Source organism: Gymnoscopelus braueri, assembly GCF_963280865.1.
Source record: "Gymnoscopelus braueri genome assembly, chromosome: 5".
NCBI classification, from domain to species: domain Eukaryota; kingdom Metazoa; phylum Chordata; class Actinopteri; order Myctophiformes; family Myctophidae; genus Gymnoscopelus; species Gymnoscopelus braueri.
The window spans coordinates 15809387-16051886 of record NC_137606.1 but is presented as its reverse complement, the minus strand read 5'-3'; the positions used below and the strand labels follow the sequence as shown (position 1 = coordinate 16051886).

Here is a 242500-nt window from a genome sequence, read left to right as displayed (position 1 = left end):
TTCTCACTGCTGCTCAGCATGGTCTGTAGCACTTGGACCTGGCCTTCAGTGGAACCTAGCCTGGCCTGGAAGACTTGAACCTGGTCGTCAGTGGTATTCAGCCTGACTATGAGGACTTGGACGTTGTCGTCAGTGGAACCCAGCCTGGCCTGGAGGACTTGGACTTTGTCGTCAGTGGAACCCAGCCTGGTCTGGAGGGAATGGACCTGGTCGTCAGTGGAACCCAGCTTGGCCTGGAGGACTTGGACGTTGTCGTCAGTGGAACCCAGCCTGGCCTGGAGGACTTGAATGTGGGTCTCACTGCTGCTCAGTCTGGTCTGAAGGTCTGTCCGTTCCTTCTCACCGGCACTTAATTTGGCAGCCATTTCTGAAGAAAATTACAGCGAAACAATTAGATATTTAAACACACATCAGCCTGTACCTTCATAACTTATTTTCTCCATTTCTAAGTTATTTTAACTTATTTTCTCCATTTCTAAGTCACATTTTGCACAAGCATGTAGCGTCTTAACCAGTGGTGTAATGTAACTAAGTACATGTACTCAAGTACTGTACTTAAGTACAATTTTGAGGTATTTTTTGAGTGGTGCTAGCCACTCCAAGGAGTGACTTTGTCTGTGTGTGTGTGTGTCTGTCTGTCTGTGTGTCTGTGTGTATGAGCACGGCCTCTCTGTATGTTTGAGCACAGCCTCAACAGCTGCGGCTGATTGCAACACAAAGACGCAACCAGTTACACTAATTATACACACACACACACACACACACACACACACACACACACACTTTTGAGTAAAAATACTTAACATGAGTAAAAATACTTAAAATGAGTAAAAATACTTAAATATTAGTAAAGATACTTTAAAGTTCCTAAACTGAGTAAAAATACTTAAAGTTAGTAAAAATACTTAAATCGAGTAAAAATACTTAAAATGAGTAAAAATACTTAAAAATGTTAAAATGAGTCAAAACACGTAAAAATCAGTAAAAACATTTTAAAGTACTTAAAATTAGTAAAAATACTTTGAAGTCATCAAAGTCTATAAAAAGTAACTAACGAAATGAACTCATGAAAGGCACCACTCTCTTCACACTGGGTGTGATTTTTACTTTACTAGAGTATTTCCAATTGTCTATACTTTTACTTCTACTCCACTATATCTCTGAGGCAAGTATTGTACTTTTACTCCACTACAATTATTTGAAAACTTTAGTTACTAGTTACTTTGCACATATAAATTATTACATTACAGAACATTCATTAACCACTTTAGCCCTATTTTATACCTACCGTAGGCTTTTTGAAAATAGTCGATCTACAAGCTCACAACGCGCTGCATCGCGGCCCGTTGTGAGCTTGTAGATCTGCGATTTTCAAACATTTTAGTACTTCTACTTTTGATACTTTTGTACTTTTACTCGTGAACATTTTTAATTCCGGACTTTCACTTGTAACAGAATACTTCTACATTGCAGTATTGATACTTTTACTTAAGTAAAACATTTGAGTAGTTTTTCCACCACTGGTCTTAACCATATCCTAACCTTCATTTTCTTTTGCCATTCCGTCCATCTCAAGTCTGGTGACGGTCAGCTCCACCCGAAGATCACTCACTATGTCGCTCTGCTCCTTGGCCTCTTCTTCAGTGACTTCCACCCTGGCCTCCATGATCCTCAGCCTGTCGCTCAGCTCTTTCAACTCAGCCAAGATGTCATCGGGCGGCGAGAGGGTGCCTGGTTCATCGTGGCTCTCTCTCTCACGGACCGGTCCGTTCTCTCCCTGAGCCCCAGCCTCGGAGAGACAGAAGAGTAAAACAAGCAAAGCCCCACAAGCCTTCATTCTGGAACAGAGTGACTGAAGATGTGGTGCCGCCATGCAGCTTTTATACTCTCCCAGCTCATAGACTAACATTGGCACGTCGTTGTGCCCGGTGGAAAGTTAATCTACAAACTGGATACTAAATGAAGTCAAGGACCACCTGAGAAAACCAACATGTGGCAAAATGATAAGACAACGTGACAAGGACGACCAGGCTCTGAAAAGAGCGGCTGTGAAGATCTTTAATGTAATCAGCTGTTGTTATCGAAATAAACGCTCTGCTGTGTTCCTCACTGAGTTCAGAGTCTGCCAGGTAATGGAAACGATCACTTCAAGAAATAGATATTTCTTCAATAGACATAAACCTCAAATGTTTATTGTTCATGCACATTGTCTTAAGGTGTTCATGACCAGATCAGCATTTATTATTACTACTAATCTAAGCACAAAGAAAGTCAAAAGGTGTGGTTGTGTGTGTGGTGTGTGTGTGTGTGTGTGTGTGTGTGTGTGTGTGTGTGTGTGTGTGTGTGTGTGTGTGTGTGTGTGTGTGTGTGTAGGCCTACATGAAGAAATTGTGAGGACCATTTCCCTGGTCATTACTAGAGAATAGTTTGATTTTATGGTTAAAATGTATTTTTTGAGTGACGCAGTCTGAGGTTCATGTTTTGAGGTTCATGTCCCCACAAGTATAGTACTAAAAAGTGTGTGTGTGTGTGTGTGTGTGTGTGTGTGTGTGTGTGAGTGCGTGCGTGCGTGCGTGCGTGCGGTGCGTGCGTGCAGTTAGAAAGAGAGAGAGAGAGAGAGAGATAGGGAGGGAGAGAGAGAGAGAGAGAGAGAGAGAGAGAGAGAGAGAGAGAGAGAGAGAGAGAGAGAGAGAGAGAGAGAGAGAGAGAGAGGCAGTGAGAGAGAGAGAGAGGCAGAGAGAAAGAGAGAGGAGAGAGAGAGAGAGAGAGAGAGAGAGAGAGAGAGAGAGAAGAGAGAGAAGAGAGAGAGAGAGAGAGAGAGAGAAAGTAAGGCAGTGAGAGAGAGGCAGAGAGAGAGAAAGAGAGGCAGGCAGGAGAGAGAGAGAGAGAGAGAGAGAGAGAGAGAGAGAGAGAGAGAGAGAGAGAGAGAGGCAGAGAGAGAGAGAGAAGAGAGAGAGAGAGAGAGAGAGAGAGAGAGAGAGAGAGAGAGAGAGAGAGAGAGAATGAGAAAGAGAGGCAGTGAGAGAGAGGCAGAGAGAGAGAAAGAGAGGCAGGCAGAGAGAGAGAGAGAGAGAGAGAGGCAGAGAGAGAGAGAGAGAGAGAGAATGAGAGAGAGAGGAGAGAGAGAGAGAGAGAGAGAGAGAGAGAGAGAGAGAGAGAGAGAGAGAGACTAATAGAGGAGTGAGTGGCAGGTGTGATTATGGATTGAGAGGGAGTGACAGCAGGTGAGGTGGGTGGATCAATCCATGGGAACAGGCCAGGGGAGTGTTGCACACTAGGATGACTCTTCTATAAGAACATATGTCATAAAATTGACAAACAAATACTGCCAAAATGCATTTCATCTTGTCTTTAAAAAGTGAACATGCATTAATTAACAAAGTCATGATTTTTGTTCAGTAAATTATATTTGGACTGGTAATTGGGTTTGAACCAGGGACCTACAGACTTGCAGGTAGACAGTGTACTGACTGAGCTATTGGATAGACAGAATTGGATTTCATGTGTGTAACTTATCATACAGCATGGATTGCTTATTATATATCTACAAGCTCATAACGTGTCACATTGTAGACCGGCTGTATGTGGTTACTGTAGGTGTTGTATTCATAATTAAGTCTGCAAAGTGACAAGTAACTAAAGCTGTCATATTATACTGTAATTGTAGTAGAGTAGAAGTAACACAAATAAAAAGTAAAGTAAAAGTACCTCAAAATTGTACTGTGCATTGTAATCACTTGTATTGGTAGGTATCACCAGGTGCACTGATTGCTAGAGTGCAGAGGGACATGCGTTGATATAATGGTCTTAACTCAAAATGTATATAGCACACAGCTTAGATTTTTTTGATTAAATCGGAGAGTGATGAACCGGCAACCCCCCTACAATGCAATACAATACAATGCTGCCTCTCTTCTCATTGAGCTAGAGATATGGCCTTTCTGATGGTGTCTGTTGATATCTATAGGTTTTCCGTCCGTTATGAACCAAGCCTCTGTTTCGCTAACTACTCTAGATCACTGGTTCACAAAACATTTACCAATAAAGATTTTTTTTGTCTCCTCGGAATGGAATCTAGTGAAAATAGTCCATCTACAAGCTCACAACACGTTGCTATCTGAAAAGGTGTGAGATTGTAGATCGGCTATTTTCACAAGAAAGTATGTCATACATAAAAAACAACTACTCTCAAAAAAGCATTTCATGTTATTGTTTAAAAATTGCACAAGTCTGAATTAACAGGGTCATGTTTTGTACAATGCAATTTAAATGTAAAGTGTTATGAGTGGGGTTGAACCGGGGACCTTCGGAACATGAGGCTAACACTTTACTGATCGAGCTATTCAATCCACAGCCTTGGACAGTGAAAAAGGAGAATCCAACAAAACAAAACAAAAGGGGAATGAAGTTAATAAATTGACACATATTAGCCCACGGACCCCCATTTGAAAAGATATGCCAGGGACTCAACCATTTAGGTTTATTGGGGGTCCCAATCTACACTGTATCATCATCATCAGTGTTCATTTAACTCTGAGAGTGTACATATGGAACCAAATGGACCCGTTAGGGTCCATTTGGTTCCATTTGTACACTCTCAGAGTTACAGACACACAAGGGTCAATTTGGTTCCTAACTATTAATTTGGCTGGGGACCCCCTGGAACCCCCTCAAGGACCACTGGGGGTCCCCGGACCACTGGTTGAAACCCCTGATGTAGTTGAATCATATGTAGCTGAAGCAATTTTTTCCCCACCATGTAGCTTGGGTAGCCTCCCAAAACTCCATCACTACATTAGCAGTGGCACATCAATATAAAATAGAACAACAAACTAGATTTGAGTGCAGTATGTGCATCAAAGAGAGAATTCTTCATCTCTATCCATTTGCAACTTTTACACAGTCAACTCACTCACTGACAGAGTTAAAGTATTGGAGTACTTGCAAGTATTCTATGCTGAAGTAGGCCTATTCAAAAGTGCAAATTACAATGTAAATTTCCTTTTTAATATTAATGCATTACTGTTGAAATCACAAATATTCAAAACGGTGAAAATAGCAGATCTACGAGTTTGGGTCCACGGTATTTGTCTTTGAAATACACTGTAGTGGAGAGAAACTTATAAGCTTCCAAAGTACATATAAAAAAAATGTTTAAACTTATATACAGTACTCAAGTTATAATGTACTTTGTCACTGTCCACCACTGGTAGATACTGTAGGTAGAGCTAGATTAAATAGATTGCATTTTATTGATCTCACAGCGGCCAAGACACAAGAGATACATACAGTACAATATGTGACCACCATCCTATAGGCTAAGCACTACTGAGAGAACACACATTTTTTTCTATTTATGAATAACACATTATATCATCACATGTGCATTACACATGTCTCACTACATGTCTCACTACATCTCACTACATGGGATCTGTAGTAGCAGTCGGATGCTAGGTGGAAATGCGGGTTATACCCATATACAGTGGTGGGAAAAGTACTCAAATGTTTTACTCAAGTAAAAGTATCAATACCGCAATGTAGAAGTACTCTATTACAAGTAAAAGTCCGGAATTAAAAATGTACTCGAGTAAAAGTACAAATGTATTGGTATCAAAATGTACTTAAAGTATCAAAAGTAAAAGTACTAAAACGTTTGAAAATAGCAGATCTACAAGCTCACAACGTGTTGCGATGCGCCACTTTGTGAGCTCGTAGATTTAAAGGTTTAAAATGGGGCTAAAGTGGTTAATGTAGGTTTTATAATGTAATAATTTATATCTTCAAAGTAACTAGTAACTAAAGTTTTCAAATAATTGTAGTGGAGCAAAAGTACAATATTTGCCTCTGAGATGTAGTGGAGTAAGTAAAAGTATTGAAAATTGGAAATACTCGTTTAATTATTAAGTTGTCTTTGGTTGTCATCTTGAATTGGTGTGTGAGGATGGACACTTAGACCCAAACAAGACATCTCAAAGGCTTCTGGCTGGAATGCCAAGGAATTAACCTTTCCTTGGACCTTTACGCTCCCTGGAGGATGAATCCTATCGATTTTGGTGACTTCAAGCCCTTTCCTCTAGCGCCACCCTTAGTCCAAACCTTCCAAATGCACACGAGATACCACACAATCTACTGAGTAGATTGCCATGAAACGTGCTGAATTAGTTCATGCCTCAGTGAATCCTAATCTTTTCACTGACCCCATGACATTTCCTCCAGCATCAACTTGAGGCCAAAATGTCAACCATGCGTGTAAGAGATCTAACAATCTCATAGGTAGATTTCAGGATGAACCATATTGATTTTGTTTACCCCATGACCTTTTCTCCACCTTTTCCCACTTGTGTTAAATATTTTTAATTATTTTATTCAAATTTAAAGCTTGGCCTGCGGGCTGTGCTTTGAGAACCCCATGAATCAACCAAACTAAATAAGAGCTTAACTTTTGGTACTTTAAGTATATTTTGTACTTTTAATCAAGTACATTTTGAATATCGGACTTGTACTTTTTTGGTTGTTGTTTTTTTTAATGTAGAGTTGCCATTTATTTTTTACCCCTTTTTTCCAATTTAGTCGTAATGCCAATTGATTCCCCCCCACACACATTTCTGTGTTGTCTGCTGTCATATCCTACTGACTCAGCTGCCAGAGAGGAGCCCCCACCGGGAGGACGTAGAGCCTTCGTCCTATACTCCTCCCGCCCAACACTCCCCACTGACAGGTGCCGCCCCCAGTAGGTAGCCCGTAGGAATACGTGGAATGACCAATATCTCCCTCCCCGCCCGGCTTCCCTCCCCCGACCACGTGCCACTTGTGTTCGCGTATAGACGCTCGACAAAGCCGGATGCAATTAACTCGGTGGATTCGAACCCACAACCTCCGTAGTGGTGGGCAGGGACTTTACCACTGCGCCACCACGAGCGCATGCGACGTGTAACAGAGTATTTCTACAATAGGGTATTGATACTTTTACTTCAAGTAAAACATGTGAGTACTTCTTCCATCACTGCTGTCAAGTCAATCTGCTGGGAAGATCAATCACCAAGGGGTTTAAGGGTCAACGCCTGCACTTCAAACGATACGGTCGGGTGACATCGGCAGCAGCCGCTCACCCCGCCACGCCACGCCACGCCACTCCACCTCGCCTCCCCGTCCAATGTTCACACCCCTGATGACACTGAGGAGCTGAGAGGATCAGCTTGACCTCATCTTAACCCTAGGAGTTCAGCCAGAGTTGAAACAGTAAAATGTCACCTTCGGTAACCCCGTGGTGGATGTACGTCCGACGTGCCCTAGATCGGTGTCACGCGCACATTCTTCAATCCGTAGATACATTCTCCACATTTTCTAACTGGAGCATGTGTCTATTTTTGAGTACTTAGGCCTACATGTTTCAATCCTGAGGCTGAAGTATGTTTGTGCGGCCGCATCTCATGACAATTCCTGTATGTTTCTCAGTCTCCTTTGAGGAATCGTTTGGAGGTCATTTGCCAGTTTTTGTGTGTGTGTGCGAGACAGAGATTGAGTCTGCGGAAATGTTCCATGACACCATATTACAGGGGTCTTCAACGTTTTTCAGGCCAAGGACCCCCTAGCTGAGAGAGAGATGAAGCAGGGACCCCCCCCTCCCTATATTGTATAAAACTGTGTTTCAGATTCAACTACATTTTTTTTACTTGATCTGCTCTTTCTTCCCTCTTCACCAAACCTCTTTGCCAAAAATAGACGATCTACAAGCTCACAACGCCTTGCAGTGCGAGTGAGCTTGTAGATCTGCTATTTTTGGCTCAAGTTCTCCACAGAAAAGGGATGCTAGGGTTCCCTGGTTCCCTGGTGGTTAATGTAAAAAAAGAAAAAAATCATATAACACAAAGATTTGGCGGCCCCCCTTTAGTAACTCTGAGAACCCCCTATAGGGGTCCCGGACCCCCTGTTGAAGACCCCTGCCATATTATATAAAAAGCAATATTGTGGGAGTTGCGTGATTTTGCATTGACGTCATACACAACAATGTCCTCTTCAGGCTATAATAAGGCATATTATGAGGGTGTGCAGACGGTTGCCCCGTGTTGGCATTACGTTCATATGTTCCTCGTGGAGTCTAATGAAGAGGAAGACATTATGTACCGGTGCACTGTAGCATGTTAAAGTGATTTGTGCCGCTCCGTGATCAAGTCATTCATCCAACAGTAGACAGTGACAGCTAACTGGGGGCCAAAGTCTTGTTAAGATTCTTATATCAGCTCATAGCACAACAAATCTCATCCCCCTGGCCTTTCAAGGTCGCTCAAAGGTCATGTTGCCAGTGGAAAGCCCATGTGACTTCCTATTCGTTGATAATTGTAAATATGTCTCTATATTTTTTAGTTATAAGTTATAGAAGACAGTGTGGTAACACTTCCAATGGAGCCCATGTCTATAATGCATTATAAACATACTTAAGAACATAAAAATACTCAATGCTTTATATCAATAATAATAACTTGTTATAAAACCTTTTATAATGACAAAAAGGTCAAGTATAATACATTATTACTGGTCACTGACAAATCCAGAATCATAATGTGTTTTAATTATCATAGTTGTAATACATTATGATGATTTTATAACACATTATAAACACTGTTATAATGCATTATAGTGTGATTATAAGACACGATAAGAGGTCATTGGGTGGTTTAACCCATGAAGACCTGAGGCCGATTCTACAAATGCCTTCTAAATCAGAAGTTCTTTCACTTTCAAGATTTTTCAAAAATGTTCAAAAAAAATAGCAGATGTACAAGCTCGCAGCACGGCACGAAGTGCCACGCTTTGAGCTTGTATATCTGCTATTTTGAATAGCCAACGCAAAACATCTAAAATGACACAGATGCTTTTTAAATTATTTCTCAAAGACATTCTGCACAGCTCCAGGGATGTCATTATTTCTCTTAAACTTTAAGTCTTAACTTAAAGCACCCAATGACCACTTATAAATGTATAATCTCACTATAGCTACAATCCTTGCCAGATCTGTCAGTACATGACCTCATAAGTAATTATAAAATGCTTTATAATGTGTTATGATTATTATAAAGCATTATTTGTGTTAATGAGTGCTTATCTCAATAATCATACAATGTTATAAGCACATTAGAATGCATTATAACTCTGCTGTCAGGCAGCAACTCCAAAATGTTTATTTTTCAGGAAATGAAAAAAAGTGGAGTTAGGTTTTTTTCATCATTGATAAGAACAGCTGAATGGACCTCCAAGCTCACAATGAGGTTGGAGGTCAAAAGGGGGTGGAGCCTGGAGTCAGCAAAACCAGCTAACTCCGGTGGAGTTACCTGGTTTAGCAGAAAGTTTGAGGATCCAATGGAGTTAGCTGGTTTTGTCAGAAGCACTTTTTAATGCTTTTCATTGGTTCAATATTTTTGTACCAACACACAGACGTAAAGGGTGTTCAATGGCCCTGATTTATGGAAAAAAATGCGAAAGCGTCAAAATGGAGTTTTGCCGGACAGCAACGATAAGTATGTTTATAATGCATCATAGACATGGATATAGTTTTAAGTAAATTAACAACTAAACTAGTCCCCCCACGGGGAGAGGTAAATATCAGCAGTGATGTCTTGAAATAAGGTTCAAGCGTGGAGAGGAAGATGGGCATATAAGAATAGCATTTCTAACAGTCAATCAATCAAACTATTTGTTCAAGTAAATGGTGTAACTCTAAAATATCAGCTTTTTGGGGGAGCTGGAAATTAGCTCTAAATAATTCAGCACACCATGATGAAATCTTCACCTCCGCCTCCACCTAAAAGAGAAATATTATGTTGTGGGTGGAATTGCTTGTGCTCGGGTGCAGCGGCCACAGCCAGGAATTGGGGAATTGCTTAACGAGAATCGATCCATCAATTAGTGCAGTTGTGGATGGAGAGGGAAACCGAGCAGAGGAGGAATGATTATAGCGACTCTTACTCCGAACAGAATTCTATTTTTAGCCTTTCATGGGAATATAGGCCCCACGGTGCTCCTGCAGTGTATGTTAATGTCACGTAGACAGTAGCAGCCACGAAGCACATAGAAATCACATCCCAGCTCTTTCTAATATTGCATATTGACATACACACAGGTTCCACACAGACTCTTTATTTATCCAATGTACATTGTTACACAGTCGTAGATCATAGCTTGAGACAGTGCCATGCGGATAAGAAAAATGCCTCTAGGTGAAATATGCTATTGTGAATGGACGGCTCCAGGACTGATAAAAGAACTTTCATTCTGAAATTGCCTTTGTTCTATCTATTACTCTTAAAAGTTCAAAGTGTTTGGATGCTTTTGGGGGGAAACCTAGTCCTTAGCACAGGTTTGGAAGCGGGAGCTTATAGCTAATAGAGGCAAAGATAAATATAAATAATAAATACAAAATTAACATTTGCTAACACAAAAACACCAACTAGACTTTATGATATTTGGGGCAAATATGGCAGGACATAAGAGGAAACAGATCTTCATACCTCTTTCTTTCCTTTCTCATTTATTGGTACAGCAATCAAATAATAGTAATAATAATTAACAATAACAAGAAGAAGAAGACGAAGAAGAGGAGGAAGAGGAAGAAGAAGATAAGGAATAGTAATGATAGGTTACATCATGGAATTCACAGACATGTCATATGATTGACAGGCTACTGGCCTTGCATTCCCCCACCCCACCCCCACCAACCCCACACAGCCCCCCCCCTCCCAACCACAGCCCCTGGAGTTCATACAGGTATGAATGTGTCTACATGCAAATGCCACGCCGTCACCGCTGCGCTGTCGGCGTCGAGTCCCCGTGGGGGGACACTAGGACTTGTCGTCGTGCTTCTTCTTCTGGAACTTCCTGAACTGGGACTGGATGGCGACGGCGGCCTTCTCGGTCTCTGGAGCGCCCATGTCGATGTCAAAGTCCTCCGCCGGAACGTCTGCTGGAACGTCCTTCTTGGATGCATCTGCAAGAGGACAGGAGATGAGCGTTTGGTGAGGGCTGTGACTTCATACGAACGCGTATGAAGATGCTGTATGTGTGCATGTGTCTGTGGGGGTGGGAGTGGATGAATGAATGAATGAATGCCACAGTGTCCACCCCACAAGTACATTTACTCAAGTACTGTACTTACGCATTTTGAGGTACTCTTACTTTATTGGAGTGTTTCCAATTGTCTGTACTTTTACTTCTACTCCACTACATCTCAGAGGCAAATATTGTACTTTTACGCCACTACAATTATTTGAAAACTTTAGTTACTAGTTACTTTGCAGATATAAATTATTACATTATAAAATATACATTAACCACTTTAGCCCTATTTTATACCAAGGCTATTTGAAAATACATTTTTAAACATTTTAGTACTTTTACTTTTGGTACTTTAAGAACATTTTATACCAATACTTTTGAACTTTTGAAGTCGATTCCGGACTTTTACTTGTAACAGAGTACTTTGCAGTATTGATACTTTTACTTAAGTAAAACATTTGAGTACTTTTCCCACCAATGTAGGTGGTGAGCCCCGAACCTACCCCTCTGCTGAAACTGTACGGCACAGAGGGGTATGAGGACCAAATTCTTCCAAAACTGCTTTTATTTCTGCCCAAAGGTGCACCACAAATGCAATAAGTTAAACTATGTCATAGAATGTATTCCCCCCCCCCAAACTTCCTTTGGTCCTGGGTACAGCCCTGGGTAGGCCGCCTGGCAGGTGGAGATATGCACTCCATGGAGCGACCCTTTCTAGTTACACTGTGTAATCTGGCAGATGAAGTGCTCTATATGTCCTCAACCCGAGAAAAGTTGTCGTATAGGTAATATGTTATCCTTTGTGGTTGAATGTGTAGAGCAGGGCTGCTGGTCCCACGATACCCCGGGTTGACATGCTATAAGGACATAAGCATTCCCTGTAGTGCCAGGCACTTTGGATAAAAGCAGGAATAGAGAGATAAAGGGAGACAAAGAGTTGCCATGACTACACTACTACCACTCTTTTGGTGTCAAAATACCTCGACTCACCCATGTGCCCTGCACTACAGGGACTGCTTATAGTGTTACAGAATAGAATATGAACCACTGTACACATTATTGGAGGATATCAGTGTTGCTATGGTGTCAGAATCAGAATACTCTTTATTGTACAGGTTTACAGGTGTAAAGAAGTGAGTGAAATTCTTTTTTGTGCAAGCTGTGCTCCACCGTTTTTCTTGTTTTCAGGCAAAAGAAGAGGGTTACAATTGGGGCAGGGAGAGAAAGGAGAAAAGGAAAGAAAAACAGATACATGTCGAGGATAGTCACAAATCAAAGATCAAATAAGGACATAAGGTGGTGCATAAGGTTAGACACAGAGGTGGTAGCCCTTTGGTAAATCCACATAGCAGCAGGTATGGACATGAGATTACACATTAAGGTGCGAACGAGTGTCGTTGTACATGAGATAAAGTGCAAACAGAGTATCAATGTATTTGTCTCTGGGCTCTCTGAGCAACAACACGCTGTGCTCCAATCATAATACCCACATACTGTAGGATATGGCTGAGGGAGTATTTCCTCACCCCCGAGGAGGACAAAATTACTTTTAGGGATCTTGATCAAGGAGCTGCGGGATTACCCCAATCGTTTCATGTTTAATTCATGACCCAGTTTGTTGCTTTGCTACGCTGGAGCCACATTAAAAAGAAGACCACCAATTCCACAATCCTGAACAGCGCGCGCACACACGCACACGCACACGCGCGCGCACACACACACACACACACACACACACACACACACACACACACACACACACACACACAGAGTATCATCCAATCGGGAAAGTGCACACTAGGCAATGAGCCTTTCCTGAATCCACAGGCTTCATTCTTCAGTGTTGGTTGCAGCCTCAAAACAATGCAAACAGACAAGATAATGCGAAAAAGCCAGAAAAGCTAACCTGGTCCGAAAAAAATAGGGGGCAGGCAAAGATTTCGGGGGCAGTGCGATTGACACAACGTGACATTTCGGATGAAACATTTTGGCTCAGTGGACAAGCTCCTTTACTGCTTCACTCAGCAGATGGCTGCTCAGATGGCACTGGGGGGGGGGGAGTTAGGGGTTAAGCTCAGTGACGCTTCCGACACGTAGACTGGGCGAGCTTAGGGTCGAACCAGTGACCTTCTGACTCCCAGACCGTCTCTACCTTCTCAGCTACTAGAGATGGTAGCTGAGGTAAGGGGGCGGTAGCTTCTCAGCTATACCGCCCCCAATATAATCTACCAATCTACCAAATACCAATGTTTCACACAAACAAGAAAACAAGTCCTGGGAGATTAAAATGTCCTCACATGTCCCTCATCAGCCCCATCTTTCATTACAATAGCACAACAGGCAGTCGTTTTCCAGGACATAAATTGATCTCCTGTAGTTAATCCTCTCTGTAGCGATCCAACCTATCCAATGGGACACGACTGTAATCCCACAACTGTGCACAAAACCACAAGATAACAGCTGGCTTCATCAGGCATTGCCTACTGCAAAGATAGAAGAACAAGAGTGTTTTGTGATTTGGATGGGAAGGTGTTTAAGGGGTTAAACAAGAAACACACACAAAAGGAACGTTGGATTATCAGGACAGGAACTATGAACCGTTAATTTGAACATGCTGTAATGATGTTTGTTCTTGGATGAACAAAGTGAACCCAGTGAGACCCACCCAGTCCCTAACTGCAGAAAGGTGTTGATTACTATATTATTCTGTTAATCAATTATTTATGCCCTATAGGCCTATACGTTGTCGTACTGTATGATGAATAGAGAAAACAGGCTATCTACAAGTGCACAGTAATGTTTGAAATGATTGGAAATGTTTTGAACATTTTTACCTATAATGACAAGGCCAAAACAGTGATGTCAAGTTGAAAGTGGTTAAAATGGCCTTGAATTCATACAAACTTATGCTCAGTACTGAATGGTTTATTTCAATCGGTCTTTGAAGTACAGCTGTTGCTGAAACATTGTTCTCTGTAGTGCAGAACGTGGCCACTGAACCCACTTGATCCTGTATTTTGTTTTGCAGAGTTTCAACCAAAGAATCAAGACAGAGAGAAAACAAGGAGGGAAAAGGGCAGAAAAGCCAACTTGTGAATCAACGGCCCCTCAACTCCATCTGGGTAGACTCTTTCTGCGATATTCAAGGAGGAAACACTCTGCTGTGTCAAGCCTACAGTACAATTGCTCTGAGACTTTCATTAACTGATATTGAATTGTCTAATGCCTGCCATTTTTATCCATGGAGCCCAGACCATTTAAGAGAGATTCACTATTTACATCTCCGTAGTCAGTGGAGATACTCCAGTCCACAGACAATGGAGCAAATAACAACAACGGCAACAAAATGGCAGGTCTTCTTCTCCAACGAAGAGCCACCGGGGAAAGAGATAAGGAATATGACAACAGCTTAAGTCAAAACCACTCAGATGGATCTGTAGACCACCCCAGCAAAACACTTCTCTGTGTTCTGTGTTGAGAGGACTGAGTAGGAAACAAACAAATCCAGGGGAGGTGGTGTTTGCTTTATGATGAACAATAATTGGTGTAATCCACCAAGTTTTCACGTGTTTGTGTTTGGTTAATCAATCTTTTACTCTTATGCCATCCTTTATACCTCCCATGGGAATTAAATATGCTCGGCCTTTACTACACAACAAAATCAACGGACTACAAACCAAACACCCAAACGTTGTATAGATGTACCGGTAATACAGTACCTTACAGCTTTCTATAAATCTGATATTAAATTACCCCACATAATTCTTAACATTCCCCATTGTTTTCTTTACTGAAGGTTAGAGTGTGTATCGTGCCAGTATTTTTTTTACTTATATATATATATTATTTAATTATCCTTTTTCTTGTTCATTTATTTCATTATCTCTAGCTGTTGCTAGCACAGTGTTGTGGTACAAGCCACACCAACATTTCGCCACTTGTAGCCCTGTATGAGTGAGTGTCAAATAAAAAGATATATAAATGCACCATTTACCATTTTACTAAAGCATTAGCATGTACAATAATCTTAATTAATGGACACGCAATCGTGAGACTACCTCCAAATAATGCACCTTGCCAATCCCCCCCCCCCCCAAAAAAAACTCTATTTCTTTAATCATAGCAGTTGCCGTTTCAGTTTTAAGTGAGCACCAGGGGAAATCTCAAAATAGTAAGAATCTGAGGCCTATTAAAATTGTGAAGGTTCCATGCCTAGTACAGTAGATCCAAGACGGGTTTAATCAAGTACAACGTGACAGAAGACGATGGCTAGGCCTGACATAGATGGATGACACTCCGCAACAATACCTGGAGGATATTTCTCTCCCTCAAAAGGACGGATTATCGGTCTTATTACTTGAGGCAGCACTTTCAACACCCCTACCCTCAACTAATTGGAATGTGATGTCAGAGTGCCATTTTCTGTCATCTCTACAGTGCTCTCAGCAGGATGAAGGTAGTGCAACCTTGTATATCCTTTACTTTTCAGGAAATGGGAAAAAGTGCCTGCATGTGCTCCAATGTAGTTACTGTATTATTTAGTCACTAGCTGTTGGTAATACTTTTCATTCGTTAAATATTTACAAAACCCACAGAGCATGTCATTATACTGTATGCAAAAATGTTTTCACCCCCCCACTCCCCAAGATAGCAAAAATAGTAGATCTACAAGTTCACAACTTGTGAGCTTGCACTGTAGATCGGCTATTTCCACTACTTTTGTGTGACACTGGCATCCAACAAAGAAAGCATTAATTTATAAAAAAAACATAAAAAGATGAAAAATGGACATACAAGGTTTCTGCCCATCAGCGATGATAGTATATTTATAGGGGGAGCAGGCGCTTGCCACTGGATCGAAGTCTACATGCCATCCTGTCTGAGGTCTGATCCATTCACCCATAGCGTCATGGCCTCATGCACAATCTCATTTCCACTATAGAACATGCACTGAGTGAATGAAAAGGTACAGTAGTGGCGGAATTGGTTTTTCCATGAAGTGCAATCGCCAGGTGAATCCAGGTTAAAGCCTTTGTTGGTTACAGTCAAGCAACTTTAAGAAAGATTTTTTGCAATTCGGAAATAGTTAACCACACACTACCCTAGCATTCCCATTCTGGGCATGCAGCGAAATTAGGTGAACATTCACCGACAAATAGTCATAATAATATGGTACCCACTGCTTTGGGGTATTTCTTGTCACAGTACATTTGCACATTATGTGAAATGTTACCTCTGCATTTGCCCATCCTAACAATTAGGAGCAGTGGGGGACATTAATAGAGCGCTGGGGGAACAGTTAGGGGTTAAAGCTCACTCCCAAAATGACTTTTTTTCAGAATCCAAATACGGATTTTTTTTTTTAGCTGAATTGAAGTTAATAGGTGACCAAGATTATCCAGTCAAATGCTGGTACTTCAAAAACATCGCCGGGCTAAATTGTCTCATCCGTGAATTACGCACACACATGGGCACGTGCTTGTGAACTGAGCTCCCGTTGGCCACTAGTACGGACACGCCCAGGCGTGTTCATCACTCATTCATGTCATGGTTTGCACCGGAAGGGAATTCAAAAGTACATTTTCTTCAGCTTAAAGCAATGTTTTGGAAGTATTGACTTGGTTAAGACACTTGGGATTACACTGAGCATTTTTTCATAGTTTATAAACAGATTTTTTTATATAAAATTAGTTTTGCTATTGGCTGCTATTTACTTCAATTAAATGAGTATTTTCTTAGTGTTTGGATTCTTAAAGGAGAGTTCCAGTCATTTTAGGTGTTTGCTTTGATGTGTCGCTAATCACTCACCAACATACCAGGGGCAGTTGACTTTTTTCATAGAAGCCCCTGTTGTCCATTGTGGAGACCCCTTCCACTGGCATAATGGAATAATGCGGATAAACACTCAAACATGTACTGAATGTCCCTTATGAGCTGCCGTTCATGCAGAACGACGTGAAGCTAGTCCTCGGTGTTGCCAGATTCTGTGAGAGAAACAAGCAACCAGCTCCATGTCGTTCTGCATGAACGGCAGCTCATAAGGGACATTCAGTGCATGTTTGAGTGTCAGTACACTGCATAATGAGGATTAGTGGAAAAAAAACGAACTTTGGAGCTGCTAAAATAGGCGATTCTTGTTTATCCGCATTACTCCATTATGCCAGTGGAAGGGGTCTCCACAATGGACAACAGGGGCTTCTATGAGAAAAGTCAACTGCCCCTGGTATGTTGGTGAGTGATTAGCGACACATCAAAGCAAACACCTAAAATGACTGGAACTCTCCTTTAATTCACCGTAAAGGAATGTAATACAAACAAAATTTCTCTTTGTATTCAAGCCAGGGTCTTGAATAAAAAGGGGTCAGAGAGCAAACCTGAGACCGTTTGATTCCCAGATGGCTTCTCTAACCATTCAGCTATGACTGCCCCGGCATAGGCCAATCGGCAAACATTCTGTGAAATTAGTATAGGTTTAAGTGGTTAAGTGTTGATAAACCTAGATGCACCTAAGATGGCTTAGATAAATTGTACAGTTTGAACAAGGGGTCTTTGTGATGAGTGAGGGCTTACACAATGTTGAGAATGATGTATCTTCAGTACATCAGGATCAGGAGGCTTGGGTCTTACATCAATTATGTATTCAGTACAGTGCTTGACATTATGTACTGTAAGCGAGTGTTGTGTGCATGGACATGTATGATTGTGTTTGCTTTTGAGTGTGTGTGTGTGTGTGTGTGTGTGTGTGTGTGTGTGTGTGTGTGTGTGTGTGTGTGTGTGTGTGTGTGTGTGTGTGTGTGTGTGTGTGTGTGTGTGTGCGTGTGTGTGTGTGTGTGTGTGTGTGTGTGTGTGTGTGTCTGTGTGTGTGTGTCTGTGTGTGACTGTATGTGCGTGTGCGCGTGGGCGTGCGTGTGTGTGTGTGTGTGTGTGTGCGTGTGTGTGACTGTGTGTGTGTGAAGGTCAAGTATAATGAACCCATCTCTCCCAAGCCACCTGAAGGGCACTAAAGCGTGAGAGGGAGCGAGAGGGACCCCTGGAATCAATAGCCAGAAATAGACATCAAGGGTTGGTTCTGCATTGATTGGTGCTTGTTTTCCCAATGTGACTGCATTTATTTGCTTCAGGGAGATAACTACGGGGCCTACGTGTATGCAGTACCATGTCCGTAAAAAGATATACCATAACAATGTGTCAGTTTGTTCATCGACCTATAGGGAGATGGAAATAACATGGTCTCAGCACCTTTACTGTTCCATTCAAATGCTTCTGGTATGTTCTAAATGCAGTGATACAATGCACATTTATCATCCAAACGATTACCAATATGACAGAACAGGATGGATTCATTAAAGCTATAATTGAGTACAGTAAAGCTAATTACAAAGTATGTAGAAAATGGGTCATCCTGCCTCTCTGAGAGCTTGTCACAGGCTAATTATAACGCTATGACTTTGATCTCTAAGGTGAGCTAGTTTCAAATTACTGCCTCTGCCTCTTTGAAGTCAAAGGAACCCACCATGTGGCAATTTCCACCTTGTTCTCTGTAAAATTTGTCTTGCAATTTCATTAAAGTAGATATGTCAAAATAGCTAAAACAGCAGATCTACAAGTTCACAATATATTGCATCTAGCCACGTTGTGAGCTTGTCGATCGGCAAAACAAATTGTGCTTCCCGATTATTCGATTAATCGAAAAAGTAATCGATAGAATAATCTCTAAGATAATGGATAGTTGCAGCCCTATCTACAGCCACGGAATGATTTCACAGCACAGTTACTGCTGCTGCTCCAGTTGAAAACTCAAACACATTAGGCTGTTCTCCACCACTCCAACACACACACACACACACACCCACACACACACACACTCACACACACACACACACCAATGTCAAAGGATTATCAAGATGTTTTCTTTTTTCCTGTCCGTACGTGGATGGTTGGATGATGTAAGACGGCCATGCTAAGCGTGCACTGTCCCCAGCTGTTGTAGTCATAGGGACAGTCTGTGTTGTGGTCAGAGTCATAAGGCGAATGAACATATGTCCCAATTGGCCCAAATGCCACAGCAGCTGCCTTGCAACTCTGCTGACAATGAAAGTCACAGGAAAAAAAACGCGGGCCGAGCTTGTAGATGTGCAATCTTTTAATTTGAATCCTGAAAAGTAACAGTTATGGACATATGAGGTTTCCACCCGACAGAGACAATATTGTCCTGAATATTGGTTTGTTTTATCTTTAGACTTGCGTGATTTGGTTTAATCCATCTCTGTGATACTAATGGTATTCTGTAACAAACTAAAGTATCACAGGGATTGTCTTACGGAATAATTACGGTCTTAAAGGTCTTTTATTTCTTCTCCTTTTTTCTGGGGACTTCTTATTGTCTCGGTACATGTAGCTGCTATTAAATTAAATCTCTTTCTTTCTCTCTCTCATCATGGTACAGTACATTGGTGTCATCTTACTTTATGTCTTCATATTACAGTAATGCTATGGGAGCCTCTACGCTCCGTGTGGCATTTGACTCCGCTGGCTCTGGGACATGAAAGGGCAGTGAAGATTGAACAAGTCATACTGTAGCTCAGATCTGGACTTCACCCTGCAGTCATGTTCTAAATCACTGCCATAGTTAAAATGCTCCTCCTGCATGGTAGGAGTGAAGAAACTCCAAGTTAACATACACACAAGTGGTCTAAGAACAAGTTAAGTGGGCCCCCAAACAGGGGTCATCACCATGCCAGCTTGTGATGGACATTTTCATTGATATTTTATTAAATGTTTTATTTTATAATTTTTACCAGAAATACATACAGTAATGAGCTCCTAATGTGCCATAGTGTATATGCCAATGTGCTACACAGTTTACAATGATAGTATTTCTGCATTAACCGCTGAGCCACAAAGAAATACACGTATGTTTTTTTAAAGCCAATACAAGCTCACAACACATTACATCGTGACATGTTGAGAGCTTGTAGATCTGGTATTTTCGAAACATTTCAGATATTGTTCTAATCATTTATTTATTTACTTAGCCTATAATGACATGCCCAAAATGGGGATGCCAGGGTTAAAGAGGTTGCCTATTCTGAAGAAACCCTTAAGACTGCCAGGTGGCTAAGACAGGCATTAAATGTGGCATGGGGAACGTCTATTCCGTATTTGGGATTTCAATAATTGGGTCTTATCAGTACAGTTAGTGCTTCCATCTCAAGGGCCTTATAGGTGCACCGGTGAGCGGGTGCGTGTCATACGGTTATTATTAGAGATTGCTGGCTTTTCAGAGGACAGTGTTACTTAAGGTCAGGAGGCGATCAAGTTCTACCAGTTCTACCTTACCAAACCAAAAAATTGTTTTGGTTTGCTAAGGTAGCTTCGCTAGTTGTGGTTTCAGTTACGGTGGCATCTTGATGAGACATCTTCTGTCATGATGAGAAAGTCTTAGACCTTGCATAGTTGTGATGTAAGGCATGACGATGGAACAATAGAAAAAGAAAAGCCATGTACCTGTACGTACATGATGAGTGATTAGATAAGGATAAAGGGCATGACAGGATTTAAAGGAATGCAGTGTCACAGCTAGTTTCATGCAAGGGCTCCTAACTTTGATCAGAGGTGAGCAAACATCTAAAGGTGATTCTCCACCAAACAGACTACTTCAGACTACTTCAGACTGCAACAGTATCTATATCCAGTTGTGATTGTGTGTATTTGTCTCTTCTTAAGTAGACGAGAGGGAACCTTTAACGGCCATGGTTAATCAGTCTGTAAGAATAGTTATAGTCGAATAGTTACAATGTCACAGTCTAGAAGCAGTCCACTTCTGTGTTTTGGTACGGTCGGACTTGACACCTGATGCGTACTGTACCCGAGTACACATGACTCACTTGCATGCACTCCTCCTGACAACCTTTTTCAAGAGGATCCGTGTGTACCGGTGCGGTACACAGCGTTCACACTAATCAAACCATATGGACTTTGGACTCCCTGGACTCCTGAGTCCTTGGTGTGAAAGCACCTGTGTCTGTGAAAGGTCATCTCTATAGACAGCACTGCTGTGTGGCATGTTTTGCAGAGTGGAGAAGACTCCTTAATGGTACCACTCCCTCACCTCTCTCTCTCTCTCTCTCTCTCTCTCTCTCTCTCTCTCTCTCTCTCTCTCTCTCTCTCTCTCTCTCTCTCTCTCTCTCTCTCTCTCTCTCTCTCTCTCTCTCTCTCTCTCTGTCTCTCTCTCTCTATCTTTACAGTAGCTCTCTCCATCTGTTTTTCTTTCTTTCAACCTCCCTCCACCCGTAGCCTATGCATGCTCTCTCTCAGTCCCTCTCTCTATCTCACTCTTTCGCTCTTGCTCTCTCTGTCCCTCTCCCCCTCCCTCTCCCTCTCTCTCTCCTCTCACTGCATTGAGCAAAGATATCGTGCCATGCAAAGAAAGCAGTTTTTCCAAGCATCAAATTAATTGTCAAGGTCAAACAACAAAGCCTTTCCTGTCCTTTATAACAGCACCAGTGTGTGTGTGTGTGTGTGTGTGTGTGTGTGTGTGTGTGTGTGTGTGTGTGTGTGTGTGTGTGTGTGTGTGTGTGTGTGTGTGTGTGTGTGTGTGTGTGTGTGTGTGTGTGTGTGTCTAATGCACACATGTGCGCTCCGACTGGTGTGTTTTCATTCCATTCCTGTTTTAATTAAGTGAATAAACAGATGGGCAGACCAGACCTGAGTCCTAGAGGCAGTGAAAAATGTGGCAACACACTTCTTCCTTCTTTCCCAACAGCCAGGCGTGACTTGGGATCCAGTAATTACTGCTGCTGGGAAATGCTGCTGAATCGTAATGCCTGCATTTGATGTACCCGCTTTTGAAGAAGTTTAAATAGAATCACTGAGCTGCAACTGAATTTAAAGCAACTCGCCCCCCAGTTAATACAAAAACACTTTCATTTTCTTAATACATTGTGGTGTGGCCAAAGGCCAAGCTGTATATAACAGGGTTTGGAGGATGAGGCTGTCCATATTTTCCTGTTTAATGTGGCTTCATCTCTGCACACTGCATTGTGATTTGTGCTGCTTCCTTTACAAACTGTATACAGTAACTTACAGTACCATCGACAGCTTAAGATTGGACTGGGAGGCCACACCATTATTAGATATAGCCGTCTTGTTTTTGTCCCACAAGCAGCTGCATATTTACATAATTAGTTTGTCCCGCCTGCTCATGTAACCATACATCAGATGCCTGCACTTTAGGTAACAACATACTGCGGTTTCTACTGTGCTCGTCACTTCAAGAAATGTGTTTTTCCACGGTCCAGCTTACCTCCTTTAATAAAGGGATCATGCATACATTTATGTGAATGGAGAACATCCCACGATTATCTTGTCAAACCAGGACAGTTTGATCCCTATGATGCCATCCCCAATAATAACAGCACCACTACACAGCAGCTGTCACTCTGGTTTTGGACAATTTTTATTTTTTATTAATTAAACAGCAGGAAACTGCAGGTATTACGGTATATTGAATATGTTAATATTCATAGATTTAAGAAAAGCATTTGATACACTTGACCATTGGGGATGATTGCAACTGGTTTCAATTACCTATGTGACAGATATCAATCACTGTGTTAGGATTGGAAAGGGGAGCCCTTCGAAATATTTGTAAAATTGTATTTAAAAATGGTTTGGCAAAGAGACCTGTTCAACGAGTTCAACGAGAAGTTAGATAATTCTCTTGTCAGCAAAAGTGAAAACACAGTGACCACTAACTGTGAGATCTACAGTTTTATCCACATTTCCCAGTCTGCTGGCACCTGGCTCGAAGATGCTTAATTTACGAAGATATGCAATCGCACGCTCCGCCACTAGGCAGGAAATGGTATACATAAATAGCCTCCTAAGTGCCTCTCCCCTCCACCTCCATCTCTCCCTGGCTGTGAACGTCATGTGGATGAAAGCATTGGTTGTGCGTCGCATGTTGTTACCAGATCTCGCGAGAGTGCACACTTGGATAAAGTAAGGTTGATAACAAATGGTATTTTCCAGTTTCTCTGGAAAATACCATTTTAGTGTCCGAATGTTTGGAATATGTGTGGCTTGTGAAGAATGGCTCCAATATTTAGTTGAGTGACCATGGGGCTACAGACCTGGAGCACAGGCAGATATGTAGAGCCCAGGCAGTTTCATCACACAGACCAGAATGACCATATCAAGTTCCAAAGGGACAGGGCTAAGCGTAAACATCTAATAAAGAAAACACGATAACCAACGATAACCAACAAGCATCAGTTCTCGAACAATCCCTATTTAACATATATAGTACAAAAATAGTTACTTCCGGGCGCCTGACACAGTGCAAGCCTCATCCTTCTCTCCCTGACCTTGTCCCTGATCTGAGGGAAGCCCCCGTATGGGTCCACCTTTCTGATGTGGTCCTCCCATGTGACATCAAGTGCCATTTGTAGCTTTCTTGTGTAGACACCATCCAGTCTGCCCATTGTAAATGTGAAATAAATCAATATTGAGCGACTGCGTGGCCAATTTCTCGCCTAAAATGTTATCCGAAAATATTTTCGGATGTGGCAGCAGGGTCGTAAAACTGCCTGGTCTTGAAAGTGCCATATATCTGCCTGTGCTCCAGGTCTGCATCCTTCCATTATTTCCCATGGGGTGGCTTTGTTGATCAGGCCATGCTGATGAACCATCGCGTTGGATGACAGTTTTCAGGAAGACAAGGGCAGTAAGCACACGGGCAGGAAGCATTGGAGAGCTTGGTTAAGGTACATGGGCCAGGGTATAACTTCTGCTACACACTTACACCCCTTCATCTTCCGTGCCCTTCAATCATTCTCTCGTTCTTTCCCCTCTCTCTCGTCCCATTAAGCTACATTACTGCATCGCCTTGGACAGCTGTTGGGTTTTATTTTCTGCAGAATGGTACAAAACTTTTGCCCGTTTCAAAATGCTTAGCTAGCTCTGGCTTAATTCCGGGGCTACAATGCAGAACGGTGCCGTGTCATTGGGTACTTGATCGCATAGGGCGCACATTTTTTGGTGATTGAAAAAGCCACTTATGGCTTGGCTGGCAGTGGCGGCGGCGCTGCTATCTATTGGATCTATCCGAGATACTTAACTAAAGACTTTGTATTTTCCATAATAGAATTCATTTATTTCTGGACTTTTCTGTGCAAAGATGTTGCAGTTTATGAGATGTGAGGCTTATAAGTGTGCAAAGTCAGGAAAATCTACAGGAAATCTAAGCAGTTTGAAAGCAGACTCTAAGATGTCCAACATACATTATAATCTTTTATAATGTTACGTTACAACTTAATGTTTTTTTTTTTTTTACATGTTTGTTTATAATTTATAATTTGTCACATGGCTATATCGCTCAACAAAAATTACGAGTTCAACAGAACAAAGTATCTGCTGCGTTGACCCTTTTGTCAGGGGCAAATAATTTATCTCAAGCCATGCAACAAAGTATAAATTAAGCCACACAAATCTACAGATTTCCTTCTTTTTTTTTACCTTGTGCTCCAGATGTTTGGTTGTTGCCAGCTGCTGCTCTAGGACCCTGTCTCTGCAAAACACAAAACCATAGAAAGGAAGAATTAGGCCCAGGGGAACTGTAAAACCTTTTATTCCTTTAAAGACTCGTATCGTTCGAAAATCTCCGACAAGATGACATTACCCATGATCCTTTGCATGTCAAGACACAGACGGCAAGAACCTGGTGTCACTAGAGCCATTCTTACTAATTAACCACTTAAACCCTATACTTTGAGTCCCTCGAGGCTCTCTATACAACCGACTTTTCCGTTTTCGCTCTACATGAAATGTCTTCGCCGAAAATATCAGATCTACAAGCTCACAACGTGTCGCGTTGCGACGCGTTGTGTGCTTGTAGATCTGGTATTTTCCCCACAATACGGGTGCTGGGGTTTAAGTGGTTAAGTTGTGTCGTCACAAGTGCAGTGACCTCCGCTGACACCAGTGTGATCGTGAGTGACATCCTGCCACAGGTGGTGCCATTAACTGTTGTTTGGCACTGATATGTTCGCTGCGTACATGTTGTAAGAGAGGCGATACGGTGGCATGACGTTAAAAGACAAACTACGCCTCTGAAAGTATGTACAGCATGGGCCAAACACGCACACATCTCACATCTCAAAAGAGAATCAATGCAAAAACCTCTCCACTAGTCCGGTCAGATTTTTACCGTGGTGGAAAAAGTACTCACATTTCTTACTTAAGTAAAAGTATCAATACTGCAATGTAGAAATACTTTGTTGCAAGGAATTAAAAATTTACTAAGTAAAAGTACAAAAGTTTTGGTATAAAAATATACTTAGTACAAAAAAAAGTACAAAAGTAAAAGTAGTCATTATGCAAAATGTCCAATTTCACAAGTTTTCAAATGTATAAAATGTTGAAAATAGCCGATCTACAAGCTCACAATGCGTTGCATCGCGAGATTCGCGACGCATTGTGATCTTGTAGATCGGCTATTTTCAAATGGCCGAAATGTATATAGGGCTGAAGTGGTTCATTTGTAATTTGTGAGTGGTTGTTTTGTAAAAATAATCAAAATCTACAAAGTAACTATAGTAACTAAAGTTTTCAATTACATCTGAGATGTAGTGGAGTAGAAGTAAAAGTACTGAAAATTAGAAATACTCATAAATATCAGAAAAAGCCACGACAAGGTACTTAAAGACAACTACTCAAGTCTCTTGGAGAAAGTCAAATTGGACACTCAGAGGTGGATTGATTTGCCATTATCTAGGTAGGGTGCATACTGTCAAGATGAACATTCTGCCCAAGTTTATTTATCTATTCCAGTGTATCCCAATATCTGTTCCTAAGAGGTTCTTTAGTGAGCTCAACAAAACCGTCTCTGCCTTTTTATGGCGGAATAAAATTCCACGAGTAAAATTGAGTAGTCTACAGGCCCCCTATGATAGGGGAGGTCTTAATCTTCCTAATTTCAGGTGTTATTTCTTGGCCTCTCAGTTTCGACCTTTATGGATATGGTTACATGCAGAGAATAGTGAGGTCAGATGGCTGTCTTTAGAACAGAAGGAATTGGGCTCCACTCCTCTGAGGACTGTTCCTTTTTTGGGCTCGAGGAAGAACCTCTCTGTAATAACAAAGAATCCTATTGTGTTGTGCTCGTTTGAGGCATGGCAAGAATCACACAAGCTATTAGGATTAGACATTTCTTATATGAGAATGACTCCGTTATGGGACAACCCTAACATCCCTCGCCCTATTGCTGATGGTATTTTAAGGAGTTGGTTCGACAAAGGGATCAGGACTGTCGGGGACTTGTATAGTAATAACATATTTTCAAACTTTCAGCTATTATCTTCTAAGTATAACTTGCCAAATCATAATCTTTTCCAATATCTCATAAATCAGACACTGGGTCAGAGAAAACTGTATAGATTTCCCGTCTATTCCTAATAAATCACCCCTGGAGGATCATATGTTCAGCACGTTGATCTCCTCCACCAAGGGGTTAATCTCTTCCATATACAATATATTAAATGGGAATCTTTTGGTCTATAATAAATTATCCCTTAAACGCAAATGGGAAGCTGATTTGGAATGTGCGTATGATGATGTTGATTGGCGAAACGTCTTAGAAAGAGCTCAGACAGTCCTGGTCTCCACGAAGCATAGACAAATGCAATTCAATATTTTTCACAGGACTTATTTTACTCCACTAAGGTTACATAAAATTGATGGAAATATTTCTGCCATGTGTCAGAGGTGCAAGATAAATGAGGGTGATTTGACTCATATGCTTTGGAACTGTCCATATTTGGTTGACTTTTGGAAGTTCATTATAACCACTGTCTCGGATGTCATAGAATCTGAGATACCGTTTGACCCCAGGATTTGGATATTGGGTGATGTCAGTTTAATTCATGTGAACTTTCACAAGAAGTATTTTGTTTCACTTGCCAGCACGGCTGGAAAAAAAATTATCCTTGTCAATTGGAAATCTGAAAATTCTCCATCACAAAAACATTGGTTGAATGAACTTTCCTCTTATTGTACTCCTGAGAAGATCCTGTACAATGTAAGGAGAAAACCCGAGACCTATAAGAAAATTTGGGGCTCTTTTCTCGATATTTTGCCTTCATTAACTCCTCTTGGTTGAGGTTGTAAGTTGCTATTCCTGCAAAGGTTGTTGTAGTCAATGATGTTTATTGTGCCATTCTGGGGTGGGGGGTGGGTTTGGGGGGAGGGTTGTTTTCTGTCTTTTTGTTTTCTATTGTCTTTTTTCTTGTCTTGCTGTATAAAATGCAAAATGGATGGATGTACATTGTACTCTGTCAATAAACAAATCTAAAAAGAAAAAAAAAAGGAAATACGTAAAGTAAAAATACCAAAAAGAATTACTTAAGTACAGTACTTGAGTAAATGTACTTTGTTACTTTCCACCACTGGATTTTTATGCTGTCACCCACAAGAAGCAATAAAAAGTAGCAAAGCAGTCTGACAAAAGGGAATATGGACACAGATTGGCCCTCATTTATCAACGCGGTGCAGACCAAATAATGGGCTTACGGCGAGATCACCGCAACTTTCGGCATTCATCAATATATCCTGACGTTGCCTTCAGCGTACCTCCCGTTCAGTTCTCACGTCTGGTCGAGAGCAGTTGTTGACGTTGGCTGCACCCGTTTGTTCCATTCTAGACCTGCGGAGCAGCATTGTCTGACTGTCTGACAGGCATCTGGACACATGTATCCACTCCATGTAAACATCCAACTCATGTAAACAAACTGCTTTAACAGTCATTCAGATAAGATTGCAGATCTGGCTGCATTGAAAATAGCAGATCTACAAGCTCACAAGCATTGCATCGCGACGCATTGTGAGCTTGTAGAACTGCTATTTTCAAGCGCTTTTGCGAGAGCATTTTCGGGAGTCGGGACTCCCGACCATCTTTTCATGGACAGTGAGGTCTACAAACTTACAGTAGTTTGTCCTATGGTATGGAGTTATGCAGGCTGGGTTAAGGATATAAACCCGACGCTCCAATCTCTTATTAACGTGGCGGCACAGGATCACTGCAGCCCGCCCGGGTCTCATGGGTAATAGCCTACATGACTGTGTTGTTTTAGTGTAACTCGAATGGGTTAAATAAATGTATATACAAACGTATCCCATTCATGGCGATGTGATATCATAATATGTCATTCATGTAGGCTACAAGCCTACGTGACAAAGATTGTACTGTTACGGATTACATGAAAGACACAGTTGGGCGTGTGTGTGTGTGTGTGTGTGTGTGTGTGTGAGAAAGTGTGCGTGTGCGTGTGTGGCTAGGCGGGCGGGTGGAACTCTTTCTTATTGACTTTCCATGCGTTGTTTGGTCGTATTCTGGTTCTTCATGGCGTAAAATCGGGGCGCTTCGAGAATATTTAAGGGCTCGGTTTCAGCCGTGACATTTATCAAGGCTCCGACCAAATGTACGCTAGGATTGGCTGTATAGGATCGCTTCATAAATGTGACGTTGGTGTACGGCCGAATTTATGGAAAAATATAAGCTGTTTTTTACGCTCCATTGATAAATGAGGGCCAGTAACTCTGTTATGCATACAATGGACTTAAAAATGCCTTACACAACCACACTTATCTGATGTAACATATCCCATTATCCAAATACTGGGGGTAGCAACTATTATAGAATTATTCCATCTTCCAGCAGCTGTTTATTCACCCTGCCATTTTACCACTCAGAAATTCGAGCGCTCAACCAGCATTTTCTCATTAAATTGCAAACAGGCACTCTTCTCTTGGGAAATAATATCAAAACCCTGGTGTTAAATGTATTTCCCCCCATTTCCTCTGATCTAGCATAAGAGCCCATGTTTGCTAGCACGAACTGATCCGTATAGAAAGTGCAAGCGATCCCAGAGACTGTGGGAGTTATATAAGATAAATGCATAATAAAACATTGACCCAAATGACTGCTGTCTTTGAAAAATAAATTGTCTATGAAACGCCAAATGTACATTACATTCTAACATACATTACATTCTAAAACTGGCCTCTTGGAATTCATTATTATTATTAAAGAAAAGATAATTATCTCTGCCCGGCCGAAAGGCTGAGAGGCGGAGATTGTCTTTTTGCCCCTGTCCGTATGTACTGTATGTGTGTGTGTGCATGCGTGAGTGCGTGCATGTGTGTATACAGCTAAGAGTATGACATGAGAGAAAAATGGCTTGCATACGAATACGGTCAATTACTCAACTAATGCGTTTTAAAGTGCGTGGATAAGAAACCCTCCCAAACGAATACCCAGACCCGTGGTTATCATGCTGTGCCTGCTTGCATTAGTCTAAAGGTAGCTGACAGCATTTATAGAGTGGAACGTGGCAGGCGGCGCAGGTAAAAGCACAGATACTGCATTAGAGAGAAAACTACAGGAGTGACACTCTATATCACAATGGAGCAGATTAGGCAAGGCTATACGTAGAATCATATTGTACTCATCCTTTTAATATGCAATAGGCAGCGAAGCGAGTGAGAGCAGAGAATATCACCGGGAAATGATAAAGGAAAACCAGGGAAGGCATACAGGAGATAGATAGGAAGGAAGGAATGGGTGCAGGGAAGGGTTTGAGAGGGGAGGGCTGTGGTACTGAAGTTCTTAAGCCATTCAATCCGGGAACGCATCTCTCTCATTTTAGATTTCTTTGGCTATTCAAAAATAGCAGATCTACAAGCTCGTAGCGCTAGTACACGAGCTTGTAGATCTGCTATTTTAGAAAAATCGTGATTTTTTTTTGGGGGGGAAATCTTTGAATAGATATTATTTTAAAGCGAACATTTGTTAAATATGTTGTTCCAGGGACCCCCAGAAGCAAAGATTTGAGTTACATATGTTTGCATTAAATATATATATATTCAAAGATTTGCAAAAAAAATCAGATCTACAAGCTCATAGCGCGGCACTCGGTATGCCCCGGGCTATGAGCTTGCATATCTGCTATTTCTGAATAGCCAAAGAAATCTAAAGTGACACAGATGCGTTCCCGGATTGAATGGGTTAAGCCTTGGCTTTTATTAGTCGTCCCGTGGCGTTTAGGTGCCATGGGAAGACAATGTTCTGGGGAGATTACCTCTGTAAAAGGTAGAAAGGGGAAGCTACATTTATTATTAATATGTGTATTATTGCTTTCTTGCTGACAAAGTGTGAATGATTGGCCCCAACAACATATACACGACAAAACAATTTCAAAGTCACAGCACGCGGACTGTACACCTGACACAAAATAGGCCATAAAATGCTTACTATCGGTTATCTGAGCGAGCAAATTTCAAATGTTCTGCACAACATAGCCCTGCAAAGAGAAATAAATTGTCAAATTACAAGGATGTTTTGACACAACAACACACACAGAGCTAGCCTATCTATTACCTTTATGAAAACGATAGCATCAACTGACCCTCACGCCAATATATCTGCCCAACGCTAATTCCACATTAGCTATCCTTCCTATAATTGATGTCCCTGGGCCTGGGGTATCAGACTGCCTTGGTGGCCCATTTATCTTCCCGATCGCAACAAAAGAGTTGTCGGCATTCAACTCCAAACGACTCTGTCACTGCCACAGAGCTTACGAAAACATTACATTTTAAAAGTTTCCATCAGAGAGAAAATGCTCCAATTGGAAATGTTCAAACCAACTGTCCCAAAAAATCTACGACAATAATAACATACATTTGCTCTTGATCTTAGAGAAGATGCTCTTTACAAAGTTTTATTAGGAGAATAGGGTCCCATGGGTCCATTTGGAGGCTGGAAGTGAAGTTTTGTGTTTGAATGTTTTAAGAAACCAGTAGTTATTCCAACCAGTTCCAATCTCCTGGAAGAGCGGACACTATCCCTTAGCCCGAGGACACAGTCGCGTTTTGGCTGCAGTGTCCCTTATGACTGAACAGATTTCAATTCATACAACATACATCACTTGTTCTGACAAAAATAAACTTCAGCAAAGGATCGACTTACTCCAAGCTCCTTGGAGAGTCTCATCGTCTCTGCAGTTTTTCTATGGTTTCGGACCAGTCCAATAAAAACGGCATCAACACGCCTGCCAGCTCGCTGTAAATTCTCTGAACATTGACCTGGTCTATTCACACATGGAGTCATTCAGACATTACACAGTCTTTGTGCTAGCTGGCAGAGTCAAATCCAATCCAAATGATTCGGACATTTGCGTTCTCACTTACAACCCCTCCGGGTAATGTCTACATTGCAGTGCATGTGTGAAAGGGGGTGCTCCTTCCATTCCGACATCTCACCACTCCGACTAGTGGCTTCCGCGTGCGGTTATGGTTAGGGTTAGGGTTAGGTATAGGGTTCGTCAACGTCGGAAAGGCGACATGTCGGAAAGGAGAAATGCACCCGTGTGAAAGCAGCTCTAATGACCGTCTAGTGGCCGTCTTAAGAAGAGGAGAGCCAGGAGAGGAGAGGATGATACGAGAATGGAATAAAGGGGTTGGGATCAATACATCCTTTTGCAGTTAAGACTTACTCAGGCCAACATTGGCACTGAGAAGAAGGATGACCTGAGTCAACTCTCTGATCGTCTGCTCTTGTCTTAGAGAGCAAGATATAAAAGAGAGGAGAGAAGGGGCAGAGTGAGAGAGAGAGAGGGGAAAGGCAGAGAAAGAATCAGGGAGAGGGTGAGAGAAAGACAGGGAGATAAAAGAGAAATAGACAGGAAGAGCTATAAATTAATGAGCAGAAGAAGAGGGAGACATGGAAAGGGAGAGGGAGGGATGAAGAGAAAAAATAAAACCCAGTGTGAAGTGGGCGGTGTGGTCATCACAGTGGTCATCATAGTGATGGAAGCTCACTCCAAAAAAAATGGATTTTTTGAAGTGCATAATCCTATTTATAGGTTATTAATGTCATCATGTGTCTCGCTAGCCAATCACAGTGCTGAATAGAGTCAGCCAATCACAGTACCGCTAGGGGTGTACTAATGAGCCAATCACAATACAGCTAATGAGGTGTCCCAACCCCACTTATAGGGGCGGCTCCATCGCCCAAAAATAACTAAAGGGAAGAAAAGAGAAAAGGGTGGAGATCAAGAGAGAAAGAGAGACTGCAACTGCAGCATCTATGGTAAAATTGTGAAGAGTGAAGCTTAACTCTGACAGTTAAATTAACCTCTGTCTGCAGTCTTTTCAACATAGGTTGTGTAACATTCCTGAACAAAACCACGCGCGCTGTGTCACGCAAATGTCCATGTTGTCACTTAACAGATGCAGCATGTAAGCGATGTGACACTATGAAGACGCACAAAGCAACATAAACAACAAGAAGAAAACCGGGTTTGGCACATCCTCTCACGCTTTGAACTGGTTTGTGTTTCATTTAGCAACTTACAGGTTTTATTTTTTTCTGGACTCAAATCCCTGTCACTCACGATTACGATTAATAGTCACTCAAATAATTGCGATTAACGATTTAATTGTGTGTTTGGCATCGAACATTGGAACAGATAGCCTTTTAGGCTTTGTAATCAGAAATTGCACAGGGCAGATATGACAAGTAACTGAAATTTGAAATTATTGACATGTTTAATCATTTTTATACATGTAAAAACGCGTTGTGAGCTTGTAGATCAGCTATTTCTGCTTTTTTAAACATTTGAAAATGTGTGAAAATCTTTCAACATGGAAACGATTATGACGATTATGCAAAAATAGTTGCGATTATCTCAAATAATTGCGATTAAACGATTATGTAATAATTGTGACAGGCCTATCCCTTACTGACTGACTGACTCCCAAATGAAAAACACACGCGTGACCGAGTTATCCGTGCCCTGCATGGTTTCTACCCCGTCACATTCAATAATCTGATTGGTCACTGCCCGGCCGCACTGCACAAGTCAAGTGTCACTACCTGTATGCTTTGTTTCAAATTAAAAGCTCTCCAGCGTTTCACAACACCTATCCCCACTAGCATGTATCCAAACCTGGCTTAACGAGGCTTGCCTGTAGTCTTGTTAACTCATATTGAATCTCAGTGAAGCATTTCATGAGGATGTGTCATCGCAGCCCCTAACACATTCTGAGGGAACGTGCTGGGGAGTTTATGCAGGTAATAAAAAAAAAAGGGGAAATATTTAATTTCATATTTCATGCACCTCGTCTCTGAGCTATTCTTTGCTATACGCTTTTCCCCGTGACCTTCTCCAAAGCCATTCCCCGTCTCTTGCCCACAGGTTTTCCCCATTTGGTCATGTCAGAAAGTCTTCCATGCCTGTAATAGTTGAGACGGGGAGAAGGCACCATGATGCTACATGCTTCAGCTTCTCACTTCTCTTCCTGCATTATTAATCTGAATGCCTTCAACAAATATCAAAGGGCGCATGTTACACTTTGATACTGCGGGGGCGCGAGAACAGCACATGACTGGAGTCTGAAAAATATGTGCAAAATGTGGGACAGCTTATTACTCATCGTGTGTAGAATATGTCATATGCGCATGACACTGCCGTGTCTCTTTCCGCTGTATGTTTCATCAGGCTGTCAGAACAACACGGCCTCCCCTCTGAGGACAGTGCTACCTTTCATTGGCCTGTCAAGGAATAAATTGAAAGTCCCACACCTCACAGACAAACAGTTCTACATTGCTTTAGTCATTATAGTCCAAAGACCTGCTGGGTTCTTCTCACACTGGTAATGCTGAAAAAGCTCTGCTGTATTTTTATTGCGTTGTTAACATTTCTATCTATTCAGATCTTCATCAGGACATCTATTCAGATGACTATTCAGATGAAGATCTGAATAGATCGAAACGTTGACAACGCAATAAAAATACAGCAGAGCTTTTTCATCATCACCAGTGTGCAGACTCTGTTCTTTTTTTATGATAGTTTTGCTTGTCTTGCACCTGGGCCACGGATGTGCGTGCACTACCTTCTTCATGCTGTTCTTCTCCTTGCCTCCCTGCAGGTCCAATAACAATACCACAGGTCCAGAGATACGGCAAATGTTTTGCTCCCCTGCCTCGTCACTAATCCCAGTTCAAAGGGAAAGAGCTGAGTCTCCACAACAGGCCCTTGTAAAGGCCGTCACGTCAAATTAACCGGTGCCTGAGCGTGAACCAGAGCCACATCCTGACTACCCAATACCAACCAAGACTAACCTAGTGTATTGCTGATATCAGCCTCTGGTCAGTCAGGGAGAACCACTCGCTGCACAGTCACACCCCAAACTGCATTAGCTTGCTGTCGGGCATAAACCCGTTTTTGCCGTAAATGAATGCTCTACTTGATCATACAGTACTACAGCGTCACACAAAAGCCTCAAAAGTAGCTGATCTGCAAGCTCGAAACACGGCACAAAGCGACACGCTTTGAGCTCGTAGATCTGCTGCTTTTGCTATATTTGAATTTGTAAAAGTAACAGTTTTGGACGTATGAGGTTTGCACCCGACAGAGACGATTTCTGCACACACATAAAACCATGTAACAATGACATGCATTCATGAATGCATTCGAGCAAAACATATTTTATCAGCACTGAAATAAAGCAACGATAACAATTAATTCTTCAAATGAAGCCAATATAAATGCTGTTTGTTTGAGAGCGGAACAACTCCTTTCTAAGGATTGATTTACAAAAAAGGATAACAGACAACTCTTTACCAGGCCGTCATATCAGCCTTCAGGGGTTATATGGCAGCTGACCAATAAGCAATAAGCACACACTTATCACCCTCTCATATTCTTGTCACTCCTCTTACTCAGGGCAAATAAAGACTGTGTTGAGATAATTAACAATAATATTACTACAGAAAGTGAGAAAAAAGATCCTCTCATGTTAGTGTGCTTTCATCACACAAATTGGGACAATGGAAACTCGTTTTATCGGTTTTTTATATCAGTGGTTCTCAACCAGTGGTCCGGGGACCACCAGTGGTCCTTGAGGGGGTTCCAGGTGGTCCCCAGCTAAATGATGGAGAGTTGGTAACCAAATGGACCCTTATTAGATAGATCTTTAACTCTTGAGACTGTAAAATGAAACCAAATGGACCCTTATGGGTCCATTTGGTTTCATTTTACGCTCTCAAGAGTTACATTATTGCATCGGCATTACTTAATTAAAGAATTGCTATTTTGATCAACGTTGGCCTATTATCTCTCCTATGGTACCACCATCAATACAGCATGGAATTGTGGACAAAATCTTATCCAACGACAAAAGAATATTCCAAGTCTTGGGTCTGAGAGGCTAAATCTCATCAAACGGTGGTCCGTGGCTCAAATGTCAAATAAATGGACCTTGATAATATGAAAAGGGTTGAAAACCCAATAGGCGACATTTAGCCTTAAGTGTGGCCTCGCTATGACTGCAGTATTCAAAAGACTGGACCCAGGAGAGGATCCTCTGGGTCAAAACTCAGGCATAAATATTATACTTAGACTCTGTTGGACACAGGACAGTTAGTAATTTTGTGAAATGGCAAATGTTCTGAGATCATTGCGGAGGTGATAAGAGACTGTAAGACCATTGTCTTACTTATAGCCAGAGGGCAGCGGAGAAGAGATACCATTAAGGCTGAGCAGGTCTGGGGGGGGGGGGGGTTGAGCCAAGTGTAAATTGCAATAACAGAAGCTTGATGAGTCGGATTACTGAAGTGGAAAGGGGCTATCCTCACTCTGGATAGCGCACACACACACACACACACACACACACACACACACACACACACACACACACACGAGTGCTGTTGTTAGAGAAAGAAAACTGAGCTGAAGAGAGGCCTAAAATTATTCCCCGAAACACAGGGGTCATCATTACACATGGCATGCATTGTGTATATATCGTTGCTGTCGGGCAGAAACCTCTTATCTCCATATTTTAACTTTTTGTGTTTTTTCGTAAATTAACGCCCTACTTGACCACACTAAAGCATCAAAAGTAGCAGATCCACAAGCTCGAAGCGTGGCACGTTTTTTTTTATGCCTTTGAATTTGAATACTGAAAAGTAACCGTTTTCTAAATATGAGGTTTCCACCCGACAGAGACCATATTCAATATTATGTACATGTACCGTACAAGCAGAATTTGGTCCATTTCTACACTCGCAGAGTTAAATGAAAACTCTGTTTTACTGTTTACACACTTACATTTAAACATGCATAGACACACACAAACACACTTGAGCACACTCTCCTTATCAACTCCACAGTGGCTGCTGCAGTATTCTGCCTCTGGGCGTTAGATCCTTCATAGAGCGAACACACACACACGCACGCACACGCACACACGCGCACACACACACACACACACACACACACACACACACACACACACACACACACACACACACACACACACACACACAGAGAGAATAGCAGAATATCTAATGTGCATATGAAATATGTTGTTGTTTTTTACATCTGATTCAACACAGGGGGGTAGGAGGGAGAGATACAGTAGAAATACAGAGCAGGAGACAGTGAGGGAATCCTTTGGATAATGCTTAAGGTATGCTTTGTCATGTGCATCGCGGACGGGAAGCGCTGTGAGCTTGTAGATCAGTTATTTTCGGCGCGTGACACCGGCGTACACAACGAAGCATAACTCTGGCTTAATTCCATCCCCTCTTACAGCTGCTGAAGAGTGGCTTCATACTGTACTTCACTCCAACCCATACAGCTAGCTTTAGTTCTGGGAGTGGAGATTACATGAAGGTCACCCAACCATTGGACCTTCAGAAGACAGACAGACAGAAAGAGAAGATTGGCCGCTACATTGCCAGCATGTTCACACCACTACACTATTAGATGGTGTGTATGAGCCAGGTCTCTATTAGCGCAGTGTCTGCGGTGGTGGTGGGACGTTCAAAGCACACTGGGTACTGCACTGCTGAGAGGCCCGTAAATTAAAATAGTCTTTTCCACTTTGATCCCACCCGAACCTCTTTCTCCCCCTCGCTAGCTCTTCAGAAATCCCGTTGAATGCAGCCCGTGGGAGGGGTGTGAGTGTGTGTGTGTGTGTGTGTGTGTGTGTGCGTGCGTGTGCGCGCGCATTAGGGAGGACTCACCACTATGTCTTCCATACAGCTAGTTACATAAACTGTGCTGCCTCGTTGCAGTCCCCCCAGTAATAGGTCTGTAGTAGAACATTTTAAACTGAGCAGGGATATAATGGTGCAAGCATGGTGCAGAGCCAATGATTAGCAGGGCCAGGGAATCTAATCAGTGGTGTTTTGTTTGAGGCTTCGTGGACCACTGTGCGCTGTGGGTAAAGTACTTTAGTGTGACAGAGAGTGGGCCACAGTCACCGATGCAAGGAACTTCCCTATCTATAGCCACGTTTTCACTACAGTGCCAGAATTGTACCAGCAAAATAATTAGCATAACTTGCTGGAATGGCAATGGGAAAGGCCGTTTTCACATGCCCTCTTTGGCAGCAAAAGTTCTGGTATTGCCTGATAAGCGACATTTTCATTTGTTTATTTTCTAACGTTATAGTACCTACTTTATACTCGCGCGAGAGGTGACTGTAAGCACGCGAGATCGTAACTTTAATCCATCGAAAGAACAGAGGATAAGCAAGCTGTTTTCTCATTCAATCATTCATTAGCAGTGGGACGCGGGGGTTAACAGGTGGAGTGGAGTTGTCAGATCTGTTTCTCGCATAAAATCTCCGTTCAGTCTGCGTCCAGTATAGGCGGTGGGGTAGCATCAATACCATACTAGAGGAATCACTATAGGACTGTATAAATGCATGCATAGCCTAAAAGTGTTTATTACAGTAAGACCCATAACACTATGGGTGGCCATAGCTGAACGGGTAGAGAGGCCCCCCGACCCTGGTCTGTGTGTCAAAGTGTCCCTAAGCAAAACACTTCAACCCCTAACTGCACAGGCTGTATTAATGGCACCCGCCAACTATTAGGATTACCCATCCTGATGAGATGAGACAAATTTCACGTACTGTATGTGCAAATATAAAGTGAACAAAATACCCCAAAGGTGTGACTAAATTATTATTCATATAATATTCTATATTCAATATTAACTATTGTAGCTGGAACCCCCCCCCCCCCCCCCCCAAGGACACAGAGCCCACTTAACCGATGAACCTAACATGACACATGATGCTTTCTCGGATTGAATGGGTTGAATCAGATTTAAACGTCAGTGTGTCGAGAGGACTTGGACGTGAACATAACATACTCATACATAGCGGCGGAATTAGAGCTGTGACTCATGCTAAACATACAGTATCAACAGTGTTATAGCCGGCACCAGCACCAGTCGTAAAAACAAACACCGCACCCCCCTCCCACACACACATCCACAGGGGGGGGGATTAGAGCCGAGGACAACTCCATTACCGTGACAAATGCTGGCCTCGTGGTTTTGTGGCGGTTCCCCTGTCGAAGACCCTCTGCCACAGTGGTCTTAACCCATTCAATCCGGTAACACATCTCTGTCATTTTAGATTTCTTAGGCTATTCATAGCGCAGCACCGAGTGCTTGTAGATCTGCTATTTTTTTTTTTAAATGTGAACATTTGTGCAAATATTTGAATAATTTTTTTTTTTTTAAGGGACTATTTTTGACTCATATCTTTGCTTCTGGGGGTCCTAAAAAATATATTTTGAGATGGGGGTCCGCGGCCAAATACAGAACCACTGATATAGAAACACGTTTTTCAAAAAACTGTAGGATTTATAAGACATAATGTAGAATCCCCAGAAGCAAAGATTTGAGTTACAAATGTTCACTTTAACATATATATTCGAAGATTTGCACAAATGTTCACGATTTTTCAAAGAAATAGCCCAAATAAATCTTAAAATGACACAGATTCTTTCCCGGTCTAAATGGGTTAAACCTTTACACGGCCTGATCAATGATTATATGTTCTGGGTGATACCGCTGGATTTACAGTGTATGCCTGGGCTCCAGTTACTGTACTTCCCCTCTTCTGTGTAGTATTTTATTATTATTATTGCTGCTACAATCTCTGAGGAACCAGTATAGAACAAAATAATTATTCTCTTATTGTACATAACCGTACACAAGATGTAACAATAAAGTAAAACCTTGAAACATTGTATTCTGTGATACTGTAGGACTATTCACTGTCAAATCTTGAGTGTTCGATTAACCTTTAAGGGTCCATTTTGGTTACATTTGTACTCTCTCTCTCAACATTACAAATGGATATATTAAAACTAAGGATTTTACTGTGTGCCATTCATTGCAAAACAATAACGAGTAATATCGTAACTTGCAAATGGCAACCCATTAAGCAAATTGTTGTGGTGTTTTGCACAATTGGTCTAAAAAGTTACACTTTAGAGTAGACTAAAGACTATACTAAGCTAGACTTCAGAAACCGATGTATTATGATATGCGACATGCTGCATGCTGCGCCCTTTTCAGTCATTCACTCAAGCATTTTCTGCTTTCTGCGATATCATGCGGCATTTCCAGATATTCAGAGAGATGACTTTAATTAGAATCTTTCCGTTTTTGAACAAATTACCTCTCAAAAGACTTTATTTCACATCCAAATCAACTCTGTGTTTAAGATGCCTTCCATTTCTCTCTTGCAGGAATCTATCAATAATGTTATGCTACAAACAGAGTCCATTTACAATCCTGTCCTCAAGGACAAAAGCATTTTTTTCTGCTTTTTTCGCCCTTTATTCACATTAATTCTGTACTTGGTAATGATATCTAGAGAATAGGGGGGAGGGGGGAGTATTTTCTGGTCCCCGCGGGAGGGGTAATTGCTTTTACTGCTTCAACAAGCGGATGCCTGCTTGTATGTTAGGGGTTATGTATTTTGCTCAGGGACACTTCGACACACAGACTGGGAGAACTGCAGTCTGACAGCAAAACATAATTTTTTCATCTGGTTCATTTTGGTTTCCTATACTTTAGCAAAATCATGTGAACTTTCCCCACTCCAGTCATTATTGTTCCACATTTCCATCTAAAAGGACAAGTCTGGACATGGTGGTCCTTTTGAGTGGAACTTTGGGGACCGGTGTAGCAGGACTGCACCTGTTCTCAGAGGGGCAGAGGCTGGCTGATTTGCGATGTCATAAACATCAGCTATGCGATGGTGCTTGGCAGGGGCTAGTACCGAGGGCATCGCCTGATTGCTGTTCCAGGAGGCGCTGACACTCAGCTGTGTGTTCCAGTCCCATTTCCCTGGTGGCAGTCACGGTTCCTGAGTCACAAAACTGTAGTGTCAGCTCTTACCGTTGAGTAAGATCTGTATCTCTCACGCACTTATATATATAATTTTTTTTTGCATTGCAGCAGCAACTAAATTACATCGTAAAATCCTCAGTATTAATTTATCCATACCTCTGAGAGTGTACAAATGTAACCAAATGGATTTGGTTACATTTGTATATACTCGCTCACTCTTTTTTATGGTGTACTCTGCAGCTGACATACTGTACGCTTTGTTGCTTTTGTCTCTGACTCATACAACAGAGTTGAAAAAAAAAGCCAAAACGGTGCGCTGGAGGCCACCTCCTCCACTACTGTCAGAAAGCGAGGCATTCGGTCTATTCTTGTTGCGTTTACATTGTTCTACTCAAACAGTAGTGGAGGAGTGGTTTTGCTGAAATTATGTGCCTAAGCAAAAAGCAGGCGGGCCGGTGCTTGTCACACGCCCACAGAGCTGTCCTTGGCTTGGCAGACCCTTGATCAAACACACGCACGCACGCACGCACGCACGCACGCACGCACGCACGCACGCACGCACGCACGCACGCACGCACGCACGCACGCACGCACGCACGCACACACACACACACACACACACACACACACACACACACACACACACACACACACACACACACACACACACACACACACACACACACAGACAGACAGACAGACAGACAGACAGACAGACAGACAGACAGACACACACACATACACGTCACACACACACACACACACACACACACACTGCGACATAAGTCTGTATCTTTGCATTTCTGCCACTCAGCACTATTTACCTTGGAGCGCACACTGTACCTTACCTACTGTACAAGTAAGACGCGCGAACGCGGGAAGCGAACGCAGCCCTATTTTTTTTTGTGTCTTTTTTAAATTGTTATGTTGTGTATTTACGGACTTGTAATCCGTGTCATTTCACCGTGATGGGGAGAGCGTAGAGAGAAAGTGACGTGACTGCCTCCGCCTCATATTGAAGTTAATGGGGGGGATATGGTTCTCCTATGCACGGAGTTTCGGAGTTATTCATCTATGCACGGAATTGCCGTTTGTCAATCCGTGCTATTTCACCGTGTTTGGGGGGCGAGCGGGTTGGTTTCATAGTAAGCTCCACTCTGAGATCTGTCAGCAGCCAATGAGAGTGTGAGTGACATGGGGGCGCGGCTGCACACAGGCAGCGCCACAGACAGACGGAGACACACACAACCCGAGCACGGTTTCATAGTAAACTCCACTTGGGCGGAGGCGCGATCGTTCGCAATAAAGTTCAAGTTGTGTCAGAGTCTGTCTGTGGCAGGCGGGCAGATACGCCCATATATGGACTGGACATGCCCGACTTTGGCGCAAATTGGCATTATGGTCATACATGGACTGGACATGCCCGACTTTGGCGCGAATCGGCAAATACGCCCATATGCACTGGACAACATGCCCAACATCAGCCCAAGTCGCAGATGTTAAGCAAGGGTTAACGTCAGCGCAGTTTGCTGTTGTTGAGCATCAGTGTCAGTTGAGCGTGTGACGTCACACCAGTGTTGATTTCGTCGACTAAAACTATGACGAAAAATGTTGGTCGACTACCTTTTTTCACTGACGAAAGCTAAGTAAAAACGAAATAAAATCTAAGCTGCGATGACTAAAACTAAGACTAAATATACTGACAATTTCATCAGCAAATAAAAACTAGACTAAAATGTTAGTGAGGGACTAGTGAGATTCAGTAGAACTAAAAGACAAGTCATTTTATGTTTGGTTGCGCTCGGGTGTTGCGCTCTGAAAATAGCAGATCTACAAGCTCAAAACACGTCACAGTTGTGAGCTTGTAGATCTGCTATTTTCAGCATGCAACCAAGTGTAAAATCAGCCATTACGACACCATCAAGGCCCGACAAAATACATTTTAGTCGACTAAATCAACTGTAGATTTAGTCAACTAAAATCTTATGATGTTTAGTCAACTAAAACAGTTCAGGAGACTAAAATATGACTTTTTCAAAAGACGAAATAAAGATTTGCTGTCAAAATCAACATTGCATCACACCAGTAGTCGATCAGCGAGAGAGAGGAGAGAAGTGAGAGAGAAAGAGAAAGAGAGACAGTGAAAGGGAGACAGACAGAGGGAGAGTGGGAGGGAGAATGAGAGGGGGGAGGGAGAGAGAGCTTGGTCAGCGCGAGAGAGAGAGAGAGAGAGAGAGAGAGAGGGTGGATGAGAGAGGAAGAGAGAGGGGGAAGGGGGAATATTTCACCCACGCAATAACCCGGCCAATGCAGGGTACTTAAACCTGAACAAGCTGATAATTATGCTTGTATTTTATTAGCAAGAACAGCTCAGCACAGAAACAAGTGTGGCCTATGGAATGTTTATTTGTATTAATCCAGGGAGGGGCTACTGGGACAAAAGTTTACCCCTCACAGGGTGAAAAATCTCATTATGGTTCCTCTTAACATTATTTCTTTAAACTCCCGTCTATTACACGGTTTAATGAGCCCTGAAATGGGCGAGATTAACATTTTCTGCAATTCTATCATTAGTGAGGAGGATGGTTCTTGGGTCAGCACCCTGGAAAGGGAATAGCACTGTACCCGTGGCACACAGCGAGGGGTGTCAGGATGGCAACAAGCTAACCAAGCCAGTAAATAGGTGAGGGAGTTCCCTGAGATCTGCCGGTGCAATCAGCCGTCTGATTGGCGGAGGTGGCACAGCTGATTAAAGACCATTTCACTTCCACCGCGGTGCTGCTATAGATGGGTTTCCGCGCGACGTCATCACAGAGCAGAGAGCGCAATCTGCGCATGCTTGGGGTAGAACGAACCGGAAGCGCCCTTCACTCTGTTATTGTGTTCGGGATTTAGATAGGCATAATGCTGCTATTATAGGCATAATAGGCATAATGCTGCTATTATATACAAACAGATCCAACTTCCGACAAATCATTTTTATTGAGTAAAGAAGATATTACAAACTGCATAATTTAATCTACTTTCATTAAACCCGGTGAAGACCATTTCTTTTATGAATGTACATTTGACTAGAGCTGCTGCGGGTAATAGCGCCCTCTACAGGCTCAACCCTCCACTGCGCGCGCATCATCCTCTCATGTTTACAAACAGGAAACCCATCTATAGTGCTGTAGGGGTGAGGCATTATGGCTAAGAAAATCAAATAGGATGAAATTAAACTGCCATATCAGCGTAAACATCGGAAACATGCATATATAGAACACTGTAAAATCCTGAGTGTTACTTTAACCACTTCCACCTTATAGGTGAACAATCTTCCCCTATGAAAATGTTTTATTTTGACTTTTTCATAAAAGGACAAATACAATATACGTGTATATATTAGCAATTTTCATCATAATCAGATCATAATTTCATCATTTTCATAACAGAATTAGAGAGATGCTTGTGTGCACCACCTGGCCTTCAATAGTAAGGGGAAAATATGACTATTAAGGCGGTTACACGCCGGAGAATATGCGAATATACGCAAAATTCGGACTCGTTCCGAATAATTAAAAGACGCTTTTTTCGCTCCGCGAAACTGATGTGGAAGCTTGCATTGACTTTATAAGGTTTTAAAAAAAACATATTATTCGCATGAAAAAAATTGCCCGTTGTGTAAGGACCTTTACATTGCAGTTTCTACTGGATACGCAATAATAGTAAAAGCCAGTCCAATTCTTCCAACCATTCTACTTGTCTTCTTAGTTTTTTATGCTGAATGACAGAATTTCTTATCAAACTGATGTTAATTTGCACGACTGATTGCGTAACCTAACTGTGCCATGCATTGATTGTATCTATGACTCAACCAAGCCCATGCAAATGCTCACTGTTCAATTATCTGCACTGGTGCAGATTGTTAAACTGTTATTATTTCAAAGAAATTAAGACTTTGCTGAGGAGAGGGAAATACAGAATGCAAAAATGTCTGGATTTTTCTAAAGGAATGGAACAATCAAATCAATACCATATTGGCTGCCAAAAGTCCTTTAGAGTTTAATTTGAATCATCTGATTCATAAGCACAGTAGACATAATGCAGTAATTGATGTTTTGGCTCCAGCTACTTCAGCCCAGCAGCACTAAACATGTTGGGGTCATTTTTGGGTTGTGGACCCATTTTGTATCCATCTTTTTACGCTTCCCAAAAACTATTTATTATTTTAAAAAAGGACAAAAAATGTATAATAATTCCAAATAATTCCATAAATAAATAATAAAAAAAATAAGAAATAGTGAAAATAACCAATCTACAAGCTCACAACGCGTCACCAGACTGCTAAAAGAACAATGGTAGCTTGTCTATTTAATCTATATTCAATATTCTATTATACAGTCCAGCAATAACCGTGTCTGTCAACATTTTAGGCAAGAAATAGGTCATGCCAGTTGCTCATTATGGATTCATTTCACAGCTAGTTTCAAAGTACCATATTCAGGAAGTTCATCAGATGGGGCTAGGATTTGTCTATCATCCTTTTGCTGTTGGTTAGTTCCGTGACTTTTAGATCCCATCTCCTGAAGAGTGTACGATTTATATCCCATAGCCCGAGGAGACGATCAGCTGCAGTATTCAAACATTCAAGTCATCAAAACGTATGCAAATGATCCACTTGTGTGTCTCCTCGCTCCAAGCTATGCTTTCTCCTCTCTGACCACTCAGTACTCTGCAGTTTTTTTATGACCAGGTGCAGAACAAATGACAGTTCAACATAAAAAAATAAATAATAATAAGGTTGAACACTGTAACATGCTCCGTTTTGTGGCCGGTCGCCATGAAGATATATAAAGAGGCACACGATGGTCACTCTGCCCATTCAATAGTCTAAGCTCTGAACAACAGTTTATAACAGTAAGGACATCTGACATGGTTACTACTGTGTGTATTCGTATTCTTTACTTAGTCCTGCATAATGCAAGCATTGTTCAGGGTGTGTATACTATTGTATATTTTGTTTAATCTTGGTGGTGTTTCTTTTGTGTGATGTCTTTACCCTGCTGTATCTACTTTTTCTTGCCATGAAACTGTAGCTTAACTGGTGTGCTGCCTTCGGCGACTGTATTTCCCTCGTGGGATCAATAAAGGTCTTATCTTACAATGTTTCGATCACCAGATCTTCATCAGGAATTACAAATCCCTCCTTTAGCCCCCCCCCCACCCCCCATTCAGCGCTAAGCGCCTAGATGGCCAAGAGGAGGGTCCACGTGACTCAGCACTCACTGTGTAACCAGGCGACCCAGATCATATTCTAGCCGGCTTTTGTGGGCCAAGTGACAGGAGAGTAGCTTTTGCAAATGAGCTGAAAAGAGCAAGGTGTTCAAATTAAGCCCCTAATTACAAGAAATGATGAATCCATCCTCTGCACGTGCCGTCCCAAGAGGCTTTGCATCAAGGAACCATCCCACAATGTAAGATGGCCAAGACCGCCCAGAAGCCAGTTCTATAATGTGACAGAAAGAAATAAAAGGTTCCAACTGGAACCGAAACTGGTTCTTCTGAGTGATGCCTTAGATTAGAAGAACCATTTTTGGTTCCAGGAAGAGCCTTTCAGACCAAAGTTCTTTGAAGAACCATTTATTATTTATTCATAACCATGTATCACTAACATTATATCTGAAATCAAAGCGAGGAGGTGAAGATCTAACGTTGGAGGGTTGCTCAGATAAATAAACCACCAGTACCACGCAGCCTTTGTGGGTCTATTTTAAGGCCGTTGGCTGCGTGAGTGGTCCAAGAGAGAGATCCATGCTGCCTTCAGTGGCCATTAAGAATTTAAAGAAGCAGAAGTAGGCCACAGACAATTCAAGGACGTAGAATGAACACAGGGCTACACCCCCCCCCCCCCTCCCCCTGTTTGGGAATAAGAGAGGTGACCAACTTGTGGTTGGGTTCCAATAGAGCAGAGGCTTAATGCTCCCATCACAGTCTCTACTAAAAGTTCAGAGTGGTATAAAGTGGTAACTGCTGGAGAACGCTGCGTTCCGAATATGTTTCATCATCTTCAATTATTTTGACTCATGTATTGTGCTCCAAGACACACTGCCTGTAAATTGAACGCTGACAGCGTGTACAAATGGACAATTTACTGTGTGGCATTCAACTTCATCGCCTACTGTTTTCACATGGTTTCTCTTGGTTGTGTGGTTCTGGTCCTGCAAAATAATAGCTCAAACCGGTGCGTGGTGAATTTTTGGTCCTGTGACCATGTCTGTTCATGCTAGGGATGAGCAAAATCGTTTCAGCGTTGACATACTGTAGTAGTCACGTTGCAAAGGATGCATGTACGCAGGGGTCGTCATCAATGTGTCTGTACTGTACGTGGACAAAATGTGTCCGTGGCAAGACCTTTCTTTTCCATATCTGTCGGGATTTTTTTTCTTCATTATAATGTTCTTATTTATTTTGTTCATGTAATGTGCAATTAAAACACTGACTGTATTGATACGACCCAATTATTGAAATCCCAAACACGCATTAGACTTGGACCAATGCTGCACTTATGTCTGTATAGTGGCTGACTTGCCAGTCTCCAGGTTTTCTTTAGAATATGTATGTTTGTTTCTTTCAAAATGTGTAGCACATAGGCTCATAGGCACTATAGCACATCAGGAGTCCACTAGTATATATTTAGGCCTAGATGTGTTTCTTGTCATATTATTGACCGATAATTTTTTAAGGTCGTGGATTTTGTCTCATGTTAATTCCCTGATATTGCAGTATTATAAGGGTTAATTTAATGTTAAATTGGAGGGCAGTGAAATGAAGCATCCTGCAATCTCCTTAATCATCTCTAGACCTTGCTTCACTTATTCACAGATGAGCACCCTTCTCTTGGGTAAGTAAAGTCTATTATTAATATTGTGTTGATCATGGACTTGAGCCTGGATTGATGGGTAAGTATTAACTGAATTAAATGGTTCCATGTCAACCAGAGTATTAACCCATTCAAACCGGGAAAGCATCTGTGTCAATTTAGATTTTAGCGTAGGATCTTCAAAAATAGCAGATCTACAAGCTCGCAGTGCGGCACGAAGTGACGCACTGTGAGCTTGTAAATCGTGAAAATGTGTGAAACTCTTTGAATATATACATTTTTAATTTCTAACTAAAATCTTTGGTTCTGGGGGTCCCTGGAACTAAATATTTGGAGATGGGGGTCGGCGGCCAAATACATATACATTTTGGGGATCCTTGACATGAAAAAGTTTGAGAACCACATCACATAACAACTGATTTTTTAATGGGTCTTAATGGGTTAAACAACTATCTCAATTCCCATTTTAAAATCACTTTAATCGTTGCTAGAGTGATAAATGCTTAAATCCAAATGGAGCACTTGAAGTTAAAAGCTGCACACCTGGTGAAATGATGTAATTCCTGTTTTATTTTCACAATGCCTTTTTCCAATATCTTTAAGCTCTACAGTAGATTATACTAGGCTGGATTGTGATGACGCAATCACTTTAGAGCAGTCATGAGCAATAAGTCCCACAATGCACTTTACTTGGTAGTGTAAATGTTAAACTTACAATACATCTTTCACTAGTTGTTTATAATTCATTTATTGTGAAAAGAGGATTAGTAAATGCACCTAGGTGAGGTGATTGTGTAACCTTCTTTGGCCATGTTGCAGTCTTGATGAAGTTGAAGTTGAAGTCAGACACACTTTGGACTGAGGTTGTGTCTTATTTTGGGACTTAAGAAGAGAAAGGGGAAGTATCACAGAATAACTTGAGAAAGGCAGTGATATTTCTTTGGGCCATATAGGACAGCTTTGGTAACTGTACGCTACAGCAAGCTGCTTGGGGTAACGGAGGGATAGGATTTTTGTGCTCGCAAAGATTTAAGGAGAAGGATGAGTGGGATCTTATGTCCCTTCAGGAAACCTGTTCCCCACAAATTAATTAAAGGTTAAAATGCTGAATGACAGATTCTTACTATCAGATGATGATTGATGTTAATCTGTCAGATAGGCTGGCAGATTAACTGGCTGCCTCTATTCTCTGGGCATACTGGGTGATTGTGTTTACTTAAACGTATCACTGTAACTAGTTTATAATTACTTACAACAGAGATACATTCTTCCTCCGAGCACCAGAGCTCCAATATCATTTGAGCTGGTGTAGAAATGAGCACATACATTAAGTGCAGATAATGGGAGTTGGGAATAATATGTCAATAATACAGCCTAATAGCTGTGTGACTCTGATCTGTCAGATCCGATCTGTCAGCACAGTGTATAGTGGAGACAGCTGACACAACTGCCTGACTGTGTCACTTGTCACCTTGTTGACCTTGTCCACTGGCCGTAACCAACTCTGGAGTCTGGACATTCTCAAAAGACATTTTTCCACAGAAGACTAAGCTCGGTTTAGTTATGCAGAGCTGTTTCAAATGCTGATGATGCAGGATCAAATGCAGTTCCTTACTTTGACTTTCACGTTTGTAATTAATATGTCCTGCCTAGCTGAAACTAGGATTTACGGTTCAATCTTCAAACGTATTAAGCCTTGACACTGTCACAGAACGAAAATAGTGACGCGCTGTGACTGTGAGCTTGTAGATTGGCTATTTTCAGGGGGAAGAGATTTGGGTGTAGAGCGACAAAAAGAGGGGACCAAGTACAGTATATAGGCCCATGGGGGACCCAGGGTAAACTGAAATATACAAGGTTTATGTGGTTAAGGAATCAGACAATGTACACACTTGCCACTCCTCATGCATAGCAGAAAACTGCAATATTGCTGACATCGCTGAAATGCGCATTGATTTACATGCCTGTGGTAATCACAGAGAGGAGAGATGGAACAGCTTTTGGTTTTTAAAGACAGAGATGATCAAATTACCATATACTACCACATGTCAATGTAGTTACATGTTTGGGCTCTAAACCAACATCACATGTTGGATATAAATTCCATTCTAAAAGGTCATGATTTTCAGTTTTCTTTCTTTTTTATTTCAATTTCATCTTGACAAACAGAAAAAAGAAAAAAAAAAATATGACTGGAAGCTGATAGAAGTTCATCCATCAGGCATTGGATGAAACGACTGCAGTCGCTGCCTTCCATTGCACTCTCATCCAAAGCAACTGACTTAATAAACAAGTCAATTTATTTTTATTGATTCAATTTACCGATACGCGTTTGCCTCTGCAAGATTCAGGGCATGCAAACCAAACAACAGAAGCCCATCACAGAGCCGAGTACGTAGCCGGTGAATTTATTGGAAGCACGGTAGTAAAACAACAACTTGTTTTCACACCAGACATTTAGCCACCCAGGGTGCATTAAGTTCAGTATGCACTCTGCGCTAAGTAGAGTGATTTACGGTGCTGTGATTGCGAGATTGCAGCAAATTGAGGTTCATATCTTCATTGCAAGTTGGTAGAGATCACAGTGGGTGATGGAGTGTTTGTTTACTGGGCTTGCGAGGGAAGAGACGACCTGATATGAATCAAACATGAGGAGAACAAATAAGTTAATAGCACAAGATTGCAAATAGGATTCAGTCAAAACTAATTAAAGCGTTTATTTAAAAATGAGATCATTCATTTGCATGGCTTCTGCTCTCTTTTAAAATGCAGCTGAAGAGAAATTAAAAGTCATTTTAAATGTAATGGTTAATGGACTGCATGTCTAAAGCACCTTTCTAGTCTATCCGACCCTTCAAAGCACTTTGTAAAACATTTCCAACTAGAAAACGTGCTCCTCGGAGCACAGGTCTCCGCCAGGTTAGGTAGGTTATTGTGGGCCAGCAATGTTGATGGAATATGAAGAATCGGACAGATCCATCTTTTGATCACATGACTATAGAGATAATGTGTACGGATTTGCGTGATATTTGGACAAAATCTGTATGAATAATACAAAAAATGTTTTGCAAAAATCTGCCTCCTAGTGCAGATGTGAAAAATGCAGGGCAAGGGTTTTTCCTTGGCCTCTAGGGAGTGCGCATACAAAGTTGTACACAGATCTGTGCAGTTATAGGTAAAAACAGGAATCGGCCTGTTATAGCGCCACCATGAGGCTTGAAAATTGGCATTTTTTCCTCGGCCTAGTGGGAATGTGCGTGCAACATTTCACGGAAATCGCACACTGCGTTCATGATTTAAGGCATTTTGTTCAAAACGGAGGACTCCTGTAAACATTGGAAGCCAATCTTAGCCAATCAGGATGGAATATGAAAAATCAGAAAGACCCATTTCATTTAATGACTATAGAGATACTGTGTACCGATTTGCATGTTGTTTGGACAAAATATCAAAAATTTGTTTGGCAAAATTCGGCCTCCTGGTGGTGCTATAACAGGCCGATCTGAAAAATTCGGAGCAGAGGTTCTGCACTGGCATCCAGAGTGTGCGTGCACAGTTTTGCTGCAGTGGAGAGATTAGCCGGAGATTAGCTGGTCACTAGACTGCCCTAGCGTGTCTGGTATCTGGCATAGAGGGGGCGGGTTTAACATCTCCGGAGAGAGAATGCGCGGGATCCCATTGGTTCACCGATCTGTCCGTCACCCCCACCCCGCTCCGCATAACATTTGGATCGACACCCACTGCACTCTGGTTGGTTGAGGATGACTTGATGAAGGCTTTTATTTTTTTGCAAAACTAAAAAACAAAAGCCTGGAGATCGAGGCTAGCTGGTCACAGACAGACACATGGACACACACACACACACACACACACACACACACACACGGACGGACGGACGGACGGACGGACGGACGGACGGACGGACGGACGGACGGACGGACGGACGGACGGACGGACAGGGTGCAAAACATAGTCTCTGCCACGCCTTCGGCCTGGCGGAGACAATTAGGGGTGCAACAATTAAACAAACTAATTGATCCTGATTCATCCATTAATCAAATCCTATTTTGGGCATTACAGGTGAAAAACTTCAAAAAACAACAAAAACAAACAAAATTGTGAAAATAGCCCGATCTATAAGCTCACAACGTGTCGCATTTTTGCACAACACCATTGTAAAGTACGACACAGTATAAAGTAGGGCTTAAGTCGTTAATCGATTCCTTGATATATAACAAAAATGTAATTAATTTTTTTAAACGCTTCTCAATTATTTGATTAATCGAAAAAGTAATCGATAGAATAATCGGAATGAAAATAATCAACAGTTGTTTGCTGCCCTATTTCACATTCACACACTGATGTGACGGCGGAGTAAACTGTGCAAGGCACCAACCTGCTCATTGGGAGCAGTTAAGGTTTCAGTGTCTTGCTCAAGGACACTTCGACACACGGCCAGGAGGAGCCAGGGATCGAACAAGTAACCTTCCGATTTCAAAACGGCCACTCAACCTCTGGAGCCACTGGCTGCCAGCCAACGTTGAACTTGCTTTCAACCATTTTAGGAGAGTTGCCTACAAGACAGATACTATCATTTAGTACAAAATCACCTTAATTTTGAAATTATTAGGTGCTGACTTTCAAAGATGTTTAAAAGTGGATGAACACCACTTTGAAAAGTACAGAGTGTAGCATTGGGGTGTTTCTATGATACATCATTTACCTAACAGCTCTGTTATGGTCTATGGTGACAGCCCATCTCATTTACACACCATAACTAAACCACAGTAATGTTCTGTTAGATACACATCTGTCAGAGTAGAAATACCTAAATACCACCATTGTTAGACAATCCATATATAACATAACAGAGGGAGATTTTCTGCTTAGTGCCAGGGAGTGAGGATTCATTTAGGCAAGGTTGCATTGTAACCCAATGACGTTAGGATATCCGAAAAGGTTAAGCCTTTTTAACCCCCGGGCGCCATTAAGGAAGGAAGGTCTTGGCTCGTGTAGCTTGTCTGCCAGTTAAATACAGCAAACAAGTGTCTGTCTCGCAACGGTTGAGGCTACAACACATTAAATTCTAATCCAGAACCGTCCCCTAATCCAGTCATAGAAGACTATAGTCTAAAAGCTGCTTAAATACTCCAGTATTGGGACAGACCAACAGTTTCTGTTTGTGGGCTTACAAATCTGTAAAACCCAGGATGAGCTTATCTATGGCATTTGGCCGAGCACAAAATGTAGATTTGTAACGTTAGATACAGCTTTGAAGATTAAATAACGGCCTTTTGAATCCGTAGTAAACCCATTGCTGCTGCAGTCCTGAACTTGACTTGATTACACTTGAAACAATCAAACGTGCAATGCAAAAAGGAGAATTGAGAATATCCAAAAAGAGAAGGGAAAAGAAAAAACATCCTATGAACTATTTTTCCCCTCTTGGGCTGACAATGAGAAGGAACATTCAAATGAATGTTGTTCAATTCCCTCAGTCCAAACAAGATATACTTACGGATCATAACTGAATGTCCTCTCCACACCCATAGTTGAAATAAGAAACTAGGGCCCTGTCTCTGCAGTAACATAATTCCTTCTACAGTACCACTTCCAGTGAAAATTATACATCAACACCGCTGCAGAGGATGTATCCAATTGAAAGGTCTGCAGATGTTAAGATGCCGGTTCTGCAATGGCTAAAGGCAATATACGCCTGTTATAGTTACTGATACAATACGTCTCCCACCCTGAAGCTCACAAAGCCACCCTGAGAGCCCCTGAGTGCCATGAAACAATGCATGGCTGTGAGATGATATGTGAAGATGTCAGTCCTGAATGGATATATTTGTATCCCTTCTTCTGGTCAGACTGTTTGATAATATCAGTTAAATAATGTAATAAAAACATTATGTTTACCACGTTAACCTAGGCATCCCTAATTTGGGTAAAGTTTCATCATTTTCTAAACAAATTAAAAATAAATGAAAAAACAGAAGATGTACATTTGATCAGCTATTCTTTATCTTTGTCATACAAAGTATAAATGGCTCAAGTGGGGCACTGTTTTTCTGTTATTTGTTTTGTTTTTACAAATCGAACCCCGCAATATCCATCCACACTCCACAGTATGAACCATGCTAACAGCTTGGTGTAATGGCTTTTGGTCAGTGTGTGCGTATGATAAAAATTCATGGCCCAGCAAAAGGTAAACATACTGTAGAAAGATTCAAATATGCTATTCAAATATTGCTATAATCAAATCATTGTGTTTGAAAAAAAACTGTCAAAAGGGCCTTGTGCATGTAGAAATAACATAACTATCTGGGCTGCATTCTAACGGGCTCATTAATTATGTTCCATAATGTAGTCCACAGATGGGCTGACATGTTAGTGTTGCCTGTCATAAAACATAATCCTCCCAATCCCAGACATGTACAGCACAGCACAGCACAGCACAGTACAGCACAGCACAGCACAGCACAGCACAGCACAGTACAGTACAGTACACACACGCACACACACACACACACACACACACACACACACACACACACACACACACACACACACACACACACAGTGAAAAACACTGAAGCACATGATAGCACATGATAGCACATACAGTATGTATGCAGGCGAAAACGCCCAGTAAAGTCTCACACACTCAAAAGTGGAAACGCACATGTGATGCAGTCAGTACAATCACCTCTCTGATGTTAATTAGTCCAGAGCATGAGGATGTGGATCGGGGACGCTGAGGGAAGATCAATATGATCTAAAATATCCACATACTCCATTTGAACTAATGAATCTGAGTCACATCTGGAGTCTTCACTCTTGAATAAGTCATGAGTCATTCTCTGTAGGAAGATGGAGTAACGCACCGACAATAACGGCTGACTTTCAAGCTTAACGTATGCTCCATCATACGATGGTGACATCCACATAAATCTATAGTATTATGTGCATATTCTATTGTGTATTATGAGTCTTAAAAATAATACAATTATAAACTGCATCCAGCGGGTTTCTAAGCCAGCGGCTCTCAAACTTTTTCATTTCAAGGACCCCCAAATTGATATGTGTTTGGCCGTGGACCCCCCTCTGTTAGTAACATTTTGTGCCAGGGACCCCCTGTCCTAAGCATGCCTATTATTTTCCCATAATGCCCAGCTTCCCATTCATATTAAACTGTAACTACACACCTTCACAACAGGGTGCTTGCTCTGTAATCTCAGGCAAAGCAAAAAGTGGGTGATATCACATTTTTCCAGAAGTTCCAAGACAATAGTGTAGCAGCAAATCCCACAGGTACAAGGGATAGGTTGTACAGGACACCATAGTATGATTGATTGTGCCAATTGTTTTGGGTAAAGGTTGCCAGTGCCACCACTGGAAAATATCCAGCATCAGAAAGCTGACTTTGAGCCCTACAGTCCTACAGTAGAATGCTAAGGCACTGTTATAGAGAGGAGTGATAACCTACACTACTTTTTATACACACAGGATTAAAGCGGTGGATGCAGGTTTGAATCCTGGGACATTAGGGCTGTCAAATAATTAATCGAACCTTGAATAGTTGTCTCCTTCAAGTATTTGTTCTCTCGGAAAGCGTAAGGGTTACAGTTACCATAGACCTACTTGGTAAATAGGTTCACATGTCCGATATCCTATGATGGGAAAAATAATAACAATGATCAGCCTCATGGTGGCACTATAACAGCCCAACGCAATTTTTCCCAGCATATTCATCAGGTCGGGACAGCCACAACCCATGACTTAAGTCAAGGCAACCAAAACTGCACCTTTTTGCACAGTTTTCTATACAATTTCTAATCAAATATAAACAAAAATGAGCCAATCTTTTTAGCTTGTAGATCTGTAATTTTCCAAAAAATGACTGAGAAATCTTTTTATAGATGTTTTAATGAAAGTAGGAGAGTGCTATTTTTGAGTTCAATTGCACCTGTCTATTCACAAAGTCCTCCTGAACTTTGAAAGAAGCCAAAAGCTTTAGCAAGGTTGTTCGATTTAATGTCTAATCCCCGTTATCGCTGACTCAATTCATTTGCCATAGAAGAGAAAAAAAAGGTTATAAGATTCTAAGACATATGGGCAGGCTGAAACTGTGTCAAAATTATAGCTCGGAGCAATGTACGTGTTCTGAGAAGCAAGTGCATAGTAGACCATTGACTGTAGAGAGAGAGAGAGAGAGAGGGAGAGAGAGAGCGAGAGAGAGAGAGAGAGAGAGAGAGGGAGAGATTAAGGAAGGATGGAAGGCCGCAGTGCTGACCACTGCGGGAGACGCATTCATCCAGAACATGCTAGGTTGCTCTGCTTCAATTACTAGCTTCATGTCAAGCTTGGAATGGTTGAGGGGGGGGGGAAGGGATGGATGTGGGGGGAGGCGAGGGGGAGGAAGCATGACTTTGATTGAGAGCAACTCCGCTGTGCACTGGGCCTGACAAAACAAATCAGCCACGCAGAGGAAAAGCATTCTGAATTCCATCATCCACCACCTCCTCCACTGACCATTATCAAGGGGGGGGGGGGGGGTTTCAAGTCCTTCCCTCAGATTGAACATCTCTGAATCAGCAAAGGGGGGGGGGGGTTCTCTTTACTTTGCGTGTCATTCAACAAAAGGCTCAGGTGTCTTTCCACCAGACAGAGGACAGGTGTTTAATTATTCAACAGCTGTTATAAACTCCTGCCGGGCTGTGCACGCACGCACACAGTCATTTTTTTAGGGGGCGGGGCCATGCATTACCCTTCATGAAGAAGAAGTACTGAGGGAAGTGATGTGCGAGTTCTGCTTTGCTCATCTGCCTCTGAGGTGGTTGAGAGATTGCGTCAACACCACCAGTAAACTGTAGGATTGCACTCGGATATCATCATCATCACCCACCCACCCCAGGAGTAAAAACATGCAGACTCTCCTTGTTTTTCCCCTTGCACACACATGGTGTCTTTGGGAGCCTCCGATAGCATGTCGTGTGTTTTTGTGTGGAGGAACTGCAGAGTCAGGGTAGGTCAGCAGTGTGCCTTGGTCAGATGCATGTCCTGCAGACCCACTCTTCTGAGGTCTGTCAGTGGAACCTTACACACACCTACTTTGGTTGGACAGTCGGGCAGAAACCGTGTACCTCCATATTTCAACTTTTTACGTTTTTTTTCTCGTAAATGAATGCACTACCTCGTCATACTACAGTGTCATACAAAGGTAGCTTTTTTTTAAGTGGTTAAGTCTGTCTGTGGGTTATATAAATATTAAACCAATGAAAAGTAGTACCAAGAGCTACAACTACATTTGGTCTATTGGAACAAAGCTTATTTTTTTCCATTTTCTGAAAAGTAACAGTTTTGGACGTACAAGATTTCCACCCGACAGCGACGTTATGTTTGTACTGTAACTGTGTGATGGACACTTATGCTGGCAGAGTATACACACAAACGCGCGCACGCACGCACGCACACACACACACACACACACACAGAAAATGCTAATGCCTGCACAGTTACAGTTAAAGTGCAACAACTGCAAGGACACACGCACGCACGCACGCACGCACGCACGCACGCACGCACGCACGCACGCACGCACGCACGCACGCACGCACGCACGCACGCACGCACGCACGCACGCACGCACGCACGCACGCACGCACACACACACACACACACACACACACACACACACACACACACACACACACACTACATTGTCCAACTGAATGAAATCTCACAGATGCCGCTACGAGCAACTGTGTACTGACACCAGTATAAATTTACTGTGTAAAATATGCAGTGAAGTACATTCCAAGTGGCTTGTGTGCAAAGTAGCCTACGGACGGTGTGTCTCACAAAAAGCACAGAGTTGCATTCATTGTTTTCATCTCTGCATTAGTGATGGGTGCACTTTGTTTTTTTTTAAAGGCATGTGTGTGCGTGCGTGGGGGGGGGTATTGATTGAATTCAATTATTTTCTTAGATCGAATACTAAATTTGTATATAATTGGAACTCATTGAATGTCAAGTGAATTGACCCCAGATACTGTATGCTTGTAAGAACTGAGACTCAGTTAGAGACCTTAGAATGTCCACACCCTATAGGCTAATGTTTGTTCAAGAACTGAATACATAAGGTATTAGAATAAGTGGCTAAGTCATGTGATGAGGGTATTTGATTCAACGACAAACATAAAATCCTTTTTTTTTTGTGGCTGGCTTTATCTTTAGTTTGATTGGAACCATGTGTAGTATAAATGGCCAATTTCATAACTTTATCACCATTTAATTAGCATATTGAGAATATCACAAGTTGTTGACATGTCTAGCCTAATTATTTAACCCGTGATTGACATTGCCACACCGCTTCAAGGTTTACTGTTAAATGCCAGCGACCTCAATAGAGCAACGTGGACACTCAAGTAATGAACTTTAGAGAGACTGTGCCGGATGAAATGATCTTATTCTTATTCCCCGACTAAAAGGAGCTATTAATATCCCCCTCCAAACACGTTCAGATGAATGGAGCCCGAACATCTGTGGTGGGGGGGGTGGGTGAGGGGGATCAGGGGCCAGTGAGCTGTGGGAAAACCTAACAGCAGTTTTCCATTCCATGCTCTTAACCCCCTGTGATGTTAGTGGGCTGTAGCCTTGGAGTCACCGCTCTCTCTCTCTCTCTGTGTATTGAATTATAAGAAGACCACACTGTAGCCTACTATATGGTGGAATCATCAGCATTATAGTCTACAATGTGTATCTAATTCAATCATATGTGTCTAATACTACAGTATAGTAGGCTGTGTGTCTATACTATTCTCCCCACACCAAAGGATGAAGTCTACTTTGCAAGTGTAGGCTATGTTTAATAGGATGAAGAAAGTTTATTATCTTTCATCAATCATTTCCATGTACATTTGCATGACATAGTGCTCCATAAATGTTGTGTAGCCTATTGGTTGTTAGGAATCACGCATTGAGCACTCTATTATTAAAAAAAAAAAAGATTTAACAAAAAATGTATAATTATTGATTAATTAAATAATCTAAAAAAATAAGAAAGATCTTGTTGGCAGAGCCTATATGGATGGAAACGTGAAATATGTGCGGAGTTCAACGCGCGGAGTTCCCAAAGATGATGTCCGCTCGGGAATATCAAAACGCTCGCCCCAAAACACAGTCCTCGGAACGGTCGCAGTCACCTGGTATTCCTAAACTTAACCTCAGCAAACGATGCCTAAACTTAACCTCAGTAAACTATGCCTAACCCTACACTTATTATTTCTAACCTTATCCTCAGTAAAACAAATACAAGAATTCAAGAACCGCTGGGGTGAGCGTGTCTTGGGGCGAGTCTTCCGGTTACCCCGCTCGGTACTTACAGTAGGACACTGCAGCTGTGCAACATCCAACTCACTCACAATCCTAATACTAATACAGTATGTATCATCAACACACTGCATGTTCGTTCACTGTATCAATAAACACAGCGACAGATCACGTTATTTGAAATCCGTCCGTAACGGAACGAGGTGGGGGGCTGCTCCACTTTGAATTCTCTACTTATACAGTAGCTGTGCGTGTGTTTGCACTGGTACTACTCGTGCGTAATTACGCCAATTCCAACGATTTCTCTGGTGTAAATTAAAATCAGAAAGTCCTACCTCACTCATGATGGACTGTAATCTCGAGGTGGTCCGCGGTTTCCAACGACTTTTGAAGTGACAGCAACAACAGACAGTGTTTTAACAGTAGCTCATCGCCGCGCACAGAGACACGCTTTATAAAGTGTGTGTGTGAGTCCAACTCCTCCGTGTCATCATCACGTTCCCACTAAACCAATAGGAATGCACTAAGTCACCACCCAATCCCCAGTGGTGGATAGTAACCAAGTACATTTACTCAGGTACTGTACTACAATTTTGAGGTACTTTTACTTTACTGGAGTATTTCCAATTTTTCAATACTTTTACCTCTGCTCCACTACATCTCAGAGGCAAATATGGTACTTTTACTCCACTACAATTATTATAAAACTTTAGTTATTACTTTGTAGATTTGGATTATTATTACAAAACATACATTACCCACTTCAGCCCTATATACATGTTGGCCATTTGAAAATAGCCGATCTACAAGCTCACAATGCATCACAACGAATTGTGAGCTTTGTAGATCAGCTATTTTCAAAAGATTTGCATACATTTTATACATTTGAAAACTTGTGAAATGGGACATTCTGCATAAGAGTCCTACTTTAACTTTTGGTACTTTGAGTATTGAGCATTTTTTTAGGCAATACTTTTGTACTTTTACTCAAGTACATTCTGAATTCCGGACTTTTACTTGTTACAGAGTGTTTCTACGTTGCAGTATTGATACTTTTACTTAAGTAAAACATTTGAGTACTTTTTCCACCACAGCAAGTCACCGCCCAAATCCCTTCAAATATTCATAGGCTGTGTAAGCCTTTTTCATCATCATCATCATCATCATCATCATCATCATCATCGTCGTCGTCAGGGACAATATGCTACTTTTCCCTTTGGCAAAATGCCAACAAATAATTAGAATATAGACTGAAGTATTCATAACTGTCATCATAATTTAAATGTAGCTACAACCTATGTCGTTATTATTCCTAAACAGAGATGTGGTGTATGCCATGGGTAATGGAATATAGGCGGTAAATATTGCTTAACTCCCAAACACGTTGTAAACCAGTCAATGATTTTGTTTTCGTCATCATCATGTAGGCCTACTTCTTTCTACTTTGTTTAGATTAATATCTAGAATTTATTTTGGGTCCATTCCCAGACAACAGCTATAGGGCTTTTCCCAAGATAGAGGTGCTTTTAAATCCCCTATGGGCTAAATTCCCATAGGCTACTTTTCGTTTTCACAGACTAAACAATATTGAGGTTATAGTGTTTTTTCTACCCATCTTCCCAACTGCTGTAGAATGCCATTCCATTCTCACCATTTCACATCCTTTGCACACACAAACGTGCTACCATTCTCTTGTTCCGGCAGGTCTTAACAGAAATCGTTTTAGACCAAGGGGACTGGAAGCAGTGCACCCAATGCTTTGATGTGGATGAGACTGGAGTGCTCTATAGTGTCCTCAGTTACTGTCACCTCACCCATGGGAGTAAAGATTACTACAAATGTTGGCCCAATGTATTTGCTCTGACATGACCTGTAGCAAACTATTGTGCAAGTAAAATGTCTTATTTTTTGTTCTGCAACAGTAGTCAGGTAGCAAGGTTTTTTGTGTTTAATTTTTTTCTGGTACATTTCCCTGCCCAAAAAAAAATATCTAGAATGGTTGAAAAGAAAATGTTGATACTGTTATATCGGCAGAGAAACACTGCACTGTCCAAGTGTCCATATGCGGTACATTTCTACGCTGTGAACTCCTCAGTAGGCCACTAATAGGCTCTATGCACAGCAGCCATATTGGAAAGAAATTGGGCCTCTTCCTTACTTTAATTACAATTATACCAATCTGGGAACCCAGAGCCAATTGAGAAGGAAAAACAGCGCCCTCTGCTGTTTGTACTATCTCACTTGGCTCTGGGACAATGACGACGGAGCACCCGTGCGCAAGGAAACCGGGGTTTTGGTCTGCCTTCAGCGTTTCACTTCCGGTGGTGCGACTATGTTTTCATTCCCACTAACAATATTTCTACACGGAACACTAACACCACTTCTCCCAGAGAACATGGATCGTTTTGGTTATAAGCCCACTTGTTTCTATGATGAAAGAGCAAGTTAAAATGTGAATATCTTTTCGTGGTTTTGTCTGCTCCGCGGACGCTATTGTTAAATTAGTTTTGGTTGGTTTCGAGTGGGGAAGGATCGGCGGACACGTAAATCCCGCCCACTACATTTGATTGGGTAAAGCGCGGCCTGCTTCCTGATCTGAAGGCACGCCCACTTGTAGCCCAGTGTGTACACGTTATGACGAACCTTCACGACAGATTCCAACGCAGAGCAGAATCTGTTCTTGAGAGATTACAATACTGATTAAGGCTCTGTTCAGGGTGCTCATATTGTGCATGCTGGCTCACTGGAAACACTCTGCTTCTGCTACACCAGTAGGTCTCAGGGTCCAGGGACCCTCATGGTTCCTTGAGGGGGTTCCAAATGGACCCTTACGGGTGTGTAACTCTGAGAGTTATGGGGTCCTTGAAATTAAAAAGTGTGAGAACCACTGTGCTGATCTTGCTGTGTATCTACTGTCCCATGTAAGGGAAGAGGATCATGTCAAAGTCCTGCATTTTCCTCAATCAGTAGATCTTAACACTAAAATTGTAGGCTGTACAAATTGGTGCATAACAATCTAAAGGTTGATGTAAAGGTTGACTCAGCGCATAGGCCATACGATTGACTGATTCGTGTTTTTATTGATAAAAATGCATGACATGAACATGTGTTAGATGTCAAAAGGATAAAACAAAATAACAATTGAGAGCCTAATTCCATGGCACATGAAACAAGGCTATTTCCCTTTTACAACTATACCAAAATGTATGCACAAACTCAATGAATGCTGAATGTGTTTGTAGAGCCATATTATGTATACAGTCTCGTTCCCCAAGCTTGCACTGTACATGAGGTCCTGTCGCCATTGTCATCACTGTGTTAATATACTACCATTAACCAAAGTTCTCAATACGTCCCTGCACCGCCACCAAGACAAAATAGTTTATGCTTATTGTACTTGGTATATTTGTTTAGTATGTTGAAATGGGGAAATAAATAAATACATGCCACTCAGTTTACACACTCATCTGCAGATTTTGCACTCAAAGAACCACAATGGAAAATAAGCTCTCAAGCCTTTCTGCGTTTCACCCTTCTGACACATATTATGTTCATGTAAAAGCATTTTTGACAATAAAAACATCAATCAATCAATCAATCAATCAATCAATGTGTTCTCTCTCTACTACAACTGTCCCTCTATTGCACGCGCGCACACACACAGACACACACACACACACACACACACACACACGCGCGCGCGCACACACACACACACACACACACACACACACACACACACACACACACACACACACACACACACACACACACACACACCATTTTTGTCAGAATCAATCTCATCTTTAATACAGGAGCCACAGGAAGCCGTTCAGAACAAACATAAATAGCTTTTCCTTTCCTTTCTGTAGATATACTGTAGGGGCAAAGAGAAGGAAGTCTCCCTTGGGTCTTTGATTGATTGATTGAATATTCTATTAGGCAGAAATGTAAAACAGCACGAGTACAGTCAAACACTTTGTCTAAAAGGATATATGATATATACTATAATATTACGATGAGTGGTCATACACATATGTGAATACAGGTATTGGAGTTGCATGCAGTAAACCATCACCATTCTGTATCCAAACACGTTTAAAACAACCTGTAATTACATTAGAGGGCTTTCCCTGTTCAAGAGTATAAAAGAGGTTCTGGTTTGTGAATTAAATTAAACACACATCAAGCAGTCCTAATTCAATAACCTTACATATACCGTCACCCGGGTCTGAATCATTGATTAGTGAAACCCACAGAGAAAATTGTTTAAAAATGTGTTTTAAAGTGCGCCAAGGAAAGCCCAATCAGTATCCTCACTCCTCTAGACAGAGCAGAATAAAATGGTAACTTACAGCAAATAAATCTAACAGGAAAGATACATTAATGGCTCAGGAGGTAGAATGGCTGTCATGGAAGGGGAAAGTTCCCTGTTTGATCCCTGGCTTCTCCTGGATGTGCCCTGAGCTAGAACGGCCTGTTCTCAATGAGCAGGGTGGTGCTGTGCATGGTTTCCTCCACCGTTGGTGTGTGAATGCGTGAATGTAATGCACATTGTAAAGCAACAGGGAAAGGCACTACATAAAATAAATGTTTATACTTAGTCGTACAACTCTGTCACTCACCTAAAATAACGGATTTGAAGTATAATTCGGGTTTAACACAAGAGGGAAATGGTTCTCAATGTGTGGTCCAAGGACCCCCAGGGGTCCTTGAACGGGTTCCAGGGGGTCCCTGCTAATGATCGATTGTTCATCTTCACCATTATTACATGTACAAGTAAATACAACTAGAGGCCGTACAAGAATGGCTATATTGATCCGAGTTTCAGTATTATCTCTATACCTTGACAGACCAAATCATGTCTATAAAATAGGAAAATATGTGAAAAGGGTGCCATTTCTTCTGAAGCCTTTCAATGGACCCTTCGCTAAGCCCCACCCACTCCACTCTGTGACTGGTGGTGCGAAGTTAGTCACACCCAGGCCTGGCAGCGCCTGGCAAGCTCTGCTTCTCACCCATTGACTTGCATGTTAAATGATGGCTTTTCCCCTTAAAAATAATTGATCATTTCAGGAGCAAGAGCTTCAAAATCTCTTCTAAATCTAGTCAACAAGGCCTGCAGTAGGCTATGGACTGGACAAATGTGCATGACATTATTTCAATAAACTAAAAACATGGGAAATGTTAGAGGGAGTAATAGCCATGGATACTCGACGGTCGACCGTCATGGATGAACTTCAACCTGGTGTTTGCACTTTCTCCATTTATGGCCCGTACATCTACATAAACGTTCATATTTCAAATATAAAGTGCTTATCCCATGGCCACGGATGTTACATTTATGTACGGGCTCTCAGAAGTACCCGTATCATCCGTATTGTTCAATAAAAAGCATTTTAATCTGATCGGTGGCCATATTTTCTCCATATGCTTTCAACTGAGCGACCCTATCGGTTGGTAGGTGTATTGCACTCTGATACATTATGAGAAAATGGCCACTGATCGGATTAAATGCAGTAAGACTGCAGTAGCAGTTAATAAATAGATGAACAATTGAATTAATATACTTTAACGTACGGAATCCAAAACGGGCAGCGCTTTGATTCTGAATTTTGTTACGATTACGGTGATTAGTAGCCTATTATTGACACCACCTGGGCGAGTGAGTCGTGTCACTTTCCTGACATTAAGCTGTGTATGTGTTCAACAACACAGCCATGCAGCCTTGCAGTTTAAGTGCAGATTTCAGCTTGGGAAAAGCAGCCTCCAACGGGTTTGGGTACGTGGTTCATAGTCACCATTGCGTTATCGTGGTATTCCTATTCTTGCTATTATGTTGCAAATGATTGTGTGTGTGCGGGCGAAATAACATTGACAGCTATGGCAGGTGACGAAAGCTTGCCAGACCTATGCCAGGCTAACAACAGAATCTGTAGGAGTAATATATATTTTTAAAAATTGCACAAATCGGCCTCCTGGTGGCACTCTAAAAGGCAGATATGAAAAATGCTGGGCAAAGGTTTTTCCTTGGCCTCTAGGGAGTGTGTGTGCAAAGTTTCACGCAGATCGGTGCAGTTGTAGGTAAAACCGCGAAACAGCCTGTTAGCGCCACCATGAGGCTGATTTGAACATTTTCAAGGGGCATTTCTTTCTCTGCCTAGTGGGAATGTGCGTACAAAATTTCACGGACAGGGTGAAAAACATACTCTCTTGCCATGCCTTTCAGCCTGGCAGAGACAACAAAAAAAACATTCCTTAGATTGGGGTCCCAGAGATCAAATTTGTATCAAATAGGGATCCATGGCCTAATGCACATGCACAAACTGGTGGTTCTTGAAATGAAAAAGGTTGAGAATCACTGCTGTAGAAGATCCTGGCTATCATGTACATAAAACACAGCGCAGAGCCATGTATACTGACTGACTGTGTTGCACATGACATACTGAGTATAGCTATGCATGCCGACAGCTGGCAAGTATATCTGCTTGGTTGTTAGCTGTCTCTTTTATGTAGGCCGGCCTACGCCCAAGAATGTTATAGATGGACATAGAAGGTAAGCCATATGTGGAATATCGAATGAGGAAACAAGTGTTTGGAACCAGCAAGGATGTCTTACATGGAGATGATTACACAGAAATCCATTCTACAATTTAAAGTGCAATACATATTTTCTAATTAAAATGTTAACCACATGTCAGGAAACCTACAGTATAGCGTCCCTATTCAGCGAATGTAGCCAATCCAGTGATTCCACAAGCTCACATCAACACATCATGTTTATCTTGTTATTTACATCAAAGAGATGGGCAAAGTATAGAGCCCTGAGGCTGAAGGACCCCAGTCAACAAAGCATATCTCTGCTGTCCGGCAGGAACCAGCAAACTCCAAAATGTTCATTTTTCAGGAAATGAAAAAAAGGGGAGTTAGGAGGTTTTGTTCATCATTGATAAGAACAGCTGAATGGACCTCCAAGCTCACAATGAGGTTGGAGGTCAAAGCAGAAAGTTTGAGGATCCAATGGAGTTAGCTGGTTTTGTTAGAAGCGCTATTTAATGCTTTTCATTGGTTCAATAACACACAGACGTAAAGGGTGTTCAATAGCACTGATTTATTGAAAGAAATGCAAAAGCGTCAAAATGGAGTTAGCTGGTTTCTGCTGGACAGCAACGATATAGGGTTTAAATCTTCTGGAGTATATATCACATCTACGTTTTGCAATAGCTAGGAACCCTAAAGCATGAAGTGTAGAGAACCACAAAGTGTTTGAAATGGTTTGACACTCAACTTAATGCTTGGGTCCTGCAGAGTGAAGCTATCCTTCCACTAGCAGATTTATCAGGAAGTGCCATTCCGCTAGATTCCACTGTTTTAACATCCGATTCTGAAGCAATGGTCACATATACATACATACATACATATTATCCATGTTGCACTGATGTGACACAATGACATTTACCTCAAAATGTAAATGTCATCCATGGCGCCGCTGGCTCTTTGGCGCCGCTTGCACAGGTGATCAGGAACTGGACAGAGTATTCTCTGAAAGGAAGGATGGTGAAAGAATATAGCTTCACCCAGGACCCAAAAGGTAAGTTAAGTGTCACACCATTTCACCATTTGGGTCTTTAGGGTTAGAAGGGTATATGGTTCCATATCAGAGTCAATATTAGATGAGCTGAAAAGTTTTCAGAACCTTTTTGTTTTCATCAAGACTCCCTGGAGGAATATACTCACAGTATTGCAAGCACTGCAAAACTAGTGCCCCAAAGCCTAGTATTTATCGCATCATGAAGAAAGCGCCATATAGAAAGCCACGGGGCTCTCTATATGGACAGATTGCTCGCTTTGCTTAGGGAAAATTAAGCTTATCTTCCTTAATTAATGTTATCTGGCTTGTCATGCCCACACATTTCCATTTCCAATACTGTGTTCTAATTGCGAACCTTGGGAATCGAATTGGCGAGATATACCATCAGAAAGGCTAAAAGGAATATTATAAAATAATATGATTTGTGTTTGTTTTTCTCACCCTTGTCTAATATGGATTTAAGTTGTTTGCTTAAATAGTTGTGGTTTGATTTCGGGCTATTACTTCTAGTTCTAATAGCCTAAAATATTATTTTTATAAAGGGCTCTTGGGAATAATGGTGGACTGCTACCTTCCTGCCCATTAGCCCCACCTGGTGCCTGGAGAGAGCACTAAAGGCTCTTCGCCCTGATGATGCAATACACCTATAGCTCATTACCAGGAACTCACCAAGGAAACAGAGCCGTTGTCATAAGGACTGGACTGCTATCTTAATGTGACTGGTTACAGCAGAGAGGAAGCTTTGTAGGTAATATAAACTGGAATTCAGCTCTAACAGTTAATTGTGAGTTTGATGGTTATCCAGTAAGGCAGTTAAAGTAGTCCAACCCAGAGGGGCACCAGAAAGGTGTACAAAGCTATAAGCTTCAAAACGGATCTGAGATTATTTTTCTTTCTTTCTTGACAAGTTTGTGTTTTAATCAATGAAAGCCCATAGCTACCCATGGCTGTTGTTCAGAGGGGGTATTTATCTCTCTCTTCTCTTCTCTTCTCTTCTCTTCTCTTCTCTTCTCTTCTCTTCTCTTCTCTTCTCTTCTCTTCTCTTCTCTTCTCTTCTCTTCTCGCATCTACATGACCAAAATAGGGATGCAAGGTTAAAAAGTGGTTATTAATTGTAGTCAGTAATGCAGGTGCACATGGCCTTGTGATGTTAACTTGTGTGCGACATGCTCCTCCTATTCATATGGATATAACCACATGTTTCCTCAATTCACAGGGAATCCACTTGAGGAGGAAAGCCTCATTAAAACGCCTTCTTTAGCAACAGTGGATGGATGCAAATCAAAAGAACTGCAGTGCTGTCAGTGGAATTGGCCTGGTGTAGTCCAACATCTTGTGCTCTGGTGCGTGTCACTCTACGTCTACGACAACACCCACTTTCTGGTGTATGTGTATAAATCAATCTTACTGTTAATACATGACAAAGGTGTGAGTGAATAACCTAATAGATTTCCCCTTTCACCATCACCACCCCACCTCCCTTGTCTCTTTACAGTAGCCTACTGCCCCTGGATACAGCAATCCAGGCAATGTCCTCCTTGATGTGTGTCTAAGCAGGATGTAATGGAACCAATTGGACCCATAAATTGCAAATGGATCAAATAACACTGAGGATTTTCTGTGTGTGTGAGTGCGTGCGTGCACAACTGTCTTTGCTTAAATGTGTGCGAGGATACGCCTTGGCACACAAACACTGCATCAAAGGATCCTGCAGACATTCTCTCTGTTCTATGACAATGGCAGGCAACTTAATTTAATCCTGGGAGCATGGCCGCCACCAAAAATCCACAGACAGCTGCATTATGAAGTCTCACATAGGGAAAGCCTGAAAGCTTCCGAGTGCTGATTTAAGCTTCCGAGTGCTGATTTAACTGTGAGAGTGTACAAATGGACCCTTACAGGTTACCCAAGAATGCAAAGCTATTTTGAGACACCCAACCCCCCTTCTCATCTTCTTCTCCTCTCCATCTTTTTCCTTCTCTGATTCTTGCATTTTCTTAAATACTTAAACTTTCTATATTGCCATAGGACATAGTCAATCTACACTATGTTTGCTATTGTTTACATGAAAAAAAAATCAGACAATCTGCCCAAAATACAGACACCAGGCTTAATGTGGTTTGCAAATATTTTTATTTTTAATTTTTGACATTTTGACATTATTTAACATAAATATCAATCATATCAAAAAAGTATAATTTCCCAAAAGGAAATAAATGGATTTAGGCCTAATTAAATCTGACCAGAAGTATAGAGATACTATACTTCTACTATACTATATACTATACTATCGTCCAGGCTACGTAAACGTAAACATCATCATGATTTGTGTGCGTGGGGATCTCATTTTAAACAAGCTTAGTGCTTTATGAGCCTTCCAGTTTAGTAGACCTTGTATTGTGAATCTATACTTCCATGTAGGCCTACTGTTTTTCTCATGTCTTTCTAAATAAAGTAGACATCAATCAATCAATCAATCAATCAATCAATCAATCAATCAATCAATCAATCAATCAATCAATCAATCAATCAATTAATCAATCAATCAATCAAACACTGGAGAGTCAGCCTCTATGTATGATTATATGTATTTTTTAATGTTTTTATTTATTGGTTGTGTTGTATGTGTAACAGAGTGGTTCACTACCTCAGCCTGATGGCCTGAAAGTGTAATATCTCCCCCGAGCGATGGGGATATCCCTTTGGCTTAGTGGTTAAGATGTTGGCATTCCACGCGGGAGAGACCCGGGTTCGAATCCCGGGCGTTACAATGGTGCCGTGACCCGGATCGGGTTTCCTCGTGGGAGAAGGTCATTGGGGGTGAGTGTAACAGAGTGGTTCACTACCTCAGCCTGAAAGTGTAATATCTCCCCCGAGCGATGGGGATATCCCTTTGGCTTAGTGGTTAAGATGTTGGCTTTCCACACAGTTCGAATCCCGGGCATTACATATGTACTCTATATGGACCCCCCTGTGTATCTGGAATAAAGTTTGAATTGAATTGAAAATAAAACACGGGGGGGGGAGGGTATCCCCCCCCCCCCCCCCCCCAAAAGCAGAGGCATGGATTTCCCTCTCCACCAGCAACAGCAAAACAAACCCTGCCCTACTTGGTTGCGTCTCTTCAGCTCTGTTCCGTGCATTGCCATCGTCCAGACCAGTGTTATTGCGTTGGCCTGTCTTGTTTTGATCAAATCACAGTGTGCACAGCCATTGGTGTAATAATTGTTGTCTGTGAGGGAACTGGTACACACGGGAGCTCATCAGCTTCCATTAGCTCAAAGCCCACTGAGGAGACAGTGGGGTGCCTCTAATGAGAATCAGACTCAGTGTATGTGAGAGAGAGAGAGAGAGAGAGAGAGAGAGAGAGAGAGAGAGAGAGAGAGAGAGATGCTTCATATATGTTTTGGAACATTTATATCTAACCCTTTCACTCTTTCAGTCCATCCTCCACTTTCCCCCAACCCCCGGAAACCCAAAGTCCCTCTACTCTGGGGGCGAACATTCGGAAAAAATATAATCTCAGAACGCGTCGCAACGCTACACGTTGTGAGCTTGCAGATTGGTTAGAGATTAGAGATTTGGTGAAGAGGGAGGAAAAAGCAGGGGACCAAGTTTAGACCCCTGAGGAACCCTGGTCAACTAGTATAAGTGGTAAAGTGCTACATTTTCATTTCTGTCTCTTTCCCCCACCTTCTTTTCCTCTCCCTCCCTCACTCTATCTCAATTTCTCTCTCTCTCTCTCTCTCTCTCTCTCTCTCTCTCTCTCTCTCTCTCTCTCTCTCTCTCTCTCTCACACACACAACACACCACCATTTCCTCCACCATGTAGACCTCCCACTGCTAGCTGGTGGTGGTCCTCTCCTCTCCAGAGTCCAGGCACTTCATGAGTTTGTCTGGGTCTGTGTACGCTACAGCTGTTACTGCCTCATTATTAGTGATTGTGTCAATCAGAGGAATGTGATAAGAGCCTATCTGACAGTCCAGCCACCGGCAGCTGCACGTCTGACAGTGAAAGACGACAGCCAATGAATTGGAACCTACTGACTCGCTGTGCCGGGAGTGAATCTAGCATTCATTGCCTGCCGGTGAAGTCTGGATTCAATTTGTCTTGCCTTGTCTGCGCTTGTGATCAATACCAATTGTATTACGAGTGGACCCGGTCCAGGCCAAACGTGCACTGTCAGCGCTTGTATGTGTATGGATCGACCCGGGGAGATCAGGAGTACTGCTGCTTATTCATATCATACCAGAACACGCCGGTAGTAAATTGGATTCATCTCAACCTGATATCTCTCACAGTGTGCGTCGATACCAAGATGAAGGATAATGGTATTGTCAATTGGTAACAAAGTCAGTTTTGAGTTTCACATTGCAGGCTGTTTGTGGCACAACACTGTTACACTGTGTAGGGCAGCCCAGTCCAGCCTGATGTGAATATTATGACATGAAAAGTTCATAGAAATAAACAGTGGTGGTTACTTAAGTATGTAGAACAAGTAAGACGCGCGAACGCTGGAAGCGAACGCAGATTGACTGTGGCTGCTATATTTCAACCACACTGTAGTAGTGCACTCTGGCGCACTCTGGCGGCTGCAGACAGGCAGTGCAGCTGCTGGCATTTCAGCACGGAGTTTCGAGTCACATGGGGCGCGAGCCAATGAGAGCGCGACTGTACACAGACACACACAGTCACAACCCCAGCACGGTTACTTTGGGTGCGTTCGGAAATTACGCACCGGAGCACACTCGCCTATTAGTTTGTATTGGCCAGTGCGCTCAGTGCTGTATTTTCGAACGCGCCCATAGTAAGCTCCACTTGGTCGGAGGCGCGGCCTCCTTCCGCGTTCGCAAATACTCTGTTACAAGTAAAAGTCCGGAATTAAAAATGTACTTGAGTAAAAGTACAAAAGTATTGGTAAAAATTTACTTAAGGTATGAAAAGCAAAAGTACTCATTGTGCAGAATGTCCCATTTCAAGTTTTCAAATGTATAAAAAACTATTTTGAAAATAGCAGATCTGGCTGAAATGTATATAGGGCTGAAGTGGGTAATGTATGTTTTGTAATAATAATTGTGGTGGAGTAAAAGTAAAAATGGTATTACTCAAGTAAAGTACAAATACCTCAAAATTGTACTTAAGTACAGTACTTAGTTACTTCCCACCACTGGAAATAAAAGACATGCCACCATGGCAATTACACTCCTCTTGCATAACATACTTATATACTGTACTGTAAACATCTGTACCTGATTGCTGCTGTATGTTACAAACTGGTTTAAGTGTGTTTAAATGTTTCTAACTTTAAAAAAAAGAGAAGAGCCAAAATTAATATAAAGAAAATGTTTTTGTTTACATTTTGTGGAATAGATCATCTTGCAAGAGTTGTCTTATAAATTGTTAAAAGGTTATATCAGAGTAACACAACTCAAAGATTCAGACCACTTGTGGTCTCCTCATTTAATTTACCAGACCGTTTTATCTGTGCCAGAGTTTAGAAGATACAATTAAAGCTGCATTATGTAACTTTATTGTTCTGCCCCATATTTGAACCCTGGTCTCTTTCACAAGAGCTGAAGTCTTTACCACTGAGCTAATAAAGCCTACCTGCTTGCTCTGGGGAGAAATAGATTCTTGACCTTCAGGTCAAAATTCATGTCAAACCAGAAAGAGGATCATGTCAAAGGTCGTGTCCAACCTAGACACAGGATCTAAATATCTCAATAGAAGAGCGGGGAGACCAAATACAACCACCCCAATTGTATAAGTTATTTTGTATTAACATACTCTACCATACAGATTGGACAAAATAAATTTGTATTCACCAAAAAAAGATACCTAATAGAGCTTTTAACGGTACAGTATCTCAAACATGGTACTGTAGTTTTGTTCAAATCTTAGAAACAATTATGCCTGCTTTTTCCGGGGTACATTTTCAGCAATTACTTGGATTCAAGACCTTTTTTCACAATGTTTATTATGAGCATTATTCAGGGTAGAAGAAGTTCTGGGTTATATGTACTGTAATAAAGCAGAATAATATACAGTGTTTGAAAAATGTAACTGCCTCATTACAGATTAACAGAGATTAACATAGATTAAGAGAGATTAACAGAGATAAACAGAACTATGATTAACAGAGTGACACCCAGTGTTGCACACCATGGGTGCCTCTTAGATAATCCAGAAAAGGAAAATACAGCGGGAAGAAAATACTAAATAGAGTTTACAGCCAGCATTTTCCCCACGGCATGAGTTGCATAATAAAAACATACAGCTTTAGCCGAATCCAAGAGGCCTCCTTTTCATTATTTTGGGCAACTGTAAACAGGGAGAATTGTATTTGAAAGTAAACAAACACTCCCCACTGTGTGGCTTGGGTTTTAAGCTGCTTTGGCGGGCAGAGGAGAAAAATAGATTGCTTAGTGGAAGTCTCCATATGTTGGGCAGAAACCTTGTATCTCCATATTTCAACTTTTTATGTTATTGGATTGGCGGCATGAAGTGACGCGCCGTGAGCTTGTACATCTGCTATTTTTGGAATAGCCAACGCAAAAACCTAAAATGACACGGATGCTTTCGCGGTTTTAATGGGTTAATGCCTTAACCCAGGGGTCTTCAACGTTTTCGGGCCAAGGACCCCCTAGCTGGGAGAGAAATGAAGCAGGGACCCCCTCCATATTGTATAAAATTGTGTTTTAGATTAAACTTTTTTTGTTTACATGGTCTGCTGTCTTTTCCCTCTACACCAAACACGTCTTTGCCAAAAAATAGCCGATCTACAAGCTCACAACGCCTCGCAGCGCGAGGCGTTGTGAGCTTGTAGATCGGCTATTTTTGGCTAAAGTTCTCCTCAGAAAAGGGATGCTAGGGTTCAAGTGTAAAACATATATATATATCACACAAAGATTTTACGGACCCCCTGTAGTAACTCTGAGGACCCCCTAGGGGTCCCGGACCCCCTGTTGAAGACCCCTGCCTTAACCTGACTCCACCAGATGGGGCGGTATTGAGTTCACAAGTTCACAATACAGCCACTATCTGGGATCACTCAGAGATTGTATAGTTTAAACCGACCCGTGCCCAGTCGAACCAATCAGCGGCAGCTACGGGCGGGATCTTGGCGAGACCAGGTGTGAGTGACGCCATCGAGAAGCGCCTTTTGCATTGTAGTTCTTTCACTATTCATCATGGCCGCCACCATGGACAATAAAATGCCTTTTATGCGCAGATTAGTGTTACAAAAGGGAAAAAATGGATGATAACCTTTTAGCTGCTAACAAACGATGCTCAACTCAAATTGTTGTTCTGTTTAATTTAGTGTTTACTTTCCTGCTGGCGTAGCTACTACACGTCCTGTAGACACGTCAATATGATTGGTTGGAGTTAGCTCGCTCAGACGGTGATAGACAGACGGTCCCATCCAATCACCTGCCAAGTAGCATGAAAAAAGGGACCACGGTCTTCAGTGGTTGGGCTACCGAGATACCAGATGGAAGTAGGTTGTGAAACAAGTGCAAGCTTCTTCCATCTGGCGAAGTCAGGTTATTAATGCCCTACTTCATTGTACAAGTGTCTCGTAAAAGTAGCAAAAATAGCTGGTCTACAAGCTCACAACGCTTCATGTCCCGACACATTGTGAGCTTGTAGATCTGCAATCTTCACTGTATTTGAACCATTTTGAAAGTGAAAGTCGCTTGAGTGTCTTAAGTGTGGTTAACCCTCATAACTCTGAACCACTGTGCTACACTAACCCTAACCCTCATAATTCTGAACCACTGTGCTACACTAACCCTAACCCTCATAACTCTGAACCACTGTGCTACACTAACCCTAACCCTCATAATTCTGAACCACTGTGCTACACTAACCCTAACCCTCATAACTCTGAACCACTGTGCTACACTAACCCTAATCCTCATAACTCTGAACCACTGTGCTACACTAACCCTAACCCTCATAACTCTGAACCACTGTGCTACACTAACCCTAACCCTCATAACTCTGAACCACTGTGCTACACTAACCCTAACCCTCATAACTCTGAACCACTGTGCTGCACTAACCCTCATAACTCTGAACCACTGTGCTACACTAACCCTCATAACTCTGAACCACTGTGCTACACTAACCCTAACCCTCATAACTCTGAACCACTGTGCTGCACTAACCCTCATAACTCTGAACCACTGTGCTGCACTAACCCTCATAACTCTGAACCACTGTGCTACACTAACCCTCATAACTCTGAACCACTATGCCACACTAACCCTAAGAAGCGGTTGTGACTAAATAATAACTCCATTGGATCCATTGTATTTGGAACACAGGTTATTTTGTCCATTTCCTGAAAGGTAACGGTTTTGGATATAATGAGGTTTCCACCCGACAGCGATAATATCCACTGTTACCCAGGGAAACAGTGTTCCGGTTGTTTACTTTAGTCTCCCAGAAGAGGGTGTGTGTGTGTGTGTGTGTGTGTGTGTGTGTGTGTGTGTGTGTGTGTGTGTGTGTGTGTGTGTGTGTGTGTGTGTGTGTGTGTGTGTGTGTGTGTGTGTGTGTGTGTGTGTGTGTGTGTGTGTGTGTGTGTGTGTGTGTGTGTGTGTGTGTGTTCATAGTCATCTACAGTGGCATCGTCGCCAGCAAAGATAACCACTGACAAACTCATCACAACGCAAGGAAGCTACGTCATCTTCGACAACGATGGACTGCCAAGGAAGTGTGTGTGTGTGTGTGTGTGTGTGTGTGTGTGTGTGTGTGTGTGTGTGTGTGTGTGTGTGTGTGTGTGTGTGTGTGTGTGTGTGTGTGTGTGTGTGTGTGTGTGTGTGTGTGTGTGTGTGTTGAAGTGTGCGGGGTGCACACAGACAATCTACTCTGGAGAAGGGAAATCACGTTCTGTCACCTTGTCCTTGTCTCAGCTAGGGAACAGAAGAAACCATAGATGTTGATCTCTGTAGATCAATCAAACTTTATTTTTATAGCATGTTTCATACAGAAAGTGCAACTCAGTGCGTTTCACAGAAAATGCTGCCCAACAATCGATAGGGCCAGGTATTTTGAGGAGAAAGCGGAAGAAAGAATGAAAAGATAAATAGGAAGACAAATGAGAAACACAGGAGGGTCGATTAGCAGAACTGTCTGGATCAAAATGATGATTAAACCTTGAAGTCATGTCTCATTTATATTGCACAATGCCTGAGTAGGTATAAGATGTTTATTGTGCATCACCCAACTCTTGAACTCACAACAATTGCTACCGATGGCATGTTGCGAACATGTTGAGCTACCCAGCAAATGGGGAAATCTGAGGTACATAGCAGCCATTCAACAATCATGAACAGGCTGTCCTGATCAATGTCGATGAGCACCCTGTTGAAGTTGGCAAGGCGGGGTGGACAGAAGAGGTTATACTTGAACCAAAATGAGTGCTCCCTCCATTTCACCATTTTCTGTCAAACTTATTCAAGATTATTGTGGTCTGTTCAGTGAACCTCTCATTGGCAGCGCTTTACGTCAGAAATCATTTGATCAATCAAACCCCAGTGTCTATAATGTGTAACTCCCAGAAATTATTGCTCTTGTAACTATAACATTTTATCTGACAGCTTAACCGTTGACAACAAATATTACTGGGATACAAAAAAATTAAGATGAACATTGCATATCCAGCAATTCACATCGATGAACACAATAAACCATTGACTGTCCCTTAGGCCCAGAGACAATGGTAAATGTTGTTCCTGTATCCCTCCAACAAATTGCCCACAATGCCACACATTGCACATACAACTACAAGGCCCAGCTAAATACTGGGTTTTGTTGTTTGAGCCCTTGGATCAGTTAAGAGATCAGTGTCAGAGGATTTAAGGGTTCTGCCAGGTCTAAAAAGCATTTCAGAAGAAATAGGGCAAGTGCATTAGAAACCATGCACAGGTATCAAAGACAAATGCTGAGTCCTGAAGAATACAACTGATTGATGTTTTCCAACCAGCTGCAAAAGAGAGACATGAAAGGAAAGATGGTTCAGTGCTTAATTATCATACTGCCGGGAGACCTTGGGTTCCTCAAAGTGCCCAATGACGGACTGGTTCCAAAGATTAGGCTTCTTCAAGCTGTTTTTTATGAGCTGTGAAATTGCTGAGCAACGCAAGGAAAAGGCATTCTAAACCAGTGCAGAAAACGGCTCTGGCAGAGGAGGAGGGTGCATTACTGATGGTCTATCAATACCCATTAGCTGGGGAACCTATTAATTATTTCTCATTCACCCCACTGTCCTTTCAATTGTCTGCTTGGAAAGGGAAAGAGAGAGAGACAGAGATAGAGAGGCAGGGACTGAATTCAGATGCAAGTAAAGACCCATGAAAAAAGTCAATTTAGCCTAAATTAGAGAGCAGTAGCTAAAAGAAGACGTAGCAAGACTTCAGCAATCAATAGCTGTAGCAGTGGGTGCTGAAATAAAATATATAGACTAGCACAAAAGATGAGCGGCACAGTGGTGCAGTCGGTAGCGCTGTCACCTCACAGCTAGAAGGTCCTGGGCTCAATTCCCGCCGGGGACGCTGTGGGCGTGTTCTCTCCTACACGTCATCAGTCCCCATACCCTTGGTGGGGTAGGCGAAAGGGCCTTTCTGTGTGGAGTTTGCATGTTCTCCCCGTGTCCCTTAGCGGGTAGGTAGGTACCCTCACAAAAAAATATGCAGTAATTCAGCTGTTCTCTATCTGCTGGATGGGAAAGGAACTGGTTGGAATAACGTGTTCCTTCCACGCGTTATGTCTTACCAGGGAAACTCCCCCCTGTCAGGTGATAAGAGGCGGCCTGCTCACTCCTCATGCATTGAAAGAAGCATGAGCTTACATGTGTTACAAAAATCGTGGGATAAAAAAATTAAGAAAAAAAAAGGATGAGACATTTCTTTTGTGAGATTTGTTTCATTCATACACGTTAAGTATAATTTATACTTCACCAAACAAGTGTTGCTCATGAATTTATTTATTTTTTAAACATGACCTGTTGCATCATGTGGCTCGATACCAGGTGACTAATATTGTACCATTTATCATTTGTTTTGACTTGTCTTTGGAGCCGCTAGATATTATGGCAAAGAAAGACAAAATAAGAAGTGGTTTAGATTTATACATGTCTACAGAAGACTATTAGAATGATAGATATTTCATTCCAAAATGATACATTCACATTTGAAAGAAGCTGACACTAACTCAAAACAACCTATACCAATTGATTGATTGATTGAAATTTTTATTAGGCAAAAGAATGTAAAACAACACAGTTACATTTATAATGCTTTTGTCTAAAAGGTCCGGCCAAAAAAGTCCTTGCGGACCTGTTTCCGTTGGGGTCCTTGAGTTAATTTCATAGACATATATAGTAGCAACCAAACAGTTCAAAAATCAACATGAAAATACAGATAATACATAAAAAATACCACTATGTACAAAAAAAAGCATTTAAAAAATATATGTACAAAAAAAGGGGGGGGGAAGCATGGAAAAATAAAAATTATATACAAAAAAAGCATGAGGAAATACAAAATATGTACAAAAAGAGGAGGGGGGGGGTCGTCTGTCTACAGGGAAACTGGTACTAGCTCCTCTTTCGGCCTCCAGAAAGATGGGTTTTTAGAGCTGTTTTGAATGAGCCCAGCGAACTGCATTTTTTGAGGGATGGGGTTAGACTATTCCATTCCTTGGTGGCTGTGCTATAGAAGGAGAATTTGCCCATGTTTGTTTTATGGGTGGGTGGTACCAGATTGTTGTTTACGCTCCCTCTAGTTTCGTGGCTGTGGGTGTCACTAACTTTTTCGAGGTATTTATACAGATATGCGGGTATAGGGGGCATATCGGGCAAATCTGCATTTACAATTTTGAAGACCAGACCCATTTTTAGTTGTTTAACCCTGTCTTCCACCCTGAGCCAGCCTAGGCTGGCAAAGTGAGTGGGAGAGAGGTGGGTCATGGGCCCCAGTCCGAGAAGTAGTCGGATCAGTTTGTTTTGGGAGGTTTGAAGCTTAGTCTGCAGTGACACTGAGGTGTTGGAGTACCAAGAGGAGCTAGCATAGTCAAAAAGGGGCTGTATCAGGGCCCCTGAGAGGGTCCTGAGGGCCTGAGGGTTGACAAAAGAGGAAACTCTGCCCATAAATCTGGTTCTCTGGTTTACTCCTTTGACCACCTTTGTTGCCATGCTTTCACCTGTCAGGTATTTGTCAAGAATACATCCCAAATAGGTAATCTCTTCTTTGCTAGTGATGATTGTGTCATCGACTTTGACCTTGAAGTCATTTACCTTCATTTTACTGAGGAAATGTCTGGTCCCAAATAGGATGGATTCAGTTTTCCCAAGGTGTAGAGACAGTTTGTTATCGGTAAGCCAGGTACGGATTTTTGAGAGTTCAGAGCTGAGAGCTTCCTCAACTTGCAACTTGTCCTCACCCGAGATCAGGAGTGCAGAGTCATCAGCGAACAGGAACAGTTACAGGCAGCATTCATGTCGTTAATGTATAGAAGGAACAGTAACGGCCCTAGAATGCTGCCTTGAGGAACCCCGCAGCTCACCGGGAGGGATGAGGACATGGTTCCGTTGATGTCAACCACTTGTTCTCTACCCTCCAAGTAAGATCTCATCCAATTTAGTGATGTGCAATCAAAACCAATCGCCCTCAGCTTATCAAGTAGAATTGCGTGGTTTACAGTGTCAAACGCCTTTTGGAGGTCCAGCATGACCATGCCACAGTATTTGCCCGAGTCTACCTCACGTTTGATGTAGTCGGTCAAATATAGTAGGCATGTGTCAGTGGAGTGGGATGTTCTGAAGCCTGATTGGAATTCAAACAACAGTTTACGCTCGCTGAGGTAGCTGTTGATTTGTTCTTGGATTGATCGCTCTATAACCTTTGAGATGGAACAAAGGATGGAAACAGGCATATAGTTGCCAGGATCTAGTTTGCTTCCTTTTTTAAATAGAGGGATTACTCTTGCCAACTTGAATTCTTGTGGGACGTGACACTGACTGATGGATAAGTTTGTAATGTGGGCTACTATGGGAGCAATGGAGACCGCTGCGTCTCTGAGGAATCTGGTGGGGATGTTGTCAAGGCCGGTGGCCTTGTTTGGCTGTAGGGCGAGGAGTTTGTTTTGCACATCCTCAGTCAATACAGGTTTGAAAAAGAAGGAATCTTTTTTAGCCCCTAGTTTCTCATAGTGAGCTTGAATGTGGTCGGAGCCATACAGACCTGAATGCTGAGGGAGTTTGCTTACCAACTGGGTTGCAACTGTGGTGAAGAAACTGTTAAAACAGTCCGCTACCAATTGCTTGTCGGTAGTGAGTGAGCCACTTGAAATAATGCAAATGTTTGTAGATTTAGTCAGAATTTTTCCGTTGCAGCCTAATTGTTTTAGTGCCTCCCACAGTTTTTGTGGGTGGCTTTTGTTTGCCTCTATGTTCTCATTTAAGAAATTCTTTTTGGCATTTCTGATCAATTTAGTAACTACATTTCGTAGATTTCTGCACTTTTCAAGTAGCTGCTCACTTTTGTTTTTCCTGAGCTCGGAGTAGCTTTTGTTCCTGAGTTTGATGGCATTCAAAATGTCACCCTTCATCCAAGGTTCTGTGCTAGCTTTGACCCTCACCACCTTTGTGGGTGCGATGTTATCAAGTACACACAAAAAAGCTTTTTTGAAACAGGACCAGGACTCCTCCACAGAGGTGCAATTTAGGACATGGGACCAGTCCATTTTTCCAAGAGCTGTTGTTAGAAGATCACTTGAGTAGTGTTTCATAGACCTGCAGCTGATTGTCCTGTGACAATAAGCTCCAGGTCCGTGAATCTTCCGAGTGCAGAAAATGATATTGTGATCACTTAAGCTACACTCAATCACTCCACTCTTGGAAATTCTGGACTGGTCCGTTGTCAACACTAGGTCTATGATTGATTGAGAAGCAATGCCTACCCTTGTAAAATGCTTTATCAGCTGGGTAAAGCTGTGCAGGTCACAGAACTTTCTGAGGGACTTAAAGGTAGCTGAGTCTTTCTTCAGAACACAGGTGTTAAAGTCACCAATTAGTACCGTCTCAGAGTTTCCTAAACCCGCCACATGATCCTCAATCAAGTCATAAAAAGCATTTTGATCTGGGGGTCTGTAGATGGCGCCAATTATCAGTGGTTTTGCATGTGGGTATAAAATTTTGACCCAGACCGATTCAGTGGGGTTGTTATCCATATCTGGGATCACATCGTAAATAATGTCTGATCTCACATAGATGCAAACCCCACCCCCAGAGAGATTTATGTCTTTTCTGATGACATTGTAGCCCTTTATTTCAATCTCAAAGTCTTTGATGGAATTATCCAACTTAGTTTCTGAGAATGAAATAATGTCTACCTTGCCACTTCCAAACATGGATCTCAGCTCAGAATTTTTTTCAGGGTTTTTAAGACTGTTTACATTCAAGTGAACAATGTGGGTACCTCTAGTAGAAAACAGGGCATCCATGTCTTCAGTTGAGTAGTAACCATTGTCCCTTACAGGCTCTGGGGGGTCGGTCGGAGGTGTGGGTGGGGGAGGGGGGGGCTTTGTGATGTCCGCGGGGGGGGTGTGGAGGTGATTTGAGGCCGCATATCCTTCCTTAGATCTGCCGTGGTGGAGGGGGGGTGGGGGTGGTGGATGTGGGGGAGGGGTGATGTGGGGAAACCCTTGTGTCGACCTCGGCCAAATTCCCCCAGGCAAAGGACTGTTTGGGAAAATGGAAAACTCTCTGTTTCCACGCCGATCCCACAGGGGAAAACCATGTAGTTGTCCAGTGACCGCTTGGAAAACAGGGAAAGGAACTCCGTTTCCCAGCATTCCTCTTGGTGGGATACTATGCGGTTGTCCTGGTATCGACTGGTGGTGGTGGAGGTGGAGGAGGAGGAGGAGGGGGGGGTGGGGGAGGGGTGAAGCTATTGTCCCGCGTCGACGCCAAGCGGTGGTGCCAGGAGATGGTAGAAACAGGGGAAAAAAACAACGTTTTCTTGTGCTTTTCTCTGAGAGACACCCTGTGGTTGTCTTGGGCCCGTGTGGCGCATGAGGGAATCCTCTTGGTGACGCTGCTGTTGGGGAATCCCTTGTCTCGTCACTGGCCACATTCCTTCAGGCGGTGGTCGTCTGCTTGAGAATGCAGGCACGGATGTTAACCGGGACAAATAATCCATCCTTGTTTCTCCAGCTCTTTGCTGGGGTTCGTTCTTATCAGGTGAGGTGGGCCGTTGCCAAACAAAGTTATTTGTCTGCATGTTGTGGACCGGGCCTTGTCGGGCGCTTCCGTCGCGTTTGAAATCAGCTGTGAAGTTGCTTAAGCCATTGAAGTTGTGATCATAGCGAGTCTCCGTGCTCTTCACGGTCGGTGGGCCGGGATTAGGGTGTACATTTCCCGACAACAATAAACTCAACCAAATAATCTTTCTTACTGTAAGGCCGTCTAGCTGGTTTGGTGTCCTTCTCCGTGTTTGTACCGATTTACTCGCGCCGAACACTTTAAAAAGTAACGTCGTCGCGTCTTGCGGTAAATCTCCGTTTGGAAATGATTGATAGCACAAAGTAAAAACAAACTGTAAAAGTATTCCACTTTAATTGACTGAATCAATAAACGTCAGAGATATCCAATAATGAACTTCAAGGCCCTCTAGACTCTGCTGAACATGGATGCATGTAATGTTTTTTTTGTTTTTTTTGTTTTAGTTCTCTCTAACATGATTGTGCTTTCAGGAAAAACTGTGTTTTTGCATTCACTGTATATATTTTATATACTCCTTTGTCTGCCTCTGAATTACACAGTTCAGGTTTCGAGTTGAGACCACAGAGGAACCTCATCATCCATACAACCAATACAACGGGGGCTTCGGGACCCCTAGGGGGTCCTCAGAGTTACTACAGGGGGGCCACCAATCTTTGGGTGATAGGAACCTTTTTTTTACATTAACCACTTGAACCCTAGCATCCCTATTCAGTATCATGGTCAGAATCACGGTCAGTATCATGGTCAGTATCATGTCAGTATCATGGTCAGACATGATACAACATGATATTTCTGCTGTCCGGCAGGAACCAGCTAACTCCAAAATGTTCATTCTTCAGGAAATGAAAAAAACTAAATGGAGTTAGGAGGTTTTGTTCATCATTGATAATAACAGCTGAATGGACCTCCAAGCTCACAATGAGGTTGGAGGTCAAAAGGGGGTGGAGCCTGGAGTCAGCTAAACCAGCTAACTCCACCCCCCTTTTCTGAAGTTCCAATGGAGTTAGCTGGTTTTGTCAGAAGCACTTTTTAATACTTTTCATTGGTTCAATATTTTTTTTACCAACACACAGACGTAAAGGGTGTTCAATAGCACTGATTTATGGAAAAAAATGCAAAAGCGGAAGAATGGAGTTAGCTGGTTCCTGCCGGACAGCAACGATATCTAAATTACATTTTAAGCTTTGCGTGAGTCTCCATGGTCGTCAAGGCTATAGGTCAAGTGCTACGGGCTAAGGTGGAGTCTGAAGTAGCCTCGTTCCCAGCCTTCACTCATCTGCGAAGACAAAAGCCTGGTCACGACCTAAAGCAGAGAGTGTCTATGGGGCGGGACTTCCGTCGTACGTATATCTTTTTCGACCAATCACAACACTCGTTTCATTCACGGAGAATATAAACATTATTTGTAAAGCGTTAACGTCATTTCCTTGGGCGGTACTTCCGCCAACTTCCGTTTGGACACTACACTCAACAGGCCAGGTCTTGGCCAGGGTGAGTCTAGTCTGGGAGACTTCGCCTCAGAGCCTGGACAGCAGGGGCGCGGCCACTGCGTTCTGATTCAAGTCAACAGCCAATGAATAAAAGGGGGCGGGATCCACATGCAGTGGGTGTTGCATGTAAATAGGAGCGACGGGAAGCAATTTCTCCTTGAGAAATTGCGGCCGCCATTGTTGTGTACTGCTGTTTGCCTCTCGTCGGACTGTTTAGACGAGTTGCACAGCTCTCAGACCGGTAAGAGGCGTGTCCGCTCAGATTCTGAGCGTAAGTTACATCCCGCCCACAAATACCAGGGCTCTGGCCCAGAAGTTTCCTCGCCCCTCCCGTTTGTATGCGAGAGCTGGCGAAAACTTCTGGGAACTCAGATTAGGGTGAGTCTGAAGAGGTGAGTCTTCAGTTTACGGCGGAAAATTGGGAGTATTGTTGAAAAGTCACCCTCATTTTCTGACACTAACAAGGCATGTAAACAGACTGTATGCTACATGGCTCGAGGAAAAGTAAAGTAAGTGGGTGCTGTGAGTGAATGCTGTATGTGAAATTGAATTGACCTGTAACTGATTGGGAGCATAAACTTACAATATTCAACAGAGCAGGTTATGATTGGATTACACTTTGCCTTCCAGCTAATGCTTGTCACAGGGTGGTGTCTGTCAGCCCACACAGTATTTTGTCAAACAAGCACAAGACATCTTGCGTCAAAAGTAATTAAAAATGAAAAATTAGCTGACTAAAAAACAAACATGCCTGCCATTGCAATATTCCCAGCAACCATCAGTCATGCAGCGACATTTGTCATTGAGCTACCATTGATTAACATGTTTTGGTTAAATTGGGGGAACTGTTCAATTGCTAGCCTGGAGGGGTAGCTAGTCAATGCGCCCTCTTCGTTCTCTCAGTTTTCAAATCAAATTAATATGGAGATAAAAATATGATTATTCCATTCATGTCCTTGATTTAATAAGGAGGATTACATTTATTTGTACAATAAATATGCCCGATTTGAGAATTGCATCGTTACAAGTGTTAATGCATACAATCTGTCACCATTGGATTACTTTTCACATTCCTACAGTATGTTCAACATGCCTTGAATGTAAAAAATATTTTTTTATGGACACATTTGAATGCACATACTAAATAAACTGGCATGTATGCAAAGCATTACAGCTGCTATCAGGATTTTGGCATGTGCACTAGTTTAACAATATCTCTGGGTTGGGGCAAAGTTTAATTTTGGACATGTGGTATCCAAGTGGAGAGCAAAAGGGATCATCCAAAAATGACAGCTGTGTCATTTGATAAAAGGCAGCAGCAGCCTAAGCTGTACTAGCGTGTTCTGATAAACTGAAAAGCCTCTTTCAGGACCGACTACATTCTCCACTTGCACTTTTTTATCCAAACGTCTTACGCAGCAGTTCGAGAGCCAAACACACAGCGGATTTATCCAGTAAACTTCAACTGCAGGCACCCTGTTGCCAATGTCCGTACTTCTAAGTATAGACTACTGGCATGAATGCACAAAGAATGAATGCACTAAAGGGAAATAGTGGCTCCCACAAGCCCTCCACCCATTTGTTCCTGTTCATCCCAGTTGCACTCAGGCCAGTTCGCATCCCTATAGTGACAAGGACATCCTACTTTGTAACGATCCCTTTGCCTTTTAATGCACTCTCTATTTTTCAATCTGAGGGGAGAAGGGGTAACCTCTTGGAGGGTGGGGGGCCCCAGTGTTAATGACGAAAAATGTTTGACGACAACTTTTTCACTGACGAAATCTTTATAGAAACTAAATAAAAATAAAACTATGACTAAATATATTGACAATTTAGTCAACAAATAAAAACCAGACTAAAATGTTATGGAGGGACTAGTGGAGAAGAGATCCAGTAGAACTAAGAACTCCGAATTTCATTCAATAGTAAGCACACAAGCTACAGTTACTGTATTTTATCAGGTAAGCTGTTGTGTTTACACTAAACTTGAAACCTGTACTGTTAAGAGAAGTTGCTTATCTTAGTTTGTAAATCAAAAGATTGATGGACACGCTGAATGAGTGAAACCTGTTCAAATCTTATTATATTCATTCAACTAAAACTAGACAATACTAAAACATTTCAGATGACTAAAATGTAACTAAAACTAATTTGAATTTCATTCAAAAGACTATGACTAAAACTAAACACTGCTGGCCCCCCAAACATGTCGTGTCCTTTTGATGTGACACGTTGTCAGCAGTGACGTTTGTTTGTCGGGTCTCAGCCATCATTCTGCTGACTGTACAGTACTGTATGTCAGCCACTCTCCAGCGCATGTGAAAAATTCCCATCCAGCGGCCCGTGGGAGCCAGGTCAACACGGTGCGACAGAAGGTCCCCTCAATGCACGCGACACGGGAAACGTATGAAAGTGCGGGCCTCCTTTCATGCATGTGCACACACACACATCACTGATTTGACTTTCCTCTCTCGTCCCTCACCTGGGTTTGAGGCAAGATTGTGTGCAGAAGCTCTGGGCACAGATGGTGAGTGGGCGACTTTCTTCCTTGAGCCAGAGGTGAATTATCTCATCCTCCATCTCGCCCCATCTCACCCAGCAGCTTAACACATCATTGAAGCAAAGAACCAAAAGTAAACTCCAACACGCTTCAACCGTGTTTTGAATGAAAGGTTTTTGGTGTTCAACAGACAGTATAGTATATAGGCAAAAACCTTTTACTTAGGCACTTCAAATAGAAAAGTAAAACACTGGAGCGCTCATAACATCTGCACGTTTATTGCAGGAGGGACTGACATTTTTACTTCTTCAGAGTCAACAGCAGACCATAATTGAAATAGTAAAACATAACGGAGAGGTGAAGAAAGAAGATAGACAGACAGACAGACAGACAGACAGACAGACAGACAGACAGACAGACAGATAGTGGGACCAGTCAACTCCTGGGTTTTTACAATGAGTGCTTTTTCTTGCCAGGGGGGCGGGCGCGTACGTCTTTTTGGCTGGCGGGTAAAGTGACAGTTGCATATCATTCATCAGGACAAGAGCTATCAGGGGATGTGGTCGGCAGAAGCGCTGATGTGCTGAACTGTTGCCCCCTTCACTGCCAACGTCGCTGCCATCTGAGCCCAGGCCATGACAGATAGGCAGGTCACGGGTCCACAAGATCAGCAGCAAGCACGGGGAGAGGACTGAGTACGGTTTGTCCAGGACAGTGGTTCTCAAACATGTTTGTGTCAAGGACTCCCAATTTATCACAAGTCGTCAAAATCGTCCCAAAATAGCCGATCTACAAGCTCGCACTGTGATGAAAACCTGTACAGTTAGCCATAAGGATATGGCTGGTAGAGCTCTGTCCTTTTGCATGGCCTGGAAGAAAAGACCTAGCAACCTAGAACCGCAGTATATGGGTTGGAGATAATAGCTGGAATAGTTAACAGCAATCACCTGTTACAGTAAGAGGATTTCTTGCTGATAATCATACAATAATGATGGCTTACAATCTTGTCCACAAAAGGAACAATATTAAAACGTTGTGTTTTATTTTATTCTTATCAATTGCTTTATTCATAATGGAATGTAGAGCCTTTTTCATATTTATATTTGGCATTTTATGCCTTTATTTCAGGATAGGTGAGTGTAGAGAGACAGGAAACCAAGGGCAGAGAGGACAGAGACATGCAAGACCAGCCAGGTTAGATTTGAACCGGAGCATATGGTCTGTGTACTGGCTAGGCCACAAGGTACACCAGGAATATTGAGCCTTTTTTTTGGGATGTGATGAAACACTGCAGCCTTTTGACAGCAGGGAGCCCCTCTCATGTGTATCCCTGTAAATCAAGATGTTAGAACTTGTATTCTGTTTTATCTTTGGTTTATTGATGCTTGCCAGAGTATAGCCATTGGGGAACACATGCTATCATAACAAAAAATAATAAACACCCTTGAACAAATGAAGCAGAAAACTTTTTAAAGGATGATATCATTTCAGCACGTTTGAAGCGTCTCAATGCTTAGTTTCTGCAGTAGGGATCTCTCATTGCATCAAGCATAAAGAAAAGTCAAAATAATTTTCCTGTGCACATTCTCATGTAACCAGTAAATTGGCTCTTTTTTCTCTTTCAGTTTGCTTTTGCTGGTCAGTAACACCCCAGTAGACTGATCAACAGAAAGGATGAAATGGAATCTGACAGGAGTCACACGCACACAAATACACGCACAAACACACACACATGCACACACACGCACATGCATGCACACACGCACAAGGCTACATGGGGCTGGAACCATGTCAGAGGCTTAACGTGGAAGTGCCGTGCTTGGGCAGGCCTCTTGTTTGCCGCCATCTCTGACTACTCTCTCCATGGCCAATCATAGCCAATTAACCACAAGCCACAAGAACCCAAGTACGCAGTCAAATCCTCAGTGTTAATTTAAATCTACTTAAATTAAAATGTAACCGTACAAATGGACCCGTCTATTAAATAGACAGGTCCATTTGGTTACATTTGTTCAGTCTCAGAGTTGCAAATTAATAAATTAACACTGAGGACTTTACTGAGTACATTCCTCTCACTTCCCCCCTCACATTGCTTTTCTCTCTTTCTGTCTATCTGCCTCTATCTATAGTTATCTTTCCATGTTTGTGTTTCTCTCTCTGAAAAGTTGCCCATTGAACAGCTCTCACTGCCGTGCGGTCTGGTGATGGGCTTGACATGCATCTCTAAATTGCATTAATTAGCTAATTAAGAGGGTCGTAATTAACTAACAGCGTCCTGTCACAGATTTCAGTTCAAATTGCCACTAATGGCCCTAGACACATAATCCAACGGCAGACAGTTACCGTACTTTTGAAAGAGGGCCCGTTTAATTTAGCCAGTGATAAGATGCTTGGGAAAGCATTGGCTTTCGATAACGAGAGGATACACTAAGTTATTCATCAGGGGAAAGCGTGCTTGGCTCCAGCGCCTGAGCGGACTTTGCGCAGCACAAATTATTTGCTATTTGCCCTGACCCATGCCAAGACTATAGGGCCCCATTTAATTCCAGTCAATTACATCAACGCAGTGTCATCCTGAAGAGGTGAATCTTTTACACGTCACTAGGGTCCATTATGGGTGAATAAATATTTATAGAGTTGTTGATGAAGTGCTCTCAGGGTTTCTGTTCCATTATCATATTCATGTTTGGAGGAGCTGCTACATTCATGGGTCAATGATAACTGATGATGATTATGTTGCCACCTTTGTGCCTGCACACAAGATGAATATCATGTCTATCTGATATACTGTACTAGCAACGCGATTCTAGTCACACCAACCTCATTTTTCCTTTATCCGATGATACGAAATTGAGGACATTGCTGCTGTGCGAATGTTTACAAAAGTGTGAATAAGCTGCAAACACACATCTCAAGAGGCCGCTCAATTGCAAGATTGATTCAATAGTTTATTGCCACGTCGACAATGGTTGCTATGGACTTCATTGGTCATCATTCTCAGAATAAAGACACCTAAGTATGTACCCAGAGAGAAACCACAGTGCATGACTTGAGAAGTCAACAGACCAGATGACTTATAGAATCAACAAATAAGCAATATCAGCAGTGGTGGACAGGAACGGAGTAAATGTACTTGAGTACTGTACTTGAGTACAGATTCTGAGGATCTGTACTTTACTTGAGTATTAGATTTTTTTTATACTTATTACTCTTACTTGAGTACATTTCCAAGACAAATATTTTACTTTTACTCGAGTACATTTCTAGGAAGGCTGTAAAGTACTGAGTACTTTTAGCCCACTCCACATCCACACCAATGATTCGCCATGCAACTCCTTGCAACCATTATCCCCAATGGCAGTTGCAAGGAGTTGCATTGGTGCGGTTGACCTTTAAACGGTTTTGTTGCAAGGAGTTGCGACTAGTTGCATTGGTGCGGTTTGGCCTTTAGGTTGGCTGTTTTTTTTTCTTCCCTAAAATGCAATTGGCCTAACTTCTGCTCTCACACTAGCCGTGTTTTTGGCTTCCCCCTTCGCTCGCCTCTTTGCTACATCTAGATCTATGGGTGTATAGGAGTAAAAGTATTTAGTTCTGGTTCCTCAGTCATTTCTATGTTTTTATGTTTTTATATATGTTTTTTATATTCTATGTTGTTTCTGCAGGCTTTGTATAAGCACATCAGTGCATGCAGTGCAAGTAGTTTCAGAGAGTTACAGTATACTTCTCTGAAACAAGACTTACAATGTCCTATAAATTCATTGTGAAAACAATACAGCAAAAAAAATTAAGAAATGTACTTCTTCTTTTTTTTTACTTGTACGTTAAGTATTTTTCAAAGCATGTACTTTTGAATACTTAAGTATATCTAAAAGCAATGACTTTTTTACTTGGGTAAAATTTTGACTGAGCTACTTTGTAGTGGAGTGGAGAGTATCTGTACTCTTACTCAAGTACTGGGGTCGAGTACTTCGTCCACCTCTGAATATCAGTGGAAAAACAGAAACAGAAACTATTTGTGCAAAATCAACTACAGTATTTCAGTATCTTTGCTCATCTTCCTCTCTTGACACCAACCCCCACCAGCCCACTGGCTGGGCTCGCTAATAGACTTGATTTGAACGAACAGGAAGTGGTAAGCAGCAAATAACAAGCCCCCGGAGACACCTTTACTGGGCTCCAGAGTGCCATTAGCAACATTTTTCCATTTATTTAGAGCCCAGCGACCTCTTGTTAATTGCGAGCAGGACGCTGTTGACATAAGGGCAGGGGGGGCCGTGCCGCTGCAGACCAATCTCAGTTTATTATGACCAGACTCTTTTGACTGAGGAACAACACAGCGCTCAGTTAAGTGATCTCCATGCAGGTATAGGAAGGAGGCAGAAACCAGCTGAGGTGATAGGAGACCCCTTGATGACTGAGGAGACGTGTGTGTTTACATAAGAACCTGTCCCCTTTAAAGGCCTCCACAGACCTGGTCCTGACTTAACTGCAGTGGTGGAAAACGTGTACTCAAGTTTTTTACTTAAGTAAAAGTATCAACACTGCAATGTAAAAGTAAAAGTCCGGAATTCAAATTTTACTTGGGTAAAAGTACAAAAGTAGAAAGTACTCAGAATGTCCCATTTCACAAGTTTTCAAGTGTATAAAATGTATTAACATCTTTTGAAAATAGCCGATCTACAAGCCCACAATGCGTCGTGATGCGACGCATTGTGGATGTAGATGCTGAATGCATGTTGAATGCATTTGCAAATGGACGAAATGTATACATGAAGTGTTTATTAGGTTAATGTATGTTTTGTAATAATAAACAAAATCTACAAAGTAACTAGTAACTAAAGTTTTCAAATAAATGTAGTGGAGTAAAAGTACAATATTTGGATCCGAGATGCAGTGGAGTAGAAGTAAAAGTATTGGAAATTGGAAATACTCAAGTACAAATATCTAAAAATTGTACTTCAGTACAGTACTTTCCACCACTGCTTAACATTGTCGACATTGTCAGGAGATCAGATCAGGTGACGTCAGCTGACGTCTCATGGTTACAAGTTGCTTGATTGATTTATTGATAGATTGGATACTTTATTAGTCAGAAATGTAAACAGCACATGGTCCAGTAAGGCTAAAGGGATAACACAAAAAAGGCCTGGGACTTGTTTCCATTGTGGTCTTAAAATATGCCATATTGCTGCTCCAGACATAATGGCACTGTTCTCCGCCTGTGTGAGAGGAAATAAATCTTACCATACTGGGTGAATACATGAATGAATAACATTACACTGTATGTTATACCCCTCACAAAAAGGCGACTGACTCTGTAATCAATGTAATGAGTTTTGTTCCTGCAACATTGTCTTTGATATTAAACTGCGGAGGCAAAACACATGGTGGTCCACAGTGAGCTTTATGACATGCTTCTTTCCCACTGCCATTAGAGTAATATACTGTACCCTACTGGTTATGGTGTGTCACATTTGACCCACGTCATATATGGGCAGACAACCCGCTACAGGAGCTATGTCAGCCATTACCCCCCCAAAAAACCAACGCATGGATACCGAGGCTAGCCTTTACAAATAAACTGATGTCTGTCTGCCATCTTATCCATCGTGATGTTCTTTTGCCAGGAATGAGTGCGGTCCATAAAATAATTGTACCTCTCTCTCTCTCTTTCTGTTAATCTCTCTGCCTCACTCCATCTCTCGGTGCATGCTGTCCAAAGTGCGCGACCGATTATCGGTCACAGACAGCCCGATTGCCCGACACTGTCTTGGTACGTGTGTAGAGGCCTTTAAGGGCCCAAAGCCAACTGGCACCTGGTAATGAGTCATCGTATTTCAAATCACTGAAGGATCCATTTACAAGACATAAATATACAGTATGTCATGTGTTCATGCACAGAGTGAGTGTAGAGGGCTCCACAAGATGAAAGAGCCAGCTTTTCAAGACCTTGCTTTGGAACAGCACACACTGGCTCCTGGGCCCCAGGTTTCAAATGGCTCCGGGGCGATATGAATGCGCCATTTTCAGGGCGTAACTGACACCCCACAGAGTGCCCCAAAGTGAGCCCTGGGGAGGGGTAAGGTGAGGTTGGAAGATAAAATACTGATACGGGTCATGTAATAGGCCTCTCATATTGCGCTTGTATTTGTTTGGCCCACTGGAGGATGCTTAATTTATTTAATAGTCCATTGCCTCGATGCCAAGCGGTTGGCACGAGAAAAAACAGAAGGTGGCGTCGATGAAATGAGTTAAAAAAATGAGAAAAAAACAAAAACAGGACAAGCACTTTCTCTACAGTCAGTGAGATGTGATTTCTGAAGTAAAGATCCGTGTCGGCCATCTGGTGAAAGAAAATTGCAGGGAACTATTTTGGAATGTTGTTTTCAATTAAGCAAGCATGTCGTCTGTACACAGTTGACAGCGGGGGTGGGGAGTGAGCACGATTTATACGTCATGGATGCGTTGTGAGCTTGTAGATAGGCCATTTTCAGGCCACGACACCGTCATACAACGGAGCATAGATTAGCCTCAATGGTTGGTTGCTGACTGGAATGTGTACATTTTGTTATACTGTTTATCTACATTCTATAGATAGATTTATTTTGTCTCTTATCTCTTTCTCTCTGAATGCTGCAGGCGGCGAACAGAACTGAACAGAACTGCCACTTGCACAACAAACTAAAAGAATTATGTTCTCTGCATATATAAGAGAACATACAGCATGAGGTCATGGGGTCATTCTGGCTGGGGGCCACCATGTACAGTAGGCTATGCATTAGCTAATGGCACTGTAAGTTGCTTTGGTTATTGTGTTGACGAAAAGGCAAATATTCATTAAATTCCTTCCTATTGAGATACAGGGTTTTCCCAAGACACTCAGTATAGTTGATAGGCATGTCATTATTCTTTATGTGCGCTGACTCTGTGAATGACAGTGATGCCAGCAAAGCTACAGAAAACCCCTGACAGATCTATACACCTTAATCTTCGATTCTCTGCCTCCCTCTGAGTCCTTTGCAGTCATGAAATGCAAATGTTATATCACCCACTTTGCACAGAGACGAACCCATTATTCCTTTCCATTACTTTAGTATGCCTCACCAGCGTGTCATTCTCACGAGAGTAGCATGTCACATGGCGTTAATTTACAATCATAGTTTATAACCACTTCCTTTCCATGATAAGAAAATGAATTGAGTTTGTGATGCACAGGAAAAGGGGGAGAGCCAACTCCGGTGTATATTTTATTATGGCTTAATGGCTTATAACAAAAAGGATTAGGAGTATGACTAATAAAATGGGCTGGCTGATGTAGGCTAGTATGGCAAAAATGTAGGCTGTGGTAAGCTACCATTGGGAGATGTCAGATTCTTTTTTTTCTCCAAGATATTTTTTGGGGGCTTTTATGACTTTATTTGACAGGACAGTAGGCTGACAGGAAATGGGGAGAGAGATGGGGGGGGGGTACACACAGCAAAGGACGTCGGGATCGGGAGTCGAACCCGCGACATGCTGATAAGCTGGATTACCAGTGTATGTGGTATGCGCCTGGACGGCTAGGCCAGCGGGCGCCCCCGGGAAACGTTAGATTCTAATATTTAGATTGATTGTTATGTTATTAAAGAGTTTGTGCCACAGATGAGTACTAGATTCCCCTTTCGATTTGGCATTTCAAAAGCAGATTGTGTGAGCTACCTGTGATGTCATGATGTCATGAGATTGGCAGGCAGGATAAGTCATGTACTGTAATGTCAAATGAGATTCACCTGGGAACTGATGAGTTTCAGATGAGAAGGGATGCAGAATGTGACACATGCACCCTACCGTCAAGTAATTTTTGGAGGAAAATGTTTTTTTTTGCCTATATCATCTCTTCATGCTGCTGGCCACCTCCGGTAAAATTGCCTACTGTATATCCTTATTGAAAAGATCATGCTGTTCCCATGTCAAGAGCGTGACCGAGAGTCGCAAGGCAATGTGACTTTGGACATTTTATTTTTGCGTGAGTCACAAGACAATATGTGACTTTGGACATTTTATTTTTGTGAGTCACATATGACAATGTTCAACGCAGAATAGGGGGCGCTATGGTTCAAGTGGTTAATTGTAGTAGTCAGACCTGGTCAAATATCTCTATCGCATTGTCAGCCGGGAGTTTCAGAGATTCACTTTGTGGTCCTCTCTTAAATTCTAAGGGATTATTATGGTCTCTTTTTAATCCAGAGTTTATTGATTGCATTAAGTACTGACCTTGCTGGATCACACCATGATATGCCATGTACACAACCCATGCATGCAGAGAGAGAGAGACTGAGAGAGAGAGAGACTGAGAGAGAGAGAGAGAGAGAGAGAGAGAGAGAGAGAGAGAGAGAGAGAGAGAGAAGGGGGGCAGCCTATTAATCCTACATAGGCCAGATAATGTTTTCATCCAAATTGATTTTGCTTTTACAAATGACACAAACAGTGCAAGAGGCATACATAAATCCACCCCCCCCCCCCAAAATAAAACATTAACAACAAAACAACAACAACAAAGTAGTTAATTCATTAAAAGTATTACTGATCTAGTGTATTCATCCTGAAACTGGGTTTTGTTGTAGGTCATGTAACAAGGTTAATAACGCAAAAAAACACACACAAATAAACAAGTAGTGTCATACATTACAAATAGAATTCGTTTTAGCTATTGAAAAGTCCAGTGGTGTCTTAGTATCACAAACACTTTCAGACTGTGGTTACTCTCCGGACGGTCTTGGAGATCTCCTCTCCAAGGTCCACCTGGGCTTGACTCTGAGAGTGAAGGGACAGGTTACTGGAGGACACAACATCAGGGGCCTGGAACATATAAGATTAAAGTCTGGTTAGTGAGACAATTGTCTCTGTGTTAAATTATGTCTTGATGTAAAAATATCTGCGTCGACCACTTATTTAAAAAAAAAATCAATACATGTGATTTGTGTCCAATTGATACCATATATTGATTCCGCTACGTGAATTATGGAATGGGGGATTTCGATCGCAGTCCTCTATCTACTCAGGAGCACTGCCTGCAATTCTGTGCCCCTGGAAGATATGACTCAGGGACCCCCAGCCTAGTGTGTCTAACTGAATAGTTTCCCATCGACTTTGAGAGGGACCTGCTCCTGTTTGATTTACAACAGTGATTCACAATGCCTTTTTTAAAGCCATATACTGTAGATGGCCAACTCTTTCAGCAGCAGACTCAGAGAAACATGGGTTCAGAATCTATTGAAATGTTCTCCCTGGCAACGACACCTTTTTTTTTCTTACCACTTTGAACCGGGCATCCCTATTTTAGGCAATTAAAATAAATTGAATTTAATTTATGCGTCATGATGGCACGAGGGGTTGTGAGCTTGTAGATGCTGCCTTCTGGTTGTATTGACTGAGACATGTCTTTTGGACATCGTACTATAAACCCTTCTTGAAACAAAAAAAACAGGCCCATTACTTTAAAGACAGGCAGAACTGAACCTGTGACCTCAGCACAGAGACACTGCACATAAGAAGGTAATTGGGAAGTGAGGGCATAAACCGGTCTAAGAGATTGTATTTTTCATATCCTTCCTGCTTTTCATTATTAGGCACCGAGGACACAGCACTAGACATCGACATGTTAGACAGGAATCAATGTGCCAAATCGATGAATCATTTACGGGTCAGGTTTAGACATTCCTTCGAGGCACAATTAGCTCATCAACATTGACAGGATTACATTCGTCAAATTAATTCCAGCCAGGAGCCGTTGCTCATGTGCACAGAAAGCACCGTGAACTTCTATTTTATCTTAATCCCTAAGATCTTGAAAAAGAAGCAGCAGACCTCTCAAAATGAATTAGTTTGGTTGATCCTTAAACTCCACCCCAGACCACTTCTTCTCCCTGCTCTTTTTATCAGCCTCAAGTGGCTCAGGATGGAGGAGACAGTATCACATATTAAAATGTGTATAGTTCACTGGATCATAAACAATGTGGTACCCGAATAGCGTTGCAATTATTTTTCTAAGGTCAGTGATGTACACAGTTATTGCACCAGAGGAAAAGCTCCACCGACTTTGTGACAATGTGGATTCACAAGCTGTATGGGAAAGAACTTGTTTTTATACTCCTGCAAGATTTAAACCCATCAGCTCCTATTGTTACCATTAAGTCCCCCATAATGAGCTGGCTGAATAGCAGCTGGACCTAATTATAACCATACTTTAGTCGTGTTGCAGCAGGTCCTATATTTTCCATATTGTTCTTGTTGTTTTAGCTGTTTTTTTGGAGAGATCACGTAGTCCCTTTGGTTAAACCTTTTTTCACAAAATATGGAATTAACACATATTTCATTATTTATATATTATAAAATATATTTGTATTTATTTAAATGTATTTTTTACTTTTGTGCATATGATTGTTGTCAATAAATATGTCCGAAATAAAAGTAACACAGAACACATACAGTTATAGGCAGCATTATGTACAGCTTTGTGCATGGCATTTCTAAACAATATGGACCTCAATTGAGTCTACGGAGTTCCACTTATTCTAGATTTACAGCAGTATTTACTATTATGCAACGATAATGTCCCCCCACACATCCGCATAAGCACCCAATTGTACTGATAATCTGCCTTTATGAAATGTTTCTACGAAAGAGGAGTAGTAAATGCTTCGTCTAGGTCAGACCTCAGTGCTCCATATAGATGCGGATTTAACATAATGTACCTAAAAAGCCTCATTGTTAAAACGCTAAAATCTCCATTCTCCCGTGGATTACGCTGTAATGGATACACAGAGCTGTCTGACATGGAGATGTCAAGCAGTCTGACAGAGGACCAGCAGCAGGCTCTGTGGCGGTGCTCTGCGCTCCCCTCCTGTTCTCATCAATATGGGAGGAGGTGGCGGCGTCTCCAGCTGCAGAATGATTGACTGACTGCATTATTCAGCTCCGGATTATCCCACGCACCTCTCTTTCTCTTTCTCTCTTTGCCTTTCACTCTCCACCCCCCGTCTCCCCTCCCTTCTCCTCCCTCCCTCCCTCCCCCCCCCCCCTCCCTCCCTGAATGCCCTCTCTGCCCGTTTCTGCGTTGCTTTCTCTCTCATATCCCTTCTCTTTCTCTTTCTTCCAGCCAGTGCCTTTATGCTCCTCTCCACTCTCCTCTTACCTTGTGGGTGCTGACTGAGTCCGTCTGGCTGTAGGTCACCCTGATGAGCTCATTGTAGCCAGCATCTGCATTGTGAGGAACAGAGACACTTAGCCCGACGTGACCTCGTCTCTTACCTCCATACGGCAGTGCTTCTCAAACGTCTTCATGTCAAGGACCCCTAAATTGATATTATGTATTTGGCCCTGGACCCCCATCTGAAAAGGTGTTGTGAGAAAGAGACCAAATCTACAAGCTCTACAAGATCACATCACATTGCGATGCAACGCGTTGTGAGCTTCTAGCTTGATAGGCTATTTTTGAATAGCCTAAGTATATAATAGGGTTGAAGTGGTCAGACTGATTGTGCTGGGGACCCCCTGGAACCACCTCAACGACCCCTGGGGGTCCCCGGACCCCCTACTGTGAGAATCACTGCCACACAGCAACTGAACAAAATAGCAGGCCTGCCTGGGCCAAACGGTACTGGACTACATGTCTGAGGAAAGGTTGAGGAACACTTGGTTCACCTTGCATGTTAACCACTACATAAACCCTAGCGCAGTGGTTCTCAAACTTTTTCATGTCAAGGACCCCCAAATTGACACTTATTAGCCCGCAGACCCCCATTTAAAAAGATATGCCATAGGGACCCCCATAAGAGAAGATTTTTACGGCTCTTAGCGGTGATTCTCAACCATTTTCATTTCAAGGACCCCCGGTTGGGGGGTCCATAGCCTAATGGCATTTCTCTGGGACCCCAATTTATATTGTAAAATCCATATTAATTTAACTCTGAGAGTGTACAAATGGAACCAAATGGAACCAAATGAACTCTCAGAGTTACAGACCCATAAGGGTCCATTTGGTTCCTAACTATCTATCATTTAGCTGGGGACCCCCTGGAACTGCCTCAAGGACCCCTGGGGGTCCCCGGACCCCACTTTGAGAACCAATGCCCTAGTGTTCCTATTCTGGGGGCGGACATTCGGCGAATATAGCAGATATAGAGCGTCGCAGTTCCCGCCCACTTCCTGTTTTTTTTGGTGCCGGAAGAAAAAACTCAATGCATTTTTCCATTGACATTTCCAAAAATATTTATATCTATTAATTTAAGCCTCGAATCAAGCCATCATGACATGACATGAATCATGACCATAAACGTCTGATTCTGTGATTTTTGTTTTGTTGAAAACGGCAAAACAAAGGGTATTTATTAAATATAGTATATCATATAATTAAATATAAAATAAAAAAAAATCACAGAAAAAAAACGTTTTATGGTCATGATTCATGTCATCTCGTGATGGCTTGATTCGAGGCTTAAATTAATAGATATAAATATTTTTGGGTTTTGAGTTTTTTCTTCCGGCACCAAAAAAAACAGGAAGTGGGCGGGAACTGCGACGCTCTATAAAAGCTCATAATGCAACGAGTTGTGAACTTGTAGAATGGCAAAGTGATTTAGTGTAGAGGGGGGGAAAAGGAGGGGCCCTGGTGTAGACCCCTGGGGGACTCCAGGCAAGCAAGTACAGTATACAGGGTTTATGTAGTTGACCTAGATCTGCTATTTTTGCCATGCCCAAAATAGGGACACCAGGTTGAAAATGTATTTTGTCATTTCAGGCATCTTGAATCTTGATTAATGACTTGGTACATATCCTTAAAGTGAAAGATATTTTCATCCATTTTGCCCAGAGATATCTCTAGAAGCCTGTTTCTGTGATAAGATACTATACTCCTTACTTAACAGCAATATGTTATATTGTTCAAAGCTTTTAGAAAAGGTAATATAACACCGTATATACTTTTGCTCTCTAAAATTGTATGCCGTATTTACCGATGCATCATCAATTCCTCAGTACATGAGTAGTTAGGTCAAATGTGGGGATTTCACCGACATGTTTAGCATATAGGTAGATTTCTTATGGTGTTGTAACAACTTTGTCTCAAAAATGAGGGATGACAGTAGATTGTTTTCATACCTGTGAGGGCCTCAACAGAGTATCCCAAGTTGACATTCCCGACCGTCTCCTCAGCAACCGAGCGTCTCCCGCTCACTGATTGGTTGAACCTGTGAAAGCCCAAAGGAATCGTCCAATGGGAAGGATAACCTTTACCTTGGATCATGCACAGCCACCTTGTCAGACAACACTGTTTGTGAGCAGAAGTCTACTCCTATGTTTGTGCTTTGTTTTCATTATAATGCACTTTTCAGAAGAATGAATGTCCTCATTATTCATGCTATTTGCTTCAAGCCAACTAAACCACTGAGCTCAATTACTGCTCAGTTGAAAGACATAAAAATGTATTTCTTTATTAAAATGCTGACTGATGTACATCAGCTTCTTAAAAGCACAACAGTAATTCATATCTGATGAAGTTGTTACAAAACGTAATGGCTATTTAATGTGAGTCATTTCAAATTCAAAAAAGGAACTATCAAAGCTATGAATGACTTATGTGCATTTAAATGGGATTGATGCTAAATATTATTTGAGAGAAGAACAAATGGAATTATGAAGCCTAATGTATACTCTGTGTCGTTTCCAAATTAACTAGCACATGGTCATTAGAGCCTTACCTTATTGCCTCGATTTGACTTGATTCTGAAAATAAAAAGACATGAACCTTGTGAGCATGAGCATTAGAAGTGATCAATCACTAATTGTAATATTCTCACTGCACTGACCACAGTATCAATGTGCTACAGCAAAAGCTGTTAAAGCCCCAGCCTTTATTAGTTTTGGGTCCTGAACTAATGCCACTGCCCCGGGTCAGTTTTGAATTTTACAGCAGAAGCCGGTGCAGATTGTTAATGAGTTTTATCACCTCATCAGGCTTCTTGCTTTTGCCCAAGGACCTCCTGTCAACAGTGAAATCACAACAATAACAATGGTGCAGATGGCATGCTTTGCCCCAGGTGGGACATAAACAGTTATGTCTACAGGGAGGAATATTACTTTCAGTTTTAAAACATTGCTGACATGTTGTCCAAAGTTAATACAATGAAAATATTTTATCCTCGTTATTATTTCCGCAACAATTATCTGGCCAAGAGCGGAGATTATTGTTTTCACTCCTGTGTCTGTCTGTCTGTCTGCCGCAGCTATTGTCTCACATTCTACTCTATCAGCATCATATTTCATGTCTGCCAGTAGTAGGCCAACGAAGAAAATTCACTGACACTGACAACCAATTCATTTTTGTCAATTCATACTCTCAGACTCACTGTCCCTTCAGGCTATATGGTATATGTGTTTGCGAGGTTATGGAGTGCAACTAGCCGATCGGGCACAAGTTGTCTGTCCGGCATATGGGATCTACTACTAGTGAGATAGAGAGAGTGTAATCTGCCACCACAGAGAGAGTGAGTGAGAGAGAGAGAGAGAGAGAGAGAGAGAGAGAGAGAGAGAGATAGAGAGAGAGAGAGAGAGAGAGAGAGAGAGAGAGAGAGAGAGAGAGAGAGAGAGAGAGAGAGAGAGTGTAATATGCCACCACAGAGAGAGTGTGTGTGAGAGAGAGAGAGAGAGAGAGAGAGAGAGAGAGAGAGAGAGAGAGAGAGAGAGAGAGAGAGAGAGAGAGAGAGAGAGAGAGAGAGGGAGAGCGAGCGAGCGAGCGAGAGAGAGAGAGAGAGAGAGAGAGAGAGAGAGGGAGGGAGAGAGAGAGAGAGAGAGAGAGAGCGAGAGAGAGAGCGAGAGAGAGAGAGAGAGAGAGAGACGGCACTCCTATGACTAATGGGAGGGAGGGTGGGCGGATCATGGCCACATCACTCTGACTGAAATAACCATAACCTGATAAGACCATATATAGGCAGGACCACGGCCACGTCGCTATGACTCAGACATGACCATAAAATAAACAAACCCAATACGCCCATAAAAGGGACAAGGACTGACAGATACAGAGATCTCCATATATGGGCACAAAAGGGACACAGAAAGATGAGTACAATGAGTACCGAAACTATGACTCATGCATACCTGTCGTATTGGTTTACTGAACCTAGTTTACTAAAAATGCTGTTCATTTCCCAAAATTGAAAAAAGATGAAAAACAAACTTTTCAAATTCTCAAAAATTGCATGGGACAGCGTAAATCAGTGGTTCACAAAGGGTGTACCAAATCTGGTCGTGTGTCATGAGACAGGTCAAGGTGTGCCTTGGAATTTTGTGACCATTTTAAATGACCATATCAGTAATTGTCTGGCGTGCACTCATTTCTCAATACAAAGGCAAACTCTATAGTCTATACCCTAAAAAATATTTTAACAACTTTAAACCTGGTGTCCCTATTTTGTGCATGTCATATGTATTTGTTTATTTATTCAGCAAATTAAAAAATATTTTGACTTGCTTGCAGTTTGACTTGCAGTTTGAAAACAACTGGTGTAGGCTAAGTATTATTATAACAACTGGTGTAAGTATTATTATATTTTTATATTCCTGGCCCCACTGAGCACACATTTGTAGTTGCACATTACAATCATTAGGTCACTGGATCTCAAAGTGTGTGGGGGGGGGGGGGGGTCCTTGAGGTTCCATTGTACACTCTGAGAGTTAAATGAACACTGAAGATAATGACTGTGTGAAGTACCAGAGAGGTCACACCTGCTACAGGACTGTACGGTAATCCCTGAGCTCCAAATTGAGGCTGAGATTTACACTGGTCTCAAATCAGACCCAGGGATTACGGTTGGTTCTAGATGCATGACTCAAGGCCTCTTTTTATTATCAAAGCCACACAGGCGCCCCCTCCTCCTCGTACAATATGGAAGACCCCCTCACTTTGACATTCCAGAAACGTCTCTGCAACATCCACACTCTTCACAACATCGCAACACATACGTTCATTCATCCCTTTTTCTTTCTTTCTTTCTTTCTATCTTTCTTTCTTTCTTTACTAGTGCACTACCCGTTACCATCAGAGTACGTAGGGACAGTCCAGAGCCATGTGGAACTCCATGTTTGGGACGACTGACTTTCGCGGGCAACAAGCTGGCCAGTACCAGTTTAGGGCAGTGACATCAAACCGTTATCAGAGAACTTGGAGGCCAGTCTATTGGCCCTGACACACCAAATTGATTTCACCCGACTATTACAGACTGCGTCGATGATCACACTGAGAGACGTCAGGTGTTAAAAGGTGTTAAACGTTGCTCCTGCACACAACGCAAAGACAACAGCTGACAATTAGTTCACAGCGCCTTTCTGCGCCTCCGTGAGAGGGAATACATCTTGAACACATCCCTGCAGTTGGCAGGGTTTTACTTGTATGTCTGCTAAATTGACCTTGACAGTAACATGATGACGATGTTCGGCCACATACACTAATCTATGGCCCGACAGTGGCTTGTTGTTTTGCATCTCTCTCTCTCTCTCTCTCTCTCTCTCTTGCTGATCGAGCTCTGGTCTGATGTCACAGATAACAGAAAGAAAGCGTTGCCTAACAACGGTGATCTACAGTACACTGACACAAACACACACACATCAATACTGTGACGTCATGCATGGCCATATATGGGCTGTGCGCCAGGCACGGCCATATGACCCACAGACAGGCTTGAACTTCATAGAATAGATTTCCATTCCAGGCTGAGGCCAAAGCTAGAAAGTAATAGAAAGCCAGGTCATCATCTTATAATTGAGCGGTGTAGCCGCTCCTATAAGTGGGGTTGGGAAATCGTCTTTCCCTGTACTGTGATTGGCTGACTCTATTCACAACCTTTTCGCCGTACCGTGATTGGCTGACTCTATTCAGACCCTTTGCTTTGATTGGCTAGCGAGACGCATGATGAAATAATAACCTATAAATAGCACCACGCACTTCAAAAAATCTTTTTTTTTAAAGTGAGCTTCCATCACTGTGATGACCACTGTTGTTTCTAAATAACACTGCTCACTTCACACTGGGTGTGATTTTTTTATTTTGTTATCTTTCGTAGATTTAAAACTCTCCTGCTTTTTAACTATACTAGTTCACATACCAGCCAACCTACAGAACATCCATTAATTGACAGGTCAAAGGTCACATTGTGGGCATCACAATGGCCTGCTGTTCAGAGGGATTGATGCCTAAATGGAAGGGCACAGGTTTGATCTTCCATCTAACACTCAACATGTCCATCTTTCTAAACTAAAGCATCCTGGAGCATGACTCTTCACCTCTAACTGCCCTAGCACTCTGTCATGCCAAAGATAACATGTCTTATTGAAGGGCATTTCAGTAGCAGTAGGAGTGTTATACTGATTTAAGCTTTTTCATCTGCTGGTCAGTCTACTACCGTCCAGCAACTTAAGCCCTATTTTATACTTTGCAATATCACATGGTTGCTATTTTTGAAATGTTTAAGATTGTTTTTAATAATTTACGTCTATAATGACATGCCCAATATAGGAACGACAGTTTGAAAGTGGTCCGGCTACGCACCGCAAAAGAATTTAGAGAGAGAGAGAGAGAGAGAGAGAGAGAGAGAGAGAGAGAGAGAGAGAGAGAGAGGGAGAGGGAGAGAGAGAGAGAATAAGCTGAATTCAAGGTTTCTGCTGACAGCCAATGTTCTATCTTTGTTTCAAACAACAACAAAAAAAGAACTGTGAGTGTGAGTCCTTGTTGAATGTCATCGAGGGGCAATGCCAAGTCACTGTACGCCTGACTTCTTTATTATACTTTAATCACTGTTCCTGCCAAACAAAGTGGCTGGAGGGGGGGGGTGGATTTATATCTTTCTCTTAGTTGTATATATTAACCCATTAAGACCAGGAACGCATCTGTGTCATTTTTAGATTTCTTTGGCTATTCAAAAATAGCAGATCTACAAGCTCATAGGAGCTTGTATATCTGCTATTTTTTTTGAAATCTTTTAAACTATATATATGTTTTAAAGCGAACATTTTTAACTCCGATCTGTGCTTCTGGGGGGTCCCTGGAACAACATATTATGAGATGGGGTCCGCGGCCAAATACATATCATTTTGGGGGTCCTTGACATGGAAAAGTTGGAGCACCACTGATATAGCAGCATGAGTTTTTTCAAAATATATACATTATATATACATTATATTCAAAGATTTGCAAAAATCTTCACGATTTTTAAAGATTTTCAGATTTTTTTATTTTTTTTGAATAGCCAAAGAAATCTAAAAAGGACAGAGAGCTGCGTTCCTGGTCTTAAAGGGTTAAAAAAAAAAAGAAGCTGAACAAAAGCTCTACCTACTAGCTTGTCCAGTCAGTCTTTGGAGGAGGACAATGCAGAGACAGAGTAGCAGCAGCAGGACAATAGCGGCCAGGGTGGCTGTGAGTGCCAACGGGACGGTGCAGTCGTCTCCCTCTCCATCCTGCAGCACCTCTGCCACTGCAAACGCAAGGTCACATCATGCTCTTACTGGAGAAGTGCTGAATGAAACACTCACTGCATGCTGCTGGTATATATACGCTGAAAGCCTGAGCTTGGCTTTTTCTTGTGCGACACTGTTGTACGACAGATTGTAAAGGTTGTACCCGTAGGGGCTGCTGCACGATTATGGCCGAAATTATTATCACGATTCAGTGGTGGGAAAAGTACTCAAATTTTTTACTTAAGTGAAAGTAGCAATACCACATATAAAAATACTCTGTTACAAGTAAAAGGCCTGTGTTCAAAATATTACTTACTTAATATACTTAAAGTACCAATGGTAAAAGTACTAAAATGTAAATTGAAAATAGCAGATCTACAAGCTCACAACGCGTCGCGATGCGAAAATTCTGTACATCTAAGAATGAATACCAAAACTTAAAACTAAATCAAATCAACAGAGCACTGCTTTAAATGTTTACACTTTTACATCAACACATCAATAAATGTCAATCAGACGATCATGTTCATTTAACTGTGGGAAGACAAAATCCTGATCCCGATTGAAATTTGATTAATTGTGCGGCCTAGGTTGTACAATTAATAGAGGTCTAGGTTATAGAGGTCCCTCCTATGGTAGGCTGAGCTACTGTAGAAAGTGCGTGCGTGCGTGCGTGCGTGCACGCATGCATGTGTGCATGTGTGTGCAATGCATGCATTGTGCATGTGCATGTGTGGAGTCTAGACCAGTGCAGCTCTCGTTTCTAAAGAGTACTCTCTCACCCACGGTGAGGCGAACGCCGCTGGTCAGAGGCTGATGGAGAGCAGACACCGAGGCCAGACACGCCACATGAGAGCTCTCTGCTGCATGCACGCTGAGGCTACTGTTCACACTGAAGAGGCCATCTGCAGACACTTCACTGCTGACGTTGTATTCACCCTGGTCCACCTCCACACCGTACAAGCAGCCAACACAGTGCACATTATTATTTATTATGACATAGAATGATTAAAGAGAGCGATGATTATAATAACAGCATGACACATGTTGAGTGTGACAAACAACTGTATAGTTTATGCTAAAAAAAACAAATTGACAACATTAAAAAAATCCACGTTTAGCATGCAACGTGCCAAAGGATACATTTGCAGTGCTTGCTATGACCACTGAAAAGTGCTCCTGTTAGATAATTTAGTGACAACTGAGGTACCTGTGGTTTTTAAGGGTTTGAGAGGTTTCAAGTACATTAGCTATATGAAACTGACAATGCCGCATTCATTGATTTTCAAAAAAATGGGAAAAAAGTAAGTGCTCCATTAATGGGGAGACTACATGATGATGATGATGGTGGAGGAGGAGGAGGAGGAGGAGGAAGAGGATGATGATGATGATGATGAAAACCTTTACCTTTTTTGCCTTGTATCTCATACATGAAAATTCAACATGAAGACAGGAATGTAATAACATTTGAATCTTATCCTACTGTTGCACCGTACGTTAATTCTGATTTAGCAAAATGCCTAAAACAGGAAATTAATATCATACTGTATAATGAATGGGAGGTTCCAGGTTGTGTGATTGATGTATAGCGATGTTTTATCTACCTCTATGTCATTCAGCAGCCATGCCAGCCAGGGATTTGGGTACCATCCTTCTGCTTGACACTCAAAGAGGAGCCACTGGCCCCTCAGAGCTGTCCTGTTACCCCCTGAGACTTCCACACTGCCCCTCTCTGAAAGAAAAACACATAGCAAGCTCTGAAGACTTCAGCTTAGCGGTTTTCAAAGTGGAGGCCACCAGGGGCCAATTGGTAAGGAGAAAAAAAAAGGAAAACAGTTATATAAAATAATAAATAATAATACATTAAAAAAAAATCACACCCAGTGTGAAGTGGGCGGTGTGGTCACAGTGGTCATCACAGTGATGGAAGTTCACTTAAAGAAAAGTAATATTGTGGACCAACCATTGTACACCCCTAACTTAAAAAAAAAAAAAAATGTGTTTTTTTTAAGTGCATAGTCCTATTTATAGGGCTATGCACATGTGTCATGTTTCACTAGCCAATCACAGTCCTGAATAGACTGTGATTGGCCAATCACGGTGCAGGGTCAGGGGGGTACACTGGTGGCCAATCACAGGGCAGGGTTGGGGGGTGCAAAATGTCCAAACCTCACATATAGGGGCGGTTTCACCGCCCAAAAATAGCGATAAGTTCATTATCACTATTTTCTGGGCATTTTGCAACAGAAGGCTATGGCTATTTAGGGGTCCTTGGCATGGAAATGTTTGGGAACCACTGCTAGTGTCTTTGTGCACACGTGTGTGTGTGTGTGTGTGTGTGTGTGTGTGTGGTGTGTGTGTGTGTGTGTGTGTGTGTGTGCTTGTGTGCATGCATGCACATGTGGGTGTGCGTATCTCTGTGTGTGTGGGCACATTTGTAAAAATAAATGTATTAAAAAAAATCCCTGCATATGCTTGTGTGTCTGAGTTTATGAATGTAGACAAGAATGGGGGAGAATTGATGGATTTCATCAAAAGAGATGCCGTGCTTTAAAATTCATGCACTTTTGTGCCCTAAAATGAACAGAGCCTCTTCAGTTGAGCCCGTTCACTTGCAGAGGACAGATTGCATTCTTCCCACAGTGATTGATCATCTGTCTCAAAGTCTCAACTGGCTAACAAATGCCTCTCTCTTCCCCCCTCTATCTCCTACCCTGCCCGCCAAATAAGCCACTTAGAGGCCTGGGTGATATCTCATATGTGAAGTCTATTGTCTGTCAGAATGAAAGGCAGTGGATGCAACAGACAATTGCTATAGACAGAGAGATAATTACGGAAGCTTCTGCGCTTTTGTCTAACCAAATGACATGTCTGTGTTGATTTAGGCAAAACGCCCTGGATGCTCTGTGTGTGGTTATTGCCCCATATTCCCCCAAGGAGGCCTTCATCTGATGTCGGATTCACCATCATCATGAAGATAATGATTAACTTAAAGGGACACTTCACCCCAAAAAAATACTTTGTTTCAATGGATTAGTCACCCCATGGAGATTTGAATTCATGGAGATTTTTTAGTTTTTGTCTCATTCCTAAGACAATAATTTGATGACCAGCGGACCGGTAGGCAGCGGTTCCGGTAGGAGACACAACGGAGACTCGTTGTGTCTCCTACCGGAACCGCTGCCGGTCATCAAATTATTGTCTTAGGAATGAGACAAAAAACTAAAAAAATATCCATGAATTCAAGTCTCCATGGGGTGACTAATCCATTGAAACAACGTTTTTTTTGGGGTGAAGTGTCCCTTTAACGGCAGCTTCCGATTCTGAAACACCCTGGCTCATACACGGCAAAATCTCAAGTGCTAATTGTACCCTTAAGGGTCTATTCCTGCACTTAAATTAACAGTCAGGGCTTTTGTGATACTAGTCTTAGCTGCTGTATTAGCAAATCTCGATGCCAGCGGGAAAAGGTTGGAGTAGGACCAGCCGTGCCATTTGCATCGTCCGATGGAGGGCTGACTCTGGCCAATCACAGTTGATTGCTACATCTGAATAGAGATAGGCACTCTTTACAACCTCAGCAACTCTGCGCCAACTCCACCCCAAAAAGGTCCATAAGTGATTCTCGGGAATAAGGTCTCCTAAGGTTCTGTTAATCACAGGCACAGGGAAGTCCTGCCCCCTTTGGGCTGCGGCAGCGACACGTGGTTCTGTGTGTGTGTGTGTGTGTGTGTCGTGTGTGTGTGTGTGTGTGTGTGTGTGTGTGTGTGTGTGTGTGTGTGTGTGTGTGTGTGTGTGTGTGTGTGTGTGTGTGTGTGTGTGTGTGTGTGTGTGTGTGTGTGTGACTATGCAGGGGATTGAGGGGCACCCACCCAGCTCCCCTGTCCCCCTCCCCCCCGTCCTGCTAATGGCAGTGATTCGTCAGCAGAAGCCCTCGGAGGGGAAATTGCTGCGTTGAGTGCGACGTTTAATCTGGGAGAGGTACAGCCTTCTGCTCTGATGGGTATTATTCTACACGCTTCTCTGCTGCATTGCTGTCGTGTACGTATGTGTGTGTGTGCGTGTGTGTGTGGGGGTGGGGGGCACAAGCACATGTGGGTGTGAATTATTCTGATTAGTATTCATTCATTATTCTGCTCATTATTCTCATGAGCAGCAGCACAGCCCAATCACCGAAGGTACAGAGTAAAAACCTTAGTGATCATTTAACTCCCATAGCCTCCTATAATAGCCTACTCCCTTGGGAGTAAAAGTTTGGCATTTTTCTAACGTTTATTTACGCAGGTAATCTGGTCTCATTCTCAGGAGACCTCGGGTATGTAGTTAACATCCTTCCTTAATTAAATTGTGAAACTGTGATATTATGTCAAACATGCAGTGAAACATAGGGCGCGTTCGAAAATTACGCACCGGAGCACACTCGCCTATTAGTTTGTATTGGCCAGTGCGCTCAGTGCTGTATTTTCGAACGCACCCATAAAATCAAGGGTCAATTTAGTTAAATGAACAACAGGCTTTTACTGTGTACGTTCACCAGTGGTGGAAAGTAACTAAGTACATGTACTCAAGTACTGTACTTAAGTACAATTTTGAGGTATTTGCACTTTACTTGAGTATTTTCAATTTCTAATACTTTTACTTCTACTCCACTACATCTCAGAGGCAAATATTGTACTTTTACTCCACTACAATTATTTGAAAACTTTAGTTACTAGTTACTTTGCAGATATAAATTATTACATTATAAAACATACATTAACCACTTTAGCCCTATTTTATACCTAGGCTATTTGAAAATAGCCGATCTACAAGCTCACAACGAGTCGCATGGCGACGCGTTGTGAGCTTGTAGATCTGCTATTTTCAAACATTTTAGTTACTTTTACTTTTGATATCTTAAGTATATTTTCATGGCAATACTTTTGTACTTTTACTCATGTAACATTTTGAACAGAGTATTTTTATACTGTGGTATTGCTACTTTTACTTAAGTAAAATATGTGAGTACTTCTTCCACCACTGCAGTTTTTCACTGTCACTCCTCCTCACATTCACTGATATAAAATATGTCGCTGTGCACCTCCCCACTGTCACCTTCTTCTCCTCACATTCACTCCCCTTTGATAAACAGTATGTCATCCTCCTCCTCGCCTGTATTATCGTGTTATTTTCTACCAGGTTGCTTGCAGCCTGGTCTAGGAAGAGACTGATCAACTACTAAACACTTTCTAATTCTAAACACTCTAGCGACCTTTTCATCATTGGCTGTCCTTCAATCCTTTAAGCCAATGGGGAGACTTCCCCGAGACTTCCCCATACTTTGAACGACAGGCGACCTCCCATGTTATGGGATCATAGCCCAGAACAAAAAGAAAAGTGTGGTCGTCGTCACCAAACAAACTGTAAAAGAAATTAAAGTGTGGTCATCGTCACCAAACAAACTATAAAAAAATAAAAAGTGTGGTTGTCGTCACCAAACAAACTATAAAAAAAAAAAAATGTGGTCGTCGTTGCCACCAAACCAAAGTATTAAAAAAAAACTGTGTGGTCGTCGTCGCCACCAAACAAACTATTGGCTTGACTCCTCATACACACACACAGCGCCGCCTCCAACAACTTTTTGTTACTCCGCGAGCGAAAGGGTGCAGGACCACGGGTCCATTTGGTTCCGTGTGGAGACGCTGGAGAGAGCAACCTGGTATTAATATGACTGCGTCATCATTTCTTGGTTTTTTTTATGCTATGTTGATGAATTGAATACATAGGACCACAATGGAAACGAGTCCCCAGGACTTTTATGTGTCATCCTTTTAGCCTTTAATGTCTGACTGTACCTCGTGCTGCTTACATTTCTGACTAATAAAGTATTCAATCAATAAAAAAAAACTCCTCACTATCACCTCCTCCCCCCCCCTCCTCCTCCACTGCTGCACATTCACATAGAGACAGCCCAAGCAATCATACTGACTTGTTCATCAGAAGTGTGTGTGTGTGTGTGTGTGTGTGTGTGTGTGTGTGTGTGTGTGTGTGTGTGTGTGTGTGTGTGTGTGTGTGTGTGTGTGTGTGTGTGTGTGTCGTGTGTGTGTGTGTGTGTGCTTGTGTGTGTGTGTGTGTGTTCAAGACAGGGGCTTCAGGAGTGAGAGTGCACGCGTGGGCGTATTTACATCCCATTCACATTGGCCAATTAAGGCAGGGACAGCGCGGGGAGTCAGCCGCCCCGCCGCAGATTTGTGGCTCTCCTCCAGCCGTATATTTGCGTCCGCAGTACACAAATCACAGGCAGAGTTGCTGACTGTTAACTGGGCAAGCCAAGATGTGCGATTAATTCAAAGGCTGTGTCAGGCCATCGAGATTCCTGTGCATCTCGACCGCAGCACGGCTTGATCCTCTGTACGTATACTGTTAATGGCCACATACGTCAATGTGGATTTGTGTCTTTGGAGGCAACGGAGGCCCTCTCTCTAATATATTGGAGGCAATGGGTCATTGCCTTTGTTGCCTCTCATTTTTGCAGTGGAGACGTTTCTTGTTTTCTTTTTGTTTTTTTTCTTTAGCTGAGCTTTCAGTTTAGGGACTATATCGGGGAAATTAGCTGAATAATAAGGTCAGAGAAGGCACAGGTCGAAGCATGTGAGCAAAAAATCATTAAGCATTGAATGAGTTGTCACCTGTTTTGATGCATGCCATTCCCATAAGAGCTCAGGCTGTGCTGTGTCAGTATAGCCAATATTTGTTATGTTCCCCGGACAGGGACCATAAAACGAACTGTCTACACCTGGCCTTAGGCTCAAACATTTTGTCCTTATTTAGTAGTAGTAGTAGTAGTAATTCTACATTTGTTCAATTCATATATACGGAAATAATAATGTTACCCAATATTATACGCACCACAACTTTGGCTGTTATAAACAGTATACACACTGATTTATCTGACTTGCTCAGCATCTTTCCTCAGAAGCGGTCCATTTCTTTTTCTCTCTCTCTCTCTTATAATTACTATCAACGAATGTTTAGCCAGGCAGGCGGCATAAAATGCTGGTCTAAAAAGGCACACAGCTTCCAAACTGATTCACTATACACAACACCATGAAACTTAAGGCTTTCAACTCAGAAATAACAACCCCAGCAGAACTGCATTCTCATCAGCCAGTCTCCACACTGCGTCTCCCATTTGGCACAGTGTCTGCATAATGTACAATAAATGATAGAAACACAACAAAGCTTCAGAGAGATTAACTACACTACTAGCCATTAGCAACCATTAGCAAGTCCAAATGAAAGCATTATTTCTACATTTGTTTAATAGACACTAAAGTGAAAAGCTATAGGTGTATTAGGGAGAGGAGAGGAGAAGAGAGGAGAGGAGAGGAGAGGAGAGGAGAGGAGAGGAGAGGAGAGGAGAGGAGAGGAGAGGAGAGGAGAGGAGAGGGGACCATAGCAGCAGCCTATAAATCTTTCCATGCTTCCTGACTGGCATCAGGTCCAGTACCGTCCATTTGGTATTTATATCTGCACGTGGATCGATCCCATCCCACAACCACCCCGCTACCTGGCATCAACAATGTCATAGGACCTATTCAAAAATGCCTGAGCAGCAGTTCTCCTACCAGACCGGACAGGCAAAAAGAACTTCAAACCCCTACACCTGGGTCCATGTACAGGAAAGTTGTGCAGAATATACAAGCCCACCCATATACAAATTGAAACAAAAAGCTGCCAATTAAGAAAAGAACAGCTTCAAGGCTGGAGGCAAAGCATTATGGTGTTGTTTTTTATTGCCTCTGTGTACTTTAGTGCCTACATGTTAAACGTTAAGAGTGTGGGCGGTTGACATCACCGCTTTTGTTTATGCCATCTCATCTTACCTGGTGCTGTTCAAGGCTGGATTCTGCATGTTTCTGCACTTTTGCTCTGCAGTTGTTTTTTCAAGACACTTTCCATCTGCTTTGTTTCTATAGCTCAGTGTGTGTGTGTGTGTGTGTGTGTGTGTGTGTGTGTGTGTGTGTGTGTGTGTGTGTGTGTGTGTGTGTGTGTGTGTGTGTGTGTGTGTGTGTGTGTGTGTGTGTGTGTGTGTGTGTGTGTATTCCTTTGCATACTCTTGTTTGAGAGAACGACTTTATCCTTGAGAGAAACTAGCTCTGCAGAAGGTAATTGAAATCCCTTTACAGCCGCACTATACAGTTTCTCTTTGTCTTCCTGTCACGGTGAAAAAGCCAGCCACACAAATGCACACGCACATACACGCACGCGCACACACACACACACACGCACACACACACAGACATAGACAAAAAGCACAGACCTTGTACAAACAGGGTTGCTGTTTTCTGCTGGACATTCTGGAGGTCACAGGTCACCTGCCCTTGGTGGCTCCTCTCCGTGCTGCTGAGGACAAACAGCCAGCTAGCTCGCTTAGGGGTTGAGAGGTTCTCTGCCTTCACGTTGGGGTTGTTGGAAGGCAGGGCACCATGCTCCCTGGACACGGTCAGCACCGAGGCCCCGTTCACCATCCACACCATCACAGTCCACTGCTCAGAGGTGCTGCAGGTGTACCGGGCCTCCTCGCCACGCAGGACCGTCAGCGTTCCGGGCTCCAGACGCACCTCAGCTGCATAATATGGGTATTATCAGAATCAGAATCAGTTTTATAGACCATACCCGGGGATATGTGCCCCCCGACTTTGGGGTTATGTGCCCCCCATAGGCCGAACTCGGAATCTCCGGTGACAAAAACGCGAATAAACATTTTGGGAAAGTGAAAAAACGGGTTTCCTCACGGTCTGCATAATCCTAACGCTCAATGCCTGTGTGCAAGTTCAGAGCAATTGCTCAAGCTACTTAGGAGAACCATGCGGGACAGAGAGTGTGACGTGTGACTGACTTACCTTAATCATATGTAGGATGTAGGATTGTCACTTCCATAATACACACTCAGCATACATGGGAGCAAACCACTTTCAAGATTTTTCAAAAATGTTCAAAAATAGCAGATATCTAAAATGACTCAGATGCTTTCCCAGTTTTAATGGGTTAAAAAGAGGCAAGGGCATTAAAAACATTTAAAAGGAGAGAGAAAGAGGCAGTAAAATAAGGATAAAACAACATTGGTAAAAAAAAAAGTGCTACCGCATTCACAGTGCAATATAGGTACAGTACATACTATTCAAAAGTGCTATTCAGTGGTATGGTTTTGGGGGGAGTATGGTAAGTGTTCAGGGTTCTGATGGTTTGGGGGAAGAAACTGTTGGACAGCCCGGATGCTCTTGAACCTCCTACCAGATAGCAGGAGTGCAAAGAGAGTAAAATGTGCTAAATTAACTCTGAAAGTGCAAAAGTGGCCGGGTAACTTTCACTCTCTCAGAGTTAAATGAACACTCAGGATTTTACTGCGTAGATTTCAGAGGCACAGTAATCATTTGATTTCTTTCTTTCTTTTCAACTAGGGACAGCTGCTTTTGTAGTGCCAAGAGTGAGCCAAGAGTGAGACTTTGTATGAAATGGAGAAGCAGCGTGATAAATAGTTGCACCGTTTGCACACAAAGTTGCTTCCACAAGACACTGAGCAAACTGAGTGAGCATTTTGAAAGGGCTCTGACATCATCACTCACTTTCCGTCAAATAGGCTCTCCAAAAAAGAAAAAAAGGGTGAAAAAAGCTCTGTGCACGACGCCACTTCTAGACGACTGCATTAATGAGAAAGACAGGAGATAGAGAAAAAGGAAAAGGAAAGTGAAAGAAGAGTGAGCGAATATGACAGATTAACAGGATGAAGAGAAATAAGGAATCAGGCACTGGAACAGAAAACCGCTACGCTGCCTGTCAGGAAGAGAACGAGAAAAAGATTAAAGAATCAAAAAGAGAATGGGCAGGGGGAAAGAACTGAGCAAAGGGAGAGAGAGAGAGAGAGAGAGAGAGAGAGAGAGAGAGAGAGAGAGAGAGGCAGACAACAGTAGAGAGATGCTGTTATTTGTCCTAGGGCTGAGCGATAAGGAAAAAAAATAATATCACGATAGTTTTTACCAAATACCTCAATATCGATATCGTGACAATAATATCATATTGTCACAATATCAGTTTTCTTTTACATTTTTAAAACCTTTTAAAAAATTGTGAAACTAGACGATCTACAAGCTCACTGCGTTAATTAGTGTTGATCAAGAAGATTGTCTACATTTACTGGTTTTAGAAAAAGAAAAAAAAAACTTTGAAAGTATAAAATAAAGTGATTAAAAACCAGGAAAAGATAACCTTTAGTTTACGCCATATCACGATATCCAAAATCCCAGATGATATCAGTCTCCTATCACAATATCAATATGATATTGATATATCGCCCAGCCCTAATCTGTCCCATCATCCAGATGGGAGGATTGGGTTTGACCCGGCAAGAGGAATCAGGGCAAGCAGGATTTAGGGGGAGAACCCAGACCAAAAAGCACAGTGCAAATGAGTCTGTAGCCTTCAGCAGTAAGCCACAGCATCATCACCCTACTGGGGTAAACACTTACACAGCTAGAGAGAAAACCCCCACAAGGCTGTGCACCGGATTAAGACTGAATGAGACGGAGAATCATCGAAGGAGCGAAGCGATCCATTATAACCTGCCCTGAGCCATCTATTAGACCCCTCTGGCACTGGGAAGGATTACACACAAACACAAGCCACACACTGTGGACTCGAACACCCATTCGTGAGCATGCACTCACGAATGTGCACGCACACACACACACAGAGTACACAGAGTACACACAGAGTACACACACACACAGAGTACACAACCACATATACATTTGTACACACACATAATATATGCACACTTTGCGAGCGTGCGCAAACACACGCACGCTTCCCCAATTGAATTTCAGAGGAGCCTGCATAGTTCCCCATCACTGACAAATCGAGGGGAAAAGGGGGTGAATATTAACGGTCAGGGTGGAAACTTTGGAATATGAAATAATAGGTTTATGCCAGAGCACTCAGGGTGATATATAACTTGTTTGGAGAGCTAACTGCTTTAGCTGCTACAGCCAGCATGTGGAGTCATAAATTATGTATCCGTTTAGGAAATGAGGTCTGAGAAATATCTAGGCCAGCCCATACGGCTCTGTTCTTTTCATTGTAATCAGAGAACGGCAGAGTAATGAACATATTCATCTGGGTACCGACTGGGAACATGAACCAGTGACTCTGAAGTCCCCGACCACTGGGCTATATCTTACTGCGAACAAGAACGCATGGCCGTTTTGAGGAAAATTAATCACGGAGTGTAGATAGATGATTTGGGCCTCTAATTAGACTGGCAGTGGGTTTAATATCAAGGGTGTTGGCGTTAAATAGATGGAGATACGGATGATACAATTTTCAGGTTATGAGCATGGGGTCACTTCTGATGGTTTAAAATACACTATTCAACCTGCTGAGTCGTTGATTATGACATTATGATAAAGATGACTGGTTTAGTGCTGCTTTAGTTAAGATTTATAGAATAAATAATAGAATGAAGCCTCTGCTGTGCTTTGTATTTGGACAAACCTCACCTTGAATCATGCGTGTCAGTAGTAGAGAGAGCATCAACGGGACAAGGTTGTCCATGCTATTCAGGTTAACAGTCAGGCCATTGTTCCCTTCTGAATCTACCTGAAAGTGAGGCAAACAGTAAACTCATCTATTACAGACAGTCTGTCTCTCTACACATCAGTAATTAATAGTGTATAATCGATATATGCATGCCATATACACCAGGGTCGTTGTATTTTGCTCTAGTACACAACTAATCTTTTCCAAAAGGGAAAATTACCTCAGTTACATTTTAGTCAGTGAAACGTCACAAATGACATTGACATTAAAATGACATACGTTTTTCGTGAAAAAAACCCAAAACTAGAGTAATTAGTTTGTGAATGTTTTCATAATTGTACCATTTAAAATTGGCACGTCAAAGATCATACACAGTGATCGCAGCACATAGTTTAATCACTCATTATCATTCAAAATGTTTCCTATAACTTTTGTCATTTTCACATACAGCTGCTCAAATAGGAACAAAACGACCCGTTAATAGTAGAACTCAAAGATCTAAGCGAGATTGCACCTGCAGTCTCGTTCCCAATGCATACTCACAACTGTAGTCTGCAGCAGATACTGACAATGCTACCTTAAAATTCACTGAATAAAACTGAATAAGCTATCATAAACTAAACTCTTGTTTATCCCACTCACCTCTGTGTGGCGTCTCGGTGGACTTGTAGCAGGTGCCAGAAACTGTTTGTAGGTATCTGGGCCACCGTGGACGGTGCCGCTATCTCCTCATGTTTATTTTCTGAGCCACATCACCCAAAACCATCCTGTTAAATATTACCAAACATCGATGGGAACTTTAGCCCCTTCCCTGGGAGTAAATACACACTGTGACTCATACTGAGAACAATACCCTCCTAATTTATCCAGCCTCCAGAGGCCTCATATCTTGCTCTCCCCTCCCTCCTTAAAAGAATGGAACAAGTCACATATGATTTACAGTATGTCTGGTTTAAAAATGGCAAAACTAAGATGACGTGTTTCGGACTAGTCTCTGATATGTGGCATTACAATGGCCATATGTATACAGTATATATATATCTTCCATTGGTTTGTAAACAGTACCCCAATTCTAACATCTACACAATACATTGCCTGCCTCTGACTAGTGTCTGAAAGGCCCCAACCTTTCGCTGTAATACATCCTGTTGACTCACCAGATTTCACTATTGTGCATGGCTCTATAAATAGCCCAACAATGGAATTTCAACTCAGACACATGGAATTCCAGGAGTTGTTTTTATACCACGCTAGTTTATTGGCCTTTTCTGTAACATCTAGGGCTCTAGTCCCAGGTTTTGTTCTACATACAACAAAGTGCATTGATTAGACAGCAGTAGTAATAGTAGCAGTTACCATATCGTACAGTGGTTCCCAACCTTTTTGCCCCCCCCCCTTCTTATATCTGTTGAAACCCCCACACGTGCTTGTAGAATGGCTATTTTTGCAACGTTTTGAGGAAAGAAATGGAAACGTTTTGAAAAAAATCTATTTTCAAATAGATGTAAGACTATTTGTGACTATTTTTGACAATACGACACAAAAATGAAAGTTACGATTTTTGCGCACGTTTAAAATGTTGGGACGACCGCCAAACAGACGAGGCCTCACGCCCAAGGCGTTCCACCAAGGGGGGCCTGGACTGGACCCCAGGTTGGGATACACTGATATAGTAGATCCTAACATTCATACAGATGATTTCTCACGTTGCCATGAGAATCACTGGGTTACATTCATATGTACCGGACTATATAGAAGGACTTTTTGCAGTCATCAAGGCACAGCATTGACAGTTCGATTCCAGTGTGAGAGTCAGTCCCTTCATTCAGTTACCATTTTTATCATAGCTTTAGGAAGTAAAACAACTCCACTTAAAGGAGAATTCCGGACAAATTAAGTGTTATCTTTCATGTCTCGTTACTCACCTAGCGACGTAAAAAGTGGCGTTCTTTTTTTCCATATATTCCCCTGTCGTCATTTTTTAAACACCCTCCGTTGTTATAATGGGAGCAAGTGGGTTAGTGAAGTTCGTCTATTATAACCGACGCAATGTTATTTTTTTCTCTACTACGATTCATTGTAGAGTCTCATGATAGTCAAACATGCGCTGAAAATTCCTGCGAGCCTGCCGTTAATGGCGAACGATTTAACACTGGATGCTTGTTTCTTTCCAGAACCTGGCAACTCGTGTTGCCAGATTCTGGAAACAAGCAACCAGTGTTAAATCGTTCGCCATTAACGGCAGGCTCGCAGGAATTTTCAGCGCATGTTTGACTATCATGAGACTCTACAATGAATCGTAGTAGAGAAAAAAATAACATTGCGTCGGTTATAATAGACGAACTTCACTAACCCACTTGCTCCCATTATAACAACGGAGGGTGTTTAAAAAATGACGACAGGGGAATATATGGAAAAAAAGAACGCCACTTTTTACGTCGCTAGGTGAGTAACGAGACATGAAAGATAACACTTAATTTGTCCGGAATTCTCCTTTAACCACTTATATCATTTTATGTCAAATAGCAGATCTACAAGCTCACAATATCTCGCAAAACACATTATGAGCTTGTACCTATTTTCGCCAAATGGTCTCCTATTATGACATGCCCAGCTCGGGTTCATGTGGTTAAAACAATGAAAGGGGTCGAATTTTCAAGTTAGCGTATATGAGTCTTAGCATGGCGGTACTGTAAATCCATTACAAACGGTGGTAAAAAACTACTGCTTCTTTCCGACATCAAAACAGAAGAATATATGCCTGAATTATTTTCTCAAATGTTTAACATAATGACTGTGTATGTACATTGTACAAAAGCTGCTTTAGTCAAAAACAATTACAAACTGACACTACTAGAATACGTTGTGTATTTTCTAGTAGTTCCATCTCCTCACATGCAACAACAATATAAAAATCACGTTGAAATCGCAGTGGAAAAAGGGAAAGGGTAGGGTAACTGGTTGGATGGGACCCTTCAACGTGGATTGACCCTCCAACTTTATGACGGATTGGTTTCCAGTAAGACTGATGGTTTCCAGTGTGATGGATGGTTTCCAGTCGGATCCCGGCAGGCGAGGATGGTTTGGAAGGGGTGTCCAGTCAGAGGGGTTTGAGTGTCAAGACGTCAAGGGTCAGAGGCTCTCCAAGCTAGACGAGACAAACATGATGATGAATAAATTGGCATCACCAAATGCGCAGCTCTTCTCGCCACAGTGGCAACGGAATCAAATGTGTTGTTAATGTGTTGTGGGTTCCCACAGTTAATAACTATAGACTGCAGGGAGTTCAGCAACAGTACATTTCATTTACCATGCTCACTGTTGAAATCATTCAACATGCTGATAAGTGTGGGGGGGGCTGTTCATTAAAGGGATAGTTCACCCCCCAAAAAGAAATTAAAAAAAACAAACAATGTTTTTGTCGCATTCCTAAGCCAATAATTTGATGATCAGGACCGGTATACAGCGGTTCCTGAAGGACACACAAAGGAGACTCTTTGTGTCTCCTACCGGAACCGCTGCCGGTCATCAAATTATTGGCTTAGGAATGCGACAAAAACAAAAAAAAATCCATTAATTCAAGTCTCCATGGGGTGACTAATCGATAGGAAAAAAAAGTCATTTTGGGGGGTGAACTGTCCCTTTAAATTGGCATGACAATTTGCTTTCTGGTTCAGGTTAAAACTTACACAAGAGTAAAAACATGGCATGCTGCTTAAGGCTGACCTTGTAGTAAGCAGCTAATCAAATTAATAATTAGATGTAGGTGTGCCAGTGTACAAGCATTGACAGTACTGCTGACTACTGTACTGCTGACTACGGTCTATGCTAGCACAATGGCACAGCCATGGCCGTGGTCACACCTACATCTAACACATCCATTATACAGTACATTTTATTAGCTGCAGCTGTGTTGCTTACTAGCTTGCCATGTTTTACACCGTCTGTAGTTTTCAACCTGTACAGTAAAACAAACTAAAACATTGGCCTGGGTTTCCAAGCCCCTTTAAAAAGCATTCATACCAATGAAAGTGGTTAATAATCCTGATCCCATTATCTAACAAAATAAGGACAATCATCATCATTTTTTAATTATATTCAAGCACTGCGAGCCAGGTCTGCCGCTCACTTAGTGGCTTCTTCTAACAAAACATGACGGGTTGGAGCCCAGAGAGTATATGTGTGTGTGTGTGTGTGTGTGTGTGTGTGTGTGTGTGTACGCATGTATGTGTGTGTGTGTGTGTGTGTGTGTGTGTGTGTGTGTGTGTACGCATGTATGTGCGTGCGTGTGCGCGCGCGCGTGTGTGTGTGTGTGTGTGTGTGTGTGTGTGTGTGTGTGTGTGTGTGTGTGTGTGTGTGTGTGTGTGTGTGTGTGTGTGTGTGTGTGTGTGTGTGTGTGTGTGTGTGTGTGTGTGTGTGTGTGTGTGTGTGTGTGTGTGTGTGTGTGTGTGTGTGTGTGTACGCATGTGTGTGTGTGTGTGTGTGTGTGTGTGTGTGTGTGTGTGTGTGTGTGTGTGTGTAGTCGCGTACGCATGTAAGCGTGTATGTGGGGAAGTCGGTGGAGGAGGGAGAAAGAAATTGGCCCCCAAATGAAAAACAAACAAACGAATCTAAATAAAAAATATCTCCTGCAGCGAGCCACATATATATACGCTTGACATACAAAGAGAGAGGGAACGAGGAGCCTGGCTTTGAAGATTACGATTATTATTATTAACATTATTGTCATCATCATCATCATCACCACTACTGCTACCTTGGGAGAAGGACAAGAGAATGTGTGAGATATTTTTTATTGTGGCTGCAGCCAGCTGATCCCCCAGGTGCTCGCTGTGCTCATTGAAGTTATTTGCAGAAAGTGGAGCGACAGTTCCTGGTAAACAACACGATACACAGTCAAATCCTCAGTGTTCATTAGACTCTGAGAGCGTAGAAACGGAACCAAATGGACCCCGTACGAGTCTGAGGATTTTACTGTGTACAGAGCTCCTTTCCCCCACTCAGACAGAACACTTAAAAAACACTTCAGGTACCCGATAACAAGACATGCCTCCATGTACACACCAAGGTCAACCAAAGACGGCATGAGCATCTGAACTCATACCTGTGACGTTTATGCACCACACAGTTAATCTCCAGGTTAGATTAATATTTACAATTTTACTCTATGTATGCAAGCACATTATTGTGGTTGCTTCTTTTGGTACCACTACCAACCAAAGCTTATGAATGATCAGGTTATCTAATCATGTCATAATGAGGTGGCCATTTGAGACAAGTGTCAAGGCAACGGACTCCTCTGAATACAGGGTTATCTTTTAATTAAGCCTGTTACATTAACTTCAAACATAATGGCAACAGCAAGGAGACTTATTCATCTCTTAATAGTCATTTCTGCTCTGATCCATGTGATCTTTTACTGCCACCTGGTGGTAAAAGTGGAGAGTGAAAAAACATGCTGGCAGAGAACAGTTTACCTGTGTAACGAATCACATCCTCAGCCTCTCCAGGGTTCACCTACTCCTAATCCTCATCCTCCTGTTGAAACAGAGGATCATGTGTTGACAACAGATACAAACAGAGCAGTTAGAGAGATATCAGAAGAAGAAATCAAAGATATCACAATCTACTACTGTATGAGGAAGATAACCAGGACATTGGATCAAATACTAAAAGAAAATACTGCTATGGTAAAAGAAGGACCCTGTTGTTGGTTGACTGAAGTTTCATGGCTCTCACTCTGACCTTACACTTTGTAAGTCACTCTGGACACGAGCGTCTGAAAAATGCCTACATTGTACAATGTGAATTACTGGTACAAGTCAGATCTACTTTGGTCATTTCCATACAAAATCCATGAGCATACAAGACCCTGTCTAATGTGGCAGGTGGCAAACCTGCTGCAGTCAAAAGAAAAAAAATCCCCTTCTTCTAAAAAGAGGAAAAGAAAAAGCAATTACGTCTTATCTCTGTGCTTTGCCTGATTGCTCTTCAACGAGCGTGTAGATGAGCTGAAAGTAACAGCATCAGACTGCAGATACAAGCAGCAATAAGTGAAAATAAAGTGTTGAGAAAGAGTATTGCGCCCATACCCTAGGTGGGGTTGGCGAAAGGGCCTACTCTGTGTGGAGTTTGCATGTTCTCCCCGTGTCTCCTAGGGTAGTTAATACCCTCACAAAAACATGTAGTAATCCTGGTCACTATACTGCCTCCCCCTGGTCAGCCGGGGCGCCTGATGGAGGGGAAGGGAACTGGTTGGAATAACGTGTTCCTTCCACACGCTACGTCCAACCAGGGAAGAAGGTCAGTTGGCTGGCTCTCATGCATTGAAGGAGGCATGAGCTCGGCCCTGACCTCCCTAGGCTGGTGGGGGGAGTGTAGTGCCCAGGATCACTTAGCAAATTGGCACCGGGTGAAAAAAGGGTTACAAAAATTGAGGGATAAAAATTATAGAGAAAGAGTATTGACTTGTTTGTGTGTTGCACAGCCGCCTCTTCCCAAACAATAGAGGAACAAGAGTCTTTGACAGGTGGCTGGAGGAAAGTCAGCTGTTCACGTGGGACACACTTGGTGTGTTTGTTGTGTTTCTTGCTATAGCACTACCTTTGGTTCTTCCATTTCCTCTTCTTCCTCCTTGAGCACGTCAAAAAGAAACAGAAAGAAGATGTTTTGTGAAGTAAAAGAAGATCATTTCAGTGGGTGAGGCCACATGGGGTTAGAGGTTTTAGGCGGAATGGGTTCAAAGACAGGGAGAAACGGTAATCTGGCGGAAGCATCCAGAAAAACAGGGATGTAGAAATGCCAAAGAAATGCCAAGAAATAACAAAACCCAAACTACAGGCATGAAACTACTTTTTCTACTTTGGTGAAAGAAACTAGTTAGCAACAGCACACACTGTATCATGTTTAAGTATTGGGGAGAGATGAAGGCATGCGTTTTTATTAAGGGAGTCTTCCTATGGCCTCAAACTGCAAAGCATTGCACGATTACAGTTGTGTTCAAAAGGCACTGGCTGGACAATGTGCCTGGCTTGCACGGTATCTTGAGTTCCTACTTCCTATGGTACATCAGGTATACAATAATATACATAGCGTGAATTAGGACTTGCAGAATATCTACATTCATCAACAGACCTACAGAACCAAGCTATGGAGCGGGCTCCTCAGCTGGGTCATTGTAGTGCACTGTGCAAAGATAATCAATATCCATGGCTTCTTTAAAGATAGGCATGACCCACATCGCCTGTTTGTCAAGTCATGTGTTCCCTTCTCTAAGCAACATGCTAAGGCCTCATACTTAGCAATAGTTCCAATGTATGCTTATTAGCACATAGCAGTGTACAACCCAACAACAGATAATTTTTCTTTTCTTTTTCACAGATATTTTTTCTTAATCAAAATATGATAAGATATTATCGCCCTGCAGACTCGAGGTCAAGTTGTCTTGCCCACAATGTGGCACAAGCCACACACCAGAACTGATCTCCAAATAACAAATCTTTAGTCATTTTGCACGAGACAGCACACCACAGGGTGGTTTTAAGAAGGAAAGAGGAAATTATTAATAATTTTTGTATGCAGTTGTTGCACAACTGGTAATTTTTTCTTCTATCTGCTGAGGTCCACACCATGCAATATTGGGACGAATCTATGATCTATGAAGAATCTATGATCAGAAAATACCTCTAGTACTTCAGGCTCTTCTTCCTATGGAAGAAGAAACCATGGATATTGAGCATTTTAATGAGAGTAAACATAAGAGAGTCAAAGATCCTTGTTTGTTTAAGATGCCAAAGTAACAAAATGGGAGGAACCATGTTACTTGAGATTATTGTTATCAGTCAGACTAATGCTTGAACAAACTAGATGTGTGAATAGTTGTGCCACTTCAGCACCCTCTGGTGGACAGATTTATGGACAAAATGATATAGGCTACATATATTTACACAGAAAGACAAACAAACGTACATACAAACAAACAAACAGCCTCATAACAGTAGTTTTGCACCGCAACACGGCTCAACTAATAGCAAGTTGTGGTTCATGCTGAACACCGCTATAGGCATCTCCATGGAAAAACCTTTAAAACCCATGCATCACACACAGAGAGAGAGAGAGAGAAAAAGAAAGAGAAAAAGAAAGAGAAAAAGAAAGAGAAAAAGAAAGAGAAAAAGAAAGAGAAAAAGAAAGAGAAAACAAAAAGAGAAAGAAAGGTGGGATGTTTCCATTTACAACAAATAGCAACCAGAGGAAACTACCTCACTGGCTGGGTCATCTTGCTCCTGCAAGGAGAGTGGAGAGGTAAAGAAGAGAGGTGACGGAGCAAAGCAAAGCAGTGATGTGTGGTGTGGTGGAAGCAGAGCAGCAGGTAGTGGTTATTTGGAATGTTGAAAAGACAACAGCTGTTTCCCACACCGTACTAAACCCAGGGATGATTACTTTGTAAAATCCTTAATTAAGCAAAAACACAAATCATGGCCTAACACTAAAGCTGCAGGGAAAATATAGTGCTGATATGTCACACATTCAGTTTTTTACACACTAATTACTTTTCATAATCACAGGGAACATATCATGTTTTCCTTTTTCTTTAGGTTTTTGGAGGTTTGTCACAAACCAACAAACAATAGTCAGGACTAATAATTACAAAATAAAGATAATGGTGATTATTTTAGACATGATGGTACAGCCTTAGCAAACTCCAACTATAGCCCCTAGTTAGCACCTCTCTGGAGCAGCATCCGTCCGGACTTTCTAGAAATAATAGTATAACCTAACCCTGGGTTAAGTGATGCAGTGTGGAAAAGGCTGCAGTTAGACCATGGCTAACTCTTAGCCTCGGCCTCATGACAACCCCAGGCAAAGAATATGCAGTGTGGAAAACACAAGCGTGCGTGTGTGTGTGTGTGTGTGTGTGTGTGTGTGTGTGTGTGTGTGTGTGTGTGTGTGTGTGTGTGTGTGTGTGTGTGTGTGTGTGTGTGTGTGTGTGTGTGTGTGTGTGTGTACATGTTTATGTCAGATCATGTGTATGTTACACATATATGTTGTATATTTGGAGAATGGAATAGTATTTGAGGTTGAGTAAAATTTCTTGGTATGGCCAACACTACTGTTATCTCCTTTAAAATGAATCAACCTAAATCCATAGTTGGTTAATTCTCCCTATGTTATTCACTGTGCCTGTTTTGGTCTGTTTTATTTGATCTGTGCACTTTCACTTAATGCACACTATATTGCATTTTATTGCATTACAATGGCTTGGCATAATTACAGTGGAACATCTACTTATGAACTAGGGCCACTGCGATGCCGAGGTGAGTGGCCCACTGACCCTAATAATATTGGTTAGGGCACATACCACAGGTCGGAAAATGCCTCTATCAGTGAGTGAGTGCCCTATTTGATCCCCAGCTAGCTGGACCACTTTATGTTATTCCCCTACTCTCTCCACATTTCCTGTCTCTCTTTACTGTCACTATTAAATGACTGGATTAAAAATGCCCACAAAAGAGTGTAATAATTAGCCAAACAGACACATTTGTCTGTTTGAGTACTCACCCAATATGAGCACAAGCATTTTCAACGAATTGCAAGAATTGTTATAATTTTATGCTAAAATGTATACTGAGCAGGATTTGCTCCCTAATCATTACTTATGGCCTAGCAGTTGTTTAACATTCAAACAGCCAATTACAATGTGTCTGTCCTGACGTGTCCCTCCAGGTATCGCTTAGAAACATGCAGCCGTCCATCCAGGCTATGGGAACACTGTCGCTTAGAAAAGCGCAGCTGACCCTTCGGGTTATGGAATGATGTCTGTTGTAAACACAGCTCTATGAAAGTTATTTTACATGTGGCAAGTGGTCAAAAATACACGATGCACTTTTAAAAATACTACACAGGTAAATGTGTTTTAGTCTGGTACCTCTGCCGCCGTGTTCCACGGCCCCTGTTCAGCTCTGGGCCCTCATTCACCCCCCCCCCCCTTATAGTGCCCCTGGTAAGCCCCACCAAAACTACCCAAGAATCAGTCAGGGGGAAATTGAAGGAATGTCAGGTAAATGCAGTGAAAGTGTTTGAAGATAAAAGAGAGAAGAGAAATGGGCTGTTGCACATATTAAATGAAAACAACAACAAAAGGAACATCAATCTACCTCAAGCTGTCGCAGTTCTTCTTCCTCCTAGAGGGGATAATAGATAGCTGGTCAGAGGCTGAGTGGAGGGGAGAGAGAGGGCACCAATGGCATGCGCTACTGGAAAAGGTGTGGCTTTTTAAATGGCAACTACAAGGACAGATCAGAGTGTCTGGAAGCAGCAACGGGACTGGGAAGAAATGAGGAACGGCATGTTAAAACAGAGTGAGAGAGACAGACAGAGAGGGAGGGTGAGATGGAATGGGGTTAGAACAGTGGTTCTCAAACATTCTCATGTCAAGGACCACCAAACTGATATGTAATAGGTCGGGGACCCACATCTGAAAATACTGTGTGTCAGGGTCCAGGGACCCCCAGAAGATTAGATTTGTGTTGAACTATTTCTAAATTATTGAAAATGTTTCACATTTTGTCAAGATTTTTTTCAAGACAAGACATTGTAGATCGGCTATTTTTGACGAGCCAAAGTATAACATGGAGTTAAAGTGCTAAAACTGATTGTGATTGACTAATTTTGCTAGGAACCCATGGAAGACCTTCAAGGAGTCAAGGACCCCTGGGGGTCCCCGGACCCCACTTTGAGAACCACTGGGTTAGAAGAAGGGAGGTAAAAGAATGTTAAAATAAAAAAAAAGGATAGACAGAGGAAAGGACAAACGTGGTGGCCATTTCACAGATGAGGGGTGGGGCATCAGATCATAAAGCAACTTAAAAAAAAACATGAAAACAAAAAAATATAGACCAATGTCCTTCCCTGATGTCTACAACAACAAACCCACGCTGTTGGTGACTATAAGGAAGGACGTAGAGAGAGAGAGAGAGAGAGAGAGACACGGACGGACGCCGGTGCAGTTACCTCCGAATGCAAATCCTCTTCCTCCTGGAAGGGGGGAGGGGGGAAAACCAAGAGATAGGGGGGGGGCAAAGAAGGGGTCAAAGGCCATTAGGTGTGTGGAGGAAGAACATGAGTGACACTAACACCAACAGAAAAGACCATATTAAATGGTGTGAAACTACTTAGGTCAGGTGTCTTCAACGTTTTTCAGGGCAAGGACCCCTTAGCTGAGAGAGATGAAGCAGGGACCCCCCCACTACATAATGTATCAAATTAAACTTTTTCATTGATTTCGTAGATAGCGTCATGGACTGGGTAGCAATGTGTTGGATTCATGTTAATGTGTATTTTAAGTTAACCAGTTAAACCCTCAATACTTAAAATACTTGTACTTGGTCTGTTCTTTTTCACACTACACCAAATCTCTGGGCCGAAAATAGCCGATCTCGCAACGCCTCGCGGCGCGAGGCATTGTGAGCTAGTAGATCTGCTATTTTCGGCGAATGTTCCTCTCAGAAAAGTGATGCTAGGGTTCAGGGGGTTAATGTAAAAACCAGTTCCTATCACACAAAGATTTGGCGGCCCCCCTGTAGTAACTCTGAGGACCCCCTAGGGGTCCCGGACCCCCTGTTGAAGACCCCTGACTTAGGTAATACTGATTCAACACAACTACTTTTGTAAAGCTAGTATTGGTGCATTCTTAGGTATTATACTAACGGACATTATCACATTGTTGATGTGCATTTCAGTTAATTGTTGAAGGTTAATTTGGTCTAGAGAAACACTATGATGAGAAACACTATGATTCATTATTTTCTGAAATCAAGAATGATATTTTGCAGTAAATAAGGCGAACAAGGACAATGTCACAGCCACTGAGGGTAGCGGCTAAAAACAAAGAAAGATGAAAGGGTTGTACATTTCATGTTTTTTTCCCCAGTGACAGTGACAGTGACATTGTCTTAGGCTGTATTTGAGAGACATACAGAAGACTGCCCAGTGTTATGCCAGCTAATGGAACATACATTTAATCAATTGTATTGCTATGTAGAATGGTGTATCATAGAGAGGGCTTGGTAAAACCCACGTCCTTGGCCCGCTAGGCCAGCGGTCCGGGCACCTAGGCTCCAATGTAGCCTGACAGCGCATCGCAAGTGTGAGTCCCGTTCCCGACGATCTTTGCTGCATGTCTCTCCCCATCTCTCTCCCCTGTTTCCTGTCTGTCTCTACTGTAAACTATAAATAAAGCCCCCAAAAATAACTTTAATAAAAACCCACGTCCTTGACTGTTTTTAATCAAATAAATGTTTAGCATTTCAATGCAGTGTTTATACTAATGGTTTAGTGTGTAAGTTAGCCACAAAATCTTCTCAACATAAGTATATAATTGTACTTTTGCTAATACACATTATGAAAGAAGTAATATTAAAAAGTGAGTTTGATCAATTCTCATAAAATGCATTTGTCTAGTAGTTTTTTGGAAGTGTAATTAGTGGCGCGTCCAGACTTTTTTGACTGGGGTGGACCAAGTTGGGCACATACAGTGGTGGAATCAAGTATGAAAGCCTATGTGTGCACGCCAATGTGTCTTGAAATAACATTAATTACTATATTTGTATCCTATCTACTTTAATTATTAACACAAATAACTACTCGGCAATGATGCAAGTCGGAAATTCATGTCCTATCTGATTATGGATACCTGTTGTACCTGTTGTCAGAGTACCCGTTATATCTGTCTGTCTGTCTGTCTGTCTGTCTGTGTCCCTTTAATGGCCATATATGAAGGTCTGTGTCAGGTATGCCCAAATATGGAGTCCAGGCCAGTCTATGACGTCAGTACTATGACGTCATATTGATTACATCAGGGTACTCCATATATGGGGATTTGTGGTTTTATCAATATTGTTTGGAGATCTGCTAATCCGACCGACTTCCAACTTTGCCCATCAGCTCCCTCGGCTCCCCGGCGATACACACGCCAAGTTTGAAGTCGATCGGTCCCATATATGGCCATATCAGTCGGATAAGCGGTATTTCCGCATCCAAAAACTGTGTAATAGCACCTCGCCGCAGGCCACCCCCTGGACCCGACACTGAGTATAATGCAAAAATGTAAATGATCAATATCTATGAAGCATGCTTCAAGCATGGGTTTGGTTATTGCCATCCATCCACATGAGACCTGTAAAAAATGGAAAAGGGGCAAAAAAATTGAACTGAAGATGCTTGTCATTGGTAGAGCCTATAAAATGAAAAATCATTTTCAAGCACTCAAATCACACTCCAGCAACAACAAAGGAATGTTTTGGTGGTTTAGTTGTACTGAACAAAGACCAGAGTCAAAGAGATGCAAAAAGCTACCCCCAAAACTAAACTAGACTGAAAGACTACACTACATTAAATGAGTAGTTATGACTTGAAACACACAGCTATGATGAACAAAACGCACAACGATTCAAAGTCAATGGTTTATACCTCAGAAACTGGATGGTCATCTTCACCCTAAAATAGTCGTGAACAGCATTGATTAGCTTAGCAAATGACTCACCAGGCTTTCACCAGGATTACTAGACCTAAATGGGGGGATTTATTTGAGCAAATTCTAAAAAAGGGTCAAGTTAAATAGCATAAACATTGCATATAAATAGCAAGTATTACGATGTAAAGTGATACTGTTGATTGAATAGTGAAGTTGTGTGTAAACCTATATTTATTGACATTGTTGACAATAACAATAATAATAATATAATGACATACATCAGAAACTGAATGCTTTATTCAGGGGCCATTAATCATTATTATTATATTATTTTATGAATGCTTTAATACTACTTATATATCACCTTACTTGTTTTCAGAAAGAGCATTTTCAAAATGTGTCATTCGTACAATTTTGAGGCAGTTATCAACAGAAATCAATGGGGTTAGAAAACATTCAAACAACTTCATGTTTGACCTTTAACAATCAATCTGAAATTTAGAATGCAAATATCATCCAGCATCTTAAAAACTGTTATCTGTGTGCAAGCTATAGATATTTTTCAGCAAGTATTATATATATCATTATTTTATTATATATTAATAAAGCCAGTGGCAAATTAGAGAAATTTGGCAAATAGTACTGTGTTAATAAAACAGATATATCCCCCTACACAAAATATGCAGCTATATCTTTCTAAACCTAGTGCCTGGGGAATTAGTCATAGCACGAATTTCCCTGAAATATATACGAGGATGTGAATTATCGACACCACTTGACCAGATGTAAAAACTGTGATCGTTTGTCTCAATAATATTGGGAAATGGGTGTGAGATCTATGGTATCCAAGCCTTTCACAGAAGGGCAGACATTTGCTGGTGCGGTTATTAATAATAGCCTCCTTTGAATTAGACATGATGACAACACACACTCTCCATTTTTACCTTCTCTTCTTCTTCTCCTTCTTCTTCTCCTTCTCCTGTCTCCTATTCAAGAAAAGAGAAAATAATGAAATGAAATTTAATGAAATACACACCGTTTAGTAACAATAAACAACCCAAGTTATCGAGAACAGGGTTACAGAAGATTACAATAAGATTAACAGATAAAAACAACATTACAAAAGTAATCGCGAAATTGTTCCACAGGCATATTTAAAAGAACTTACCTCTGGTTCCTCTGCTACCTTGACCTTCTGTTAATAGAGAAAATATTGTATTAGAGACCTCAGAGAGGTAATAAGGAAACGTCTACATGGCATTCCAAAAACAAACAACATCTACAGTACATACACGTTGTGTGTATGACGTGTACAAACACGTGTACCACACACTTTAAAAAACTCAACAATCACAGGTATATCAGGCACATGGAATCACGCATTGGGAGGATTGTGGGACTCTAGCAACACAAATGGACAAGGACAGTTACTAGGTGGAAATGAAGGGGAATGGTAGCATCAAGACCAGTGCACACATTCTCACCGGGAACACACAAAATCACAGTCTGCAAACGAAGGCCACTCCAAACCAAGAGGGAAACTGAAGAACACGGTTCAGTAGTAGTGCAATGGAAAACATGGTTAAAAGTGTCTGACTGTGCTGAGGGGACAAATACGGTGAACCGTGAATTGGAATGTTGTAGGGTGTAGGTTAGTAAGAGATCCGGAGATAGGAAGGGAAAGAGAGAGAGAGAGAGAGAGACTCGTGGAGGAGTATTTCGACAAGGACAACAGGAACTTGAAAAGGAGACAAAACCTTGTTATGGAAGGAAGAAAACAAGACATGACACACAGTCATAAAAAGGGATGCAAGGATGGATGCTGGAGGAAGTAGAAGGAAAACATTACAGTGCGGAGGTGTACGCAAGAGGGACATTTAACACGTTAAGGGACTGGAGGAGTGAACAAACATGATGGAAGAATACACAGCAGAGCACTACAGGATTCTTGGTAGAAGGCAATTACAGTGTCCTCTGAGACTTCATCCATTTCTTCCGTGGTCTCCTCCTCTTCTGCAGCCTCTCCCTCCTCCTCCTCCCCCTCTCCCTCTTCTGCAACAGCCTCGCCCTCCTCCCCCTCCTCCTCTCCTTCCGCCACCTCCTCTTTCTCTTCTGCCTGCTCCTCCTCTATGTGTGCATTTCCATTGCGGTGCTCCACTGGCACTGAGGATACCGTCTGAGGTGAAAACAACAACAACTTGCCATCAAGGAAGGAGTGTAAAGAGAGAAGAAAACAAGTCATAGTATTAAAACCATAATGGCAGCTGTCACAGGCTCCACTTCAAACACCGTGAGGGAGGCAGGCAGCTGGAAATCCTATGAGGAAAGAACAGGGATGAATAAACGAGGAACAGCGTTTTAGAGCTGAAGACTGGAACGTCAGTAATGTTTATAAAAAATAAAATAAAAAGTAAAAAATCTGAAGTTTGAAAGCTTTCATGTGTGCTGGCTATGAAGAATGCCCCCCCCTCCCATATGTTAGAGGCAGTGCTGTCGTTGATTCTTCTACTGCACTGCGTCCTCAAACCAACTGTCACTGACTTCAACTTTGCAGCTTACTTCCCTGAAACCTAAACAGTAGCAGTAGGTGGGACAGCAGCAGAAGGGAAAGCAATTGAATTTATTTCCCCCAAAATAATGGTGACGCTAGTCCTTTAAATGAACTCGATTTGCACTCTCCACGAGGCAGCACCCTTTTAGAGTCCATATGGGATTTGGAGAAGAAGGTCACAGGTTCAGTCGGGCAGAACTCTTCGATTGTGTTCCCGGCTACCCTTCAGAGACCAACTCTATTTGATTCCCACTCATGTTCAGCTAGGTCATATCATTAGCACAAATGAGTTCACTCATATACTTCAAAACAATTAATTCCCTGACTATTGAAATCTATGCAAAACCATTAGTAGTTTTCAGAGTACCGTAAAACTCAAAGAATATAGCCATTAGTGAGTGTAAAATATGAATCCATCAATAGGTATTACTAGCTTTAAAGACAATACTAGCTAAATCTGACGGCCAACAATTACATAATGAGACATTGTTACTTAGTTATAAAAGAAAAAATATCTAGAAAAAAATATCTAGCTTTGATAGCTACATTTTCTCATGTGTAAATTGTGCAATGCAGCAGACAAATGGTACAGCGGTGACATCGTGTCTGTGGAGAGGTAATACGACAGTCAATCACATAACAGCAAATACATTCTTCATATCATCGCTGTGGGGCAGAAACCTTGTATATAGGGACACCAAGTTGGTAGTCGTTATGTCTGTCTGTGATATTTAACCAATGAAAAGTATTAGGAAGGTCTTGTGACTAAAATAATAACTACAATCCATTGGAGCACAGGTTACTTTTTTCCACTGTTTTTGAACATACAGTACAAGGTTTACGGCCAACAGTGACAATATTTTGCTTTGCTTCAAATAATACACGACAGAAACGGATGCGTCACAATGCTGCCATTTTACACACAATGATGGAATGTTATGCTTGTTAATGGACGATAGATAGATAGTTTAATAATCCCACCATACATCACTCGTCCATGCAACACAAAGATTAGACACATTCCTGATTACCCAGACCGACTTGCCAATGGGAAATTAGGCAAGTCAATTTGACTGGATGGGAGAAACACTTTCAGGATATACTGGATGGAAAGAGAAAGGAATGGTAAGCAAAGACAAAAGTTAAAGGTGAAGTGAAGTAAGGAAGCCAATTACTAGTTGCTCATCACAGTTTCCTTCAGCAGTTGTTTCTTCTGTATTGGTTTCCTCTGTGCTCATCCCGTTCTCCACCACAACTGTCTTTTCCTGTGTCAGGGAAAGGGTCAGGTTTAACATCAGACGTTGTGCTAGTTATTTCCTAAAGCATAGGTTTTCAAAATGGACGCCATCAAGGGTTGCCAGGCGGGCAAATTGGAAAGAGAGGAAAATGGGAAAAAAGGGAAAATATATTCTTAATCATAAACATATGAAAATAAAAATAAATTCAAGGTAATAATTTTAAATGCTGGATATTCAAATTATGTGAAGAGGCATTACTTATGTTATAATTTGGCAGGTTAATGTATGTTTTGTATCAATAATTTAAATCTGCAAAATAACTAAAGATGTCAAATAATTGTAGTGACGTAAAAAGTTAAGTTTTGCCTCTGAGGTGTAGTGGAGTAGTAGTATAAAGTATTGAAAGACGGACATACTCATGTAAAGTAAAAGTACCTCAAAATTGTACTTAAGTACAGTAATTGAGTACATTCCACCACTGCCATTAGGAACAATTACAGTAGCTTCATGCTTAAACCTTTCTTCCTGTGCAGGAATATGATGAATTGGGTGCGGTCAGCCATATCAGAATTGACTCAGCTTAATTACGCGTAACATGACCTGGAGGACAAAACATTAGCTGCACTGTTTGGTAGAGCAAACAACAGCGCTATCACAATCCTAACTAGACAGACTTAACAGGGCTACTTAGAAAGTATAGTAAGTATATAAGTACCCAGTCTTGGGTGAATAATTAAACAGTTTAATGTTTATATGTGGGGAGAGAACCAACCTTGTATCCAGGAGGAGGCTCCAGGCCCAGAAATTCATACACATTGTTGTCCTCCTTGGCATCAAAGAAGTTCTCATAATCCTGCAAAAAATTGAACAATTATGTGTGTCTGCTAACTGCATTTACCAAAATACGTATTTTCTGTATACAGAGCAGACCTGAGTGAAAAAAGCACTTGAAAGCTGCTTGATGAATAGTGTGAAAAGTGTCTTTTTATGTATGGTGGAATGTGTTAATACAATATAACTAGAATATCTGTTCTGCAGTGGTTGGAGGTGGTCTTGATACATTTCCAAGTGATATTTAGAGCCTGTTGGTAGCTGTCGGGTAGCACACTGACTGGTTGACAAGTAGCCCTGCCTGAAGTGCATAGGCTCAATGTCTCCACTGGCCAAGTGAGGATAGATTAGCGGTAGATGTTGGGCTCCCAGGTGGGAGAAAAGGGTTTGAATCTTGATTCTTACAGTTGTAATTACCTCTCTCTGTCTGGAGAGGATATAAAACGTGCACATTGTACCTTTAAAAGGATAGTGTAAGTGATATAGTAATCATTGCAATAATAGAGACTTGTTCAGTAACAGGGTTCTCCCCGTCTCTCCGGCTCTTTAATAAACAGAAAATACATTTCCTGGTGGTTTGCCAATTTCATCCAATCAGGAGAGAGTACCCATTTATCAGCTTCAGTTTTATAGAGTTCCAGTTCCAATTTTGTCGGCTCGTTTCTACGTGTCATCACTTCCATTTTCACTTGTTATCCTTTTTCCTGTAAGAGTTCTCTCTCCTAATTGGATAACATTGGTGTCCCGACCTGAAAATACATTTTCAGTTTACGTAAAGGAGCAGTTCACACAAAAAAAAAATATTTTCTATCAATTACACAACCCATGAAGCCTTGAATTCATGGAGATTTTTTTTGTTTTTGTCGGTCATCCAATTATTGGCTTAGGAATGCGACAAAAACAAAGAAATCTCCATGAATTCAAGGCTTCATGGGGTGTGAAATTGATAGAAAATAAGTAGTTTGTTTTGGTCAACTACTCCTTTTAGAGCTGGAGAGACAGGGAGACCCCTGTTACTTAACAAACACTCCATAGCAATGATTACCAGGCCTGGATTAAGACTTTTCAGGGCCCGGAGCTTGGACCACGGTTCAGGGCCTGTGGAATGTCCGTGTTGTGATAATTAATTCATACTGCTTTAGCTGCAGATGCATGATGAGCAGACTAGCATAATGTTAAACTTCTGGCCAAAACCATCTGGAGAAAGTGGGTTAAAGCAGTATTTGTAAATGTCATTTCACTGTTTCTCAATGTTGGGTCCGGGGACCACCAGTGGTCCACGTGGACCTTACGGGTCTGTAACTCTGAGAGTACAAAAAAAAAGACTTTACAGTACAGATTGGACTCCCAGAGATAAAAACAAAACAAAAAACATATCAAGTGGGGGTCTGATTCAGTGGCCCAATGCATATCAAACTGGGGGTCCTTGAGAATCACTGAATTAACTACAGCCTACTGGAATCAATCAATCTACACCCTAAAATACTCAGTGCTAACTCCCAAAAAATGGACCCATAAGGGTCCATTTGGTTCCATTTGTACACTCTCTGAGTTGCAGACCCGTAAAAATGCCCATTTGGACCACTGGTGTTCCCCACACCCGACGTTGAGAACCAGGGTGACCCAGGTCTGGTTTATTCCAATGTTCACTTAAACGTATCAAACCGTTTGCTAAGCTTACCCCACAGTAGCTCCCTTCGTTGAAGATCTGAGGGGGTAGAGGGATGCCGTTGGTGGGCTTCTTCTCCACAGGGACGTTCTCCCTCATCCACATACGGTTCTGCTCATTGCAAGCAATGTCAAACGGAGAGTACTCCACTTTGAGAGCCTCCAGGAAGCCCACCACATCCTGCTGCTTCTTCTTGATCTGGAAGTTGGAGAAATAAAAAGTGGTCTTTAACCACGTCAATCCTCTCTAGACTAGAGCAGTGGTTTTCAACCCTTTTCATATCAAGGTCCATTATTTATTCGGCATTTGAGCCACGGACCACCATTTGATGAGATTTAGCCTCTCAGACCCAAGACTTTGAATATTTTGTTGCCGTTGGATAATATTTTGTCGACAATTCCATATTGATGTTGGTACCATAGGAGAGATAACAGGCAAACGTTGATCAAAATAACAATTATTTAATAAAGTAATGCAGATGTTTAACAATACTTAACCCTTGAGAGTTACACTCTGAAGAGTTAAAGATCTATAAGGGTCCATTTGGTTACCAACTCTCCATCATTTAGCTGGGGACCACCTGGAACCCCCTCATGGACCACTATTGGTCCCCGTTCCACTGGTTGAGAACCACTGCTCTAGAGTCTAGACTTAGTAAATTGGACCCGAGTTGGCTCTGTACTTTTTTCTGTCTACAACAAATTGATCTGTTTTTGGCTTAAGTTCCACCCAGAAATGCCAGAATATGGATGGTGGGGTTCACGTGGTTCTAAAAAATATAATAGTAGTAATAATAATAATAATAATATAATAATAAATCCATAGGCCTAAATGTCCTTACTTTCATGCCATCTGGTGAAGGCTTTTATCCCAAGTACCTTACAGTACCTTGAGTGTGTATATTTATAGTACTGTACTTGGCACCAGCTGGAATCAACAGCAAATTAGTTGGCAAGGTTAGATAGTGTTATGTTCTACACACAGACTCACAAAAGTTATCATTATCCATTATTGCCAATAATCTTTGGGAGATGGAGCATGTTAATAGGCCAATGTGTGGGGCAAAATGTCTGTGTATAATAGAAAAATATGAATTGCTAGCTGTATCAAAGGGATACAAATATGCCCCTTTAGTTTAAGTCATTATTACTGCAAGCAACTATTTCAACTTAGCCTATGGAGTCCTGGACATTACTGCACAAAGAAGTTCTAAAGACTCTGCAAGTTGAATGGTGGATCTCTTTCAAGAGATTGCTGTTTAGGTTTGGAATGTGATCCAAGCAACTGGTGAGAAATAGCCTAACTATTTTGGTTTGGAGCTACTTAGACGCATTGCAAATGAATAAGACAACTAACTGCTAACAGTGAACCATAGAGTCTACATAATCAATTACACATTAAAGAAGTCTCAAGCTTATTTTTAAGAACTCTCTCTCTGATCTCTTATCAGGGAAAGTCAAAAGTAAGCGCAAAGTTTACTTAGGCAAAAAGATACAAATCGCACGGGGTGGATCCTTACCGCAGTAGATCCCGATGAGGATGCGAGATACACTTTGATAACCATTTTGTTACGATATATTCTGTAGAATGTAACAAGTAGGTTCTTAAAGGAGCAGGCAGTCTCTCCCCTAATATTAGAGCGCGACCCAGGGCATAGCACTGTGATCACACACCACTGAGGTTATTTTGGTCTCCAGACTCCATCACCATAGGATTGGTGGGCTGGCTTCTACCCACCCGGGTGATTGGCAACTTCAGCTGTCTGTCCGTCGGCTCTTGAACCAAGAAGTTAGTTTGCAGTTACATGCAAAGTGCATATATGGACCGAAATAGACACGGGTCGTCACTTCGGTCAGCAGACTTACATTTTAGACTAAAACACGGAAGGCCGACGATTAAATATTGTGTTTATACAAACCGGTCTTTGTTTTTTCACACTATTGTAATTGTAGGCTATTTTAATTGGAAGGATAGCCTATTTGTCCTGGTAGATCCGATTTGATTAATGTTAGGCTACTGCTGCCAGTGGTAACCAGAAGTCTCGCCCCAAAACACGCTCACCCCCACTTTCTTCGCGGACCGTTCGCCCCCAGCAGTTCTTGTATTCGTCTATTTGTTTTACTGAGGATAAGGTCAGAAATAAGTATAGGGTTGGCCATTGTTTTTTTTTTTACTGAGGTTACGTTTAAGAGTAAAGTTCGGGTTTGGCACCGTTTTACTGAGGTTATGTTTGGGAGTAAGCAGGTTAGGTTTAGTTTAGGCATAGTTTACTGAGGTTACGTTTAGGAATACCAGGTGGCGACCGTTCCGAGGTTGCCGGATTTGCGCCGGGGCGACTGTGTTTTGGGGCGAGTGCGTTTTGGTATTCCTGCAAGTGCCTACCTTGTCCCCCACCCCCCACTGACTACAAACTACATTTCCCATGGTTCCATTCACCGTGTTGTCGTTGTAAACAAAATGAACAAAACAAAGACTTTTTTTTAAGTCACCAAGAGCCGCTCCGTAAATCAAAAAAATAATTTCACTTACAATAAACAGTGATTGCAAGTAAGTACAATGATTACCCGGCGGCGCTAGGCACGCAAGATGTAAAAACGTGTCTTTTTATGTAGGCTACGCTATGCTACATGACTCGGACTGCTTTGAACAGCAAGTTTGACTTTCTCAATCTCAGGACTGAGGATGCTCAGAAACTCACTGACTCTCACATAAACATTGCTTCGACGGTATTATCATAATCACATACGTTTTTACTGTTAGTTGCACGAAGAAAATAAGCCTGTAGCCAGTGTAGTCATATTTAAAATGTTATGTAATAAAAAAAAACATCAACCTCATGAACGCGTTTTGCGAAAACGCCATTAGGGGTCAGCCTTGCCTAGGAGCTCAAACGTCGGCGTTGTGCCAGATCACTCCTCAACATCTTTAGCCCGCACAGATTAGTAGAAGGCTAGGGTAATGATGTTGGGGCCATTATTATTGCTGTTTGACAGAGGAAAAGCGTCCTTATGTAATTCATCCTCTTTAAAAACTAAAAAATATTATTTATTATTTTTGGAGGCTTTTTGGAAGGCAATCACACAATATATAATCACTTGAGAGACCACATAGAAAAAAAGTTTAGTATATGTTTGATTGAATACTTTATTAGCAGTTTGCAAAATCACAGGAAAGTACAGTTCAATACAAGGTCTGCTAAGAGGATTTTAAACCCAAGAAAGCCTATGGCTTGTTTCCATTGGGGTCCTTTGTACTAACTTCATCGAAACATTAATGACAAACAATTATACACTACTATGCAAAACATCATATAAACAGTTTGAAAACAAAAATATGTCCAGTAAACAGTTCAGGGGGGGGGCTAGGCTTTGACTTTTACAGGGGCCAGTTTCGAATTGCAGCCACCTGTAAGTGCTCTTTTAGAGAGGTTTTGAAGGAGAGTAGGGATTCACACTCCTTTATGTTGGTAGGGCGTTCCACATTTTTGTGGCATAGCAGGAGAACAAATTTAACTCCTCATTAGAGACAAATCTGGGTTGGACGTGATATAAGGAAAATAACTTGGGTTGTTATTATTTGACTGTTCATCTTTTACTAGCAGTGGCAACATTTTGAAATAGGCATTTTTGGTCCATACATTTGGTCCAAAACAAGCTTGTCAACAAGACGACTAGATTTTTTTCCTCTGGTCTTGTTCCAAATATCACAGATAATGACTGAAATGAATGATCAAACAATTCCAGAACATTAACATATGACAAGCATATTGTGAATGAGCTTTAGGTTGGAAATTCCCTTTAATGTTCAATTTATTAGTTTAATAAAATGTTTCTTTTGCTCTCAGGGAAGTGACTCTGGATTCATGTCTGTGAAACAGCAGAGTAGAGACTGAATCTCCAGGATGAAAATAATAACAGGGGGGTTGATGATGGCAATGCTGCTGGCTACATAACAGGACTGACCCATTCAGAGCTCCCATTCAGTCACCTCAGCTTTAGCCTTGGGCACCCATGTGTTTCTTTGCTTTGGTTACCTCAGGTTGCTCTGGCCTTTTCAGTTCAACAGATGTGGGGATGGCAGTCATACAATCCAGAAGCACAACCACCAGAAAGGAAAACAGGACCAAAGACAAGCAAAGAAAATACTAAAATAGTTATTGTAAACTCATAAGAATATGTATTCATGGAGATGACTCATTGATAACTTAATCTTTTATCTATCACAGAGGGCGGCTGTGGCTCAGGAGGTAGAGCAGGTCGTCCAATGAATGACCACATGTCGAAGTGTCCTTGGGCAAGACACTGAACCCTACATTGCCTCCAATAATTCGGTCGGCACTAGCTTGCCACCATTGGTGTGTGAATGTGGGAAAAGTGAGGAGGCTGGCGTCGATTGTTCGCCGCTTCACCTCCCAATGTCCCCCCCCCTGTATGAATGAATGAACCATTGTAAAGCGCTTTGAGCACTTGGAAAAGTGCTATAAAATGCAATTCATTATTATTATTAATCTCACCCTAGTCTAATACCTTCTTGCCATTTTATTTTAACAGTGTGCCAGTGTTTTGAGTAAAGTCATGACTTAGTTTTTTTTTAAATTATTATTTTGTATCACATAATATGTAGCACTTGGCTATGAGCTGGGCTAAAACTTAATCCTAACCAGCATCTGTATATTTCTCGTGCACACTGTGCATACACTCATATAAACCCTTAAAACATATTCACAAGTGAATATTGTTTTTACGCTGTCTAACTAAAGGGAACATTTCCAAGTGTCAGGCAGACAAAACCCTATGCAACAAGCCATGAAGCCCTGCTGTTCCATCAATCAAGCCCCATGAGGGTCTGAAGCACACGATCCAGTGTGCACACATGCACTGCATCAAGGAGCTAAGCAGCCAGGTGTTTGGGGCTACAGCAGCAGCTTTGCAAGGCCACCACTGAAAACAAAGTGAGACAGACCCAGCATTGCCACAGGATGGCACTGCAGCACTTCCAAGACTCACAAAAATGCCTTGGCGGGATCTTTGGCACATTGTGTTCTTTGCCCTTATTGTTGTCTCTTTCTTTCACAATCTATTCAAGATCACTGCTGGGTTACAGCTACATACATTATTTGCTTTGGCGCCATCCCTTACACTCAAATGAAAGCTTCATTTTGGGACAATATTTTTTCTGGGTTATTTTTTCTGCACTCCATGCAGTGCACTGTCCAAGAATCCATGTATTTATGGGTCTTAGGCTAGAGACAATAGCAGTGTATTTCATTGACTTTAATTTTCCCCCAGAATCTATTAACGCAATCATTTATTTAACACCTGTTTGATAACTACCTATTCTTAATGCAGATGGAAGTTAACTTCCAAAATACTATAAATCTATTTTGGACAAACAAATTCACTGGTTGATCCTTCAGTTTCTCTAAACATAGAGGATCAGTTTTGGAAAACTTCAGCCATGGACTTACGAACACAAATATGTGTTGCTTTTATGTACCTGTACACAAGATGTAACAATTAATCACAACCTTGAACCATTACTTCCCTTTGGCCAGCCTCACTATCATATTGTCAGGAAAGATTGTCCTTCCAAATAGTGGATGTCACTTTGAGCCAAGTCTTCAAATGCTTCCCCCACTTTTTTCATGTCACACTTTTGACTTGTGCCTGTCTCTTGCACCCAGTAATACTCACCAAGCACAGCAACAAGGTTGCAAGTCAGAGTCCGATGCAAGAGCCTGGCCAGGAATAGTTCCTGTGCACAAAGAACAACCTGCAGTACCTGCGGTTGCTCATCCAGAAGCACAGCCTGTTGGACAGAGAGGAGGTGACTCAAAAGCAGGCTGGAGGTCACCGCTGAGCTGAACAGGGAGACCAAGAGGATACAGATACCGTAAAGCCACATCATTTGTGGGTGTGTGGAGGCGCATATTCAGCAAGTTGTACACATATAGTGGGATGGCTAGAGGTTGGGGGTGATGTGGCATATCTTAGGCACAGGGACAATTGGAACATATTCACACAGTGGCCATTTTGCTCATAATCCATATTGGGGGGGGGGGGGGATAAGAAAATGTCCCCCACCCACTCCTATTTGTTTTACAAATCGAACCCTGCTTAAGTGTATACAGTATTCTACATGTACTTTTTGTTTTCCTTTGTATGGGATATGGAGTAAGAATTGGGGGGACCCACAATATTTACTTCTGCAGATTTCCAAACAGACAGAACAAAAAAGTAGCTGACGACTCTAATTGTATTTGTATTATACTTCAATGATGAGCATGATCCAATTAGTTTTCACTTTAGTGGCCCCTGGCTGAGTGTCATCTCTAATTTAACAAGATGAGAGAGAAAACCAGGATTGTTCAAACGGATGAAGTATTTCCTCTCCCTGTTGAGGCTGCTGTTAACATGGGAGTTTAAATATCCCAATATAGAAGATGAGGCAGCAGTGCTAGGAGCTGAGTAATATATAATTCCTATCACTGTCTAAATTGTCTTCATTTTTCATATTCTTGTTTACTATTATAGTAGAAATTGTATTTAGGACTTTTCCACAGTTGTGTTGACCCTGCATTTTTCTGTTTAGCTTTTCCCTCCCCCCCGATTAGCTCTTTTCATTAAGATAACATAACACAAGATGGAGGTGATGGAGATGACTTGTGCATACACGCCAAGTGACAACTCTGTGAAATACTGTATGTGCAAGAGAGCACAAAACACAGATGTAAATTGATGAAAATGGTTTGCCAGGGGGGGAAAAGTCACACATGGCAGTGTTTTATCTAAACAGCAATCCAAACCAGGAGTAACCTGATGAACAAGCTGTTTGGATTTGGGGGTTGGACAGATAGGCCTGAGCCCTGAGGGCAAATTGGCTTGTAACTATATGAATGCAGCCACTAGCCAGCCTAATTATCTGTCTGAAACACTAGATATAACATAATTATTTATATAAATAATATTATTCTGAAAAATGTACAATATTGCGTAATTTTTTACCTCAGTCATTGAGTGCTTCCCTTTATTTCCTTGTATTTGTCAGTTTAATTTACGTACACAATCATTTAGAAAACAAATTTCAAATTAATACATTCAACAAAAAAACTACACAGATTCCATTAGAACATACAATTATCTTATGACATAACATCACAAAACAGTCAAGTTCAGATCATATTATTGAATGGCTATTTGTGCATAGGCCCCAGACGGCATGTACTACCATACTTAGTTATTTAGCACACATTCTAGCATTGAAGTTAAAAAATAAATAAAGACATGCATGTACCAGTAAATAAAAACATGTAATATGACAGTGTAAATATATTCCATTCCATCACTTAATGTAAAATACATTATGACTGTGGGTATACTTATTTCCCACACATAAGGATAAGGATAAGGATTTCATAGCTTCTGCTACATGATTCCTCTTGTTCAACAGCCTGAGGAACTCTGCCTTTATTTACATTTTGAGAACACACCTTATGTCTATATTTGATATTGTTTTGTTTTTATATTTGTCTCGCTTGTAATTATTTATGCACTGCAATTTCTGGGAAGATCCTTCCACACTCTTTTACATCTGTGAACTTGGGACGTGACAAAGTTGAAGCTATGTTTTTATTTATTTATTGTAACTTCAATAAAGCATTAAGTACTTAAAAACAACTGCAAATATTTCCTCTGGGAATGCTTTTGAATAAAATGATAACCAATGGGACACCTAGCTGAATGCATGCAGACCAAGTGTAACTACTTTGTTGCACACCACTAACCAGCATGTGATTCCCACTCCACCTAAAAGAAAAACGAAAAGTGACTTAATTAAACTGTGAAGTAAATGATATGCTTGATATGTAGGAGAAAGAAACTATAATCTGCACTCATTTCTGTTTGAATCTATACAATGACAATTCCATATTGATGGAAGTAAATGCGATCTTGTCAATATCTGTCATTTAATTTCTGTTCCGTGTTTACACTGGCGTCTATGGACAAGGCTGTTCTTTATTCATTTCCTACACAAATGACGAGTATAGATAGTACATAGTTCATAAACAAAAAAGTGGAAAAAGCCACATTAATGCCTTAACAGATCACCTGCTATTCCTGTTGGGAAAGCCACAAGTCGTTCCACTGGTGCAATCCATCTACTGGGCACCACTGTCACCGGGTCAGAATAATACTTCCAGATCAGCGAAACCATCACAGCAGCCTGACAATAAGAACATGACTCTTTTTCAGAGTGATAACTTTACATACTGTACATTATTATATACTGTACATGCACAGAGAGACGGGGCAACAAGAGCAGGGAATGGGGTAGAAACATATACAGTAGGTAGATGCTCATGTAGTTTTTCATTGAAACTGTGTATTCTAATATCTAAACTGAACATTTTGTAATGCTTCAAGCATAAACAGGAAACATCTAGATAACAAAAAATGAAATTGAACCGTTTTTATTTGTTTATGCCAAGTGGTTACAATTAAATACCCTACTAAATTCCACTTTTTGTTTTCCACTTACCTGCAGTATATGAAAGACTATATTCACCACCCATTTCATTTTAGATTGTTGTGCCGTTCTTGACTGAACTGGAAAAACCAAGACATTCAATTAATTGTTATGGTGACTGTTTTTTATTCTTCATTACTTTGAATATGAATTACACACATGACATTTTTACTGTGAATTCCCCCACTTATATATTCCTCACAACCATAAGATCACTTGACAAGCATCAGACTATAGTACACTCTTTGTATGGTATATAGCAAGGGAGGAGCTCCAACAGACAAATACCCATTATATACCCATGCATGCAGTACATATTACATATAGTGAAATGCTTTTCATTCCTGCAAACTCTTGATGGACACAGCAGGAGAACGTGAGAGACAGCTGTTTGGGAGGAGCAAGTGTAGAGTGTGTGGCTACAGAGAAATGGCGGGTTCTCCACAAACATGAGGAACCATATAGGGGGCCATAAGGGCTGTACATATAGGTCATAGGTGCTGTGAATCATCTTGACTGCATATTTGGGCTTAGTATATTATTGGTTCGGGGGTAAAAGTAACTATGAACACGTGGACAGAATACAACTAACTTTGGGCTGTTGTCTGGATGTCTAACACTAATTATGGGTTACTTCCTGTGTGTATATAACACAATGCAGTAGTTGAGTGTGAGGGACGGCAACAGGCACCAGTTTCCCCCTCCCCCCAACCCCCAATGAACACTCCGCCTGTTATCCAAAACCCACCTGCCATTTCCCACACTTGCTGTTTTTAACATGCTAATCTGCCATGGCCGAAAGCAGAGAACACAGTGCCATCCGCGGAAGGTGTGAATGGCACTGATTTATGTATCGCAGTAAAGTGCTACAAGTTTTGAAAAGGGGGCCCAAGCAAGGGCTGGCTTTTATCTACCGGTCACTTCTAGTATGACATTGGATCACCTCATGCTTTTACCTCAGGTTAAAATAGAAGTGTGTGAACAGTGCATTACTGCATTTTTGCCAGCAAAGAGGGCCCACTATGTATCTTACCATGTGTCTTCAGCTTGTCTGTTGTCTTGTTGATTTTGCGCTCTAATCTGGCATATCTAGCAAACTCATCCATCATGCTTATTGAAGAGTGCTCCTTCTTCATCTCCTGTATCTCAGCCCTCATCTCACTCTCTTGCTCAGCATCCTTTTGGATGATCTTGGAGAGCTTGAAAAGAACACAGTATGTAACCCGTTAATAAACAACTAGCCTACTGACCAACAGCTTTAATAGCCTAATAACTATCATATAGGCTGATCTTTGTGCAGGTACAATCACAGCCATGGCATGCAGTCCTTAATGGTTGACTGAAGACTGTTGTGTTCAAAACGGATACAGGATAGGTGGGCACTGGGGACATCTGGGCACCTCGATGTAAAATTGGCTATTTTGTCCAAAATGTGAAATATTAGAAAAATGGCCTTAAGTAATGTTAAGTGTACATGATGTGAACCTGCACGGTACATCATTATCAGACTCCTTCAACTTCTTGTTTATGCCCCAAAATGACTGGATATACAGGTTTTGTAAATTATATAAATATTAGACCTTAATTGTCGAATGTTTAAACATGTTCTAATCATGTATAGTTTACTTTACATAAAAACATTTTCCAAATATATATATATTTTACATTTTGGACATAATAGCCCATTTTACATTGAGGTGCCCAGATGTCCCTGGTGCCCACCTATCCTGTTACCGCCGTTCAAAACAAGCCATCCATAAAACTGCTGCAGTTTTTTCATCACGGGGCCATGGACTGTGTGTCTTGCTGTTGGTCTGCAAAGAGCAAAGCTTCACGATATTCAGACATTATTAGCTATCCTAGCATGACGTTAATACTGGAAATAATCAATGTCGCCAACAGAAGCGAAAACTATGTAAGGCGAATAGTGCACAAAAAGTACAAAAACAAACGTGTGTACGTTGATCTTACGAAACCACACCCTCCCTCTATGGTTACATTGTTTGAAGCTAGCCATTTATCCTGGCCAAGTAGCCATTGGCCTGTGTGTGGCTGGTGTTTACTAGTAGCTTCTTGGCTAGGCAGCCAGACTAGCTTGGCTTTAGAGACCACATCAAACTACATGGACACGCATTCATAAAACCTACGCAGTGAATGCACAACATTTCATTGATTCAATGACAAATAATCAGAAACCCCTACTTACGAAGGATGATATGGTCGGTAATAGTGTTTTCATTAGATTGCATAGAAAGACAGATCCCAACACCAGAAACCAAGCGCCACCAGCCGCCATGTTTTTCTTTTCACTAGTCAACATTTGTGCTCCAGCAGCTGCTGGCTGGCTGCCTGTGTGCCGGGTGCTCTTTAACTAGTCACAATGAGGGGATAAAAGTCACATTTCTGAGAAATATTTTCGGACTATTATTAATATAATAATCACAAGTATTGCAAGTGCCACTTGCGAAATGTATGACAATAACAAATTAACATTTTACAGCACACTCTGTTCATGTTTTGAACAGAGTGTGCGGCGGAAATGGGACAAGCGATTAGTGTGTTCTTTGTAGTTTGAATGCTTTTTAAACTGAATATCACCCAATAAAAACAAATCTAAAATCCATGATTGATCGTGAAAAATGAGAGTGTATGTGGACTGGAGGAGAGGGGGGGGTCTGTTGTGGGGGTTGATTGACACACCGAGCTGACCACACACGTAGCTTGCTATGGTTTAAAAACGTGTTGCCTAGAGCACAGAGCCAATCAGCGGGAGCGGGGGGCGGGACGTGCTCCTTCCTGCCCGTGAGGTTGGTAGGATCAGGAATACAATATACAGAGGGGGATCCAATCCGGTTTGAGCTAGTTCTGCTACTGATGGAACATTTATGTTCGTAAGTTACAGTGTGTTCCCAAGGTATAGACTGAGCAGGGTGACACCGAGTAGTATAGCTCTCTGTCTCTCACTGACTGCATTCACTGTATAGCTATTAGCTGACTGAGCTGCTGCCTGCCAGACGTGCCAGTTGTTCTCTTTGTCTGCTAGACCAACACACAAGCTACAGAAACCATGCCGAAAAGAAACAGCAGAGTAAGTTGAAAAATGTGTAAAGACAACGACAAGATTTAGCATTTCACATGTTTAGTTAGATTGTTTGTGTGTTTGTTTTAGTTTATTTTAACTTCACTTGTTTACTTTGGTATGAAAACGTGATTATGTGCATGCACGGTTAATAATGAGGTTGGAATGTGTTGCTGTTGTAGCACGTTGGTTGTGTTCAGTTCTACCCTGTTATGGAAGTGGCGCCTTTTTACTTAGTGCAGGGGCGACGCTATTCATTGAACCGGTTTGCATTGCATTATACTATATCGTTGTTGCGTCCACTTTGTATTACTTGCTTTTTGTTCGTTTTGGCCGTTCGTTTTCATCGTTATCAGATTATCTCAAAGCGAATGGCTAATTAGGCTTCTCAATGAGATCAGACAAAGGGGTGTAACCACCAAGCCATGTAACGTTGCATGCTGCCGTGCGTGTAATAAGGTTGCATATATGGGCATTAATCGTGTTTCAGAACCGATCGTTTTAACTTGCATGTTTGTCCCGAGTACGGTCGATATAAATGGAATCCGCGTCGTTCACTTTTTGACCCGTGTCAGGGCTAAAGCGCGACACCCGTATGCCACTTGGGAGAGAGGTCTTTTCTTTTGAGTGTCATGGCAGCCGATGCATGTTCCAAAAGCATTTGGCACCGTCCTTCGACGGCTTTGTGTGTCACTGTCCCTGGAAAACCTGCCCATAGTCCATTTCGACTTTCGTGTCGTTAAACAAAGTCTAGGGGATGTGTTGGGACGTGTACGACTAGAAGCAGTTAATTGCATTTTGGGGTTTTACTTGCCACGCGTGCCCAGAAATGTTTTTTTGCATGGTTAACCGTCAATATACGTATATCACACGACCCGTCTCCTTGTGGGGTTAACTTCTGGATTCTCCTGGGAATAGTAATTGCTAGTAATGGCGGGAATGAATTCGATGTGTTGACGTAGGCTGGTTGTGTTTCTATCTTCGTGAGTCTGGAACACATTCCCGTGTGTTGGTGAATGGAGAAGGCACGTGGGGGCGGGGCAGCGTTTTCCCTCCTGTGCATGCAGTAGGGCTGGAGTAACTTTCGAATAACATTTACATTCTATCATAACTTATTTACAACAATACTTACACTACACTGGGTGAATTTGGCGGTAACATTTTATGACCACGTTCTTTCCCCCCCTGTTGGTTATGTCACAGATTCCCCTCCCCCACGTCGTCAACGTTACATAATTCCTGCTTTAACTTGTGGGGTGTGGGGGGCACAGCATGTGTGCCCATCCCCCCTTGCATTACACACCCACTTTCGCTCACTCATGAATGTGGGTTTGTTGTTGTACTTTGACTAACTTATTTCTTGCCTCTCTTCCACAGAGTAATGATGTCGAGGAGGAGGTTAGTATTTTAAGCTCACACAATTATTATTGTTTGTACATTGCTATACTGCTTCAATAGATTTGTGTTGTTCAACCAAATGAACATTTTGTTCTGTTTTGTCTTATAGCCAAAGAGAAGATCGACCCGGTTATCTGCGGTAAGTTCAGCAAAGCCTATGGTGTTTTCTGCATAAATTGAGGGAAAATATTGAATAAGATGGTTTTCGGTGTAATTTGACACTAATAATCTGATTCTATTCGTGCAGAAACCAGTGGCAGAGGTGACCAAGGCCAAGGCAAAGGTAAGACAGTGTTGAGTTTGTCCACTGGGGGGTGTTAGATATGCACATTATTTTTTTGCAGTCTATTGCATGGAGGCCTATCATGCATCTTATGGCTGTTTGTTTTGGGGTTTTAGCCGGCACAGAAGGCGCCCGCCAAGCCCAAAAAGACAAAGGAAGTAGTAGAAAAGGCCAAGCCAGAGGCGAAGAAAGAAGAAGAGCCAGAGGCAGAGGTTGAAAAAGAAGAGGAGGCCCCAGCAGAAAATGGAAAGGCTGAAGCTGAACCAGAAGCAGAGGCTGAGGAGGTATTGTAGATATGTTTAATTATTTCTCAAAGATGTCATGCTGAACTTCAATTATATCATAACTAATTATTTGTATATATAGATTTTATTTAAGTGAAGATTATTAATTATCTTTCTCCATTCTCCAGGAGGCTCCCGCAGCAGCCGAGGAGGATGAGGAAGAGGAGGAGGAGGTTGACGGAAAGGAAGATGAAGCTGATCAGAAAGAGGATGATGAAGCAGCAGAGTAGAAACATCCACCTTACCCATTCGCCAGCGCTCCCTGTACCTCCTTTCTTGTATAATGCAGAGGATATTTTTTATCAACTATTTTCTTAAGAAAAAAACAGCAAGGTTTTTAGTGGCATGATTGTAGAAACACATTTTTAAAATACAAAAAAAATATACAAAAATAAAAAATACAATTGAGAAAGATTGCATTGTATCTCATGGCTTCACATTGTTTGAAAAGAAGGTTTTGGTTATTCTGAGTTCTGTTCGGTTTTTTGTTTTGTTAATTTGCTTTTAAAAGAGGGAGGGTGCAGGTCGCAGCTATCTGCATGACATTCAATCATGCCTATATCAGGAATTTGTTGTTAAGCTGGGAGAGTTGCCTGAAACATTCCAGAGGCTATGAGGGACTGTATCTGTATCCTGAATTGTTTGGGGGTTTTATACACTCTAATACTTTCATTTGTTTATGATGGGGGGGAGGGTTAGTACGGTTGTTGACTGTTAAAGCTGTGCTCTATGTTATGTCATTTATTCTTCATGCAATTTGTTCTAGAATTCACTGTCCTATTTAATCATCACACTCACTAGTACTGGAATCTGTCATGCCCATCTGCGCTTTATGTGAATTGCTTTCTGTTTTGCAAAAACATTGAAATACTATTTGTATAGCTGCTGTTGAAGTAAGAGTTTCTTCTCTTCCATTATTTCATTGATTTCAAATGCAGTATGTGACGGTACATTGTGAGGATGGTTAAATGGGTATGTGTTCTTTAGCCAGGCTAAAAACACAACATGCATTACAGTGTTAATCATGCTGGTTGTAGCTTGTTCATTTTGAATGCTGATAATCAAATTACTGTGATTTCACCTCATCAAGTGAATATAATGCCAGAAGTTGCCGGACATCTGTTGTGGTCTTAGGATTTATTTACCATTGTACAGTTTTCTCAGTTTTTTTTTGTAGCTGTATCTGTGTTATGACTGGTATAAAATGCCAATTAAAATGGATGGAATTTCTTTTTTTGTGTTTTCATTACAAAGTAATGGCAAATGTACACCTTGGTGAGGGCTATTCGAACATAACATTATTTCCTTGAGACATAGGTTGTTTTGTCAGAGTGAACAACTTTTATTGGCCCCACTGTAACATTTAAACTACTTAATTTATACAACAGTTATCGGTCTCACTCATGAAGACATTTTGACATCAAGTAACAAAGTCAGATTGATAGAACAGTGTCCGGTAAACACGTATTACGTCATCGACAGCTTCAACGTCGCAGGATGAAGGGGATTGTTTATAATTGGCTGTATAGTTTGTGTTAGATTAGCTCGGGTGACATTGTAAAATAATAGTATAAACGGCAGCTCGCTTTGTCTTTGTCGAAGAGAGAAGAAAGCGTTCTTCTTCCCAACCCCCTGTTTCCTCTGCTGTGGCGGAAATAACAAGCAGCGTTGCCAGGTCAGCTTATCAGGGACCTTTCTGTAAAATTGCTTGTAAATATTGTATTTTTTTTTACTTGATTCGACTTAGGGCTTACTTTTCTGTTAAAATTGCTTGGAAATATTGTTGTTTTTTTGGGCTTGTTTCTAAAGTGTACTTGCTTATTCAGGCTTGCTTCCAATATTTTTTTTTAAACCAGTGGTTCTCAAATATTATTCCTGAATTAAGTGTTTTTGAAAATAGATCTACAAGCTTACAACGCGTCACATCGTGGCGCGTTGTGAGCTTGTAGATCGTTTTTTTTTTAAATAGCCGATGTTTAAAGTGTGACCAAGTTGCTTCTTTTGGGCTTGTTTTCCTAGAGACCTGGTTGCTTATTTCTCTCACAAAGTATGGCAACACTGGGCCTCATCCTTAAACAGGCTGAATTGAAACCGTGGGCCAACCGAATATCGCCAAACGTGGAGGGGAGGTCAGTTGCAACTGAAATAAACACATTATACTCCCTGGAGATCTAGACGATACATGTTCATCCACCAAATCACGGCCGATTCAATGGCCAACAATAGTAACAATGCTCTCCATGTCAGGTATTGTAGGCCTACCCAAGTGACTGACTTGATTGATTGATTGAATGTTGATTGTGATCTTTATCACAAAATGCATATTCATAATCATATTTGTGCACTACTAGCTCCAATCGGAATCTCCCTCCGCTGTATAGCTCCGAGATTAGGTTCCACGTTTGTCGGTCCCGTTTTAGCAGGACATTTTCGAATATTTTCCACTTTACATGATTCTTACCCCTTTCTGCACATCGTATCCAAAAAGTAAATGTTTTCTGAAATGCTCTCAGATGTTTTAACTTCTAGCGCACAACAAAATCTATCCAACGAGTTGAAAAAAGCGTTTAAATAGCTTCTCTACTACATGTTTTTTAAGACATACCCGGAAGTTGTGCCGGCACAGGCGACATTACTGATTCCCCTACTGGTCAAATGTTGAATTGCATCTTCTAATGCACAAGTAAGACGCGCGAACGCTGGAAGCGAACGCAGCTCGAAAATATTGTGTATTTACGGACTTGTAATCCGTGTTATTTGACTGTGATGGGGAGAGGTGTGTGTGTGTGTGTGTGTGTGTGGTGTTGCATTTAAATCAGAGCATTGTCTAAATTCCTGCACTCTGGCGCCCTCTACATAGGTACTGCATGCACACAGACACACAGACAGACAGACCCACAACCTGAGCAGAGTTACATAGTAAGCTCCACTTGGTCGGAGGCGCGGCTTGCCTCCTTCCGCGTTCGCAATAATATTATGGAACCGGCTGAGGAGAGAAGCTATTTAAACGCTTTATTCAACTCGTTGGATAGATTTTATTGCGCGCTAGAAGTTAAAACATCTGAGAGCATTTCAGAAAATCTTTACTTTTTGGATACGATGTGCAGAAAGGGGTAAGAAACATGTAAAGTGGAAAATATTAGAAAATGTCTTGCTCAAATGGCACCGGGCAACGTAGGACCTCATCTCGGAGCTACATAGCGGAGGGAGAGGTTCTAAATGGGGCTAATTTGTGCATCATAAAACAATAATTCTCAATTTATTTCGGGAGTTTTAAGTGTGTAAAATAATAATTGATAGCGAAGTGCCCACTCAGCCTATCTGTTGCATTAATGATTGGTTTAATTGATATGATATCCATGCTCATTCACAGAGCAGTATTACTTGGATGTCTCGTTTTCCAACAACGGGTCCCTGTCGAAGAGCGGCTGAGGTGAGCTGGCGTGTCTGACTATTTACTACCAGTGGTGGAAAAAGTACATTTATGTTTTACTATAGTAAAAGTATCAATACTGCAATGTAGAAATACTCTGTTTAAGTAAATGTCCGGAATTCAAAATGTACTTGAGTAAAAGTACAAAAGTATTGGTATCAAAATGTACTTAAAGTACCAAAAGTATAAAGTAGGCTACTCATTATGCAGAATCTCCCATTTCACAAGTGTTCAAAATGTATTAAAATCTTTTGAAAATAGCAGATCTACAAGCTCACAACAACCAAGCTAACCACTTAAACCCCATATGGGTAACTGGAGTCCCTCAGGGCTCAATACTAGTGTGTTTTCTGTTATTGTGGGAAAAGCTTTTGCTGAAAATAGCAGATCGACAAGCTCACAAGCGTTGTGAGCTTGTCGATCTGCTATTTTCATCGAGAGCTTTCCCCACAATACCAATGCAGGAGTTTAAGTGGTTAAATCTAGTAAACATCCATCATTTACACCTGGCTGTGAAGTTGAGAATGAAGCTCATGGGGAAAGTAGAAAACATTCTTTTACAACAAAACAAATGTTTTTAGCTGGTCAAAGTAAGATTTCTTCACGTCAGGTAGAATTATATCAAAGCAAATCCACCCAGGTCTAAAAATGTATCATACGTTGGTGATTTGCCAATGGATAAAACCATGTGAATAATTTAGCAAATAAATTGTCTGAGGTGTCATTCCAGCCAATTTTGTCTAAAATGGTGTCTGTGGGATAAAGTGACTGACTGGGGCAATTTGAGCCACATGACCACTTTTTTTTAATAACTCATACTTTTAATTTGTCATAATTTCGTCTATGACATAATTTCAATTGATAGAGGACATCCTGAAATAATGGTAGATGTTTAGATTTGACTGCTATCTGATTTTTTTTTCTATATATCGTTGCTGTCAGGCAGAAACATCATATTTAAAAAAAAAAAAATTGTAAATTAATGCCTTACTTCAAAAATAGCAAAAGTAGCAGATCTACAAGCTCGAGCTTGTAGATCTGCTACTTTAGCTATTTTTGAATTTGAATCCTGAAAAGTACCTGTTTTTTAGAAAAACATTGGTCATGATTTAGAAGGTGTTTTTCGAATCGGTAACCTGTGTGCTTCGCCAAAGGTTCCAAACATTACCAGCTGTCCAGTGTCCATTGGACCGGACATAATCTAGCCTGGCATTGGCCAGACTGATAACGTGGATTCACTCACAAGGGAGGAACGTGAGAGTGAATCCACGTTATGAGTCTGGCCAATGCCAGGCTAGACATAATCTGCCAAGACGAGCAAACAGCTAATGTCTGCTTGCGGCAGTGGGATGTCAACAACATCAACTTTAGGTAAGCAGTGCAAGTTATATGTCTTTATGACACACAGTGTAAAAAATATACATATATATACGCCGTATATCTAGGTGTGCCCTGAGATCTTTTGGCTATGAAAGGTGTGCCCTGGCAGAAAAAAGGTTGGGAAACACTGGACTAGACTACGATGGTGAAATGGGGACATTAATGTAGAATCAATGTAAGTAAGTAAGTAAATAGCCTTTCCGAGTCATGAGGCCCTTAGGGCAGGAGCCTATCTCCTGTTTCTATACCGTGAGGCAGCTTGATGTACAAGTAAACCCCTTGGACATGACGCTAGTATGTCGAATTTACCCCCAATCCAGCCCTTGATGCTGAGTGCTGAGGCACTGGGTCCCATTTTTCAGAGTTTTTGGTATCGAACACTGACCTCCCAGTCTCAGGGCGGACACTCTAACCACTGAGGTCACTGAGCTGGTGTAGAATCAATGACTGAGAGTTAATTGCTCTCAAATATCAAATTTGGATATTGTAGAATTGTGTCCAGAATCTGAATCATATCAATTTGAAGGTGTACAATATGCTATATGAAATGCTCATCAGAGAATATCAATCCATTGTCTATTAAAGCCCACTGGTGGGTGTTGAACTGAAAAGATATGTTGAGGCTCCTTGCAAACAGTTATAACCTACAATTTAAAGTGTGTACAAAACCTTTGGCTTGTGCTTTTTATCTCTGTTGTCCTGATGTTTTTTTGGTGTGTTGAATGGAAACAAATGATGCCAGTGGGAGCAATGCTCAAGAGTCATTTTGTATCCAGGCTGCACAAGTCATTTGGTATCCAGGCAAGGCGTTCAAACCATCTGCTCCTCATTCAGCCAATGTAAGCAGTCGCTATTTTAAAATACTATGTGTGTGGTAAATACTAGATGTACTTCCACACAGATTATAGTCCAATAATCATTGATTGCTTCATGCAGGACTGTGCCCCACCTCATGCCCCTATACCCTTCTTGGTGTCTGTTGATGGAAAGCCCACTTATCCAGGTATGGCTGAAACCATAGCATCAGTATAGTTTGGTTAGTGGCAGTTTCTTATATGCCATGCTTTTTTTCTTGATGCACTTTGAATTCGGTGACACTTTCCCACTCAACTATATCATTTTAAGGTGATTATCACACTGCAAGGTGGAAGAGTAAGCGGCAAAGATTTCCGCTGTGCTCAGACAGTGAAAACAGCTTCTCCAATTCAGCAGCTTCCAAAATTGTTGTTTTGGTTTGTGATTCTTAGAAGTCATCCACTGTTAGATTCGGACACATTTGTTTGGAAACAAACTGTAAGGAACAGCTGTTCCTTATGTCAGATGCAAAACAACAGTACTACTACTGAATGGTCATTTATTGAACAAACTGTACGTTCGTCAAGTCAGGCGAAAGTAAGCATTTGACTTCTGGTCGGCCTTCAAATTAAGAGCTGAAATTGTTTGTAATATGCTGTTATTGTTTTTAATAGTTTATTTTTCGCTGTTGCTACACCTAAAATATTAAATAACAAGTGTGAACCAGAATTATATTGATGTTATGTTCATATCGTGCAGCCCTTGCATGCATGTGCCCCTGGTACTTGCAACCTAGGTTTTTCCTGGGGGAAACCCTGCAGTGTGATCGCTGCAAGAGAACATTGCAACCGATCATCTAGTGCCCCAGCTGGGATACATAGCCACTAGTAAGCATGGCTCCTATCATGGCACTCAACAGGCCTTATTTGACAGCAGCCTAAGCTGTGCTCATTTGACTAAGCAATAGACTACTTGTTGTTAACTAGTTGTACGAACTCTTGTTTTATTGTTGTATTGTTTTATTGGATCTTGTTTAGTCGAGTTGTTTAGCTCGTGCTCATTTGATTTTGCTATTTTGTCTCTCATGTGTTTAAGAAAGTAGGTAGCTGATATACTGCACTTTTACCTTAGCGCTAGGTATACTCTTGGTTGTTTGTTTTTGCAGGAAATACACTTAAGACTTCTGGTGATTAGTAGTTTCGTTCCCTACCTATGTTGAATGCACTTATTGTAAGTCGCTTTGGATAAAAGCGTCTGCTAAATGACTGTAATGTGATTTAATGTAATATGTCATATTCCATTTGCACCCATGGTTCCTCTGGCATTTGTGTTGTGACGCGTTGTGAGCTTGTAGATCTGCTATTTTCAAAACATTTTGTACTATTACTTTTGGTACTTTAAATAGATTTGGATACCAATACTTTTGTACTTTTACTCAGGTACATTTTGAATTCTGGACCTTTACTTGTAACTTACTTGTACTTCTACATTGCAGTGTTGATACTTTTACTTAAGTAAAACATTTGAGTACTTTTTCCACCACTGTCCATCGATTAAGGAACGTGTGTGCGTGTGTGTGCGTGTGTGTGCGTGCGTGCGTGCGTGCGTGGTGCGGTGCAGGTTTGAACTTGAAGCATTTTATAGCACTCGTCCTTCAGTACTGAACTGAAGTAAACAACTTTCTAGTCCTGAAATTAGCCATTTTGTTTCTGGCTCCAATGAATGCACCAATGTATGATGATGTAGTGTTCACATAACTTAAAAGGGTTGGGGCGCCTGTTCAGCAGGGAGTGGAACGGATAACGCGTTCCTCAGCATGCTACACCCTCCCAGCGAAATCCCTCACTGTCAGGTGAAAAGAATTGACTGGCAACTTCATGTATATTGAGGAGGAGACCTGTGGTTGTCTGCACCCTCCCCAGACCCTACAGTGGGATTTGACAGTACATTGTTTGGGATGGGGGGTGGCTGTACAGATATGTACATCACAACATGTGCTCTTACAAAGGTGCACCTCCACTGCTATCATTCAATCCCCACTGCATATTGTGGTTCAACTGTTTAAAAAAAAGATTTCTGAAATGGGAAAACAGTCAAAACCTCACACATTAAATGGTCACATATAGACACATAAAGGGACAATGGGAAGTGAGACATGGACATGTATATTCTGTACTCAGGTGATGGGGAAGAGGAGCTGCTGGTAATTAGCCAGCAGACAGCGCCGGTCCGACGAGGCGGCAGCGTTTTGGATGGGGCCATCCCATAGCCAGTGGTGTAAAGTACATTTATTCAAGTACTGTTCAATTTTGAGGTATTTTTACTATCTTCAGTATTTCCCTTTTTCAATACTTGTACTTCTACTGCACTATGACATCTCAGAGGCAAATATTGTGCTTTTTACTCGACTACAATTATTTGACAGCTTTAGTTAGTAGTTACTTTGCAGATATCGATTAATGTCACAAAATATACATTAAGCACTTAAAGGGATATTTCACTTTCAAAAAAACTTTTGGTCATTTTATCGTCTCTCCAGGCCTTTGTGATCCCCCCAGACAGTTTTTAAGTTGCTCGATTCAGTATTTAGACATTTGATATTCATTTTATCAGACACGCCCCGTTCCTATACAAACCCATTGTAACTTCAAACTCCATTTAAACCATGTTAGATTCATCAAAAACACCCGTCCTTGGTTCTGGTGACTCACCCTGCCCCCCTAATACGCGAGGGGTTCCGTGTTTTTTCAATTACTTTTTTTTAAAATATTTTTTGTTTTAAAAAAATAAAAATAAAAATACAATAAAAAAAAACACGGCCCCCTCACGCATTAGGAGGGCAGGGTGAGTCACCAGAACCAATGACGGGTCTTTTCGACGTATCTAACATGGTTAAAATGGAGTTTGAAGTTACAATGGGTTAGTATAGGAAGGGGGCGTGTCTGATAAAATGAATATCAAATATCTAAACAATGAATCAAGCAACTTAAAAACTGTCTGGGGGGCTGACAAAGGCCTGAGTAGATGATAAAATGACCAAAAGTTTTTTTGAAAGTGAAATATCCCTTTAAGCCCTGTATATATTTTGTCCATTTGAAAATAACCAATCTTGTTGATCGGCTATTTTCAAAAGATTTTTATACATTTGAAAATTTGTGAAATGGGACATTCTGTATAATGAGTACTTTCTACTTTTACATTAAGTACATTTTACCAATACCTTTGTACTTTTACTCAAGTACATTTTGAATTTGTACTTACTTTTAACAGAGTATTTCTTACTTTGCCATATTGATACTTTTACCTAAGTCAAACATTTGAGCACTTTTTCCACCACTGCATAGCTCCAAGAGCAGCAGGTCAGTCACAGCCAAACTGGACCAGAGGCAGAGCTGAGGCCACATGTACTTAATTCTAGGTGAGAAATGGGCCATGCAGTTGATCAAATGTTGTTGTTTTTATTGATACTTTTGGTATAAACCCAAAAGAAGAGAAACATTTTAAAAACATGTTTTGTTTGAAAGTCCACTTTTTTGTTTTCCTTCATTCTCTTAAGTTTCATCAACTAAGGGTGCGTTTGGAAGGGGTCACCCAGATGCTTTTCTGAATGTGCTCAAAGAAATGAACATCTGAATTAGAAACGAAATAAATAAATAACGTTTTAACATTTTTCAGTTTTCTTAGTTAATATTTCAGTAAAAGCACAGTGAGAATATTACATTTGTAAACATTTTTGGAGGAAGAGAGAGCACAAGGATGATGTGTGTTTGTAAGATCCATAAAAAATATCACACACCTAACACCCCACACGTATTGTCGACTTTGACCAGCAAGTGAGAAACTCAAAGTGGGCAAGTTGAGGCACAGCTGTTAACAAAGCAGGGGGGGAATACCATCAGGAGTCACCACAATATTCACCTCCTATTTTATGAAATTGATCAGCATGTATTACACCAAACATCCAAATCACATTTGATAAATCAGAGGAGTTTTTCAGCATAAGAGGCGGAATTGCAGGGCCTGCAGCTGTGTGAAGAAGTGCGTATATTTTCCTCCCTGACGCACATTTTTAATATTACTCCTCTTATCAAAACCCCTGTTTTAGAAAATGTACCTATAATTAAAGCCATAATTAACTAATATAGCTATTTTATTTAGTATAGCATTTTCAGTCTATGTGTACACCCACGCACACACGTGTTTATTCAGTGTGCGCACACACAGGTTTGTTCAATGCATGTATGTTTTTGGTGAGTCATGAAGGAGGGGGGTCGCATGTTATACATGAAACATGAATTTTAACAGATAAAAATGGCAAGGTTAGTATCCAGAGGTGTGGACTCGAGACTTTAGACTCAACTTGATCAAATAAAAAAGACTTGCTACTTCACTTGGACTTTAACGCCACCTGACTTGAGCCCTTTGACTTGAATATATTCGACGGATTCGAACAATCGTTGTTTTAAACCCTACAACGTTTAAGACAGTCTTTTGATTTTATTTATTTGACATAACAAATCAAACTGTGATAAATAGGCCTACATATTGAATGAAAACGTTTAGGATAACACAAAGTTAAAGAATAACTCATTGTGGTCCTATGAGCAGTCAAGGTTTTGACCTAGTCTTGTTAAATTCAAATTAAAAACTAGAAAAAGTGCTCCTCGGAGCACAGTTCTCCGCCAGGTCAGGTAGGTTATAGCCTGGTAAACCCCCCTCCCTCCGGAAATCTCATTTGCATTTGGTTTCAGGAAGGAGGGTCTGGGATTGCTCACAGAGTAAAGCTGCCCGAACCACTGCGCATACGAACCAATCAGCGGCTGCTAGGGGCGGGATCATCCAATCACCTGCCTAGTACAGCGCTACTCAACCCGCGGGCCGCGGGCCGCATGCGGCCCGATCGCAGCGTCTTGGCGGCCCCCTCATGGTCAAAAAATAAATAAATAATAATCTTTTTTTTTTTTTTTTTTTTTTTTTTTAAGCACAGGATAAAAATATACATTTCCGTTCAAATATATGGGTTGCTAAAACATTTTTCAAAAACAAACAGACGTATACATACAGGTGCGTCAATTGTTACAGGTATAATGCATAGTTTTATGCATTTCGGGTTTTTGGGGGGGTTTGACCCCCAAATTTTTCCGGCCGCACGGCTTTGCCGCGCGCCCAGGATAGGTGTCTGCCACTGGACATACACACAACACAAAATAAACTGGTACAGTGAAAAGAATATGATGTCAAAATGTACATTTTCTTGTGTGTTACAAAATCGAAAAATCCAAAATAGGACCGTCATTTTTATGGCGGCCCCTTGGACTTTTGGTATTTTGCTGAGTGGCCCCTGAGCCATCTTAAGTTGAGTAGCCCTGGCCTAGTAGCTTGAAAAAATGAAACTCCGTCTGTCATCGATTCTGCGCCCGGAGTCTCAGATGCAAGTACGCTGTGAAACAAAATGTGTGTCGCAAGCTTCTTCCATTTGACGGAGTGAGGTTAGGTAGGTTATTGTGGGCCAGCAATGTTCGGAATTCGCCAACCAGGATGGAATATGAAAAATAGGACCGGATCAGTCTTGATCACTTGACTATAATGAGTGCCCATTTGCGTGATGTTTGGACAACATTTGTGGGACTATAGATGGGTTTCCCGTTTGTAAACATTGAGGATGATGCGCGCGCAGTGGAGGGAAGAGCCTGTAGAGGGCGCTATTACCCGCAGCATCTCTGGCCACTGTACATTGATAAAATAAATGGTCTTCACCGGGTTTAATGAAAGTAGATTAAATGATGCAGTTTGTAATATCTTCTTTACTCAATAAAAATGATTTGTCGGAAGTTGGATCTGTCTGTATATAATAGCAGCATTATGCCTATTCTGCCTATAATAGCAGCATTATGCCTATCTAAATCCCGAAAATAACAATAGAGTGAATGGCACTTCCGGGTCGTTCTACCTCCCGCATGCGCAGAATGCACACTCTGCTCTGTGATGACGTCGCGCGGAAACCCATCTATAGATTAGCTGTTCACAGAAAGAATGACGGCTGGACAGGGTGCAAAAGATAGTCTTCGCCATGCCTGTCGGCCTGGTGGAGACAATTATTAATATTATAGAATTGTACATTTTTCTAGTGAAGACCAGTTACGACTCTTTCTCCATCCTCCAGGAGGCCCCAGCAACAGTAGAGGAAGAGGCTGACAGAAAGGAAATGGAAGCTGAGCAGAAAGAAAGAAGCAGCAGAGTAGAAACATCCCCAACCCAACATTCACCAGCACTCCCTGTAACTCAGTCCTTTCTTGTATAAAGATTTTTTTTTTAATTGATTATTTTCTTGGGATGAAACGGCACTTGTCAATTGCAGGCATGCAATATGCTGGCACAAGCCAAGGCTCCAAACTGAAATGCCACCGTGTCACTGTTGCATTGTAGTTGCTAATCTTTACATGTGCTATATTTTTCAGCAAGTCACATCAACATTGTCCTTGTCCTTGTTCTATTGATCACTATTATAAACGGGCTATGCCCGTTTAGAGACAACCCTACTGTGCACTGCTCAATGCTTTTCGTTTTGATTGATTAATTTCTTTATTGACACAGTATCATATGCTTAAATGTATGATGGTACATATTAGTCAAACAAAAAAATTAGATTATTTACTGCTGTGTGTGTGTGTGTGTGTGTGTGTGTGTGTGTGTGTGTGTGTGTGTGTGTGTGTGTGTGTGCATGCCTGCGCATGCCTGCGTGCGTGTGTGTGTGTGTCTGTGCCACATGGGGGTGTAGCAGAGGTAATTAATACAATAGCAGCTCAATACAATAAAAGCAATATAAAAACAGTATGATCTAATACAAATGATAATATAAAAGCTGCTATTCAGCCAGCTCTTTAGGGAGGACTCGAACCTAACAATAGTGCTACTGTATAATCAACTGAATGTTTGGAAGGTCACCCATTCCACATAACATAGTAGAAAAATGTGTCCTTTCCTATACAGTTTTTACATTCTCTTGTCTGGAATAGCAAGCTACACACACATTTTGATATGTGCCGTGCGCATTATCTGCGGATTTGAGTGTATCTGTATGGGTTTAATGTACATTTTTGTGCCACTTGTTTTATTCTCTGATCGTCTGTAGTAGTTTATCTCCAATGTTTTATCATGTTGTTCCTTTTATCCTGCTCTGTAAAGCACTTTGTGACTATGTCTGGAACTGTGCTATATAAATTAATTCATTATCATTATCATTGTGCAGCACTGCAGTGCCAGTGTGCGTCTCTCACATCCTCATTCATATTCGCACTCAGTGCTTGTGACATCATTTAATCATCCATTCCATTCTGCAAACCCATGCATGTACATGCCTGTATCACCCTGTGCCTACAACCTCAGTAAAGTTGCCATATACTATACTTCAACTCTCCTGTCAATTGTGTCCCCTGACCGACGCCCCGGGGGCGAATGACAGGGCTGCCAACATTGGACTGTCAGAATCCAGGAGATTGGTTGGGGGCGTGGCTAGCGGGGGGTCTGGGGGTCCTCCCCCCGATGTTTTTTAACAGAGTAGATGTGTTTTGGTGAATTTTGTGAGTTTGATACTTTTATCAGACTTGCTTTACTAGCATTGGAAAATAATGGGTACAATTTCATCCAATTAAAAAGTAGGCCTACAGAAATTGATTTGATGACTGAAGCAATGTAAGACCCATCTGTAATAATAACCATTCATTACTTAAAAGTTAATATCTCTGTATGATGGCATGCACTGACCACACCCCGAACCGGGGGGTCTAGGGGTCCTCCCCCAGAAACTTTTGAACATAGTAGATGTAATTTCCTGTGTTCTGGTGAATTTTGGGAGTTTTATACCAAATCCAGTAGAAAACCAGAAGAAATGACGATCCAGGAGAGTGTCAGGAGACGTGGTCAAAAACCAGGAGACTCATGCGGGATCCAGGAGTGTTGGCAGCCCTGGCGAATGAAGCATAACAACACAGAACCAGTCCCAATATACAGTCCTTTCCAAACCCTCTCCAACACTCTCTGAGGTCACAATGAAAATATTGTAGTTTAAAACAATCCACCTCAATGCATTATCAACCTTTTAGCCTACTAATTTTATCTTACCAGTTGTCTGATCACTTCATAGGTCACTGAGACACCATTGCATCTGTAAATGGACTCAGGGGCAAGGCTGTTAGGGTTAGTACATTTGAGTAGCCTACATGCAGTTATCTGCATCAGTGGAGGGTATATAAATAAAGATTGAATTGAATATATGAACTAAAAAAAATATATATATTTGGAATCGAGTTAAATTAATTATGCCTCAAAATTGTCTGCCTTTACTATTTAGTTTAGTTTTTTATTATTATTATTGTTATTATTTATGTATTTATTTATGGGGGGGGGGTTCCTTTGAGGAAGTCGCGGGCCGCATTGAGATGGTCCAGCGGCCTGATCTGGCCCTCGGGCCGTATGTTGCCCACATGATATTGCTCATACACGCCTTGGTGGTGAGGACTGAGGACTACTTGAACTTGGAACAAAAGTTCTTTAAAGCACCTGCTGTGTGTGTCCCAAATCACTGTTTCAGCCTTCTCGCTAAATTTATGAGGCACCATCAAATTATTTCCTTGGTTGTCGCCCGCTATACAATGTAAACTATTTACTTTATTTATAGAAGATATATTTGGGATATTTTTTTCTCTTCTGTATGTACCCTTTTAGTAATGTTTATATGTGCTTTTTTGTCATGTTGCTCGTTTTCTGTATGGGGACTATACGGGTGGAAATTAGCATTCTTGCTAAATCCGGTGTATTTACACGGTATTATATGTGTGGCGATCATTGATATGCGCTGTCCCGTCCAAATAAACGTGTATAAATAAACAAATATGCTAATATGTTATCGGTCGATAAGACAGTATCTTTTAGGATACGAAGTCAGATTGAGCAGAACATTGTCTGGTGGCAATCATAACGTATTACGTCATCTAGCCACAGATCGCTCGACCTTGGTGGATAAAAAGGGGATTCGTCCACAATATGTTTTATTTTAACGGGTAAAGTTTGTTTAGAGCGAGCGAGTTAAAACATATCGACTGTATATCGATGAAATAAACGTGTAAACGGCGGCTCGCTTTGTCTTTGTTTGTGTCGAAGAGAGAAGAAAGCGTTCTTCTTCTTCCCCACCCCCTGTTTCCTCTGCTGTGGCGGAAGTAACGAGTATAGCTGAGGCCTCATCCTTCCAATGGCGACTGCAAACAGGCTGAACAGAAAGCGGGAGCAACCGTGGAGGGGGTCACAGCTGTGCAACTGAAATTAAATAAATATATCACACTCGCCGGAGTCATAAAGTTAGACGAAATTTGTTCATCCACCAAATCACGGCCGATTCAATGGCCAAAAATCGGAACATTTCGCTCCTCGAGTCGGGTAAGTTATCTTAATTTATAGCCCCGTTTACAGCGTTATGGGGGTCGGGGGTTCATTGATATCCATGTGTTTTTTATAATGGTTATTATGTTCCCCACCTCTGTTCGTTCACAGAGCTGTATTACTTGATCTCTCGTTTTCTGACAACGGGTCCCTGTCGAAGAGCGGCTGAGGTGAGCTGGCGTGTCTGACACCACAATGTCTTGCGCTTGGCATATTATTTGGGGATAAATAAAAACCATCTCATCTAAAACATTACTTGCTATCTATTACAGGTTCTAGCCAGCGAAATAGAGGAATATCAGGTGTGTATTCCCGTGCTGTATCTGCTACATGTTATGTGTATTAAAAAAAATGTATCGCCGGTTCGGAGTGTCGGGAGCATAAACTTGTTCTTCTGGCTCCGTGGACTTTTAATGCCCCTCTGAACGTCTCACTTGTTTGACATCATCACACGTTTTACTAACTTCATTTGGAGCTCTTGGTATTTTCCGCAGTCGCTGCGATTACTAACCCGAGTGTCTGTTTCGACAGCTTTTACCTAGGAGATTGGACTGGCAGGGAAATGAGCACCCAAGAACATACGACGATTTGGTAAGCCGCTATTTTGGATCTCTTTAAAGTTCATTGTTTGCGATCTGTTGTTGTCTTGTGACAGGGGAGATCGAACCATGCTTTAGGCTTGTTTACTGTCTTTGTTCCCCATTTTGATCCGCTGTCATCGGACTCTCGTGTCGTGGGCTGTATCGACGTGGTTTAACATACTGTGTGCGGTGGGATCCTTTCCCCTCACACCAGATCCTGGTGATATCTGTGCATAGAAAAGCGATTTTGATAGAGCTTTTGTATTATTTAGACCAAGTGTTGTACTGCAGATAGGGTGGGTTCCTTTGGCTTCTCGCAACGTCAAGACGGCCCTGCCGACCAATCAGACAGCCGGATATGCTGTCTCTGCGTTATTTTACATGTGACCTGTGTTGTGATTGGTCCATATAAGGAATGTGTTTGCATAACAAGCCCCGCCCTCTTGGAATAATACAGTATCTTGGTGAATGAGTTCAAAAGCTCATCACTTAAGTTACTAGAATCACTATTAGTCAATTAACCACTTGAACCCCATATGGGTAACCGGAGTCCCTCAGGGTTCAATACTAGTGTATTTTCAGTTTTCTGTTGTTGTGGGGAAAGCTTTCAAGCTCACAATGCGACGCAACGCATCACGTTGTGAGCTTGTTGATCTGCTATTTTCAGTGAAAGCTTTCACCACAATATGGATGCTGGGGTTTAAGTGGTTAAAGTAATGTATAGAAATGATACGGGTAACATGGTGCAGATACAGATTGGTAGTAACATACAGTACGTGCTGGCCTACACGGAACAGAGACAACTGGAACTTATGCTCTGTGCATGGTGACAGTACATGCCATGAAATGGACTGTAGACACTATATCTAAATGTTCAGCATTTTATCACGTTGTGCAAAGTCATAGTTTCTCTGAAATATTCTTAGTTTTTTATGACATGCACACGTAATACTGCAACTCTTACCAGGATTTTTACAGACATTACATTGTAATAAGGCCTTATATCTTGGAAAAACAGCAGGACCTTATATACTGCATCAACTGCCACATCCTCACTAACGCTGCATTCGCTTTGCTTGCTTGGGAAGGTTGCTGCCAGCAGACACGTTGCACCAGACCATTTGCTCCAGATATGTAAGCAGATTGGTCCACTTCTGGACAGAGAAGTGCCATCATGTGTCCCAGGCGTTCATTCTCTCCTGGGATCCGGGAAGCAGTCCATGCTTAGAAACGCAAAAGGTATCTGATTTTGAAGGTGTCGTGGAATGAATTGTAAACATATACATACATACTATGTAAAATATAAACAAATCAGTGGCCAATTTTATTCGATACCTAGTCCAGGTAGGATCCTGTTAATTGAACCTCATGGCCCTGCCTGCATGCTGAGTTTTAATTGTACAGAAGCACTCACAGGTTAAGTAAGTAGCCATGTGGCCTGTCTCCTGCAGGGATGTATTGGGTACTATTATTATTTGTTAAGTAGTCTATTGTATGACAGGGATTGAACCCTGACCTCCCAATCTCAGGGTGGACACTCTAACCACAAGGCCACTGAAGCTGGTACTATAGATGAATCACTTTTAGTGCATTGGCCATCATAGACTATTATCGCACACAGCCGTCATTAACGTTTGAGCAATATACCCACCAAGTGTGTGAAGTCTATTGGATGAAAGGTTCTTGAGATGCTGTATGTGAAGGATATATATATATATATATATATATATATATATATATATATATATATATATATATATATATACGTACATTAATTACATGGAGAGACTCCCGGGCTTCATAGATGGATAGTTGTAGTGATGCAGTCATTTGAGAAATGTACAGAGGAGTGTATATTTGAGCTTTTACATGAGAAAATTAGAAACGGTCCTCAAACTAATTATCAACTGTAGTGCCACATAGCTGATCAACAGCTCAATAATCCTGCTGCCTTCTCATTTTCATTTCAGACTGTGATGGTGTGCGGTTGAAAGCTACATCATATGCAGCCCTTCATAGGGGCAGACCACCAGAGAGGCCTTTGAACTGCAAGCACCCTCCACACCTAGGTGGGCACTGATTCACTAACCATAGAGCCATTTGGCAGATACTTTTATTCAAAGCACTGGCAGTTCACTTTTAGCACGGAGGAAAGCCTAATTTATGCTTTGACACCATTTTACACTTGGAAATATGTCATTCATTGAGTGACATGTCACAGGACACTTTCACTGAAGCATGAATTTGGCTCAAGTGGGAATTTAAATTGTTGATGCTGACAGCATTAAATGGCAAAAATGGTAAATGGTGCATTTATACGTGCGCATGCATGGGCATGCAAAGCCACGGGGTCCCCAGAGTATGTTAGCTCTTGATGCTAACAGCGTTAGTGTGTTGTTTACTCACTGATACAACAGAGCAGAAAGCCGGGACTCGGGTCGGCGGACCCCTTAACGCGTGGGCCTGCACCGTGTGTGTGTGTGTGTGTGTGTGTGTTCGCTGGGGGTCCATGGCGGGGCTGCGATGGGTCCGCGGCCACACACCCGCTGCAGGTCCCGTGTGTGTGTGTTACTAGGCAGACATGAACACACACCTTGCCCATACATAACTAAAAGTCTGCAAATACTTTGACTACGCACATCCCCGGGTATGGACTAGTTTGTATTATTGTGCACCCTGCACACAAAATGAACCATCCTACACTCAGGATGAACCTCAGTTTTCCTCACTCACTGTTCACCTGCCCAATGTCTTTCTTGAATTGTAGTGCAAGTGTTTTCTCCCCAAGACGTTTGCCTAAAAATATCTCTTTGATATGCTGTCAGGTCAGCCAGGCATGTTCACTTGATGCCGTCTGCAATAGTGAGTTGATGCAGTCTGTAATAACGCGGTGGAACGACATGATGCAGTATTCATAAGGTCTTAATGCTTCGTATGCTTGGAGTCTGATCATTGGTACATTTTGACAGTGGAGGTCCACAGAGGGAGAGAGCTAACAGGAACTCAGCGCTTCAGCTCCATCAACCCAGTCAGCAACTATCAGCACATACGGCTGCACAGGCGGATCTTGGGGCATCTGTCTGCAGTGTACTGCATCGCATTTGATCGCGCCGGTCTCAGGATCTTCACCGTAAGTCAGGGCTTGGGGAAATTAGTTGGGTTATTTTATTGTTTTGCTGTTATGATGCTCATGAGGACAAAACCGGTATAACTTTGCTTTTCGTTTACTCTTGGCAGTGGTTTAAAGCTTGTGAGCAGCATATCTCTAACAAGCTAATCAGGGAGAAACACTAGAAGGGATGTGGGTTGTGTAAAATAAAATGTACCTGTTTTTCTATGAAGTCAAAAGCAAAGTTATAGCCGGGTTGTCCGTCTTTACTTTCTAACTGGGTTCACTACAATAATTGTATGCTGGACTAAAATAAGTTAAACTACATTTCACTGCAACAATAACTGCCATGTATTTTTCGTGACCCTTTTTTGTTCCCAGGGCTCGGATGACTGTTTGGTGAAGATATGGTCTACGTTTGACGGAAGTCTCCATTCGACGCTACGAGGACACTCTGCGGAGATCACCGACCTGGCGGTCAACTACGAGAACACGCTGATTGCTGCCGGCAGCTGTGACAAGACCATCCGGGTGTGGTGCCTTCGTACCTGTGCCCCTGTAGCTGTGCTTCAGGGCCACAGTGGATCTATTACCTCCCTACAGGTGAAAGACCAAGTCTTTTAGGGGAGTTTCTGGGACTGGGATTAAACGCTCGTTCAGGCCTCTGGTCACTTTTTCCTTCCTCGTGTCCCTTAACCCATTAAGACCTGAGGCCGATTCTACAAATGCCTTCTAAATCAGTAGTTCTCACACTTTCAAGATTTCTCAAAAATTGCAGATGTACAAGCTGTGAGCTTGTGTAACTCCAAAATATACAATGACACGTATGCTTTCCCTGTTTTTAATGGGCTAATTGCATTATTCCGTCACTGTCCTGATTGGATCAGATTTTGGATTTGCATTACATATTACCTTATTAAGAAACCTATTTATTTATTTTCTGTACTCATATTCTCCTCTAATCAAGCAGCCATTTTGTTTGCATATTACCTTATTAAGAAACCTATTATCATGTATTTATTTTCTGTACTCATTTTCTCAAATCATATTCTCCTCTAATCAAGCAGCCATTGGTTAGAATATATGACTTGGTGGTTACAGTATATGGTATACATCACTGAACAGAGATGCAGCATCTTAATTAGACCTTTTAATTAGGAAGATTGTTTCATGGTGTTTGGGGCAGTTGTGTCTGCTAAATGACTGTAATGTGTCCACACACAAAAAGATACCAAAGATCAAAACTTAAAATATAATTCTGTAAAGGAAGGAAAAGAGTAGAGACCAGGCCACCACCCTCATTGTCTAATGGCATCGGGTGGTTTCTGTTTTGTAGTGTAATGTATTTTGTTTGTAATTTATTTTGTGGCAAATCAAGCCGATGGGGTTGAGCCATTTGTATGAAAGGTCATATGACGTGCTGTTTTTAATATTATTTTCTAAGGTCCTTCCGATGTGTTATTAACGATTTTAACTTAAATAAAAAACATTCAGATAGATCATGGTAGGTTTATCTCTGTGTGTTCTGAGGCTTTATGCAGCTTTTTCAGCTGCATAAAGCTGCAAAGCCGATGAAATGCCTGTTCTGCTGCAAGGGGCGCTGTTTCAGGGGCTTTTCAATTAAGGTATTTTGTTTTCGCACTTTTCCCCGTGTTTCCCCAGGCTAACGGTCTGCGGGTTATTCAGAGGCCCGTTTTGAGTTCTCATCTTACAATAAATGCACCAATTCTCTGTATGTATGTTTGTAATCGACGTATCTCGACCCACTTACACAGACAGATAGACGTTTAAAACGTGTGCTATGACAACGGGCATAACGGGGTGGGCCATGCATTCCCTATTTTCATTGTTCCTAACTTGCATCGTTCCCAAGTAGACCTCAGAAATGCTCTGACTACAAATAAACCACTGAGTGTTCAAATTTTGGGTGGGGTAGAATTGATGTCGGAGAACCCCCCCCAAAAAAGTGAAATATCATGTTTTGGGACCTTTAAATACAGCATGCAATGCATTTCTTGGCATGTATGAAAGTAATACTGGTGTGTGACATTGGAAGTGTGTGTTTTTCAGTTCTCACCGTACGCCAAGGGCTCCAAACGTTACATGCTGTCCACTGGAACTGATGCTACTGTCTGCTTCTGGCAGTGGGATGTCAACAACATCAACTTCAGGTAACGTATACTGTGTATCCTTATGACTTCAATGGTGAATTGGGGGCATTATGTAGAATCCGTGACTGAGGGTTCAAGCTCACAATGCGTTGTGGCACGCTGTGAGCTTGTAGAGCTGCTATCTTGAGCTGAGTGTTCACCCCAGAATGGGAACACTAGGGTTCATTTAATTCTTGAAAATGTGCAAATGAACAATTCCACAAAACATTTGGCTTGCGCTTTTTTATTACTGATGTCCTGATTTTCTCTTGGTGTGTTGAATGGAAACACATTATGCCAGTGGGAGCAATGCTCAAGTGTCATTTTGTATGCAGGCTCAAGCTGTTTGCCATTTTTGTTCCAGTGATCGGCCGCACAAGTTTACTGAGAAACCCAGGCCAGGCGTTCAAACTGTCTGCTCTTCATTCAGCCCAGGTAAGCCGTCAATATTTTGAAATACTGTTTATTGAATAAAACATTTTTGTGTGTGTAGTCCATGTGTTTTTGACTGTATAAGAAGGGTTTTATTTTTGTATAATATTTTAGGCGGCATGTTCCTGGCAACAGGAAGTACGGATGATGTCATCAGAATATATTACTTGGGATGTGGGAACCCAGAAAAGATATCGGAACTCCATGAGCATACGGTAAGAAAAACATTTTCAGCAAGGTCAATTAACGACGGTGCTGTACATATTGTAGTTGGAGAATGTGTTCACATTATGTTAACCATCATTACATAAGCGTAAAATACAAAATAAATGTCAAGCAATGGCCTCAAACTCTATTCCCTGTTTCTGCTCTGTTTTCAGGACAAAGTTGACAGCATCCAATTTTGCCACTCTGGAGAAAGGTATGTTCACTGGACCACCTCGTCCATGAATACTTCATGAGGGTATTACTTAAATAAGTGGTGGATGGACAAAATGAACGGATGAAAATGTAAAGATTTTGTCTCTCAGGTTTGTGAGTGGTAGCCGTGATGGAACTGCACGGATATGGAGGCTACATCAGCGGCAGCAGTGGAGATGCACCTTGCTCAACATGTCTGCCACTCTACCCGGGTATGGATGGACTATGGTTTTCTATGATGGGAGAATGTGGTCCGTTTTCATTACTGGTATTTGTATTATATTTCATGGAAAGAGCAGAGCAGGGGAGGGAAAATTGCATTGGCCAAAATATCCAGAATTTGTCCATTTAACCCACTTCTAACGATTAGGAGCGCTTAACAGTTAGGCGTTAAGTCTATTGCTCAAAGCACGCCTCAAGGACACTTTGATGCGATGCCGGGATTGGCCCGTGAACTAGGCAACCACTCTGCCTCCTGAGCCACTGCCACCCTGGAAGGGGAAATAGGCTTAATATTGTATAAACTATTGTTTAAAAAAATAAATAATTGCAATCCTCAGATCATAGTTTTAGTGCAGTGGTCAGATTTAATCTAAAGGGTAGGCCCATGAGACCTAATGCTCTGTTCTCTTCTCCCCTAGTGTTGAACCAGTGACTGAAGAGGAAAGCTACTTCAAACCCAAGGTCACCATGGTGGCATGGGATCGCCATGACAACACGGTCATTACAGCTGTCAACAACCATCTCCTCAAAGTGTGGAACTCGTACACAGGAGAGCTGCTACATATCCTAAAAGTAATGCATACCACAGTCTTTCAAGCGATACATCCCACACTGTTTCTATCATACCCAATATGTCTTTGTTTGGTGACTTTCAATTCTTCAGTTTCCACGTTTGACTAATTCTGGTGACATGCAAGACCAGTCCAGTGCTATGCTATTTCAGGGGTTGACACTAAGGTCTCAGAGCCACGTGCCCATCGGGCGAGTACAGGTCATGTTCTACTTGCCCGAAGGTCATGCCCACTTCCCCGAAAAGTTAATCGTCCATTATGAAATAATGGTGCAATTTGCGCTTGTGCAACTGCTAGTTGTAAAAAGGTAGCATTATTGTTCTTCATAAATAGCCAATATTGAATGAAGACTGAATGCACTTGCCCGTCGGGCAACCTGAAAGCAAACACCACTTGCCCGAACGTTTTATTTACTTGCCACGGGCAGTCGGGCAACCGTTATTGTCAACCCGGGCTATTTATTTATTGTTAAAGTTTCAGGTTACCCTGAAGATGAACATAGTCATATACAAGACATCTAGGTATCAACGGTGGTTAGCACAGCCCTGACACCAGCTGGTGTTATCTAGTGCATTTTCTTGCATACCTTTTCAACTGTCATCAAATGGTAAATGGTCTGCATTTATCCAAAGCGCCACAATCACCTGTTATATTCACCCATTCACGCACAGAGGCCACCATGTAAGGTACCAACCTTATCGATAGCAGTTCCGTGTCTGGTGGCCACTACTTGTTTATCAATGCAAAATATAAATGAACACTGCAATTTGTTTTCCATTCATGAATTGTTTACTCATCATCATTTAATTGAACTAATTTGAATTGAAGTGGGATTAAACGTCTAACCTGGATGTTGTTGGCAGGGCCACGAGGCGGAGGTATTCGTCTTGGAGCCCCACCCTTTCGACCCCAGGATAATCCTATCTGCTGGCCATGATGGGAACGTCTTCATATGGGACCTGCTGCGTGGGGCAAAGACCCAGCACTACTTTAACATGGTAAACTAACCAGTATACAGCACTAGTTCTAGGAATATCATCGCTGTCGGACAGAAACCCCCCATCTCCACATTACAACATTAACTTTTTTTTAACGCCCTACTTGGTCATACTACTGCTTTAATCCTTGTTTAATTAGGCAAGCTGAAGCAGGGCTTTTAGTTATTTACCAATTTCTAAACGGAACCAGAATTGATAACATTTTTATTCTTGCATTCCAGCCAGCGGTGGAAAGTAACTAAGTACATTTTCACAAGTTACTTTGCAGATTTAGATTATTAAACATGCATTAACCACTTAAGCCCTGTTTTATACTTTTCGAAAATAGCTGATCTCTAAGCTCACACGTTGCAATGCATTACTCAGTGTTTGCGAGGTCTGTGCCTGTCTTGCTGATTTTCTGGTTGTTGTCTCCTCCAGATTGAGGGCCAGGGTCACGGAGCTGTTTTTGACTGCAAGTTCACCCCCGATGGCCAGCGCTTTGCTTGCACAGACTCCCACGGCCATCTGCTCATCTTTGGTTTCGGCAGTTCCAAGCCCTATGAGAAGGCAAGAAGAATCTCATGCATACATTAGAGCTGAACCAATATTGTGATTGCATCTTCATTTGTGATTTAAATTTAATTTATTTAAATGTATTTTGAAGTCAAGCTACTACGACATTAGATACTGTAAACATACGTTGACATTCAAAGGATCATACCGGTGTTAATGCATGTTAAGCCCATTGACTACAAGTCATGAATGACTACCAACAATTTTCCAAAGCATACACATTTTTCTTAACCTTTGAATAATTACTAGATTTCCCTAATATTGTAGCTCAAATGTGTGATATGGAGTTGAGGGCTTGAGGTTTTAAGGTTACTGCTAGTGATGGGTTTACAACAAGCAGCTTAGAACTGTGTGTTATCGATCCATGTTTTCCCATCCCACCCGCTATAATTAAATGTTGGCTCGGTTTGGTGGGGTCTATCGCAAGTTCAGAATTTAGGCGTAAGCCGCCTTGTAATCCAAAGATTCCAGGTTCGATTCCCGGCACCATCCTGGCTACGTGTCGAAGTGTCCTTTAGCAAGACACTGAACCCCTAACTGGTGCCAGGTTGGTGCCTTGCATGGTTTCCTCCGCTATCGGTGTGTGTGGGTGAATGTGAAGTACATTGTAAAGCGCGTTGGAGAAAAGCGCTATATAAAATGCAGTCCATAATTAACTTAACCCTTTAACTAAAATGATTTAACCATTATAACCTTTCTGTTAGTATTACTATGCAATGAATTCCTACCACTTAACTGCCTGATCATATCAGAAACTTGACAGTCACACAGAAACAAAACGTTGCATCACTAGCCAGTGAACTACACTCTACACATTTCCTGGAAGTCATGTGTGTTTATTAATCAGCGGCCCTTGCGTCTCTCCATTTGTGTCTCCACAGCTACCAGACCAGGTGTTCTTCCACACTGATTATAGACCACTGATCCGGGATACCAATGGTTTCGTGCTGGATGAGCAGACACAACAGGCACCCCACCTCATGCCCCCACCCTTCTTGGTGGATGTTAATGGGAACCCGCATCCACCCAGGTACGGCTGAAACCATACACTACTTGTTTTTCATGAATGTCTTTTTACAAGTAAAAGTTCTATAATGTGCTTTTTTCTTCTGATGCACTGACATCACTTAAGCACTCAACTACTTCTCTGTTGACACTGAGGTGATGACGCCGGTAGATGGAGCAATTTGTTACCCAGTTTAAAAAATTGCTTTAAAAGTCAAGTGTATTATTCATGGCCATCTCTGTAATTTTGTCTACTTTCTACTTTACTTTCTTCTTCTTTCTAAATTGAATTAATGGCTTTGAACTTTTCAAAGCATTAAAGACAAGCAGAAACAGTGAGAAGGATTGTCATATTGACTTCATCCACCAGTCATTATAATATCTAAGCTTAAAAAACACGGGCTCAGACAGATTTTTCCAGACCCGGTTCATTTGGCACGTTCTGTATCCGCCACGGTTTGGTACCTGGTTTAACAAGGTTTGAATACCTGTCTGGCAGTGTCTTTATTAGAGTGTTAATGTCAAAGGGCATTCTTATCGTGTTAAACTAAGTTAAAATCAGGTCATTCATTGGCATGGAAGACATGTGTTTTTGAATGGTTCTCGGCAGTGGCGTTTCTGGGTGTACTGTCACCTTAGGCCAGTGGTTCTCAAAGTGGGGTCTGGGGACCCCACGGGTCCTTGAGGGGGTTCCAGGGGGTCCCCAGCTAAATTGCTTAATAGCATAAAAATCTGTTTAACCACTTTAAATCTATTTCATACATCAGCATACAACAATGGACAGCAGGCATCTTGATGAGACTGCCTGTTCTGAATATGAACAGTGTGGATAATGCAATGTCATGATGATTAGTGACTTGCAATTATATTCTGATTTGATTAACAAGGTGTCCAATGATAATGTAGTAGAGTAAAATAATATTTTTAAATTATTATATTATATAATATTAAAGTGAAAGTGATGAGTAGGGTATAAACTCGAGTAAAGTAAAGCATTGAAGCAAAGTACTTGTACTTTGTTACTTATTACTTATTATACTTATTTCTGCATGAATTAAATCAGTGTCCTACTATTCTGACGAAAACCTGGAAACTGGCAAGTCAGCCGCTGTATACTGGCTCTAGTATTTAATTTGTTTCTATCAAAGATTTGCCACGGACATGGACAAGTTTTGCCACGTACACGTTTGTCCGTGTACGGACACATTGATGACCCCTGTGATGAGCACATCCAAGGAGGAAACACGTGGAGAGTGCCGCTGCTCTTGGATAGTGAAAGCTGCTTCTCCGTTTCATTACAGCAGCTTCCAGAATTGTTTCTTTGAATAACTGAACTTTCAATGTTTGCTCTTTTTTTTTCATTGATTCGAATTTCATTAGTTTTTATGTTCTTTTGATCTGTGTTTATGAATGCATTTCATTAAAAAAATACATTATTCAACGGTATTGTTTTTAAACCCCATCCTCAGATACCAGCGGCTTGTTCCAGGGCGGGAGAACATCGCAGCCGAGCATCTGGTGCCCCAGCTGGGATACGTAGCCACTAGTAAGCATGGACCTTATGGCTCACAAGAGGCCTGTGTTTTTTTTACTGTAGCCTGGCTTTTTCATTTGCACACACAGTGACTTCATGATTACTCTGGCATTTGTGGTGTGTGCGGTGCAAGTTTGAACTTGAAGCATTTTATTGCACTTGCCCTTCAGTATGTGCTGAAGTAAACATCTTTCTGACTCAATTATTTTCTGACTCCAGTATGAATCCACCAATTAATCGCTGATATAGAGTACACATATACTTAAAATCCTTTTTGCTGTCATGAAAAATGACATAAATGCAGATAGATGCAGTTAGTTTGGCATATTTGGATGAAGGTGGGATATAAAAGTTGTCATAGCTGTCATGTTGCACTGACTTTGAATATATTTGCAATGGCACAGCACACATGGCTTTGTGTTGATCCCCATTAAATTGCTTTCAAAGCCTCGATTGTTTACTACCTGGAACAGGGTTGCCAAACTGTTGGGGCCTGCGGGCAATCCGCGTGGCAATCCGCCCCATGGAATGATTTCGGGAAGACATTAAAAAAGTTCTTGACCATTTATTATGCACCACTCTCATGCCACGCGTTCTCCCTACCGCTGTCTGCTTGTTGTGAGTACTTAGAAAACAATAGATTGCAGTTAAGCATCAACTGTGTGTGACTCCTGTCAACACCCACCACAGTCTGTCCAAGGCCTTGATGAGGCTGGAGAACATGCAGTTGGTTTGTTTTGAGCCCCATCTCCACAAACTCCTTTTAAAGATGCATTTAACACCACAAACAAATAATACTGAGTTGTATCCGTCACGTCAGTGCTCCCAATTGCAATAGAAAAGGCAATACATTTCTTCACTTTGTCTTTTAGTTGACTGTTCAAATCTTCTGCACGGTCCCTGATATACATTAACTGATTCACTGCCAATCACGTAGATCTACGCGAACCTATTTAAAGCCGCCACGTGCCAATCACGTAGATTTTTTTTTTCCATTTTGACCCAAAGACCAAGGAGATAGGATTTTTCAAAGATCTAGACTCCTATCCACTTCCTTGTTAACTTAAAACTTAAAAATTCTGTATCTCGGCTCCTGAGTACTTTTTTTTTTTCAATTAAAAATCTCTGGCACTGGCTAAAAAAATATTAAAATACCTCTGGCAGTTAATGGGTTAAGAGGCGTTGTGTTACAGGAGCCTGAAAATGGACAATGTCAATGGACGTAATAAATGATTCATTTTACTATTGTCAGTTTGACACTTTTTGTACTTTGATTGTAATTACGTGTGGAAAATTTACTTGTCATGAACGAGAAAGGGAAGTGGCCGAGGTGGATGACCCAGACAATTTTTGTGGACATAACTGCACTTGATTGTGCTTAGTTTTAAGATGCAAGGCTGCAACAAAATTGTTGCGGATTCTACGATACCATTTTTGCCCTTCAATGCAGCTATCGTGGACCAAACCAGCTTATTCACCCTATTTCTTTGTAACCTACAACAATAATTAATACCGGTCACAAAAATAAATTTTGCTAGGCAATCTTCTTCATATGAAATGAGTGAAGTGAACAAGTTTTTATTTACTGAGACAAACTGGTTGAAACCCCCCAAAAATGAATGCAAAGAAAGTTGTGTGAGCATGCATGCATGCTAGAGTGCTAGAGCCAGTAACTGTAGGATAACCCTCAGGAAACAAATGAGTGATAATTTAGCCGACCGAAGGGGAAGTGTGCACCAGAAAGTTACAAAATGCCGTTCTTCCTTTTTTCCAGCTAGGCCTAATTTGCTGGGGTCACTCTTCAAATATCGAGTCCAGTGTGACTCGATATCCCACAAAACAATGGGAGTTAGGCTGAAAATGGACGGGACACAAAGGAAGTGTAACATGAACATGAAGTGTAAGACATGGAGGTGTGTATTCTGTCCTCAGGTGATGGGGAGGTGGTGGAGCAGGTAATCAGCCAGCAGACAGCGGATCACGAGGCAGCGGCGGTGCGACGATCAGGCAGCATTTTGGATGAGGCCATCAGACAGCTTCAAGAACAGCAAGACCTTCAGAGCCACACTGGGCCAGAGGGGGCGCCAGAGGGGGCTGGGGGGGCCGACCTGCCAGGTGCAGGACAGGCCGAAGTCCAAGGCCAAGTCTCAGTCTCAGCACCAGCACCTAGCACACCACGCAGAGGTCTGTTCTGTTCTATTCTATCCCATCCCTTTTCAATGATCTACAGTATTCGCTTTTCCTTATGCGTCCTTAAGTCTGCATATTATCTGTTCTAAATGCCTGTTAACCCATTTAGACCTGGAAGATTTTTTTTTTGATTTCTTTGGCTATTCAAAAATAGCAGATATACAAGCTGCAAGCTTGTATATCTGCTATTTAAAAAAGAAAGTGCAAATCTTTGAATATAATATAATTTTAAAGCAAACTTGTAACTCAAATCTTTCCTTCTGGGGATTCTACAAATGTCTTCTAAATCCTACAGTTTTTTGAAAAACATATGTTTCTATATCCGCTGTTCTCAAACTTAATGACATGGACCATAAAATAAGGACCCCCAAAATTATATGTATTTAGCAGATCTATAAGCTCATAGCGTGGCACTCGGTGCCGCGCTTTGAGCTTGTATATCTGCTATTTTTGTATAGCCAAAGTATAAAATATGGATAAAGTGGTTACACAGATGCGTTCCCGGTTTGAATGGGTTAAAGTCAATGCCCTTTGTGATTATTGCGCCAAATAAGATGAACTTTCACCTTTTTTTTTAAATCACATTTAATATCCTCAAATGTTGAAATTTAAAGTTTGTCATTCTTTTCAATGCAGTGTCCGTGAACGACCGCGCAGACGTGCAGTCACCCCCTAATGTGGGCCTTCGTCGCAGCGGGCAGGTGGAAGGAGTTAGGCAAATGCACCAGAATGCCCCCCGTAGCCAGATGGCCACCGAGAGAGACCTACAGGCCTGGAGACGTAGGGTGGTGGTGCCGGAACTCCCATCCAGCAGTTACATGTAAGACCCACGAGGAAAGCATTGCTGGAGCACAGTGGTGTTAACTGCAGTTTCATACTTCCCTTTGAAAAGAAATCAAAAGAACTCTGGCTTAAGATGACAGATAATTATGTAGTTGGCGTGATGGGTGTTAACTGGAGATGAATTTATATTGATAAAATGCTCAGTTTTTAATTTGTTACTAATGTAAGTTACTAAATTTACAAGCATGATTAATTCTTTTTCATCAGCAACCCACAGGTCCAACTCATTCTTCCGCACTTCCTATTACCGTAATTCCTCTAACCTCGTGCATGATAAATCTTTACCGCATATGACTCCCCCACCCCTCCTACTCTCGCTGCCCCCTGGCGATCGATCATGTATCATGTATCACCGATTTTTAATGGCCACAAATTACGATATGAAAATATCAACGATCACCCAAGCCCAGTGCAAATGTACTGTGGCAAATACCCCAACAACAACTAAAGGGGACTCGATTATATTATTATATTCGAACGTTTTTAGTTGTAGCATACTCATTGACATTTGCCATAAAGGCTAAAGAAAGTATACAACAAAAGAAGAATATTTATTAAAAAAACAAAAAAATTATAATAGTGCCCTTATTCAAACAAGCACACAATGTCAATCTGGACGTTTCCACTAGTATGTGATTTGTCTCCCAGGAATCAAGAGGATTTTCGAACGGCCAAAGGAGAAGAGGAGACTTCTCTGTACAATGCAAAGAAGAGACGTGTGGTCTATGGCAGTTGTCGAGTAAGTTTCCTATTCATTGGGCCAAATGGATATACATGGTACTTTTTAATAATGGTCTTAAATGGTCTTACAAGGGTAATGATCGGACATATGCTCATTCATTCACGGCCAAATCTGTGTCTTGGCCAATGCCATCTCCCCTTACTGTTAATTAATCAAAAACATTTTAGGGATATGTTTGAAAAGCTTAAAGTAAACATATCCAAATTTTAGCCCCCCGGGCTTGAACCCCTAATATATCAATCAAGAGGGAAAGAAAAAGAGGAGAGAGATAGAAAGACCAAGAGGAACGAGAAAGACGAGCAATCGACAATGAGTGACTGTAAAAGAGTCAAACCAAAATACATTCTTCACAATAGCAAGATGGTAAAGGAACTCCTTTCCAATATACTGTAAGCATGTTTTAAAGTTGATTTAGGACACTAAGGGCCCTACAGTATATTGTTCTGCCTCTTATTGATAGGTATACAGTGTATAGAGACAGGAAAGAGGGAGAGAGAGTCAGGGAGTGACATGCAGCACTAGTCCGTTGGGCTCGGGAATGGAACTCGGGTTTCGCCGTCAGGCATCGGACCCTATGTGGTATCGGACCCTATGTGGTAGCAATAATGCCATTTCAAATTGTTCAGTATTTCAGAGTCGGGGCTTTTTGAAAAGTACTTGAATAATTGGGTCTTATTCATCAGCATTTCCCAAGCTGAAATGCAGGGCCAAAACTCAAGCCCAAGACGTTGAAATATGCATCAAATGTTAACGTTAGTGACTGCTATGAAACCGTTTTTGTACAGGTATTTCAATATAGAATTTGTTGTTTTCTCTCCCAGCCATAACTATTATATATTTTTTGATTTATTTTGGGGCTTTTATGCCTTTTTTTTTAAAGGCTGACAGGGGCGGGGGGGGTTACACGCAGCAAAGGTCGTCGGGATCGGGAGTCGAACTCGCGACACGCTGTCAGGCTGGATTATCAGCCTAGGTGCCCAGACGGGTTACACCAACCGTCCGAGCCCCAGTCATTCTAATAGAAGCCATCTTTGTGATTACTCTTCACTTGTCCCCTCATTTAACATTCGTGTTTCTAGTTCTAAATAAGGAGCTTTGTATTGTGACTTACTTTTCACGACGTCGTGTTCGTTATTGCCCCAGGATGACTCTGATGACGAGCTTCCCTCAGTCAAGCGAGCTCAGGCCCGCAAGAAGCAGCGGCACGAAGCTCTGTTTGGTGACGCCATGACGGGAGAGGATTTCATCGACTTGTCGTGTGAAGAGGGAGAAGAGACATCCGCTACCTCCGAGGTACAGAACCCGCCACATGCCAGTGTCACTTAACCCATTGAGGCCTGAGGTTCCGATTCTGCAAAATGTCTTCTAAATCCTAACTGTTTTCTGAAAAACGTATGTTTCTATATCAGTGGTTTTCAAACTTTTTCATGTCAAGGACCCCCAAAATGATATGAATTTGGCCACGGAGCCCCATCTCAAAATATTTTGTTCCAGGGACCCGCAGAAGCAAAGATTTGAGTTAATGTTTGCCTTAAAAGAATATATATATTCAAAGATTTGCACACATTTTCACGAATTAAAAAAAATAGCAGATCTACAAGCTCATAGCGCGGCACTCGGTGCCGCGCTATGACCTTGTATATCTGCTATTTTTCAATAGCCAAAGTGTAAAATAATGCTTTTTAGATCAAATCAAGAAGTGACATGTTCCAGGTCTTAAAGGGTTAACTACAGGAAGTATGACATGCACCTCCTTTCTTTGGAAGGGAAGCCTGGAATGGATCTCATTCCCACTGCAGCCATTTTGTTCGTATGTCACTGGGAAATACTCAAGAGTATGTACAGTACGTTAAGAGCAAAATGGCCACCTTGGCAGTATGGTCAGTGGTTGCCTATGGACTTCCCCAATAACACCCTTTTGGGTTTTGAATACTTGGGTGGTGAATACTTGGGTGGTGGATTTATCTGTGTGTTGTTGGAGTGCTTCGACTGTATACCGTAGTATTCCAAAATGTCATTACTGTAGTGGTTCTCAAACTTTTTCATGTCAAGGACCCCCAAATTGACACTTATTAGCCCGCGGACCCCCATTTGAAAAGATTTGCCAGGGACCCCCATAAGAGAAGGTTTTTAGCTCTAGCAGTGATTCTCAACCATTTTAATGTCAAGTACCCCCAGTTTGACATGCATTAGGCTACGGACCCCCATTTAATGACATTTCTATCTCTGGGACCCCCAATTTATATTATAGTAAAACAATGTTAACTTAACTCTGAGAGTGTACAAATGGAACCAAATGGATTAGGGTCCATTTGGTTCCATTTGTACACTCTCAGAGTTACAGACCCATAAGGGTCCATTTGGTTCCTAACTATCCATCATTTAGCTGGGGACCCCCACGAACTCCCTCAAGGACCCCTGGGGGTCCCCGCACCCCACTTTGAGAACCAATGCATTACTGTACTGCACGGGATCATTGTGAAAAAAAAACATTAATGTCAGGTTTTTCACCTCCCCAGGACAATGAACTGGATGGCAGTGAACTTGAATCTTCCAATGATGAGGAATGGAAAAGTGACTCATCAGGGTAAAAACTTAAACCTAGTACTAACGGCTCTTAGCACGAGTTGTCAGAGAAAAGTCCTCTTAGTTGACTTTCACATACTAATGTCTTTGTTACAAGCAGGTCATTTGAGCATTTGCTCAGGTTACCTGAGTTTTAATCCATCTGATTTAACCCAAAAACCATGATTGAAATTCCGATCGCACAGCCACTCCTCGAGCGAGTACTCCGATTGGACAGCAGATGCCGGGATCAACCTGCAGCCTTCCACCCCCCAGTCGTCACGGAAACGGAGGCGGCGCCAGCTCAGCAGCTCGGAGGAGGAGGAAGAGGAGAACGAGGAGGCGGAGGACAAACAGCAGAGTGACGAGGAGGAGCATCCTGGGAAGAGGAGCAGAGCCAAGGCCAAGAAAAGTAAAAGCAGGACCCCCAAGGTGAGCAGCCCCACCTACCCACTGTGATCAACCAGGTCATTTATCCGTAGTTTAACCACTTAAACCCTACGTCAGTTCTTCTCAAACTTTATAATTTCAAGGACCCCCATAACTAAAAATAATAATGAAATAAACATAGGCAAGCCCTACAGTGACGACAAATATCCATTGTTTACTTTTATACGTTTTCTGATGCCTATAACCAGTGTTGGGGAAGCTACTTTGAAAGCGTAGCTTGTAAAACTACAAGTAGTTCACCATGGCAGTAGCTTGAATAAGCTACATATCTACTCCTGGAGGAATGTAGCTTGTAAAGCTACAGCTACATAGAAAAAGTATCTCAGCTACTTTTTTTTCCCCCAGCGTTAAATTGAGAATGTACATGAAACAAAATATAATATCCTACAAAAAAGTCACTTGCCAGCAGAAATATGCCTCTCAACTGAGTTTTATTTTAAAAAGGTTGACATTTTCTTTAGCAAACATCTGTGTTCCTAAAGATGACCCCTCATCAACCCTTGGGCTTGTGATGGACATTTCCTCAAACTGTATTTTTGCCAAGGACATAAATGAGTGGTCAATAATATTACCATAAATAAAATACTAATGCATACTAGTCCAGTAGACACGATGGAGAACACATGCTGTGTTTTTAAAGAAGGAGAGTGGTTAGTCATAATCCCTTTGAACTTTATTTTATTTTAATAATATAGTAAGTAGGAAAGCTGAGAGGGAAGGCGTAGATGGAGCAATTTGTAACCCATTTTCCAAAATTGCTTTAAAAGTCAAGTGTATTATTGTTATTATTTCCATGACCATCTTTGCACTTTTGTCTACTTTCTACTTCACTTTCTCCCCTTTCTAAATCAAAGTGATGGCTTTGAACTTTTCAAAGCGTTAAAGACAATCAGAGACGGTGAGAAGAATTGTCATGACATCATCCACCGGTCATTACTCATAAGCTTAAAAAACTCGGGCTCAGACAGATTTTTCCAGGCCCAGTCATAAAGCACGTATCCGCCACTGTTAGGTACCTGGTTTAACAAGGTTTGAATACCTGTCCGGCAGTGTCTTTATTAGAGTGTTAATGTCAAAGGGCATTTGGGAAACCCAGCTCTTATCATGTTAAGTCAAAATCAGGTCATTCATTGGCAAGACATTTTTTTTTATGGTTCTCTGCAGTGACGTTTCTGGGTGGGGTCTGGGGACCCCCAGGGGTTCTTGAGGGGGTTCCAGGGGGTCCCTAGCAAAATTGCTTAATAGCATCAAAATATGTTTAACCTAACGGCAGTGGCTTGGGCATGGGGGCGGCAGTGTCTCAGGGGTAGAGTGGCCGGGTAGAGTGAACTGGAAACCGTACGGTTCCCAGTTCGATCCCGGGCTGGGGGGCTCCCCCAGAGTTAGTGTCGAAGTGTCCTTGAGCAAGACGCTGAACCCCTAATTGCTCCCGATGAGCAGGTTGGTGCCTTGCATGGTTTCCTCCGCCATCAGTGTATGAACATGTGTGTGAATGTAATGCACAATCTATGTAAAGCATTTTGGATAAAAGCGCTATACAAATGCACCATTTACCATTTACCTAACCACTTTAAACCTATTTTATACATCAGCATACAACAATGGACAGCAGGCATCTTGATGAGAGTGCCTGTTGGGAATATGAACAGTGTGGATAATTCAATATCATGATGATGAGTGACTTGCAATTTCAAAGGGGGTTCCGTTCTGGTACAAGAACACAGCAACCAATGTTAAATCAAAAATGAATACATTCATTTAATGTTATTGCCTAAAATTGTAGTTGCTTAATTACTTGACAAGGTACACAAATATGAATGTAACAACTACCGCAAGCTACAGCAAAATGTAGCTAAGCTACATAGCTCAGCTATATGTAGCTTAATGCTCCCCAACACTGCCTATAACATCTCGCGGGGGAACCTCAGTTTTCAGCTTCACCCAGCTGAGTGCTGCCCACAGACGAGGGGGGAGCAGTTAGGGGCAGTTAGGGGTTAACTCATCCAGTGCCATTGATGCGTTTTGGTGTTTTCAGTGTTTATCCACCAGATGGCGCTGTTCGCAAACCACCAGCGATAACCATCTGAGTCCTTCAGAGGCACCAAGGCAGCAAAACCATGTGATCGCAAAAAAACAGCACGTTTACTTCCTGTTTGAAAAAATTAAAGAAAACGGCTTTTTCTCTGCATTCGTTTGCTTTCAACTGCCCATATATATGGACTGGACGATCGCGGCTCGCCAATTGTTTTTCTCCGAGTGTACGAGACTTCGCTGCGTCTTTTAACGCTCAGAAATCGCTGGCACTGTGGCAACTAGATGTTTTTTTCTGGCACTGAATGAGTGAAGTATCTTGCTCAGGGACACTTAAACCCATTGCTGAGGGCTGGAATCGTACCTGGGACCTCTGGGACCTTCCTAAGTCCTAGGCGGGCTCACTAACCACTCGGCTATGGCTGCCCCCCCCCCCCCCCCCCAGGTTGATTGGTAACTTGCGGTGTGAATATTAATGAATTGTCTGTTTACAGCGGCCCAAGGCCAGACCTCCTATCAACAGAGAGGTGTCCAATGAGTTCAGACCCTCATTGTGGATCACTGACGTCATTCCCAGGAAGTCCCCCTTTGTGCCCCAAATGGGGGATGAGGTACGTTTCAGTTTGATTGAAAAGATGCCAATTCTGGTTTCCCAATCACATCCCTCCTAGCTGCTCTCATTCCTCCTTGAAGATAACATCCCTCCTAGCTGATCGAATCCCTCCTAGACGATAACATCCCTCCTAGCTGCTCTCATTACTCCTTGAAGATAACATCCCTCCTAGTAGATCATAGACAACAATACCACTTGTAGCTGATTACGTTCCTCCTAGATCAGTAGCTCTAAAGCTTTTCTGGGTCAGGGCCCGCTTGAAAGTCTCAGTGTTCGCGGCCCAACCATCTGACCACTTAACAAGTTAATTGATTAGATGGGTGGACCACATGCATTTTCAGAGCATGTTTATTTTAATTATCAATCAATCCATTGTGTTCTGGCTTGGACCAGTGGAACTAACACAGTATTCTTATTTATTGGAATCACAATGACAACACAAGGTTTAAAGAAAAATAATGCCATGCCATTTATTTACATATGTATTTTTTTTTTATAATGTAAAATTCTCATTAAAATCTAGTGTTTGCCAATTATTTGGGGGTCCACTTGCAATACCCTCGCGGCCCACAGGTTGAGAACCACTGTCCTAGCTGATCACGTTGCCTCCTAGCCGTGTCCTGAGGTATAAACCCGGTATTTGTTTTGTGTCAGGTGATCTACTTTCGACAGGGCCATGAGGCCTATGTGGAGACGGTGAGACGGACTGAGGTGTACCCCATCTACATAGACAAACAACCCTGGAAGAAGATGGAGCTTAGGGTAGGACTGAGTAACGGAACAAGATGCACAAGTTTCCCAATGAATAACAACAATGTGTGATATATTTTGTATGTCATCAAGTAATGTTAGCTTACAGTCAGAAAACAGTTAAAGTCATAGAACAATGAGTGGAAAATGTCAAAAAAATATGTATTAATTTATTTGGCAAAGAATGCATAAATCCTAACCAAATCAATGATTATTAAATGGCATAGTGTTTTATATATTGTCCCAGCATTTAATATATATTCTCCATGGTTTTGGCTAAAGTATTTTTTGAATAGGCAATTCAAACGTAAAAAGAAATGTAAAATAGATTTCTATTTTGAGAGTTGACTGGAGCACAAATCTAAAATTGTGCATGACATCACAAAACGGAACACTCATTCATGTGGCTACATGTTAAACAAAGGTACAATCTTTACTAATCTCTAGCCTGTTGCTAGGTGTGCAAGGACGCCACAGCATTATTAGACTATGTGTAGCAGAGTGGCTCAGGGCCTCTGCCTGAAGACCAAAAGCCTAATATATCCCCCGGCCAAGGGATTCCCCATTTAGACCAGTGGTTAGGATGTTTGGCATTAGTGTGCCTTCCTGCACGGGAGACCCGGGTTAGAATCCCGGATGTTACATATGTCTTTTTTTTTTTTTGTAGGACCAAGAGTTTGTGAAGATAACTGGGATCAGATATGACGTTTGTCCTCCCACGCTGTGCTGCCTAAAACTGACGCTTATTGACCATGGCTCGGGCAAGATCTCTGACAAGTCCTTCTCTGTCAAGTATGTAGGCTGTGAACTTAAGCTGCATCTATAACCAATTTTCATTTCATAGTCATTGACATGCAGTGACCGCAGAGGGTGAATTGCCTCTTATTGTGTGGATGTACGTTTAATATATGTATTGATGGTGATGCTTCTGCTGAACTTGGTTAACATATGTTATGTGCCGTCTCTTTTGATGTCCTGTAGTACAATACTTGAACATGTCCCTATATATTAATTGAACATCCTATACATTACACTGATTGTGAGTCTCGATGTTCTCCCACAGGTATCATGACATGCCAGATGTCATAGATTTCCTGGTGCTGAGGCAGAATTATGATGAGGCACTGCGGAGAAACTGGCAGCCGAGTGAGTTTTTTTTCTTTGCTTTTCATGAGCTGTTTGCTTAGCTGGGGCACAGTTGAGCAAATATTAACCCAACATCCCTTACAACTAAACGGCTTTCATCAAGCATGGATCACAAGTACTGTACATGTACATGATTGCTGATCCATGCCCATGTATTTGTGTCGGCACATTTTGGAAATTGTTTGTATCGTTAACATTTTTTATCTTCCACTTAACCACTTACATTTTATATACTGTACTGGTCTATTGGCCCCCTTTCTTTTTTTTTTTCCCTCTACACCAAATCTCTTTGCCAAAAATAACCCATTTATAAGCTCACACAGTTCAAGTCGAGTGGGTTTTCAGGAAAAAAGGCCTTCTAATAAGCGGTGAGAGGCGTTTGGGGGATAAATACCTCTGCTGAATCTGAAAAACATGAGAAATGTTGCATTTTTGTGAAAAGGTACTGTAAATAAATAGTAACGAAACATTTTCTTGGTATTCTGTCCCTGCTAGATGACCGGTTCCGCTCGGTGATAGATGACGCCTGGTGGTCTGGGTCCATCGTGTGTCAGGAGCCCTACCAGTCAGAATACCCCGACAGCCACTTCCAGTGCTTCAAAGTCAGGTAAGGGGAAAAGAGAATTGGTTTCTACTTTGTTTTATTTGTGACTATTTCTTTGATTCTATGTAGGAAACCTTGCACCACTGAAAAATCCAAAATGCTGATTTATTAATTTTTAATGGCGGAATGAGAAATCATTCCAAATGTAGCTGTCGATGATTACAGAAACATGCATTAGAGCTTCAGCTTGTCTGTCTTTTCGTGGCCATCAGGTGGGACAATGGGGAAACTGAGAAGTTGAGTCCATGGGATTTGGAAGCTATTCCAGATGATGGTAAAGAGAAGGACTTCATTATGTCTTCACCTGATGTGTTGATCGCATTACTAGTTGTATTATTATTCAAGGATTACAATTTTTATTTTAACTTTTTATTTTGTCCAGGCATTTTGCTGGTACAGGACAGATTGTTTTCCTTGCTGTTGTTTGATTCTGCTGAGCCCATTCCTAACTGTGTAGGTTATACTGCATTATATTAGATGACATTTCCTGGCAGCGACATGCATGCCAGTGTATATTAAACCATTCAATCCGGGAACGCGTCTGTGTCATTTTAGATGTATTTGGCTATTCAAAAATAGCAGATCTACAAGCTAGGAGCTTGTAGATCCGTATATTTTCTGTATATTTTTTTAAAGCGAACATTTTTAACTCCAATCTTTGCTTCTAGGGATTCTACAAATGTCTTCTAAATCCTAACCGTTAAAAAAAAAAAAAACCAACCTATGTTGCTATATCAGTGGTTCTCATGTCAATGACCCCCAAAATGATATGTATTTGTCCGGACCCCCTATCTCAAAATATTTTGTTCCACGGACCCCCAGAAACAAAGATTTGAGTTAAAAACGTGTATAATATACATTCAAAAGATTTGCACAAATGTTCACGATTTTTCAAAAAATTGCAGATCTACAAGCTCATAGCGACGGCATTTGCCGTGCTACGAGCTTGTAAATCTACTATTTTTGATTAGCCAAAAGAAATCTAAAAATGAAAATGAGATGCGTTCCCGGTCTTAATGGGTTAACCAGTTTTTGTCTTGCCATGATGCTCTTCAGCTCAGCTGCCGGATACGGAAGGATTTCCGGTGACGGCCGAGGAGATGAACGAGCTGATGTACAAGCCCCAGCCTGGGGAGTGGGGCGACAGGAGCCGAGACGACGAGTGTGAGCGCATCACTGCTGCCGTCGACCAGCTCATCACCATTGGTACGTTGCAGTTATCTCTCTCTCTCTCACTCTTATCTCACATGTTTACTCTGTCACTCTCTCACACATGCATGCTCCCTCCCTCACTGACTGAAACATTCACATTAACCCATTGAGACTGAGAAAGCATCTGTCATTGTCTCCGCCAGAGGTGGAGAGTATGTTTTCGTTCCCGTCCCGCTGTGTGTCCCCCCCCCCCCCTAGCCAAGTTAACATTGGTCAAGCTACACGTGACAATATGTTGTCACCAATGCTTTTGATTGGCTAGTGAGACGCATGACGAAATAAAATCCTATAAATAGGTTTGTCACTTCAAAAAGCCATTTATGTTTCTTGAAGTGAGGTAACATTGGTCAAGCTAACATTGGTCAAGTGACACGTGACAATATGTAATATAAATAGGTAAGACAGGATTAATCAGGAACAGTACTGGCGGAGACCTGTGCTCCTAGGAGCACATTTTCTAGTTTTAGATTGTAACCACTTTAACACATCGACCGCCAGAGGTTAATCTCATAATGTACTCACCAGTGCCAAGGTGTTTTCGTTGTTTTTTTGTTTTTTTCATGTCGCCATAGATCTTGTTAAAATCCTTAAGATTGAGCCGTACACGGTCTGATTACATCCGCGACATCTCAACGTATCTCCCAGTGAAAATCACGTGTCAAACGGGGCATCCATGTTGTAGTTAGAGCGGATTACGTTAAACAGTGAAATGCGAGGAGAAAAAACTACAGGAAGAGAATTGAGTTTCAGTTTCGTCTGTAGAATGGGAGCGGACGTGATCGTCAAAACCGGATCCCAAATAATTCCGTTTCCGGTCATCAAACCGGAAACGGAAGTGGATCAAAAAAAATCCGAAAGTGAACCCGGACATTATTAGCGCGAAAGGACCGTGGACCGTAGGGCTACGGTCTCGGCGCTTAACAGTTGGATTTAACGGACCGTAGGACTACGTTCTTGGCGGTTAATGTGTTAACCATTATTTTATACTTTGGGCTATTCAAAACAAGGGAACCAGGGGACCTGGTACTGCCAGACCCCTAGTGGTTGAAATCTGAATGGCCGGAAATCTGAATGGTTTCTAAACTACGTCACGCTAAGCTTGGCCAATCAAAATGAGGGTTGTAAGAAAACGTTTTCGTCCATATATGGACGAAAACGATAGCAAAAGGGGACCGACAAAGCCTCATGTAGGCAAATAGCACATATACAAGCTCATGGTGCTGTGCTATGAGCTTGTAGATCTGCTACTTTTTCGAAAAATCGTAAAGGTTTGTCTAAATCTTTGAATACATTCATTTATAGCTATTTTTTTTTAACTCAAATCTTTGCCTCTGGGGGGGGGGGTCCCAGGAACTAAATATTTTCAGATAGGGGGTGGGGGGGGTCCGCGGTTAAATACATATACTTTTGGGGGTCCTTGACATCAAAACGTTTGAGCACCACTGATATGTAACATATTTTTCAGAAAACTGTTAGGACTTTACTCCATTAAGACCTGGATCGCATCTGTGTCATTTTAGATTTCTTTGGCTATTTTTGAAAAATCTTTTTTTTTTTAAAATTGATTTTTTTTTTTTTGTCAAAAAACTGTTAGGATTTAGAAAACATTTTAAAGAATCGCTCCAGGTCTTAATGGGTTAAAAGACATTTGTAGATGCGTTCCCGGATTGAATGGGTCAATCAAGTAAGCTTATTTTGTTTTGTTTTACTATCTGACCCAAAGTCCTGTTCTTGTTTTCTGCCATAGAAATCGCAGCTCCGTTCTCTGGGCCCGTGGACATTGTCCAGTACCCCACCTACTGCACTGTGATCGCCTACCCCACTGATCTGGGCACAATTCGGCTCAGACTCATCAGCCGATTCTATAGGTCAGTTCTTCCCACCTGTCACAACAACAAGATACTGCATCCTTCCTGGTCACCAGAAATAAAGCATGAGATCTGACCTGGTTCAAACTATTTGTCAGTAATTTTTTGTATTTAATCTGTTATATATATATACCCATTGCATCTGTGCAATTCAGACTGTGTTAGCCAACTTGATGGTAAAGTTTACTCTCGTATGCAGTGGTGGAAAAAGTACTCGCATTTACTTAAGTAAAAGTATCAATACTGCAATGTAGAAATACTCTGTTACAAGTAAAAGTCCGGAATTAAAAATGTACTTGAGTAAAAGTACAAAAGTATTGGTATCAAAATGTACTTAAAAGTACCAAAAGTAGAATGTACTCATTATGCAGAATGTCCCATTTCACAAGTTCAAAATGTCTACAAATCTTTTGAAAATAGCCGATCTACAAGCTGCGACGCATTGTCAGCATGTAGATCGGCTATTTTCAAATGGCGAAATGTATAGGGTTGAAGTGGTTAATGTATGTTTTGTAATAATCAAAAAGTAACTAGTAACTAAAGTTTTCAAATAATTGTAGTGGAGTAAAAGTATAAAATTTGCCTCTGAGATGTAGTGGAGTAGAAGTAAAAAGTACTGAAAACTGGAAGCACTCCAATAAAGTAAAAATACCTCAAAATAGTACTTAAGTACAGTACTCGAAGAAATGTACGTAGTATGCATTTATGAGATTGTCTTAATGTGGTAAGACTCAACCCTTAGCACTCCAAACAGACTGAAATGAACATTTAAGAAGGATTTGCTCACACCAACGTATCCCAGGTCTGAACATCTTAACCACACAGACGTCTAGGGCATTCACGAATAGTGATTTTTAGCATTCGAATTATTCGACCTACAGTATAAGTATTCGAATATTCGATTAATCGATTTGATTATAAAAAAATTAAATAATAAAAAAAACGTTTTTTTAGTTTTTTATAGAATAATCGAATAGTGGTTTGATAGTCGAATAGTCGGTTTGATAGTCGAATAGTCGGTTTGATAGTCGAATAGTCGGTTTGATAGTCGAATAGTCGGTTTGATAGTCGAATATTCGAATATTCGATTATTCTGTTAATGCCCTAACGTCTACGATATGTACAGTATGTAGCATAGATACTAATTGACCTTTTGGTTGTGGTTCACAGGCGCTTGTCTTCGTTAATCTGGGATGTCCGGTACATCGCACACAATGCCCGCACCTTCAACGAGCCGAGGAGCAAGATCGCACACTCTGCGAAAATGATCACAAACGTCCTTCAGAAGTTTATCAAGTATGTTCCTCTTGAAGATGAAGATAAAAACCCATTATGTATACCCAGTAGATAAAAAAATAAATAAAGAATGCAAGTATACTCTGTTTAAAGGAAAAGCAACACTTCATAGCTGCTGTTTCTCTGGTCTGGAACTAACCAGATACTTTGCATCGTCAGGTCGGGTGGAAACCTTGTATATCCATTTAAGTTTTTCATCTCTGTGGGTTTTATAAATTATTTAACCACTTTTAAGCCCTATCTATCTTACACTTTCAAGTAAACCATTTCTTCTATAATGACCTGCCTACAATTGGGACGCCAGGTTGAAAGTGTTTCAGCAATGAAGAGCTTGTGACTAAATGTCATTAAGTCCATGAGATGCATTCCAACAGGTTTTTCTCTTTTCTTTTCTTTTTTTCAATTAACGGTTTTGGACATAATAAGGTTTCCACCCGACAGCAACCAAGAGCTAACAAAGAAATGAGACTCAAACTTTTGAGTGTCCAAGGTACTGTATAAAAACTGTTGGCAGCGAATAGGAATGCTAATTTCTGTGTGCGGAGTTTTTACGCCGTGGCTCTGTAGTAGAGGGTCTGTCATTCCGGGGATAATCTTGCAAACCGCTGGACCGATGAGCACCAGTTTTCTTGTGCATGCTGCCAATGGGCCAAGAAAGTAACTCCCCACATTTTGTTTCACATATTGTGAATATTCGTTTAGTTTTTAGTTCCCGTCTTGTTAACCCATTAAGACCTGAGGCGATGCTAAAAAATGTTTTCGAAAATCCGTTAAAACAGTTATTTGAAAAAAATCGAAAAAATGTTTTTTCAAGATTTTTCCAATAGCCAAAGAAATTGTGACACAGATGCGTTCCAGGTCTCAATGGGTTGAGAATTAGATTTACTGTTTTGTCAGTGTTGAACTACAATATTGTCCCGTTATTTCTAGAAACATAAATTGCTTATAAAATCCCCAGTCAGCTTTACTAACAATGTTTTGGCTTTGCTAGAGAGGTGTTTGTTCACCAATACTGACTGGATTAATGAGGAGTTAACCCCATTAAGAGTTGAAGTTTATAAATTACTCTCCATTCCTGCAGCGACCCAAGCTGTACTGAAGTCATGGAGCTCTATAACGCTGTTGAGGAGATGGATGAAGATGATGAGGTAAAGTCTGCCTATGATATCTGTTATTCTGTGATGCGCTGCTGCCAGGCAAGTATGAGAAAACATAGCGAGTGTAAAACTTACCCACACTTTTAGAGCATATACATTGTCATAATTGTGACACGGGTAACAATATATAATGTCTTTGTGCATTTTCATATCAGAAGTCGTATCCTAAATTCTTTCCTGTCAAACTAAAACCTAATGTGTAATTACTAACCAATAATATCCGGACATGCACCCATCAATCAATTTTCCACGCCGGGCTATGAATCATTATGCTACACAAGTTTTGGCCATTGCCCGGCCCATTTCACTTTGACAATCACCATCACCATATGCTAAAAAAAAAATGGTTTAAAGAAAAAAAAAGGTCTTTAAACCATTTCTGAAAGGAGAACTGAGTCATGTTGAAACCTTTCAGTTGAAAATGAGTCATTTTTGTCGCAGAGCACTTTTCCACCGAAGCATAAATGTACCTTTAAACTCCCTAAGGCCCACGAGTTAAAAACTTTTAATCCATATCTGATCGGATCAGATTGAGATTTTTGGGTAGTTCAAAACCAAAAATCAGGATTGGGATCACTCTGATATCCAATCAGATCAGGAAACCCAATCCAAGCTGTAATCTGGATCAAATCTTCAAAATGGGTAGTTCAAAACAAAAACATTGGGAGGATTGGGATCAGTTTGATCCCAAACAATCAGGATTACCTTGATCCCACTGGAGGGGTTGATTTAGAGTGGATTACCAGAGCCATATGTACTATACAATTAATTTAAACATGCTTCATTATATTAAAAAAAGATGTTCACGTGTGTACATTAAAATAATACCTTTATTATTGTAACATTTGCAGTGTACACGTGCCTACTTCTCAGAACAGTGTATACAAATAATGCTCTTAAATAACCCTATAACGTAATGCCTTTTTCTGGGCACCAGAAAAAAGTGCCCTTTGGGGGTTAGGGTTTTGATTGATTGAATATTTTATTAGGCAAAAAAATGTAAAACAGCACAGTTACATTTAAAATACTTTGTCTAACAGGTCCGTACATAAAAGTCCTTGCGGACTTGTTTCCAATGAGGGCCTTTGTATTCAATTCATATACACACATATTGAACCACTGCAAATCAGGACCTAGTAATCTTGAAAAGTCTGATTCTGGATCAGGCTGATCCTAAGCTGAATGTCTTTGAAATACCGGGACAAAATTTGGCTGGATTGTCTGATCCTGGATCACAAAATATAGGATTTCAAAATCTTAGCCGATCAGATAGGGATTAATCCCGGGGAATCCCATTTGAGATTAACCAAGTGGATTTTGATGTGTTCTGTAGGACGATGACGGAGACACACCAGGCACTTCCTCTGTGCATAGGCTACGTCAGGTATGTAGAAATGAATGAATGATGACGTTTTCCAGAGACAATATTCCCTTTATGTATAAACCTTTTTTTTTCTTCATGCTTTTAATAGCATAATGAAAATGTATTAGCATTTCACAACAAGGCAACTACAGTAATAGTGCCTAGGGGAGCCATGTGGCTTGCCACCTTTCATTGTGAACATCTTTTCAAACACAATCTCATTACAACCCATCACTTAACCCATTAAAACCGGGAACGCATCTGTGTAACCACTTAAACCATTATTTTATACTTTGGCTATTCAAAAATAGCTGATATACACAATTAATGTAATTATCTTAAGTTATGTACACTAAAATGTCTGCTGTGAAAATGGCCTATTGGCCTTGGGGTTAGATCCCCGTTAAGAAAATTGATATTTTGTTTTATGTCATGGCTGAATCATTGGTGCCTTCCTTGATTCTTGAAAATTAAATTAAAATAAGCAGACTGACTGGAAAAGCATTGTGGTTTGTGTCATATCATGTTGGCCATCTTCCTTCCCAACATTCCTAGCGCTCAGAGGAGGTGGTGCCAGACAGGGATGCCTGGAAGGAAAAGTGCAAGAATCTGATCAACTACATCTTTGACTGTGAAGACTCGGAGCCCTTCAGACAACCCGTTGATCCACAGATCTTTCCGGTAGGTCACAAGAAAACTTGGAAGGATGTTTAGCAGATACTGACCTGATGATGATAATATGCAATGAACACAATGAACATTCTGAGCGATTCTGTGATAATTGAGACCTTTTTCATGGCAGCCATATTGACATTTCTAAAACGGATATTTCCAGTCCTTGATTGGCTGAGCCCTGTGGTAATATACTTGTTGAACACACACCTAGAACCACATTCCTCAGAATCACTGCGCCAACGTCTTGTTTACAATATTCACCGTTCCATTGATGTATTACCGTTTGCATGTATTTTGCTTTTCATATGGCAAAGTAAGAGGAGTGCTCCTTTTCATCCTGTGTATGTGCAAGGTTTTACAAATCACTTTAAAACAAGGCAGATAGCGCGGTGTGTACTGCTTGGTGCACATAAGTAATAATTGGGTGTCAGGTGGGCAAAATACGGCAGAACTTGTACTGTACTGGTGAGTGCCGACCCAATTCAAGCTTGTCTGTAAATTAATCTCGTTCATGAATAGTATTTCCGGACATCTTGATCGAGAAACGTTTCACAAAACCAGTGGATAATAATGATCTAATATGTGTCTCACCTGACTGGCAAAATAGTGCCACCTACTGCTTATCTCATGAACTAATCTCCTAATAATCATATAATATTAGTTGATGGAAACGTGAATAAATTCTCAATTGTTTTGAAAATGTGCGATAGATTTAATGGAAACACAGTTAGTGTTACTAATAAACCAAACCAAGGACCTTGGAACACACAGGAAAGAAAATGTAGTCTACAGTATTATAACATATTCCTGTTGAATATAATGTACCAGTTGAGTTCAGTGCTGATATTGTTGTGGAATAAATAAGTGTGTTGTAAGCCTAGCGCATGGGTTGCCTACTTACTTCATACAGGAGCGAGGAAGTCACGATAGCAACAGAGAGACAGAAAGGCAAAGAGAGGCAGAACAACAGGTAAGAGTGAGAACTCTAGGAAGAGCTTTCATTGTACTTCTTCAGCACACATCAGATGCAGTGAGATATACTGCAATTTTACTGTTGGTTTTTGGAATTCAACGATTATTTGTCTTGGTATATAAACGGAAAATAGATATCTGTAAACAGCCTATGACTATGGGTTCACACTTATTTTATATTTTAAGTGTAGCTACAGTGGAAACTAAACATTCTCCAAAAACGGCTTTACGCTCTTATTTTAAACATTTAGTCTCATGTTTAGTCTTGGTGCTGACCAATTCGGTCTCGGTGGTGCGACATGAACTGGTCTGGCGGAATCCCTGCGCTTATCTTACCTTACCTTAACTGCTCCCCGGGCACCGAACAGCTCCTAATAGTTAGGATGAGTAAAATGCAGAGAACAAATGTAATGTCGCATGTCTCACTCTGCACACCACACAGTGTACGACACTTTTATTGTGTACTGTATATATTTATTTAGTTTAATTGTATTAAAAAACAAAACAACACCTTTGTGTCTTAATTCACACATTTCAATGTCAAGACGGTTTAATGCGGTTTAATACAGCAGATTAAACATGATTCTTTCATTAGTGCGCCCTCTTGTGGTTGTTTCCTGTTAGCCATTACTCATTAGGAAATAAGCATGCAGAATAATATGCATGCAGAATAATGTGCATGCAGAATAATAAAGGAACAACGAAGCAAGAACTTAAAGGTATTGAGAATGGATGAGATGAGGATGGCATGTGTTTGTATGTGTTTGTATCTTTAATACCTATAGGTGGAACCAAGGGACATTTTTATTTCTTTCAAAGGAATATATCTATAATGTTGCCTAAATCCCTTTTTTGAGGACAGACACATTGTCAGCTTCGTCTCAACAATCCATTGGTACTGTTTTTCTCCAGGACTACCATGATATTATTGACACCCCGATGGACTTTGGCTGGGTGAAGAGGACCCTGGAACAAGACGGATATGAGAATCCTATTGAGCTCTGCAAAGACACCCGTCTGATATTTGCCAATGCCAAAGCTTACACTCCCAACAAACGCTCCAAGGTTTGCCCACCATTTCTGTCAAGTGTCTGGTTGTCCTATTTCCTTAGGTTTAATACAAAACTACAGATTAGCCTAGGGTTGATCTAGCCTAAGGCCTTGACTACACACTTTCTTTTTTTTTACTGATGTTTCCATCTCAATAAATAAGTCAATCCTGTCCACAACGTTGGTTTCAAAAACCCAATTTAAAAAGTTTTTATTTTATTTTAAACTCCATCTTTACTAAAGACATGTAGTAACTCGGGACTACCTCTCCATTTCTTTATGCATAGTTTAGATATTGGTAAATATTTAAACTATTGCCCGGCCCCAATTTTGTAGCTTGTAATTAAGGCTTTAAATTGTTTTGTAGAAAATGATAATTGTATAATACAGTACAACAGTACAACAAGATGAAGTTGTTTTTTTGTAGCTGTGTTGGTGCTGCCCTAGGGTACTACAGTCTCTGATAGCTGTATTCCTATTTGTTCTAGATATACAGTATGACCCTGCGGCTCTCTGCCTTCTTCGAGGAGCAAATCCGATCAATCACGTCGGAGTACAAAACTGCCATCAAGAGCAGCGACAGGCTCCGGCGCAGCCAGAGGTTCCGAAAGAAAAGTCAGCAGCTGGACTCGTCTGCATCCGGCACCAACACCTCAGCAAGGTATATGCTATGAGATATACTACAAGAATGTGTATATAAAGCACATTTCAAAACTGATTTACAAACTTCTTAAAGGTAGGGTAAGTGATATTTTTTGGTTAAAACAAAAAGTATTTTGTTAAAAGGTTAAAACACTATATTCTGATAGTAATCATTGCTATAGAGTGTTTGTTCAGTAACAGATGTCTCCCTGTCTCCAGCTCTTTTTTAAACAGAAAATACATTTTGCGGTAGGTGTCAAAATCTCAGCCAATCAGGAGAAAGTACCCATTTTTAAGCTTAATTTGTATAGTGTTCCAGTTCCAATTTTGTCTGCTCATTTCTTAGTGTCATCACTTCCAATTTCACTTGTTTAATCTGTATCCTGATTGAGTTCTCTGTCCTGGTTGGATAACATTGGAAATGAAACTGAAACTGAAACGAAAATGCATTTTCTGTTTAATAAAGAGGTGGAGAGACAAGGAGACTCCTGTTACTGAACAAACATATATAGTTACTGAACAAACATATATAGCAATGAGTACTATCAGAATATAGAGCTATTTAACACTTATTTTAACCAAAGCAAATCACTTGCCCTACCTTTAACATGATGACATGATTACAAAATTAATCACAACGATTATATTCCTCTGCTTTTTCTTCCAGTCATAAGAGGGCTGCTGTCAAGACTCAGGAAAAAGTGGAGTTGATGTCGGCGACCAAATCTACCTCAGCCAAAGTGTCTGCTCCTGAGAGAGCCAGGAGGAGGAGTCACAGTAGCATCTCCTCGGACTCCTCAGGCTCCAAAGCTGCTTCTTCAACACAAGGTAAAAAAAAAAAAAACACTGTACATGCTGAACAAACAATCGGTCACATTTGTACCTGCCTCCACAGTTCTAAAGCTGTTTTTGAGGTACAGCGAAAAGGGAACTACATGAATATTTTATTTATTTATTATGAGAAGTATAGGTCTTATACGTGGCATTCTGTATTTAAAATGTATGTCACCAGTAGATTACCAGTTGGTGCATCGGGCTGTGATTGCAGTAGTTGCAGTGTCTGGCGCCACCCGTAAGGAGCTAGCTGGGCCTTTAAACTCTTGACTCTTTTTTTTTAAATGAATTACTCAGTACCATTAGCAATGGTAATTTAGATTTATCAGTTTGAATAATTGGAGTAGATCCTTGTTTTCCCATACAGTCAGGATTTTCATTTCTATGCTAACATGTAAAAAGAGGCTTGTTTTGCGCCAAACTCCCATAAGAGGAACTTGCTTGACATGTGTATATTAATGTGTGAATGTTGATATCAACTGATTTTTTTTCCTGTGCAGATTCTGACAGTGAGAATGAGTTGCCATTGACTGACTCAGAGGAGGACAAACGGCCAGGGTCAAGGCACCGTCGGACCAGAGACAGAGACCGAGACACCAGAGCAAAAAGGAGAGTTGCCAGAAACAATGTGGCTTTGAAGAAGAAAAAAGGTCAGGATTTGATCAAGTGATCTCAACATAACACATACACTTAAAAAAAAATCCTGATTCTGGGGGAGTGCTGAAGTTCCAAAAATCTCATTTCTGATTACTTAATTGAATGTAATTGTTGCTATCCTTATCATCACAACTTTGTCTTGCCATTAATTTTTCAGAACTTGATAAAAAAAAAAAAAAGATTTCATTCCAACAAAATGGATGTCAGTGCACAGGATTACTGAGTTTGCGGAAAGTTTTTCATTTTGACTGATGTTTCCCTGTTCAGATTCTGACAGTGAAAGTGAGATGCAGTTGACCGACTCAGGGGAGGAGACGCGTCCACGGTCCTCAAGGCATCATCGGAGCAGAGACACCCGAGCGAAAAAGAGAGTTACCAGGAACAATGTGGCCTTGAAGAAGAAAAAAGGTCAGGACTTGATAAAGCATACACAGTTTGGGTGGATCCCGATCCTGGAGGAGGGGGGAATAGTACATTAGAATACTGAAAAAGCTGTGTTCTCTTCATCCCCAGTTGCTGAAAGCGACAGTGAAGAAGATGATGAGGAAGAGTTGGAATTCTCCAGTGAAGGCGAGGAAAGCGAAGATGAAGGGCTATCTTCCCGTTCTTCGTCTCGTCGCTACCCGAGCAGAGCTAAAAGCAGCCCGAGCGTACGGCCGACCAGGAACAGCGCTATCGCAGACAGGAAACAGACGGGTAAAGATGACCTTTTCCTATGAACTCAGAATAGTAAGACCAAGGAATATAGACATGTTTTGAACTCTGGATGAAAAAATGGTGTATACATAAAAATAAATTGAAACGTAGTTGTAATCTTTGCTTCTATTGGTCACATTGGTTACTTAATCAATAACACAAGTTCAATTAAACCCCAAGTGCTAATTGCACCTTGTAGAAGATCTGGTACATAAAAAATGTAGCATTTGATGATGAATTGCTTTTTAAGGCATACAAGCACCATGGAATGTGATGAGCAAAATAAATCTCACACAACGATAGATAACATATAATAGGTCTTTACAGGGGGTTAGAAATGTGAGAGTACTTTTATGACCTGTTGTGATTTTATTTTACTTAATTTTATTATTAAGAAGTTTGCAAACAACGCGTATGACTGAGCGCGGCGGGAAAAAAAGTCAAGCCGAGAAAAGGCTGTTTCAAGGGGAGAGTTAAACAGGGAGCAGACGGAAACAGAAATCTTCGATTGACGTTATTTTCGTATCCGGGTGTGTTACAATGATATATGTCACTACGAGAGATGAAGACCAGCGTGATCCTTTATAAAATCAAATAAATAGAAAATTACGTTTTTTAAGTCCGTGGCAGAATTGGTAATTGGAAATAATTACGTTTTTTACGGCAGTGAAGGAGTTAATGTGGTAATAAAGTGAACTTTGATTGTAGAAGTTTTCAGCAGCTGCACCCACAGTAAAGCTTGCCATCATTGGTACAGAGGTGTGATCTGTACCGTATGCTAGAGCAGTAGTTTTCAATCTTTTCTGGATCAGGGCACACTTCTTCTTGGGCTGCATGTATTTTCAATAGCATGTTTATTTTAAAGATCAATCAGTCAATTATGTTCCACCTTGGATCAATGGAACTAACGTAGTATATTTTAACCCATTTTGGGCGAGAACCCCTATTTGTAACTATACCTTTCAGGACGGGAACCCCTTTTGGGGTTTTGGTTGCTTTTGTTGCTATGTACACTTGTACAGTATATAGCAACATATATTAGTTTTTCAGAAAACTTAGGTCAGGATTTAGAAGAAGTTTTTAGAATCGGCCTCAGGTCTAAATGGGTTAAAGGAGAATTACGGCCAACGTTATTCTTACCTTTATTATGACTTATGATATCCTAGGACGAGTGGTACAGAACAGAAATTCCATAACTCCATAACTGTGGCGGATCCGTTATGGAGTTATGGAATTTCTGTACTGTACCACTCGTCCTAGGATAATCATAATAAAGGCAAGAATAACATTGGCCGTAATTCTCCTTAAGTTCTTATTTATTGGTCTCACTTTTTAATAATGTTACATCATCATTCAAATGTTTACGTGGCCCACTTGCAATACCCTTGCGGCCCACCAGGTTGAGAACCAGTGTGCCAGAGATCAAAGGCTTCATGTTAATCATTGTTCCGTGTTGGTCTTCAGTGGGCAGAGCTCAGATGAACGGACACAGCAGCAGGTCATCGCGCCGGGAGAAACGCCACCGAAGCCACTCGGACAGAACGTCGTCCCGGGGCTCCGACGGGGAGGAAGAGGAGACCGGGGGTCGTCGGGTGCTGATGAGAAAGACCGCCAGGGCTGCGGCTAACAAGATAAAACTCCTAGAGGTGTTGGACGAAGACGACGAAGAAGAAGACGAGGAGCGTGAGAAGCCGACGCGGAGCAGCAACCGACTCCGCCCTGCCACCCGCTCCAGTAAACGCGCTGCGGTTATCCAGAGCAGCTCGGAGGAAGAGGAGGAAAAGGAGGAAGAAGAAGAAAAGGAGGCATCTACACCGGGTGAGCTGTAGCCTTGTCTAGACTAGGCCTGTCCATGTTTATAGATTAATTCGGCCATCTGAATTAACATTCATGGAATGTGTTTAGCTGATGGTCCCTGTGGAATGGAATCACATGGCTTAAGCTCTGCAATGTATACATTGACAAGGAATGCAGGAGTTGAAACCATGTTGCCCAGGTACTAGATGGTACAACTGGCAAAGTTTTGAAAACATGCTCTGGAAAATAAACCTATTAATATAAAAGTTCAGTCCATCATAGCGTTAAAATACAAGTTAATTATTTTTCATATTTACAGGCATTGCTAAAGTAAACAAGTCTTGCACTTAAAGGTTAAAGCTCTGTCACGCTCTTTATGTTACACATCCAAATAAAAACTCACCTTAAAGGTTCGGGAAACAGATGATGCATAACTTCTGATATTTACATACTAGTCCATATCCAAACAACAATATCAGTTAATTTGTTTTCATATAATTATATGGAAATTAAGTTTTGAAAAGGTGACTGTACAGGTAGCAGAATGGAATTCACATTCTTAGGACAGTCTTAGCTCCCAATAGGGAGCTAAGACACAGTGTGCAGACTTCCCTTCCTTTCTCCAGTGTGCGTGTTGTTGTTCAGGTAAAAAAATAATATTTGGATGTGCAATTGTGCATACTTCCCTTTGGACTGTATTTTTGGTCACTTAATGCCCTACTTTGTCATACAAAAGTGTCAAGCAAAAGTAGTGAAAATAGCTCATTTACAAGCTTGTAGATCATCTGTTTTCATTATTTCTGAAATTGGAACATTATATTTGAATACCCAGAATTTGAAATGATGTGTTGCCCTGCCTTTAAGTGCAAGACAACTCATCTTGTACTGTGGACACATTCAAGGTGGTGTGTTTCCCTAGTCTGACTTAGAAGAAAGGTTTCACTAAATTCTCTGCTTTTGTCCTCCTTCCAGCTCCTAAGGAAGAAAAGCTGTCATCTGGTGAGTCGGAGGACAATGAGGACAGCAATGAGAGTGACGTGTCAACCTCTCTGCAGCAGAACGGAGACCCTGCCCGTAAAACAAGACAAGAAGCCAAGAGCGAGGCAAAGGGTGAGGCGGTTGGGGCATTATTGTTTATGTCTTCATTGCTTAATGCCTTTTCCTTACATCTCAGAATGGATGATGAACTCATCATCTCTGCCTGTCTTTCTTGTTCCAGATGTTTTGTCACGTGTAAATGGACATTGTGCAAAACACCAGAAGTCTGACAGCAACTCGGACAAAGAAGAAGTTGCAGGCGCAAGTTCTGCAGATGAAGAGGCAAAAGAGGAGGAGGAAGAGGCTGCTATACCGCAGCAACCCTCAAAGAAGACCACTTCAGCTCATGAAAGTAAGCCTGTTCTCAATGCAAGCGATGCAGAGGAGGTAGTGGATAATGTATCTAGGAATACAAAACAAAAACCTCCCTTCAGCTCCGATGAGGAGGACAAAGACCACAATTCCCAGAAGCACCCACACCAAAACGGGAGGAAGGTGGAGAGGGAAATCCACAAGGCACCTGGGAAAAACAGGAAAGTCTCATCATCACCACCAAGCCGTGCACAACAAACTTCTGCCTCAATTAACAAACTAGAGGGTGCGGACTCAGAGGAACTCAGTGACACTCCAAAGAGATCCAGCTTGCGTAAGAAAGGGCTGAAAGAGGAAGAGGAGGTCGATAGCGATCTCTTTGACGATGAATCTGAGGACGAATTGTGGACAAAGAAGCCGAGACGGACGAAGCGTAAATCCAAACAGCCACGGAGCAGACCCTCAAAGAGGTCAAGGAGAAAACACTCCACCGGCTCTTCGGAAGACGAATCGGATAAGAAGTCTAAGAGCAATTCGTCAGATAGACAGGTTCGCCTCCGCAGCCTTCCTAAAAAGAAATACATCAATGATGACTCTGAAGAAGACTCTGTTTCTGAGAGCCGGAAAAAACACAGGAACGGTAGGGGCAGTGCCGCCGCCACCTCTGAGGAAGACGGAGGCAAGCGAGAGTCCAGAAGGGCCTCTCGCCACGAAACCACGAGCCAGCCATCTTCCAAGAGAAAACGTGTCTACACCTCTGACTCTGAAGATGGAGACGAGGCCACAGAGAACGAACCTGCTGTAAAGACAAAGAAAGAAGGTAAAGAGGCAGACAAGGAGTCTGCCTCTTCCAAGCGACCGAAAAGGGAGACTAGATGCAAGCCTGGACAGGACGACCGCAACAGTCGGGAGGACGGCTCTTCCCAGCAAGGCTCAGACGAGGAGGAAGAGGTCGGTCGCTCGAGGAGGGGAAGGAAGAATCCAAGGCAAACGAAACGCACACGGAAAAAGGAAAGCAGCGGCCACAGTTCTGTCTCAGAAAGCGAGCAGTCATCCGCAGCTTCTGACAACTCATTTTCCAGCTCAGGGTCCCACAGTAGTCCAAAGAGGAGAGTTCACCAACGAGCGTCCCGGCTCAGCAACAGGACTGCTTCCCGCAGCGTGAGGCAGCGCCGGCAGAGGCCTGTCTCGGACGAAGAGGACAGTGACAAGTCTCGCGGAAAGTCACGCGTGAACACTCGGAACCGTGGTAAACGGACGGTTAACTATCATGACAGCGAATGAAGGACTGCAGCCAAAACAAAGGAAAGCCTTCAAAGAAAGGAAGAGAAGGAAGGAAGAAAGGGAGAGAGTAAGACACTGACTGGAGTCCTTTTTGAAGAAACTTGATGGCCACATTAAAGGTAGTAGCACTGGAGTCCTCAAGAGAAACATGCTGTGAATCTGTTTCATTCAGGGATATTTATATTTTCTATGAAAAACAAAAACAAAAGAAAAACATGTTTATAAATGTAATATGGATTTAAGATTTGAACTGCTGGTTTTCACAAGGATTCAGAGCAAAACACCTCCCATACTGCTTTTTTTCTGATTTGGCCAGCGGAGTTAAGTTCTGGAGAAATATTGTGAGCTTGGGTGCTATCTAATTACCTCTGTTAAATCAAGCATATTGCTGGCTTGCACTAAAATACACTGTAATGAGGTATTTCATACACTAGTTTTGCATTAGAAACTCAGGGGTCAACTAAGTTTACTGTAGTCTCAGACATGCAGTTGGTTTTGTAAGAGTTGAGAGCTAGGGTAAGGACGAGAAACAATTCCAGGGTGGCAGGTGCCCAAGCACACTCACTGGAACAAATCTAATCCATGTTCACAATCTTCTGACTACAGCACTCCTTTGTAAACCCACACAACTTATGCTTGACTGTACAGTGAGTTGTTGATATGAGCCAAAATGTACAATATCAATCCCTCCTCCCACACACACAATTTAACGTTTTCTTTTTTTTTTTTTTTTTTGGAATACTTTTGTGTTGTGTTCTAGTTAATAGATGTAAATATGTGATTGAGAATGGCATCCTCTAAAAGGTTTGAGGATCATTCAGTAGCAAAGTTTCTTATTTAAATTTGAGCATTAATTTTCCGTTCTTTTGTTTTATGACAGACTGCATTTGTCTTGCCATATGTCACAAATTTTGGTACTCTTTTCTTTTTTTTGCAAGTACAAGAAACCAAAAAGTACTTAATGCAAAATACTGTGATTTCTCATATTGGGAAGACATGTTATTGTTGTCCTGTGTTATGTACTTTCAGTATTAAATTCTTTTTTTCAGAGTTGACATAATATTTGCCAGTCACATTCATTTTGTTTATGGGGGAGATTTCTGAGTACAATTGCTTTATGAATAATTTTTGCTTATTGTTTTTCATACTACACCTTTAATAAACAATTTCACAGGAACAAAACATAACTCAATGTGGTTGTGGTGTGCAATTAATGAGTTATTCCTCATGTTAATAAAGACATCATTTCAAGGTTTACGTTGTGTTTTTAAATTTTACTTCACAAATCGGTGCCCCTGATGGTGGGTTGTCTCTCCTGGTGCATGGATGGGATGGCTTGATTTACACTTTCAGTATTACTGACATGACGATGTGCAGTGTGCATCTTTACTGTTGTGCACATGCTTACACAGTTTTAAGTCTAAGTATAGTTATAAGACCATGTACAGACACAAGGATGGGTCAAGCCTGTGCATATTACAACATTTACAACTTGGAGCTGCTTTAACCCATTAAAACCAGGAAAGCATCTGTGTAACCACTTAAACCATTTTTTTAATACTTTGGCTATTCAAAAATAGCAGATATACAAGCTCATAGCGCATCACTTCGTGCCATGCTATGAGGTTGTACATCTATTTTTGAAAAATCTTGAATTTGTTCAAATCTTTGAATTGTATTTATAAGTGATTTTTTTTTTACTCAAATATTTGCCTCTGGGGGTCCCTGGAACAAACATATTTCGAGATGTGGTTCGACGGCCAAATACATATAATCTTGGGGGTCTTTGACATGAAAACGTTTTAGCAACACTGAGCAACTTAAGTTTATCAGAAAACTGGTAGGATTTAGAAGACATATGTAGAATCGGCCTCAGGTCTTAATGGGTTAAAAATAAGTGAAATAAATACAAAAGTAAGTAATTACCAAATCAAATCTTGACCTCGACCTTGGATATCCCATTAGGGTTATGAAGGGTAGAATTAGTGCTCTGTATAGTAGACTACAGTTCATTCAAGTTGAAGTTCACAATTAAAACAATACCAATCCAGTGGTGTAAAGTAACTAAGTACATTTACTCAAATACTGTACTTGAGTACAATTTAGGTATTTCCAATGTTCAGTACTTATACTTAAAATAAGTCAAATGTTTTACTTTTACTCTACTACAATTATTTGAAAACTTTAGTACTAGTTACTTTGTATATTTTGATTATTATTACAAAACAATACATACATTATCCACTCGCGATGCTATGCATTGTGAGCTTGTAGATCTGCTATTTTCAAGATATTTATATATTTATAACTAACTATGTAACTATAACTATATTTATATATAGACATTTGAAAACTTGTGAAATGGGACATTCGGAATAATGAGTATTTTCTATTTTGGTAACTTTCTAAGGACATTTTGATACCAATACTTTTGTACTTTTACTCAAGTAAATGTTTAATTCCGGACTTTAACTTGTAACCGAGAATGTTTACATTTCAGCACGGATACTTTTACTTAAGTAAAAAATGTGGGTACTTTTTCCACTACTGACTGGATTTACAATGTGTCAGAAAAAAACCCATGATGATCCCCATCCATGGTGGTGGGATAGCTGTAGAATACAACTCTCGTAGACGTATTTATGATTCTGACGTTTTCAATCTACGAGAGTTGTAGGGTTCACCCCCCATGGAGCCAGGGACTTTCTGCACTGTGCCCCGTAGACACTCCAAACATGTACAAATTGAAAATAAAGGTGCTTAACCCCAAGCCCCTAATGTTAGCTGTCTCTACGCGGTAGTAGTATAATGTAATAATCCATATCTTTCAATAAAGAAGTGTTTTAATGCCGTCTGTGGCCGAACGCCATTTTTTCACCCTCGTTTACTTCCTGTTTACATTTAGTGTAATTCCGGGTTTCACCGGATGCGCCCCGTCACTCCCCGTCACTACCGCCCATTGGGAACTTCCGACAGAATCGGCCACAGATGGCATTAAAACACTTCTTTATTGAAAGATATGAATTATTACATTAAACTACTACCACGTAGAGACAGTTAACATTTGGGGCTTAGGGGTAAGCACCTTATTTTCAATTTGTACATGTTTGGAGTGTCTACGGGGCATAGTGCAGAAAGTCCCTGTCTCCATGGGGGGTGAACCCTACAACTCTCGTAGATTGAAGACGTCAGAATCATAAATACGTCTACGAGGGTTGTATACTACAGCTAGTGGTGGGATATAAATGAATGGATGTGTGTGTGTGGCGTGTGATTATAGCGATGCTGTTAACGGACTAACGGACAATAACAGCCTATTTATCTAAAACAACATTACTTCAAACGATAACATTAAAAAATCGTCTAGTTAGTTACTGTCGCAAATGACGTCACTTCCGCTAGCAGGAATATGACAGTGGTTTGTCGTAACGTTAATAAACAACACAAGAGGACGTTCAGTTACACGCAACAAGGTAGGTGACCAGTTCTTCCTACGCACTTCATCCTATATCACTTTTTAGATGATATGATTTTTTTATAATATGAGCTATGATTTGATCCATTTGAAGCGCTGTCATCGTTGATGTTGTTTTCCATCGAGATGCTGATGAGAGTCATGATCATCATCATCCAGTGATGATGATGCTGAGTCTGTGTCAACAACAACCTGCCTTTATGATGAAAACATCTTCATCATCACAGCTATATATATATACCAGGGTTGATGAGGACTTTTATGTTTATTCAGTTGCTAATAATCCTTTCTAAGATTTCTGCCGAATATATTCCATTAAATTACAACGTAGCTATTTTACTGTATATCCCATGGTCTACACACTTTCATATCTATTCGAAATGCTTGATAAAATAAAAATACACTGCTTTTCACAGGATTCTTTTTTTTTTAATAGTTCTTTCTCATGTCATCTTGTTTGTGTTCTGTTAGGGAAGGATACTTATTATTATTTATTTTTTACTGTATTAATAAAATATGGCACTGTTTCTAAAATTACAGTCGTAATCAAATTTTGAATTTTTGCTCGACCACGCACCCAAAGGCAATCTTTGTTTTTGTCTGACCTTTGTTTCAGTATATCATGTGCTGCTGAGATACGTGTCAACTCCAAGCCCTCCCCTTTCTGGAAAGAGAGAGAGTTGACTAAGGACAGGAGCTCTGAACTGATTGCTTTAGAGAGAGATCTACTACGCATCATCCTCGCAGCCACTCTGGAGTATGACAGAGTAGCACGTAGCCTAACTGCCTTAATCATACAAATAGACCTGCAGCATTGTCTCGGGTTTCATGAGATTTAGAGACTTTATAAATTAAACAATACATCATTGAAGATACATATGAGTGAATGCTAATAGTAGATGAATGATTGAGGCTTCTCCCTGGTTTTCTTTGGCAGGCTGTCGGTGCAGAAACGGAAGAGGACAGTGAGCAGTGATAGTGGTCAGGTGGAGGGGGCCGTCACTGCAGGTAAAACAAACATTAATCTGTGAAGCTACATATCCATAGGCTACTGCATTAGATTTCACTGTATGTGTCATTACCAGTAGAATAGTAATCCCTTTGAACTAAGCTAAACCTTGCCTGAAACAGACATGCATTTCTTAAGCTGTTGCCTGTATATTTGAATCGCAGTCATAGTATACCTCTATCTTTGTGTACATTTTATATTTCCTAATTGAGTAGTTACTGGGGAAATCATGGATATCTATTAGATTAAACTTTCCTAAAAATTCTATATATTTTAATAGAGTAACAACATTCTTAGAAAAGATGAGCTACTGTAACATAACTCAGTTGATTTTAATGTCAGTAAAACGCCCCAGTAGATGAAAACAGTTATGAAAGTCTGCATAAAAAAATAAGTTCTGTGACTTGTCCACAGAAAAGAGCTTACCATTACAATGATAATGGATAATGTGTCTGATGGCACAGCTGCATTTGGTTTTAGATATTGTAAAACACAGCATAAATGCAAATTTTCTCTTAGATCAGCTGTCTAGTCTCTGTCTTTTGGAAGCAGAACTGGGTATTTAAATAGGACAGTGCTTCTGTGTTTTGCTGATAAGCAGTACAGGACACCTCCCAGTGGCCCTGCCTGGTCCACCATTATCACTGGAGATTGGACCCTTTCTTTTCTCAAGGAGAAATGCAGACCATGTATCATCAGACCATTCAACCCAATGCCAATGTAACCACTTAACCCATTAAGACCTGAGGCGATTCTTAAAAATGTTTTCTAAATCCCAACAGTTTTTTGAATTTTTTTTTTTTTTTAAGTTTCACGTTTTTTCAAAAATAGCAGATCTACAAGCTCATAGCGCGGCACTCGGTGCCGCGCTATGAGCTTGTATATCTGCTATTTTTGAATAGCCAAAGAAATCTTAAGTGACACAGATGCGTCTCAATGGGTTAAACCCATAGAGTTAAAAATAATAGAGAGGGCACCCGAATTCTCCTCCCATCCACTTGCATTGAGTTGCTCACCCAGCGCATGGGCCTGTTTGAACCCTTCTTCCGGGTTGGAAATTTGGTGGGCGAGGCCTATTTGGGGCTCCAAACGCGTCACTTCTGTGACGCGTTTTGCGTCACAGTGACGCGTTTTGCGTCACAGAAGCGCGCAGCCCCGTGCGCAAGCTCGTGCGCATGCTCGTCGAGTCGAGCCCATTGGTCGAAACCGTTTTCTCGTTCATGTGTTGAAGCCCCAGGCCTGCACGCGCCTGCACTACCATGAATGGCCACCATGTCCATTTGGCTTCAATGAAACCACTGGGTTCTGGGGGCTTGGTTAAACCCTATAAACTTTGTTCTATGTCAAATAGTGAAAATATCCAATCAATTAACTCAGCAATTTTTTGCCAAATGTTCACCCATTTTTGCCAAATTCTAGGATTCATGTGGTTAAGGCCAGTGGCAGCTGGTGTTTCTTTAGGTGCACATGAACATCATCACCATCATGTTAACTTCCCAAATATGAGAATATTCCAAGTACTGCTTTACTGCATTGTAGAAAACCAGCTGACAATGTCGATCGTCGTCGTCTCAGGCAGAAAGCGGACTTGACTTGAACGATGGTGTCTTGCCAAGTGAACTGATAGGCAGCGCTGGCTAGAGTGCTGCTAACCTCTCAGACTGTCTGTCTCGTTTTGCTTCTGCGGGGGGACAGTGGAGGGAGAAGTCGGGATGTGGGAGGAGGGAGCCATGGAGCTTCAGCTTTCTGAGGGCCGTACATTCATGGAGGTGATCAGTGAGAAGTACAGTCCGGAGAACTTCCCGTACCGCCGTGGACCTGGCATGGGGATAGTGGTGGTGCCCACAGCTGGTCCCCAAGGCTCTCCCATGAAAGGTGAGCTGGAGGCAGGCTGACCACACTGATTGTTAAACTGAATGAATAGACGTGGGAATACTGGGCTTTGATTGCTTTCTTTTTTTCACCCTCTCTTCTATTGCTCTTGACATGCTTTCCCTGCCGTTTTACTTCATAAAAACTTCTGCCACTCCATTCCAGATCGCCTGAACCTCCCCTGTATGCTGGTGTTGAATGGCTGTGGGATCAGCCAGGCAGGTGACCAGGCGGGGATTGCAGCCTTTTGTAAACATGTGATGGAGCTGGACCTGTCCCACAACAACCTGCGGGACTGGCATGAGGTTAACTGGGCTCTGATTGGTCAGACTATTGCCAGCAAAACTTACCAGACAAATATAGCAAACTATGAAGCAAGAAAATAAGCCTTTTTGGTCTTCAATTTGAGCTTTGCTGTCGGCAGTTTTAAAGTATTTTATTACAGACCATACTCGTGGTCTGGCATGTCTAGTCCATTGCCTACGTCTCATAGTATAATTGGCATTGCTTGCTCCCGACCATTTTCCAATGGCATTCCATGGTTTGCTTGATTTTCAAAGAAGCCACAAACACCTGTTCATTACAGTATGGTATGAACATCAGCTTTCATAGAATTGGACGTTGCTTGAGATATGTAATTCAACACACAAAAAATCATTACAGCAAGGTTATTTTATTTAAAAGTTATGTTATTGTGTTTTATTGCGTTTTAAAGCGCGGATTGATTGGAAAAGTCAATATTAATAACTATGCGTCAACTCAAGTATGTTCTCTAAAGTTTTAATGACTTTGGAGGAATCTAAACAAATGCTAAATCTAAAAATAAAGCCATATTGTGGAAATGGTCTATGATTATGTACGGTATGATATATGGCTGAAGCTGTGAATAGACAATGACATGTATTGACCCCAACATTATGGTCCTTCAAGGCAGCTGCACTTTGATCTTATTTGTTTGTTTTTTGTCTGTTTTCAGATAAGTAAGATAGTGTCCAGCATCCCGAACCTAGATTTCCTCAACCTGAGCTCCAACCCCCTGGCGGGTGTAACCCTGGAGCCGCGCTTCGCAGAGGCCTTCTCCCGCGTCCGACGCCTTGTCCTCAACAACACACAAGTGTCATGGAACACTGTTTCCACATTGGCACAGGAGATGCCTGAGTAGGATAGCTTTGTTCTATTCTGTAGTGTTCCGCTCCCATCTAGTATGTACATTTGTTTGGACCCCACTTTGAGAATCACTGACATACATTCATTATCGTCCCGCCTGTCCTGTTGTTGTTTGAGAGTGTAAAGATTCCAGTGGTGGAAAGTAACTAAGTACATTTACTCAAGTATTAACACACACATTAACCACTTCAACCCTATATACATTTCGGCCATTTGAAAATAGCCGAGCTACAAGTTCACAATGCGTCGCGATGCGACACATTGTGAGCTTGTAGATCTGCTATTTTCAAAAGTTTTTTTATACATTTTATACATTTGAAAACTTGGGACATTCTGCATAATGAGTACTCTCAACTTTTGGTACTTTTGGTAAGTACATTTTGATACCAATACTTTTGTACTTTTACTCAAGTACATTTTTTATTCTGGACTTTTACTTGTAACAGAGTATTTCTACAATGCAGTATTGATACTTTTACATAAGTAAAACATTTGAGTACTTTTTCCACCACTGAGGTTAGTGCTATCACCCTTTTTATCCTACTTTCTAAACTTGAGAGAAATGGTTCTCTGGTCTTAAGGTTAACCACTCTTTATTCTGAAGTTTTTTGGTACAAATCCAATGTTAGCATTTGTCGTGCTGTGGCGATAGTAAGAAAAGATAATTGAACAGTTTCAAAGGAGTAATGCGGTCACATTATTGACTCACATTGCTAATGTACAAAATGCTACCAGGAAAAAGAAAGTTCTCAGAAAGAAGTTCTCAGAAACAAAAGTGCTATTGTAAGAGTTTTTCAGTCGGATTGATAAAATAGGCTTCCGAAGATCTTAAAATTTAAATTGTGTTCTGTCCTATACGTGTCTGTCTTGTGTCTGTGTGGTTAGGCCTGTCACAATTATCACATAATCGCCTAAAAAATACAATTATTTGTGATAATTGCAATTATTTCACATAATAGTCATAATTGTTTCAATGTTGAAAAATTTTCATACATTTTCATACATAAAGAAAAATAGTGGCAATAGCAGAGCTACATGCTCACAGAGCGTTGCATAACTTGTAGATAGTTTTTAAATATGTCAGTAATTTCTTTGTATATTTAAGTGATTTGTCACATTTGCCTTGTGCAGTTTCTGTTTATGAAGCCTAAAAGCCAAACAGAAATGTAATTTAATTTGTATTTATTTGTTCCAATGTTCAAAGCAAAAAAAAAAACACAATTACATCGTTAATCGCATTTATTTTAGTACAGTCGTTCTCAACCAGTGGTCCTTGAGGAGTCTCCATCAGGTGGTCTCCAGCTAAATGATGGAGAGTTGGTAACCAAATGGACCCTTATAGATCTTTAACTCTTGAGAGTGTAAAATGAAACCAAACCAGGTTTCATTTTACTCTCTCAAGAGTTACATTATTCTGATTATTGTTAAACATCAGCATTACTTAATTTACAAGAAATACACAATTAGAGAGAAGAATTGTTATTTTGACCAAATCTTATCCAACGATAAAAAAATATTCTATGTCTTGAGTCTGAGAGTCTAAATCTCATCAAATGGTGGTGCGTGGCTGAAATGCCGAATAAATAATGGGTCTTGATATGAAAAAGGTTGAAAACCACTGTTTTAGTAAGTAAAATGTCATGGTCGTGACAGCCCTGTGTGTGTGTGTGTGTGTGGTCTGTAGGCTGGAGGAGCTGTTCCTATGCCTTAACGAGTACACCAGTGTGTCGGCCTCCGCCGTGCCCTGCACCACGCTGCGTCTGCTGCACATCACCGACAACAGCCTACAGGACTGGGCTGAGGTTCGCAAGTTCGGTGCCATGTTCCCCAGGCTGGACACGTTGGTCATGGCCAACAACAACCTGGCCTCCATCGACGACAGCGGGGACCTCATCCAACGGCTCTTCCCCAGCTTACGCTACATCAACATGAACAACGCAGGTTGGCACGACGAGATTGTTGATTTGCTTTCTCTTTTTGCATAATTGGCTGGTGGTAATTGGCAGTGGTGGTGGTGGTAAAATTACTTTTTAAGATTTTTTCCTTAAATAAAAAGTATCAATACTGCAATGTAGAAATACTCTGTTACAAGTAAAATTCAAAATTTGCTAATTTGTAAAAGTACAAAGGTATTGGCATCAATATTAAAAGTGAAAGTAGCCATTAAGCAGAATGTCCCATTTCACATGTTTAAATGTATAAAAATCTTTTGATATGTTTACGTTGTGAGCTTATAGATCGGCTATTTTCAAATAGCCAAAGTTTAAATAGGGCTGAAGTGGTTAATGTATGTTTTGTAATAATAATCAAAATCTACTGAAAGTGAGTGACAGGTGCATCACTGGTTATTGGGACAGAATGCTCTTCTTAAATGGTTTTCAATGCAACTATTTGTCACAACTGCCTGTTTTAGAGTAAAGTTTGAGGTGCAATAAAAGCATAATACGGCAATGTGTGCCTAACCATTATATGTATCCAGGGAAGGCTGACAGAGCTCTTTTATTTATTTAGTTTTAGCATAATGCTGGCTGACATTCACACAGACCTCTATGCAGATGCAATAGAACAGTTTGGGTTTGATTGTCTTGTTCAAAGCCTACTTGATTCATTTGAAGATGAAAGTTTTGTATTGTTACATCTTATGTACTACTGTAGTACACAAGAGTAAAATCACAAGGCAAGAATGTGCGATTGTATGTGTGTAGCTGCCTCTACACACAGGCTGCTTCTACTCACAGGCAGACAGGCAGATAGGGGAGGGATTGAGGACGAGGATTAGCGTTTCCAAAGCTTATTATTGTTCTTCTTCCTGGCCTGCTCGTCTTTAAACCTGATTGTCTGGGGGAAGTAGCAATTTCACAGCCTACTACCGGCGGCCTTGTGGCTGCGAAGCCACTTGCCAAGTGGCTGGCAGCATGTGAAACATGTTAGTCATGGGAGGTGGGTGAGAGTATTTATTTTCTTTTCTCACCGCATGTTTTGCCAACTGGTTTTTATGATTTGATTTGAAACTGTGTTGTGATCACAGGTCTGTTTCACTAGCCCTCAGGATAAATGTGACTACTGTAATTAGTATTGCAACTCACAACAAGTCATTATGTATATAGCACTAATCCAAATGATAGTTTAAATTATATTAGAATAGAAATGATATGTCAGACCACAGTGTAAAGGAATTGAGTAAAAGCCATGCTGATTCATATAAAAGAGGAAAAGCATATTGGTGAATCATCAAATCAATTCCATTATGACTCAGCCAGACAAGGCATGGTCACATTTAAAGGAAAAACAATTCTGTTTCTTCGCCCGTCCATTTAGGGATGCAGCGATCAGATAAAGGGATCCATTTGGCTTCCTTTTTTGAATCACTGCTGAACACAGTCGAATCACTGCTGGCTACTCTGTTGCTCCTATACAAACTGTATAGAGACAATTTTCCATTCATAGCAATGCATTGGTGCTGAAACCTTTTTATTTCAAGGACCCCCAGTTTGGTATGCATTAGGCCACTGGTTCTCAACCTTTTCAGGTTGTGACCCCCCCCCCCCAAAATAATCATATTTGATCTGGGGACCCCTCCACCCTGACAAGCACGTGGAATTGTAGGAGTTGAGGCATTACATTTAGTTTGACTCGGTTCCACAAATAAATATTGTGAAAATAGCAGATCTACAAGCTCTACCATTTTTGCTTCTTTCTTATATTATTTGTCAATTTGGCCAATGTTTGACCAGTTTTTATAGTATAGTTTGTTGAATGCTTTTGATGCAGTAATGGTCTTTTTTCATTTATTTTATTTTTTTAGGACAATTTAAAAGTCCTTAAATTGTCACTTTACTGTCATCTGGGGACCCCCCCCCTCCTCGGACCGCACTTGGAGAACCACTGATTTATAGAAGAGAAACTAATCAATCCATCCAACCTGCATGTGTTGGTTGTATCATATTCATAGCAATAAGCACCATTGGGTCCTCTGCCTTCACAACCCGGTGAACACAGATCCGTATCAGATCTAGAATCTTCTAGATCTGGGGCAGTTGTGACATCTCCTCCATGACTTCTCTTCATATGGTGTGTTCTTTGACACAGGGCCCTGATAGTGTCTCTCTGTCTGTCGCTCATGTATTCATGACTTTGTACGTGCATGTGTTTTCTCAGCTCTCAGCCGTTGGGAAGACATCGAGAAGCTGAACTGTTTCCCTAAGCTGGAGGAGGTGCGACTGCAGGGTATCCCCTTACTGCAGACCTACACCAACACGGAGCGCCGCAGCCTCATGCTGGCACAGTGAGTCCCACAGTGAGCTCTTTGTGACGCTGTAAGGTTTGTCTGGCGGAGGCTGGAGTGCCTCTTTTATACAGTTTAAGTATAGGTATGGCACACACTCCCAGTGATGGAAGAAGTGCTCACATTTTGTACTTAAGTAAAAGTATCAATACCCTATTGTAGAAATAGTTTGGTATTCAAAGTTTGCTTGAGCAAAAGTACGAGTATTGGCGTAAAAAAATACTTAAAGGACCATCAGTAAAAGTACTCATCATTATGCAGATGTTTTCAAATGTATAAAAATCCTTTGAAAATTAGCAGATCTACAAGCTCTCAACGTGTCACGTTGTGAGCTTGTAGATAGGCTTTTTTCAAATAGCCAAAGTATATAGCGCTGCAGTTGTTAATGTATGTTTTGTAATAATAATCAAAATCTACAAAGTAACTAGCAAGTAACTAGCAACTGAAGTTTTCAAATAATTGTAGTGGAGTAAAAATACAATGTATATTTGCCTCTGAGATGTATTTGGAAATACTAAAGTAAAAATACCTCAAAATTGTACTTAAGTACAGTACTTGAGTGAATGTACTTAGTTACTACCACCACTGCACACTCACACAGTCTAAAGGACCATACAGATGTTCTGGCGTAGCCCATAGACTACGACTCACGGTATACTGTACAGTACTTGCCATTAATGCTGACCATTTTCCAACACATTCAAATTTTGTTAGTTAGCCATTGGATTTGGATTAAGTTCGGTAACGTTTTAACCCAATATACTTTGTTGACCGGTGTCCCCCAAGGATGTTTGTCTCTACACCAAATCACTTTGCTGAAATGAGCTGATCTACAAACTCACAACACAACATGTTTTTGCTGAACGTTCGCCCATTTTTGCTAAAATGTTTGTCCATTATGACCTGCCAATTGGGCTGCTCGGGTTCACGTGGTTAATGACTTTGGACATTTTTTAAACGAAAGTCAAATCTAAAAATACAGCCATTAACGGGAAAATAATCTAAGGTTATGTACGATGTACTGTACGGCCGAAGCAGTGAATAGACAATGACATGTATTGATGCCGGTATGGTCCTATTATATGCTAAGAAAGACGTACAGGATAGCTTGTAATCACTATACTGTGCTTGGGACACCAAACTGAGACTCAGTATCCATCACAACACCCAGGACTTTCATTTGCAGTTCATCCAGCATAGACAAATGGATCACATAACACCAGCAGAAGCATTCGTTTCATACAGTATGGTATCCAGTGGCACACTGAGCTAAAACAATATTAAACAGGCAATCCATATACTCTAGGGCTGTACACCAACATTTTATCATACTGTGGTCAGTGACCTGAGATACCATTTGAATAATTAGTTTGAAGTTTAAGTCGACCACATTTGCGGCATAACCACTTAAACTTGCAACGCCACTTAAGCCCTGTATATGTCTTGGTACGAGAAGTAGTGAGAATAGCACAACTACAAGCTCACAACGCATCACATTGTGACGTGTTGTGAGCTTGTAGATCTGCCATTTCCACTATTAAAATTTAAAAAAGTGAAAATGTATAAAGTTGTTGTTTTTTTGTTTTTTTTTGTTTGTGACACGTATTTGCATGCTTGTTCCTGCAGGCTCTGCTCAGTATCATTACTAAACGGCAGCGTTGTGACTGATGGTGAGAGAGAAGACGCAGAGAGGTTCTTCATCCGCTATCATGTAGATTACCCTGAAGAGGAGCTACCTTACAGGTACTGTAGACCACTGCCTTCTCAAATTGGGGTCTGGGGACCCCCAGAGTTCCTTGAGGGGGTTCCAGGGTGTCCCCAGCAAAATGAAGATCAGTTTAAACACTTAAGCCTTATTAAATTTTTGAACAATTTAATGTTCAAAAATTTTAACACAATTGTTGACAGATGTTGAAAATAGCCGATCTGGCAGTGTGAGCTTGTAGATCTGCTCTTTTTGGAAAACTTTGACATACCTTTACAAATCTTCTCTGGGTGTCACAAAATATTTTCAATTGGCGATCCGTGACCAAATACGTATCCATTTGGGGGTCCTTGACATGAAAATGTTGGAGAACCACTGCATTGTGTGTGTGTGTGTGTGGTGTAGAGCAGTGGTTCTCAAAGTGGGGTCCTTTGAGGGGGTTCCAAAAGGACCCGTAACATTTGTACACTCTCAGAGTTATGGGGGTCCTTGAAATTAAATGGCTTGAGAACCACTGGTGTAGAGACTGTGAAAACTCTCCCTCTGCAGATACCACTGCCTGGTGACCAAGTACGGGAAGCTGGAGCCCCTGGCAGAAATTGACCTTCGACCCCGCTGCCATGCCCAGGTGGAGGTGCACTGCGAGGATAAAGTGGAGCAGGTCAGTTTTGCCGTTTCCATTTCAGCAAAAAAAAACGGTTAGGGCACGTACCACGTGATCTAATGCCTGACATCGAGTCCCGGTCCGGCCGGACCATTTGCTGCATGTCACTCCCCTACTCTTTCTCCGTGTTTCCTGTCTCTCTCAAATGTCTCTGTCAAATAAAGGCTTAAATAAACATCATTCTTACTGTTGTTTCAGATCTCACCTTTAATCAACTAAATCAACTTGTTGACGCCCCCTTCAGGATTTTTTGCTACGCACTATAGACTGTTTGGTAGTTTGTTTCCCAGGTCCAGTTAACCCATTAAAACTGGGAAAGTATCTGTGTAATTTTTTTGATTTCTTTGGCTATTCAAAAATAGCAGATATACAAGCTCATAGTGCAGCACCGAGTGCCCCACTATGAGCTTGTAGATCTGCTATTTAAAAAAAAATATGACATTTTGTGCAAATCTTTGAATATATATACATTTTAACTCAAATATTTGCTTCTGGGGGTCCATGGAAGAAAATATTTTGAGATGGGGTCCGCGCCGCGGACAAATACATATCATTTTGTGGGTCCTTGACATGACTTTTTCTTGAAAACCACTATATAGCAACATAAGTTTAGAAGAAAAAAAAATGTTTTGACATTTGTAGAATCCCCAGAAGCATTTTTTTTTTCAAGCAAGATTTGAGTTAAAAATGTTCGCTTTGAAAAATATATATATTTTCAAAGATTTGCACACATTTCATGATTATTTATTTTTTTATTACAGATCTACAAGCTCATAGCGCGGCACTCAGTGCCACGCTATGAGCTTGTATATCTGCTATTTTTTAATAGCCAAAGAAATCTGAAAATAACACAGATGCTTTCCCGGTCTTAATGGGTTAAAAAACTACTGCACCTTATAAAATGTATATTGGGTGTATTAGATTTAGGTGTGCCCAGAGCTATGGGGGTATGCCAATGTGCAAGCGTAGGCAGTAGTCAACAGTTTTGTCAATGGCTAGTAGGCAATTTTTGAAAAACTCTAGACATTTTTTTATTTTAGCAACATTTTCACCAAAATAGAGACACCAGGATGATCACGGTTAACTCTTTCATTAAGCACCTGCTGTTGCTTCTGGTCTTTTTCTGCCTGGCTCATCAAAATGATGTTATGATATAAATATTCAAGTGCATATCCATCCATATTCCATCTACTCTCTGGGTACTGTAACTTTAACCCTTGCAGCCTTTACAGTTGGTTGCTTATAATGTTGCCTATCTCGGAATTATTCCACTGCTGCAATAATTGCAAGTTGATCAGGATAATAGCTTAAGCAACATTGCTAAAATAAAAAATAATATGTCTGACTCTTTATTAGGTGAACATCCGCTTGGACCAGACTGTGGCAGAGCTGAAGAAAAAGTTGAGACCGGTCGTCCAGCTCTCCACCAATAACATGAGGATCTATTACATCGACAAGGAAGTGTGCAGCGCCTTTGGCCCAGAGGAGATGAAGTACAGCTCCCGCGCTCTCCACTCCTACAGCATCCGTGACGGCGATGAGATACTGGTGGTGCCCAAGACGACCAAGTGACAAATCTCGTTCTCAACTGGCTGGTTAATTTATTGATTTGTTGGATCACTGGTTAATTCACCGTCGGGAAACAAATTAAAATTGCATATAAAAGAGTTGGTGGCGCATGTGCTAGAAATGACTGATAATATGTGAAAATGTAAGATTCCATGAACCACCTCACCGCGGAGAGTGGTTTGCTGATAGAACAGTGGACTGCCTAAAAGCTCTGCCTGGAAATGGACCCACTGGTCTGGACTCTGGATGGAGTTACGTATGTTTTTATTTATTTCAATCAAGCTTTATTTGAAGGCATCTGTTGAAATCAATGTACAAATCTACTGCAAAGGAGACCAGTCAGTCCAAGAAAGCAACCCCCCCCCCCCCTTTGGCTGCGCAAGGCAGAAGCAGTGGCCGGGAGCACTTACTACATGGCTATACTATAGCACCTACAGTACATAGGCAAGTATCCAAAGCTCCACGCTTGACCTTCTGTTGAAAAAAACCTAACCCTAATCAGTAATGGCCCAATGTTTGCAGAATGCAGAGATCATGTACATGCTTTAGCATAATGTAACAAAGTGTACATATTTAGAATAGATGAGAGTATGTTATGAACATTGGACGCAGCACTTAAATACTGACCAGGATGTTTATGTGTTTTACAGCTTTACACACTTACAGTATGTACGCATACACATTACACACACACACACACACACACACACACACACACACACACACACACACACACACACACACACACACACACACACACACACACACACACACACACACACACACACACACACACACACACACACAAACACATTTGCGTCTTGTTGTGTGCTGCCCTCCACAGGCCATCACATGCTTTGGCCTATACTCCCTGGCCTTGATACCATGATAGCCAACCACAAGCCTTGTGGCCTTGAATACAGCAGATGAGGATATGTGTCTACTGTAATGAGATGGGACACAGACACACACAGACACACACACACACACACACACACACACACACACACACACACACACACACACACACACACACACACACACACACACACACACACAGGGACAAGTAGAGTACCTGAAGACAATCTCCCATTGCATACTCCTGAGTCCTGGTAAAGGCACAAAGTGTACTTCACAGTGATGATGTAATTGGGTATTTGATCAAATTCAGAAATGCTTCATTTCATTTAACCCATTGAGACTTGAGGTCGATTCTAAAAACACCTTCTAAATCCTATCCTTCTATTTTTGATTCAAGTTATTATTTAAATGTATTTATTTGAAGTCATGTTGCTATATATTGTTGTTGTCGGGTGGAAACCTTGTATGTCCAAAACCGTTCCTTTTTTATCATTGTTTTAAAAACGATTTAAAATAGTGAAAATGGCCGATCTACAAGCACGATGCGAGGCGTTGTGTGCTTGCAGATCTGCTATTTTCACTACTTTTGTACAACACTCTTATGTGATGAAGTAGGGCTTTAATTTACATATAAATTTGAAACTTGGAGATACAGGTTTCTGCCCGACAGTGACGATATATACATATAACAACTAAAATGACACAGATGCTTTCCCGGATTGAAAGGTATAACAACGTATAGGCTTTCCAGGTCTAAATGAGTTAATAATAGTCTCAAGAGAAACTGCTTTATGGTAAAGTGTCAAATTGTTTAATGTTCTTATTTTTTGACCAGTTTGATGGAATACTTTAGCAGTATGGGTTACATGTTGTCACCGGCTTAAATCCCTCAATTCTGAGCGAACAGGAGGATGAGCAACTATCCTGGTTCAGGCTGATCTGTCCAGCATACTGTATGTGATCCTCCATCACATGAACACAAATTATGATATTTAATATCATACTTTTTTATAGGATGCCATTTGAAGTTTAGGTTTTTGTATGGATCAATGTGGCAAATTCCGTTTTGTATCTTTTTCATTTCATATATTTATTTAATTATTTATTAGTTAATTTATTTGCCTCTGTGATTATGTAACTGTGAGTTCTTTAGTAATGCCCCCAAACGGTTCTGTGCATCCTTATACCTCCTTCATCTACCGATAGTGTTCATGAAAGTTTGTTGGTGAAATATACCTCTATGCGTTTCCTCAGCCCAGAGCAAGTGTAATCTACATTTCCTACAGATCCACTGTAGTTCATTCTGCAGAGTATTCCTTTCCTCACCAAAGATTGTTCATCGATGCGTTATTGTTATATATTATTAATGTGAGATAGATGTGTAATAATTTATTAATGAATACGCCCGCCTTCAGTGTTGAGCCTAATTTATGCTTTGTTGCATAACGATGTTGCTTGCCCAAAATCTGTAATTTTCGGCATGCGATTAAGTGTAGTTTAGGCTTTAAGAGAACCTATGCTATGTTCTTCAACAGCAAATACAGTATGTCAAAGCCATGATCAGTTTAAGTGTACGGTACATTGAAATATAGTACAAAAACTTATTTAGAGACTTATTTAGAGACTGGAATTATATATCTGGCGGGGTTGTATGTTTTATTTGTACTTTGATGATTATTGTAATATCTCTAAAAGTCGCTTACTGTATTTTACAGTACTAACACTAGAATATTTATCTTTACATAATTGGACTACTCAGTGAATTTCCTTGTCGCTCAGTGTGTTTTGGCCTCCGTTAGACAACCGTCACTCTGTAGAGAGGATGATTGTAGATGATAGAGTAGATCCCCTCCTATGATAACTTACTAGTGTTTGTTCTATATCACTGCTGCTATACTTGAATATTAGCATAATTACAGGACGGTATTGTAACACAATGGTAAACAGATTCAGTAAAAGAAAAAATGTGCTAACTGGATACAGATGAGTTGAATGAGGTTGTGACATTGGTACCTGCCCCCCTCACTCAGTCATTGCTGTGCAATTTCCCTATTTATTGCAGTTCTAAACTAGATTTTTGTTGTAGCATGAACCACAGCCATAGAACTTGCAGAGTTGTACTGGCACAGACAGTCCTGAGAACATTGTTTGTTCATAGTGTCTGACAACTAATGTGACTCATTTGTTTAAAGTGTAAAACTGTAGAGTGTAGTAACTTTTCGGATGAGTTAATTTATGGCATGCATGTCATTTGTTTCTTTTGTGTGATAAAGGTGTACACCATGCCTGTAGTTTTACAGAACGATGCAATCTTCTTTCCACTAGCTCTATGTACGCTATGTAGGGTGCTTACAGTCGGTGTCTACTCTAAATATCCTGACTGCTCTTCTTATCTTGTGTTTTTTTCCCCTGTTGTCTTAATTTTGCTGTTTTATTTATGAATAATTTAAAAAAAGAAAAGTATCCCGTCGCTGTCTTCGTGGCTGTCAAACCTGCCATAAGCCTAAAGTGATCTTTAAGCCATCTTACACCCACTTAAAGAAAATCAGGTATACCATTCACATCACATGATCTTTACTCTTTAAACGTTGCGTTGCGTGTACTCTTGTTGTAACACAAAGGGACAGGGTGGATGAAGAGGGAATTGATGTTGTGCCCAATTTATTTTGTGTAACAGGATGACTTGACATCAGACCTGGTAGAAAAGAAAAGAAAACTTGAATTCCTTTGCTGTGATTGATTTAGCTGTTTTGGTGCAATGGAACCTATCGACTCCAAACCTCCATGTTTGCGTCACCACATATACCCACCGGCATTGGCAAAAGGGTTTGAGCCAAAGCCAGTTGTCTACTTGTAACAGTGTTTAGCCAGTAGGAACCTGGCAGCTACAGTAAATCAAAAATGTATGTAAATCTAAAACACTCAATGGATAATTGTTACCGCCAGCATATTCAATGCAAGTGCACAGTGGCCTGGTGGTCTGCCTGTTGCATTTGTGTACCAGAGCTGTCTTCAATTTAGAAATCAATTTGCCTTGGGACTGTTTTGAATCCATCCTGCAGGAGGTGACCCAGGTTCCATTCCAGGTCGGTCACATTTCACCAGTTATTTAAGCTGATCAATTCACTCAACTACATGACATGGGACTGTCTGTTTCTAATCTGTGTGGCATTTATGTAAGTGTGAACATGTATTTCAAATTGTTTTCAGGAGTGTACAAGGCTACTGAACACTAATCTAGACAGAAACAAGTAGACTGGTGTCATTTTTCTCCTATACCGACATTGTATGTAGAGAAAGATGCATTACAGAATGTTAATAAAAAGACAGTCTCCCTCCGTTGTGTGAAATTCCTTTTTTCAGAAGAATTCAAGTAGCGTCTTTGGAATCAAAATGATAAACAGTTATAGCAGTCATTTGTTTCTCATCAGAGCATGTACTCTGGGAGGTCCTAACATACTGGGATCTATTTGGTCAGGCAATCTATTACCATCACCCATTTGAAGGTTATAATTTACAAGTCTGTCCGATGTTGTAATGAAAAAAGTTTTACAACTTATCTTATAATAATCATTCAACTTCCAGTTCAACATAAAAATGCCCTGTAGAAAAATTATATCATGTTTTGTTGGTTTAATTGTTAACTCATTTGCTTAAAGAACAACCCTATTAAAATGCTTAATGATCTGTGAGCTTTTTTATCCATTTTTATTTGATAACATTTGTATTTTGTATTTATTTTTTACAGATTAACTGTTGTCACTCAGTAAGCCCTCAGGGCTTTTCGTGTTATCCTTTTAGCACCATCATACCACCTACTATTTGCAAACTGTGGAGTAAAAGTCAAAGTACTAGAAACTGGAAATACTCCAGTAAAGTAAAAAAAAATACTTAGTACTTAGTACTAGTTATTTTACACCACTGCATTCAGGTAGCCTACATTGATGTGCTCAGGTAGGCCTACCATCAAAGCCTGTTCTCTTTTTCCTTTTCTTTTTTTTAACAGCAGCTTATTTTTCCTCAATGAAATTAATCCGAGCTGTTTACGTTCGTCACCAAGGCGATGGTGTGGTAGGCAGCGTTGCCAGATTTTGCGAAAGAAACAAGCAACCAGGTGTATGAAAACAAGCCCAAAAGAAGCCGCACTTCAAACTATTCAAACTATTTCCAAAATAATCTTGGAAAATAGATGTGGAAAAATTAAACATCTTAACAACACCATTTACACAAATCTGGTATAGGGGGTCTCTGGCACAAAATGTTTTCATTCTGCGGACAAATACTACATATTAATTTGGGGGTCTTTGACATGAAAATGTTTGAGAACCACTGGTTTGAACAACATTTGGAAACAAGCCCAAAATGAGCAAATCTACTATAATTGGCTACCCGTACCAATATTTACAAGCAACTTTACAGAAAAACAAGCCCAAAGTCGCTTATAATAAGCAGACATGGCAACGTTGGTGGTAGGCGGTCCGGTAGTGACGTTTGTTTAGCAGACCAGACCAATCAGAGAGGTTTGTTTCTCTGGACTGACGTCACAGACGTTAAAGAGAAAAAGAACCGTTACTTGGTTGCTATTAAAACTCTGGAACTGCAAGAGAGGCCATGGTGGCTGGAATGGACAGCAACGACTTCTGTTGAGATGAAGGTACATGACTGACTGACAGCAGGTGCAAAGTTGTGTTCTAGATTAGACAACGAGTCACTCACAAAGCTACTTTTGGATCTTTTTTTGTGTGTATTTTTTTTGCTGACCGACTGACAGCTCCCTCCGCTCGGCTCGGGATGATCTGCAACTGCGGGGTGAGTGGATAAACCAGGGTTGCCATGTCCGCTTATTATAAGCGACGTTGGGCTTGTTTTTCTGTGAAGTTGCTTGTGAATATTTGTAGTTGCGTTTTTTGGGGGGCTGGTTTGGGGGCTGGTTTCTAAAGCTGGTTTCCTAATGTTGTTTAAACTAGTGTTTCTCAAATATATTCATGTCAAGGACCCCCAAATTAATATATATTTGTCTGCAGAGGTACACAGGGGTCCTGTGTATTCAATGAATTGAATACACAGGATCCCCAATGGAAACAAGCCATAATGCTTTCTTGGGTTCTATCCTTGTATTTGTATTAAACTGTACTTGCTGTGCTTTTTTTGCAAACTGTTAATGAAGTATTCAATCAATCAATCAATCAAAGACCCCCCTATCAGGGACCCTGCATACAAGATTTGTGTTGTTAAAATGTTTTTTCTTTTAATTCACATTTTCTTCAATATAAATGTTTTTAAATAGCAGATCTATACGCTCACAACGCATTGTGAGCTTGTAGATCTGCTATTTTCAAATAGCCGATGTATAGGTTTAAAGGGCTCATAGCCTAGTGGTCCTCCTCAACCTTTTCAGGCCGTGACCTCCCAAAATAATCATATTTGAACTGGGGACCCCCCCAAAATAATCATATTTGAACTAGGGACCTTCCAAAATAACCATTTTAGAACTCCGGGGACCACCCTCATAAGCTCTTGGAATGTAGGAGTTGAGGCATTCAATTTCGTTCGACTCGGTTCCACAGATGAATATTGTGAAAATAGCAGATCTACAAGCTCACAACGCCTCGCAACGGCTTGGCTCTTTGTTATATTATTTGACAATTTGGCCAATGTTTGACCAGTTTTACAGTATAGTTTGTTTATTACTTGCCATGCAAGTAATACATTGGGGGGGGGGGGGGGTTGTCACTTCACTGTCATCTGTCACTGTCACCCCCCAAAAAGAAAGAAAATCCTGACCCACAGGTTGAGAATCACTGAGTAGCTTCTTTTGGGCCTGTTTTCCTAGACCTGGTTGCTTGTTTCTCTTGCATAACCTGGCAACACTATCACTGGCGAATGCAGTTCACTGCTGCAGAGGAGAGTACCTGATCGCTTCACTACCGTTAGACGTTAACTACCGTTAACTAACGTTAACCGAGAAGATCCTAATAGATCCGCGCGGCCAACTTTCTACACGGCCGTTCCTCTCCACCGCAGTCAATTATTTTTGTTTTATAAACAGGTTTAGTGTTTGAGAAGAAATCCCCTTCTCTGCCCCGCCCCCCTCCCCTTTACTTTCACGCACTGTCACAGTGCGCGCTCCCGTTACCGTCCAGCAGCAGCGTGCGTGTGCCCGGGGACTGAGCGGTTATCTAATCGCCAATAGTATTCATCCCTATAGAAGGGGACAGACAGGCATTTGCCACATTATCTTAGGTTATTGTGTCCTCGTGAGGAAATCAGAGTCAAGTATTATACATGATGTATAAACCGCGACCACCACCAGATTGCATTCATTGGCTGTTGTGGGTCTCTCTCTCTCTCTCTCTCTCTCTCTCTCTCTCTCTCTCTCTCTCTCTCTCTCTCTCTCTCTCTCTCTCTCTCTCTCTCTCTCTCTCCTCTCTCAGAGTGTCATCACGTTTCCCTCTCAAGCCTCTGTCCTGTAACGTTATCCCCCCCGACCGAGACCATCAAACCAGCCTACCAGTTCTCCCTCTCTTTCCATTGTGTTGTCCCTGACGTCAACTGTTTTCCCCATAGCTATAGTATAACAGTCAACTGTATCTGGACCAAACAGGGGGGAAAGGTGTGCAGTAGTCGACCAGTGGTTCTCAAACTTTTACATTTCAAGGTCTCCCCTTAAAGGTTTCATGACATTCAGTTTTACCACACATTAAAAGTCTTTGTCATGGTCCTTCAAACGTGTATAGAAAGTTTTAACAAAAAAATCCACTCCATTGATCCATGGCAGGTGTTTTTCTCTCACATTTCTAAAGCCTTTTCAACTGCAATGAAAAAATAAATCTTTGCCTGCGGGTGTCGCTGGTGAGGGATTTTGCCTGTCAATCATCGCCTCTGCTCCCCCCCCCCCCCCTCCGGGATTGGGCGGGATTAATCGGCTGTGACCTCACTGCCGAAGGGCCAAGCTCAGATTACTTTTCAGCCTAATTATTCAGAAAACCCCAGACCACAGAAAATCCACTGAATGTTCAAAGTTCAGATTTTTGGGGTGTAATTGAGGTCATAGAACCAAAAAAATAATAAAAAAAAGTGAAAATGAATGTCATAGAACCTTTAACTCTGACAGTATACAAATGGTCCCATTTGTATACTGTCAGAGTTACATACTTGTAAGGGTCAATATAGAACCCAGAGAGTCCCTGAGATCTACTTTGAGAACCACTGCAGTAAACAGTAAAATGACCAGTGTTAATTTAACTCTAAAAGGGTCCATTTGGTTCCATTTGTATACTTTCTCAGAGATTAGATACATCGATACTTTGACGCTGAGGATTATACCGTAGCTACATGTTCTGTGATTATACCGTAGCTACATGTTCTGTTATTGGAATTATGCTACAGATGATCCGCATGGCATCTTAGCCAGACTTTTCTTCTCAGGGAGATTCCTACCTGCTCTTGTGGCTTGCTGCTTAGCCAGCGCGCCGTCCTATAAAAAGCCTTAATGCTAGTCCTTTAAGAGCCAATGAATGCCACAGAGTGTTGAGTGACCTGCAGAGGTCATAGGCGACTGCTATATTTACTGGCTCTGTAATGTGATCTGTGGCATTCTGGGGCTGGCCTGGCTGTGCTTTCATACAATCCCTCCCTGGCTCCTCTCCTCTCACTCTGGGGCCCAGCAACCTCCCAAGTAGCACCCTGCGTCCCCGCCGTCACTCTTCTGTCCGTCAGAACTACCAGGGTGAGCTTTCACACGGCCGTTTACCTGCCACTCTTCTTACCTGTGTTCTTTTTTAGGTGACCTGCTGTCAGTTGCCTGCTGTGTGCGTGCGTGTGTGCCCGCGTGTGTGCCCGCGTGTGTGTGTGTGTGTGTGTGTGTCTGTGCGTACGTGTGTGTGTGTGTGTGTGTGTGTGTGTGTGTGTGTGTGTGTGTGTGTGTGTGTGTGTGTGTGTGTGTGTGTGTGTGTGTCCATGGACTATTTGCTCAGCTGTAGGCTACACCTTAACAGGAAGGGGATGATGGATTGGAAGACAGGCGAACGTTGTATTAATAAGAAATGTTCTAGATGTTTCTAGAATGAGGAGTGTGTTAGCATGTATCCGTTCATTCCGTTGTTGGAGCCAATAAGTCATGGGTGTTGTGGTTTATAAAATTGCTGCTGGGTAATGGAAGGCATGTTTTTGTTTGGATCGTTGCGGCGAGGTATGAGCTTTGATGCAAAGTCTGTGAAATGAAGGTATGTGACGTTGAATCAAGTTTTATAAGCTTCACGATATGCCCAACTAACTACGTATTTGATAATACGGGCTGAAGGATGCTTCATCAATCTTTTATAGTCGGACATGAAATCCGGAGAACTTGTTGACTGGTGGCCTGTCCTGTACGCTGGCTTGGCCTTACTTATGCTGAGCCCTGCTGTAAAGTGAAACAGTTCGCTATGGGAGACAGCACAACGTGGAGCTCTCGCTTCTTTGATTCTATGCATGTCAATCTATGCCAGCTTTGACCCCATTGATCCTCAGGCACTATCGTTGCTGTCTTTCAGAAACCTCTTATCCCCATATTCTAACTCGTTATTTTCATAAATGAATGTCCCTACTTGATCATTCTACTGCGTCACACAAAAGCTTCAAACGTAGCAGATCTACAAGCTCGAAACGCCTTTCGAGCTTGTGGATCTGCTACTTTTGCTGTTTTTGATTTTGAATCCTGAAAAGTAACCGTTTTGGACAGCGACGATAGGATATACAAAAAATGTGGTAGCTTCTGTTCAACAGCATACTTAGGATACTTGATAAGAATGCAAATGCTTGATTTGATAGTTGTAGTTTGTCGGATTACAATGATCTCTCAAGTAAAGTCTCAGATAAATGTACAGTCTGGTGTAGGATCCTGTGGCACCCAGACAGAAGCTACTGTAACTGATATATTAAAGGCTCTCTCAGCCTCAGCTTATATGTATAGGTTGATGTGTATATATTGTGTTCCCTGTGTGTGTGTGCGTGTGCGTGTGCGTGTGTGCGTGTGCGCGTGCGTGTCTAGGTGTGACCAGTATCTATACCTCTGTGTATGACTGTGGGGTAGCTGGAATAGGATGTGCTGCCTCAACACCATCACTGTCTTCTGGGACTGAGAGACATAACTACACATACAGCAGGTAAGAGAGCTGTAACTCTCTCTCTCTCTCTCACACACACACACACACACACACACACACACACACACACACACACACACACACACACACACACACACACACACACACACACACACACACACACACACACACACATGGGCACACGCAGTGCACTGTCAACCCCACAGCCACTGCAGCCCAGGCGGTGAGGTGAGATCCAGTTGTTTCCGTGGGGCTGATGATCACAGTACTGAGCACATGCTCCAAGAATGCAAGAGCCTTTTGATACTCCCATTGGCAAAAACGGAATGCAGCAATGCATTAGAGCAGTGCCATTTCACATTGGTATTTTTAGACATATTATCTCATTTATCTGTATTATCATGACATTGTTTACACAGTAGTTACATTTTAGCACTATGGCAGAGTTGACTGTTCAAGGATGTGGACGATTCGGCTATGGTGTGTGTGTGTGTGTGTGTGTGCGTGCGTGCGTGCGTGCGTGCGTGCGTGCGTGCGTGCGTGCGTGCGTGCGTGCGTGCGTGCGTGCGTGCGTGCGTGCGTGCGTGCGTGCGTGCGTGCGTGCGTGCGTGCGTGCGTGCGTGCGTGCGTGCGTGTGAGTGTGGTTGGGTGGGCGTGTCTAGCTAAATGATTCTACAACAGTGAAATATTGCTCTCCTATGCCTATTAATCCCCCCCCCCCCCCCGACCACCACCTCACCATAACTTAACAAAGACTGATAGCTGTTTAAAATAGTAATGGTGTCTAATTGAGCAAACGATTGGCTCAATGAATAACGAATCAAGCCACTTAACTGCAGAGGTCTGGGTAATGAATCAATGTAGCCCACAGCGTTCGTCCTTTTCCAGGTCGGTCGGACCTGATGGCTTCTCATCTGAGTCTCCAACAGATGGTGGTTATCGTCGCTGTCGGGCAGAAACCTAGTATCTCCGTATCTCAACTTTTAGTTTTTGTAAATGAATGCCCTACTTCATCATACTAGCGTGTCACATGAAAGTAGTGAAACTAGCAGATCTGCAAGTTCACAACGCATCACAACGTGATGCGTTGTGAAGATTGTAGATCTGCTATTTTCACTATTTTAAAATGTTTTTGAAATAACAATAAAAAAGGAACGGTTTTGGATATACAAGGTTTCCACCCGACAGCAACGTTATGATGAATACTTCCTATCCAGTGTGATTATAACTGGAGGTTTCCTTCAGAAGGTAATTTAAAATGAATATGAAATATGAAATATTTAATTGTTGAAACATGCCGTCTTCTCTCCTCATTGGACCATTAGATTGTTCCTCTCTGCCTGTGAACGGTGTTTCGTGGTGTAATCAGGTGGAAAAAACAACAACAGCCAGCCTAGTTGAATTTGATCTGGTCTTGAGTAATGTGCTGTTGGATTCCTTGGACTGACGGTTAGTTATCTAGTTACATTATAGCAGCAGATTCAAACATGCACCCGGTTGTTGACCACTGATCATTGCACTGCATTATCATCATTGCACAAAATTATTTTTTATTTGTGTTAGTATAGCCTAAAGTAGTTTGTCTACTGTGAATTAGCCTATGAAAAACTCTCGCGGTGGGTTCGTCTTTTTGAGTCCAGCAGAAAGGGATGTCAGAGGCGTCAGTATGGCCCTCACAGACACCAACAGCCTCTTATCTGCTCACATTTCAGGGTAAATATAGCTGCCTGTAAGACCAGGCCAAACACAGTCCAGCTCAGAGCCCCCGTAATAGCCTACATGTTGATTTCCAACGCGATCCACTATGAGCAGAAGCCCTGTCAGCCTTCTGTTTTCTTTCCCCCTGGATTCCCATGCTGACTCCAATGCACAATATTGTGTTGAGGATAACCACACTTTACAACTTCCCCAAATTGTCAGTTGAGCTGTTTGGGTAACGGTGAGATTAAACTGCTACCAGTCCTCCCATCACACAACAGTCATTAGAGCCATGCAGCCTCCCTATTCTGGGGGCGTACATTTAGCGAAAACAGCTGATCTACAAGAACTTGTAGATCAGCTGTTTTCGGACAACATATGTAGTGTAGAGAGAAAACAGGAGGGGGCCTAGTATAGCAGAGGGGGAATCCAGTCAATTTAGTACAGTATATAGGGTACTTAAGTGGTTAAAGAGCTCATTTGCCAAATGTATTGCTAGACTAGGCCTTTTAGATGTTAGTGTGCTTGTGTCTTCTACCTCTGTTGGATATCCGCTGCCTCGTCTCTGTCTACAGGGAATCAGCAGCAGAGCGTAATCACTGGTATAAAACACACTACTCAGGCCTTGAAACTGCATTGACTCAGCAACAGTAAATGTATCCCCAGTTCACAACAGCACAGCATTTCTACATGCCCTTTCTCCACACACACACACACACACACACACACACACACACACACACACACACACACACACACACACACACACACACACACACACACACACACACACACACACACACACACACACACACACACACACACACACACACACACACACACACACACACACACACACACACACACACACGTACGAGTGTGTGCACGCGTACAGGAGAGAACATACATTAAAGCACCCCTGAGTGTCCATGCTGATTCTACATTCTCTATGCAATGTCACCCCCTGGGTATGTCAGTGTGGGAGGCTGCGTCATCACACACACACACACACACACACACACACACACACACACACACACACACACACACACACACACACACACACACACACACACACACACACACACACACACACACGCACCGATCCGTAGCACACACTTGAGATTGGCTGTTGTTGCTAATGGGAGAGGAGTAAATGAGGGCACAGCGTGTTCTGTAATAAATCTGATGAAGTCCAATACACACATGTGGTATTCTGGTAATTAACTATGTTAAATGCAGTGGTGTAAAGTAACTAAGTACATTTACTCAAGTACTGTACTTAAGTACAACTTTGAGGTACTTTTACTTTACCGGAGTATTTCCAATTTTCAATATTGTACTTTTACTCCACTACAATTATTTGAAAACTTTAGTTACTAGTTACTTTGCAGATATAAATTATTACATTATAAAACATACATTAACCACTTTAGCCCTATTTTTTACCTAGGCTATTTGAAAATAGCCGATCTACAAGCTCACAACGCATCGCACCGCTTGTAGGTCTGCTATTTTCAAACATTTTAGTACTAAATCAATTAGTCTGATTAACCACTTAAGCCCTCTTTTATACTTTGTCGTACAACAGTGTTGTGCGGAAATAGAAGATGTACAAGCTCATCGCAACGACTTGTGGGCTTGTAGATCTACAATTATTTGCTATTCTATTAACATCAATTATGTTTTATAATTGATTAAATCGAGTAACTGTTGCACTCCTAATTTTAACAACTAAAAACATTCTGTTCTGTTCTATTCTCTATTGTCATTCCATCTTATCAGTGGTGGAAAAAGTACTCAAATATTTTACTTAAAATAAAAGTAAAAGTCCGGAATTCAAAATTTACTTGAGTAAAAGTACAAAAGTATGGTATCAAAATGTACTTAAAGTATCAAAAGTAAAAATACTAAAATGTTTGAAAATAGCAGATCTACAAGCTCTACACGTGTTGTGAGCTTGTAGATCGGCTATTTTCAAATAGCCTAGGTATAAAATATGGCTAAAGTGGTTGATGGATGTTTTATAATGTAATGATTTATATCTGCAAAGTAACTAGTAACTACATTTTTCAAATAATTGTTGTGGAGTAAAAGTACAATATTTGCCTCTGTGATGTAGTGGAGTAGAAGTAAAAGTATTGGAAATTGGAAATACTCCTGTAAAGTACAAATACCTCAAAACTGTACTTAAGTACAGTACTTAATATACTTAGTTACTTTACACCACTGCATCTTATGCTTAGTAAAATATGATATTTTGTCCCAGTGCTATCCAGTCTGCATAGCAAAAAGTTTCATTTTTCTAGTAGTTCTCTATAAGGAGGCAAATGGAATCGGACATCAGGCTATTGCCCTGACAGCAGTACACAGGGCTAAGCTGTGTTGGAATACACTACTCGTACTATTAAGGCTTTTTTGCATTGGTAGTGAGCAAACAAATGCAGTTTGTTGCCATGGTAGCTATGGTAACTACCATTGGTATTACCTCAAGGGACGCTGAAAATGCAGGGTAGTCAAGAGAGAGTGCATGTGTGTGTGCGTGCAAGGCAAGTTTATTTGCACTCCCACATATCAACAAGGCAATTTATGCGCTCTACACAAAACATTAACAGTAAGAAAGTATTAAGACAAAGTGCAAAAGAAACACACCATAAAAGGACATTTGAATACAATTAAACTTTTTTTTTTCAGCGGCAAACAGAAAAGTCGTCAGCATTGATTTAAAAGAACTGAAAGATGTAACAGAATGGCAGTTTTCTGTGAGTTTGTTCCAGATATGTGGTGCATTAAAACTGAACACTGCTTCTCCACATTTATTTTTGACAGAAAGCAGACCTGTCCCAGATGTCTGGATGGTTCATAACATAGCAGAAGATCAATTGGCCCTAAACTATTCAATGCTTTCTAAACCTACAGTTGTCATTTTAGATGAATAATCTTTCAGATAGGAAACCAGCATAAAGATCTGAGAGCTTGAGTGATATTGATACACTTTCTTGGTCTTAGCAAGGACTCGAGCAGAAGCGTTCTGAATCAACTGCAGCTGTCTCGATTATCATTTTTTTAATACGTTTTTTCAAATCCCACTGAGACCCAACTACTTTAATCCTTGATGTATTCTTAAAGTGATTATAGGCTGACTTTGCAATTGCCTTCATGTGGCTGTTGAAATTCAGGTCTGAGTCCATGACTACGCCAAGCCTTATTGTGTATGTGTTTCCACGGATACATTGTATACATTCTAACCGTATTAGAAGTTATATATACATTTCCCAATGCTCTTATCCATCTCTCATGTCCATATTGTTATGCACTCCCACAGGTATGTGTTCTTGTTTGCATTTCCTTCATAATAGTTTGCCCACCAGACTAGCCCAAGCTTGTTTCACTAAGCTGTAGTGTACACTGGGCTTCTGACAAGAAGACAGCTGTAAAAAATAAACTGTCTATGGACAAGGCAGTTAGGCAGTTTTAGGCTAATAGCCGAAGGTGTTGTACAGTAGTTCAGGATTCAAGGCTCTCTGAAAGTCTGACTGATGTACAAGCATACTCCCTTCTTCTGGGAAAGACCTGTTTAGCTAGTATTCAGTGAATCAGTGTTGCAGAAATTAAACAGCCTGTGTTTCTTTCTTTTCAAATTCATGGATTTGAAAAAGTAAGCATTTTCTAATACATTTCAAAAACTGTGAAAATAGCAGATATTATACATAGCCTGCGAGTTAGTTCAGGCAGTATATACTAGAGAGGTTACACACTGCGGTTATGCGGGCGCATACGGAGCTTACTACAACGCTATTACACAGACCATACGTCATAGCTGACGTGACATCAGCTGACCAATCAGCGGGTTATTTAAGCTCACCTCAAGTCTTCGTTCATTCTCTGCTGTCATTTGTCCCCTGGTCTGTTGGTATGCAACTGTTTACTCCCACCACCACCCCAGCACCACCAGTGGGCTCTGCTATTGGTTCTGTTCCCCATGGGGGGTTGTTATGTTATGGTATACATGTATCTATCTCCCTGCTCTTAATGGTTAATGACGGCTGTATGATTGTGTTGAGCAGGGAGAAAAATGTTGCAGAGCCTGAACGCCAAGATAAATTATTATATCCACACTTGTATTCACATTCATAATAAAATATTGGTTCAAATTATTCGTGAGTTATCTGTCTGAACTACAAGCTCACAACGTGTCACTGCGATGAGTTGTGACCTTATAGATCGACTATTTTCACTGCGTACCACGATGCATAAAATAAGTCTTAAGTGCTTTTAAAAGTAAAGCATACAAATTCACTCACTTCAGCGCCCTCCCTTCAGCATTAGTAAAACTAAATGTTTTATGTCTCCAGAGGCAATGTTGTCCGTCCGTCCGTCCGTCCTTCTGTCCGTCCGTCCGTCCGTCCCATTCTGGAAAACAAACGTCCACTTTGGCTCAAGGATGAACTAACTAGAATTTGGTGGTCAAAGGTCAAGGTCACTGTGACTTCACATAACACGTCTTTGGTCATAACTTAAGAATTCATACGCTAATTAACATTTCACACAAATGCCAAATACGATAAAATTATGACATTCTGTGTCCAAAATGTCGAAGGTCAACTTCACTGTGACATCACAATGGTCTGCAAGAAACACTTTTCTGGACATTATTTAATGGTCAGAACAGAAGAGGAGATTGTGACCATATTTCACATTTGGTTGAATACTGAATTGGTGACTAATCTTGGATGCCCACCTTGAAACCATGGAGATTGTAAAGATTTTCTGTGTTGCCAGGTTGTGTAAAGTATCTGCGTTTTAGAATTAGAACTAACAACAACATATGCTACTGAGCTACTATAATGTAGCAATGTGACTGATCAGCGGAAAAAGTACTCACATTTAAAAGTATCAATAGGCCTACTGCAATGTAGAAATACTCTGTTACAAGTAAAATTCCAGAATTTACTTGAGTAAAAGTACAAAAGTAGTGGCATCAAAATGTACTTAAAGTACCAAAAGTAGAAAGTACTCCTTATGCAGAATGTCCTATTTCAGAAGTTTCAAATGTATAAAATGTATAACAATCTTTTGAAAATAGCAGATCTACAAGCTCACAATGAGCTTGTAGATCGGCTATTTTCGAATGGCCAAAAAATGTATCTACTGTAGGGCTGAAGTGGTTAATGTATGTTTTGTAATAGTAATCAAAATGTACTGAGTAACTTCTAACTAAAGTTTTCAAATAATTGTGGAGTAAAAGTACAATATTTGCCTCTGAGATGTAGTGGAGTAGAAGTAAAAGTACAGAAAATTGGAAATACTTAAGTAAAGTAAAAAATACCTCAATATTGTACTTAAGTACAGTACTTGAGTAAATGTACTTAGTTACTTTACACCACTGCTAGCTGTACCGCACAGTGCACTTACTCAGTAGTCAATGCAGGATTCACTGAACTGTGCCAAAAAAAACAGTCGACACAACTATGAGCTAGCATATGACTGCTACGGTCAGATCAAGATATTACTTTTTAGTTTTAATAGTTAACTTTCTCAGTGTTTCCTCGACTCTTTCATTAAGTTATGAAAATACATTGAGGCAGTAGCTACAGGTTTGTTGATATTGTTAGCCTAGCTTAGCATTAGCCCCTGCAGTGCTTCACAGCCTGTGCAGAGCAGTAGTGTTTTCGTCGGCCTCCTGCCTGTCTGCCGACTCCACATCCATATCTTGAATTATTGATAAGCCTCTATGGTAAGAGAGGGATGGAGGGAGCAGGGAACAGAGGTACTTTAAGGAGAAGTAGAGACACTGGGAGAGAGAGCGAAGAGAGGAAGGGAGGGCACACTGAGAGAGAGGATATAGGGAACTGAGAGAGAGCGAGAGGATGGGGGAGAGAGAGATTAGAAGAGAAAGAGAGAGAGAGAGAGAAATAGGAGCCTCCCCCACTGAACCTAACACGCATAAACAACACCAGATACTTTTATTTATTCAGACGCTGCGCTGCGTTGTGAACAAGAGCCTGTCTCTGCCTATAAGTCGACACAGGAATAGACTGTGCTGCCTGCTTGCCCCACTATACCCAGCAGCCTAACCTCTAACATTCAACTCTCCCATTACAGCCATGGGACTGTGGGACACATCATATTCACATGTATGTCATTGTACACAGAGAGAGACAGAAATAATAGGTGTTGGGCAGACAGAAAGTTTCTCAGTATAAGATGCCGTGTAGGAAACTAAGGTTTTACTCGGCCTGCGACACTGGCTGCCAAAAAATGAAAAAAAGACAGTGAATGTCTTTTTTGAACCACTTCCATAACTTAAAAAACACCTGCCTAAGCCCGGACGGTTGGCGTAACCGTCTGGGCAGCTAGGCTGGTAATCCAGCCTGACATCGTGTCGCGGGGTCAACTCACGATCCGACGACCATTGCTGCGTGTCACCCCCCCATCTCTCTCCCCATTTCCTGTCAGTCTACTGTTCCTATCAATAAAGGCAGAAAAAGCCCCCCAAAAATATATATACATTTTTAAAACACCTGCCTAGTGGCTGGTGGAGTCCTCAAACTTCAAAGCCATCTGCCAAAACCGGCCAGCATGTGGCTTTGTAGCAGGTGTTGATTCCCCACACTGCCACCTGCCACAAATACTGTAGGCTTGGTCTACTTTCTGAAAGAGACAGAATAATCTGTACAATTGTTTAACTTTTATTTAACTTTAACTCTACTTATAATTTATCAAGGCAGTAGTAAGAGAGCTGATAGAGAATCAAACCCCACATCGGCCATCTTGGAAAGCGGGGAAGAGGAAAATTGTAGGCTGGCAGAGAGTCTTAAGTTAACCTCTATATACATTTCCTCTGAGTATTGTCCTACAATTCAGTGAATATGAAAGTAACTTGTTCCACACACAATATCATTCCATTACTGCATCAGCTGTAGACAGTTTTCGCCTCCATGCTCCAAGTCCCAGTAGGGATGTAAAGGATTGGCGTAAGATGCTGCACTGTGCATCACAGATACATCAGCAAGTCATGCATGCTTTGTAGTGTGTCAGTAAGCATGCTGGCTAGTGTTAGAGATGCTGTGTGGGCAGAGATCCAATACATGCTATCTCAGACTCCTCTGGACAGCATACTGATGACATTGTGTCATTTCTTTCACACTCTGTTACAAGCAAAAGTCCGGAATTCAAAATTTACTTGCGTAAAAGTACAAAAGTATTGGTATCAAAATGTACCAAAAGTAAAATAACTCATTGTGCAGAATGTCCCATTTCACAAGTTCAAAATGTATAAAAAATCTTTTGAAAATAGCCGATCTACAAGCTCACAATGCGTTGCATCGAAACGCATTGTGAGCTTGTAGATCTGCTATTTTCAAATAGCTGAAATATATTTAGGGCTGAAGTGGTTGGTGTGTTTTAAACTAATATTCAAAATCTACAAAGTAATTAGTAACTCAAGTTTTCAAATAATTGTAGTGGAGTAAAAGTACAATATTTGCCTCTGAGATGTAGTGGAGTAGAAGTAAAAGTATTGCAAATTGGAAATACTACAGTAAAGAAAAAAATCCTCAAAAGTGTACTTAAGTACAGCACTTGAGTAAATGTTCTTAGTTACTTAACACCACCGACTATTGTGTTTTGAACACTGCTGCTGCAACACCAATTCATGAGCACATGGATGAGAGTGAAACAAGACAAAGCCTGCTAGTGGCCCTTATGCTGCTCCTAACATCCCAGGTAGACATTTTCTTTGGGCTCCAAGTGTTGGACGGTCCAGACAACACTCTGTCAAGACAATCTGAATCTGCCCATTCGATTTTGAGATATCTTGTGTGCAAAGTTGACATTTTGGCCTAAGGGTGGTGCTAGAAGAAAGGCCACCCTTTCTTATTTATGTAAATAATAGGCTACTATTTCTCATGAAGAAGGGTTCATTCTCTGGGGCAACTTGCCGCTTGGTCAGGACCCCTTTCGGTGTCACTGGGTCAATGTACTAGTGGGTACCCCAGTAGCAGCACCTTTCAACGTTCATACTGTAGGTAGTCAGAGTCATTTGACTGACAATGGAATGAGGATGTAAAAAAGAAGTAGTGTGCGTTGTTGCCATTGAAAACGGGCTCAAAACTAATCACAACAAGACAGGCGCGCCGTCAGAAGTGGATTTGAGCCCTGTGTGGCACCAGCTGAGCAAGTGCCCATGCTAAGCAGTGTGCCAGCATTCTATTTGCATACGGATATAGTTGTAATATGTAATGAATACAGTCCTCGTCAACATGCATTGAACGTTCGGGCAAATGTTGCCCAGATGTCAATATCTGATGAGTTGGGAGTGAGAACTGAGAATGCGTTGTATGATGAGCATGAAAGGGCTCAGCCAATTATATACCAACCAATGAAGCCAGTAATATCTTACCAAAGTACTGAAACACAACAAAGCTACCTTAGCATTAACTGCCCTGCAGTGCATATACGGTACAGTATACTTGAATTGGTGGACTACAGACCTAGAAATGAGAGCTACCACGAGGATCTCAGCCTTTCTTTTTAGCTCTAGTGTGTTTTCTTTTAATGACTTTGACAAAGTCTTTTATTTTCTTGTCAAACAGTCAAATCATATAACTTGTGTACTATTTGTGTACTATTTGCTACTCAAGATTGAATCAGCCTCTAGCGTAGCTCATAGTGAGCAGAACATTGTCTGCTTTTTGGAATTCTATAGACCTGATCAGAATGTTTGAATGTTTGTAAACAAACAGGTATTTCCGGGTAGAATGTCTATGGACGTTTTCAGAATATAAAACAAAGTGTCAAGAACATTAGCTATGTCTAGTTTGTCAACCTGTGGATATTTAGAACAAAATACTGTATTTCTAATAGTCAATAACAATATCATAAGTGTCCTGTTCTTCCTGAAATAAGAATAATACTGCTCCAATCCGACGGTGGCGGAAATCTACCCGCACATACATTTTTGGTTGTGGTGATGTTATGATGATTTGGTCTATAGGTTTTCTGTTTGATATACTTTACATTTACATGATTACATTATTGTAAAATTCCATAATTAGAACAAATGGTTTGATTGATTGATTGATGTAGTTTATTTAGAAAGACATGAGAATAGTACATGACAGTACATAACAGTACATGGAAGTACAAATTCACAATACAAGGTCTACTAAACTGGAAACCCTCATTAAGCACTAAGCTTGTTTAAGATGAGAACCCCATGCACACAAATCATGATGAAATATAAGAGGCAGGCAGATATACACACTACTATACAGAATGTCATACAATCAGCTTTCAGGTTACTGGTATGACGAGAGAAAAAAAATATATATATATATACAAAAGATGAAAATGAAGGAGGGGGGGGGGGGGTAGGGGGGGGTAGGTTAAGACTTAGACAGGGGCCATTTTCGAATTGCAGCCTCCTGAAGGTGTATCTTTAGGGCAGTTTTGAAAGTGAGTAGGGTTTTACACTCCTTTACTCCTTTTGGTAGGGCATTCCACATTTTTGTTGAATAGCATGAGAACGAGTTCATACCCTTAGTTGAGCCAAATCTGGGTTGAACATAATCCGTGGAGCTGCCTCTGGTGTTATGATCATGGACTGCATTAACATTTTGGAAGTATTTTGACAAATACAGGGGGATCCCAATGTTGTGGTGTATCTTGAAGACCAGGCCCATAGCAAGTTGCTGTACTCTGTCCTCAACCCTAAGCCATCCAATCCTAGCAAAATGAGCAGGGGTTAGATGGGTTCTGTGATTGAGGCCAAGAAGTAGCCTTACAAGTTTGTTTTGGGATGTTTGGAGCCTTGTTTTTAAGGCCTTGGAGGTGTTGTGATACCATGAAGTGCATGCATAATCATAATGACCTTGAATGAGGGCCCCTGCAAGAATCTTCAGAGTATTCTTACTGACTAGGCGATCAATCCTCCACAAATAGCGTGTTGTTTGGTTGACATTTTTGATCACTTTTTCTGCGTTTTTGTAACCAGAGAGGTTTGCCTCCAAGATGGAGCCCAGGTGGTAGTCACTGATGGTAGTCACTGATGGTAGTCACTGATGGTAGTTCAAAGAACTGACGTTTTTTGAACAATTTAATATTCTTAATAACACATTAACGTGCTCTACAATAAGAAATGAGAAAAATCGATGTACTGTATACTCATAATATACTGTAATGCTTCATTTATACAGCATCGTATGATGGTGTTGTGGGGGCGAGAATACGGTACAACGGTGCACAAGCTAGTAGATCACCTATTGTCGTTAAGCAACACCTTTATACTACAAAGTATAAATCACACTTATTTACTGATTCTGTTGTTGAACTCATACTGAGCCCATGTCTGTCCCTCCTGCAGTCAGTCGATGTGTTCTTCCAGAGGCGGTCCCTCTCCGGTGGCTGAGCAGAACCCAGCAGCAGCACGATGTCCCGCGTCTCCTCCACAGCCAAGCGCTACACCGGCTCCTCCTACACCAGCCACTACAGCTCCTATGGCTCCTCCCTGACGCCGGGCCTCAGCTCCTATGGCGAGCGGGACAAACTGTCCTCCTATAAGTCGCCCACCTCCTCCTCCACCTCAGGCTACTCTTCCTCCAGCTACCTGAGCGGCTCGGCGGCCCGCGCCCGCAACTACAGCACCTCGTCGGAGCCGGACCGGGGCCGGACCGTCCCCCGCACCGACATCCTCGGCAGCAGCAGTAGCAGCATCAGCAGCCGCCGCAGCGAGAGCCTGAGCCGTACCCCCATCAAGAGCTACCTAGGATCGGGGCTTAGCGGGGGGTCGGCCTACTCCAGCTACAGTTCCTACTCTTCCTCCTCGTCCTCTGCCCAGCCCAGCTACCTCTCCTCCTCGCCGGCGGCTTCTAGTATCTCACTCCGACGCAAGTCTGTGTCCCAGAGCGACCTGAGCAGGGACCTGTCTGCCCTGGGCCTCT

General features: G+C 41.5%; 7 protein-coding genes across 11 annotated transcripts in view; 4 read left to right on the top strand and 3 right to left on the bottom strand.

Moving 5' to 3' along the window:
* Positions 1 to 10746: 10746 nt before the first annotated feature.
* Positions 10747 to 58951, bottom strand: pcp4b (Purkinje cell protein 4b). Its single transcript, XM_080429648.1, has 3 exons — positions 58809 to 58951; positions 24571 to 24622; positions 10747 to 10984 (listed from the first exon to the last, which is right to left on the bottom strand). Exons 1-3 carry the CDS (start codon positions 58815 to 58817, stop codon positions 10839 to 10841), a joined length of 207 nt encoding a protein of 68 aa, XP_080285774.1. The 5' UTR covers positions 58818 to 58951; the 3' UTR covers positions 10747 to 10838.
* Positions 58952 to 93794: 34843 nt separating this feature from the next.
* On the bottom strand, positions 93795 to 116159 carry igsf5b (immunoglobulin superfamily, member 5b). Of its 2 annotated transcripts, none has more exons than XM_080429645.1 (10): positions 116050 to 116159; positions 115368 to 115467; positions 112133 to 112438; positions 105435 to 105562; positions 104613 to 104778; positions 103710 to 103847; positions 99081 to 99105; positions 98482 to 98570; positions 96518 to 96582; positions 93795 to 94182 (listed from the first exon to the last, which is right to left on the bottom strand). In XM_080429645.1, the coding sequence occupies exons 2-10, from the start codon at positions 115420 to 115422 to the stop codon at positions 94072 to 94074; spliced, it is 1083 nt and encodes a 360-aa protein (XP_080285771.1). In that variant the 5' UTR covers positions 115423 to 115467; positions 116050 to 116159; the 3' UTR covers positions 93795 to 94071. The 2 variants fall into 2 exon arrangements, with proteins under 2 accessions (XP_080285771.1, XP_080285772.1); XM_080429646.1 differs by having other exon boundaries at positions 115368 to 115463; positions 116050 to 116155.
* A 1664-nt stretch (positions 116160 to 117823) lies between these two features.
* Positions 117824 to 146005, bottom strand: get1 (guided entry of tail-anchored proteins factor 1). Its single transcript, XM_080429089.1, has 20 exons — positions 145900 to 146005; positions 144727 to 144892; positions 143706 to 143773; positions 143276 to 143390; positions 142911 to 142972; positions 141807 to 141865; positions 140949 to 141027; positions 136687 to 136842; positions 135180 to 135365; positions 133440 to 133520; positions 130845 to 131054; positions 130047 to 130073; positions 129823 to 129864; positions 128875 to 128901; positions 126418 to 126441; positions 125562 to 125588; positions 123666 to 123689; positions 122011 to 122040; positions 120885 to 120945; positions 117824 to 118555 (listed from the first exon to the last, which is right to left on the bottom strand). Exons 1-19 carry the CDS (start codon positions 145987 to 145989, stop codon positions 120931 to 120933), a joined length of 1488 nt encoding a protein of 495 aa, XP_080285215.1. The 5' UTR covers positions 145990 to 146005; the 3' UTR covers positions 117824 to 118555; positions 120885 to 120930.
* Positions 146006 to 146520: 515 nt separating this feature from the next.
* Positions 146521 to 149967, top strand: hmgn1a (high mobility group nucleosome binding domain 1a). The gene is made up of 6 exons (XM_080429683.1): positions 146521 to 146781; positions 148150 to 148170; positions 148280 to 148309; positions 148418 to 148453; positions 148570 to 148737; positions 148866 to 149967. Exons 1-6 carry the CDS (start codon positions 146761 to 146763, stop codon positions 148965 to 148967), a joined length of 378 nt encoding a protein of 125 aa, XP_080285809.1. The 5' UTR covers positions 146521 to 146760; the 3' UTR covers positions 148968 to 149967.
* A 13394-nt stretch (positions 149968 to 163361) lies between these two features.
* Positions 163362 to 205396, top strand: brwd1 (bromodomain and WD repeat domain containing 1). Of its 2 annotated transcripts, XM_080428595.1 has the most exons (46): positions 163362 to 163777; positions 163892 to 163950; positions 164053 to 164082; positions 164312 to 164371; positions 165450 to 165600; positions 166332 to 166430; positions 167331 to 167491; positions 167852 to 168073; positions 169541 to 169641; positions 169985 to 170055; positions 170167 to 170267; positions 170433 to 170473; positions 170583 to 170684; positions 171114 to 171267; positions 172130 to 172264; positions 172685 to 172813; positions 173701 to 173849; positions 175294 to 175370; positions 177291 to 177542; positions 178185 to 178368; positions 179040 to 179130; positions 180277 to 180426; positions 181653 to 181720; positions 181905 to 182130; positions 184674 to 184790; positions 185447 to 185554; positions 186210 to 186334; positions 186606 to 186688; positions 187184 to 187295; positions 187505 to 187566; positions 188349 to 188498; positions 190252 to 190372; positions 191543 to 191668; positions 192750 to 192816; positions 194159 to 194209; positions 194744 to 194869; positions 195774 to 195833; positions 196748 to 196900; positions 197374 to 197546; positions 198195 to 198355; positions 198862 to 199011; positions 199286 to 199426; positions 199532 to 199714; positions 201179 to 201532; positions 202484 to 202621; positions 202731 to 205396. In XM_080428595.1, the coding sequence occupies exons 1-46, from the start codon at positions 163741 to 163743 to the stop codon at positions 204143 to 204145; spliced, it is 7026 nt and encodes a 2341-aa protein (XP_080284721.1). In that variant the 5' UTR covers positions 163362 to 163740; the 3' UTR covers positions 204146 to 205396. The 2 variants fall into 2 exon arrangements, with proteins under 2 accessions (XP_080284721.1, XP_080284722.1); XM_080428596.1 differs by lacking the exon at positions 195774 to 195833 and having other exon boundaries at positions 163363 to 163777.
* Positions 205397 to 208521: 3125 nt separating this feature from the next.
* On the top strand, positions 208522 to 220760 carry tbcela (tubulin folding cofactor E-like a). Its single transcript, XM_080428610.1, has 9 exons — positions 208522 to 208628; positions 210325 to 210504; positions 210667 to 210806; positions 211478 to 211659; positions 213353 to 213609; positions 215827 to 215953; positions 217580 to 217696; positions 218208 to 218319; positions 219679 to 220760. Exons 2-9 carry the CDS (start codon positions 210342 to 210344, stop codon positions 219892 to 219894), a joined length of 1314 nt encoding a protein of 437 aa, XP_080284736.1. The 5' UTR covers positions 208522 to 208628; positions 210325 to 210341; the 3' UTR covers positions 219895 to 220760.
* Positions 220761 to 225355: 4595 nt separating this feature from the next.
* Positions 225356 to 242500, top strand: part of usp2a (ubiquitin specific peptidase 2a) — a 60059-nt gene continuing 42914 nt past the window's right edge. For 2 of the 3 annotated variants that reach the window (XM_080428600.1, XM_080428598.1), the window contains exons 1-3: positions 228359 to 228481; positions 229784 to 229898; positions 241924 to 242500. The exon at positions 241924 to 242500 is cut by the window's right edge and continues 269 nt beyond it. In XM_080428600.1, the coding sequence (XP_080284726.1) occupies positions 241990 to 242500 (511 nt within the window). In that variant the 5' untranslated portion in view covers positions 228359 to 228481; positions 229784 to 229898; positions 241924 to 241989. Of the gene's footprint in view, positions 225562 to 228358; positions 228482 to 229783; positions 229899 to 241923 lie in introns of those variants that run through there. The other variant, XM_080428599.1, reaches the window with a different exon arrangement.

Coding starts and splice junctions, on each gene's coding strand:
- pcp4b (XM_080429648.1), bottom strand. Junction 10,985..24,570: donor CCAAACATCTGGAGCACAAG/GTAAAAAAAAAG, acceptor GTCCTCTTGCAG/ATGCATCCAAGAAGGACGTT.
- igsf5b (XM_080429645.1), bottom strand. CDS start 115,422: ATGGACAACCTTGTCCCGTTGATGCTCTCTCTACTACTGACACGCATG. Junction 96,583..98,481: donor CTCTGTTGAGGCCCTCACAG/GTATGAAAACAA, acceptor CTCACAATGCAG/ATGCTGGCTACAATGAGCTC. Junction 94,183..96,517: donor ACTCAGTCAGCACCCACAAG/GTAAGAGGAGAG, acceptor TATATGTTCCAG/GCCCCTGATGTTGTGTCCTC.
- get1 (XM_080429089.1), bottom strand. CDS start 145,989: ATGGCGGCTGGTGGCGCTTGGTTTCTGGTGTTGGGATCTGTCTTTCTA. Junction 141,028..141,806: donor ATCTCCATCACCTCCATCTT/GTGTTATGTTAT, acceptor CTCCCTGTTCAG/CTCAGCGGTGACCTCCAGCC. Junction 129,865..130,046: donor AGGTAGCAGAGGAACCAGAG/GTAAGTTCTTTT, acceptor TTTCTTGAATAG/GAGACAGGAGAAGGAGAAGA.
- hmgn1a (XM_080429683.1), top strand. CDS start 146,761: ATGCCGAAAAGAAACAGCAGA. Junction 148,171..148,279: donor GTAATGATGTCGAGGAGGAG/GTTAGTATTTTA, acceptor TTTGTCTTATAG/CCAAAGAGAAGATCGACCCG. Junction 148,310..148,417: donor GATCGACCCGGTTATCTGCG/GTAAGTTCAGCA, acceptor CTATTCGTGCAG/AAACCAGTGGCAGAGGTGAC.
- brwd1 (XM_080428595.1), top strand. CDS start 163,741: ATGGCCAAAAATCGGAACATTTCGCTCCTCGAGTCGG. Junction 170,056..170,166: donor CTGCTCTTCATTCAGCCCAG/GTAAGCCGTCAA, acceptor ATAATATTTTAG/GCGGCATGTTCCTGGCAACA. Junction 173,850..175,293: donor GGGAACCCGCATCCACCCAG/GTACGGCTGAAA, acceptor CCCCATCCTCAG/ATACCAGCGGCTTGTTCCAG.
- tbcela (XM_080428610.1), top strand. CDS start 210,342: ATGTGGGAGGAGGGAGCCATGGAGCTTCAGCTTTCTGAGGGCCGTACA. Junction 210,505..210,666: donor CCAAGGCTCTCCCATGAAAG/GTGAGCTGGAGG, acceptor ACTCCATTCCAG/ATCGCCTGAACCTCCCCTGT. Junction 217,697..218,207: donor GAAGAGGAGCTACCTTACAG/GTACTGTAGACC, acceptor CTCCCTCTGCAG/ATACCACTGCCTGGTGACCA.